General features: G+C 39.9%; 2 protein-coding genes across 3 annotated transcripts; one reads left to right on the forward strand and one right to left on the reverse strand.

Moving 5' to 3' along the window:
• Positions 1-45,457: 45,457 nt before the first annotated feature.
• On the reverse strand, positions 45,458-72,570 carry APIP (APAF1 interacting protein). 2 transcript variants are annotated; one of them, XM_036891650.2, is made up of 7 exons: positions 72,368-72,570; positions 56,304-56,404; positions 52,100-52,148; positions 50,913-51,030; positions 49,372-49,444; positions 46,382-46,549; positions 45,458-45,776 (listed from the first exon to the last, which is right to left on the reverse strand). In XM_036891650.2, the coding sequence occupies exons 1-7, from the start codon at positions 72,422-72,424 to the stop codon at positions 45,677-45,679; spliced, it is 666 nt and encodes a 221-aa protein (XP_036747545.1). In that variant the 5' UTR covers positions 72,425-72,570; the 3' UTR covers positions 45,458-45,676. The 2 variants fall into 2 exon arrangements, with proteins under 2 accessions (XP_036747545.1, XP_036747544.1); XM_036891649.2 differs by having other exon boundaries at positions 49,372-49,507.
• Positions 72,571-72,688: 118 nt separating this feature from the next.
• PDHX (pyruvate dehydrogenase complex component X) lies at positions 72,689-171,931 on the forward strand. The gene is made up of 11 exons (XM_036891647.2): positions 72,689-72,898; positions 97,434-97,514; positions 113,418-113,518; positions 128,550-128,749; positions 131,264-131,362; positions 138,327-138,498; positions 140,164-140,311; positions 158,412-158,470; positions 161,420-161,578; positions 165,737-165,801; positions 168,410-171,931. The coding sequence occupies exons 1-11, from the start codon at positions 72,706-72,708 to the stop codon at positions 168,666-168,668; spliced, it is 1,536 nt and encodes a 511-aa protein (XP_036747542.2). The 5' UTR covers positions 72,689-72,705; the 3' UTR covers positions 168,669-171,931.
• Positions 171,932-288,358: the final 116,427 nt, after the last annotated feature.

Consider the following 288,358-nt stretch of genomic DNA (forward strand, 5'->3'; position numbering starts at 1 on the left):
AGAATATAAATTTTTAGCACTGAAATACGTTTATCAGACTTGGAATATAGCATGAAATATTGGGGTTTGGAGGTGTTGGGTTGCACTGAAAATGGGGGAAGAGAGTCCTAAGAGCTGAGAAATAAGTTATGTGCTAAAGAGGAGTAGTGGCATCAACAGCAAAATGAGAATGTTTCCTGAGTGGCCAGAGTTACAGATTCTTCCTTCCTCTTCCCCCTTAAGAACAAACAAACAAAATAGGCTTTTATGCATAGAATTAATAACGACTGTAGTCGACACTGTTGTTTACCCATCCAGCAAACGGTATGCCCCTTTCTTTTGGGAACCCTCCTCCTTAACTTTAAATCCACATGGTTCAGGTGAAGCTGACTTCACCACTAGGCTGTAAACATTACAGGGGTCTAATCCAACACGTCACTGCACCCCACAGTCCCACTGGCCATAGGCACGGTTACATGGATAGGCAGCCATGTGGCCTGAGCTAAGCCAGTGAAATTCAAATGCAGGGTTTTCACTGAAACTATTGGAAAAGAGGAGCTATCTTTCAGCTGGTGGTGCTAAGCTGATAGAATGTAGGCCTAGACCAACTAGTGATCTTAGCATGGCATGCAAAGAGCCCGACTGGGAGCGGAACCAATTCAGAGGAGTACAGAATTGAAACTTTCAGAGAGCCATGTTCCTTATGAAAGCATTCAAGCACATAGATCTGACTATACCTTCAGCCAGCATAACCTCAGACTTCTTAGTTATAGAAGCCAAAAAACTACCTGCCTTGTCCTCAAGCTAGTTTGAGTCTCTGATGCAATAGAACAAGTTCTCAGTATAACACTGACTTTATCATCTAGCTCACAGTGGTCCTGTGACCACTGGCAGCCTTCTTCTCTACCTGATTCTGCCACGTTCTACTGACTGTGGCTCAAACCTGGGCCTGGGTGTATGTATCAATTAATTGAAGATAATAATGGAGCAGATAGAGGAGAAGGAAAAAGAATTATTGATATAGAAGAACTTTGATCTCCTTGGAGAAACACACTATAGAAATCCAAAGTCTTATGGTGACAAAGGTAGACTTCATATTTAGGCCTTGAGAGGATTCTAGAGCTTTGGCACTCGAAGTGAGGTCCCTGGACCAGCACTGGGCATCACCTGGGATTTGTTAGAACTGCAGAACCTCCTCCTTACCCCAGACCTACCCATCAGAATCTGCATTTTCACAAGACCCTCAAGTGATTTGTGAATGCATGGAAGGTGGGGAGTACTTGCCCAAAAGACCCCATGGCAGGGCTCCAGGAATACTTACATCTATTCCGTATGCTAGAGTACCATGCATAGTCTCAGTTCCCTTGCTTTCAAAAATTTGAAAAATACTTATTACTTCACATCATCTCCACATTTCACAGAGGGATCAACCAAGGCTGAGAAAGGATAAAAATGCCTCATCTAAGATCCAAATCAGCTCAGTCAGAATGAAACGAAAGGGTTCTGAAAATCTTTGTGACCTTGGGTTAGGTAAAACTTTCTTAGATGTGACACCAAAATCCTGAGCCATTTGGTGTCATATCTCATTGAAATTAAAAACTTTGACTCTTTGAAAGTAAGAGTTAAGAAAATTAAAAGACAAGCCATAGTCTTATAGAAAATATTTGCAAAACACATATTTGAGAAAGAGGTTCATCCTCTCAAACTCAATAATAAGAAAATAACCCAATTTAAAATGGAGGAAGTATTTGAATAGATGACAAAAGGGTTTATACAGATGGAAAATAACCACATAAAAAGATGCTCAACATCTTTAGTTATTAGGAAAATGCAAATAAAACCACAGTAAGATACCTGTAGTAACATACCTACTAGGTTGACAAAACAAAGACAAGACCATGTGCAGTGTGGAGGACATGAAACACCCACGATGTTTATACATTGCTGGTATGCAAACATGGAAAAGCCACTTTGAAAACAATTAGATATTTCTTATATATGTAAACATATACTTACTATGTGACCAAAGAATCCTAGTCCTAGATATTTACCAAAAGAAATGAAAACCTATGTTCACACACCCAAAAATGTGTGTATGTGTGCAAACGTTTATGGCGGCATTGGTCACAATAACCAAAACCTGGAAATAATTCGATATCCTTCAATTGGTAAATGGATAAACTGTGGCACATCCATAAAATGGAATATTGCTCAGCAAAAAAAAGGAATGAAAAGAAAAAAGGAACATGAATGAATCTCAAGAGCACTGTAATGAATAAAGGAAGCTAGACTAAAAAGGCCCTTTACCGTGTGATTCCACTTGTATGGCATTCTAGAGAAAGCAAAACCATGGGTACAAAAATCAACTTGGTGGTGGCCAGGGGCTCGTGGGGGGGTGATTGACTGTAGAGCAGCTGTATTAGTCGCTAGGGCTACTGTAACAAAGCGTCACACACTAGGTAGCTTGCACAACAGATACATTCTCTCACAGCTCTGGAGGCCAGAAGTCTGACATTAAGATGTCAGTATTGGTTCGTTCTGAAGGCCATGAGGGAAGGATCTACTCCAGGCCTCTCTCCTTGACTTGTAGATGGTTGTCTTCCTGTTTATGTGACATTCTGTGTGTGTGTGTGTGTGTGTGTGTGTGTGTGTGTCTGTCTGTCTCCAAATATATTTCCATAAGGACACAGTCATATTGGACTGAGGCCCACCCTAATGACCTCATTTTACCTTGATTACTTCTATAAAGACTCAATCTCCAAATAACATCACATTCTGAGGTTCTGGGTGTTAGGAGTTCACCATATGAACTTTGCAGAGATTCAATTCAACCCATAACAGGATCATAAGGGGACTTTTGGGAGCTATGGAACTGTTTTATATCTTAACTGTGGTCGTGGTCCCATGTATGTATGTATGCATTTGTCAAAACTCATAAAACTGCACACTAAAAAGGATGACTTTATTGCATGTAACATAATTTAATTTTTAATCTTTAAAAAATAAAGAAGATTTCCCCAACTTTTCTTAAAAAGATTGTTCCTCTTTCCAATGTACTGCACTGTCCTCACTATACCATGTGATCCGGCTTCTGTGAGGCTAAGGGATTGTTTTTCAGAACCCCAAGTAGGTCACAGTCTCATAAAAAAGGCTCTTTTTCTGCTTATCTATAAGCAACATTCCACCAAAGTATAAAGATTCCATCACATCAAATAGCACATTTAACAAAGTGCCTTTTGGGAGTGGGACAAAGTAATACAAAGTGAGGGACAGCTGGGAAAATCTGGTTTGGGACCTGCCAAGGTTAGCTGGGGCTGGGCTCCACGCCCAGCAGGCAGAAGCTACACATTTTGCCCACAAGTCTCTGGCATCTCAGCCCCCAACTGAGGCCACTCAGAAGACACCTGCAGGAGAGGAAGACAGGAGACCAACAGCTGCCATCTACACTCAGATACACAGGAGGGAACTTACAAGGTGACCTCATCCTCACAGGAGGGGGAGTGAGTGTGTGCACTTCTCCACTCACTTTATGGGGGTTGGGGGGTATGTGAGTTAGATACATACAGACCTTGCTTCACAAAGGGGGAATAATGTTTGAAGGGGTCAGAGAGAACAACCTTGAGAACCTCCCCCCACACACCCCAGTCCCTCACAGCTTCTCCTGCCCCTCTTCATTCTTACCTTATTCTGCCATGAACTGACCTTTAGCCATTCTGCAGGTCCCTTGGTGAGTGTCCCCACTCAGGACAAATGGAATCTCTTGACCAGTAGTGGAACTGCGAAGTCCATTCTTTCTTCTTTCTGTGTGTGTGTGCACATAGACCCTAAGTCGAAGTGCACAGAGATGCATGGATAAAGAAACCATGTTTCTGGAAGGATCCAGCATGTGCTCCAGCATATGCTGATTCCCTGGACCCCAGCTTTCATCAAAGGCATTCCCTGTAGCTCCTACTGGACACCCTGACTGTGCCAGTCTGCACAGAGTAGTGTGGCTGAGACTGGGAACTGAGGCCAAGTGGAGCCAAGAGGGATCCAGCCAGAAAGACAGGAGCCCAGAGCTAACTTTCTCAAGGAGCTTGAGAAGAACGTCCCCTAGATGTGGCTGAGCTGGGTAAGGAACAGGGAGCCACCTGGCAGTGTGCTGGGCAAGCCTGCTGTGGGCATGTTGGCAGGCTCCTGGGCCAGGCCTTGAGGTGTCTGACGACACGGCTTGTTCTTTCCGGTTATCTGTCAGAAATGAGCTCACTGTTTTGTTAACCTTCTCAGCCTTCATGTCCTCGTGGATGTTCGGTGGGGATTCCATTTGGTCTGGCCCTGCTGTTCTGTCTCACTGTGTTTTTATTTCAAGTACATGTTTTTTTAATTTCCTAAATTTTATTTCCCCTAGTTTTCTTTCCTAAACGGAAAAAAAGCCTTCCGTTTCCATGGGCATAGTTTTCTTGTGCATAAAATGGGGGTAGAGGAAGCGTGCTTCTTTCAATCAGTTCCATGTCCAAAGAACAGGAGATTTGGACAAAGAGGATCTGGGTCCCCCCCACCCCCAGCAAGGCGTTTATAAAGACTACTAGGGACTGTGTGCCTCTCTCACCCCACTCACCCCACCCTCTCTCATTTAGTTTTCACGTTAACCCTGCGGGGTTACTATTATTATCCCCACTTTACATATGAGGAAGCTGAGACACAGAACTTACCAGACTTCCCCCATATCACATAGCTAGTCCCAGGTGGCAGGCAGGCAGGATTCAAACACTAGGGCTCATATTATTTTTTTTCTGCCAGCCTTTAATGAGAAATAATTGGCATATAACTGTATAAGTTGAAGGTGTACAATGTGATGGTTTAATATATGTATATATTGTGCAGTGACTACCAAAATAAAGTTAGTTAACACATTCATCACTTCATATACTTACATTTTTGTGTGCATGGTGAAAGCTTTTAAAATCTACTCTTTTAGCAACTTTCAAATACAGCACAGCATTATATATACAGTATTGTTACCAGTGGCCACATGCTTTACGTTGAAGAGCTATCTGCAGCCCCATGTCCACTACAGCATTTTTCACCACGGCCAAGACATGGACACCAGCTATGTGCCCATCAAGGATGAATGGATAAAGAAAATGTGATATATATATATATAATGGCACATTATTCAGTCGTATAAAAGCAGGAAATTCTGCCATTTGGGACAACATGGATGACCCTGGGGTGCATTATGCTAACTGAAATAAGTCAGACAGAGAAAGACAAATATTGTCTGACTAAAATGAACTCATAGAAACAGAGAAGAGGTTGCCAGAGTTGGGAGCAGGGGATGGATAAAAATGGGTGAAGGTAGTCAAAGGGTACAAACTTGCAGGGTTCATACTCTTAACCACTCCATTCCACCATTTCAAGGCCAGTTATGCATCTTTTTTCACTGTGTGATTTTTGCTGCATCATTTGGTCTCTCTGGGCTTACTTTTCCTCATTTGGCAAATGGAGACGATTGCATGGTTCTTGTCAGAAATAACGAATTGCCCCGTGTGAAAGCCCTTTAGTGGTTAAGGTGCCCACAGGGTCAGCCTTCCACAGAAGCTCTTTTCATCTTGACATGTGCTCGCCCCTGGTCCCCACGCTGGCAGCCGTGTGGGTGCTGAGCATGCTGCCTCTCCCAAGGCATCCCCCAGGACGCGAGCTAAGCCATGGGGGCCCTTAGGACTAGCCAGGTCCTGCATTGGCCTCTTTGCCGGCTGTGCTTCCTCTGCCTCCTGTTTAATCTCACGGCGACCCTGGGAGGCAGGTGCTGCAATTATTCCCATTCTACAGGTGAAGACGAGACCCAAAGAGGTTGAGCAGCTCGCCCAAGGTCACTCAGCCAGTTAGTGGTGGAGCCAGTACTCAGAATGAGGGCTGTGTGACCCGTTCTGTTACCCAACCGTGCTGTACTGCCAAGAAAGGCGCGAGGGGGAGGGCAGGGGGAATTGTGTGGCTGAAATTGGAGGCATCTCGTAATCTCTACCCACAAGCAAGAACAAGAATCTAAGGGGAATATTCTCGCCCTCTTGTTTGTTTTAAGAATCAACTGTGTCATTTTTTTCCTAGTCATCTGTGCTACTGGTCAGTGAGTGGATCTCTCCAAATGTCCGTATCTGAGACAAGCAACTCTCACATGAAATTCTGGATGTGCACATGTAGATATGGAAAAACATGAAAAAATAAGCTGGTTGATTTCTCATAGCTTTCAATCTATTTCTGAGTGGAAAACAAGATAGAAAACACTGCTGCTGTATTTAGATGCCAGCTCGTCACTTTTAAATCCCTACTTAGTAGTTTACATTGCCCTGGGCAAAGAGAAGGTCCTTAAGAAATTGTTCTGGGTGACTGAGTTTTTTCTAGTTTTCCTTCCTGCCCCCCACCCCCTCCTCCAACACCCCCCCACACACCCGCCAAGAATCTGAGTCCTCGCATTCTGGGAGGGGAGAAGGCAGAACCCGGGGAACAGCCCAAGGTGAGCAGTGCAGTGGGTTTTGCTGGACCCATAGACCCCGTGAGGCTGAGGAACGTACGGAGAGGGAGGGTCACATAGCTGAGCAGTAAGAGTCAGGGCCCAGCTCAGGCAGGGCCCAGCCTGAACATAAGATACGTAAGTCTGGCGTGCACACCTGGCCAGCCTGCCCCTAGGGGTGCCTCTCCATCCCCATCCTCTTCCGACCTTCAGCAGGCTTTCGCTGACTGCTCCCAGGAGGCCTGCCACCCTATCGACTAATTTCTGCAAGGGTATTTATCTGTGAATTGGCTTACATGAACTGGCAACCTGACAGTATTTTCATTTTAACAGAGGACTTTTGGAGACCCAGGAGAATTAATCACCAATTACGGTCTCCCAGAGGGGAAGGGATTGAGCCATCAGCTAATCCAGGGGTTACAGATTCACATGTCTCCAGGGGCAGGCAGTGAATGCAGATGTAGAAAGCAGGTAAATGACAACAGGGAGTGGTAGGAGATTGTAGCAGAATGGAGAGCCATGCCCCATCAGAAGGCATTCAAATTCCAGCTTTCAAAAACTCTCTTCAGGCAAAATAACAAAACTGACCGAAACAGCTATACCTCTAATGCACTGTGGTACCCTGGCTTGGATCCTGGGACAGAAAAGGGACATTAATAGAAACACCAGTAAAATCTGAATAAAGTCTGTAATTTAGGTAATAGTAATGTGCCAATGTTAATTTCTTAGTGTTGGGCAATGTACCATGATTGTGTAAGATGTTAATATTAGAGGGATTTGGGTGATGGGTACATGGGAATTCTCAGTCCTGTCTTTGCAACATTTTTATAAACCTAAAATTATTCCAAAATGATAAGTTTATTAAAAGAACAAAACAGCTACAGCCATAGGTGAGATCTATAATAATGTGTATCACTTACTCAGATATGAAGCTTGCTATGTCTAAGAGCTTTGTACATACTAATCCACTTAATCCTCATGACAATTCTAATCAGGTAAATAAAATTGTTATTCCTTCTGTTTTAGATGAAGAGACTAAGGCACAGGAAGGTAAAGTATCTTGCCCAAGGTCACACAGCTACTTGATGGAGCCAGACTTCTAATCCAAAGCACAGTATTTTTTCCTATGCCACCCCACTTGCAGGGTGCCTCTCAGGATCTAAGGCTCACTCAGTTTCTGTTTATAACTATGGGACCATGGAGGGGCTACACTGAAGTCAAAGGGACACCTCCTCAGGTGAAAACTCTGAAGGGTATTACCAGATCACACCCATTAGGACGGCTACTATCCAAAAAAAGAGAAAAAAACAACAACACCAAAATAAGTGTTGGTGAGGATGAGGAGAAAACTGGAGCCCTTGTGAATTGTCCATGGGAATGTAAAATGGTGCATCTGCTGTGGAAAACAATATGACAGTTGCTCAAGAAATTAAAAAATAATTACTTAGGTGATCCAGAAATTCCACTTCTAGGCATATACCAAGAAGAACTGAAAGAAGGATCTCAAGCAAATATTTGCACAATGTACCAAATTTTGTATAGAGACAGGATCAGGGATTGTATTATATTAAACTTAATTGGAGTCTGAGACAAGAGGAAAAATCAACAGCATTGATCCTGAAGGACCCAGCCCCTTGAGAGCATATGGAAATCTTAGGAGTAGATGGGGCAGGGAGTATACATTGAAAAAGCTTCCTTCATGATTCTGATATTCAGCATTCCCTCTCCCCGCAAAAAGAAAAGAATTATTTCAGCATGTATTGGAGGAACCTGAGACCCAGGATGGTTAACTTTTACTTATTGGAGGTCACCATGGGTTAGCAAATGATTCATGGTGGGATGTCTGGGAGCTCAACAGCCAGAGGATGCGTTTGGAGGCTGGATGCCCTGGTGTCCCATTCCAAGGCTGTGGTACCTCAGGGGCCCTGTGACTCAGGCTTTGAGGTGCTCGTTAGGACACCAAGCCTGCACATTGGTGACTGGATCTTTTGGACATTTTATCCACCGGCTCCAGGCTGATTTTAAGATGTGTTTGAGACCTAACTTCCCTTTGCCAACTCCTTTAGGAAGTTATAGATGGGGAGGCAGCAGTGGGACAAGTTTCTGCAGCAACACCTGGGATTTAGCAATGAAAATGCACGGAAGTGTCAGCTGATTTATTAAATGGAGCCCTTGGCAATTCCACACGCCCCACTTAGGACCATCTGTCATCCCCTCGTCAGCCCCGGGAGCTGGGTGGCTGGGCTACATGTGCTAACCCAGCTCCATTAATACTGTCTCAGGGCTCCGGATTTATGAAGGCTTGTTTCTTAATTTTTGGATCCCAATGTTTAGAGTCATGAGATCCTGTCATTAGCGCTGTAGGCTCCCACCCTCTGCATGCTTCTGTTTTCTGTACCAGGGAGCAGACAATTCATTTCCTTCTTTCTCAGCCTGCAGGGTCTGTCCCAGTCTGCCTCTCAGAGCTCATCGCCAGCCCCTCCAGCAGGCCTCTGGAGCCTTTGAGGATGCAGCTCCTTACACCTGCATACCTTTCCCCTTCCTGCCCTTTTTCGTTCCCCAAGCACCTGGCCTCTTCTCTTTATTCAGTGGTTATCAATGGGGGGTGATTTTGCCCCAAAGGAACTTTAGGCAATGTCTGGAGACATTTTGATTGTCACAACTGGGACATGGAGGAAGTGCTACTGGCATCTAGTGGGTCAAGGCTGCTGCTAAAAATTGTACAGTGCATAGGACAGCCCCCTGTGTCAAAGTGTCATCTGGCCCCAAATGTTAGTAGTGCCAAGGTTGAGAAACACTGCCTCAGTTAACCAGATCCATTAGCTGTGACTCCAACATTACTTCCTCCCCAGGGAAAGCCATCTCTGACAGAACTTTCCTGCCCTCGTTACCCCACCACCACCACCCCAGATGCACACAGGCTATGCGATTTTTCAGGGCACACCCCTTCTTTCCTTCAGAGTACTTACATTAGTTTGTCATTATCTTTCTGTGCTCTTGCTAGATTAATGTCTGTATGTGTTCTCTAAGCTGTACAAGGTCAGGGACCTTATCTGTTCTCACTCACCTTTATATCCCCTGAGCAGAGCTTGATGAGAAGTAAGTTCTATTGGATGTACTGGTGAGCCAATGGGTACATCCTCCTTCTATACTCCTTATGGATGGTCCACCAGGTTCCAGGCAGCTCCTAGGATCTGCTGCACTGAAATAGCTGCTGGGAGATGGAGGCATCATCTCTTAAGTGGGGAGCTGGGCAGATCACCACAGTGGCCATCCCCCAAATCTATTCATACAGCCATATGTGTGATTTTCACACACACATGCTTTGGGAATTGTGTGCACCCAGATGTTATGCTGATAGGGTCATGCCATCTAGAAAGTTTGAAGACTATCAGTTTAGAGGACAGGTACTCAGTTGATAAAAGGACCACTTTTTATCTGTGCAACCCTACACTTCCACTTCTATTATGGGTCTCATATTTCAAAAAAGGTCCTTTCAAGGATTAATTTTTTCCACAATAAGCATTTATTTCCCCATTTTGAAATTAGTGAAAGACACAACCCTGGGTGGTAGAAAGCAGGACAGTGAACAACCAAAACTAATCTGAATTGGACTTCTGATATGATTAAGTTTTACTTAATACAGTGGTTAAGAGTCTGGGTTTGGACCCTGGTTATCTAGTTTCAGGTACCAGTTCTACTACTTACCATGTGAACTTGAGCAGGCTGCTAAATTTGCCTCATTCCTGTTTCCTCATCTATAAAAGAAGGATAACAGCACTTACTTCAAGGGATTACTGTGAAGATTAATGAACTAATGCATGTAAAGTACTTAGAACATAGTAAGCACTTAACAGATGTTGCTCAATATCATTAACCTGCATTTTTTTCCCCAGGGAAATGGAGGATTTTTTTGGCTTTTAAAACTAATGTGCAGTCTCTTGTATAGGTTAACATTAGGCTTGACTGTGAGTGACAAAAAACCAAAGAGGTAGAAGTTTATTTCCCTTTCATGATATGTATTGCCAGCTAGTATGACAACTCCACAGTCTGCAGAGACCAAGAATTCTTCTAGCTTGTTGCTTTTATCTTCAACATGAAGATCTTACCTCTTGCTCCAGTATGGCTGCTCCAGCCCCAGCCATTATGTCTGCATTCCAAGCCATCTGGAAAAAAGACATGACCTCTACCTTTAAGAACATGTCATGGAAGTTGCACATTCGCTTCTGCATCCATCCTATGGGCCAGAACTTGGTTATGGCCGAGCTTAGTTGCAAAGCAGGAAGGGAAATGTAGTTTTTGTTTTGGGTAACCAAGGGTTTAGCTGAAATGTGGAGGGCAAGGTCTATTGCTTAGGGAGAAAGAGAGAGGGGGCATCACAGAATGATTAATAGTCTCTGCCAAATACCTGACTTTGCTCTTAATATCAGAAGTGCAGTGTGATATTGTGACATATAATAAGAAATGCATATTTTATCTTCATCCCTTTTCTGGCACAGAGCTTCTAAAATCCATAGAATTACCTAAGTGATGGGCATGATAAAAGTGTCTTTTGTTATGTTAACGAGGTGACTTTTGACATTGGCCCCAAGGTAGGGTCTGGTTGACAGTGAAGCCAACCATGAAATACAGGGTTAGGCTGATTAGTGGGGAGCACAGAGGGAATGGAGATTGAATCAATAGCCAGTGACCAATTATTTAATCAATCAAACCTATGTAATGAAGCCTCCATAAAACCCCAAAGGACAGGGTTCCAAGAGCTTCTGGGTGGATGAATATGTGGCAATTTATGGCAAGTAACATGCTCAGAGAGAGCATGGACGCTCCCTGCCCCTTCCCCAAACCCTGCCCTATGCACCTCTTTCATCTGGCTCTTCCTAAGTCTCATCCTTTCATAATAAACTGGTAGGTAAACTAATAAGCAAATGCTCCTCTGAGTTCTGTGAGCTGCTCTAACAAATAAATCAAATCCAAGGAGGGGGTTGTAGGGACCTCTGATCTATACTGGTGGGTCAGAAGCACAGATAACAACCTGTACTTGTGACCAGTGTCTGAAGGGGCCAGGAGGAGGTCTTGTGATACTGAGCCTCCAAACTATGGAATCTGATGCCACTCTGGTAGATAGTGTCAGAATTGAGTTGAATTGTGTGACACACAGCTGGTACCCAAGAGTTGTTGGATTTGTAGGAGACCTTCCAACACACATACAATGGTGACCAGAACCCCTTTAGGCAGCAAGGCACAGCCTATTACAAAAGGTATTTCACTGGTAGCTAGTGGTAAATCCAGAAGGACATATAGATCTATTCTTTCTGTTACTCTGAAGCTGACTGCTGTGATCTCTCCAAGCCCACCCTTGGCATAGAAGCTGGCATGGATTCTGACTGAAGCACCAGTTGAAGGACTTCTCTTCTCTTGAGCTCTTAGAGATACTCTCTCCTGGGGGCCCTCTGTAATCACACAGCCCCTATGGACCCTGAACCCCGTAAATCCTTCTACTCTCCTCCCCTCTCTACCTTTTCCCTTCCCTGGCCTTTAAAGCTGATTGTTCAGCCACTCCTTTTCATCCAGTTTCCAGTGTTGTGACCCGTTTTCCTGACTGAAGATGGAGAGGCTTTAGGATGGCTGTGCTCCAGAAGAGGAGGGGAGGAGGTAAACCTGACCCCACTGCCAGCCCCAGGCAGGCTCCTGTTAACAGAGAGTGATCGCTGCAGGGGAGCTGCCTCCTGTAGCCACTCCTGTTAGGCAAGCCTGTCTCCACCTCTCCTCTACCTTGAGGCCCTTTTGACAAAAATTCCCTTTCATTAGCCTGCCCTGGTGTATGTCTGCCCCAGAAGGAGGTGGTGGCAGGTTGGCAGCTGTGCCCTAACAGGTTCCCACTGCCCCCTCCAGGGACCACTAAGGATTCCAACTGAGAGATGAGCATATGGCCCTAGCAAGACCCCAGTTACTCATGTAACCCCCAGAGGGCAGCAAATTTTATGAAGGCCCAGACAATTGCCTAGATCTGCCAACCCTTATGTGACCTTTTACAATAATTTATTACTAAGGGGAACTAACAGTTACTAGGTATCCACTATGTACCAGAAACTGTGCCAGGGACTTGAATTAGTTCATTCCTTGCAGCAGAATGTTGAGATGGAAATTTAAGCTCCTTTTACAAATGAGGGAATCAAAGCTCAGAGAGGTCGAGTAACTCACCTAAGGCTATAAATCTTAAAAGTGATGGGGCCAGAACAAGGACTCAGATCTGATTCCCACACTATGTTTTTTATCCTATGAGAGTTGCTTCTAACTGAAATGCATTTAATTAGTCAGTGGTGTGGGAAGGGGACTATGGAGAATCAACAAAATGAATGCAATGAATATTTACTGAGCTTTTACCAAGTGCCATGCACTGGGGACGCAAAGATGAATAATACATAGCCCCTCAAGGAACATCAGTTTAGCCAGGAACAGAGTCATAGATGCAAATTATTTCAAGTCAGTTCATTAAGGGCAAAGCACAGGATATTATGGACAACCAGTGGCAAACCATACCTGGCTGGGGATTTAAGGAGTTTGGGGTAGAAAGAATCATAGGAGGCTGCCTGGAGGGGGCAATCTCTGAGCTGCATCTTAAAGAATGAATTTGATGTAAATGGTAAAGAGTGGAAAAGGCATTCCAGACAGAGGGCACAGCATACGAACGTCAGGAGGCAGGGCCAATGTAACCTTCCAAGCGTCTGCTCCATAGGTATTGGCTCCAGTGTAGCATTCTGATACACACTCAGTAAACATATTTCAACAAATAAATGTGTTCTCCTCCTACAGTGCCTGAAAAAACCTTTCTGGTGACTAGGTGATTTGTTGGTCACATTCTTGACTTTTTCCCTTGCCTTGGGTCCCACTTCCAAGTTCTTGGTGGAGAATGTTCTTTCTCACCTGCAGACATTTTTTGGTGCTGCTGGGACTCTATCTTTCTTGCGTTCATTGGAAGGCAAATGGACATTGTACTGTTTGGGGCTCTGTGAAGTGTTGAGTGAGTGAAAGCTGCCATCTTGAGTGAAAGAGATCTTCAAGGGACTTTGACTGAGCCCATCTGCTTCCTCCATCCTCCCCAAACATGGTTTCAGCTCGGCCATTAAGAGAGCTTTGCCTCCTGGTGATGCTCAGATTTCAGTTGTCAGGACACCTGGGAGGGGGGTAGTTGTGTTGGTCTTCAATTTCTCTACTTCATGCTGCTGTGGCCTCTCCCTGGCGTGACCTGACTGCTCTGTTCCTCCTTTTCAACTTCCTCCTGGCACCTTCTTCCCTCTTTCTACTTCCCCCTCATCCCCATACACATTGTAACCTATACTCAGAAAGTTATGTCTCACAGCTTTCAGAGCCAGGGATTTCTAGGGGTGGGATTTTAACATCAGGGCTCCAGGGGATCTTTGCTCAGTATTCCTGGGGTGGGAGTCCCCTCTGGACTGCTTGAAATCATACCAGCCTGTTAAGAAGGTGGTAGTATATAGAGTCAAAAAAATGGATCCTGTGCTCAAATATGAATTTAAATCTGTGCTCTGCTATTTCCTAGCTGGCTGTCTTTGAGCAGGTGACTGAAACACTCTGAGCTTCTGTATTCCTATCTGGGAAGTGGAGATGATGAGTTCCACTTGAGAGAGTTGCTGAGGCTGAGATGAGGCATGCATGTGAAGCACATGAATGGAAACTACTGTTAGAACACCTTTGCCAGCTTGTAGGCTGCACATTCTCCTACCTTAGTTCATTTAACAAACAATGAATGCTCACTGTGTCAGCTGCTGTACCAGGCTCTGAGAACAAAGGAGTGAACAAAATTAAGGTGACCACTGATTGTGATCATGTGATCACGATGCATGAAGACATTGAGAACAGGCTTTGTTGCCTCTGTGGTTAAATTGCTTACAAGGGGTAACACCCCTACTTTGTGTGTAAGCACATTAGAAAAAGGCTATCCATCTGCTGCCCTCCCAGTCTATGATCTCGCTTCCTCCTGAGAGTTTCTGAAGCATTTTCTTTAATTGGTTGTCTGGAATATGAAAAGCATCAAAATAATTTCAATTATAATCAATTCATGCCTTCTAGGATGTCTCACAAAATGGTTTGAGAAACATACCTCTCAGAGCTGAGGAAAATGCGTGACTGTCATTTAGGTAGAAGACCCTCTGACCCAATTGAATGTGTGTTCATGTGGCATGACTGTAATAAATATATTTTAAAATGATCCTTACATTCTGTGATTATAAAATCACATATGCCTATTGTAGGAGGATTGAAAAATACAGACAACAATAAAAAAAATACATAAATGATTTATACTTACAGTTAGTGGTTTAGTACAACAATCTTAAAGTGTGGTCCAAAGACCCACTGGGGGCTCTGAGGCTTTTATAGGGGGTCCACAGAGTCAGAATTTTTAATAATAATACCAAACCATTATTTGTTTGGTTCACTCTTATCCTCTTATGAGTGTAGAGTTTTCCAGAAGCTGTATGACATGTAATGACATCATCTAACAGTTTATGTGCTTCTGTATACCTCTGTTTTTTAATTTTCTAATTTTAATTTTCAATAGAATAACTATCCCTAAATATAACTCACACAAAGAAGTTCTTTGTGATCCTCAATAATTTTTAGGAACATAAAGAGGTTCTGATAACAAAATGTTTGTGGTTTACTGGTTTATTTTTTTTCTAATTTTTGGCCTATGAATATGTCTAATCATAAAAAATTGGCACCATATTATCTTTATACTTTGTATCCTTCTTTTTCATTTAGTTAATATGACAGTAACATAACTTTATGCTATATCTTCTAAACAATAATAGTAGTACTTCTTTGAACCAGGCACTGTTCTAAGTACTTTACATAACAACCCTTTGAGATAAGAACTATTTCAATCTCCATGTTAAGAAAATTTGTTAATGTTAATTAATTCCCCTAAGGTTATAAAGCTACTGAAAGACAGATTTGGAATTCAAACCTAGGCAATCCTGAAGGATAGCATTTCATCATCTGAATGTTTCAGCATTGATATGTTCATTCTATAATTTTTGGACATTTGATTTCAACTGTTTTCAATTTTTCACAAATATAAAGTAATACAATATGAGTGGCTTTGAATATTGTTGGGTCCACTTATTATTTCCTTGTGATCAGTTCTTAGAGGTGGAATTACAGTCAAGGAGGGGGTTATCAATTTTTTCAGAATTTTGATACATGTTGCCAAATTATTTCCCAAAACATCTATACCCATTCACATTCCCACCCCAAACACTTGAGGAACACTTACCTCACTTCATCCTCACTGATGATTTTTGCCAGCATGGTAGGCTAAGGAAAGATAGCTCCATGCTTTACTAGGCATTTCTTTAATCCCCCAGGGAAGCTGAACACCATTTAAAATCTTTTTTAGCCATTTACACTTATTCTAGTGTAAATTATTCATTTTTATGATCTATTTTTATGTAATGGAATTGACCTGATTTTTATTCCTGAGCTTATGCCTCAAAATTAGTGTTGCCAACATCAGAGTAATCACATAGACACTTAATCTAATGATACTACTACTTGGTAAAGAATATTCAGAACTCCTTTGTGGGACTTGCATGCAAAATAGTTAAAAGCCACAGAGAAAAAGAGGGAAAAAAACCTTTGTATAAAGCATTATTTTCACTTAAAAAAATGTTTTTTGTATTAAAAAACAAACATAACACTATATTGCTTACTAAGCTTATTTGCCAGGTTGAATACAAGTAACTTTTTGGCTAATATCAAGTCTGCTCTCAGAGGACTAGGAGTTACTACAGAAGTTATCAGCAGTGGACACTGTCATCCTGCCTAGATTCCCCTCCACCTTCTCCCATCCCCTAGATGCTGTGAGTAAAGCCTGCCAATGACCTACAGCTGCCCCTTCTTCAGAGCATTTTCTGCTGAACAAGAGTGGCCAGCCCTGTTCGTCAGGCACCCCTCACACCACAGGGGTAGCCAGTAGCCAACTCCTAATAGAGAGATACAAAAGGCTGACATCCTTGCCTCAAGGGAGACCCAACTAGGTGGCGCAATTTGTGCTCCAGATCTTTCTGTGTTACCAAACCGACACTGGTCTTCAGAAGAGACCATATCCTTACTTAGCTTTTTTCCCTTGCCCTGTTCTGCTTTTCTCACTTCTCTTGTCTTAAGGTCACTTTTTTTTTTCAATAAATTACTGTCATGAGAATCCCCACCTTAGGCTGTGCTTTTAGGGAACTCTACATAAGACAGTTGGTACCAAAAGTGGTTGGAAGAAATAGACTCTAAGGATGGCATCCTACAGGTGGATCACTCACTGACTGCAGGGCAATGAAGACCCCTCACTGGCAGTAAGCAGGACTACTGACAGTCCTGGCATGCTATAGTAGGGTAATGGCTCCAAATCCCACCTGTGGTGAACCAGGGGCTACATTAGTTATGCAATGTCTCTGGCATTTGAGAGATATGGAGCAAACAGTAAACCCAAGATCACAGAATTGGAAGACTAATGCTAAGTGCCATTGATTCACTAGGAGAGAGAAAATGCAAGGCTTGAATGTATTAGTCAGCAGTTGAAAGCCAAGAGCCTCTTTGGTGTTGCTTAGAGACACCTATCTTCTGTAGCCAGAGGGCAGGCAGAGCTGAGAGCAAGCACAGAACCTAATTGCAAGGATAGCCGAACTTCAAAGTAGGCTGGATTCTCAGTTTAGGCAAGTATCCTATGCCAAAGACAAGACCCTTCTAAGAAAAGAACAGGATCTTAACAATTGGAACATCGCTATCCAAGGAGATGCACCCCCAGATTTCAGATTCCCGTGAACCCCCTTGGCATGCATAAATGGCCCACTTCCCCTGTCAGAAGTTAGATTCCCCTTCCCATTTTTTTTTTTTGAAGATAATTCTGAACCTCAAATCAGGCTGGTACCTTATAAGGTAATGCTGGCCCTTCTTAGGATCAGCTACCACCTTCTCTCTCCTGGTCACCACACCTATAATTAGGGTCAAATTTCAGCACAGGGGAAGTACCCGGCCTGCAAATTATGTGCCAGAGGAGGTACAGGAACTGGTTAGTATGTGCCAGCAGGAAAGGCGAGTATGCCTGGGAGTGGATTGTGAGAAGGCTGATGGCGGTGGGGGGCAGTAAGAGAGCATTTGTCAATATGGGGTCACATGCCTCAGGAGACATGTCCAATATACTACTGGGGTAGCTGTTGGTATCATAGAAAAAGTGAGGGGTTGCATTAAATGAGATAGAGTCCAGACTGCCTGGTGAACTGCAGGGAAGGGATTAAAAGTCTCAGAGACCTTGAGCATGCTAGAATAAGTCAACTACAGGAGACAGGAAAACTCAAAGCTGACTCTGTTCCTCATTTACCAGGGTGAAAAGCAAAGCCAGGGTGGGAGAGAGTGCCAGAACTATTGAGAAGCTTTGTAGAGGCTGATCTCTTTTGGCTGGCCTGATAGTAGGAGATGCTATTCTAGAACTAGGCTCCTAGTTTCTGTGAGAATAATAGGGTCTCAGAAGAGCAGGGGATAAGTGGTAACTTTTACCTATCAAAGCAAGGTAGATGTAATTACTGCAATGGACAACAATATCAGAATGGCAGCCAGGGAGGTCTAACCTGAAGCTGTCAGTGAAGGTGGCTAATAGGTCATGTTGTTCTTAGGACCAGGATTATAGCCAATGAGAATATTTGCTTGACATATAAAATCAAAAAGGATCAAGAATGGCTGAACAGAAGCCTGAGGTCAGCCATTCCAACAGAAAATCAGAATTTCTTGCCCAGTTTCCAGACCTCAGTCAATTTTCATATCCAGAACCCACTGACTGGAAAAGAGGTTGGGTCCTGATGTGAGAGGACATGGAAACATCACAAGTATATACTGTAGTGATTCATCCAGTCCTTGTCCAAAGCCACCTTGGCCATTTATACCAGTAACTGGGCACTGGGGACAGGGAAATAACACACCCTTCCAAGTGCTGTTAGATACAAGGATAGAGCTGATCCTTCTGTTTGAGAACCCTGTGCTATCATGACCCCTTTTAGAGTAGGAACATATGCAAATCAGGTAAGAAGCAGAGACCTGACCCAGGTCTGTCTCACAGTTGGTAAACTGAGTTTATGGATCCACAGGAGTCATTTCTCCAGCTCTCAAATGTATAAATGCCATGAACATTCATAGCAGTTTGCAGAACACTTACACTGGTTCTTTCATCTATAGAGTAACTGCAATTGAAGTAGTAAATGCCATGTGTAAGTCTGTCAAACTGCACCTTTTGGTAAATTTGGTACATCAAAATACTCTACATCTTAGGGGGGAATGGCAGATTGGTGCTACCCTCGAAGACATAAAGGATATTGGGGTGGTGGTCCCTTTCATATCCTCATGTATCAGTCTGGGCCCTGAAACACTGGGTCATTGGGAAAGATGCTGTACTGATGCAAATTTAACCAAGTAGGACCCCCAAGTGTGAGTGTTTTTCACAAGAGAGAGCCTCATCCTCATGTATATGGTTTCAGCTACTACCTGATAAACATGGTTTAAATATCCATCAGAAAGGAGCATCAGAAGCAGTTTACATGCACATGCAATAAACAACTGTACACATTCACAGTTCTGCTTTAAGGCTATATTCGTTTTCCCCTGCCTGGCCCAGTTTAGTCCAAAGAGCTGCAGATCATCTGGCGATTAGGCATAGCATCACCTTGGCCTGCTGTATTGATGACATCGTGTAAATCAAACCTGATGAGAGGTGGAAAATTCTCTGGATGCTTTGGCGAGACACATGTGCTTCAAGGAATAGGATATAAACACCATTATGATTCAGGGACTTGCCACATTGGTGATGTTTTGAGGGATCAAGTGATCTGGGCGTGCTGGGTTATCCTATCTAAAGTTGTGCACCTTGCATCTTATACAGATAAGAAAGAAGCACAGTGCTTTACAGGCCTCTGCAGATTTAGGAGGTAGCACATTCCACATTGAAATAGTCATTCGTTTATTGAGTGACACAGAAGAATCCTTGATTGAATGGGGTCTAGAACACCCCTCCAATAAAGCTCTGATGTAAAAAATCCCCCTCAGACCCTGCTTCTAGGGAAACTGACCTGAGACAAGTGCTTCAGAAGAGCAAAGTTGCTCAGAGACAGCAGACGGAACGCCTAGGTCTTACTTCTGTTGAGGTTTCTTTTGGCTGAATGATCTAGGCATGATTTTTTGTCTCTCTCAGCCTCTGTGTTCTCATGTGTAAAATGTGGGGTTTGTGTTAGTTCAGCATTTCTTAAGCTTCTTCCATCAGATAACAGACATGACAGATAAGATTTACATGCATGACACACTCCCAAGGGTGTGCCTCTCAGCACCCATAAGAGAGGCTGCGGGTTATGTGCAGTTCCCGGCAAGTTGGCTGTGACTCCACCCCTCCCTCCCACTCAAGAAAGGTTAATGGAATGCAATGGGGTAAAAGTGGGATAAAATGGTAGGGATGTTGTTCTAATTCTTTTTTTAAAAGAATTTGCAATCTATAGTACTTCAGTTTTAAATTACTCTTAACAAATTTCACAATGTCTTGACAACTTGGTTCAGAACTAGTGCTTTAAAATGCCCTTTAAGATGATTTTCCAGCTCTAAAGCTTTAGGTTCTGAAAATGAGTCTCAAAAAAAAGAAGTTCTAAAATCTTTCTATAATGTCAAGTGCCTCTGTGATACTTGAAGCAATAACAGCAGTCCTTTGTATATATAAATCAGAATGTAAGGTAAATGTGTATTTGATACAGCTTCCCCTATTGTGGCCCTTACATGGAGTCATTTACTCCATAGATACTGATCGCCTATTCTTGTGCTATCTAAGATTCTAGAAGTCTAAGCTGTGAGGAGTTGATCAAAATTTAATGTCCTTACTTTATATTAGCATTTCAAACAGTGCAAGTCAATAAGAAAAGGGTTCTGTAGGCAGAGAATTTGGAGTCAATTAAGATTAATCAGGTTTCTTTATCACAGAACTTCTCAAGCCTTTAATCATCTGTTAACATGCCTTGTGAATCTCCAGGAGAGAAATTTAGTCTGCAGTGTTACACAGAGATTTTGGACACAGAACCCCATAGAACAAATGTTTCCAGGAACACACTTTTAGAAAAGTGTGCCTTACAGCAATACCAGGTTGCAATGTTCCTGAGTAATTTGAGATGATACTTGGTGATACCATCCATGCTGGCTTCCCCACCACCAATAGAATCATGCTCCTGAGTGATAGTGATGTCTACCAAATGAGCTTCACTCCCCTCCCTGTGACTTCTTTGCCCATCTGTAGCCCAGATTCTGCAAAAGCGAACAAGCAGTGACTCCACCGGAGAATGTGTACTGCTACGCTGCTCAGGTACTGAGACATTTCTGTGGGGTCATGCACTAGCACTTGAAACTCCCAGGTCATGCTCTGGACCTTGCTCTGGCTGCCAGAAGAAAGGTGACCAGGGAGGAGAGACTAAGAATTTATGAGATATAATCATTAAATAAGAGTAGTTGTGTTTGTAGAATGAACTGAACTGATTTTTTAAGTGTTGCTGAGATGTAGTTTTTTTAATAAAATTAAGCACCTACCACATTTGTAGGCCCAGAGTCTATGATCATCTTGAAGATGAGAACCTGGAAAGTAATATTATTAAAGGACCCATTTATGGAACACTCTGTGCCTGAACTATGTTAAATACTTCACATTCAGATCTTTGCTCAAATGCTGCCTCCCCAAAGAGGTCTTTCCTGACTATCCTATCCCAAATAGCCTCCTTGTCATTCTCCATACCCTAATCAGGCTTTATGCTTTATAGAATTTATCATTGTTGAACGTTTTATTTTACTATGTTTCTGCTTATTTGTTGCCCCACTAGAATTTAAGCTCCATGAAGACAGAGGTTTTGTGTATTTTGTTCTATGCTGTAAGCTTAACATCTAGAACAGTGCTTAAAACATTATAGGCTGTCAATAAAATATTTGTACAAAGAAGACATAAATGAATGATCTCGTAGAATTTTAACCACAATCTTACAAGCTAAGTCCTGTTATTATCTCCATTTGGTAATTGAGGAGACTGGGCCACAAAGAAATTAAATCACTTGCTTAAGGACACAGTAGGTAGTAGAGCCTGTATTCAGATCTAGGTGCGGCTCATAGCTTTGGCCACCTGGCTATACAGCCTTTTAATGAACATAGTGTTGCTTCTCAGAAGGTGGTATCTGGCACCCGTGGGGACTTGTTAAAACATAGATTATAGGAGTTTACTCTGACATATTAAAACAGAATGTGTGGAGGGAGCGCTGGGGAAGAATAAGGGGTAGTAAAGGCAGAGAAAAGAATCATATCTGCCTCAGATATCAGTTCCCAAATGGAGCAGTCTGACCCTTTGGGACTTTCTGAATCCTTCCAGAGAGAGGGGATTCGGGAGTAGCAGAAGCAGCTGTTTCCACAAGGGGCTCTGCAAGAACAAGGATACCTTAATGCCCAGGTAAAGGTGTCCCAACGTGGCCCCTTCCAGGTTAGCAGCCCTGGCAGTACTCTGAGACAGCCATGGCCCAGACAACCAGCATTGTCACAGAGACCATGGAGGGAATCTCGAGAACTGGGCATCATCAACACAGAGCCTGGAATGGAAACCAAGTGCCTATGAAACATCACTTGTGGATGCTCAGAAAACTTTGGAAGGTGGGCAGAGATTGCTAGGGTCTGAGGTCCCCTGTTTATGCAAGTGGAAGCAAGTGCTGGCTACTGACATTTGAATTGTCATTGTTATAGGGATTCCAATAGTACCTACAAATACTGTTTTTCTTCTTCTAAGGTCCCTGTTGTCCTTTGTCTGGCTGGACCTGGGCAGTTTTGCTCCCTCGAGTCATTCTGGCCTCCTGGGTTTTCACCCTGATGTGAGCCAGAGGGTGAGATGAAAGTGGGACATTGATCTTTTCCTCTCCAGGACTCTCTGTAATTCTCTAGTGGTTTTAAACAGGAAAAAAAAAAAAAGAGAGAGAGAGAGAAAAAGTCCAGAATAGAAACTACATGGGAGGGTTTGGAATCAACTCTGGAGTCCCACCTCCTGGTATTCCTCCTCTGTGGACATGGGTGAGCTCCAGAGAGAGAAAGGAGCCTTTTGTCCTCCCCTTGGTCCAGACCCAACCATATGGCTGTGCCTAAATTCCACAGTGTCACCGGAGTTGAGTGAAGTTGCCTTTGATTCTAGTAGCCGAGCTTTCTTGCAAGGTCCCTCCAGGATTGAGCTGTTAACTTGCCACTCCTTTATTTACATGTTAGTTAGATGAAGTACACCCACTCAGATTGTGAAACACCATCCATTGTTTTTGGGGAGTTGCTCTTTAGGTGTAATCAAGAAGTGTTGTTCTGAGGGGTACAGAAGTGTTTCATAGCCATGTCAACTTCATAGTTATGGCCCTAAGTAAAAACCTTGACCTGAGAAATGAGAAAAACTCCCCATAGGTGAGTAATTAAGCAAGGGACTGCATTTTATTGTGTACATTACACTACCTTTACTGTGAAGCTAATCTTCGAATAACCTTCATAAAGTCCTCACATGTAATGACTTAACCATGAATAGTGAGTTCCAGGGCTGCAGAACAGGACATGTTTGTCCTTTAAATGCTATTGGGAAAGAGAAACTAGATTAAAATTGAAAAAAGCAGTTTTCCCAGTCCCCATTCATTGAAGGTTTGGCTTAGATTCAGGGGTGGAATCTTGGTTTTTCCCCCAAACCTCCTAAGTACTGGGTTATGCAAATCTCAGGTGTAGCAAGAGTTGGGCATGAAATCAATTGGCAGTTTTTGAATATTGGTAGCATGCGTGCAATATGGTAGAATATTCTCTCTTCTCCTGGACCATTTTGCTCCTCATTTTCCTGGGAATGACAGGCATGTGACCATTTTTTTCCAGGCCCATGAGGCTGCACAATTCCAAAGAGCACCATGACCCTATGTGAATGTTGACCCCAAGAGCTGCACAAAATGGCTCTTTATACTGGGGCCATTCTCATAATTACCTGCCAAAAATGGTGTTCACATCCAGCCAGCTATTCGGTGCTAGTATTCTTTTCCCACCACCTGGTTCAGGTTAAATGATGTTTTAGCCTCCATCTATGTTTACCTTTTCTTGTTCCTCATTCAACGATAAGACCTTTGATCCAGTACCACGGGCTGTGATGTGCAATGTCTGGCATAAGGGGAGACGTGTGGGGTGAAAAAGAAAAGGTCCTAAGTTGTTCCAAGGAAGCTGGGACATGTGTTCTGGAAAAGGTGTGAGAACTGGGTTTGTGACAGAAAATAGTATTTTAGATCCCAGAGCTTGTATCTGGTATTGCGTGTTTATAGACTTTGAGATGAAATGAGGGCCTGGTGCTCCTGGCAAATGAAGAGAAAAACAAAGTTTCCCCCTCACCCCCACCTCCCAACTGAAATTGTTTTGTTCTTTATGCAACAGGCCTTTACTTACAAAAACAGCTGGTTCCCTCAGGAGGTATGCATCCAAGTAATCTTCCACATAAATACTTGGCTTCAACAGAGAAAATAAGTTTGCCATATTCAGCATTAAACTTGATTGCACTTGCCTCCAGGCCTCTTAGCAGCAAGACTGATCTGCCCATTAGACACTAAAGGCATAGTGCCTAGGCTTGGGCCCAAGAACATTTCAAGAGCTGATTAAAATGCCTGAGATCTGAATTAAAAAAAAGAAACGTTTTGCTTCTAAAACATGGAAATTGTGAAATCAGAATTTAAAATATAATGCTGCAAATTATAGCCTGTGTCAACTTCATCAATTATTTAATTTATTTTCGTAAGTATATTGTCACAGTTAAAAACAACAGATGGATAGGCTTTTTTTTACTTAGAATTTCTCATAGGTACCCCATGATTGTTGAGAAATCATAACCAAGTGTGAATCAGAGGAATTAACCATAGAAAATAATTTCAAAAGTCGAATTAGAAAATGTCTTTCAAATGTTTTGGCCCCCAAATTATAGCAGATGTGGGTATATCTGAATACGTTTGATAAGATATGGGTGAAGCTGCCTAGGATTTCAGAGAATCCTCAGGGGGCCCTGTGTCAGGGTCATTACCCTTCCCTGGGATGCTTGTGAATTGTCCCTACAATCCATGTTCTTCTCAGACTTAAACCTTTAAAGGAAATTCCCCCAAGGACTTTTCTTTGTTCTCTTATCCCAGTCTCCTTGACGATTTCTTGAGCAATCACACATAGAAGGACTTTGTATGTTTTTGTGTTACATTCAATTTACAGACCTTTGTTTTTATTTCTAGGACTTTCTCAAATTTATTTGATATATTTATGTTATATTTCAACTAACTGAGAGCCTTGGAAGGGAAAGCATTTATTCATTCATTTATTCATACCAAAGCTACCATGTTGGGTGCTTGGGACCCAAAATTGAGTAAAGCACTGTGTCAGGCCCCTTCCTTCAAGATGCTCACAGTCTAGGAAAGAAGACCGACAGGAAAGTATGTAAATGATAGCACAGCTGCCTCCTGGAGGTTGACTTTCTGTTGCTTTGACTGGCATCAGGTTCAATTTGTTTTTCTTTATTTAAAAAGCCTTTTCTGTGTGTCAGGTACTGTCCTCAACAGAGGTGCTATTTAACACTTTTGCAAACATTAACCCATTTAGTTCTCTCAAAGCAGTCCTCTTGAGGCATTATTATAACCCCCACTTTTCAGGTGAGAACATTGAAGCAGAGAAGTTGAAGTGATTTGCTCAAGGTCAGTCACACAGCAAATACATAGCAGAGCCAGGATTTGAACCCTGACAGCCTGGCTCCAGAACCCACACTACTGTTGTCTAGAGTATGAACTGAACTGTATGATCAGTATCGGAGGGGTTCATAGAAAATGCTGCATAACTAATCATACACAGGTTAGGTAAAATAGGCAGAGGCGTCTTTACAGAGGAGATGATAATTGAATTGCTTGTATGAAACAGGAATTTGCCCAAAGGATAAATTTGGAGTATAGGATTGAGAAATGCTTTCCAGGTAGAAAGAATAGCTTATGCCACTGTCTATATGTATATAAATATAAAACAAACAGATATGATGGTTTGTTTTGGGAAATGTGAATAGTTTATGGGGCTTGATAGTTTATATGTCAATTACATGTCAGGTTTTAAAAATCAGGGGAAAAAAAAGACCAACAAATCAAGAGACAAAAGAACTTAATGTGCTTACAGAAAAGTTATAGAGATGGGACTTGAAGGGAAGCAGGGAAAGTGTAAACCTGTTGGTCATTTTAAGGAGTTTGGCTTTTGGTTAATTTTGACTTTGTTTAATTAAATGTTGATAGTCTCCTCTCACTTCCACCCTTTCCAAGCCAAGAAAAGCAAAGCTTGATAAATTCAACTATACACAAGAAATTTCCTGTGCCTGGAAACATGCATGGAGAAAACAACACCAAGTCCAAAGTCAGACAACAAAGTAGGAGAAAATATTTGCACTGCACAGAAGGTAATTTTTTTTAATGTACTGAGTATGTTTACAAATCAGTAAGGGAACCATGTATGGTGACAGAGGGTAACTAGACTTACTGCAGTGATCATTTCACAATATGTACAAATACCAGACAATCATTATGTTGTACACTTGAAACAAATATGATATGTCAATTACATGTCAGTTTTTAAAAATCAGGGGCAAAAAGATCAACAAATCAAGAGACAAAGGACAGGAACAGATAGATTAAAGAAAAGGCACCTAAACATTTGTAAAGGTGCTCTGCCTACCTATAACAAGGGGAATGAAAATTAAAACAAGAGTAGGGTATAATTGTCACTGTTGGTTTGGGAAAGATCAAAAACACTTTGTAACACACAGGCCTGGCCAGGGTTTGAGGAAATGGCCACTTTCATACATTGCAGGTAGGAGATAAGTTGGCACAATCTCTATGAAGGCAATTGGGCAATATTTTTCAAAATTATACCTGTGCATATTTTTTAACCTGACAATTTCAGTCCTAAGAATTTATTCTGCACATGGTTATGATGTTGTACATACAAAGATGTCTATATTACAACCTTGTAAAAGTGAAAGACTAGGGAGAAAAACCTAAGTGCCCTTCACTAAGCAACTGGTTAAATCCATGATGGCACATCCTTACCGTAGAATTCTTCATTGTCTTTAAAAAGAGAAATTCTGTCCTATATATAGTAATGTGGCAGAATCTCGAACATATAATGGAAAAAGTAAAGTACAGAACAGTGGATTAGATTTTTATCATTTGTATGTGCGTGTGTGCTTAAGGCTTGTTGCAGTGATCATTTCACAAATTGTATGTGTTTGTGTGTATAGGCTTGAATATGCTTTAAATACTTCTGGAAGAATCCAAAGAAGTTGATAACCCTGGCTGCCTCTAGGAAAGGAAACTGGGTGGCTGGGAAGAGAAGGAATATGAAGATCTACTTGTTATTATGTAAGTTTGGTGTCAAGAGTTTTGCCACTTGTTTCCTATTTTGATTTTTTTTTTTGCCACTTATTATCTGATTTTTAATTAAGTTTTAAAATGTTGGTTGATCCCACCTTTACACCACTACATTGTTTTGCATTTGGTAGGAGAGTCAAATGATATATATTCCATGGATTTAATTTTCTGTAAAGCTCCAAACATAATCATCTCCTTGGGGGAGGGAGAAGGAAGAGCTTGGCCACAAGAAGCTACAGCTGCAGGTTTAAGATGGCCTGGGGAGGAGACCGCTTCCGTCCACCTCCTGGTGCGAGGCTGGGTAACTGGCCTCTAGGCCACACAGGCGGGGGCGGGGGGGGGGGGTGGATCATGTGTCTGAGGAAGGTATGCAGCACAGCTCACTGGAAGACTTTTGTTTAAACACCTTTACAAATGCTGGCTGTCTGATTACTTAAACCCAGAGATAAAGGTTGTGAAACTCCTGTCTGGCCTGTTTTGGTTACAACTCCAGGTATATGTTCACTGACACTTTCTGGCATGTAAATAATCTCCACGGACCCTAATTGGAGCAAAGCCCAGTTTTGTTGAAAGGGATGAATTTATTTATCTATGTTTAGTGATGTATCTGGTATCAATCTGCTCTGCTTCAATATGCTTATGTAACCTCACTGGATTCATTTCCTCAGTTAATAAAAGTGAGTGCAGAAGATCCAAGTGTCCATCTAAAAGAGTGTTTATATTTCTCAAGGTATAGATCATAAAGAGAATAAAGGATCAAAGGTTATTTCAACTGACAATCCAGCCCTTTTAATTAGTGAAAAACTGTCCAGTTGCCTTGCAATATTTTCTTTGCCAGGAGACAACTCCTGTCCTAAATGTTTAAGCGACTTCTTGTTGAGCTGGTTTCAGAGGATTAAGCTCAGTGTAATTTCATCTTTCCCAGGTGTGAGACACTTGTGTGTGCAGTAATATGATTCTGTACTGTCAGGGAAAACAGTGTGTCTTTGTCAGCACTGTTTGACAGTCAAACCCTTGAATTATGACCTCACTCTTGACAGACCTAAATCCTGGGTAGTTACCACTTGCTCTTCTGCTGAGAGATGCAAGGGCTCGGCTGCCGGCACGTGGCCACACAGGTCAGCACGGTGGAGATGATGTGCGCCATGGGCCAAATGGCCTTCAGAAGACATTTCCTTTCTGAGTCCTTTGGATTCAGCTTCTCAGGGATGAGTACTACTATGTCTATTTCATCAGGGGTTAAAAACAAAATGCTTAGTCTCTAATTTGTGTTCGCTTTAGCTAGTAGGTCAATTAATTTCTGATTCCTTGGGTAATGCCCTCAATAATGGTTTCCTGCTGAATGTTTGCATTTTTGATATGTAATATGTACTCTGATATAAGAAGTATTTGCTACCATTTATTCATAATAAGAACTAATTTTTATTGAGTTCTAAGAGTCATATACTATTCTATGTGTTGACATGAATTATTGCATTTGATGCACACTACTGTAATTATCATGCCCACTTTACAGATGAAAAGTGAAGTGCTAGGGAAGTTTAGTAACCTGAACAATGGCACAGGGCTGGTAAGTGGTGGATGTGGGTTTTGAAACCAGGCATATAAGTCTGGCACTTTAGCACATAATCACAAAGTTATCTACTTCCATTTATTAAATGCCAGATACATGACAACCCCAAGAGATGATGATTTTCATTGCCATTTTACAGGTAAGTTGAAATAAGTTATCAATTCACACAGGTAGTAACTGGTTAACATTAGCTCTCTTAGATCCAAATCTGAACTCTTAATTCACAAGCCATCTGACTAAGAAAGGTGAATCTGTTCCTATCTTGGTCTATGTGGAGAATAGCATATGCAATGGACAGGCAGATATGGGCCATATTGCCATTTGTCTGCACCTGTTCATACAGGGAGGCATAAGAAGTGAGAGACAGTTGTATTCTCAGCTGAGGATTATAAAAATTTGTTACTCTTCAGTCTTGCTGTCTTATCATAGCAAGGAACAAGAGAAGACTTGAAGAGATGGAACCTTAACTACTACAGGTCCAATCCCATAATTTCACAGATGAGGAACTATTGCTTCAGAGACAGAAAGCAAGTTATAGAAAATCACAGAAGAAATGTTAGTGGCCTTTCCAACAATAGAAATCTGTAGAATGATCCTACCCTATCACTTTGAGAGGCTCTGTGACAGCCCATGACATACACCATTATCAATGTGCTCAGAACATAAGCTCAGCAAGGACTCCTCTTGAAATTTCTTTGTATGGCCATGAAGCTAATTTAGATTTTTTGAACTTCAGGGGGCTTTAAAATCCATCAGCCAGACATCACCATAAACATTTGCTCACCAGTTTTCTGACCTCTGGGGTGAATATTCTGACAATCTCCCTCACTGTCCGGCTGGCACAGATGCACACACAGTAGGTCAAAGGCTGACCCTATAGTAAATCCAGCCATGTGGACATGGGTTGGAAGAGCCACTCCATCAAGCAAGCGTAAAGGATGGAAGAGGAGCAGAAATGGAAAGTGCAATCTTTCCCAGTTCATTAGGGTCAGAGTTAGGAAAAATTGAGGCACAGTAGATGTTCTGGAATAGATTTGGAATGGGAAGGAGGAATTAAGAATTTTGAGGCAAACCATAATCTTTGTCCCCCATCACTGGCCAGTCCTTCTTGGAGAAAACGATCTGACCATAGGGGCAACCCATAGCCTGCTAGTGATTTGGAAGGCCAAATGCAAACAGATAACCCTGACACTGCCCTACCTGCATTCCAGAGGGGGACCTGACATGAAACAGAGTCACTGCAGAGAATGGAGCTTCTAATGATTGCTTAATTTGCCCAAGATGACACATAAAAGGATCTTTCCCCAGTTGGGATAAGGACAGGGTGACCTAGTACATTAACCGCTCTTAACTGCCTTGCAATCTTCTAGTCAAGATATATTATCTACAGGCTGGGTGTGCTAGGAAAATAAAGACTTTTCCACTGACATCTCAGCAGGGATTATGATCCTCTCTGTTTTTGGAGCATGAGACAGCCAGGCCCTAGGAAACAGGTGAGAAAGATAGCTTGCTTTAGAAACCATCTCATCAAAGAGGATTTAGTCTAAGTAAAGGTCTAAACTTGAGTTGAAGTTGACAGTGGCGCAGTCAGAATTCCCTGTGTCTCTGTCCAACCTTTTACTACCAACCTTCTCCAATGAGTGATCTAACTGTGCTTCTCAAGGCATTCTCCTTGACCCACCCGTGTCTGGCTTTCCTTTGCAGTCTTCCCCCAGCTCAGCCATTTCCTCCTTTGCATCTGGGTTTGTTATACTTTCTACTGGTGCCCCTGCTGCTTCTCTTAGTGGTTCTCTGCTGCTATCCCTGCATCCAAGGTCTAAACAGGGACAATAAATAGCTATTTTGTAACTTTCTAACTTAGTTGGCTGCTTGATTTATTCATATGCTATAGTGGGTGTGGGAGAGAGGGTCCAATTCAGCCCCAACTTCTAAGTTCTGAGACCCCAGATAAATACTTTGCTTAAACTTCCAGTTGTGTGACTGACCACATCCTCTAAGCTACAAGGTTGGAGCATCTGGGCACAAAATGGTGACCCTAAATTATTATCACAAATGTCTCCTTTATTGCCCTTCCTCCTCCATCTTATCAAAGGGGCGCATAGTGGAAAGCTACTGGTCTGAGATCCATAGACATTGGAAGGTTTTATGAAAAAAGAGCATGTTGGATCTTAAAGTTTAAGAATTTGGGGCAATTTTCCTAGAATGCACTAATTCTCCTTTTTGCCAAATCAAAAAGTGCCAAAAACAAAGCAAGATAAAAAGCCAAACCTGCATGTGCCAAGAAACACACTTGACACTTTGCATCCATGATTCACCTTTACAACCCTTAAAGGAAGCATTTTCATTCTTACTGAAGTCACGTTGCCAGTAAACAGTTGAGGTAGGACTCAAAGTTGTTTTTTCTGAGTCCGTGCTCTTAACACTCCATCCATACTTGTTTTTTTCCCTCAGTCTTACTCTTGATTTTTCAGTAACAGATGATATTCTACCTTCTCTCTCCCTTTTGAAACTCTCACATCTTAAACTAAATGCTATACTCTTCTGATTTTCCATCTAATTTTTCTTTCTCTATTTCCTTTGATGGTTTCTCTTCTCTCTTTTACACTCTGGAATGTGCCCCAAAGCTTAGTGTTTCTCCACACCCTTAGAAAAATAATCTAAACTCAAGGCTTCAATTAACACGTCCAAGGTCTCACCAGATTCTAAATACCAGGACAACAGAACCAGATCTGTCTTATTCACTGGAAAATCTCGAGCATCTTGCAGAGTGCTGACACAGAGTAGGTGTTCAATAAATGTTGTATAACTGAATGGATAAATAGATGGGTGAAACACTGCTCTGCTGAGATTTCTCAGATATTCTTTTTCCCAACTCTAGACCCATATTTCCAGCCACCTACTGGATATATCCACCTTAGTGTCCTGCAAATGCTATAATATGGTAGTAAGAGTTTTGTGGAACCATTGAGGGTTTCTACCAGGGCCCAGGAGCATCCTAAGGTTTTTCAAAAGGCAAATAATCTTCCATTGCTAAGGCCCAGGACCTGTGTAGTGATTCTCCTAATAAGACTTAACATAAACCACACATGACATCTTTTTCCAGAACAGATTCTTAAATGCTGCAGGGTCTTCTGGCCCAAGAAGCAGGGCTGCTTACTCCACAATCTGGAGCTGCCTCCTCAGAATCCTTTCCTGCCCTGGGTCCCACTCAAAGCTGGCAGCCTTCCCAAATACTCCATATATAGACAAGAGCAGTATCCCCATGAGTGGAACATGCTGCCTTCAGAACTCCAAGAGATTTAGAAGGTATTGTGTCTCTTTTTCAGTCAGAAGTACAAGATGTAATAATTTGTCTTTCAGTTTGGATGGAATATCCTAGCATGCCTCTGACCATTGTACCTTTAAAATTTTCCTTCATGTGTCAAGCCCTAGAATATTTTTAGGGTTTATCTTCCATTCACTGGAGCAGATACTAGCTATTTCTTGCTCATTCGGCTCATTTAGTGTAATGTCATCAATATAGTGATCAATATCATGTTCTGTGAGATATGCAGAAAGTCCAAATCTCCTTGGACTACATTTTAAGAATAAGAGCTAACATACCCTGGGGAAAAACTCTAACCATTGCCCATTTCACATGAAGGTGAACTATTTCTAATCCTCTTTTCTGATATAGAAATTGATGGCTTCCTACCATGTATCTGAGGCCATGTTTATCTTTTCCAGCAAAGATGTCATATCTAGCATGGGAGCTTCAGTTGATTTTGTAATAGCCTATTGTCATTCTCTAGGAGAGCTATCTGATTTCTGCAGGGGCCCAAAGTAGTGACTTAAGTGGAGATAAAATGGGGATCTCTACCCCTGCCTCTTTTAGATCCTTAAGGGTAGCAACAATTTCTGTTATCCCTCCAAGGGTATAGACACAGAACTTACCTATGAGACACCGATAGTGATGGTTAATTTTGTGTGTCAGCTTGGTCAGGCTATGGTGCCCAGAGTCTGGTCAAACATCAGTCTAGTAGTTTCTCTGAAGATATTTTTTAGATTTGACTAACATTCAAATCAGTAGCCTTTGAGTAAAACAGATTACCCTCCATAATATGGGTGAACCTCATCTAATTAGTTGAAGGCCTTAAGGGAACAGATTGAGATACTCTATGTATGAAAGAAAAAATTCTGCCTCCAGACTGCCTTCGGTCTCAAGCTGGCAGTGCCAGTGTTCCCTGTGCCTCTAGCCTGTTGGTCTGCTCTGCAGATTTTGAACTTGACAGGCCCACATTGTGTGAAACAGTTTCTTAAAATAAATCTCTCTCTCCCTATGTGTGTGTGTATATGTGTATGTGTATACAGATATATATTTTCAAATTTTTTCTATGATATTAAATGCATATGTTCATTGTAAACATGAATTTAAGTTGAAAAATCTACTCAATAAGTAAATAAACACAGAAGTAAATTAAGAAATGATTCAAGACCTAGGTATAAAAAGTATTTTTTATGTATGCTCATTTGACAAATGTTTATTGAGCACCTATTATGTACCAGGATCCTGATGATCCAAAAGTGAAAAAGAGACAAAAACCCTGTTCTTATGGATCTAGAAGTCAACCACTTCTCTTGTTAACCAAGTGGGTAAAAATGTTTAAATTCTACCCAGTTTATTCTTATTATTCAATTTAAATCAGCATAGCCAGTTAGGTAACATGAGGTGAATATGAATAGTAATATAACAAAGCAGTTTGTTATGGAATTGCCACCTGATTTTACAAAAGATGTGAATAGTGTACCCACCAACACAGGGCTTTACAGCGTTCATTTGGTTTAATTTTACCCTTCAACATTAATGTTTATATTTCTATTGTTTTCTTTCCCTTCCCTTACCCCCCAAATCACCTTATTATGTAAATTTTTATATGGTCTTGCATCTTTTCAGAATAGGGTGGGTATATATATAAATGAAACCTAAATGCCATAATACCATATGAAGAATCCATGCTGTGCTAAAAATAATAAGGCATATGGAATTGACAAGGCTGAGGCAGACCTTTAAATATTTCTGGGACCATGTTACTGGAACACCAATACAAAAATAATATTACTAATAAAAATGGTAGCACAGTTAGCTCTCTTCCAGTATTTACACTGAGCATCACTGTTAATCATTTCCTTCCCTATAATTCAATGGGGCTGTTTTTCCTCCTTGAAGATGCAGATCTTAAAAGACATTTGTCTCTAAAAGACTTTATTTTCATCAAACTTAAAAATACAATCCAGTCTGAAGCCTTCTTTATTAATCCCTTGTTTTATATAGGGGAAAATGTGTTCTTAGTGCCCTCATCCACACCTGCCCAGAGAGCTAACGGAGTGAAAATACTGAGGATTTGTGAAGCTACTCAATCAACCCACCTGCCCACTCACCCTTCTTTTTTTCAAAATGGATGAAGATAATTAGAATGAACTGCAGATTTTCAGCTCTTTTCCCCAAGGTTTTCATATATTCTAAAACTTTCTCATTGTGAGAGCTTGCCTTGATTGCTTTAAAACAATGTACTGAGAAAAACTGTGCCTGAACCAGCACAGCTTCCATGCTATCCCAGTGTACCAACACCACCTCTCTAGTCGCCAATTCCATATGAACTAGTGTGCAAATAAAGACTGTTGTTGGCCTCAATATTAATGTGCATTCGCCTTTTGTTTCATATAGTTGCATAGCCTCTACTATTAGTCAGAAGTATAGTTACAACTCTGTTATCAAAGAACTCATCGCAAAATAACAAGTTTTTTTTAAAAAAGCACACTTGTTCATCCCTTCTGACTCAAAAGGCTGACGGTGAATCAGAAGGCCCTGCGAAATCCAGGTACTAAAATTCATGATTTCAGTCAAAAGTTCTCTGTTAGAACTCTCTCTTTCTGTATCTGCTTTCTCTGCTTCTCTTCCTGTGTTGGTTTCCTTCTCCTCAACCAGGGGCAGATTTCCTCCAGGTAGCAGGGGAGATAGGCCCTGGCAGCACTCTTGAGTCAGAAACCTCCTACTTGGAACAATCCAGTGGGCAGAGGAATGATGTGCCTCGACTGGTGAGGCCTGGGTCATGTGCTTACACCTGCACCAGAGGGCCGGCGGGACAGTGTGACTGACAGTTATTGCAGAACTTACAGGTTGCGTGGAGGTGGGTTGAATGAATGAGGAGACCTAGGCTGACCCGAACAACAGCTTCCCACGATGTACATGCCAATACCTGTGTACTGAGGAAGCACTGTAGTATTAAAGTATAAAACAAGAGCTGTTGTCATTAGGTGTTAAGACATCTTTAGGAAAAGTCAGCCAAATAATGTAAGTTCAAGGTCAACGTAGGAAATATTAAAAGTGCTAACACACATGCTGAGAATCTAGGTTTCAGGAGAGAAAGTCTAAGTCAGGGCAGAGGATTAAAAGAATAAAATAAAAGATAAATGTTTAAAGACTAAAAAGAAAGAAAAACAAGAAAAAGGCAAAAGAAAAAGATGGTAATAAAGCAAAAAATAAAATCTCCCTAATTAAGGCTGGATGGGAGAAAGAATTGAAGGAAAGGAAAACCAGTAAGAAAATTCTCAGTCCCAGCCTGTGAAAGAATTAAAGATGATTATGAGTGATAATAGGTACTTTAATATGTTGTGGATTTGGTTTACGGTAAAGTTTTTATTGCATATTGGGACTATAGGTGGTTATTTGTTTCTTAAGTAAATAGGAAAAATGCTTAAAGAATATGTGAATGGCATTGAATGATTGAAGATTAACAGCTAGAAGTAGTTAAGACCTGGGTTAAAATCACACTTATTTGTAAGCTTGGTGAGTCAGAATCATTTCCAATGCTAAATGGTAATTCTTATGAGGTTACCTGGGGCAAAAGTAGTATCCTTCACAACGCCAGTTTTCAGAAGCAAGGTTTTTAACAGTCATTCTTGACGGAAGGGAAATCAGGACCTTGAAGTAAGAGTTCAATTTTGGATAAAAAGAGTTCAATTTCTGATAAAAAAGAAGCAAAGGAGAAAATTTAAATAGGTTCTGAAATTTAGGCAAATGGAGGAAAGAAGTCTTTTCCAGAGAATTTCTATAAAAACACATGCTGATTGCTGATGTGACATTGATGAATGTGGACTGAAATGAATTCATTTATTCCATTGTGCGATAAGATAACTGGAGATGCCATGCAATTAAATTAACTGCAATAATTAGTTTTTTTAAGAAAGAGAATTTAAAGGGCAGAATTCTATCTGTCATTCTGCAGACCAAATGGCTTTGAAAGTGCTGTTGGAAAGTGTCACTTAGGTGCAGAGCTCTTAGAGGTTTGAATTTAAAACAGAATCAACACATTTCTAATTTACTTGAGACCTGGATTATCAGGGTCCTCATATCTATGGGGGACTAGAACAAAGTGGAAAAGGAAAAAATGTACAGCCTTATACTTTTGTATAAGTACATTCTCAAGAACTGTGGAGGGAGATAGGAAAATAATTGCCTAACAATACCCTAACATTCTAACATTGTGATATTAAATACCTCTATGAATACTGTTAAAATATGTATACAGTTTTATTAATATGCCAGAAATTTACATAAGGAATGAAAACAGGTAAGTCAACCTGAAAATGTCCCTATGTACATTACTTGTTTAAAAATGTGTGTATCAAATGCATATATATGCATTTGCTGAGAGATACTTGTTCATCTAGTTTGGGAAAATCCCACAGAATTTAGAGCCAAAGGCATAGAACAAATACCCACATCTACACTCATGGGTCAAGTTACCCTTTCAGAACCTATATTTTCATTTGTAGCATGGGGATTTATTTTTTAAAACCATCATTTTTGACTGTCTACTACATGTGGACACAGGACTATGGAAATTGATAGGAAATGACCCTGGTTGCCCAGAAGCTTGTGTTCTTTGGTGAATGGTGATAACAGTGCACTCACAGGATAGTTGAGGGTGACTAGAGGAGGGGAAGTGATCCCTAAACTGTAAGATTTTATGCAATCATTATTAAATATAGTTAATGAATAAAGAGATTCATAGTTTGCTAATATGAATACTCATAAAACTGAATATATTCAATAAAGAGATATTAGATAAAGCTTTATTGCTTGAAGATTTTATAATCCTGTTCTTCCCAAACCCTTCCTTTGAAATGTAATACATTATTTGTTTATTGATAACACCCACTCCCAATCCTATCCCAAGCAGGGATTGAAGACCTTCCCAGTCCTACTCCATTAACTGTTAGGACCAATTATGACTGAGATGTAAAAGCTAACGACATTCATTCTTCCCAGGCTCAATTTCTCTCCCAGTGGAAGTGGGAGGAGAAGGTAAGCCAGATATTTCTTTTTTTTTAAAACTTTTTATTAAGGTATGATTGATATATACTCTTATGAAGGTTTCACATGAAAAACAATGTGGTTACTACATTCACCCATATTATCAATGCAGTCACTGTCCATCAGTGCAGCAAGCTGCCAGAGATCCACTATATCCCTTCTCTGTGATACACTGTTCTCCCCGTGATCCCCCACACCATGTGTACTAAACATAATACCCCTCAGTCTCCTTCTCCCTCCCTCCCTCCCCACCCGCCCTCCCACACCCCTCCCCTTTGGTGACCACTAGTTCATTCTTGGAGTCTCTGAATCTGCTGCCATTTTGTTCCTTCAGTTTTGCTTCATTGTTATACTCCACAAATGAGGGAAATCATTTGGCATTTGTCTTTCTCCACCTGGCTTATTTCACTGAGCATAATGTCCTCCAGCTCCATCCATGTGGTTGCAAATGGTAGGATTTGTTTCTTTCTTATGGCTGAATAGTATTCCATTGTGTATATGTACCACATCTTTATCCATTCATCTACAGATGGACACTTAGGTTGCTTCCATATCTTGGCTATTGTAAAAAGTGCTGTGATAAACATAGGGGTGCATATGTCTTTTTGAATCTGAGAAGTTGTATTCTTTGGGTATATTCCAAGGAGTGGGATTCCCAGGTCAAATGGTATTTCTGTTTTTATTTTTTTGAGGAAACTGCATATTGCTTTCCACAATGGTTGAACTAGCTTACATTCCCACCAGTAGTGTAGGAGGGTTCCCCTTTCTCTGCATCCTCACCAGCATTTGTTGTTCTTAGCCTTTTTGATGCTGGCCATCCTTACTGGTGTGAGGTGATATCTCATTGTGGTTTTAATTTACATTTCCCTGATGGTTAGTGATGTGGAGCATCTTTTCATGTGCCTGTTGGCCATCTGAATTTCTTCTTTGGAGAACTGTCTCTTCATATCCTCTGCCCATTTGTTAATCAGGTTATTTACTTTTTGGGTGTTGAGGTATATAAATTCTTTATATATTTTGGATGTCAACCCCTTTTTGGATATGTCATTTATAAACATATTCTCCCATACTATAGGATGCCTTTTTGTTTTGTTGATGATGTCCTTTGCCATACAAAACCTTTTTAGTTTGTTGTGGTCCCATGAGCTCATTTTTGCTTTTGTTTCCCTTTCTCGAGGAGATGGGTTCAGGAAGAAGTGGCTCCTGCTTATATACAGGAGATGTCTGCCTATGTTGTCTTTTAAGAGTTTTATGGTTTCATGACTTACATTCAAGTCTTTAATCCATTTTGAGTTTACTTTTGTGTATGGGCTTAGACAATAATCCAGTTTCATTCTCTTGCTTGTAGCTGTCCAGTTTTGCCAACACCAGCTGTTGAAGAGGCTGTCACTTCCCCATTGTATGTCCATGGCTCCTTTATCATATATTAATTGACTATATATGGTTGGGTTTATATCAGGGCTCTCTAGTCTGTTCCATTGGTCTATGGGTCTGTTCTTGTGCCAGTTCCAAATTGTTTTGATTACTGTGGCTTTGTAGTAGAGCTTGAAGTTGGGGAGCACAATTCCCCTTGCTTTATTCTTCCTTGTCAGGATTGTTTTGGCTATTCGAGGTCTTTTTGTGGTTCCATATGAATTTTAGCCAGCTATTTCATTTTGCTCCTAATTCCCATCTGCTTTAACTTTTATAGGGGGCCAAGAGTCATTCATTCAGCATCTATTGACATCAACTTCCAATGCTAGGTTTGCAGCAATATCATTTGAGGAGTAGAGATTTCCCAGTCAGTGTTGGGCAGGACCATTCAGTGCTCTGGGGATGTCTCCTTTCTCTTGTCTGTTGTATCCTTTTTGTGGGGTTTTATAGATCATTTATATCTAACTGATAAGCTTACAGATGGTCTTCTGGGAGGCATTTGACACCAGTACATCTGCTTGCTTCAAGAGAGTCCTTGTTACACTGATGTAATGATTTTCCTAGGGGTGGGGTATTTTGCTTTTCACCATTTTTATAAAATAATACAAGCCTAATGAGTGTAAGACCACACACACACACACACACACACACACACACACACACACACACACATACACACAATTGGAAAGTTTAACAATGTAAAAGGAGAGAGAATGAGTCTTAGCAAGCTAGTAGGTTCCAGTTATTGAATCAAGTTAAAGTTAACTTAAAGGGGTTGTATACCAGGGTAGTATCCCTCTTTCTTTACCTATATTAAAGGTGATAGAAGCAATGAAACCTGAAACCAACAACATTTGTGAAATCAATGGAAAAAATTTTGAGAGATTTTGAAACACATTGTTTAAATAGCAGATAAATGGTTGGTGATGGCTTGATCAACATTCTCAAGAAAGAAAAAAAATATGATTGAGGGCCACAAGTAAATACTTATTATTGAAAGAATGAAGAAAAGTAGGTTAAATTCACTAACCACATATATAGTATTATATCTACTTTGTGGGTGATTTAAAGGCTTTTTAAAGGTTACTTTGACTTTAGAGATTTTCACTTTATACTCATTAACTTTCAAACCTAAGAGGAAGCTCTACTTTATATAAAAAAAAAAACAATTCCTTGGTCTCATTTGCAAAGATGTGCTCCTTATCACAATAAAAAATAATGTCAGTAGGAAAGTAAAAGATATTTAGTAAAATTATTTATATTTAAAAAGATAAAAAGTAGTCATTCTGTTGAATAATAAATGAAAATCCATTGCATCATCAATGAATGGTCCCTAAAGAAATTTTGGGAAATATTGTGTCAATAAAGCCAAAAATTCTTCTTTATGAACATATTAAAAATTCTGTTAGATTCCTAAATCTCTAAAGCCTGTCCTTAAACCCACAAGAGCAGTTAGTATGATATTGATGAGATAAAGTTGAGTTAATATGGGGACGGGTAGAGGGCTTAGTGGGTGATCTTGGTCTATTTTTTACTAGGGTAATTTAACATCTGAGTTTCATTTTCTTCATCTGTAAAATGGGGATAATAACACCTTCAAGGATTCTTATAAGAATTGGATATAATGTATTAAAGATCCTTAGGATAGTGCTTTGGGCTCCTAATAATAGACGGCTATGATTCCTACAGTTATACCTGGCCTGAGCTGGGTGCTGTTCTACTAAATCAGAAAGTTCCAAGAACAATCACAGAGGAGATTAATATAGCATTTATGATAAGAATCACTTTTTTTTCTCCTCTGGCTTCTAAAGGTCCAATAATGAAAAACTTGTAGAATTTTAATCAAGGAGGTTGTAAATAGAAGAAAACTTTTTTTATTCTTAAGTCAGGTTTATTTTTCAGAAAAACATACTTTTAAACAATAAAATCACAATGAGAGTAAACTATGACAGAGGAAGAGACAACCACTGCTTATAACTCATATCCACAAAAGAATGTTTATTTCTGTGATCATTATCCAAAATGTGATGACTCAGGGGTAGTTTAGATTACAGATGAAATGAAAACCAAATCTTCTTTCTCTTGTAGTCCCATCTTAAAGATCCTTGGTGGGTGAATTCTTATTGTTTCTTGAAAAGTCATATCAATATTGAGTCCCATATCTGACTACCTTGGGTAGCATTGCTGATGAGACATGGCAGTTTTCTTCCTCAAGAGGCAGGTGCTGGAGCAAATTGAAATGTAAGATGAAACTTTCCCTAAGGTAGTAACTTTACCTTTCTGACTGTTTGGGGCATTCTCTGGGGAACTATATAATTTTAAGGTTCCTCTCACGGAAGAGAGCTGCATGGGACCAAATAGCTCTAAAATCATTTGAGAAACAAATGACATACTCTTGACTAAAATATGTCAATCCCTTATTCAACCTGAGAGGGAATAGAATTTCCTGCACTTAACGAAAAGAAGTGTTTGATGTAGATAGATGCCTTAGGAGCCAAATCCTTCGTTCATAACCAACCTTTTTTCTCCTTATTTAAAAAGTAGGAATACTTGAAGAACAACAGTGGCAAGGGCATGTGAAGAATGCCTGTTGCCCCCTTCTGCAAATGTTCACTGTACACCCATGTGCTAGATGTGTAGAATAAGCCCTCCCAGGGCACTGTTTGTATTCACCTTCTACCTCAGCTCCTAGCAATCACAATGTATGGGTCATATTCTTCTTTAAAATATAAAATAAATAAAATAAGCAGATACAGACTTCAACCAGCTATTGCCCCACCTCTAATCAGGTTTTGCAAATCTTTTCTGCATTTTCAGTGATAAAGAAACATACAATGGGAGGTTGTGCTGTGTTTAATATTTACTTGTATTATAATTTCCTCAGGGATAGCTAAGTGAGTACTACTGTTTAGGAAAGAAAGTTATAGTTTCAGTACATTTCTAGTATGAGGCACTATGCTAAGAAGTTCACATATTTTCTCTTAAATTCTATATTTAGTGTTCCTGTCTGAGGTTCAGTTTCATCATCTAAAAATGGAGAGTAGGGATAATATCTTTTTCAAAACACTTATGAGTAGTAAATGAGATTTATAGACAGGAGCTTAATTACTATTTATTGAATACCCACCAGGGGTCAAGCACTGTGGTTTGTTCCTTCGCATGCTTTATCTCATCATTACCTCCATTTTTTAAATCAGGAAAATTAGGTTAGGCAGAAATTATCAAAATTATTTTTTTCTGGTGGAAGAACCTCTACCAAGAACCCAGAAAACAAATATTTATTGAGTGCTTAAAATGTGTCAGGCATGTTTTCAGCAGTAGTGAACATGACAGAGCTCTGTCCCAAAGAGGTTTCCAGCGGAAGCATCCAGAAAGTGTTTGGGGGATGAGGAGACGGTAATGGTTCATAAGGAAGAAAATCAGTAACACTGTTACAGGGCTTGGTAGAAGGTTTAAGATGTTTATTAGACATTCAAGGAGTGAGGAATAGAGGTGGAGAGAGAAGTCTGGTTTGTAAAGAAGAGGTCTGAGCTACAGAGAAAACACTGTAAATCATCAGCATCCAGATAATATTTAAAGCTATGGCATGGAATGTGATTTCTTAAGAAAAAAGGATAGATGGAGAACATGGTTAAGCGCAGAGAGCCTTGAGACCCTCCAACATCTAGAAGTCTGATAGAGGAGATACATTCAAGACAAGAACCACAGAAGTGACCAATGAGGTAAGTAGAAAATCACTTGAGTCTATCATGGAAGCCTAGATAAAACTATTTAAAGGAGGGAGTGATCACTAGTAATGCTACTGTAAAGTCACGTAAAATACAGAGAACTGATCGCTAGTTTTGGCAAAAAGGTGGTCTTTCATTCAACAAATATTTATTTAGCACCAACTATGTACTAGATACTGCTCAAGGGATGAGGGACACCAGTGAACAAAACACGAAAATCCCTATCCTCATGGGACTCACATTCTAGAGAGGGGAAATATAAATAATTAAATCAGAGTATCTAGGTACTTACATGCACTTTACAGAAAACTCAAGCAGGGTAAGCATTCTGGGGCATGGGGGCAGGGTTGCCATTTAAAACAGGACCATCAGGGAAGCCCCCACAAATGTGACATTTGAACTCCTGAATGAGCAGAGGGAATTAGCTATGCAGGAGTCTGGAGGAAGAGCGCTTGATGAAGGACAAACACGTACAAAAGTGTGTGAACTAAAGAAAAGCTGACCACCATACTAGGGACCACCAAAAACTTCCTAAAGCCTGAGTATTGAAGGGTTCACTGGCTCTGGGAGTCTCAAAATAGTCACTCTGGAAACTTCAACTTTTTAACTCTGTAATATCATCAATTAATTAAAAGCAAGTTAAAAGCTAAGTGAAGTATGTATCACCACATCTTTGCTGTCCAGATTCCTGCTCAAGGACACAGGGTAAGATTAGCTACAATGTTTGCCCTTCCCCTTAATGCCCTTTGGTACCAAGATATATATAGACTCCTAAGCTTTTACAGCACAGCGTTTTTTATGTAACTGGAATGTACTCCTTCGGAAATTCTTTCTTGCTTGTCTCCCCAAGGATATAAAAACCTTTGTATGACTTGGACTTTCTGAAACATTTCTCCTATCCATGAGAGTTAGTTTCCGGGCTTGTTAAGTCCTCAGCCAGGCTCAAATAAAACTCTATTTTTATTTCAAGGTGACTTTTACAAATTTTTCTTTGACAAGTGCCTGGAAAGTTTAGACTCACGAGGATACCTGAGTGGCTGGAGCAGAGTAAGGGAGGGAGGGTAACTGAGTGAGACAATGTGTGCTGGAGACCACGGAGAGCCATCATTGTGAGACAGGAAGCCAGGGTTTTGAGGAGTGACACTGGCTGACTTCATGTTAACAGGATCCTGCAGACTGCGGTGTGAATAGACAATTGGGACCAAGAGGGGGTGAAAGCAAAGGTCAAAGCAGGGAAATTGGTTAAGAGGCAACTGCAATAATTGAGGTGAGAATTGGCAGGTTTTGGGCCAGGTGGTAGCAGTGAAGGCAGTGAGAAGTTCAGAGACCCTAGTATATTCTGCTGATAGGATTTGCTGATTAGTGGGACATGGCATGTGAAGGACACCACCGAGCATGACACCAAGATGATCAGTCTGAGACTGGAAGATGGAATTATCACTGAGTTGGGGGAGGACTTCAAGAAATTGGGAATTCTGTTTTGGATACTGTCCTTGAATGTGAGGGGGAGATCTACCTCTTACATGAAGAGGCTGTGTGAAGTGGGAATTATGGACAGTTCATCATCAGAGCACATGCAGCCAGGTGGGAAGCCCATGCAAGTTATCTTGATGGCCTGTTTTTTCAGTGAAATAACCACCAAGGTCATAAGCCAAGTGTGAGGAGGATGTGTTTGAAAGCTGAAGAGAAACAGTTGACAATAGCGGGACAATGAATGGAAGAGGTTAATAAAATTCCCCTGACGGCCTTAAAGGCCCACTTGACCTTAACGTGGTTGTTTTCCTTCAGCCACATTAAGGTGCACGGGTTCAAGTGTGGAGTGAGAAGAGCTCGAATTAACTGTAATTGAAGGTTTGCTGAGTATAAGGGGAGAGAAGGGAAAGACACTGTGTTCAAGGAATTTACTCACCACATCCCCAGTAGTGAGGAAGTGGTAACCACTGCCCCCTTGAGAGCTTCAGGGAATCTGTCTTCAGGGGAAAGGCAGCCTTCAAAGAGGCAGGGGACGCTGGGGATTCTGTTTCTCTTGGTAAAGCTGGCCAGCAGAGTGGTGCTGCACGACTGCAGCAGGCCAAGGAACAAGTGAGAGAACAGGACACAGAAGTGGAGAACTCTTAAAAAAATTTTTGTTCTAAAGGTGCTGGATTAGCTGATAGAAGGCAGTGTGTACGTGTACTTAAGACAGAAATTATTATAGCATGTTTTTATACCAATGAAAAAAAAATCCAGCTAAGAGGGTAAAAATTTGCCAAGAGAAAAATGGGATAGATGTGGGGATCACATAGAAGCGAAGTCCTTGAGGTCAGAGGACATCGGATCCAAGGCCTAAGTGGCAGAACTGGCCTGAGAACCAACTCGGTAGAAGGAAAGTGGCAAAGAAGGCTGTGGGCAGGGAGGTGGGTAGAAACGTAGAAGGTGGATTAGTTCTCTTTGGAATGAATCTATTTTATCTTTCCAAGTATGAGAGGAGGTTATCATCTGGTGGGGAGGAAAATTTGGCAATTTGATGAAAGTTAAGGGTAAGGAGAAATAAATAGTCTTGGAGTTGGGAAAATAAATTTACTAGGGAATTACAGGTTTATTTGACATTATCAAGTGCCCACCTGAGATTTGTGACCATAAATCTGATGGTCATTCAACACAATTATGTAACTTTCCCCCATCAGGCCTTGCTGCTTGGGTACAGGTGCTAAGTGGCTTAACAAAGACCGAGGGCTATGCCAAGGGAGTATGATGGAGGGAGCAAGGTTCAAGTGGGTCAGGGCATTGGTACAAATACAGGCCATAATCTGTGCTTCTTAAGGATGGAGGCGAGGACATTAAAGGAGTAAGGATAATGACAAATGGTGATCAAGGGACTGAAAGTTTGGGTGAGGTTAGAGAATTGTGGGAGTGAAAGAACAGGAGTAAATGAACTCAAAGGGGAGATGATAAACTGAGAGGGCTATATATAAGATTAAGATTTTGGAGATGGTGCATTATTAATTTTCTCCCTCAACTGAAAAACAGCGTTAACTAAATAAAGCCTCTATGTTCAATATGTCACTGGTTTGGCCAGGGTATACTTGGCTAGGAGAGTTTTGCGTTAATATCACCTGATTCGAATCTCACAGTTGATCCCAATTAACATGAGTGCCTTATGTTTATTATAGGGCAGCACTACAACAAATAGGGGAAATGTATAAAATGGTTTTGACATCAACACTGACAGATACATCTGGCCTCACCTTTTCACATAAATTTTATGATGCCAATATTAAAACGAGAAAATGCTCATTCCATAATTAAGGGGAAATTTTCCAGTGAATTCTATTATCACTAGCAATTTTTAAGAATAATAATAATTCTCTGGGAGCATATGTTAAAAAAAAGGAATTAAAGGAAAACATTTTGCTGGTAAGGATATACAAATAAACATAAGAAGGATTCATTATAAAATTTTTATTTAAGTGCATTATCACTTAAAATTACAAGAATACAAGCAAGTATCATCCAATGTCAGAAGAGATTCAGGGTGATCATCTGCAGTATTTAGCGACAAATTAATAGCATTGTGGAAATTTTCAACTCATTAAAAAAAATTCAAAGTTTCACTTAGGTAATAATTGAGGTGTGTCTCTGTACATAATTAAACTTCCTTTTGGCTTATACAATCCCATTTTCTTCCACTGGAAACTGTGTAGGATCCAGTCCTACTCTCTTCATTGATGCAGCAATATCGAACAAATAGTCATAACACTCACACCTATAAAAGAAAAAACAAAAGGTAAACTGAAGGTCTTTAGTGAAAGTTCTCCAATCCTGGTGATCACATTTCTTCTCTTCATCAAGTTATTCCTGTTCCTACTACATTTTTTTCTCAATTTCAGGTCAAATTTTTTATTTTGCCAACATTATTAAAACATGGAAAGGAATCATATTGACCTATGAAACCATATTATATACGTCTCAGGAAATAAAAGAGAGTTTAAAATATACCACTTCCATAAATTTCAAGTTTTTACTTTGTGTCACTTTTTGAAATACATGTAGCAAATCATTATATAACTTGGATTAGCTTTATTCTCCCTTCTGGCCTTAAACTTTCAGAATAAGATCTGTATCTCTTTCTTTGTATCAAAGTGCATACAGCCATGCCAAATAATAGCTCTTCAAGTAAATATTTCTTGATAAACGAGTAACTAATACAAATTTCTAAAAATAACAGTAAACTACTTAAATTTAAACCAATTTGACCAATAACACACACAAGAAATCATACTTTAAATCATAGAACATATTTCATTCTCTTTCACAGTTAGAGTGTGGTGACTCATCAACTCATCTCAAATGTTCTTTGATTTTACTTACATGGTTTTAGCGTTCTCCCACGTTTTCCCCCAGACATATACTCCATGACGTCTGACTAGTACTGCACAGGAGTCTGGATATTCATTCATGGCACTGGCCATTCGTTCTTTGAGGTCTTTCTCCTCAGGTGTATTCTCAATAATGGGTACCACTAACATATCGTCATACCTACAAAACAAGCCATTTATTCCCATTAAAAAAAATTAAGATATTCAAATGTAAATTTATAATTTTTTCAGGTAACCAGTTAGACATTCTCTTTGTATCTGGAAAGCCACTCCAAATTACGAACATGACATTGCATGTTGTTCTGTGTATCTTGCATAAATATCTCTATCAAAAGACACCTTGGGAATTTGGCAGGCATTGTTGTAATCCTAAATATAAGTGGCAGAAATTAGTATAGAATACCAAACCTAACAAAGAAATATCAAGATCATACAAGTATTTCCTTGAAGCAATCATAATATTTTCAACAGGGGATGAGAAATGATAGTTCTCAGAATCAGAAGCACAGGAAGGATTAACAGTTAAAATACTTGTTAAGTAGGAATTTTCCAATGATACAACATCTTCTTACTTTATCTCTGCAGGACCCCAAAGTGTCCCAGACAGGCAAATAAATGAATAAAGGTGTGGTTTATGGTGCTGGGATAGCAAGAACCTTCTGGAGATAACTATTCAAGGTGTGATAATATTTTCAGAACACTCTCAAAATTGTCACATTAGAACTACTTTTACTTCCACCTTGTTTTCAGTGAATGATGAAACCCAGAATACATATTTTCCATTTTGTACATGTAATAACATAAAAGCAAATACTTAGTGACTGGTAAAATTAAGTCTATCCCTGAGGTCATTTATAACCAGGCAAAACTCAGACATGTTATCCTTTTTACACTAATTTTTCTTGCCTTGTTAATGAAACATCTGCTTTTACACTACACCTCTGTAATGGTTAAACTTTACAAAAAAAAAAAAAATTTCTTGTTAAAGTATTATCAGAAATTGCTACTTTAGGGCAGGTATAGGCTAAGCAGCTGTCATGTAATAACTAACTTGGCCAACCATTATCATTAACATTATTTCACTTAAGCAAAATAAAAGTAATTATAAAATATTCTTAAATATAGATGGAATAAATTGCTAGTCTTAAATCTTCCCTAATATTGGCCAGGAGAACCACATATTTTCCTCTAGCATATACTGAATAGTCAGACATATTTTCGGGGGAAAAATAATTTCACAGCAAAATGAGACTTGGAAGCTAATTCAATCCAAGCCTCCCACTGTATAGCCAGAACACTAATCCTTGTAAGTAAATGAGGAACAGAGCCAGACAGCCCTTTGACCATCAGACAGTGCTCTTTTTACTCTACCATAGGCATGTTGCTTCCAAAAGGGAGGATGATTACATTTTAATATGCTAACCTCCCCTGATAAGAATTAGATATGTATTTGAAAGGTTTTTTATTTTTTTCAAGATGGACTGAAAAGAGTAGAGAACATCAAAGTGTTCCTTTCTTACATCACCCTGCCTTCACTGCTCCTTGTTTTGAAAACTGGACTCGGCAATCTCTCCGAATTCTGATAAAGTATCACTGCCTCCTGAGCTGTGGTAATGACAGTTACTGATAACCTGTTTAGGTTCAAACAGCATTGCAAAGGATCTCAAAAAGTTTGTTTTTTGAATTCTGAAACATTCAAAATAATATACAAACTGTGTATGTAACCATGCAAAAGAAATGCCATCTTCTCATTCATGTCATTCTTTTTTCTACAAAATTCCAAAGGCTCTCTATGTGCTCTGTTCCTCTACCCATGCTTTTACATGTTCCCCTGACCTATTTTTATTTCTTCCCCAAATGCTTATGCAATTGATAGCACACATAATGCCTCTCCTTCAAGACCCAGATACGGAAAAGGTAATATGGGACTATACTTTCTTGTATGTACACTTTCATAATTTAAATATTTAACTTTTGCAAATAGGTATTTCACAGTCCCGAGGAATGCTTTAGGCACACAATAAATATTAGCTAAAATCAAATAAAATTAATTTCTCAGCACACTAGTTTAAACATGTATATTCTATTACACGCAGTAACAATAGGCTATTGCTGTAAGAACACTTCAGAAAACTGGCACCCTTTTCCCCTAAACAAGGCAAAGTAGAATCAGGTCCTTTAGGAAATTAAGAAGGGTGAAGGCTCCAGGATAAGAAAGCCAGTACATTCAAATGAAATGTTTAGCTTGTACTAGAGCACCAAAAACAAGTTTCTTCATGTCACTCTATTCCACATTGATGAATAATTATGACATTATTGTGGGCTGGTGGATTTATTTGATTTTGTCCAGAAGCCCTCTGTTGTATACTATCTAAGCCTCTTTCCACACTGAAAAACTATAAATATAGAGACAGCTACTTACTTTGAATAATACATCTTTTATAAATATGGTAATATTCTAGAAATACTAAATTAAATCAAAGCCAAGTATAAACTTTAGTCAGGGATGGAACTTTCTGAAGACAAAGTGAAGGTGAGGAGCTCTCCTTGGATGCTATGAAGGGTATGATACTATTTCCAGAACATTCTCAAATCTGTGGCATTGGAAGTTCTTTTGCTTCCACCAGACACAGGATGAAATCAGAATATTTGTTTTCCTTTTTGTTCATGTTCATGATATGGGGACATAATCTTTCCATCTCTATAGAAATCTCAGACAAAGTCTTTTCATTTAATTCTGACAAACATTTCATTATTTGTGTTGCCAATAATTTACCAAGCCTGGGCTGGGGGTGAGGGAGAAAGAAGAGAGGCATATGATTAGCGTCACTGAGGACAAATCTGCTTGTATAATGTTAAGTGGAGGTATTATTTAGCATGGATCCCACAATATCTCATTAAATGTATAAAAGAACAGTAGCCTGTTTATCAAAGGAAGGAAAATACTTTTCAAATTGTTTAAGCAACAACAGAAAAAAATACCTGTAGTACCCTCCCGAGGTACATTTCCTTATTCCTTTTATCATCTCTTGATGTGTAATTTTGAACTCCCGTCCTGGAAAGAGAAGGGTGGCCATGACAGCAGCTTTAGAGTGGGTATGAATCACTGCGCCTGCTCCTAGAGGGGAAGAAAAATATCACATGCTCCAGTGACAATGGAATTATATATCGTTGAAAGGAAAAAAATATATACATATATATATACACAGACACATATATTACTTATTTATGATTATTGACTTGTTTTTCTTGGCATGGAATAATGACTTGATGGTAGGTAGGCGGGTAGAGAGAAAGGAAGGAAGAGAGAAATCGTAATAGAGGAGCTGGAAAGCAAAATAATGTAAACTTTATCCAGCATGAGGACAATGTACAACACTGCTCACATGCTCAGGCAGTATCTTTCAAATGGTCTCAAGTACAGCTATAATCATCACAGAGATCATAATCATGATACTACCACCACTTAATTAGAGATTCCTAGGTGCCAGGCACTGCGCAAATCCCCTCCGTGTATGTTATCTCTGAACCGTCACAACCACATTAGAGGTAAATTCCATCTCCCCATTTAATGGTCAAGGAAATGGGGGCTCAGAGATGTTAAATTGCTTGTCTATGGTTCAGATACCAGTGGTAGAACTTGGATTTGAACCTAACTCAGCCTGACCCTTAATTACCAAGTTAGGCTTCATAGGACAGGCTATTTCTTGGTAGCACACAGGACGGTAGGGATTTTAAGGTTTAGATGTAATGGATTTGTATGCTATAAAATCCAGTCAAGGCTATTTTTTGCAATTGGAAGTTTATTTAGCTTTGTGCCAGGAAAGGTTTTTCATGCTTTTACAATCTGTTTCTGAAGTTTTATCCTTTCAATAGCAGCTGATAATGTCCAGGAACCGAACATAGCATGATTACGTACTCAATATTGATTTTATTCAGTGGCTATATGAAAGTTTAATGACTTTATTGCTATGGTTGAGCCAGGACTTCAGTTATAATTTTCTAGGTTCAACCTTTCCAGGCTGGTTTTCTACCACAATTTCTGGGAATTAAAATAAGCCTCCTATTTTTATCTTACAGTAAATTTCTCAAAAAAGAGAGGACCATTCCCACTGCAGTAAAGAAAAGGCCAGAATTCTCCCTATTTGTAATATAATTTATTTCTAAATAAAGTTCCAGAGGTATAATGCTAAACTAAGAATGAGTATCTGATTGTAAATATTTATAAGTAGTCAGTCAATTTGAAAATCTAGGGGAGTCATACTAGGTTGGAATTTGGGCCCCAATACTTACTAGCTATTTATTTAGGGAAAATCTTGCCAGAGACTCTCTCTATATATACTTCATATAACATGGAGTAACAGTGTATCTTCCACATAGGCTGATGTGAGGACTGAATGAGTTAACATATTTAAAGTTCTTGAACATAGTAGGCATTCAAAAATGTTAACTACAACAATTACCATTATTTAGGGGAGGCTCTTCTGCAAATGTTCATTATGTCAAATACATTTTCTGCCTACCTCTCATTGTATAGGCATTCATAAAAAGAGGAGTACACTGGCTTTTTTTTAGATTCTTAAATGGCGGAGGTCCACTTATGTCCTGTTCATGGATGTCACAAACAAACATGTCTTCAGGCTATTTATAAAGGGGAAAAAAGAAAAAAAGGCTTATGTTGTATCAGTTAGAAATGTTCCACTTCTTATGTGTGAGTGCTAACATATGTATACATTTTAACTCATATTTTAAATATCCATATGTGATTCCTTAAAAATTTTTAGCTATTTTGAGAAATAAAAAATTTTTTCTACTAATAAAAGTATTGTCAAGAGTTAAAAAAATCTTCCTTTAGAATTTGAAGAAAAAAGTGATATGGAAAACTAATAGGTACATATTGATTTGCTGTCATTTCATCAATTTAGCCTCTCAGCTTTGCCCTGTACTTTCATAACTAGATTTCAGAAAGACTACATAAAGAAATCATTATTCTAAGATGGTTATTACAGTTTTTTTCACATTTCACAATATAAGAGGAATAATACACAGTAAGTAAAATTTTCTTATCCCCTGAGAAACTTAACTGGTGCTCAGAAATGTTAATCTTAATTCTTATTTTCATTCTTAAAATGCTAAGGAATTATATAGATTCACAGATTTGTTTTCCTAGTAATGCATGCATATTTCTGACTTGCAACTTTCATTTGCTAGGGTTTACTACAAACTACAATATGAATGTTTTATTAAAGAAGCATTATGCCTTAGGTAGAAGTATTTGGTGTCTATTTTAACCAGATTTTGCATAATTGGAATTACTTTTCTATTATTAAATATAAATCAGTTTGGTCCATTCAAGACCATTAATCTGATTACTAGCCTGATAAAGATGGTGTTATAATGCTGCAAAGTTGTAAACACTTTGTAACGATTTAAGATTGTCCTGTTACTCACTTTTGCCCTCTAGAGGTTGGATGAAAAGGCAAAACAAACTGGTTGCTTGGAGGGCACTTAAGCGGTGGACTTAAAAACAATTTAATAGTTTCTTAACAACTGTTTAACAACAGTTCCATAACAACTGTTGTTTACTTAAATTATCACAATATAACCACCCTTTAAAACTAATATTTCTTTTAAAATTAATTCCATTTCACAAAACAATAGTCAAATAGAGAAAAGGTGTTTCGGTTTAAGAAGGATCCCTTTATCATACCTGAATCCGCTCCTTTTGCACTCCTGAAGGAGCAATGTAGATTTCATTGCTGGTGACACAAAATATAGAAATTGGTATTTATTTAACTTTAATGTTCCACCATTGCACAAAGAAAATTGTATCCTTGCAATCTAATCAATGATGTTTTTACAAATCAAGTTATACAAATAGCTGCTTGATTTAATTAATGGTACAGACTGTATAGAAGAAAACCAAACTATTTTAATGCCTTTGTAATGCTGGTGACACAGTAAAATGTTGATAGTTTCTTCTGTTTTCTATGTATTCACATGTACTTTTAAATTTCTTTGTACAGTGCAAAGTCAATGGTAACCAAGCTTTCATCTGGTTAGGGGAAATGAAAATCTGAAAATACAAGTCTTTAGCATCTTTAAACATGAGTAGAGTTTATCCTATTATATCTATAATACAATATTCTAAAATCTAATCTAGGGAGAAAAGGCCATCTAGGACTAGATCTCTGTTTTGCAAGGAACTGGGTTTAATTTTATTGTATGAAATGCTCTTATTACAAAACATGAATTTCAGAGACCTCTGCTGGACAGTTTATTAAATTACAGCATTAACTTTGGTCTACTTTTTGGGTGGAATAGTATGCTTCCCATTTGAAAAGCACATTTATCTTGTGGAAGTATTTGGTAATAAAGCTAAAACACTTGCAAAAAGTTAAAAATATAAAAGGCTACATCTGGAGAGCTCTTTGTTACAGAATGTTGTGCTGAGGGAAATGGTACACTGTACCATTTACCACTAAGTAGTCTCAAATTTGATTTGTAAATTAATTTCAAAATCTTCTCTAAATTCTCTCCACCCTCAACAAAGGTCCTTTGGCTCATTTATCAGTTTCAGGTGTTGCCAGAGGGTACTAAAGAGCTACCACAGCTCGTATACACTCCAGCTTCTGTCACTGAGGCATGGACATATGGACATAAGAAATACTAATTGTTTCATAATGAAAGTGAGGATGATGGCTTTTATTAAATTAAGCTGTCAAAGTTGGGGTTACTAATAAACCTATAGACTTTGGAACTGACAAAGTGTGAGGTGGAATGAGAATTCCTTTAAGGGTCCACTTGTAAATTAAGGTGTAGAAAATAAATGCCTGATAATGGGAGTGAAATCCAAAGCATAGTAAACTACAGTCAAGCATTTGTTTTCACCAAGTGGCTATTGCTTTAGAGCTTGGTTGCATTAGAAAACCATAGAAAGGCACTCCTCTGGAATCAGAGGGCCTTTTATAAGTACCAGGGATCCAAATCTTTTGCCCATGTGTAACATGGAAGAAACTCTAGCATCACGGGTGGTACGCAGTCCAATCACCTCCGTTGGTATGTGGACTCATAGGTCTTATTATGTGGGGAGAAACTTATGCAGTCCTGGGAATAATAAAAGTTCAAATAAAAGTTCAAAACAGTCTGCTGGTAAATAAAATTAATCTATAAAGTAAGAAAATCCAGGGTATTTATTCTGTTTATTCAAGTGATTTGGTATGCTAAATCTGTTTTTATTACTGTCTTCATAAAATGGAAATCAGTTTAGAGTTTGATCAAGTTTGGGTAATTAAAGGATTAGTTAAATAGGTTTTAGTATAAATACATTTTACAACTGTAAGGAAGGAGATATCTGGATAAAAATATAAAGATGACAGAGCCTTTATTTTAGGAGGGAAACATGCCAAAGACTAAAAGTGAACATTTACTTGATAACTACAAGCCACAAACAAAAAGCATTTTGAATTTCAAGGTACTGTTTTGGAATATGTTTCTCTATATTCCCTGCTCTTTTACTATGTGGTAAGCAAGGGGATAAAACCCAAGAGTTTATAATACATCTATGTTCAGTTGCTTTTATTTTTATTCACTGACTAGTCATTTAAAAACATCATTTAAATCTTACTATTCCTCAATTATCTTGTCTATGAAATGGGTTTACTAATTTTAATAGCATGCAAAAGGGTTAGTGTCTCTGACACAACTTTATACTGTGAAAACAGGAAATGCCAAGTGTGACTAGTAGGGACCCAACCTAAACACAACAGCTGCTGAGTATACTGGAACTGCCTTGATTACTGGTATATTCTTTGTCCGCCATTTCCTCCTTCTTATTTATCTCTTATGTGTGTCTTAAGCTGTCTTTTATGTACTTCCTTTGGCATCATATAGCAGTACCATAAGTTGGATGGTACCAGCCAAACCTTGGAATCAGTAAATAATTTTATATGCCCAAAGAGCTTATTGACAGTGTTATTTTGGAAACATCATCTATTGGGTTTTCACTTAATTCCAAATTCTAAATATCAGACAAAGAAAACCAAACTTTCATTAACAGCATGAAAGTAATATTGCTGATAAAGTTATTAATGTGGGTTTATTAAGTCATTTAAATATAGGGGAAAACATTTTACTACAAACTAGTCATTCAACTCTGTAAACACACATTTAATAGATTACAAATAGTGCCGTAAAATTGTGGCTGTTTCCACCTGTGACCGCCAGGAGGTGCTCCCTCACCCATTAAGAATTAAAAAAAAAAAAAAACAGTTTTCACATATGATGTAACTTTCCTATAAATTGATTGTAATGCTGTAAAACCCATTTAATTTTAAAAGGTGCTGGTGAGTGTTTTAGGAAGACCACACACAATTTCAGTGCCATGGATCAGTAAGTCTTCTAGAAAGAACACAGCTTTTATGTTATGATAAAAAAAATTCCCTCATAAGCTTTGCAATGGCCCCTATCTGCATTCTGTTTTTAACTGCTGTTTCTTCAAGAGCCAGTTAGAAATGGTTATTTTAACTCAATTGGTAGAAAGCTCTATTTTGTACATATATAATTTCTGCATATGCAAAATAAAAAACCAGTTACCTAAAGGCAATGTTTAGAATATGATTTATTATAAATAATACAGATGAAAAACCAAATTACTGGGACTCAACTACTAAAAGGATAAATTAAAAACACAACAATAGATGTTATCATAGGACTTTGCTGTTAACAGGCTAACTTGAAATTTCATTTTGGCAAAATAATCTGAGAGCCTGCAAAATGCTGAATTGACACATTATAACTGGGCTGATAGTTAAAGAAGAGGCAGGGATGCTTGTACAATGTGCTTTGTAGAAGACAAGATTTCCAGACTGAGTGCATCCCCTACCTGTAACTCTTTGACAGTTGTTGACTAAGGCTTCCCCTGTCATTTCCCATAGTTCTATTAAAATTTCATGAGTGATTTAGTAATTTGAAGCAGATGAAATTTCAATGGCATCATCTTGTGGCATGATATAAAATCCATTTTGTTTAAAATGCTCTGACTATATTTTATATTCCATTCCTGTCTATACAATGCAAACTCCTTGGGGGCATTACTATATATATATATATATTCAATATTATATAAATATTGTAGTAATCCAATTTTGTTAAAGAAAGTGTGTTAGGGTAAAGAAATAAATCACATTACTCAGTTTAACATTCAGCCATCAGACAATAATATTCCTAAGACATTTCAGGAGAAAAACATTAATTCTCTTCCAGAAACACTAGAGGGAATGAAATTTTACCACCTCTATTTTCATTGTTAGATTACTTATTCCTTCATTCAATTGGAGGAAAGACATTGAATAAATCTAATGAATAATTAAATACTATTCATTTTTCTGTTTCAAGTCCAGTCCCTCTTGTTTTATACTCTGAGCAACATGGACTAGCAGGCACTGTGTCCACTAATAAAGATACAGGCATTTAGAAAGGCTTATTGCCTTTCTTTTGACTCAATAAAAAAGTTTCAGGATTTTTGATGATTAGTAATGTGTATTTAAGTGATTTAAAATATGTATCTGAACCTTTGGAATAAATCCTATCTATATAGAGGGGACTCTTTATATAATTTCAGACATAATGAACATACTTGGCAGCATGTTATGTAATTCTGGTACTCCAAAGACTGAGGACCAAATTATTCTAATCAGAATTGTGGTTCTTAAAACCTTAGGTATTGTATTTGCAACTTCTATACACTTGTTCCATTCACTTATGCAAATATCTGTTTCTCTATTTAGAAACTAAATACCTTCAGTGTCACATAAAATTGAGCATCAGTTGTCATCTGAACATAAGACATGTTAGGCTCTTGGTGGTCTACTTACATGGAGAACTCCCAGAAGTGAAATCAGCTAGCAACTTACCCATGCTTCAGGCTAATTCCTCCTCCAGTCCCAGTGACCCAGCCCAAATGGTAAAACTGTTTGCAAAGCTCTGGGATCAGGTATCTTGGATGTTCTTTGTCCTTAAAAAGAAGACAATTATTTTTCAAATAGATGTATTTTATCAAGTGACTATTCTAACTGGCATCTTTATTAAGAAGCCAATTTAAGGAAGTTTAAGAAATCTATCATAAAGTACTATAAGGGAAAAATTATTACAAAACACATTTTGTTTTTCATGTTTAGAAAATCTACTGCATTATTTGACAACTTAGAATTATTCACTACAGGGAAATACAGTCTAACACTATGGAACAAGCTGTAAGAACACCTAGGGAAATGCCCAGTATATATTACAAAGTGCCTGTTGAAATGCTAAATAGAATCTAGTGCCTAAAAGAACATACTTCAGTCTGACCGTGAGATTTTCTTTACACAAAATATCTTATTCAATTAAGGCACAATATACATATTATGATAGCTATATGTATATTCGGTATGTTGGTTCAGTTTTATTTTTATTTTAAAAATGTCTTTTTTCTGTAGTGATTATATTGTTTTATCACAAGAGCAATATATACTCATTATGTAATATAAAGTCAAGAAAATAAAATACAAAGCACTCAGAAACATCACAATACTTTCTTGTTGGCCCATGTCTATGAAGATATGTGTATAGGAACATATATATATGTGTTGGGATAAATATCAAGTCTTATTTATTTTTATTAACTATTATTGACTTATATTAGTTTCAGGTATGCAAAATGATTAGATATTTGTATATATTGTGAAATGGCTAGCACAATAAGTTTAGTTAAAATAAGAGTATTATTTTTATATGTCTAATGATTATTTTTTTAGGGGAAAAAAGTCTGTCAATGTTTCCTTCTTTCCTTAATTTAAAATTAATTTTCAAAAAAGTAATAAAGAAAGGCAATGAATTTAATTTCGGCAGTATGATAAACAACTGAAAATGCTGAAAACAACTAAAAATGCTGAATAAATTATTTCAAGAACTATTTCAATATAAATTGCTGAGCTAGCAAGAAAGTTAGGTTTCAAGAGAGCCATAAAAGAAATGAGATTGAGTCTACTTGGGAGGGAAGAGAGCATCAAAGCCATAATTTCCCTGAAGGTATATGCAAAGTTGTGGGTGACCCTGAGCTACAATTTTGATAGCTATGCAAAGCACTAGAAAATGAGATAAAACCTAGGGCATGAACAAAATGGGGCATCTAATAAAAGGTCCCTACATGCCCTTGAGACAAGAGGCCATACCCTCCAGCAAGGGCAAATGAGAAATAGACCCACTGCACAGAACAGCACAGCAAGGCAGTTAACCTGTATGAATTTTAGCATTGGACAAAGTGGAAAGAAAATTTTGATTCTAAGAGAGATTATTATTGAACAGACTGAATTTTCAGCTACTTAACTGGATTTCTGAAATTACAGTGTTTTTCCAAATTCGCTAATATTTTACATATATGTTGGGTTTTAGGTAAGTATTATGAATGACAATGTGATGGAGTAGACTTCAAAATATAAAATTAAAAACATGGAACATTGAGATGTTTCAAGTTCTGCTTCAATACAGGCTTAGGAATTAATGGACACAAAGTCAAACCCATATTACACCATTTACTGCTTATATCTATCACTTGGGTCTCAGTTTATTCATCCATAAAATGAGGACATTATGAGGAATATAAAGATCTATAATGGATATCAAGCATCCAGCACAATGTGTGACACAATATGTGACGGTGCCAATGTTGGTTTCCTTCCCATTTTAATGAGTTAAAAAATTCTTGAATTAAAATGAAGAAGAAACATTTCTTATGTTTGTTCTTATGAAATCTAGTTAAAATTATCAATGCCTTGTATAATTTACTATTTCCTTTTCTGGGGAAATAAATGATATTTTAATTATATATTAAAGTACAGCTAATGAGAAGAAGAACTGCAGTTTTTCAATGCTTAAAACCATTAATTTGCTTGGGGGGTGGAGCCAAGATGGCAGCGTGAGTAGAGCAGCGGAAATCTCCTTCCAAAACCACATATATCTATGAAAATATAACAAAGACAACCCTTCCTAGAATAAAGACCAGAGGTCACAGGACAATATCCAGACCACATCCGCACCTGAGAGAACCCAGCGCCTCGCGAAGGGGGTAAGATACAAGCCCCGGCCCCGCGGGAGCCGAGCACCCCTCCCCCCAGCTCCCGGCGGGAGAAGAATAGGCAGAGCGGGAGGGAGACGGAGCCCAGGACTGCCGAACACCCAGCCCCAGCCATCCGGGCCAGAGTGCACACACAGTACGTGCCCAGGACACCAGAAAAGAGTGCGACCATTTTTTTTTTTTTTTTTTTTTTGCTGTTTTGTTCTGGCAAGCGCTTTTTGGAAGTCTTAAAGGGATAGGGCCCCCCAATACTAGGGAAACAGGGCAGCAAGACCGGTGAGCAGATGCCTGAGGCTGGCGCCGGAGAATAAAGAAAAATGAGCGGCCACTTTTTTTTTTAATTAAAAAAAAGTTTTGTTTTGTTTTTTTAATTTAAATTTATTTATTTATTTTTTTTGGTGGTCCTTGTTTTGTTTTGGCGGGTGCTTTTTGGAAGTCTTAAAGGGGCAGGGTGGGACACTTAATCCAGAGGTAGGGAATCCGGGGATCTCTGGGCACCCTAATCCCCTGGGCCGCAGGGAGGGCCCTTAGGGAGATAAATAGCCTCCAGGCCGCTCCCCCTCCAACGCGACTCCACCACTTTGGAGCAGAGGCCCGAACCAGGCCACGCCCACAGCAACAGCGGAGATAAACTCCATAGCAGCCGGGCAGGAAGCAGAAGCCCTGTCTGCGCGCAGCTGCCCAGCACAAGCCACTACAGGTCGCTGTTCTCCCAGGAGAGGAGGGCCACAAACCAACAAGAAGGGAAGTTCTTCCAGCCGTCACTCGTCCCAGCTCTGCAAACTATTCCTATCACCATGAAAAGGCAAAGCTACAGGCAGAAAAAGATCACAGAGACAACACCAGAGAAGGAGACAGACCTAACCAGTCTTCCTGACAAAGAATTCAAAATAAGAATCATAAACATGCTGACAGAGATGCAGAGAAATACGCAAGAGAAATGGGATGAAGTCTGGAGGGAGATCACAGATGTCAGAAAGGAGATCGCAGAAATGAAACAAACTCTGGAAGGGTTTATAAGCAGAATGGATAGGATGCAAGAGGCCATTGATGGAATTGAAACCAGAGAACAGGAACGCATAGAAGCTGACATAGAGAGAGATAAAAGGATCTCCAGGAATGAAACAATGTTAAGAGAACTGTGTGACCAATCTAAAAGGAACAATATCTGTATTATAGGGGTTCCAGAAGAAGAAGAGAGAGGAAAAGAGATGGAAAGTATCTTAGAAGAAATAATTGCTGAAAACTTCCCCAAACTGGGGGAGGAAATAATCGAACAGACCACGGAAATACACAGAACCCTCAACAGAAAGGATCCAAGGAGGACAACACCAAGACACATAATAATCAAAATGGCAAAGATCAAGGACAAAGAAAGAGTTTTAAAGGCAGCTAGAGAGAAAAAGGTCACCTATAAAGGAAAACCCATCAGGCTAACATCAGACTTCTCGACAGAAACCCTACAGGCCAGAAGAGAATGGCATGATATATTTAATACAATGAAACAGAAGGGCCTTGAACCAAGGATACTGTATCCAGCACGACTATCATTCAAATATGACGGTGGGATTAAACAATTCCCAGACAAACAAAAGCTGAGGGAATTTGCTTCCCACAAACCACCTCTACAGAACATCTTACACGGACTGCTCTAGATGGGAGCACTCCTAGAAAGAGCACAGCACAAAACACCCAACATATGAAGAATCGAGGAGGAGGAACAAGAAGGGAGAGAAGAAAACAATCTCCAGACAGTGTATATAACAGCTCAATAAGCGAGCTAAGTTAGGCAGTAAGATACTAAAGAGGCTAACCTTGAACCTTTGGTAACCACAAATTTAAAGCCTGCAATGGCAATAAGTACATATCTTTCAATAGTCACACTAAATGTTAATGGGCTGAATGCACCAATCAAAAGACATAGAGCAATAGAATGGATAAAAAAGCAAGATCTATCTATATGCTGCTTACAAGAAACTCACCTCAAACCCAAAGACATGTACAGACTAAAAGTCAAGGGATGGAAAAACATATTTCAAGCAAACAACAGCGAGAAGAAAGCAGGGGTTGCAGTACTAATATCAGACAAAATAGACTTCAAAACAAAGAAAGTAACAAGAGATAAAGAAGGACACTACATAATGATAAAGGGCTCAGTCCAACAAGAGGATATAACCATTCTAAATATATATGCACCCAACACAGGAGCACCAGCATATGTGAAACAAATACTAACAGAACTAAAGGGGGAAATAGACTGCAATGCATTCATTCTAGGAGACTTCAACACACCACTCACCCCAAAGGATAGATCCACCGGGCAGAAAATAAGTAAGGACACGGAAGCACTGAACAACACAGTAGAGCAGATGGACCTAATAGACATCTATAGAACTCTACATCCAAAAGCAACAGGATATACATTCTTCTCAAGTGCACATGGAACATTCTCCAGAATAGACCACATACTAGGACACAAAAAGAGCCTCAGAAAATTCCAAAAGATTGAAATCCTACCAACCAACTTTTCAGACCACAAAGGCATAAAACTAGAAATAAACTGTACAAAGAAAGCAAAGAGGCTCACAAACACATGGACGCTTAACAACACGCTCCTAAATAATCAATGGATCAATGACCAAATCAAAATGGAGATCCAGCAATATATGGAAACAAATGACAACAACAACACTAAGCCCCAACTTCTGTGGGATGCAGCAAAAGTAGTCTTAAGAGGAAAGTATATAGCAATCCAAGCATATTTAAAAAAGGAAGAACAAGCCCAAATGAATGATCTAATGTCACAATTATCGAAATTGGAAAAAGAAGAACAAATGAGGCCTAAGGTCAGCAGAAGGAGGGACATAATAAAGATCAGAGAAGAAATAAATAAAATTGAGAAGAATAAAACAATAGCAAAAATCAATGAAACCAAGAGCTGGTTCTTCGAGAAAATAAACAAAATAGATAAGCCTCTAGCCAGACTTACTAAGAAGAAGAGTCAACACAAATCAACAGTATCAGAAACGAGAAAGGAAAAATCACGACGGACCCCATAGAAATACAAAGAATTATTAGAGAATACTATGAAAACCTATATGCTAACAAGCTGGAAAACCTAGGAGAAATGGACAACTTCCTAGAAAAATACAACCTTCCACGATTGACCCAGAAAGAAACATAAAATTTAAAAAGACCACTTACCAGCAACGAAATTGAAGCGGTATCAAAAAACTACCAAAGAACAAAACCCCCGGGCCAGATGGATTTACCTCGGAATTTTATCAGACATACAGGGAAGACATAATACCCATTCTCCTTAGAGTTTTCCAAAAAATAGAGGAGGAGGGGATACGCCCAAACTCATTCTATGAAGCTAACATCACCCTAATACCAAAACCAGGCAAAGACCCCACCAAAAAAGAAAACTACAGACCAATATCCCTGATGAACGCAGATGCAAAAATACTCAACAAAATATTAGCAAACCAAATTCAAAAATACATCAAAAGGATCATACACCATGACCAAGTGGGATTCATCCCAGGGATGCAAGGATGGTACAACATTCGAAAGTCCATCAACATCATCCACCACATCAACAAAAAGAAAGACAAAAACCACATGATCATCTCCATACATGCTGAAAAAGCATTTGACAAAGTTCAACATCCATTCATGATAAAAACTCTCGGCAAAATGGGAATAGAGGGCAAGTACCTCAACATAATAAAGGCCATCTATGATAAACCCACAGCCAACATTATATTGAACAGCGAGAAGCTGAAAGCATTTCCTCTGAGATCGGGAACTAGACAGGGATGCCCACTCTCTCCACTGTTATTTAACATAGTACTGGAGGTCCTAGCCACGGCAATTAGACAAAACAAAGAAATACAAGGAATCCAGATTGGCAAAGAAGAAGTTAAACTGTCACTATTTGCAGATGACATGATACTGTACATAAAAAACCCTGAAGACTCCACCCCAAAACTACTAGAACTGATATCGGAATACAGCAAAGTTGCAGGATACAAAATCAACACACAGAAATCTGTGGTTTTCCTATATACTAAGAATGAACCAACAGAAAGAGAAATCAGGAAAACAACTCCATTCACAATTGCATCAAAAAAAATAAAATACCTAGGAATAAACCTAACCAAGGAAGTGAAAGACTTATACTCTGAAAACTACAAGTCACTCTTAAGAGAAATTAAAGGGGACACTAACAGATGGAAACTCATCCCATGCTCGTGGCTAGGAAGAATTAATATCGTCAAAATGGCCATCCTGCCCAAAGCAATATACAGATTTGATGCAATCCCTATGAAACTACCAGCAACATTCTTCAATGAACTGGAACAAATAATTCAAAAATTCATATGGAAGCACCAAAGACCCCGAATAGCCAAAGCAATCCTGAGAAAGAAGAATAAAGTAGGGGGGATCTCACTCCCCAACTTCAAGCTCTACTATAAAGCCATAGTAATCAAGACAATTTGGTACTGGCACAAGAGCAGAGCCACAGACCAATGGAACAGACTAGAGAATCCAGACATTAACCCAGACATATATGGTCAATTAATATTTGATAAAGGAGCCATGGACATACAATGGCGAAATGACAGTCTCTTCAACAGATGGTGCTGGCAAAACTGGACAGCTACATGTAGGAGAATGAAACTGGACCATTGGCTAACCCCATATACAAAAGTAAACTCAAAATGGATCAAAGACCTGAATGTAAGTCATGAAACCATTAAACTCTTGGAGGAAAACATAGGCAAAAACCTCTTAGACATAAACATGAGTGATCTCTTCTTGAACATATCTCCCTGGGCAAGGAAAAAAACTGCAAAAATGAGTAAGTGGGACTATATTAAGCTGAAAAGCTTCTGTACAGCAAAAGACACCATCAATAGAACAAAAAGGAACCCTACAATATGGGAGAATATATTTGAAAATGACACATCCGATAAAGGCTTGACGTCCAGAATATATAAAGAGCTCACACACCTCAACAAACAAAAAACAAATAACCCAATTAAAAAATGGGCAGAGGAACTGAACAGACGGTTCTCCAAAAAAGAAATACAGATGGCCAACAGATATATGAAAAGGTGTTCCACGTCGCTAATTATCAGAGAAATGCAAATTAAAACTACAATGAGGTATCACCTCACACCAGTAAGGATAGCTGCCATCCAAAAGACAGAGAACAACAAATGTTGGCAAGGCTGTGGAGAAAGGGGAACCCTCCTACACTGCTGGTGGGAATGTAAGTTAGTTCAACCATTGTGGAAAGCAGTATGGAGGTACATCAAAATGCTCAAAACAGACCTACCATTTGACCCAGGAATTGCACTCCTAGGAATTTACCCTAAGAACGCAGCAATCAAGTATGAGAAAGATCAGTGCACCCCTATGTTTATCGCAGCACTATTTACAATAGCCAAGAATTGGAAGCAACCTAAATGTTCATCAATAGATGAATGGATAAAGAAGATGTGGTACATATACACAATGGAATACTACTCAGCCATAAGAAAAGGGCAAATCCTACCATTTGCAGCAACATGGATGGAGCTGGAGGGTATTATGCTCAGTGAAACAAGCCAAGCAGAGAAAGAGAAATACCAAATGATTTCACTCATCTGTGGAGTATAAGAACAAAGGAAAAACTGAAGGAACAAAACAGCAGCAGAATCACAGAACTCAAGAATGGACTAACAGGTACCAAAGGGAAAGGGACTGGGGAGGATGGGTGGGTAGGGAGGGATAAGGGGGGGGAGAAGTAGGGGGGTATTAAGATTAGCATGCATGGGGGGGGTAGGAGAAAAGGGAGGGCTGTACAACACAGAGAAGGCAAGTAGTGATTCTACAACATTTTGCTATGCTGATGGACAGTGACTGTAAAGGGGTTTATAGGGGGGTCCTGGTATAGGGGAGAGCCTAGTAAACATAATATTCGTCATGTAAGTATAGATTAGTGATACCAAAAAAAAAAAGAGGGCAGTTCCTGTGTGGTAACCTCCAATGAGTTCTACACAAGAGTATAAAAGGCATATAAAAGTGTAGGCAAAGGGTCTGTTTGTGTTTATACAGAGGATCAAAGCCTAATTGGGCTACCCCGAAAATGGACTAAGATACGATATGAAAAAGAACTTCCAACATCAGCACTCTTTGGAAGACTCATGCCAGAAGATGATCATCAAAAAACCCCAACAAAGATCCACGCACTGCTACAGCTGTAGATGCATTCATCCCACCAGTTCCTGGACTTGCCATGGGAATGAGGAAGGAGAATCTAAGCTGGCATGTGCATACAGTAAAACAACAAATTTGACTGGATCTATACTGTTGGAACTCAATCAAGAATTAGGAGAAGTGCAAATTGTAGTGCTCCAAAATCTTACAACTACAGACTATTTACTGTTAAAAGAGCATAAGGGATATGAACATTCCCCAGGAATGGGTTGTTTTAATTTGTCTGATTTCTCTCAGACTGTTCAAGTTCAGTTGGACAATATACACCATATCATAGATAAGTTTTCACAAATGCCTAAGGTGCCTAACTGGTTTTCTTGGTTTCACTGGAGATGGCTGGTAATTACAGGTATGCTTTGGTTATGTAACTATACTCTTATTATGTTAATGTGTGTGCGCAATTTAAGTAGTAGCTTAAAACCTATACGTGCTGAAGTTACTCTACAAGAAGATATGTCAAAGAAATAATCAATCTTCCCATGTTTTCTGCCACCTGCTACTTCTATAGCTTTTCTTCTTCCTTCCTAATTACAACCCTTAAATAGAATTCGTGCCTCATATCAAATTTACCGAGTATCATAATTCTTCCAAGTGGTAAAGATACCTCAAGACAAATGCTGGGCATAGAAGCTACAGGGCATAAATCTGCAAAGAAATAAAAAGCTAACCATTTCAAACAATAAGGCTTCTCTCTCATTTACCATCTTTACATTTCCCTGTATGGCCCCGGAAGATGACTGGTTAGCCAGAGACGGTAAGATTCCTCAAGGGAGGAACAACCTAAGACAGGCACAGTCGCAGGGGGGTCATCAGGTGAGAAATTGGGGTTCAACAGAGGTGAGGCTTAGAACCTCACCCCCCCGTTCTGAGAGAAATCTTCTGCATACGTGGATGTTTTATTGCACTTGTCTAGCTTGGATTAACACATAGTGTCTACAGGCACACACTTGATCATCTACATTTGCTCTCTTACAACACTAAACTATGTTTTCTACCTTTATCTTGTATCTACCTACCACTTCAGCATTTTATTAAAAATAATAATAATAAAGAGAGAAATGTGGTATCCACATATAAATCAAGTATAAAAAATCAAATGAGTATTCATATTTGAATTGACTATTTATAGTTCATAATGCATGAGCAAAACCGAAAGCTTCTGTGATGACTGCCCTTGTACTGTTCACCATGTAAGAACTTATTCACTATGTAAGAATTTGTTCTCCATGTAAGAACTTGTTTGTTATGCCTCAGAAGATTGGAGACTGACGAAAATTAGGCTTGGGGTGGATTAATGATTGTGCATTGAGCATTGACTCCCCTATACAGAATTTTATTGTTGTTAACAACCATTTGATCAATAAATATGAGAGATGCCCTCACAAAAAAAAAAAAAAAAAAAGTATACACTTCCAATGGTAAAATAATAAGTAACCAGGATGTAATGAATATAGTCAAGATATTGTAACAGCTTGGTATGGTGATAGCTGGTACCTAGAATTGTCATGTATATAAATGTTGAATCACTATGTTGTACACCTGAAACTAATGTAATACTGTGTGTCAACTACCCTTCGATAAAAAAATAATTATCTACAAAAAAAAAAACCCATTAATTTGCACAGCAAGCTGCAAACATTACAGAAAATGGTGTGTTATTATGGGTCTCCCCTTTCCCGTTTGTCTTTTCCAGTACTGCAGTATTATAGCAATTAGCCTGTTTCATGCTACAGAAATAATAGGGCAGCTGTTGTTCATAAAGTTTCACTCAATTCATTCACACTCACAAAGTTACAATAATCACTTAGCAGCAGGAACCAACACAGATATATTTGGTACAAATTCAGTCATTTAAATTGTCTGGAATGGTAAAGTAAAAATCAGAATACATATATTTCAATAAGACTTGACATGAAGGAAAATGTTTAGCTGATGTTTAGTTCTCCCCTGAATGTCAATAATATTACCTGTCTGTTATTGTTGTCTGGTTTTCAATCAGATTAAAAATTCTGAAAGACATTTCTAAAGATGGATTATAATCAGCTTCTTACAGTAGAGGTTCTATTCAGTGAGGGAAAAACATTTAATGGTATTTTGTATATATTAAAAACATTAAAGCCTGAAAAGTTTTTGAATCAATACTTAATTTTTCCAATTATTCTACTGAATTATTTTAAAGAAATCAACCTCAATGGTCACTGAGATACCTGGCTCCCAGCCAACATGGGCTCTAATCCCCTTCCCCACCTTTTCTTTCCATTTAAGCTTAATAGAGGCATGTATTGCCCAGGTAGAGGTTTTCCTGGGAGACTCTCCTATGAGTATAAAATAAACATGTATCAAAGATATTACTTAACTCATTAATTAGGGAAAAAAGAAAGATGATACAATTATGTCTGAAGAGAATTCAAAACACACATACACATATAAGTAATCAGGAATCCTGGATTTACAAATGAAGACAAACTGGACAATACCCACTGGGCAGCAATAAATTGAATCTCCGTAACTTGCACTTCTATGTACAATAATGATCTGCATTACTGTCAGTAGTCTGCAATTTACAGAGTTGTAAAATAGCTCAAAGCAAACCACAAGACACCTAGTAATTAATCTTTGCTTCTTTCAGTCTTTCAAAGCTTTTCATGACACTGGCCTAAGGAAGGCACTGAATGCAGGCCCAAACAAGTTGTCAGCATTTTCTGCCTTTGGTCTTTCTTTCTTTCTGCACATCTGCTTCATTTTCCTCTTTGTGCCTACTGGTTGTCTCTGCAACTTCACCTCCACTCAAAACCGTTTCTCCCTTCCACCTTCACCACACATAAAAACTCCTATTGGCATCAGTTAAGCACTGACTAGAAGAGATCAGAAGATGTGTAGCCTGGCTTCAGCATTGACCCCTACTGGCTGAACTGTCCTACGGCAAGTCAGTGGCTCTTTCTGGTTATCATATTTTTTACACTAACAATCTGGATCAGTGATTCCCAGGCTTCTGAATTTCAAGACCAGTAATTTTTCTTGTTTTCTAAATTTTAGAGACTGACATAAGGTTGTCAAGTTATAACATTAATTATATTTAACCATTTGCTATCACCTTCTTAAAAAAATAAAGTGTATTTTTAACATAAAAAGAATAGGAAGGATAATCTCAGAATAAAAGGTAGTCCTTCAAATTGAATGCAATTAATTTTGTGAAATTCACTTTTTCATTTTCCTTACTTTCTTTATTTTGCAACAGTGGAGTAGAAACTGTAGAGGGATATTTGGGGAGGATGAGGTTATCTTTTCCTATTTGGTCTCCTTGCCTACAATTTTTCCTTTTTAAGCTTACTCTTCACTCTATTATCAGTACTAAAATAATATAGTACTTTGATTATTGAACTCTAATCCTCAAACCATTTAATGCTCAAATACTACCTCCTTGGTCTGTTATGTCTTTCTGCTTTCTTGCTCCAATTTAACTTCTCAAATATTTTCTTCCACTTTTTCATATAAATCTCTGTTCTATTCAACCTCTTGTGGTAGTCAGTCTTCAGGGTGATTCTTAATGATCTCTGCCTCCTAGCAAGCACATCTTGGGGCACAGTCCCTCCCCAGATTGTACCAGGGCTGGTCTGTGAGACCAAGACTATGGTAGATCTGTCACTTATAAGATAAGGCCCTCAAAGACCGTAGTTTATGCCTTCGTTGCTCTCTTTTTGATCACTAGGTCTGGGGGAAGCCTACTGCCATATCTACTGAGACAGTCTACGTAGAAGGCCATGGGGTGAAAAACTGTGGTGTACGGTCAGTCATCAGGGAGGATTGGAGGACTGCCAACATACAATTTTAGGATGACTGTAATCCCAGCTGACAGCTTGACCGCCACCTTATGAGAGACCCTGAGCCAGAGCCTTGAGCTAAATTCTCATGGATTCCTTATTCTCAGAAACTGTGGTACAGTGTTTGTGTTTTAAGCCTAAGTTTTGGGGGTATTTGTTATACAGCAATAGCTAAAGACATATTTTCTTGCCAGCCAATACACCTTGTTTTCTTTGCACTGTTACTGCTCATACTGAGTCTCTAGTTATCCCAACTTTACCTCCTTCTTGGCAGCCTTTACGCCAGGCTCCCACTGCATCTGTGATTCCTCCTTGTAGCATCCCAGCAGGAAATGATCGCTCCTTCCTCTAACTCTGTGTCATTACATTTGCTCTGTGCCTTTCCATTGGTGTTTACTATAAAACCCTCTCATTCACCATTTAGCAAACTTTTACTGAATGCCCTGAGGAAATGAATACAAGTAAGATAAAATCTTTACGTTTACCCTCACACTCTAGTAAAGAAGTTAACAGTTATGAAATGACAAGGCAATATAAATACATGCCGGTTCAGGGCATTCTGGGAGCAGCAGCAGCTACTGGTGGGAGGGAGAGGAGTTGGGAAAATCTTCATAGAGGGCATAGCTGAGCTAATGAAGGACAGTGGGAGTGTACTGAGTAGGTGATGAGAAGGGCATTTCAGTCACAGAGAACTCTCAGTAGCTGGAAGTGATTACAAATTAGGTGCGAGGGAAAGGAGCGGGAAGGAAGGGAGTGAATAAAGGATCTTCCATACCATGTGTGGGAATTTGCACTTTATATTATAGATGGCTGAAAACCACTGAGCAGTTTTAAACAGATGACGACATGAACAGCTTTTGGTTTTGAAACATTGCTACAGTGGCAGTAGAGAGATGAGGCTGGAGGGTGTTGACCATGAAAGCAAAAGATTGGACCAAAAAGGAGGCTGCTGAAATAGTTTCAAAAGGAAATTGTAAGGGAGTGATGGTAAAGATGGCTTTGGAAGATATTTAAGAGGTTGAAAGGATGGATGGCCAACAGGCACATGAAAAGATGCTCCACATTGCTAAGCATCAGGGAAATGCAAATTAAAACCACAATGAGATATCATCTCACACCAGTTAGGATGGCTAACATCCAAAAGACAAACAACAACAAATGCTGTCGAGGATGTGGAGAAAGGGGAACCCTCCTACACTGCTGGTGGGAACGCAAATCAGTTCAACCTTTGTGGAAAGCAGTATGGAGGTTCCTCAAAAAACTAAAAATAGAAATACCATTTGACCCAGGAATCCCACTTCTAGGAATTTACCTTAAGAATGCAGCAGCCCAGTTTGAAAAAGACATGTGCATCCCTATGTTTATCACAGCACTATTTACAATAGCCAAGAAATGGAAGCAACGTAAGTGTCCATCAGCAGATGAATGGATAAAGAAGATGTGGTACATATGCACAATGGAATATTATTCTGCCGTAAGAAGAAAACAAATCCTACCATTTGCAAAAACATGGATGGAACTAGAGGGCATTATGCTCAGTGAAATAAGCCAGGCAGAGAAAGAAAGACAAGTACCAGATGATTTCCCTCATCTGTGGAGTACTACAACAAAGCAAACACTGAAAGAACAAAACAGCAGCAGACTCACAGAACCCAAGAATGGACTAACAGTTACTAAAGGGAAAGGGACTGGGGAGAGTGGGTGGGAAGGGAGGGAGAAGGGGATTAAGGGGCATTATGATTAGCACACATAATGTAGGTGGGGGGTATGGGGAAGGAAGTATAGCATAGAGAAGACAAGTAGTGACTCTAGCATCTTACTATGCTGATGGACAGTGACTGTAATGGGGTATGTGGTGGGGACTTGATAATGGGGGGAACCTAGTAATCACAAGGTTGCTCATGTAATTGTATATCAATGACACCTTATTAAAAAAATAAACTTCAAAAAAAAAAGCAAGAAAGGACAGACTTTGGGGGAGAAAAATGAAGAAAAGGAAGGCTTTAAAGACTTCCAAGTTTTTGGTTGAATAAGTAGCTAAATGGTTAGTGAGGCCATTTACTGGAATGTCCATCATTAATATTTATTGTTCACTATGCATCAAACATTTTCTGGGAATTCATCTAGGAACAAGAGGAATGTCCCTGCCATAATGGAGTTTACACTCTAGGGGGTAGTTTTAACAATGTAAACAGAAAAATAAATAAACTGTAGTAAGTGGGAAGAAGGAAACAACAGACCAACAGAAAAATAGAGACCACTTTGATTAAGGTCGTTAAGGATGGCCTCTTTGGACAGGTGACAATCTAAAGCCTAAAGTGTGAAAAACAGTGTGTGATGAACGAGTGACGTTCTGCAGGCAGACGAAACTGCAGGTGTGAAGGCCCTGAAGGAAAAAGCACTTGACAAGTTTAAGGAATAGAAAGACCAGCTGGCTAGAGCATAGTGATGAGAAAGAAGTGCTGCGAGTGAGCGGCAGGTAGTTTGTGGGGCCCAAATCATGTTAGGGGCTTGAAAGCCATGCTGGTGAGAACTTCCTACCCCAAAGGAATTGATTCACGGTAAGAAAGATAGGGAGAGGGAGAGAATTGTGCAACACTGGTTGAATTAAGATCACATCTCTTACATTAAGAAAATTAATCTTACATCAGAAATTAGAAGCTGTTGTTTTATGGACTGAATCGGGCTCACAAGAAGTGGTTTATTTGGCCTTTACAGTACTTAAATAGAATCTGAGCCAACATTTAAAAATTGTATTTCACACAAAATCTGAATTTCTATCTTCCCTTAAAAAAAAAAAGCAGAACTTAGCAATGGACCTATACTCTCATCCAGCAAAAAGGCTGGAGTTGTGTAGTACTACCGGTATTCAGGATCTTCTCCGGTCTCATCTAATCTTCCCTGACCAGCCTTCTATCCCCACAGATTTGACTATGCTAACACTGGGAAAGTCACTTATTCACACAAGATAGAGGTTAACAAGTATTTTGCAACAAAACCTCCATGTTACTACTTTTTAATTGGGAGCTTCAGCCCTAAGAAAAAGCCGGAGGAATAAAGGGACGGTTTTAGGGGGCTTTTCCTGCGTGTTAGGCAGGGCTTCACACATTGCATTGTAATCATACATTCGTCTACCCCCAGGCCATTTTCTTCATCACCATTTTATCTATGAGCACGTAGCTGTTCACAAAAATCGTTGGTGCGCAGAAATGAACGGCAAGTATGTGCCGCCCGGGGGCGGATTTTCCTTCGACTTCTGCTTAAGGAAGAATCGTTCCTATGACCATCCCATAGTCCAGTTAAACCGAAGCCGACAGAGAACGCCTAGCGGAAAAGTCACTGCTCCGCCTGGTGAACGCTCCCGGTGCCCGCTGAGTGCCAGTCGCCGGGCCGCTGGAACGAAGCTCGAGAGCAGGGAGCTCCAGTTCCACTCCGGTACTCACGGCTCCGTTGGGCCTATCTTCACATAGTCTAGATTACCAAATAATCTATCATTTTTATAATATTTTCTATATTAAAAGGTTGTTTTAAAACGCACATTCGAGACGCCAGATGCTCTCCTCCGTTATTTTTCCTTTCTCGGTCAGGTGCCCAGGTCCCGCCGTCGGAGAGCCCAGCTTCGGGAGCGGAGACCGTCGCGGGTCGGACAGGCTCACGGCGGCTCGCAGAGCGGAGACATAGGGGTACTGGGGTCGCGCCCACATCCGCCCGAGCCGGGTACCGCTCCCGCGCCTCCTCCGCGGCAAGAAGGGCCCCGCGGCCCCGCTCCTACCTGCGCGCGGCGTCGCGGGGAGCAACAGTCTCCGTCCGGAGCGTGATAGCCAGACATGGCGCGGAACAAGGAAACCCGCAACTTCCAACCTTCGCACGGCTTTGCTCCCAGCACTCCGTCCCGGTTAACGCGGCGAGGACGGCGAGGACACAGCTGCAATCAGGCGCTGCTGAAGGCAACTCGGAGGCGGGGCGGACAAGGAGGAGTCTGGAAGGACCTCGCTGCCTGGAGATTCAGAGACTGCCCCTGACCGGAAGGCTGGGCCAACGAGTTGGGGGCGTGGCCTCTCGCGTAGGAGGAGGGGCCTGGGAAGGCCTCGGTGTCTGAGCGATCAGGCTATGCTGTGGACAGCCTGTGAGAAGGCCGGGAAGATGGCAGCCTCCTGGAGGCTAGGCTGTGACCCGCGGGTGCTGCGCTACCTTCCAGGCTTCGGTGGCTGCCGCAGCCGGGGGCTGACTAAGGGGGCTGCTGGGTGGTCTGTCGGCCTCGGCGCTAGTCGAAGATGGTTTCATAGCACACAGTGGCTGCAGGGTGAGTGGCCGGGGCTCGTTCGGCTTCTCTGTAGCTGAGCAACGGGCCTGGCTCAGGGGCCTTTTGATTGAGGGCCCGTCTGGGTGTGGAGGTGCCCAGGGCACCCTGCTCCCTTGTCCTTTTCTCGGTGAGGGTCCGCCGATTTGGCCTAGTGCAGGCCGCGAAAGTCTTGGGAGCTGGGAGAACCTGACTCCATTCCTGGCAGTCTGGTTGATGCGGCTTCTCTGTGACCTTGCTTGGAACTGGGTTATTGGTGAGGCGCGGAAAGAGATTCTAAACGCTCTTCCGATCACATCTCGGGTTCCTTTAGAATTGTCGAGCTGCCGAGTTTCAGAAGCCACTGTTAGCCGTTCTTATTCACTCTCAGGGCCTATTCCTATTGGGACATCTTTTCTACGAGGGCACTGGGGTTGCCCCACGCGACGACTAGTAAAGGGATTAATTTGTACATGCCCATGGCATCACAGACATGGGTCTGGAAGAATATTTTAAGCAAAGCATGGTCTTGAAAGAGTGAAAGTTTAGGAGGGGAATCACACCAAGAAGTTAATTATAGAAAATTGGCATTAAGTAATGATGTTGACACAACACAATTCTCAGTATTTAATTGTATATAACGTAGTATGCCAGGTATTATATCTCTTTGCATGGGGGTGGGTCGAGGGCAATACGACTAACATTTTTCGAATGTGATGCATCGCCTGCAAATCATTGTAGCACTCCACAGAATGAATTTTAATGTAAAAAAATAGGTGCAGTACGCATTGCCTGTATACTGTAAGCTACCTGAGGCTCAGAAAAGAATACCTTAGAGTCACACGATAAGATGAGTGCGCTGAGATTTTAAGATTTGCTGATGGGAACTATTTATTCCCATTTCCTCAGCGTAGTGTTTCATAAAATACCCCTTGGAGCAGTGGTTCTTGAACTGTGTATTAAATTCCCTGACCAACCTTCCCCCAGTATGTTAAGTATTGAACTTTCCTACAGCTCCCAGAGATTATGTCTGGGGTGGAGCTCAGCAGTCTGCATTTTACAAACAACCTTTGGTGAGTTTTGATATTTTAATGTTGGTGTTTGATGGGCTCCCCTTTAAGGCTCAGCTGCCTTAGAAAATCATGGAATAATGAATAACAGTTCAGTGTAGGAAATAATTGAGGAAGAGTGTTCTTAATTTGTTTGTAAAACAGATCATTTTGAGAATTTTCAAATGCTTCAGACTGCAGAGAAGGCAGCTTATGTCATTACACATAGAAATACGCATGCAGTTTTACGTGGTTTCCTTAGATTTAAATTAAGCCGTTGGAAACTCACTTAGGCCATCCTAATGTGATGCATCATAACATTTTATTTACCTCCTCCCCCCAACAAACAACTTTCTAACTAATAGTGAACATCATGTATCATCTGTAAGATTTAAGACACTGCATTGCAAGGAAGCAGAGTTAGTTTCCTAGTGCCTCCCTCTTCAGGACCCTGGTGATTACATTGGACCCATCTACATAAATCAGGATTCTTTCCCCTTCTAAAGATCAGCTGTTCAGCAATCTTAATCGCCCCTTGCAGTGTAACATATTTACAGCTTCTGGGTGTTAGGATGTGAAACATCTTGGGAGACATCATTATTCTGCCTACTTCAAAAGCTGTTGGGGAGCTCTAAGTTAATTAGAAATCTTGGATTTTTCCCTAATACTGAGCCAAAATTTGTCTTAACTCTTTATGTACAGATTTTTGTTTTGGCATGTTAAATACAGGGGCAATCCTTTAACTGTTTGTTTTCCAAATGTGAATTTTGCATTGTTTGTTTTTCTCTTAGCTTGGTAGGAATTGTAGTTTCCTAAAATTAAGCAACTATCTGGCAGTCTGTAGACACTGAATCAAGTACAACTGTTGAATTACTTCCTTTTTCACACACATCTATCCAGGATTTAAAAATCTTTAAGTTGCAAGTACAGTTGGGAATTTGGGTTTCTTTAAAAGGTGTTGATGAGCTGTTACATATGCCATGTGTCTAGCACTGCATAGAACTTATTTACTTCTCACAATAACCTAGCAAAGTTGGCATCTCCATCTTACTGGACAAAAATAGTAAGACTCAGAGAAATTAAAGGGTCTCCCAAAGCCACACAGCTATAAATATGTTAATGAACTGAAAGGGATGTATGTAAAAAAGAAAAAAAATATATATATATACACATACACACTATATATGTAATATGTTTTATAATACATATATATATTTAAGAGGGGAATCATGCATGTAACATTTTTATGTATATTTATACTATATATATATATATATATATATATATATATATATATATATATATATAATTTTTATCTGTGTTTAACAAATCTCTAACTTGTTTCATTCTTTCAACTGAAACATTGAGAAGGCAGAGACTATTCACTATTCTACTAGTACTTAGTGAAGAAGTGAGTGTTAGATGTCAGGTCCATAGGTATTGGGTACATGGTAGCTTGCTTAGAAAGTAGCTGACCTACTGAAGGAACAGATTCTCTGTATTCTGGCACATGGCCCAGTCAGTCATATTTAGCTTCAGGAGATGCCATGCTAAATTCTATATAGACCTTCTCCTTGAGGTTTTTATAGTCTGCTTGGGGAGAAAAGCAGTAAGGTCTTGGTTTCCACTGTGTGTGCAGTAGGCTCTGAGGGGTAAGTTCAGGATGATGAGGCAGTATGTAGGAAGGCTTCCTAGAGGTAACAGCCCTTCCAGGCTGAAAGAATAGCTGATGTAAAGGCCCAGAGGTCGTTATGATATTTATACAAGTGACATAGCATTTGTAAACAGTTTTTCAGCCTACTCTAGGCAGTTAGCTTTGAAGAGTTTCCATTGCTGCCCTTAAAGAGAAAATGCCATGTTTTGGAATTTGATTGATTATTTACTAATTAATAAAATCTTAAAATATGGGGTTTAAATGGTCTCTGAGGAATAGCATGTTGAATTTAAAATAAGATGTGAGTAGAAAATAAATGATTTTCAACCTTTGAAATGATTTGCCTACAGGCCTTGTCCATATAGATGTTAAATTCACATATCCAGAGGAGCTAAAAATCTAGGAAGTTATGGAAGGGCAGAGAGGTCTTTGGTAGGATGGCAAGTTGGCAGCTAGAGAACTGACATACATCATTTAAAAATTATTAACAAAATTTGAAAACTAGGAACTTCACATAAATCTAGATTTTTGTTTTCTCTTGAAAATTTAACATTAGGGTCTATATGGTGACAGTTGATTGGAACCAAGTAGATTGTTCTGTTTAGGTAATTGCTTTCTAGTATATCACTCTCCTCTCTTCTCTTGGAATTTGTTCACACCTCTTGTTGTTCTCCTTTTATGCCCTTATTTCTATGGGAAGCAGAAAATGAGATAGACTCGGAAAAATGGGGGAGACCAGATTGTGTGTGTGTGTATGTAAAGGAAGAAACTTCTTATAGATTTAATATGGAAATAAAGCATGTCTGGATCTAAAGAGAAGACTTTTAAGATGCTGCTAGCTCACTGCCTAGTCCCTGTAAGCACCTGAGGTTTTGATAGCAGTTCTCTAACAAGGAGGCAACTTCTTTAATAGGAACTTTTTTTAATTTTGGTATCATTAATATACAATCACATGAGCAACATTGTGATTACTAGATTCCCCCCATTATCAAGTCCCCACCACAAACCCCATTACAGTCACTGTCCATCAGCATAGTAAGATGCTATAGAGTCACTACTTGTCTTTGCTGTGCTATACTGCCTTTCCCATTTTTAATAGGAATTAATAGTATGATATTTTGCCAAAACATGGATACTGTTTTAGGCCTGGTCCTTATTAAATCCTTCTATACTGATACTGATGAGACTGTTGGCATTCTTTGAATTCTTTAACTGTGGAAACAGGAACACATTAGCTTAAGTAAAAACAGTATTGATCAGAAGGATACAACACCAGTATATGAAGTGCTTCTGTGCCCTGGGGAATGGTGAGGTTCCATCCATTTCCTGTAGGTTTCCCATTGTCTTCCCTCTTTCTCTGTTCTACTTTTTCTTCACAGACTTGCCAGTTTGCTTACTCATGGATTTTCTTTCTCTATAGTGTCAGTTTTGCCTTGCTTTAATGCTGATTCAGGCCCTTATGCTCCATGCTTTTTCAGTTTAGTTCAGGTGTGCACCATCCTTTCTCTTGGTCCCATTCCAGAATCCCTGGATAAGGAAGCTGATGGCCTGAGGTAGGTCAGCTGAGGTGTAGGGTACACAGGGCTAATTGTTTCAAAGGCTGCAGTTTGGACATTTTCTTTGAAAATGAAGTATGAGTTGGGAATCAACGATTGGCATGTCCGTTACTGTGACAATATGATTAAAGTAGGACAATAGTGAAGGGCTTCTCCGTTTCTAGGGTACATAATGATTAAGCAGAATGGTATGATCAGCAAAGCAGATCTAGGCTACTCAGTAGCTGAGCTATGTAGCCATCCAAGGAAAATAGGAAGAGGATAAATGAGGTCTTTGTAGAAGCAGCAGCATGAGAAGCTAATATTTGGATTGTCAGGAGCATTTAATACATAATTGCATTTCATTCTGTGTGTGAAAGTGGGATATTCCAAGTAACCATCACATATTGACCATTCACTGTTTACCACGCTTCATTTTAGATCATTTGCATTACTCCTGATCATCATAAGAGCCCTGCAAGGCTTAGTTGTGTTTTACAGGTGAAAAAATAGAGACTTAGTGAGGTTTAGCTCTTTGCCTAAGGTTGGTGAGTAAGTGGATGACAACATTGGAGCTATGCTCATAATACCTAGAGGAGGAGAAGGGGTCCTTTCTTGTTGGAATCTTGGAATGGATTTACTTTAACCGATCAGGGGTCTGGGTATAATAGACTTGACTAGTCATCTGTGTCCTCATCTCCCCCACAAAATTCATGCTTTGAAACCTAATACCCAGTGTGGTAGTAGGAGTTGGTGGGGTCCTTTGGGAGGGGACCCCTCATGAATGGGATTAGAACTCTTATGCAAGAGAACCCACATAGTTTCCTGGCCTTTCTGCCATGTGAGGATGCAGTGAGAAGGCAATGTCTGAACCAGGATGTGGATCCTTGTTAGGGACCACCCCAGATCTGCTGTTATCATGATGTTGGACTTCCCAGCCTCCAGCACCATGAGAATAATTGTTTATAAGCCATCAGTCTTGGGTATTTTGTTATGGCAGTCTGAGCAGACTAAGACACTGGGAAATGGGGTCACTAACTCAGAGCACATGTTCATAAGAAAGGTATACAGGGTGGAGCCAACATGGCAGCGTGAGTAGGACAGTGGGAATCTCCTCCCAAAAACATATATACTTTTGAAAATACAACAAACACAACTAGCCCTAAAAGAGAGACCAGAAGACGCAGGACAGTGGCCAGACTGCAGCTACACCAGCGAGAACCCAGCGACTCGCGAAGGGGGTAAGATACAAGCACCAGCCCGGCGGGACCCGAGCGCCCCTCCCCCCAGCTCCCGGCAGGAGAAGAATAGGCAGAGCGGGAGGGAGACGGAGCACAGGACTGCTGAACACCCAGCCCCAGCCACCCCCACCAGAGCACAGACACAGTGCGTGCGCGGAGGGCCCTGGATACTGGGGGAACAGGGCAGTAAGACCTCTGAGAGGGTGCTGAAGCTGATGCCCCTGTGACAAAGAAAAGCGGGGGCTTTTTGAAAGTCTTAAAGGGACAGGGACTTAACAGCTTGATGGAAACAACACAGGTCATAGTCCAGCAGCCGGAAATTACAGGGAAAACCGGGCGCACTAACCCCCTGGGCAACAGCTCTGAGACCCCTCACGGAGGTAAACAGCCAAACAGCCCCCCCATCCATTACGCCTCCGGGCGCTGCGAAAACAGAGAAGCAGCCTGAGACAAACTCCGCCCACAGAAAGGGAAATTCCTCCCTTCCGGCCAGGCAAGACACAAAGACCCACTCTACACGCAATTACCCAACACAAGCCACTAGGGGTCGCAGTTGTCCCAGTAAAGAAAGGCCAGTAGCAAGTGAAAATTTTGGCCCTCCCAGCTGACAGTCAATAGCACCTGTCAACATGAAAAGGCAAAAAAATATGATCCAGACAAGACTAACCCAGACAGCTTTGGCATCTGCTACATCTTCCCCTGAGAAGGAATCTGGGGAGATAGATTTAGCCAGTCTTCCTGAAAAAGAATTCAAAACAAAAGTCAAAAGCATGCTGATGGACTTGCAGAGAAATATGCAAGAACTAAGGAAGGAGAATACAGAAATAAAACAAGCTCTGGAAGGACTTCAAAACAGAATGGACGAGATGCAAGAGACCATTAATGGACTAGAAAACAGAGAACAGGAACGCAGAAAAGCTGATGCAGAGAGAGATAAAAGGATCTTCAGGAATGAAAGAATTTTAAGAGAGCTGAGTGACCAATCGAAAAGGAACAATATACGAATTATAGGTATACCAGAAGAAGTAGAGAGAGAAAAGGGGATAGAAAATGTCTTTGAAGAAATAATTGCTGAAAACTTCCCCAAACTAGGGGAAGAAATGGCCTCTCAGACCACAGAGGTACACAGAACTCCCATGACAAGGGATCCAAGGAGGGCAACACCAAGACACATAATAATGAAAATGGCAAAGATCAAAGACAAGGACAAAGTATTAAAGGCAGCCAGAGAGAAAAAAAAGGTTACCTACAAAGGAAAACCCATCAGGCTATCGTCAGACTTCTCAACAGAAACCCTACAGGCCAGAAGAGAATGGCATGATATACTTAATGCAATGAAACAGAAGGGCCTTTAACCAAGACTACTTTATCCAGCACGAATATCATTTGGATATGAAGGAGGGATTAAACAATTCCCAGACAAGCAAAAGTTGAGGGATTTGCCTCCCACAAACCACCTCTACAGGGCATACTACAGGGACTGCTCTAGATGGGAGCACTCCTAAAAAGAGCACAGAACAAAACACCCAACATATGAAGAATCGAGGAGGAGGAATAAGAAGGGAGAGAAGAAAACAATCTCCAGACAGTGTATATAACAGCTCAATAAGCGAGCTAAGTTAGGCAGTAAGATACTAAAGAAGCTAACCCTAAACCTTTGGTAACCACAAACTTAAAGCCTGCAATGGCAATAAATCCATACCTTTCAATAATCACCCTAATTGTAAATGGACTGAATGCACCAATCAAAAGACACAGAGTAATAGAATGGATAAAAAAGCAAGATCCGTCCATATGCTGCTTACAAGAGACTCACCTCAAACCCAAAGACAACGCACAGACTTAAAGTCAAGGGATGGAAAAAGATATTTCAAGCAAACAACAGAGAGAAGAAAGCAGGTTTTGCAATTCTGGTATCAGACAAAACAGACTTCAAAATAAAGAAAGTAACAAAAGACAAAGAAGGACATTACATAATGATAAAGGGCTCAGTCCATCAAGAGGATATAACCATTATAAATATATATGAACCCAATACAGGAGCACCAACATACCTGAAACAAATATTAACAGAACTGAAGGAGGAAATAGAATGCAATGCATTCATTCTAGGAGACTTCAACACACCACTCACTCCAAAGGACAGATCCACCAGACAGAAAGTAAGTAAGGACACAGAGGCACTGAACAACACGCTAGAACAGATGGACCTAATAGACATCTACAGAACTCTACATCCAAAAGCAACAGGATACACATTCTTCTCAAGTGCACATGGAACATTCTCCAGAATAGACCACATACTAGGACACAAAAAGAGCCTCAGAAAATTCCAAAAGATTGAAATCCTACCAACCAACTTTTCAGACTACAAAGGCATTAAACTAGAAATAAACTTCAAAGAAAGCAAAAAGGCTCACAAACACATGGACGCTAAACAACACACTCCTAAACAATCAATGGATCAATGACCAAATCAAAATGGAGATCCAACAATATATGGAAACAAATGACAACAACAACACTAAGCCCCAACTTCTGTGGGACACAGCAAAAGCAGTCTTAAGAGGAAAGTATATAGCAATCCAAGCATATTTAAAAAAGGAAGAACAAGCCCAAATGAATGGTCTAATGTCACAATTATCGAAATTGGAAAAAGAAGAACAAATGAGGCCTAAGGTCAGCAGAAGGAGGGACATAATAAAGATCAGAGAAGAAATAAATAAAATTGAGAAGAATAAAACAATAGCAAAAATCAATGAAACCAAGAGCTGGTTCTTCGAGAAAATAAACAAAATAGATAAGCCTCTAGCCAGACTTATTAAGAGGAAAAGAGAGTCAACACAAATCAACAGTATCAGAAATGAGAAAGGAAAAATCACAACAGATCTCGCAGAAATACAAAGAATTATTAGAGACTACTATGAAAACCTATATGCTAACAAGCTGGGAAACCTAGGAGAAATGGACAACTTCCTAGAAAAATACAACCTTCCAAGACTGACCCAAAAAGAAACAGAAAATCTAAACAGACCACTTACCAGCAACGAAATTGAAGTGGTAATCAAAAAACTACCAAAGAACAAAACCCCCGGGCCAGATGGATTTACCTCGGAATTTTATCAGACATACAGGGAAGACATAATACCCATTCTCCTTAAAGTTTTCCAAGAAATAGAAGAGGAGGGGATACTCCGAAACTCATTCTATGAAGCTAACATCACCCTAATACCAAAACCAGGCAAAGACACCACCAAAAAAGAAAACTATAGACCAATATCCCTGATGAACGTAGACACAAAAATACTCAACAAAATTTTAGCAAACTGAATTCAAAAATACATCAAAAGGATCGTACACCATGACCAAGTGGGATTCATCCCAGGGATGCAAGGATGGCACAACATTCGAAAGTCCATCAACATCATCCACCACATCAACAAAAAGAAAGACAAAAACCACATGATCATCTCCATAGATGCTGAAAAAGCATTTGACAAAGTTCAACATCCATTCATGATAAAAACTCTCAGCAAAATGGGAATAGAGGGCAAGTACCTCAACATAATAAAGGCCATCTGTGATAAACCCACAGCCAACATTATATTGAACAGCGAGAGGCTGAAAGCATTTCCTCTGAGATCGGGAACTAGACAGGGATGCCCACTCTCTCCACTGTTATTTAACATAGTACTGGAGGTCCTAGCCACGGCAATCAGACAAAACAAAAAAATACAAGGAATCCAGATTGGCAAAGAAGAAGTTAAACTGTCACTATTTGCAGATGACATGATACTGTACATAAAAAACCCTAAAGACTCCACCCCAGAACTACTAGAACTGATATCAGAATACAGCAAAGTTGCAGGATACAAAATCAACACACAGAAATCTGTGGCTTTCCTATATACCAACAATGAACCAACAGAAAGAGAAATCAGGAAAACAACTCCATTCACAATTGCATCAAAAAAAAATAAAATACCTAGGAATAAACCTAACCAAAGAAGTGAAAGACTTATACTCTGAAAACTACAAGTCACTCTTAAGAGAAATTAAAGGGGACACTAACAGATGGAAATGCATCCCATGCTCATGGCTAGGAAGAATTAATATCGTCAAAATGGCCATCCTGCCCAAAGCAATATACAGATTTGATGCAATCCCTATGAAACTACCAGCAACATTCTTCAATGAACTGGAACAAATAATTCAAAAATTCATATGGAAACACCAAAGACCCCGAATAGCCAAAGCAATCCTGAGAAAGAAGAATAAGGTAGGGGGGATCTCACTCCCCAACTTCAAGCTCTATTATAAAGCCATAGTAATCAAGACAATTTGGTACTGGCACAAGAACAGAGCCACAGACCAATGGAACAGACTAGACAATCCAGACATTAACCCAAACATATATGGTCAATAAATATTTGTTAAAGGAGCCATGGACATACAATGGTGAAATGACAGTCTCTTCGACAGATGGTGCTGGCAAAACTGGACAGCTACATGTAGGAGAATGAAACTGGACCATTGTCTAACCCCATATACAAAAGTAAACTCAAAATGGATCAAAGACCTGAATGTAAGTCACGAAACCATTAAACTCTTGGAAGAAAACATAGGCAAAAACCTCTTAGACATAAACATGAGTGATCTCTTCTTGAACATATCTCCCCGGGCAAGGAAAATAACAGCAAAAATGAACAAGTGGGACTATATTAAACTGAAAAGCTTCTGTACAACAAAAGACACCATCAATAGAACAAAAAGGAACCCTACAGTATGGGAGAATATATTTGAAAATGACACATCTGATAAAGGCTTGACGTCCAGAATATATAAAGAGCTCACACGCCTCAACAAACAAAAAACAAATAACCCAATTAAAAAATGGGCAAAGGAACTGAACAGACGGTTCTCCAAAAAAGAAATACAGATGGCCAACAGATACATGAAAAGATTTTCCACGTCGCTAATTATCAGAGAAATGCAAATTAAAACTACAATGAGGTATCACCTCACACCAGTAAGGATAGCTGCCATCCAAAAGACAGAGAACAACAAATGTTGGCAAGGCTGTGGAGAAAGGGGAACCCTCCTACACTGCTGGTGGGAATGTAAATTAGTTCAACCATTGTGGAAAGCAGTATGGAGGTACATCAAAATGCTCAAAACAGACATACCATTTGACCCAGGAATTGCACTCCTAGGAATTTACCCTAAGAATGCAGCAGTCAAGTATGAGAAAGACCAATGTACCCCTATGTTTATTGCAGCACTATTTACAATAGCCAAGAATTGGAAGCAACCTAAATGTCCATCTATAGATGAATGGATAAAGAAGATGTGGTACATATACACAATGGAATACTACTCAGCCATAAGAAAAGGGCAAATCCTACCATTTGCAGCAACATGGATGGAGCTGGAGGGTATTATGCTCAGTGAAACAAGCCAAGCAGAGAAAGATAAATACCAAATAATTTCACTCATCTGTGGAGTATAAGAACAAAGGAAAAACTGAAGGAACAAAACAGCAGCGGAATCACAGAACTCAAGAATGGACTAACAGGTACCAAAGGGAAAGGGACTGGGGAGGATGGGTGGGTAGGGAGGGATAAGGGGGGGAGAAAAAGAGGGGTATTAAGATTAGCATCCATAGGGGCGGTGGGAGAAAGGGGAGGGCTGTACAACACAGAGAAGACAAGTAGTGATTCTACAACATTTTGCTACGCTGATGGACAGTGACTGTAAAGGAGTATATAAGGGGGACCTGGTATAGGGGAGAGCCTAGTAAACAAAGTATTCGTCATATAAGTGTAGATTAATGATAAAAAAAAAAAAAGCAGTTCCTGTATGGTGACCTCCAATGAGTTCTACACAATGATATAAAGGGCATATAAAAGTGTAGGCAAAGGGTCTGTTTGTGTTTATACAGAGGATCAAAGCCTAATTGGGCTACCCCGAAAATGAACTAAGATACGATATGAAAAAGAACTTCCAACATCAGCACTCTCGGGAAGACTCATGACAGAAGATGATCAGCAAAAAAAAAAAAACCCCAACAAAGATCCACGCAGTGCCACAGGTGTAGATACACTCATCCCACCAGTTCCTGGACTTGCCATGGGAATGATGAAGGAGATATCTAAGCTGGCCTGTGCATACAGTAAAACAACAAATTTGACTGGATCTATACTGTTGGAACTCATCCAAGAATTAGGAGAAGTGCAAATTGTAGCATTCCAAAATCTTACAACCACAGACTATTTACTGTTAAAAGAACATATGGGATGTGAACAGTTCCCAGGAATGGGTTGTTTCAATTTATCTGAATTCTCTCAGACTGTTCAGGTTCAGTTGGACAATATCCACCATATCATAGATAAGTTTTCACAAAAGCCTAAGGTGCCTAACTGGTTTTCTTGGTTTCACTGGAGATGGCTGGTAATTGCAGGTATGCTTTGGTTATGTAACTATACTCCTATTATGTTAATGTGTGTGCACAATTTAATTAGTAGTTTAAAACCTATCCATGCTGAAGTTACTCTACAAGAAGATATGTCAAAGAAATAATCAATCTTCCCAGGTTTTCTTCTGCCTGCTACTTCTATAGCTTTTCTTCTTCCTACCTAATTACAACCTTTAAATAGAACTCGTGCCACATGTCGAATTTACCGAGTATCATAATTCCTCCAAGTGGTAAAGATACCTCAAGACAAATGCTGGGCATAGAAGCCACAGGGCATAAATATGCAAAGAAGTAAAAAGCTAACCTTTTCAAACAATAAGGCTTCCCTCTCACTTACCAACTTTACATTTCCCTGTATGGCCCCGGAAGATGACTGGTTAGCCAGAGACGGGTAAGATTCCTCAAGGGAGGAACAACCTAAGACAGGCACAGTTGCAGGGGGCCATCAGGTGAGAAAATGGGGATCAGCAGAGGTGAGGCTTAGAACCTCCCCCCTCATGTTCTGAGAGAAATCTTCTGCATACATGGATGTTTATTGCCCTTGTCTAGCTCGGATTAACACATAGTCTACAGGCACACACCTGATCATCTACATTTGCTCTCTTACAACACTAAACTGTTTTCTACCTTTATCTCGTATCTACCTACCACTTCAGCATTTTATTAAAAATAATAATAATAAAGAGAGAAATGTGGTATCCACATATAAATCAAGTTTAAAAATCAAATGAATATTCATATTTGAACTGACTGTTTATAGTTCATAATGCATGAACAAAACCGAAAGCTTCTGTTATGACTGCCCTTGCACTGTTCACCATGTAACTTACTCACTATGTAAGAATTTGTTCTCCATGTAAGAACTTGTTTGTTATGCTTCAGAAGATTGGAGACTGACGAAAATTAGGCTTGGGGTGGATTAATGATTGTGCATTGTGTATTGACCCCCCTATACAGAATTTTATTGTTGTTAACAACTATTTGATCAATAAATATGAGAGATGCCCTCACCAAAAAAATATATATATATATATATAAACACACTTCCAATTGTAAAATAAATAAGTAACCAGGATGTAATGTATAGCATAAGGAATATAGTCAAAATATGGTAACAACTTGGTATGGTGATAGCTGGTACCTAGAATTATCATGTGTATAAATGTTGAATCACTGTGTTGTACACCTGAAACTAATGTAATACTGTGTGTCAACTACCCTTCAATAAAAAAAAAAAAAAAGAAAGGTATACAGCTGAACAAAATTGGGTGTCTGCTGGGAATAAATTGAGGGAGGGGGTTTGGGTATAGTAGCATTGAGAGCTTACTATATATCATGTACCCTTCTAAGCACTTTATATGACCTACCTCATTTAGCACTCTAAACAGCTAATGTTGTGCTCTGGTAATAAAATTCCCTTTTCTCCACAGATCTGACTGACGCCAGAGTGTGTTTCCTTAATCACATTCTACCTTGATGTCAAATACAGCTTGGCTGTAGATACCAGAACAGTGTCAGCATGCTGAAGTTTTGTTCACTATGTGTATATTATGTGTGAACACCTCTCCTTTTTGCTTTCATAATGAAGTGAGAATATTTTTGCAATATCTACATTGTGAAGTGATATTTTGGTGACAGTCATGATACCATTTTTGAACAATTTAAGATACTAAAACTCTAGGCTGTATAAAGGACAGAAGGACTCTTAAGAGAGAGTATGTTAGTATTCCATCTGTAAGTTTCTAAGATGATACACCCTTAAATTTGCCTGGAGCTTCATTTGCCTTTTACAAGAAAATATGTAAGTTTCCAAACTATTTTGCATGTGTTTATTTTTTTGCTAGACTCATTGGTGGTGTGATGATTTTTCTTTGCCCTTGTTCCAGGATGTCAAAATAAACTGGAATTCCTGTAGAATTTTAATTTTACAAGTTTTGTACCAAAAACACCAGTATTGCAAGCTAAAACCTTTTCTAAAGTGTTTGGTTTATTATTTCACTCAGAGGAAATAATTCTATAGCTACAGACTACCTAATAATTCTAGCCAGCCTCCTCACAAATGTGTTACTGGATACTAACTGTGAAATTTTTCTTACTACTTATGTGTCACCCTTCTGTTTCCTATCTAGAATTCCCACCTCCTTTGCATATGTTCCCCTCATCTAGAATATATCTGCTCATCTCTTCCCCTTGTTTTTATTTGCCTAGCATAGATTTTTTTAATTAAAAAATTATTGTCATAAAATATACATAAAATTTACCTTTGTAACTATTTTTTTTATTTGGTATCATTAATATACAATTACATGAGCAACATTGTGGTTCCTAAATTCTCCGCATTATCAAGTCCCCACCACATACCCCATTACAGTCACTGTCCATTAGCTTAGTAAGATGCTATAGAATCACTACTTGTCTTCTCTGCGCTATACTGCCTCCCCCGTGCACCCCCACACTAACTTATGTGTGCTAATGGTAATTTCCCTTATTCCCCTTCTCCCTTCCTTCCCATCCCCCGCCCTCACAGTCCCTTTCCCTTTGGCAACTGTTAGTCCATTCTTGGGTCTGTCAGTATGCTTGGGTTTTGTTCCTTCAATTTTGCTTTGTTCTTATGCTCCACAGATGACTGAAATCATTTGGTACTTATCTTTCTCCACCTGGCTTATTTCACTGAGCATAATACCCTCTAGCTCCATCCATGTTGTTGCAAATGGTAGGATTTGTCTTCTTCTTATGGCTGAATAGTATTCCATTGTGTATATGTACCACATATTCTTTATCCATTCATCTACTGATGGACACTTAGGTTGCTTCCATTTCTTGGCTATTGTAAATAGTGCTGTGATAAACATAGGGGTGTATATGTCTTTTTGAGACTGGGAAATTGAATTCTTAGGGTAAATTTCTAGGAGTGAAATTCCTGGGTCAAATGGTATTTCTATTTTTAGTTTTTTGAGGAACCTCCATACTGCTTTTCACAATGGTTGAACTAGTTTACATTCCCATCAGCAGTGTAGGAGGTTTCCCCTTTCTCTGCATCCTCACCAGCATTTGTTGTTCCTATTCTTTTCTATGTTGGCCATCCTAACTGGTGCAAGGTGACATCTCATTGTGGTTTTAATTTCCATTTCCCTGATAATTTGTAATGTGGAGCATCTTTTCATGTGCCTGTTGGCCATCTGAATTTCTGCTTTGGAGAATTGTCTGTGCATATCCTCTGCTATTTTTTAATAGGGTTATTTGCGTTTTGGGTGTTGAGGCATGTGAGTTCTTTATATATTTTGGATGTTAACCCCTTGTCAAATATGTCATTTACAAATATATTCTCCCATACTGTAAGATGCCTTTTTGTTCTGCTGATGGTGTCCTTTGCTGCACAGAAGCTTTTTAGGTTAATGTAGTCCCATTTGTTCATTTTTTATTTTGTTTTCCTTGCCTGAGGAGATGCATTCAGGAAAAAGCTGCTCATGTTTATATTGAAGAGATTTTTGCCTATGTTTTCTTCTAAGAGTTTTATGGTTTTATGATTTACATTCAGATCTTTGATCCATTTTGAGTTTACTTTTGTGTATGGGGTTAGACAATAATCCAGTTTCATTCTCTTACTTATAGCTGTCCAGTTTTGCCAGCACCAGTTGTTGAAGAGGCAGTCATTTCCCCATTCTATATCTGTGGCTCCTTTATCGTGTATTAATTGACCATATATGCTTCGGTTTATATCTGGGCTCTCTAATCTATTCCACTGGTCTATGAGTCTGTTTTTGTGCCAAAACCAAATTGTCTTGATTACTGTGGCTTTGTAGTAGAGCTTGAAGTCAAGGAGCGTAATTCCCCCACTTTATTCTTCCTTCTCAGGATTGCTTTTGCTATTCGGGGTCTTTTGTGGTTCCATATGTATTTTAGAACTATTTGCTCTAGTTCGTTGAAGAATGCTGTTGGTATTTTGATAGGGATTGCATTAAATCTGTAGATTGCTTTAGACAGGATGGCCATTTTGACAATATTAATTCTTCCTATCCATGAGCACGGGATGTTTCCATTTATTGGTATCTTCTTTAATTCTCTCATGAGGGTCTTGTAGTTTTCAGAGTATAGGTCTTTCAATTCCTTGGTTAGGTTTATTCCTAGGTATTTTATTCTTTTTGATGCAATTGTGAATGGAATTGTTTTCCTGATTTCTCTTTCTGCTAGATCATCGTTAGTGTATAGGAAAGGAACAGATTTCTGTGTATTAATTTTGCATCCCACAACTTTGCTGAATTCAGATTTTAGATCTAGTAGTTTTGGAGAGGATTCTTTAGGGTTTTTTTTATGTACAATATCATGTCATCTGCAAACAGGGACAGTTTGACTTCTTCCTTGCCAATCTGGATGTCTTTTATTTCTTTGTGTTGTCTGATTGCTGTGGCTAGGACTTCCAGAACTATGTTGAATAAAAGTGGGGAGAGTGGGCATTCTTGTCTTGTTCCCAATCTTAAAGGAAAAGCTTTTAGCTTCTCGCTGTTAAGTATAATGTTGGCTGTGGGTTTGTCATATGTCGCCTTTATTATGTTGAGGTACTTGCCCTCTATACCCATTTTGTTGAGAGTTTTTATCATGAATGGATGTTGAATTTTGTTGAATGCTTATTCAGCATCTATGGAGATGGTCATGTGGTTTTTGTCCTTGTTTTGTTGATGTGGTGGATGATGTTGATGGATTTTTGAATATTGTACCATCCTTGCATCCCTGGGATGAATCCCATTTGATCATGATGGATGATCTTTTTGATGTATTTTTGAATTCAGTTTGCTAATATTTTGTTGAGTATTTTTGCATCTATGTTCATCAGGGATATTGGTCTGTAATTTTCTTTTTTTGTGGTGTCTTTGCCTGGTTTTGGTATTACAGTGGTGTTGGCCTTGTAGAATGAGTTTGGGAGTATTCCCTCCTCCTACTGTTTTGGAAAACTTTAAGGAGGATGGTTATAAGGTCTTCACTAAATGTTTGATAAAATTCAGCAGTGAATCCATCTGGCCCTGGAGTTTTGTTAGGTAGTTTTTTGATTACCAATTCAGTTTCCTTGCTGTAATTGGTCCATTCAGATTTTCTGTTTCTTCTTGGGTCTGCCTTGGAAGGTTGGATTTTTTGAGAAAGTTGTCCATTTCTTCTAGGTTATCCAGTTTGTTACCGTATAATTTTTCATAGTGTTCTCTCATAATTCTTTGTATTTCTGTGGTGTCCATAGTGATTCTTCCTTTCTCATTTCTGATTCTGTTTGTGTGTGTAGACCCTCTGTTTTTCTTGATAAGTCTGGCTAGGGTTTATCTATTTTGTTTATTTTCTCAAAAAACCAGCTCCTGCTTTCATTGATTCTTTTATTGTTTTATTTTTCTTGATTTTATTTATTTCTGCTCTAATCTTTATTAGGTCCCTCCTTCTACTGACTTTGGGCCTTATTTGTTCTTCCTTTTCTAGTTTCATTAATTGTGAGTTTTGACTGTTCATTTGGGATTGTTAATCTTTCCTGAGGTAGGCCTGTATTGCAATATACTTCCCTCTTAGCACAGCCTCCACTGCATCCCACAGATTTTGCGGGGTTGGATTATTGTTGTCATTTGTCTCCATATATTGCTTGATCTCTGTTTTTATTTGGTCATTGATCCATTGATTATTTAGGAGCATGTTATTAAGCCTCCATGTGTCTGTGGGCTTTTTCGTTTTCTTTGCGTAATTTATTTCTAGTTTCATACCTTTGTGGTCTGAGAAGCTAGTTGAGAATACAATTTCAGTCTTTTTGTATTTACTGAGGGTCTTTTTGTGGCCTAGTATATGATCTATTCTTGAAAATGTTCCATATGCACTTGAAAAGAATGTGTATCCTGTTGCTTTTGGGTGGAGTGTTCTGTAGATGTCCGTTAGGCCCATCTGTTCTACTACGCTGTTCATTGCCTCTGGCTTCTTACTTATTTTCTGACTGGTTCATCTGTCCTTTGGAGTAAGTTGTGTGTTGAAGTCTCCTAAAATAAATGCTTTGCATTCTATTTTCTCCTTTAATTCTGTTTGTATTTGTTTCACATATGTAGGTGATCCTATGTTAGGTGCATAGATATTTATAATAGTTTTATCCTCTTGTTGGACTGACTCCTTTATCATTATGTAATGGCCTTCTTTGTCTCTTGTGACTTTCTTTGTTTTGAAGTCTATTTTGTCTGATACAAGTACTGCAACTCCTGCTTTTTTCTCCCTATTAATTGCATGAAATATATTTTTCCATCCCTTCACTGTTAGTCTGTGTATGTCTTTGGTTTTGAAGTGAGTCTCTTGTAGGCAGCATATAGACGGGTCTTGTTTTTTTATCCATTCAGTGACTCTGTGTCTTTTGATTGGTGCATTCAGACCATTTACATTTAGGGTGATTATCAATAGGTATGTACTTACTGCCATTGCAGACTTTAGATTTGTGGTTACCAAAGGTTCAGGGGTAATCCCTTACTATCAAATGGTCAATTTAACTCACTTAGTATGCTATTACAAACACAACCTAAAGGTTCTTTTTTTTGTTCCCCTCCTTTTTCTTCCTCCTCCATTCTTTATATTTTAGGTATCTTATTCTGTACTCTTTGTCTATCCCTTGATTGACTTTGGGGGTAGTTGATTTGATTTTGCATCTGCTTAGTAATTAATTGTTCTACTTTGCTGTGGTTTTATTTCCCCTGGTGACAGCTATTTAGCCTTAGGAATACTTCCATCTATAGGAGTCCCTCCAAAATGCACTGTAGAGGTGGTATGTGGGAGGTAAATTCTCTCAACTTTTGCTTATCTGAAAATTGTTTAATCCCTCCTTCAAATTTAAATGATAACCTTGCTGGGTAGAATATTCTTGGTTCGAGGCTCTTCTGTTTCATTGCATTGAATATATCATGTCACTCCCTCTGGCCTGTAAGGTGTCTGTTGAGAAATCTGACAACAGCCTGATGAGTTTTCCTTTGTATGTGATCTTTTTCCTCTCTCTAGCTGCTTTTAAAAGTCTGTGTTTATCCTTGATCTTTGTCATTTTAATTATTATATGTCTTGATGTTGTCTTCCTTGGGTCCCTTGTGTAGGGAGATCTGTGCACCTCCATGGCCCAAGAGACTATCTCCTTCCCCAGATTGGGTAAGTTTTCAGTAATTACCTCCTCAATGACACTTTCTATCCCTTTTTCTCTCTTCTTCTTCTTCTTCTTCTGGTACCCCTATAATGCGAATATTGTTCTGTTTGGATTGGTCATACAATTCTCTCAATATTCTTTCATTCTTAGAGATCCTTTTTTCTCTGTGCCTCAGCTTCTTTGTATTCCTCTTCTCTAATTTCTATTCCATTTACCATCTCTTCTACAACATCTAATCTGCTTTTAAATCCCTCCATTGTATGTTTCATTTCAGATATGGAATTTCTTAATGATTGTATCTCCATCTTAAATTTGTTCCTGAGTTCTTGAATATTTTTCTGTACATCCATGAACATGGTTATAATTTTTATTTTGAACTCTCTTTCAGGAAGATTGGTTAGTTCAGTTTCATTTGGCCCTTTTCCTGGGGTTTGTGAGGTTTTGGTATAAACTAGGTTCCTTTGACATTTCATATTTTCTATGTGGCGCCCTCTAGTGCCCAGAAGCTCTTGTCTGTGGAGCTGCTCAGCCCCTAGAGTGAGGTTGGGGGTCTCAGAAGAGTGGTACTGGTGCCTGGTGGGAGAAAAGAGCTGTTTCCTTCTTCCTGGCTGCAGTGCCTGTCTCCAGTGTCAGAGCCAGTGGGCCAAGCACACAGGTGTAAGCCTCTGAGCTTTGAATCTCTATCTGTTATATGCGGGTCCTCCCTCTGGCTGGCCTGATGCCAGCGCAGTGACTGCCAGTTTGTGAACTGGTGCCGGCAGGCCAGGAGGAAGGCGCAGCAGGCTGTGTGTCACAGTGGGGGGCCTCGGAGCTGAGTAGCCAGCCAGGGGGATGGAGCACCTGAAGCTCCTCAAAGTTCCCAACTTGCTGGGCAGAGCACTCCCAAACCTTGTCCACCTATCCCTTCTCCCACATAGCAAGCTCCTTGCAAACACCGCCCCTTCAGTAGCCCTCTTGCTGCTAGGAAGCCTCTTGGACTACCCGCCTTTCCTTTGTCCCAGAGCAGCTGGATGTGGAGCCCCATCCTCCTCAAATGGCCAGAATCTCAGTCTCTCAAGTGCTCCACCTGTTCCAGTTCCCCAACCTCACCAACCTCCAGAGCACCATGCACTGTAGGTTTGTGCTCCAAAGCATATCTCCAGGGCTGTGTGTTCAGCAGTCTTAGGCTTCCACCCCCTCCCCACTCCATCTCTCTTCCTCCCACCAGTGAGCTGGGGTGGGGGAAGGGCTTGGGTCCTGCTGGATCAAGGCTTTGGTACATTACCCTGATTTGTGAGCTCGGTTCTGTTCTCCAGGTGTATGCAGTCTGGTGCAACCTTCTTTCCTGTTGGCTGTTTTAGGATTAGTTGTATTAACTATATTTTTGTGCTGTGTGTGGTTTTGGGAGGAGTTCTCTGTTTCACCTCTCACACTGCCATCTTGAATCAATCTTCTCCCTTTGTAACTATTTTTAAGTGTACAGTTCCATGGCTTTAAGTACATTCACATTGTTGTGCAACCATCACCACCATCCATCTCCAAAACTTTTTCCTTTTACCCATACTGAAACTCCATTCTCATTAAAGAGTAACTCTTCACTCCCTTCTCTCCTCAGCCCCTGGAACCACTGTTCTATTTTCTGTCTTTATGAAATTTGCCTGTTCTAAGTACTTTGTACAGGAGGAATCATACAACATTCACCTTTTGGTCCCTGGCTTATTTCTCTTAGCATAATGTCTTCAGGTGTCATCCATTTCATTGCAGGAATCCGAATTTCCTTCCTTGAGGCTGAATCATATTTCATTGTATATACATACATACCATTTGCTTATCCATCCATCTGTAGACAGACATTTGGATTGTTTCCATCTCTTGGCTGTTGTGAATAATGCTGCTATGAATGTGAGTGTATAAATATCTATTCAAGTCCCTGCTTTCAATTCTTTGGGGTGTATACCCAGAGGTGGGATTGCTGCAGATAGTGGTAATTTTGTGTTTAATTTTTTAGGTAACTGTCAAATGTTTTCTGTAGTGGCTGCACCACTTTACTTTCCCACCAGCAGTGCATAAGGATTCCAGTTTCTCCACATCTTGTCAATACTCATGTAGTTTTGTTTTTTTGATAATAGTCACATTCTAATGATAATGAAGTGGTACTAGAATAGATTTTTTTTTTTTCCTTTCTTGATCAGCCAGAATCTCAGCTCTCATAGCTTTTTGGTATTCTCATGGTGGTACTTTTATCTACTACCCTCTAGTACTTCTGTATTTATCTTGACTGGCTATTTAAACTGTAATCCTTTTAGGAGGTCAAGATTTTGATTGTATATAGGTCTGTGTCTTAACTACTATTGCCATTTTGGAGTATATCCTTTCAGTCTCTGAGTATGTACAAGCTCAGCGGGTAGAAATTGGATCATGCCCTATATACTGTTTGTTGGGCATGTTTTATGTCTTTTATCATGCCATTACCTGTAAATGCTATCTTCAAATAAACTATTCTGCATACATTTTCTGTTGTGCATTGACAATTCCAGTCTACTCTTACACCACTACCGCACCAGAATAACTATTTGAACATAGAAGACTTATATGACAAGCCCTCATTTTTTAAAAAATTTGCTTTAGCTGCCTTTTTTCAAAGCTGCAGCGTTAGTATTATTGTATGCCCTGGTGTTCATTTTTAAATTGCCTGTGCTTGATTCTGCTTTGTTTAATCCAGCCTGCAGATGGCAGAATTGTTATATTTGAACAGAAATTTTAAAGGTCCAGTTTTATTTAATGAGTGTTTGCCTTGAAAGGAGAGGTGATGAAATGAGCAGCATCTCTACTAAAGAAACAGCACGTTAATGTTGTAACAGGGAGCTACACTAAGAAAGCACTGGGTAATTTGGTCTATCTTGATTTTACGATTTTTGTCTGTTCTGTTTGGATTATAGTCGTATAAATGGACTAGAGCATGATGCTCAAGCACTACAATATGTAAATTGCTGAATTTCCTTAATTATTTTAGTCACAGTAATGGAGCTTAGATCTGCTTCATATTAGCCACAAAGCAATTTGTTCTGCTTTTGTATTTTAAGAGTGTGCTTATCCTAATCTCTTTTTTTAATCTGGAGACCCTTTAAAATTGACAATGATAGGTCATCAATTTAAAGCCTTGATATAATTGATTTTACTGAAGTATGACTGTTCTTAGGATAAAAAAAATACTTCAGGGAACAAGAAATTAGATGAGTGTGCTATATTTGAAGTTGAATACATAAGTATTCCACAGAAAGATTAGAAGAGCAGATTTGGAGAAATATAAGAATTTCTTATAGAAACTGATAAAAAAAAATTCAGTGATAGATTTCTATGTGCCTGATATAGCAGGTAAAGCAGCAGTATTGTAAGCAAAACTTTTATTTGTGTTATTGTGTTGAGGCAAAAAAAAAAAATGATTGAGCTCTAGTGATTTGTGAGACCATAAAAATCAGTATATTTAAATATAGACTGGAAATGTGCATTACCATAGTCATTAAAAAATTTGAGTATGTTTTTTAACTGTAAAAGAAGGACAGACTTCATAAACCATAATTTGCTTGCTTGATAGTAAGGAATAGAACACTAAAATTACTACAAAAGGGTTAAACACTCAATTTTGGGTATTTTTTAGTACTAGTTGAAATAACCTGTAACACCAGATGAGGAGAAACCACATTTTTTTATTCTTACTTATGGTTGTGCCCAGTTATTAATAGGAAATACTGTTTGTGTATATTTCAAGGCTTTCTCAGTTTGACAGAAGAAGGGTAGAATGTACTGCTTACTGAAATGAAAAAGGAAGCTATATTTAATTTCTAGTGAAATTAAACAGTATTAGGTATAGGTCAAAATTCCAGAAAATCTAGAAAAGCCCTCACTATCTCAATAGAATTGATAACAGTTATAAGGAATTGATATTAATTATGTGCTGCCTTCTCACTCAAAGCTGATGCTATGATTGTGTAATCAACTTTCCCACTGGAAAAATACATTTTGAAAAGATGTGTATAGTGGTTCAGTCTAAAGAGGATATACTAGAATGAAATATATACTAGTGTTAATAAATTAATGCTTATGTCTTGAAATGATTTTCTAGCATGAAAGTCTGAGGATGGGTTGGTTAATCAGGAAATACATCACACATTTTACTCAGTAGTAAGCCAGTATAATCAGTCAAGAGCTAGTACTGAATAATGGAGATGTCTAAAATGTCTTTGGTTTTGTCACCTTCATTTCAGAGTAAGGATATTGATCTGTTAAAGAATTTTTATATTTTATTATCATTATTCAGATAAGCAATTTCAAGTCATCCATGAAGGGTGACTATACGAGGAATGATTATGTTCTTTTTATTTTTAAAATATGAAAATTTTTGAGGTTCTTGAATACTTAAAAAGTGCAAAAGCTTCATAATGTTGTCCTTGATGTCAGGCATAATGGAAAAGTGAAGGTCTCATAGGTGAGAAATTATAAAAGGAGAGAGAATAATAAAATAAATATGAATTATATCATGGTAACTAGAACCAGTCATAAAAATACTGAAGAGAGATTTTTGTTTTAAGAGATTCAGTATAGGTGTTTGTCATAAGTTGGAATCTGGATGTACAATCATTGGAGTCTGTTTATTTTCTTTGAAGTGGAGCTCTATTAATATATATTTAATATGTATATGATTATGAAATATTCAGTCTCTTAATGGCAGCCTTGAACTTTTTATTTGAAGCAGCATTTTGGGCCTTTTTTTTAAAGCTATGTTTTTCAAGAAGAGACTGGCTTCTTGTCATGGTGCTATTAGAAGGTAATTTTTTGTTTGTTTTCTTTTATTAACCCCATTTGTCACTGAGCTTAAAATGCTGAGACTTGGGCTAGCTATACATTTTTAAGGCAAATGTTTTTGTTTTCTTCATCAACCCGTGTAAAAAATGGAAAACATGCAGACAACATACAATGTAGGGGATTAGAAAGCCCATTTAATTGTTTCCAATGTGTTTTGTTTATCAAGCTTTGAGGACCTTTTAAGAATTCTTGCAATTAAGGGTAGGACTGTTACGGTTTGCATTTGGAGATGCATTACTGATGTTAAGTTGTTAAGTTTGCCTGTGTGTTTTGTGTTTTCGCTAAAGACACTTCCCCAAATTCCAATTCACTCAAGAATTTAGTGCTCCGGTGTTTTATAGATAGTAATGCACTGAGGTTGTGCATAGCCGTTTGCTTCATTTTTGACCTATTGGGCATCTTCATGTGCCTATTTTAGTCTACAAGGACTAGTTTTGTTTTTTTTTATTGAGAATTTTATGTTTCCATACTATTTACTTGACACTTAGCTTGACCACTGGGGAGTATTTTACATTTTAAGATATTTTCTTTCTCAAATTGAGTTTGATATTAATTTACTTGAATTTTTTATTGATGCCTCATGAGGTATATTATTTTTTTGTGGCTCATCTTTCCTTTTTTTCAATTTCAGCTGATCCTGTTAAAATACTTATGCCATCACTATCTCCTACAATGGAAGAAGGGAACATTGTGAAATGGCTGAAAAAAGAAGGTGAGCAGGTATATTACCAATGCCTTGTGTTATTTGATCATTTTTTTTCTAGTAAGTTATATTACACAAAACATGATATAAATGAAATAAATTATATTCCTCTGCTAGTTAATCTAAGTTTGTTTAAATAAAATATTCCCATGATAATATAGCAAAGGCTTTCTGGGTTCAGCCTGTAACTTTTCTCCACAAGCAGAGAATGGTAAAATATTTTAAGGCTTTTTTCTAAGTTTTAGTTGTTATACTTTCAGTTTCAAAGAGCTCCTTAAGTTAATTTAAAACTTTATGATGATTTTTGTGTGTATTTTTTTCCTAGAGCTAAGCAACTTGATTATAAATTTTTTTGGAAACAACAAATATTTAAATAAGAATAAGGAAAACTGTCAAAAGAAGAGCAGTAGAGAAGGGTTGTAGCCCTACTAGAAATTAAAACATATTTTAAGCCTCTGTAATTAAAACTGTGTTATTGATGCTTAAAAAGACAGACTTAATAGAAGGGAATAGAAAATGAGGAAATAGGTGCAGTTCCACATGGGTATTTAATGTATAATGAAGGAGGACAGTATTAGATTCATTTCTTGTAATATGCCAAGAATAAATCACAAATGATTGGGACATATAATGTACAAAAATGAAACCATACAAGTACTAAGGAAAAAATTAGTGAATTTCTCTGAACCTGGAAGTGAAATAAACACTCTGAATAGTACAACTCAAAATCTAGAGGTAATAAGGGAAATACTGATAAATTTAGTGATAAAAAGAACTTGTGTAGCTGAAAATATAAGTGAAAAAAAGAGACAAATTGAAGAAGAATCTTTGCAGTATTTATCACAAAGGGTTAATATTCCAAAAAAATCAACGAATAGGAAAATAGGCAAGATATATGAAGTTAAGAATGGCAAATTGATTTTAAACATGTGGGAAGTTACTAAATCTTTTAACTAGTAAAAAAAGCAAATAATACTACACCGAGATGTCATTTCTTAGCCAATCTTTTTGTTAGAAATTAAAAAATTTGACAAGCTCTTTTCTTGACAAGACTTGGGGAGAATAGGAGGGAAGGAGGCATTCTTATACATTCCTGGAGGAAATGCGAAGATGGTATAAGTTAAAGAAAAATTGTTTTACATTTACCCTTTGACAAGGCAGTTCTGCTTCTCTGTATTCTATCTCAATTTTACACCTGCAAAAATAACATAAATGCGTAAGGCTATTTATTGCAGCAGTGTTTGTAACAGTAAAAGGTGGAAACAATCCAAATGTTGGTCAGTACAGGATTTCTTGATAATTATACTATGCCCAGAACTATTAAAAAAAAGGAAAAGATATATACCACTGTAGAGTGGTCTTCAGGGGGAAAAAGCAGGGTGGAGACATTTGGCTATGGTATGTATCATTCATTGAAGAAAGGAATGGCAGTACTAGTATTTGAAAAATTTAAGAACAAAAAGTGGTTGCCTATAGAGTGATGGAGGGAAAATATAGTAGAGAAAGGGTTAGAGGCTAGAGTTCTCAGAATATATCTTGTTTTGCTTCTTTAATCTTAGACCATTTACATATTTTACATAATTTTAAAACAAAATTTAAAAGATCCCTAAAAATTGAAACAAAATGAAACAGGGAAGTCTAGTTAATATTAAGTTCCTGACATGACCATGTAGAGAGGCCTATATTCAAATGTCAATAAATCTAATAGATTATAACTGAAGGATAATATCTCCAAAGGGGAAAAAAATCCTAAACAATTTAATCCTATTGCAGTAGTTATGTTGGTATTGTTATCCTAAGACTTGTATAGGCATTTTTGTTGGGAAAAAGCGAATGAGTGAGGTGATATCATTGGGAACCCAGACTTGTGGTATGGTTTAAAGGAGAAACAGATAAAAGATTAAAAAGGTTAAAGAAGGATCCTGTGATGGTGAATTTTCTAGCTCTTGCCCTTGGCAGGGCCTGGAAAAAGGACTAACCCAGTAACAAAGAGCACCCCTGGCAACCGCATTGTAAAGTCAGCAGCCTTTGGGATATGACTTAGAATGAAAAGCTACTATTTCCTCCGCCTTTTATAAGCTCCAGGTAAATTTGAATCTTGCTGTTACTAAGAGAATATTTGCTACAATATTACCTCTAAAGCTGTATTAATCTATTGTTTATAGCAACAATTTTGCCCGATCTTAGTTACTTAGTATGGTGTTTAGAACGTAAGACTAAGATGATGAGTGCCAGAGGGGTAAATGTGCTACAATGCTCTTGGCACAGAAGGACAAAGGAATAATTAATGTCAGGAATTTGGAGGAGACTTCTAATTTTTCTAGCTGCTTTCTTTTCCTTTTTTTCTCCCTGTGATAGTGTAACCTGGCCCAGCATAATCTTAAAACAAAATTTAAAAGATCCCTAAAAATTGAAACAAAATGAAACAGATAAATCTAGATAATCAAGTTGCTCACATACCTATATAGAGAGGCCTATATTCAAATGTCTAATAAGTTTTGATATGACAGCTTCTTTTGGCACTTAATGTAGCCATCTTCCTCTGTGTTTTTCTTATTCTGCAGCATGTTAAACTTTGTGTAGAAAAGAAACTGAATCTCCAGTGCCTATTGGGATTGTTAGATACACAAAGAAATTAATCAGATAAATACCTTATAGCCATTATTATGCCTCCTCTTGAGAAATGGTGAATTGAGTGTTAAAAACAGAAAGAGAGGAGGGAAGAGTGAATCGAGAATGAGGGACATGGCCTGGAAGGACTTGTCTGATTCCACAGACTAGCCCTGGCAGGGATTTCTAGAGTGCCTGTATGTGATTCAGCAGGCTAGATGTCATCCAGGCAAATGCTGGTATTGAGAGGTCCAGTCTATGCTTATAAAATAGCATCAAGAGAGTTCAGGCAGTGGGCAAGAACTTAATAGTCTGACAGAATTATTCTGTGGTTCCAGGAGTACTTTTGCCATTGTAGGGATCAGGAGGAACACTGCAAGTATTTACTTCGGTACCCCAGCCAAATGAGCTTGGGGATTTGGAAGAAGGCCCCAGTTTTTTTTTAGGGAGTTTAGTGTGTTAGGAAGGCAGCAAGATAAATCACAAGACAGGCCTCCTGTCAGGAGTTTAGGACAATGGATTGGGCCAGTATGGAGTCCATAATGAAACTGTCCAGATGACCATCCTAGTCCTTGATGTGCTAGGCACCATGTCTGATTGGGAGCATTACTTAACTCTCCTTAGTGGGGAACACTAGTAAGTTTTGGTGTGACTGCTTTCCCTGTTACGACTAACATAGTAATAAAAAAAAAATCCAGACCTGCAGCATTGTAAGTAGGTGATCAGTAAATGTACTGACAGGGGGCAAAAGCCAGGATATGGGTATGGGAAAGGGATTTGAGAAGGCTTCAAAGATGAGGTATTATTTGGGCTAGTCCTTGTAGAATACATGGGCTTAAAAAAATTTTGAGAAAAAGGACATTCCAGGTAATATGTTGGTAGTGAGATGTCATGACATGTATTTTGGCAACAGCAGGTAGTTTGAGCTGCATTAAAAGCATAGTGGGAAGGAGGTAAGATAGGTTTATAGGAAGGATCTTGGATAACTCAAGTCTTTCAGTGTATAAGTGTCCTTATCCTAAAGCCAAGGTGCATCCACACTCGTGACTATTTTTAGCAAGTGTTCCTATGTGCTTTCTTGAGTCCTGTTACCAGCATTGCACTGAATGGAACAGGCTCTAAGAGTGCTTGTATCAAGAGCTAACTATAGGCAATTTAAGTAACCTCCTTTACCTGCTCACATTTGAAAAACCAACCTGAGGACTTCTAGTCAGCATGACCATCTAAGCAGATGGTGTAAGGCTTCTACTCTTTCCTGGATAGAAAATTTTAAAACAAATCTTTTAAGTATAAGTTGAGCTTAAACACAAGAAAGGGGAATCACCAAATAGGAGCAACAACCAGAGTGGTGAGTGGGAATTGAAGCCACATGTACCATAGGGCTTAAGCTGGAAGAGTAAAATAACAGATTGGAAACAGGTGTTTTTTGGGGGGTAAGGAGGGTGGAAGGGAAATCAAGAATTGGTTCATGTTTGTATGTGGTCAAGTTTGAGGTGCTTATTAGACATTCAAGGGGAGGTGGTTAATAGAATTGGTTATAGGAATTGAAGTTCCTCAGTGAAGTCTGATTTGAAGGTAGAAATTTGAGTCACCAATCAGCATATGGATGGAATTAAAATGCCATATGATAACAGGCAAATTTAATTGTTTGACTTGGGATTTTTTGGAATAAGAATGCCTTGTCTCTTGGAAATTTGCTCTCATGGTCCTGTCTTTGTGAGGCTTTGCGGTTAAAGTTTTAGTACTTGCATTTTCTAGGAGCCCACAGAAAGAGATAAAGTAGTCCTGGGCTGATGATCTTCCTGGGTCACCTAGCAGAAGCCATTATCTTGGAAGGACACAGCTTCTCATCCAAGCTACACAAGATTCCCAGATAAAGTCCCACTTAGCAAGAGTTAACAGTCCCAAATTTAATAATGCACATGGAAGTAATCTTTTAGGAGCAGAAGTCATTAGGCATAACCAGCAGCAGGACTAGATGGCCAAGAACTTCAGTGAACTAAAATTACTAGATACATAAAAATGTGTACTTGAAATGACTAAACATGTAAGAGGAGAAATTGGAAATATGAAAAAAGACAACTGTATCCAGAAAGTCCAGGCAGATTTGGAAAGGACAAATAGAACTAGGAACAAAAAGTATTGTCTTAAAATTAGAAAATGAAAAACTCAAGGTTAAGTTGAAGTGTAATTAGACATGACTGAAAGAAGAGTTCATGATGAAGTCCAACCTGAAAAAGTTAGCTTACATGCACAGAGGGATAAAGCAGTAGAAAAAATATGGAAGAGAAGTTCAGGCATGAAGAATAAAATAAGAACCATTCATTAATCCAATAGGAGTTTCAGTATAAAAAAGAGAGAATGAGCAAGAGGTAATGTTAAAAAAAATGGAGAATTTTCTAGAATTTCAGAAAGATAAATGTCGTGTATGGAAGAGCTAGTATTTCATTAGGAGGGCTCTGCATGGCTGCTGCCATCTTTTAAAATAATTATCAGTGTGTAAGAAAATTTCACCTTTATAAATAATATAATCAATTGGAATCTATTTTTAGGTTTCTTTTTCCTGATGGATTATAAAGCTTTGGCTATTTCCATATTCAATATGACAGAGTATTTGTGTCATTAAATAATGAATCAGACAGAGAATCAGCCTTTTAGGGTTATTATAAAAAGATGAAATTTCTTCACACTTTGAGAAATGATAGGCAAGTTGATAAGAGGATTCTTTGGACTACATTTATCTCTTTATCTCTCAGACTTCTGGCAATCTCATAAGTTATTCACACCCATTAGAATATGGAGACTGTGATGAAGAGCCAGGAGACATAGGGTCGCATCATTGTGTTCTTTTTCTCTTTTGATTACAATGTGCTGTTTTCACATAGGACAAGCCAGGATATACTTTAAGCTCCTGGAGTGTGTTTCCCTGAAGGAAATTCTGGGTTCTGCCAACTGAGAAATGTTTGTCTACCAATACACTATAAATAATTTGAAAGCAATCCTAATCACTTATTCTCAGTAATTCACTGCCTTCTTTTTTAAATTCATCACCTTTATGATTTAATTGTGATCTTTTCAGCATAATATACTTCCTTAACATGTATGTACATACATATGGGTATGACTGTACATGTCTAAATATGTCTGGTGCTCGACACTATTTAATCAATTGGTCTTATTCTGTATTATAAAAACATTTATATTCCAGCAGAGAACTTCTCTATATATACCTTTTTCTCTTATTAGCTATGTTTTTTAAAAATATTATCTTCAGGTCTTTATTAGTGTATGATCACCAATACTTAAAACAATGAATTGAGACCTTCAAATATTAAGATAATTTTTTTTCACATAAATTAATAGTGATATATCTAATTATAAATCTAGAGTATTTTTAGCAAAGGCTAATAGTGGGTAGCAGTTTGGTCTTACAAACCTTTAAGGTTTTTTGAAAATCTGAGATACTGTAATTCACAACTACTATTACTGTTCGTGTGGGTGGGGGGTAACCCAAGGTCATAAGGGTGCAATGAAAAAAACTCTGGACTAGGAATCATTGTTGATTCGGGTTCCCTCTCTGTCGTGAAGTACCTGGGAGTGAGTTGAAGTAGTTGAGATCTAAGGTACATCCCTGGCTTTAGAATTCTGATAACTCAATTTCATTTTCTTATTTGAAGTCATGGAAATGTGAAATGCCATGGCATATAAATTATTCCTATTTTGGTTGATTTAATGAACGTTGGAAAAGTAGTTTTATAATGAGTATCAGAATACCTAATTTTAGTCTGAGGATCAAGTAAAGAATATCATAAAATCAGCAGAGAAAATACTTCAAAAGTGCTTGGTAACATGCAATTTCAGAAATCTCTTGAAAGGTGAATTGAGCTATAATTAGACATTTTTATTACAAGTTTGTTATTTGTGGGGTGGGGAATTATGCTTCAGATATTTTCAGTTTAACTTCAGATATTTTATAGTTTACCTTTCCAATTGAATGTCAAGTCTGTTAAAGTAACAAAAAGGAAGAAAGAAAATATTCTTGTCCTCCCCTTTTGTGTGAGAATATTTGAGGGTATGAAAAATACTTTTTTTTCCTTGAGATATTAAGAGCATATTCTGAAGCAAAGCTGGACTGGGATAAGTTCAGGGAAGCAGCTGGGCACCCAGTGTTTGGAACACGCACAGCACATGCTCAGTGGTGTTTGCTGCTGCAGCTCGGAGTGCTTTTTATGTGGGCATTTTATGTGAACTGTCATTTTATGTGGGCATTTGGGCTTTCATGTGACTGGGAATTTTGAATATTTCAAATAGTTTTTGTGTAAATCTTAGACTGTAACTAATGTAGAATATTCAGAAGTAAACACTTTTAAAGGAATTCATTACTGCAGTATTATCACTAGGTGCCACTGGCGAGGTACATGGGTCTCCAGCTTCTCCTGTACAAGTTGTTGTAGTTTCTGTTACTTCTGGGCATTTGTATATGTGTTCATGGTGCTAAAATGGAAAATTTTTTAAACATGCATTTCACAAATAGCTTCATTTTTTCAGTATACTACTATTTTAACAGCTGTTACTGAGGTATTTACATACCATAACTTGCAACTGCTTTTAAGTGTACAATTCAGTGATTATTAGTAAATACATAGAGTTGTGCAGCCATCACCAAAAGCCAGTTTCAGAACATTTCCATCAACCAAAAGATCCCTGCAGTCACTTCCTCTTCCATCCCTAACCTGATCTATTTCTGTATCTAAAATTTTGCCTTTTCTGGGCATTTCATGTAAATAGAATCATACAGTATGTAGTTGTTGGTGACTGGCTCCTTCTATTTAACAGGTTCATCCATTTTGTAGCATGTGTCAGAAATTCTTTTTTTTTTAAAGGCTGAGTAGCATACCATTATTATGCATTTTCACATTTATTGTTAATATTTCTGTTATGCCAGAATTTTAGAATTGGTGAATGGAGTTATAGATTACAGTATATTATTCAATAAAACTTTCTATGGTAATGGAAGTGTTCTGTGCGTTGTCTAACACAATAACCACTAGCTACGTGTGTGTTGAGCTCTTGACATGAACCACACAAAAAATGTGAGAGGCCAGAAGGATGTAATGGGGGTTAACTTTGCCTAGCAGTTTCTTTCTCAAACTACTTCTCATGCCTTCATCCATCTGGGTGGGACTTCAGACCCTCTAGGAGTTGGGTTGCCTAGGGTCTTGTGATGTGCAAATGATACCTTTGTGTGTGTGAGCAAGTGAAAAGGGTGGGCAAACTCTGACCAGAGGGCCCCTTGTCTATGTCCCCATAGGCACTGATTGGATGGGGCTGGCATTGCCTGCCTGTTTGTACTCTTCTTCAGTCAGACTAGCAACTTCTTGAAGCAGGTCTATCTGGTTATTTTTGGTTATAGTGTCTTGCGCAATGTCATTCACTAGGGGCAGCTAGTGAATATTTGTTGAATAAATAGCTGAATTAATTTCATCTCTAATCATCGTTGTCATCATTCAACTTAGCACTAAGAAGAGGTTTTTTCTTTAATGTTCACATAGGTGTGGTTTACTTGGTTTTACAGATAAAAACTAGCGCTCCCCCCCCACACACACCTTTTAAATGAAGACTTTTATTTTTAATTTTTGACAGAACAAAATTAAGTGAAAGTCACAGGATGTGTTCAGTTAATAAACATCACCATTAACTGTGTTTAATCAAGACTATACGTCACACCCACAATTTAAAAAGAGAAAGGAAAGTCTCTCTATGCTGCAGTCCTCAGCTCTGGCAGCTGCACATCTGGATAAGGAACAGGATGACAATGCTGGCTTCGGTGCTGGGGAGGGGCCCCCGGGCGGGCCTCTGCTCTGGCCCCTCCTGGGGCCTGCACTCTCGCTCCGGGTCCACTCCACCTCAGCTGCTGACAGGCACCACAAGGAGATAGTGCAGGGACACTGCGAGGCTGGCATCTCCTCCTACAATCAGTCAGCCGTCAGCGTGGCAGCTGAGGCTCAACATGACACCATCCATGGTGTTCTCTCCTAGCTTCTCAGTCTTCTCCTCTGACTATGAATTCATTATGGACAGAAGCATTATCTTACTGTTGTATTTATTCCCGGTGTTCAGTATAATGCTTTATATATTAACATATGTTGTATGATCTTTTTGAAATGGTAGTATGGATTAGGGAGCTAGAATGAGTCTTAGTTCTAAATAGTTTATGATATGCCTAATGTTTGTATCTAAATATGTTGTGAAGTACTGTTTGAAGATGTATGTGAAGAGTTAACCTAAGGTTTCCTGTTCCATGATTATTTTTTTAAAGCTACATTTTCAAAACTTTCCTAAGAGTCAGAGACATTAAGTAACTTGGTGAATATTACTAGTACATGTCAGAACTTGGAATCAAATCGGTGTCTGAATTGAAGAGTTCCTTCTAACTCTGCGTTGTACCTTTTCTAAATTATTGATCCTAATTTTAGTACCTTCACTAAATTGTTGATCAAGGCTGACACTGATGTTTGGAATCTTCATAGCGCATTATTTAGTCTCAAGTTTTTCTCTTGGCATTTAAATTATGTTTGATTATTGATAGAACCTTCGTTTTGTGATATTAGGGGTATTTTGCCCTTCTATAATAATGCAATGTTTTAAACTTTGCTGTGGTTCCTGGGGAAGTTCACTACACAATAGATAGTTCCTTCTCTGTGTTTCTTTCCATTTATTTCACTCTCTCAGCATTCTTATAGAGCTAATATTGTGTCTGTATTATGTAAATAGATATGTATATAATTTAAATAAAAAGGAAACAGGCTCCCTAAGTTTTTAGATGTTAAAGTCATGCCGGAAATCAACTGATAGAATCAAAAGAAATATCAAGGACATTTTGATGTACATCTTATGAGAAAATAAGGATTGGTGAAATTATTGCAGTTTTTTTTCTGAAGTGTTATTTTAATCTCAAACTCATTGTGCATGAGGCACTACCCGGTGTCCTGGGAATGAGGTAGGGCCTATCCTGTTCTTACTGTGAAGAAGCTCATAGACGGGTAAATAGAGGAACACACAATTAAAAGTAATTACTAGTACAGCAACATAACATAATGCAATTTGTGATTCATTTCAAATTAATTACAACAACTGTAGGAATTCAGGAATAGGAACAAAACCATCTTGGTTGATCTATGGCTGAAGTAGTCGTGGATGGTTCTTAAAGGTGTTCGGAATTTGAAATAGGCAAACTCAAGAGATAAAACATTTTGCCCTTTTCCTGCAGGCAGAATTTCTTTTCTAGATGTCTAGAAGTATTTAATTGCCAGGTTGCTTAGTTCAATTGCTTTTTCCATGGTTACAGCAGAACATACAAGGGTGTGATTTTTTTTTCTTTTTGAAATACAATCTGTTTTAATTGCCTCCTGGGTTTTGGATATGTTGTGCCTTCTGCTTGGATCACTGCCCCTTAACTTGATTGTCTCATCTTTTCAGATTCAGATCAGGTATAGTTTTTTTTTTTAGGAAGCCTTCTTTCACATTCCAAAAGCTGAATTAGATAACCTCTGTTGAATGTTTCCATAGCTTCCTGATTTACCCTCATCCCACACTGTAATATCCAATATCCAAGCTTCTTGAGGTCAGAAGTCTTAAGGCCCTACTTCCACCCCCCACCATATCCTCAGTGCCCTAATGCATTTTCAGTACATATTTATAGAGCTTTGGGATTAGACCAAGCATCTTCTAGTTATTCAACAAGTATCTAACAGTAAGCTTATTTCTTGAAAAGAATTTATATTGGTGGTTCTGAACTACTTCAACCGAAAATATAACTAACCATCTATGGGAACATATTTGTATACAATGAAGTAGTTTCTATACAGAGGACTTTCAGAGCATATTACCTTAGTGTTTCAGATTTCCCTTCATGTTCTTTTATGAGTGTGTCTATTAATATTGCTATACCAGCTATTTTTAGTGTGCGTGTGAAGGAGTTTATTTGTATGTTGCATATTTTTCTATCCTTGTATTTTTTATTAGTTTTTGTTTTAGGTCTGGTCTTATAAACCACATTTATTGAGATTTTATTTCATTTTTTGTATTCATTTTAACAATTTCTGCTTTTAGTAGGTGGTTTTAAACATTTATATTTATTGTAATTACTGATATATTTGGATTACAATTTTTGTGTTGTTTTTTTTTCTTGTGTCTGCCTTCAGTTTGATACTTTTTGTTATTTAATTTTCCTCTGCTTTTTGAATGCTGTAAGTTATTTTATATTAAAAAATTTTTTTGGTGTATACCATTAAGTTTTTTAGGTACTTAATTAAATTTTGCCAGTGAAGTCTAGAGTTCATTCAGCATATTTCCTACCTATCTATATCAAAGGTCTTAGCATGTTTTAACTATGAACTAAACATTCTCTTACTCTGCTTATTATTCTTTAGAGTTAGAGTTTTACACTTTTTTTAAACCCTCAGCAATTACCTTTTAAATGATTAATAGTTACCTTTTTGTCATTTTCTGTGATAACTTGTTTCATGTAACCCAAGGGTCCTCTCTGTGTCCAGTTTTCTTCTTGATGAACTGCATTTTATAATAGCTGATCAACAGGTGGTAAATTTTCTTAGCCTTTCTAGGTCTAAAGAATACTTTTCCTTCATTTTTGAATGATGACTTGGCTGCATATAAAATTCTAGACAGTTATTTTTCCTTGGCATTTTGAAGATATTACTCCATTGTCTTCTGGCCTCTGTTGCAGCTGCTGAGAAGTGTGCTCTCAGTCTGTCATTCCATTGAGGTAATCTGTTTTTTTTCTTCTGACAGTTTTTTTTTTTTAGTTTAATATAATTATTTATTAATATTAACCGAACTTAAAAAAGGAATTTGGGAAATGGTATTTAGGGCAGAGGAATGTATTTTGTTTCCTTTTTTTTTTTTTAATTAATTAATTAATTAATTTTGTTGTCATTAATCTACAATTACATGAAGAATATTATGTTTACTAGGGTACCCCCTTCACCAAGTCCCCCCCACATACCCCTTCACAGTCACTGTCCATCAGCGTAGTATGATGCTGTAGAATCACTACTTGTCTTCTCTATGTTGCACAGCCCTCCCCATGTCTCCCCCACATTATACATGCTAATCGTAATGTCCCCTTTCTTTTTCCCCACCCTTATCCCTCCCTTTCTCCCCAGTCCCTTTCCCTTTGGTAACTGTTAGTCCATTCTTACGTTCTATGATTCTGCTGCTGTTTTGTTCCTTCAGTCTTTCTTTGTTCCTATAGTCTTTGGGTTTGAGGTGAGTCTCTTGTAAGCAGCATAGAGATGGGTCTTGCTTTTTTTATCCATTCTATTATTTTGTGTCTTTTGATTGGTGCATTCAGTCCATTTACATTTAGGGTGATTATTGAAAGATATGTACTTATTGCCATTGCAGGCTTTAGATTCATGGTTACCAGAGGTTCAAGGGGAGCTTCTTTACTATCTAACTGTCTAACTTAACTTGCTTATTAAGCCATTATAAACACAGTCTGATGATTCTTTATTTCTCTCTCTCCTTATTCTTCCTCCTCCATTCTTTATATGTTAGGTGTTTTATTCTGTGCTCTTCTGTGTTTCCTTTGACTGCTTTTGTGAGTAGTTGATTTTATTTTTTGCCTTTAGTATTTGGTTGGTCTGCTTTCTTTGTTGTGATTTTATTTTCTCGGGTGACATCTATTTTGCCTTAGGAGTGCTTCCATCTAGAGCAGTCCCTTTAAAATATCCTGTAGAGGTGGTTTGTGCAAGGCAAATTCCCTCAACTTTTGCTTGTCTGGGAATTGTTTAATCCCTCCTTCATATTTAAATGATAATCGTGCTGGATACAGTATTCTTGGCTCAAGGCCCTTCTGTTTCATTGCATTAAATATATCATGCCTTTCTCTTCTGGCCTAGAAGGTTTCTGTTGAGAAGTCTGATGATAGACTGATGGGTTTTCCTTTGCAGGTGACCTTTTTTCTCTCCCTGGCTGCCTTTAATACTCTGTCCTTGTCCTTGATCTTTGCCATTTTAATTATTATGTGTCTTGGTGTTGTCCTCCTTGGGTCCCTTCTGCTGGGAGTTCTGTGTGCTTCCATAGTCTGAGAGACTATATCCTCCCCCAGTTTGGGGAAGTTTTCAGCAATTATTTCTTCAAATACTCTTTCTATCCCATTTTATCTCTCTTCTTCTTCTGGTACCCCTATAATGTGGATATTGTTCCATTTGGATTGGTCACACAGTCCTCTTAATATTGTTTCATTCCTGGAGATCCTTTTATCTCTCCCTGCGTCAGCTTCTATATGTTCCTGTTCTCTGGTTTCTATTCCATCAATGGCCTCTTGCATCTTATCCATTCTGCTTATAAATCCTCCAGAGATTGTTTCATTTCTGTAATCTCCCTCCAACATCTGTAATCTCCCTCCAGACTTCATCCCTTAGCTCTTGCATATTTCTCTGCAGCTCCATCAGCATGGTTATGAGCTTTATTTTTAATTCTTTTTCAGGAAGACTGGTTAGGTCTATCTCCTTCTCAGGGTTTGTCTCTGTGATCTTGGTCTGTATCAATTTCTTCTGTCTTTTCATGGTGATAGATATATTTGTGGGGAGCTGGCGCGTGTGTTGGGTAAGAGAAAGTCCCTTCTTGCCAGTTTATGGCCTTCCTCTCCTGGGAGAACAGCGGCCTCTAGTGGCTTGTGCTGGGCAGCTGCACACAGACGGAGCTTCTGATCTTGCCTGGCCACTATGGAGTTTATTTAGCTCTGCAGTTGCTGTGGGCATGGCCTGCCTCAGGCTGCTACTCCAATATGGCGGAGTCACGTCGGAGGGGGAACAGGCGGGAGGCTGTTTTTCGCAGTGAGGGGCCTCTGAGTTGCGCTGCGGGGGTTGGGCGCCCAGAGTTCCCCGGGATTCGCAGCTGCTGGGCTAAGTGTCCCAGGGCGCTTCTGTCCAGCTGTGGGGTCCCTGTCCCTTTAAGACTTTCAAAAAGCACTCGCTTTTGTTTGTCCCAGGTGCGCTGGCTATGGGGACCCGCTCACAGGTCTTACTGTCCTGTTTCCCTAGTATCCAGGACCGCATGCATGCACTGTGTGTGCACTCTGGTGCGGATGGCTAGGGCTGGGTGTTCAGCAGTCCGGGGCTTCCTCTCCCTCCCCGCTCTGACTCCTCTCCTCCCGCTGGGAGCTGGGGTGAGGGATGCTTGGGTCCCGCCAGGCTGCGGCTTGTATCTTACCCCTTTGCAAGGCGCTGGGTTCTCGCAGGTGTGGATGTAGTCTGGCTGTTGTCCTGTATCTTCTGGTCTCTCTTTTAGGATTAGTTGTATTTGTTGTATTTTCAAAAATATATATGGTTTTGGGAGGAGATTTCCGCTGCTCTACTCATGCCGCCATCTTGGTTCTCTGTATCTCTTCTGATAGTTTTTAAGATTGTTTTTATTGTTGATAGTATGCAGTTTCTCTACGGTGTGTCTAATGTGGATTCATGTTTATACAGTCTTAATAGTCTTTTTTCTGTTCAGTTTTTTTATTGAGGCACACATTTCATAAAGTGTAAGCTCAATTTTTATGTACATCTATGTCTAGGTTACTACTGCCTAGTGAAGATACAGAATATTACACGCAAACTACAAGACTCTCAGTGCTCCCTCTAGTCAAAACATAGGTAACCACTATTCTAAAGTCATTCAGATCTCTCAAGTTTGAGGGTACCTATCTGTTTTTAGTTATGGGAAATTCTCAGCAATTAGCTCTTCCTAAGTTGTTCTCCACCATTCCCCCTAGTGTCTTCCCTTGGAACTCCCATTAGACAAATATTACAGTTTCAGTCTCTCTCTCTTAACTGCTCTTTTTTATTTTTTGTCTTTCTACCTGCCTGCATTAAGTTCCAGGTAGCTCCTTAATGTTAGCTTTAATTTACTAATTCACTCACTATGTCTGGAACTTTGGTTGTTTCTTTTTATTTTAATGACTGTATTTTTCATTTCCAAGATTTCTAATTAGCTCTTTCCTTTCTACATGATCTTGTTTTATTTGTGGACATTATAGTTTGTTTTTAATCTCTCTTGTTCATGTGATAGATTTTTTTTACATCCATTTATATTTTTGAACATCCTCAAGATACTTTTTAAAAAATCTTTGGCAAGATCTACTAAATGAATTGCATCTGAAATAAGTTTCTGTTCCAGTGTTTGATTTTCTGGTTTTCTTTCTTATCATTAGAGTTCTTCAAAAATTTTGAAACTTTGTTTTATAATTTACTTTTGAGTGGAAGGTTTTTGTTTGTATTTTAATGTCTTCCCACCCATCCCCCACTCTCGCTTTCCCCACTCGCCATTCCAGGGATTTTGCTTTTGATAGTGGAGATATCAACAGATGAAGTAATGAAGCCAGAGAGTGGCTTGGCTCAGATTCTGGTATTGGGGCAGTGGTTTTGTTCCCCATTTTCCTAGACCCACAGTTCGGGCTACAACCATAGTCCTAGTCAACATTTTTTGATTGCCTATTTTGTCAGCCTCCTGTTATGAAGAGGAATCCTAACTCAACCCTAGCTTTAAGTAGAGATTCTGATTGGAGTCCCTATGTTCAGAAGACCACTTTTAGTTCCCTTTATTGCAAAGGAAACCTCTGCATTTCTTTCCCTTCCTCCCCCTCCAACCTGCTCTAAATCCAGAAACCAGCAAATCAGGTCCTGCTCAACATTTTTGAGTTTCCGTATGGTTTCTGTTGCAGAGAAATGTTTCTTATTTGACCTCTGTCTTTGATTTTCTCTCTTTTTGCCTAATATGCTTTATTTATTTATGCTCTTTGGTGCCAGTAGGTTTTCTGGACTCACCCTACAATGTTAACCCAGAAGTGTAATTCATTGTAAGAGTTTTCTCTTGGAATAATAGTCAGACTGTCTTAAAAAGGAAGGAGTGTGGGATCTGGAGTTGATTTGTGTGGAGGAGGATGTGCATTTATTGCACTATGCAGTTACTTAAGGATATGCAATTATTATTGTTTCTAAAAGGTTATTCCATTTTTAATATTTGCTTAGTAATCTTTGTAATTACTTTTTATCATAATATATTTTATGCCCATTGTAGAGCTTTTGGAAAATATTACAAAGCATATGTATTTACATACATGCAAACACACACACAACACAAGGAGAATTGCTTATAATTCCACAACCCAGAAACAGTTACTAAATATTGTGTTATTTGTTATTCATATTTGATACACATATGCACATGCTGACCCATATACTAATATTCATATTTCAGAAAACACAAAGCAAACTTAGTCTTGTTTTGTAGGTGAAGCTGTGAGTGCTGGAGATGCCTTATGTGAAATAGAGACTGACAAAGCTGTGGTTACCTTAGATGCAAGTGATGATGGCATCTTGGCCAAAATAGTGGTAAGTTCTTATTTTGATTGCCTTCTACAGGTTGAAGATTTCTTAATAATAAAGTTTCTTGAAAGAGTAAAATTTCTTGAAATAAAGTTACTTCTTACTTTTACTACTTTATTTATAGTGTTGTATTATCTGTATCTATGTAATACATTTCTAATTCACATATTTAAAATAGTTTAGTGTTAAGGTCTAATAATACCCAGTGATGATCAGACAACTTGGAACTATTTCAGCCGTGACAGTGGCAGTCAATGTTGCATTCTGTAGTGAATGAGAAGGATTTTGGTCTCAGGAATGAAAGAAAGCTATTGGAGGTGGAATTTGAAGACAAAGAAAGCAGTGGGTTAAAGTTCAGAGCTAGCAGTTTTGAAGTTTATAATTGGTAAAATCAAAAAGAAAAAAAAATGTTTTACTCGGATCAAACGAAAATAAGAAATCCTATCTTCATCTGTCTCCAGGATTTCCAGGGCTGGAAGTGGGTAAAATGATTTTGTCCTCAGCTACTGTCCCATCAGATTCTTGTCTGTTGGTTTCACTGCCACATTCAGTAGCCTGGTCCAGTTCTTAGTCATCCTTAGTTGTTTGGACATTTTTATAATCACTTAAAAATACATAAAAATATGTGTGCATAGACTGTTTCTTATACTTGAATATAATGAGTTGACAGTCTTGTCTGTTGATAGTATATTTTCTGTTTCTGAGCATTTTTATGGAAAATATGCTGTGGGTCTGGCAAGACCAAACTCATTTCCTTTTAGATTTAAATTTAAATATATGCATAATTTTGAATACTCTTCTCTGGGCAGTCTTTTTATAACTAATTGAAAATACGGAGCTACCACTTGGATGCTCTAGTGGTATTACGAGAAGCTGAAGTTAGCACAACCCTTTGACCAAAATGCCTAGCAATATAAGAGAGGTTAAACAACAGAAGAAAATATGGAATATCACGTAGCTATTAAAAATTGTTTCCAGAAAAGCTTTATATATGTTATATGTTAATAAAAATTCAAAAATTTTTTGAAAAATGCTTTTAAAATTGTGTGTGGACAGTGATTAGTCTTCTAGGACTTTAATGGAAAACCTAAGTATAGAATAGAATAAGATGGGAGGCGGAGCCAACATGGCGGCGTGAGTAGGACAGTGGGAATCTCCTCCCAAAAACATATATACTTTTGAAAATACAACAAACACAACTAGCCCTAAAAGAGAGACCAGAAGACGCAGGACAGTGGCCAGACTGCAGCTACACCAGCGAGAACCCAGCGACTGGTGAAAGGGGTAAGATACAAGCCCCGGCCCGGCGGGACCCGAGCGCCCCTCCCCCCAGCTCCCGGCGGGAGAACAATAGGCAGAGCGGGAGGGAGACGGAGCCCAGGACTGCCGAACACCCAGCCCCAGCCATCCGGGCCAGAGCGCAGACACAGTATATGCCCAGGGGGCCCTGGATACTGGGAGAACAGGGGGTAAGACCTCAGAGCGGGTGCTGAAGCTGATGCCCCTGTGACAAAGAAAAGCGGGGGCTTTTTGAAAGTCTTAAAGGGACAGGGACTTAACAGCTTGACGGAAACAACCCAGGTCACAGTACAGCAGCTGGAAATTACAGGGAAAACCGGGTGCACTAACCCCCTGGGCAACAGCTCTGAGACCCCTCACGGAGGCAAACAGTCAAGCAGCCCCCCCATCCATCACCCCACCGGGCGCTGCGAAAGCAGAGAAGCAGCCTGAGACAAATTCCGCCCACAGAAAGGGAAATTTCTCCCTCCCGGCCAGGCAAGACACAAAGACCCACTCTACACGCAATTACCCAACACAAGCCACTAGGGGTCGCAGTTGCCCCAGTAAAGAAAGGCCAGTAGTAAGTGAAAATTTTGGCCCTCCCAGCTGACAGTCAATAGCACCTGTCAACATGAAAAGGCAAAAAAATATGATTCAGACAAGACTAACCCAGACAGCTTCGGCATCTGCTACATCTTCCCCTGAGAAGGAATCTGGGGAGATAGATTTAGCCAGTCTACCTGAAAAAGAATTCAAAACAAAAGTCATAACCATGCTGATGGACTTGCAGAGAAATATGCAAGAACTAAGGAAGGAGAATTCAGAAATAAAACAAGCTCTGGAAGGACTTCAAAACAGAATGGACGAGATGCAAGAGACCATTAATGGACTAGAAAACAGAGAACAGGAACGCAGAGAAGCTGATGCAGAGAGAGATAAAAGGATCTCCAGGAATGAAAGAATTTTAAGAGAGCTGAGTGATTAATATAAAAGAAATAATATAAGAATCATAGGCATTCCAGAAGAAGTAGAGAGAGAAAAGGGGATAGAAAATGTCTTTGAAGAAATAATTGCTGAAAATTTCCCCAAACTAGGGGAAGAAATGGCCTCTCAGACCACAGAGGTACACAGAACTCCCATGACAAGGGATCCAAGGAGGGCAACACCAAGACACATAATAATTAAAATGGCAAAGATCAAAGACAAGGACAAAGTATTACAAGCAGCCAGAGAGAAAAAAAAGGTTACCTACAAAGGAAAACCCATCAGGCTATCATCAGACTTCTCAACAGAAACCCTACAGGCCAGAAGAGAATGGCATGATATACTTAATGCAATGAAACAGAAGGGCCTCGAACCAAGACTACTGTATCCAGCACGAATATCATTTAAATATGAAGGAGGGATTAAACAATTCCCAGACAAGCAAAAGTTGAGGGAATTTGCCTCCCACAAACCACCTCTACAGGGCATCCTACAGGGACTGCTCTAGATGGGAGCACTCCTAAAAAGACCACACAACAAAACACCCAACATATGAAGAAGGGAGGAGGAGGAATAAGAAGGGAGAGAAATAAAGAATCATCAGATTGTGTTTATAATAGCTCAACAAGCGAGTTAAGTTAGACAGTAAGACAGTAAAGAAGCTAACCCTAAACCTTTGGTAACCACAAACTTAAAGCCTGCAATGGCAATAAATTCATACCTTTCAATAATCACCCTAAATGTAAATGGACTGAATGCACCAATCAAAAGACACAGAGTAATAGAATGGATAAAAAAGCAAGATCCATCCATATGCTGCTTACAAGAGACTCACCTCAAACCCAAAGACGCGCACAGACTTAAAGTCAAGGGATGGAAAAAGATATTTCAAGCAAACAACAGAGAGAAGAAAGCAGGTGTTGCAATTCTGGTATCAGACAAAACAGACTTCAAAATAAAGAAAGTAACAAAAGACAAAGAAGGACATTACATAATGATAAAGGGCTCAGTCCATCAAGAGGATATAACCATTATAAATATATATGCACCCAATACAGGAGCACCAACATACCTGAAACAAATATTAACAGAACTAAAGGAGGAAATAGAATGCAATGCATTCATTCTAGGAGACTTCAACACACCACTCACTCCAAAGGACAGATCCACCAGACAGAAAATAAGTAAGGACACAGAGGCACTGAACAACACACTAGAACAGATGGACCTAATAGACATCTACAGAACTCTACATCCAAAAGCAACAGGATACACATTCTTCTCAAGTGCACATGGAACATTCTCCAGAATAGACCACATACTAGGACACAAAAAGAGCCTCAGTAAATTCCAAAAGATTGAAATCCTACCAACCAACTTTTCAGACCACAAAGGCATTAAACTAGAAATAAACTGTTCAAAGAAAGCAAAAAGGCTCACAAACACATGGAGGCTAAACAACACGCTCCTAAATAATCAATGGATCAATGACCAAATCAAAATGGAGATCCAGCAATATATGGAAACAAATGACAACAACAACACTAAGCCCCAACTTCTGTGGGACGCAGCAAAAGCAGTCTTAAGAGGAAAGTATATAGCACTCCAAGCATATTTAAAAAAGGAAGAGCAATCCCAAATGAACGGTCTAATGTCACAACTATCAAAATTGGAAAAAGAAGAACAAATGAGGCCTAAGGTCAGCAGAAGGAGGGACATAATAAAGATCAGAGAAGAAATAAATAAAATTGAGAAGAATAAAACAATAGCAAAAATCAATGAAACCAAGAGCTGGTTCTTCGAGAAAATAAACAAAATAGATAAGCCTCTAGCCAGACTTATTAAGAGGAAAAGAGAGTCAACACAAATCAACAGTATCAGAAATGAGCAAGGAAAAATCACAACAGATCCCGCAGAAATACAAAGAATTATTAGAGACTACTATGAAAACCTATATGCTAACAAGCTGGGAAACCTAGGAGAAATGGACAACTTCCTAGAAAAATACAACCTTCCAAGACTGACCCAAAAAGAAACAGAAAATCTAAACAGACCAATTACCAGCAACGAAATTGAAGCGGTAATCAAAAAACTACCAAAGAACAAAACCCCCGGGCCAGATGGATTTACCTCGGAATTTTATCAGACATACAGGGAAGACATAATACCCATTCTCCTTAAAGTTTTCCAAGAAATAGAAGAGGAGGGGATACTCCCAAACTCATTCTATGAAGCTAACATCACCCTAATACCAAAACCAGGCAAAGACACCACCAAAAAAGAAAACTATAGACCAATATCCCTGATGAACGTAGACGCAAAAATACTCAACAAAATTTTAGCAAACCGAATTCAAAAATACATCAAAAGGATCGTACACCATGACCAAGTGGGATTCATCCCAGGGATGCAAGGATGGCACAACATTCGAAAGTCCATCAATATCATCCACCACATCAACAAAAAGAAAGACAAAAACCACATGATCATCTCCATAGATGCTGAAAAAGCATTTGACAAAGTTCAACATCCATTCATGATAAAAACTCTCAGCAAAATGGGAATAGAGGGCAAGTACCTCAACATAATAAAGGCCATCTATGAAAAACCCACAGCCAACATTATATTGAATAGCGAGAAGCTGAAAGCATTTCCGCTGAGATCGGGAACTAGACAGGGATGCCCACTCTCCCCACTGTTATTTAACATAGTACTGGAGGTCCTAGCCACGGCAATCAGACAAAACAAAAAAATACAAGGAATCCAGATTGGCAAAGAAGAAGTCAAACTGTCACTATTTGCAGATGACATGATACTGTACATAAAAAACCCTAAAGACTCCACCCCAGAACTACTAGAACTGATATCAGAATACAGCAAAGTTGCAGGATACAAAATCAACACACAGAAATCTGTGGCTTTCCTATATACCAACAATGAACCAACAGAAAGAGAAATCAGGAAAACAACACCATTCACAATTGCATCAAAAAAAATAAAATACCTAGGAATAAACCTAACCAAAGAAGTGAAAGACTTATATTCTGAAAACTACAAGTCACTCTTAAAAGAAATTAAAGGGGACACTAACAGATGGAAACGCATCCCATGCTCATGGCTAGGAAGAATTAATATCGTCAAAATGGCCATCCTGCCCAAAGCAATATACAGATTTGATGCAATCCCTATGAAACTACCAGCAACATTCTTCAATGAACTGGATCAAATAATTCAAAAATTCATATGGAACCACCAAAGACCCCGAATAGCCAAAGCAATCCTGAGAAAGAAGAATAAAGTAGGGGGGATCTCACTCCCCAACTTCAAGCTCTATTATAAAGCCATAGTAATCAAGACAATTTGGTACTGGCACAAGAACAGAGCCACAGACCAATGGAACAGACTAGAGAATCCAGACATTAACTCAGACATATATGGTCAATTAATATTTGATAAAGGAGCCATGGACATACAATGGCGAAATGACAGTCTCTTCAACAGATGGTGCTGGCAAAACTGGACAGCTACATGTAGGAGAATGAAACTGGACCATCGTCTAACCCCATATACAAAAGTAAACTCAAAATGGATCAAAGACCTGAATGTAAGTCATGAAACCATTAAACTCTTGGAAGAAAACATAGGCACAAACCTCTTAGACATAAACATGAGTGACCTCTTCTTGAACATATCTCCCCGGGCAAGGAAAACAACAGCAAAAATGAACAAGTGGGACTATATTAAGCTGAAAAGCTTCTGTACAGCAAAAGACACCATCAATAGAACAAAAAGAAACCCTACAGTATGGGAGAATATCTTTGAAAATGACACATCCGATAAAGGCTTGACGTCCAGAATATATAAAGAGCTCACACGCCTCAACAAACAAAAAACAAATAACCCAATTAAAAAATGGGCAAAGGAACTGAACAGACGGTTCTCCAAAAAAGAAATACAGATGGCCAACAGACACATGAAAAGATGCTCCACATCGCTAATTATCAGAGAAATGCAAATTAAAACTACAATGAGGTATCACCTCACACCAGTAAGGATGGCTGCCATCCAAAAGACAAACAACAACAAATGTTGGCGAGGCTGTGGAGAAAGGGGAACCCTCCTACACTGCTGGTGGGAATGTAAACTTGTTCAACCATTGTGGAAAGCAGTATGGAGGTACATCAAAATGCTCAAAACAGACTTACCATTTGACCCAGGAATTGCACTCCTAGGAATTTACCCTAAGAACGCAGCAATCAAGTTTGAGAAAGACAGATGCACCCCTATGTTTATTTCAGCACTATTTACAATAGCCAAGAATTGGAAGCAACCTAAATGTCCATCAATAGACGAATGGATAAAGAAGATGTGGTACATATACACAATGGAATACTACTCAGCCATAAGAAAAGGGCAAATCCAACCATTTGCAGCAACATGGATGGAGCTGGAGGGTATTTTGCTCAGTGAAACAAGCCAAGCAGAGAAAGAGAAATACCAAATGATTTCACTCATCTGTGGAATATAAGAACAAAGGAAAAACTGAAGGAACAAAACAGCAGCAGAATCACAGAACTCAAGAATGGACTAACAGGTACCAAAGGGAAAGGGACTGGGGAGGATGGGTGGGTAGGGAGGGATAAGGGGGGGAGAAGTAGGGGTTTATTAAGATTAGCATCCATAGCGGGGTGGGAGAAAGGGGAGGGCTGTACAACACAGAGAAGACAAGTAGTGATTCTACAACAGGTTGCTACGCTGATGGACAGTGACTGTAAAGGAGTATATAGGGGGGACCTGGTATAGGGGAGAGCCTAGTAAACAAAGTATTCGTCATGTAAGTGTAGATTAATGATTAAAAAAAAAAAATGCAGTTCCTATGTGGTGACCTCTAATGAGTTCTACACAATGATATAAAGGACATATAAAAGTGTAGGCAAAGGGTCTGTTTGTGTTTATACAGAGGATCAAAGCCTAATTTGGCTACCCCGAAAATGAACTAAGAAACGATATGAAAGAGAACTTCCAACATCAGCACTCTCGGGAAGACTCATGCCAGAAGATGATCATCAAAAAACCCCAACAAAGATCCACGCACTGCTACAGCTGTAGATGCACTCATCCCACCAGCTCCTGGACTTGCCATGGGAATGAAGGAGATATCTAAGCTGGCCTGTGCATACAGTAAAACAACAAATTTGACTGGATCTATACTGTTGGAACTCAACCAAGAATTAGGAGAAGTGCAAATTGTAGCGCTCCAAAATCTTACAACTACAGACTATTTACTGTTAAAAGAACATATGGGATGTGAACAGTGCCCAGGAATGGGTTGTTTTAATTTGTCTGATTTTTCTCAAACTATTCAAATTCAGTTAGATAATAACCATCATATCATTGATAAGTTTTCACAAATGCCTAGGGTGCCTAACTGGTTTTCTTGGTTTCACTGGAGATGGCTGGTAATTACAGATATGCTTTGGTTATGTAACTATACTCCTATTATGTTAATGTGTGTGCGCAATTTAAGTAGTAGCTTAAAATCTATACATGCTGAAGTTACTCTACAAGAAGATATGTCAAAGAAATAATCAATCTTCCCATGTTTTCTCCCGCCTGCTACTTCTATAGCTTTTCTTCTTCCTTCCTAATTACAACGAATTCTTAAATAGAATTCGTGCCTCATATCAAATTTACCGAGTATCATAACTCCTCCAAGTGGTAAAGATACCTCAAGACAAATGCTGGGCATAGAAGCCACAGGGCATAAATATGCAAAGAAATAAAAAGCTAACCATTTCAAACAATAAGGCTTCTCTCTCACTTACCAACTTAACATTTCCCTGTATGGCCCCGGACGATGACTGGTTAGCCAGAGACGGGTAAGATTCCTCAAGGGAGGAACAACCTAAGACAGGCACAGTCGCAGGGTGGTCATCAGGTGAGAAATTGGGGATCAACAGAGGTGAGGCTTAGAACCTCACCCTCCCTGTTCTGAGAGAAATCTTCTGCATATGTGGATGTTTTATTGCCCTTGTCTAGCTTGGATTAACACATAGTCTACAGGCACACACCTGATCATCTACATTTGCTCTCTTACAACACTAAACTATGTTTTCTACCTTTATGTTGTATCTACCTACCACTTCAGCATTTTATTAAAAATAATAAAGAGAGAAATGTGGTATCCACATATAAATCAAGTATAAAAATCAAATGTGTATTCATATTTGAACTGACTGTTTATAGTTCATAAATCATGAGCAAAACTAAAAGTTTCTGTGATGACTGCCCTTGTACTGTTCACCATGTAACTTAGTCACTATGTAAGAATTTGTTCTCCATGTAAGAACTTGTTCGTTATGCTTCAGAAGATTGGAGACTGATGAAAATTAGGCTTGGGGTGGATTAATGATTCTGCATTGAGCATTGACTCCCCTATACAGAATTTTATTGTTGTTAACAACCATTTGATCAATAAATATGAGAGATGCCCTAACAACAACAACCAAGAAAAAGTACACACTTCCAATTGTAAAATAAATAAGCAACCGGGATGTAATGTATAGCATAAGGAATATAGTCAAAATATTGTAACAACTTGGTATGGTGATAGCTGGTACTTAGAATTATCATGTATATAAATGTTGAATCACTGTGTTGTACACCTGAAACTAATGTAATGTAATACTGTGTGTCAACTACCCTTCAATAAAAAATAATTATCTAAAAAAAAAAAAAAAAAAAAAAAAAAAACCTGTACACAAATAGCAGCAGTATTTGAAATAGCCTGAAGTGGGAACACCCAAATGTCTACCATCTGATGGACGGATAAATAAAATGTGATCGAGCCTTATAATGGAATATTATTCAGCCATAAAAAGAAATGATGTATGGATACTTGCTATAACATGGAGGAAACTTGAAAATAGTATGCTAATGAAAGAAGCCAGGCACAAAAGGTCACATGCTGTGTGATTCTATTTATGTCAAATGAATTTATAAGAGTAAGCAAATCCTTAGGGTCAGAAAGTAGATTAGAGGCAGCTAGGGGCTGGAAGGTGGGGAGTAAGGAATGACTGTTAATGGGCATGAGGTTTGTTTTTGGGCTGATGAAAGTGTCCTGAGTCAGATAGTGGTGATGGTTACACCGCTTTGTGAAATACACTAAAACCACCGAATTGTATGCTTTTAAAAGGTGAATTTTTATGGTGTATGAATTAGCCTTCAAATAAAGAAATATTTTTTAAGAAAAAAAAAAAAAAAAGAATAGAATAAGATGTTATAAAAACGTTGTCTTCAGGACAAGACAAACTATGTGATCCTCTTGTTCCATTTTTTTTGTATTTTCTAAATTTTCTCTAATAGGTATGTTATTTTTATAATGGAATATTGGAATTTATGTGAAAACTAAGTAAAATAAAATGCTTAAAGCCTGTATATTTAGGGTTACATAGTATATATTCACTGATGAAGTATGTTTGTTTCTTAACTTCTAGAACATATTTATATGTAGTATGGTGTAGCAGCTAATATAGGCTCCAGAGTCACACTGCTACCTGATTCACAAAGCTAATAAATTCTGCCAGTTGTTAGTTAAGTAACCATCTCTGTGCCTTTTTCTTCATAATAAAGTGGAGATAATAATACTTATGTCATGGGGTAGTAGTGGAGATTGAGATAATGCATACACACTCATCACAAGACCTGTCACCGACCAAGGGTCAATAAACATTGCTGTTCCCGTTATTATTACAGTTCTTCACTCAGTTTGGTAGCCATTTTCTTGGCGACCCTTGGCTACCACGCTAGTCTGTATGTTTGCCTAATAATTTGTATTGGTTGGTTGTGACTGGATGGTATCATTCATGCCTCTGTAGTTTAATTTGTACAGATAAGCTGCTGTTAGTAGTACTTTGTTAATGTATTTTTAATTCTGAGACACCAGCTCACCTCTGTTTTGAGCATGGTTATGACAGCTGCTTTCATATATTCTATCCAAAGACCACACTTTGAAATGTTATGCTTTAATTAGGTGTAAGTCTATACACACTTTTCCATTCCTGTTTCTTTCTAAAAAATCCCTTTTCCCTTTTTTCTAGTCACATATGTTTTATTTTTTACATTCTGATTTGCCAGACTTACTCTACTTGTCATCTATGATACATTGCTCAAAGTACTTCCTTGGAGGAAATAGCAATGGAAGGCTAAAATTTCTGTACCTTTATAACTAGGAAAATATAAATAGTTGTACTAAAAATAGTTTACTTAACTAACTTATGCAGCATTTTGAAAAAGAAAAAGATGTAGCATTTTGAAAAAGAAAAAGGTTATTTGAATGACCATATGTAATAAATAAAACCAGCTACATTTTATTGTGTGTGCTTTGGCAAGCTGTGTTCTTGGCCCTGACTCTGGATTGTTTGATGATGAAAGTCTTCCAGAATTGATAACTTTTTCCACTTAGCTGCTTAGTTATGCATTTCAGATGGCTAACAATGTCATAGGTCAACAGTGCCTATTCATCTGGCTCCTAATGCTCTGAAAAGGTCGGGGATGGAGCAGGAGATATGATTGATAAGGGCTGTAGCAGCACTAATAGCTACTCCCTTGACAGAGAAAAGATTGTATTTATATTTTATGGCTTTATGGCTTTATTATTATTCCACATGCTTTTTGGATAATAGAAATGGGAATATATTCATGTCACAGTGTCTGCATTTTCAAAGAGAAAAAAATTAAGGTAGTAATACTGTTTTTTTTCTGTTTTTTTTAAGTCTTTCACTCCACGTCATTCCCAATCTCCCGCTAGCAGGTTACACCTTTTCTCATTGTGGAATAATTCTTATATTAGCACACATAATAAAGTGATTTTTATAGGAATGTATATAAGAGCTCTTTCAGGGTGAAGAATTTGAAAATTGAGCTTATTAAAAGGCACGTGATTATATGAAACTCTAGTTTTTAGTTTGCTCACATCTTTGAAAGGATTAGAAATTACAACCTATTTTGCTCTTTATAAAGATTTATTTGCATGATCTTTGAGAGATTTTAGTATTTTATTTCTCCCCTACAATTTCATTCTTTTCTTTATACTCACTCTTATAATTTTGTATCAGAATTCCTTTTTTAAATATAAAATAGTATTTTACTTAGAACCAGAAAAAAGCCTAGCTGCTCTTAATAATGCTAATAAAGAATAATTGCTGTCAGTGTAGATAATTTTATAATTTACTCTTAATTTAGTGCACTTAATAGGAGAGTTGTTAAGTTCTCATTTACTCACTAATAAATTGTCATGCAGGAAACGTTAAATTATTACACACATCAGTTCACAAGCTTAGTTTTAAATTTATTAGCAAATTAGACAATAGGTGTTTTAAATGATAAGTTAATAGAATAGTAGGCTGATATTTGGAGAGTTTATTAGAGATTGTCTAGTTTGGCTTCTAATTAGGGTTCTATAGTGTGTCATACAAAGCAGGATACATTTGAGGGTGAAAAGGCTATAGGATGTTGAGGTTAAACATACAGGTCTTTGAAATTTTAATTTATTAACTGGTAATAACATTTATTGGTAGCTTTTTATGATATTGGTAGACTATTATTATTGAAAATAATTTTGAAAATGTAACTCTTTCAAAAAACTAACATCCAAGCAGAATTTTAAAAAATACTTCCTTTGCTGATCAAAGGAATATTAAAAAACAATAATTTTTTGGTATTTGACATTCTTCACTTTGCTGTATCTCACTCTAATACTGGTGTTTTTCTGAAGCATGCCTTTTTTAAATATGGTTTTAATTTATTTTGAGACACAACTCCCCTCTCTCCCTTTTCATTAAATTGCTTCAAATCTTCAAAGTTGCATATTTTTATTTGAAAGTTATGGTTGAAATTTGAAGTTGTGAGACTTTCAGTTGATTCTTCTCTGTAGACTATAATATTTTTAATTGAGAAAATACCCTTCCAAAGCTCAGAGCAGATTCGCAGATTCTAGTAAATAGAAGATATTCTCAGTTCTAGTTTTCTCATATTAAAATGGGTGACATGTCAGTGTGTTAAACGAGTCTATGTTCCCTATGAATTAAAAGCTAAATCAGTTATAATCCACTCTGTATCTTCTCTTTTAATCTTTTTTTTTTAAATCATAGCATGATCTTGAGCTGCAATATGATCATGTTGATCATGTAAACGCAGTTTACAGATTTGGTACATGTCATGTTGAATGCTCTCTCAAATTTCAGGCTGCCTTTGAATCCTGGCTTGATACTTTTTTTTTACTAGCCGTCAGCAAGTTATTTAACCTTTCTGTGTCTCAGTTTTCTCATCTATAAATGAGAATAGGAATGGCACTTGCCTTGTAAGGTTGTTAGGAGAATTAAATGAAAGAGTTAATACTGTGCTAGACTAGTGCCTGGTGCTTGAATACCAGACAGTTAGTTATTTAAGGACTTAATAAATGCTGCTTCTCACCCTTTGCATTTTAGCTTGTCACACTGATTTGTGCTCAGCTTCAGTTTTCTTTTAAATCTTCCTTTAAAACCAAAGTTCATTGTGCTTATAAGTTAAACAGTATACATTAAAAATAAAAAGTTTAAAACTGCATAATGGTTTAAACTAAGTCTTCACTAAGTGATAGCACAGAGGGAGCAGAAGCAAGACCTGTTGTTTCGTTTCTAAACACAGTTTTGAAAAGAGCGTTATTTACTCTTCTCTTACTAAATCTACACCATTTTGAGTATTTGCTGACCACAACATAAGCAAATGTCTGCAGGAAACTGACACATCTGAAAGATTTCTTACTGCAGTGAGGAACAGAAAAAAGTCAGAGAAGTTACTTTAAACTAATGTAGTGATTTTAATGACTTTAAAGGGAACTATAATAGACGTTATTGTAACTTTTTTTATTCATTCAGGTTGTGTAGTAGTATATCACCTGTCTTTTTCCATTATATTTGGGAATCATGCTTCATGGTACCATTTTTTAATGGTAAAAATGTGAGTTAAAATTTTTATTTGATATTTAAACATGATAAAAAACAGAAATAATCCTGATTGTTCATTATTGCCTATTTGTGGAGGTGTCAGTGGTTATATATGGAATCATTCATCGGATTTATTGTAGTAAGTGAAACAGAAGGTGAGGTACCAGCTCATATTCAGTATAGTGTCTGATGCTGATTTCAGAAATCTATTGATTTTAAAGTTCTTTTTTTTTTTAAAAAAAGAATGCTTTATATTTGGGTGCTGTTTTTTGTCATTAGATATTGATCGTTAGATATTTCTGATTCAGTTTTGATCGGAATTAACATCAGGTGGACTTCATCTTACTTAAAGCTTTTTTCTGTCATTTTTTTAGAATATTAGTCATTTTACTTTGTGATTTTGAGTAGCAGTTAATAAATGGGTAGACATTTTTAAAAAGAGAACAAATGTTAACCTAATAATAATCTTAATTTATATTTTTGACGTAATAGTAAAAAAAAAATGAGTGGTCCACAGAAGTAGAACTTGTTCATATATGACAAAAATTGTTCCTGGGTTATTTAATGAATTTCAAGTTGTGGAAAAATACTAAACGGCCTTATTTTATATACCCATTTCTTACATATATTTTGCTTTATCACAGCATTATTCCTGTTCTTCTCCATCAAAACTGGTAAACTTAGAAAGCTTCCTAACTCCTGAACTTATGTCTTATTATTTTTAGAGTAGTGCACAAACTCATAAGCATAAAAATTAATGTTACTCAGAAATGTCAAACCCATTCTAGGAGTTAGGTTTTTATTTATAACTACTGTATTAGTGAACATCCTATAGCTCATTGTATTGCTCATTAAATTACATCTGTAATGAACCTTAAAGTAATTGAAAGAGAATAATAGAAAATTTCAAAAGAATGACATTTTCTTCCAGTATTGAATTATAAAATATTGTCATCTGAAAATTCCCTAGGGACTTTTTAAAATAAGTAAATAGGGATCAACTCTTTCTAAATTAATGCTGCCAAAACATTTAAATATCTTTATCTTAAGTTTAAAAAACAATCTTCAATCATATCTTTTTAATAGGCATTACCTATGAAAAGTGTCTGGTTAGCTGACATTGCCATGTTTCTGGTATACTTATAAAAATTCATGAGGTTTTAATTTATTTCTCAAGTTTTATAAATTTATACATAGGGAGAGAATAAATATAAAGATGGAAACTATACTTAATGTTGACCATAGAAGATAGTCAGTTCTATCCATATAATGGAATGTTCTTTTTTCCCAGAGACTAAGTTTACTGAGAAGATTTTATTTTAAGTAAGTTTAGTAAATAGGACTAATTTAGGGGAGTTAATCCCTTATGCACTCTTGGAATTTCTAATCCATTGTGTAGAAACTGTTTTGGAAGACAAATAATTGATTTATGTAACAATAGTCTTCTGTTTTGGATTTGTACTGATTGACATCAAAAGGAAGATGGTAATGGTAGCTTTTAATATATTTGAAGGCTGTCAGAAAGAGGAGAGATTCTAGATTTTTCCTTTATTTCAGGAGGCAGGATTTGTAACTAGGAGGGGGAAGAGTGGTGAAGGAAGGTATGCATGGGGGAAGGTAGGAAAGGAAGGTGGTGGATGGAAGAAGGAGGCAGGTTGGCTTGGAAGCATATTTTAGCTGAAATTAAGAGATGTTTCTAACCAGAACAGAATTACCCAACAAAGGAATAAACTCCTGGAGGTCATGAGCCTTCCCATCTCAGCAATTACTTTCTTTTTAAAATGTAGGTTGAAGAAGGATCTAAAAATATACGGCTGGGCTCCCTAATTGGTTTGCTAGTTGAAGAAGGAGAAGATTGGAAACATGTTGAAATTCCCAAAGACATAGGTCCCTCATTACCAGCTTCAAAACCACCAGTGCCTTCACCCTCACCAGAACCACAGATTTCTGCCTCTGTCAAAAAGAAATACATACCCGGGAAACCACAGTGAGTATGTGTATTTGAAGGGTGATATTAAAAAAAAATGTTACGACAATTTTTAGGGTATTTTAATCATCATATTTAAAACAACTTTGTACATTAAGTAGGAAGTTGCTCATCTTCCCATTTTTCTTATAGGAAACTGAAGCCTAGGAATGATTATTTTACTATCATTGTTCATTCAGCAAACAAATAAGTTACTGAATACCTGCTGTGTTCCAGGTACTGTGAAAGCCCTGCTCACCAGTGGACAACAAGCAAACATCCTTGTCCATGTTGAGCTTGGATTTGATTTTGGGACACCAGAATGGAATTCAGTATGCCAGATTTCATGTTGTGCTTCTGTTTATGGAATTCTAATGAATGTGAATTTCAGTTTCAAATATGCAACTGGTATAAAATAGAATTAACATTTTAACATGCATTCGTTGTCCATCTGTTTTGCATTTGAGTTTTTGACACAGTACAATTTTGTCCAGTTTTTCTATAACAACACACATACTTAGTAAACATGTTCTAGTTTAGCTTCACATAACTTTAATTGATGGATTCTGAAAATTTTAGCAAGTTTCATTTGTTTATTTTAATCTCTACAATTATACAAAATTATTTTTTCTCTATCAGGAGAGGTTTATTCATAGAGAAAAAGTCCTATTAAGAACCACTTTTGAACTTAAAAATTCATTAAAAATTTTCTTCCTTTAGTTTACCAGTGTTAATTCTTGTCAGAAAAAATCAGTGTTTTTGAAGTATTGAGTTTTAAATTCCTGTTACCACACACGATATTTCTGGCTACATTGTCCTAACTCCCCTTCATTTTCTCTTTCATTTATCGCAAAGATTGGATGGTTGGCTCCTGGATGCTTTGTACTTAATGCTCTTTTCCTCTTGCAAAGATAATAGTATGTACCCTACCATTCTGTTAAGATCCATCATTAGAGACTTAATGGGTCTGGGGCCCCATGGTGGAGGCTAAAAACCAGCTGACCTGTGAGGCACCGGCCCACACACTGAACCAGTGTCACCTAGAGCTGTGTCCCTAAAGTGCAGCAAGTGCCACATTTCCTCCCCATTTCTGAGTTATAAACTTCTGAACCCAGCCTGTTTTACTTTTTCATCTGACTGTAGTTATTTGTGTTTGCTACTTTGCTTAAAAGTCTTAATCGAAGAGTAGATACTCCTAATCGTTTGACCTTTTGATGTGCCCCAGTGTCTTTGTCTAAAAATCAACGTAATTGTTTTTGCCTCTCTTACTCTTCTGGAGTATATGTATATGTAAAGTAAAAATGCTTTATGTAAATACTAAGGACTTTTAAAATTATATGAAGGATACAATTGAACAGCAAAACAAATGAGGTAAAATAAAATAGGCAAAGGATTCAAATATACATTTCTTCCAAAGAAGATTTGCAGGTGACTAATAAGTGCTTGACAAGATGCTCAACATCACAAATAATTAGGGAATGCAAATGAAAACCACAATGAGATACCACTTTTAACTCATTAGAATAGCTATTATATTTTAAAAAAACAAACAAAATAGCAATGGTTGAGGAGGATATAGAGAAATCAGAACTCTCTCGTGCACTGTTGGGGGGGGGTGTAAAATAGTATAGTCTCTGGAGAAAACAGGATGGCAGTTCCTCAAGGAATTAAAAATAGAACTACCATGTGATCCAGCAATTTGTCTTCTGGGTATATATACTCAAAAGTTGAAAGCAGGGACTCAAAAGAGATACTGTATACCCATGTTTGTAGCTGCATTATGCACAATAGCCGAAAGGTAGAAACAACCCATGTGTCCAAAAGTACTGTATACATACAATGGAATATTACTCAGCCTTAAAAAGGAAAGAAATGCTGACACACACCATGACATGGATGAGCCCTGAAGACAAGCTAAGTCAGTCAAAATAAGCCAGTTACAAAAGAAGAAATGGTGTATGGTTCCACTTCTGTGAGTTCCTAGAGTAGTCAAATTGGTAAAGACAGAGTAGAATTATGGTTGCTAGAAGGGGAGGGAGAAATGGGGAGTAACTGTTTAATGGGTACAGATTTTCAGTTTGGGAGAATGACAGAGTTCTGGAGATGGCCCGTAGTGATGGTTGCATAACAGTGTGATTATGCTTAATGCCATTCAGTTGTACATGTAAAAATGCTTAAAATGGTAAGTTTTATGTATATTTTCCATAGAAAGAATACAAATGAACAATACAGTTAATACCTTATTGAAATATATAATGAGGAGTCATATGAAGTTATTAGTCAAAATAGAAGCTCTCTCCTTTTGAATATTCTTAACGAAGAATTATTTTGAAATAATAACTAGTTACATTTGTATGAAAATGATTTGATAGTAATATGAGCCAGGTTAGTATAGATTAATTTATTTGCAAGAGAGTCATTTTAGTTTTATTGCATGCTTTTATTTTTCTAATTATCAGCAAAACTTTTGACAGATATATTTGATTCAAATGTAAGTGTTAATTGGTTCCATTAATCTTCATGTTTACTTCTTAGGTTCCGTTTAAGTCCAGCTGCCCGTAATATTCTGGAAAAACACACACTGGATGCTAGCCAGGGCACAGCCACTGGCCCTCGGGGGATATTCACTAAGGAGTATGTTTGTGCTTTTTGTAATAACCAATTCCATTATTTATCATGATCATCTTTTGCTGAAAGTGTTGAGAAAAGCTTATTCAGTGTTAAGAAAGGAAGTACACTGTTCTTTTGTACCTTTAATTGCTTTTGTCAGTATTAAATTTTATTCTATGCAAGGGTTTTTTTCTGAATAATTATAGCATTACGAAGAGGAGTTCCAATTTGATAACTAATATAGATCCTTAGAAATGGTGATAAATGCATAAAATTATAGTGTGAAACTTTGTATTGTTTAAGTTTGCATGAAGTAATTATGCAAGCTCTCCTTGTTCTTTTTCAGTAAATCGGTTTTCTTGGTTTATCCTTATTTTGTTATTCTTCCAAATGAGTTTGTCTAGCTCCACTGGCAGTTAGGCAAGGAACTATGTATGGTATTTTTATTGGGATTGTGTCACATTTTAAATTAACTTAGGGAGAACTGACATCTTTAGGATATCGAAGAACACTGATACATCTTTTCATTTGTTTAACTTCTGCATCTTTTGAGACTGTATTAAAACAGATGAACCCTACTCTATTCAAACTTAGTCTAGTGTAAAAGACAAAAATTAATCAATATGAACCAACGTAAAATTGCTATAGTGCTACATGCAAAAATTCTTTTTGCAGTTATATTAAAATTTTTAAATTGAGTTAATGTTTTAAAGCAGTATGCTTATTCCTTCTTTATCTAATATTGATGAGAAGTGATCAAATATATTGGATAAATTTTTATAGGTTGAGATAGTGCAAAGGTTATGAAATTATTAAGTGGCAGTGCGAGAGACTAACCAACACTTCTTTCCATTGGGTTGTTTTACTCTCATTAAAGCATTTTTTTATTGGGTATTTTTTTTTTTATTGAAAGCAGTAACAGCTTTAATTCTTAGATATCCTCATTTAGCCATATTTCAGCCTTACTTGTTAATCAAACATGTGTGGTTCTTGTAAATACATACTATGAAGTTCCTGTCATTCTTCATGAGTTAAAAATCAGTTGTTCTGACTTCTGACTGATGGGCAACATCCTAGACTGTGGATTTTTAGTTAAAAGACTTAAAAGTTTCACTTAGCCACTAAAAAATTGAAATTAGGAATCCAGACAGCCAGTTAAGCCTTTTTATCCCCCACATCAATCCTTACCTAGTACCTACTAGTTCTATTTTAATTTAGTAAATCTGCCAGTCTCTGTCTTAGTAAATTGTAAAATTGGGTTAAAGCAACTTACTTTCTAATGAGGTAGACTTACTTAAGAGGGATCAGATAAAGAGTATTAATTCACTGATCATTGAAGATTTTGTGAAATGTAAAATAATCATAGCTGTATCTTAGAAGGATTAATTTTGCAAATTTGTGTAAGATAAAGTGGAGCAGAAAAAGATTTGAGGTAAGGAGATGCATTAATAGGCTTATAAAGTAATCCAGGTATGAGATGATGAATACGTGAATGTGAGCGGGTTAAGTAAAAGGGAGGTTACTGATAGAGACAACATTATAAGGATAGAAAATCTAGAAGCCTTTGTAAAGGATTGAATGTGATGCATAGACCAGGTAGCATCAAGGAATGAATTTGGGATTCTGGTCTTGGTGATGAAATATTGGCTCCATAAATACAAATAAGGGATTTGGGGAAACATTTGTCTTGGTGGAGTGAGTGATGTGTCAGGAGTCCCTGAGACTAAAGGGATCCTGGTAGAGAAGGTTCTACACTGAGTGAACTACCAGAGCATCCTCTGCCTTTCTGCAGAAGTGTATCTTGTATTTGTTTTTCTCTTAATTTTTGTAGCTTTTATGCCCACATAATTCTTCAAATTATTGTCAGCTGACAAGCTGTTCAGGTGTTAGGATCAGTGATGTGAAAATTATTCTCAGGAGATAGTTTGGGACTAGAGAGCTATGTTTGGTGGATAATAAAGCAATAGTTATTATTGAGGTAATGACAGGTAAACTTAGAAGGCTAAAATTCCAGTGCTGAAAAATAGCTAGGAGATGGATAAGAAGTCGAGATGAGATCTGAGAAAAGGCTTTTGAAGTTGCTTATTGGGTGATGTTTTAAAAGGCAATTCATTAGTGTGACAGCAGTGAAATAAAGAAGTAGGATTTCTTCTTTTTTCCCTTCTCTTTGCATATGTGCTTAATTCATTTATGATGAACAATTTAATTTTAAACCTGAGTTGAAAACTATAATGGTAATGTAACATTTCCTATGGAGAACACAATGGTATTATCTTGATGGATACCCTAAGGAAGTACTATCAAAGAACTTAACTTTTAATCTTTTTGCCATCTTTCTCCTCCTGTTACCCAGCTCTCTTCCCTGTCCTTATTTTTTAACTCCCCACTGTAAGAGAGTCAACTTTTCTCTTCATAATTGGATACATTATGAAAGATGTCATGACAAAAAGGGATCCTAAAAGCATGTGTCATTGAGGATTCTTGCTTTGTACACTACTAAAGATGCCTGTGTTTTACATTTAACATTAAGGTGAGCTTTGGAAAAAAACTTTGGCCTGGTGTCATCTACAGAAATGTCATCTTCTGCTAAGGTTGAAAAAGTTACAGACTTTGACACAAGCTGCCCCAAAATACCTTAACTTACATTCTTGAAATACTAAGAGATGTTCTTCCTCTTCACATTGTCAACTAAAAATGCAAGTTGAATAGAAAAATCAGCTCCAGCTGCTGAGGAAGTGCCTCTGATCTGTTGTATTTATGAAGAAAATTGTAAGTGTTGTCATTGCTATTTTAGTATTTTATTAAAGCAAACATATTGATCAGAATGTTTACTGTACAAAAGCATGTAGACTTTATATGGTCTATACATGTAACTATTTCAGAAAAACAAGTGTCAAGGTCACAGAGGTAGAACAGTTGTAGGTTCTTTGCCTTCAGCCTAACATCATTGGTATACCTACATCTTAAATCATAGTTGTATTTCATGTTTGTATGCATATCATAGGATCAAAAATCTGTTTCCAGTGATACTTCTTTTTAAAACTAATTCACAGCAGCCCACCCAAATAAATAACTCTCTGAGGGATCCCAAATTGAACCTGAGTTGAGGAGACTAAAGAATCTGAGACTAAAGGGATCCTGGTAGAGAAGGTTCTACACTGAGTGAACTACCAGAGCATCCTCTGCCTTTCTGCAGAAGTGTATCTTGTATTTGTTTTTCTCTTAATTTGTGTAGCTTTTATGCCCACATAATTCTTCAAATTGAGTCTATTAATGGACATAAATTATTAAAATCATTCTCTGCATTATAGAAATTGAATTGTTGGTTTTTATTAAATAATAACTAACATTTGTACATTATGAGGTACATTTAAGTATAAAATCAGCAATCAAAGTTTACTGTGAACCAGTGATGAGCATTGATTTTTGATTTAGATGTTTATGATTAATGACTTCTCCTTACTTTTATTCTTTACCAAATACAGTTTGGCCCAAGAATCTTAATTACTGTAGGGGTGAACCTAAACTGTCTTTAGCTTGACAAAATAGAAGTAATAATTATGCTGTGAGTGAAAAAAATATGTTGTTTAGTGTGAAATTTTATTTTAAATAGATGTATTCAGATGTTAATATTTTAGATTCTTTAGTCTCCTCATTTTGTTTTATGTTTATTGGGTGTTCTTTTTGTTTATTTTCAACTGATGACTGAGAGTAAACCAGTGATCCTGATGTAAGGACATTAACGTGTTTTGGATATGCCACTCTAATACTAAACTTTAATTTGATTTAAAACCCAGATGAATAATAGTTTTTTTTTTAGAGGGGTGTATTTAATCACTTTATATAATGAAAAGGGACTAGTAATATCAGGTGGTGACTTGTAAGAGCTCTTAAGAGCTAAGTGTCTTTCACTGAAAGCATTTTTCTGAATCAACAGAAGGCCTTCTTTTGTATCACTGCTAACATTTTTGTGTATCTGGCTGTGATTCTGGCTCAGGACAAATCTGGAGGAATTGTATTGACAGTCATTTATTTCACATGTAAATGTTATCACAATTAACTGGAAAATGGTGCTTTTGGTTATAAATATCATACGTAAATTAAAAGTTAATTTCCAAACAGTAGTAAGCTTGTTGTCACAGCTTCCACAGTAGGTAAGGTCATTCCCTAGGACACCTGCCGCCTCTGCTTCTCAGTCCTGTGTCAGCACCACCATGTTGTGACTCTTGCCTCGAGAACCAGCATTGCCTCCAGTTATGCCCATGCTACTTGTGTGATGGGCTAACAGCCTTTGTCAGCAGGTCCTACCTGTAGCTTTAAATTAGGTAGATTATAGTTCCTTCAATTCCAGAGTTATGTTAATCTGAGATACTCATTTAATTCTGTTCTACTCTTTTTTTAAGAGAAAAAGTTATTTTGACTGTCTTTGTTTATAGTTAATTTGCATACCACGTGCATATATTTGAAAAGGAGTAGAAAATGCACAGGCTTTGGAGTTGGCCATACCCAGGGTTCGACCCTAGCTCTGTCAGCACTGAGCTGTCTACCTCCCAACTTCATTTTTTAACCCTCTCCACCTCGTTCACTGCACTCCTGTGACAGCGGCCTTCCATCTGCTCTAGAGGAAGCCCTATTTTCCCTGCCTTTACACTTGCTGTTCTCTTTCCCTAGAAATGTGCTTTTCCTAGTTCTTCCGGAGGTTTGCTCTTTCATATCATTGCACATAAATACTACCTCCTCAGGCCTGCCTTGAGCCTCCTGTCTTAAATAACGCTTCTCTATTCCAACTCTCCCATTACTCTGTTGTATTTTCTTCATGGTGCCTCAGTGTCTTTTCATTTGTTTACTTGATTAATGTATGGCTGCCCTATAGAATAAAACTCCTTGATGGGAAGTGGCTTGTTTAAAATTGTATCAAAAACGTCTGGGATAGAATAGGTGCTTGAGAAATGTTAACTTAGACAAGGAATTTAACCTCTTTGAACCTACTTACTCATCTATTAATGGGGACTAATAATACCTCCATCACTTGGCTGGTGTAAGATTACATAATTAAGCACAATACATACATAAAAGGCTCTGTTTTCCACTTCTATTCCCTTTTTCAGTACTTCGGTATCCAAGATAATAAAACATTTAAGTTTTTTTTTGTCAGTCTGACCTCTTATTAAACCTCAGCTCCTTAATTTTTAAATGAGTAGGTTAGTTGCAGTTTATTGAACTTCATGCATCCCTTTCTGGACATGATACAAAAGTGTTGACCCTCCTTCCTAAAAAATGTACCATTGTACCTTGGGGGATCCCTCTAACCATGTGCCCCAGGTTAGAACATTCCTGCCTGTGTCAGTTGGCTATTGCTGCATAACAAATTACAGCAAAGTTAGTAGCTTAAAACATCACTTACTTATTATCTAACAGTTCTGTGAGTCAGGGTCCAGGCCCAGCATGGCTGGGCTCTCAGCTTATGGTCCACAAGGCTGAAATCCAGATGTTGGCCAGGGTAGAATCTTACCTGAAGGTTGGAATCTCACATGGCTGTTGGCAGAGTTCAGTTCCTTGTGGTTATAGGACTCTGGCCACTGTTTCTTTGCTAGCTGTCAACCAAGAACTGGTCTCAGCTCCTAGAGGCCACCTCTCAAGTCCTTGCCACTTGGTCATCTCCATAAGATGTTGACAAATGCCTGTTTGCCGACAGGAGGATCTCTCTCCATTCAAATCTCTTATAGGAATTTCCAGTTCCTTTTGAAGGGCATGTCTCTTATGTCTGACCTCTCTAGGATAATTTGCCTTTTGATTAACTTGGTGTGAATGGATTTAGGACCTTAATTATGTCTACAAAATCCATCACCTTTGACATGTAATGTAAACTAATCATGCACCATATTCACAGGCCCACCCACACTCAAAAGGGCTTTTGTGGATGGAGTGTATACACCAGTAACAAGAATATTGGGGCCAGAAGAATTCTGCCTACAATGTTGCCATAGATATTAAGTAAAAGGTTTTCTTTGAGAGGAGGATGATTGTCATCTCAAATATGCCCAACAGATGCCTAGGTTTTTCTCTTCAGAAATTCTTTTGATAAACAATACCAAATTTTTAACTGAGAAATTTGAAAAAATAATTTGCCTTTAGATTTGTGTCACACTGAAGTTGTTTTTAGATTATGTAAAAACTTAAATTTTTTTCTATTTAAAACATTTTCAAAATGTAAAATTTTATTTTTGAAAAAATCTATATTATCAGTTATTAAAATTTTTGAAAAAACTATTTAGAAAATTCTTCATTAAATACACTGTAACTTAGCATAGATTGAAAGCTAGACATCTTTAGTACTCTAATTATATCCTGTTAAAAAGCAAAGATAACTTCATGTACAGCATAATGCAAAGGCAAGTCTGCTACTTATTTATTTCTCATTCTAAATGATGATGTGGGTCAGGTTTATTACATGAGATTGTGCTGATAACATAGCACAGTTTTAAATGGTATGATTTCCTGGCCATAAACGAGCTAATTCACACCGAAATAAACAATGATTTAGTAAATAACCCTAATAAAAGTCCTAAGTACAATAAACTTGACACTTTCTGAATGCCATATAAAAATTATTTCCAAGATACAGAATGAGAGAATTGTTTTGCAGCAATAATAACTAACAGATGAATTGTTCATCTACCAAATGATTCCTTCCCTATTCCTGGGAAAAAAGACTAATTTCCTTTTTAAAAATAACTAAACCTAATTCTTCAGTACAATTTTAATTGTTCAGTTTTTTGAAACATACAAATATTGTAGCCATTGGACAAATAATATGCTAATAATATGGTAAGATTTATTTGTCTAGCTCAAAAAAATTATTTTGCATTTATAAGCTCAACATCTATATATTTTTGTATCTTCCCCCACATTTTGTTTCCATTTTCTAAAAGTCCTCTTACATTCCTTGTTGCTAACCAGGGTTATCTTAATTCCTTCTTATCTCCAGGGATGCTCTCAAACTGGTCCATTTGAAACAGATGGGCAAGATCCCTGAATCCATACCTGCCCCAGCGCCTCCAGCGATTCCCATAGAGCCTTTGCCTCCTCGGGCCATAACCAAGCCATCTTACCCAAGGCCAATGTTCCCGCCACTGTCAACTCCTGGACAACCTAATGTGGTAATGTCATCTGAGTAGATTTTTATTTTTCATATTTAAGTGTGAGAAAATAATCATTACTGTATGTTTTACAAGTACTTTTACCAGTCCATTTTAGTAGCAGCTAAAATGATGATAAAATACTCAGAATGCATTGTTTTGCAGACTAGTAGCACAAACCCAATTTGTTTGTATATAGTGCTATCTTCCAAAGAGAACATTAGAAATGTGATTCAGTTGAAATGTACCACAAGTTCTACAACTTCAGTTTCAATTATATAGTCTATAATCATGATATTTTTCATGTCTTTTTTCTCCAGTGTGGTGCTAGTAATTGGTAGTTAACACTACCCCCCTTTTGTAGATGTGTTTTATTTTTGACTAAGGCAATTGATAGTCACACTATGAAAAACCATAAACTGTGTAACTGATTGTTCTTTCCTTCTGAGGTACATTCAGTGTAGTAACCCTTACTTCATTTTGTCTCTTGTCTTCCTTTATTTGTACTTTTCATGTCATTTGCTTCCCATCAAGAGATGTGCAAGATAATCAAGGTTGTATAAAATTGAATGGGGACTGAGAAAACATGTAAATAAATAAATAAGCCTATCCTGCTCTTTCTAATGGAGAAATATATTCCAATATACCATTTAAAAATAGTAGAAAACTATACAGATTTCATGGGAAACAACATTTTTTAATGCACAGTCATGACTAGATAGACAAAAAGTTTTATGTGTAATCAAATCATATATTTAAAAAGTAAGTTATTCAAATTAGGTATATAAACCTTACTTTCAAATTCTTGTGGTATATAGAAAGCATTTAATTCTGTTTGCTCAACTACTTTGCTAACTTAATCAAATATTTGTAATATATTTAGTGCCCTAAGAAATCAGCTGTGCTTTCAGCTGCTTTGCATTAACTCTGGAGTGGTTGTAATCTGGACCCAGAATGGAGTGAAGGACAAAGAAGGAATTAGACATAGTTTAAGGTCTGTCATACTTTTATTAAAGGTTCAAAGAACAGAATGGAAAAGCTACAGTAAAGTTATAGGAAGATTTTATTAATCTCATTCATACTTTATATTATGAATTTCTAGGAAGTTAGGTACTGATGTGATTTTCATTTTTTAAATTACAAACCAAATAGAAATAAGTTGGCAGATGATCCATTATATGGAATTATCTTTTTCTACTGCCATTTTTATAAGTTAGAATTGCTTGTGGTTTGTTTCTTAATTAATTTGATGCTTTGAGTTTTATTAAGAAGTGATATTTGTAACAAAAGTTGCTTACAGGTGGGGTTTGTGTACTGGAGGAAGGGTTTGTGTCTGTGTGTGTGTCTGTTTCTGTCTCATACACAGGCATACCTATGGGGGAATTAATCATGATTTGGAAGATTTCTTTTTAATCATTTTTAACATAGTAACTTAAGATGTCACATTCACAACTGAAACATGAATTTTGCTACTTTTTTGTACAATCATACTTTATTATAAAGTTAAAATCCTCAGATCCCTTATGTTCTCTGTCTTATACTAAGAAATGTTAATAGTACTTTTCCTATATTAATCTTTAATTATAGCAAAGGTTAATACACTGAGACTAGGTTTCAGTTATAAAGCTTGTTTGTTTTTTCCACTTCCATTTAGGGTTTAATGGACAGATTGCAATTTCTTTGCAGGGCACATTCACAGAAATTCCTCCTAGCAATATTCGAAGAGTTATTGCCAAGAGGTTGACTGAGTCTAAAAGTACTGTACCTCATGCATATGCTACTGCTGACTGTGACCTTGGAGCTGTTTTAAAAGTTAGACAAAATCTGGTCAGAGGTTAGTAAAGTTAAATTTATTTCATTCAATGCACATGCTAACTATCATAAAATCCTTTATAAAATGCACATCATGTAGCTTTTTATTGTAATTTCATCATCTGGGTATATTTTAGTTCTAGAGAAAAGAATTGGTTCTCTTTTCCTCTAAGAAACAAACTGGTTCCATAGTATTGAATAAATCATTTTTTTTTTAGAGTATGATATCTCAACAAAGCAGTTAACATTTTAGAAATTATAAAATCCAAAACTGATTTAAGAATATTTTAGATTATAAATGTATCTTAGATACCACTCTTCTTTATACACAAGCTTTAATTTTTTATTCTTCAAAATGAATTTTTAGGTTATTAAATTTATGGTTTTCTAGTAAACAAGACTAAGATTGCTGAGAGGCATATGAATTATGGCACAAATTGATGTTTTATTTCTCTTTCCAGTATATATGGCTTTTATTTCATTTTCTTGCTTTGTTCCATTTGGTAAGACCTCTGGTCCAGTGATGAAGGTATATAGTGAAACCAGGCATTCTTGCCTTGTTCTTGGGAGAAAGCATTCAGTCTTTAATATTAGCTGTAGGTTTTTTAGATTCCTTTTTTCAGGTTGAGGAAATTGACATTCCTAATTTGTTGAGAGTTTAAGCCTAAATGGATGTTGAATTTTGTCAGATGCTTTTATGTGTCTTTTGTGGTAATGTTTTCCAGTCTGTTATGGTAAATTATATTGGCTGATTTCCAGATGTTGAATTAACTTTGTATTTCTTTATAAAACTCATTTAATTGTTAATTTTCTCATCTATTACTTGATTTCATTTCCTAAAATTTTGCTCAGAGTCCTTATATTTATGTACATGAGAAGTACTGTCTTATAGTTTCCTTGAGGTATTTTTTTCTGGGTTTGTTTTCAGAGTTTGTAGAATGAATTGGGCTTTATTTCCTTCTTCTTTGTTTTCTGGAAGAGTTAGAGTAGAACTGGTTTTACTTCCTTTCTAAATGTTTGGTAGAATTCACCAGTGAAGCTTTCTAGGCCTGTGATTTTCTTTGTGGGGAGATTTTAAACTAGGTTATCAGTATTTCAAAATAGATATGCTATCTATTTCTACTTGAATGAACTTTGGTAGTTTATGTCTTTCAAGGAATTTGTATTTGTTATTTAAGTTATCAAATATACAGTAGTCTCCCCTTATACATGAGGGTTATGTTCCAAAACCTCCAGTGAAAGCCTGAAACTGTAGGTAGTACCAAACTCTATTTATACTATGCTTTTTCATATCCATACACACCTATAATAAAGTTTAATTTATATATTAGGCACAGTAAGAGATTAACAATAATGACTGATAGTAAAATCAGTTGTAACCACATGCTATAAAAAGAAGTTATGCACCCAAATGTCTCTCAAAATATCTCATACTATACTCTCCCTTCTTGTAATGATGTAACGTATAAAATGCCTATCTGATGAAATGAAGTGAGATGAATGATGTAGGCATTGTGATGTAGGGTTAGGCTAGTACTGACCTTCTGACAATACATCAGAAGGAGGATTATTTGCTTCTGGACTGTAGTTGACCACAGGTAACCATGGAAAGCAAAACTGAGGATAAGGGCCACTGTATTGGCATAAAGTTGTTTGTAATATTATTTCATTAAATTTCCAACATCTGAATGATTTGAACTGATGTGTGCAGTTTTGATATTAGTAATTTCTGTCTTCTAACTTGATCAGTTTGGCTAGAGGTTTATCAATTTTATTCTTGTCAAAAGAATAAGTATGTGATTTCATTAACTATTGTTTCTATAATCTTGTTTTCATTGATTTCCACTCTCACCTTTATTGTTTCCTTTTTTCTATTTGCTTTGGGTTTAATTTACTCCTTTTTTTCTAGTTTCTTAAACTGAGATAGATATAATAAACATCACATAAGCATATAATGCTTTTATGTTTTTTGTACAGTGCTTTAGATGTATCCCACAAATTTTGATGTTTTATTTTCCCTTTCATTCAATTTAAGATGTTTTCTAATTTCCTTTGTGATTTTCAATCTGTGAGTTCTTTAGAAGTATGAGTTTCATTTCCAAATATTTGGGGACTTTTCAGCTTTTCTTTTATAATTTCTAGCTTAACTCCATTGTGTTTAGAGACATTTTCTATGACTTAAATTTTTTGAGATGTTATAGTCATTATATGGTCTCTCTTTGTTCTTTTTTCACCTGTACTTAAAAAAAAAGAATATATGTTCTGCTTTTGTTTTGATGAGTGTTATGTCAATACCAGTTGGGTAAAGTTGGTTGGTAGTATTATTGTTCACATGTCTTTTTATGCCCTGATTTCCTATCTATTTGTTTTATCCATTTTGAAAGAGAAGTGTTGAACTCCTCAACTATAGTTGTGAATTTGTCTGTTTCCAATGTTAGTTCTATCAGTTTTTGCATCATGTATTTCGAAGATCTGTTACTGGGCACATAACAGTTTTAGGATTTTTAGGTGGTCTTGATGAATAGATCTGTCATGTAATGTTCCTGTCAATTCCTGTTGTAATATTTCTTATTCTCAAGAATTCCTAATCTCATATTGATATAATACTCCAGCTTTCATTGATCAGTGTTTTTATATCTTTCCACATCTTTTCACTTCTAATAAGTGGGTCTTTATACTTAAACTGGTTTCTTGGAGGCAGCATAGTTCTTTCTTACTTTTTTATCTAATCCTGCAGTCTCTTTTCTCTTAATAAAGGTGTTTATTCACATATAAAGATTTTGTCCTTTCCTTTTCCTTTGTACTGTTTTATCCTTTGTTTTTTTTCCTTGTTTTTTTTTTTCTTTTGGTATCATTAATCTACAATTACATGAGGGTCATTATGTTTACTAGACTCCCCCCATCCACAAGTCCCCCCCTATAAATCGCATTACTCTCACTGTCCATCAGCGTAGTAAGATGCTGTAGAATCACTACTTGTCTTCTCTGTGTTGCACAGCCCTCCCCGTGCTCCCCCATTATACATGCTAATCATAATGCCCCCTTTCTTTTCCCCCCTGCTTATCCCACCCTTCTCACTCATCCTTCCCAGTCCCTTTCCCTTTTGTAACTGTTAGACCATTCTTGGGTACTGTGATTCTGCTGCTGTTTTGTTCCCTCAGTTTTATCTTTGTTGATATACTCCACATATGAGTGAAATCATTCGGTACTTGTCTTTCTCCGCCTGGCTTATTTCACTGAGCATAATACCCTCTAGCTCCATCCATGTTGTTGTAAATGGTAGGATTTGTTTTCTTCTTATGGATGAATAATATTCCATTGTGTATATGTACCACATCTTCTTTATCCATTCATCTACTGATGGACACTTAGGTTGCTTCCATTTCTTGGCTATTGTAAATAGCGCTGCGGTAAACATAGGGATGCATCTGTCTTTTTCAAATTGGGCTGCTGCATTCCTAGGGTAAATTCCTAGAAGTGGAATTCCTGGGTCAAATGGTATTTCTATTTTGAGCTTTCTGAGGAACCTCCATACTGCTTTCCACAATGGGTGAACTAATTTACATTCCTACCAGCAGTGTAGGAGGGTTCCCCTTTCTTCACAACCTTGCCAACATTTGTTGTTGTTTGTCTTTTGGATGGTGGTGATCCTTACTGGTGTGAGGTGATACCTCATCGTGGTTTTAATTTGCATTTCTCTGATGACTACCGATGTGGAGCGTCTTTTCATGTGTCTGTTGGGCATCTGAATTTCTTCTTTGGAGAAGTGTCTGTTCAGCTCCTCTGCCCATTTTTTAATTGGATTATTTGCTTTTTGTTTGTTGAGGTGCATAAGATCTTTATATATTTTGGATGTCAACCCTTTATCAGATCTGTCATTTATGAATATATTCTCCCATACTGTAGGATGCCTTTTTGTTCTATTGGTGGTGTCCTTTGCTGTACAGAAGCTTTTCAGCTTCATATAGTCCCGCTTGTTCATTTTTGCTTTTGTTTCCCTTGCCTGGAGAGATATGTTCATGAAGAAGTCGCTCATATTTATGTCCAAGAGATTTTTGCCTATGTTTTTTTCTAGGAGTTTTATGGTTTCATGACTTACATTCAGGTCTTTGATCCATTTTGAATTTACTTTTGTGTATGGGGTTAGACAGTGATCAAGTTTCATTCTCTTACATGTAGCTGTCCAGTTTTGCCAGCACCATCTGTTGAAGAGACTGTCATTGCCCCATTGTATATCCATGGCTCCTTCATCATATATTAATTGACCATATATGTTTGGGCTAATGTCTGGAGTCTCTATTCTGTTCCACTGGTCTATGGCTCTGTTCTTGTGCCAGTACCAAATTGTCTTGATTACTGTGGCTTTGTAGTAGAGCTTGAAGTTGGGGAGTGATATCCTCCCCACTTTATTCTTCTTTCTCAGGATTGCTTTGGCTATTTGGGGTCTTTGGTGTTTCCATATGAATTTTTGAACTATTTGTTCCAGTTCATTGAAGAATGCTGTTGGTAATTTGATAGGGATTGCACTGAATCTGTAGATTGCTTTAGGCAGGATGGCCATTTTGACAATATTAATTCTTCCTAGCCAAGAGCATGGGATGAGTTTCCATTTGTTAGTGTCCTCTTTAATTTCTGTTAATAGTGTCTTGTAGTTTTCAGCATATAGGTCTTTCACTTCCTTGGTTAGGTTTATTCCTAGGTAGTTTATTCTTTTTGATGCTATTGTGAATGGAATTCTTTTCCTGATTTCTCTTTCTGCTAGTTCATTGTTAGTGTATAGGAAAGCAACAGATTTCTATGTATTAATTTTGTATCCTGCAACTTTGCTGAATTCCGATATTAGTTCTAGTAGTTTTGGAGTGGAGTCTTTAGGGTTTTTTATGTACAATATCATGTCATCTGTAAATAGTGACAGTTTGAGTTCTTCTTTACCAATCTGGATTCCTTGTATTCCTTTCTTTTGCCTGATTCCATGGCTAGGACCTCCAGTACTATGAATAACAGTGGAGAGAGTGGGCATCCCTGTCTTGTTCCCGATCTTAGAGGAAAAGCTTTCAGCTTCTCGCTGTTAAGTATGATGTTGGCTGTGGGTTTATCATATATGGCCTTTATTATGTTGAGGTACTTGCCCTCTATACCCATTTTGCTGAGAGTTTTTATCATGAATGGACGTTGAATTTCGTCAAATGCTTTTTCAGCATCTATGGAGATGATCATGTGGTTTTTGTCTTTCTTTTTGTTGATGTGGTGGATGATGTTGATGGATTTTCGAATGTTGTACCATCCTTGCATCCCTGAGATGAATCCCACTTGGTCATGTTGTATGATCCTCCTAATGTATTTTTGAATTCGGTTTGATAATATTTTGTTGAGTATTTTTGCATCTATCTTCATCAGGGATATTGGTCTGTAATTTTCTTTTTTGGTGGAGTCTTTGCCTGTTTTTTTTTTTTTTTGAGAGGGCATATCTCATATTTATTGATCATATGGTTGTTAACAATAAAATTCTGTATAGGGGACTCAATGCACAATCATTAATCAACCCCAAGCCTAATTCTCAACAGTCTCCAATCTTCTGAAGCATAACGAACAAGTTTTTACATGGTGAACAAGTTCTTACATAGTGAATAAGTTCTTACATGGTGAACAGAGCAAGGGCAGTCATCACAGAAACTTTCGGTTTTGATCACGCATCATGAACTATAAACAATCAGGTCAATTATGATTATTCATTTGATTTTTATACTTGATTTATATGTGAATCCCACATTTCTCCCTTATTATTATTATTATTATTTTTAAATAAAATGCCGAAGTGGTAGGTAGATGCAAGATAAAGGTAGAAAACATAGTTTAGTGTTGTAAGAGTGCAAATGTAGATGATCAGGTGTGTGACTATGGACTAAGTATTAATCCAAGCTAGACAAGGGCAACAAAACATCCACAGATGCAGAAGATTTCTCTCAAAACAGGGGGGAGTGAGGTTCTAAGCCTCACCTCTGTTGATCCCCATTTTCTCACCTGATGGCCCCCCCTGCGACTGTGCCTGTCTTAGGTTGTTCCCCCCTTGAGGAATCTTACCCATCTCTGGCTAACCAGTCATCTTCCGGGGCCATACAGCGAAATGTAAAGTTGATAAGTGAGAGAGAAGCAATATTGTTTGAAAAGGTTAGCTTTTTACTTTTTTGCAGATTTATGCCCTGTGGCTTCTATACCCAGCATTTGTCTTGAGATATCTTTACCACTTGGAAGAATTATGATACTCAGTAATTTCGAAATGAGGCACGAATTCTACTTAGGGGTTGTAATTATGAAGGAAGAAGAGAAGCTATAGAAGTAGCAGGCGGAAGAAAACCTGGGAAGATTGATCATTTCTTTGACATATCTTCTTGTAGTGTAACATAAGCGTGTATAGGTTTTAAATTACTAATTAAATTGCGCACACACATTAACATAATAGGAATACAGCTACATAACCAAAGCAGACCTACAATTACCAGCCATATCCGGTGAAACCAAGAAAACCAGTTAGGCCCCCTAGGCATTTGTGAAAACTTATCAATGATATGATGGATATTGTCTAACTGAATTTGAATATTTTGAGAAAAATCAGACAAATTAAAACAACACATTCCTGGGAACTGTTCACATCCCATATGTTCTTTTAACAGTAGGTAGTCTATAGTCGCAAGATGTTGGAGCGCTGCAACTTGCACTTCTCCTAATTCTTGGTTGAGTTCTGACAGTATAGATCCAGTCAAATTTGTTGTTTTACTGTATACACAGGCCAGCTTAGATATCTCCTTCTTCATTCCAATGGCAAGTCCAGGAACCGGTGGGATGAATGCAGCTACAACTGCAACAGTAACGAGATCTTTGTTGAAGTTTTTTGATGATCATCTTCTGAAATGACTCTTCTAGAGATTGTTGATGTTGGAAGTTCTTCTTCATATCGTATCTTAATTCGTTTTCTGAGTAGCCAAATTAGGCTTTGATCCTCTGTATAAACACAAACAAACCCTTTGCCCACACTTTGATATGCCCTTTATACCATTGTGAAGAACTTATTGGAGATCACCACACAGGAAGTGCTTTCAGAAAAGTGTACTTCCATAGCTGATCATCTGACACCATTTAAATGATCAAAATTAAGGATATTTAAAGCATGCATTAATCAGTGATTTGCAGTTAGTTTTATCCTATCAGGGAGTAATCCCCCCCCTTTTTTTTTTTTGTTATCATTAATCTACAATTACATGAAGAACATTATGTTTACTAGGCTCTCCCCTATACCAGGTCCCTCCCACAAACCCCCTTAAAGTCACTGTCCATCAGCATAGCAAAATGTTGTATAATCATTAGTAGTCTTCTCTGTGTTGTACAACCCTCCCCTTTCTCCCACCCCCCCATTATGCATGCTAATCATAATACCCCCTTTCTTCTTTCCCCCCTTATCCCTCCCTATGCACCCATCCTCCCCCGTCCCTTTCCCTTTGGTACCTGTTAGTCCATTCTTGGGTTCTGTGATTCTGCTGCTGTTTTGTTCCTTCAGTTTTTCCTTTGTTCTTATACTCCACAGATGAGTGAAATCATTTGGTATTTCTTTCTCCGCTTGGCTTATTTCACTGAGCATAATACCCTCTAACTCCATCCATGTTGTTGCAAATGGTAGGATTTGTTTTCTTCTTATGGCTGAGTAGTATTCCATTGTGTATATGTACCACATCTTCTTTATCCATTCATCTATCGATGGACACTTAGGTTGCTTCCAATTCTTGGCTATTGTAAATAGTGCTGCGGTAAACATAGGGGTGCATCTGTCTTTTTCAAACTTGAGTGCTGCATTCTTAGGGTAAATTCCTAGGAGTGGAATTCGTGGGTCAAATGGTAAGTCTATTTTGAGCATTTTGGGGAACCTCCATACTGCTTTCCACAATGGTTGAACTAATTTACATTCCCACCAGGAGTGTAGGAGGGTTCCCCTTTCTCCACAACCTCGCCAACATTTGTTGTTGTTTGTCTTTTGGATGGTAGCCATCCTTACTGGTGTGAGATGATACCTCATTGTGGTTTTAATTTGCATTTCTCTGATAATTAGCGATGTGGAGCATCTTTTCATGTGTCTGTTGGCCATCTGTATTTCTTTTTTGGAGAACTGTCTGTTCAGTTCCTCTGCCCATTTTTTAATTGGATTATTTGTTTTTTGTTTGTTGAGGTGGGTGAGCTCTTTATATATTTTGGACGTCAAGCCTTTATCGGATCTGTCATTTACAAATATATTCTCCCATACTGTAGGGTACCTTTTTGTTCTATAGATGGTGTCTTTTGCTGTACAGAAGCTTTTCAGCTTAATATAGTCCCACTTACTCATTTTTGCTGTTGTTTTCCTTGCCCGGGGAGATATGTTCAAGAAGAAGTCACTCATGTTTATGCCTAAGAGGTTTTTGCCTATATTTTTTTCTAAGAGTTTTATGGTTTCGTGACTTACATTCAGGTCTTTGATCCATTTTGAATTTACTTTTGTGTATGGGGTTAGACAATGGTCCAGTTTCATTCTCCTACATGTAGCTGTCCAGTTTTGCCAGCACCGTCTGTTGAAGAGACTGTCATTTCCCCATTGTATGTCCATGGCTCCTTTATCAAATATTAATTGACCATATATGTTTGGATTAATGTCTGGAGTCTCTAATCTGTTCCACTGGTCTGTGGCTCTGTTCTTGTGCCAGTACCAAATTGTCTTGATTACTATGGCTTTGTAGTAGAGCTTGAAGTTAGGGAGTGAGATCCCCCCTACTTTATTCTTCTTTCTCAGGATTGCTTTGGCTATTCGGGGTCTTTGGTGTTTCCATATGAATTTCTGAACTATTTGTTCCAGTTCATTGAAGAATGTTGCTGGTAGTTTGATAGGGATTGCATCAAATCTGTATATTGCTTTGGGCAGGATGGCCATTTTGACTATATTAATTCTTCCTAGCCACAAGCATGGGATGAGTTTCCATCTGTTAGTGTCCCCTTTAATTTCTCTTAAGAGTGACTTGTAGTGTTCAGGGTATAGGTCTTTCACTTCTTTGGTTAGGTTTATTCCTAGGTATTTTATTCTTTTTGATGCAATTGTGAATGGAGTTGTTTTCCTGATTTCTGTTTCTATTGGTTCATTGTTAGTGTATAGGAAAGCCACAGATTTCTGTGTGTTAATTTTGTATCCTGCAACTTTGCTGAATTCCGATATCAGTTCTAGTAGTTTTGGAGTGGAGTCTTTAGGGTTTTTTATGTACAATATCATGTTATCTGCAAATGGTGACAGTTTGAGTTCTTCTTTAGCAATCTGGATTCCTTGTATTTCTTTGTTTTGTCTGATTGCCATGGCTAGGACCTCCAGTACTATGTTAAATAACAGTGGGGAGAGTGGGCATCCCTGTCTTGTTCCCGATCTCAGAGGAAAAGGTTTCAGCTTCTCGCTGTTCAGTATAATGTTGGCTGTGGGTTTATCATATATGGCCTTTATTATGTTGAGGTACTTGCCCTCTATACCCATTTTGCTGAGAGTTTTTATCATGAATGGATGTTGAATTTTGTCAAATGCTTTTTCAGCATCTATGGAGATGATCACATGGTTTTTGTCTTTCTTTTTGTTGATGTGGTTGATGATGTTGATGGATTTTCGAATGTTGTACCATCCTTGCATCCCTGGGATGAATCCCACGTGGTCATGGTGTACGATCTTTTTGATGTATTTTTGAATTCGGTTTGCTAATATTTTGTTGAGTATTTTTGCATCTATGTTCATCAGGGATATTGGTCTGTAATTTTCTTTTTTGGTGGGGTCTTTGCCTGGTTTTGGTATTAGTGTGATGTTGGCTTCATAGAATGAATTTGGGAGTATTCCCTCCTCTTCTATTTTTTGGAAAACTTTAAGGAGAATGGGTATTATGACTTCTCTGTGTGTCTGATTAGATTCCGAGGTAAATCCATCCGGCCCAGGGGTTTTGTTCTTCGATAGTTTTTTGCTTACCGCTTCAGTTTCGTTGCTGGTAATTGGTCTGTTTAGATTTTCTGTTTCTTCCTTGGTCAGTCTTGGAAGGTTGTATTTTTCTAGGAAGTTGTCCATTTCTTGTAGGTTTTCCAGCTTGTTAGAATATAGATTCTCATAGTATTCTCTAGTAATTCTTTGTATTTCTGTAGGGTCCTTCATGATTTTTCCTTTCTCGTTTCTGATTCTGTTGATGTGGGTAGATTCTTTTTTTCTCTTAGTAAGTCTGGCTGGGGGCTTATCTGTTTTGTTTATTTTCTCAAAGAACCAGCTCTTAGTCTCATTGATTTTTTTTCTATTGTTTTATTCTTCTCAATTTTATTTATTCTTCTCTGATCTGTATTATGTCCCTCCTTCTGCTGTCTTTGGGTCTCATTTGTTCTTCTTTTTCCAATTTCAATAATTGTGACTTTAGACTATTCATTTGGGATAGTTATTCCTTCTTTCAAGAGGCCTGGGTTGCTATATCTTTCACCTTAGAACTGCCTTCACCGCGTCCCACAGAAGTTGGGGCTTTATGCTGTTGTCATTTTTTTTCATATATTGCTTGATCTCTTTTGTAATTTAGTCATTGATCGATTGATTATTTAGAAACATGTCGTTAAGCCTCCATGTGTTTGTGGGCCTTTTTGCTTTCTTTGTACGATTTATTTCTAGTTTTATACCTTTGTGGTCTGAGAAGTTGGTTGGTAGAATTTCAATCTCTTTGAATTTACTGAGGCTCTTTTTGTGGCCGATTATGTAGTCTATTCTGGAAAATGTTCCATGTGCACTTGAGAAGAATGTGTATCCTGCTCCTTTTGGATGTAGAGTTCTATAGATGTTTATTAGGCCCATCTGTTCTAGTGTGTTGTTCAGTACCTCTGTGTCTTTATGTATTTTCTGTCTGGTATATCTGTCCTTTGGAGGGAGTGGTGTGTTGAAGTCTCCTAAAATGAATGCATTGCATTCTATTTCCTCCTTTAATTCTGTTATTATTTGTTTGACATATGTTGGTGCTCCTGTATTGGGTGCATATATATTTATAATGGTTATATCCTCTGTTGGACTCACCCCTTTATCATGATGTGATGTCCTTCTTTATCTCTTGTTACTTTCTTTGTTTTGAAGTCTATTTTGTCTGATCCTAGTACTGCTACACATGCTTTTTTCTCCCTATTGTTTGTATGGAACATCTTTTTCCATCCCTTGACTTTTAATCTGTATATGTCTTTGGGTTTGAGGTGAGTTTCTTTTAAGCAGCATATAGATGGGTCTTGCTTTTTTTATCTATTCTATTATTTTGTGTCTTTTGATTAGTGCATTCAGTCCATTTACATTTACGGTGATTATTGAAAGATATGTACTTATTGCCATTGCAGGCTTTAGATTCATGGTTACCAAAGGTTCAAGAGGAGCTTCTTTACTATCTAACTGTCTAACTTAACTTGCTTATTAAGCTATTATAAACACAGTCTGATGATTCTTTATTTCTCTCTCTCCTTATTCTTCCTCCTCCATTCTTTATATGTTAGGTGTTTTATTCTGTGCTCTTCTGTGTTTCCTTTGACTGCTTTTATGAGTAGTTTATTTTATTTTTTGCCTTTAGTATTTGGTTGGCCTGCTTTCTTTGTTGTGATTTTATTTTCTCGGGTGACATCTATTTTGCCTTAGGAGTGCTTCCATGTAGAGCAATCCCTTTAAAATATCCTGTAGAGTTGGTTTGTGGGAGGCAAATTCCCTCAACTTTTGCTTGTCTGGGAATTGTTTAATCCCTCCTTCATATTTAAATGATAATCGTGCTAGATACAGTATTCTTGGTTCAAGGCCCTTCTGTTTCATTGCATTAAATATATTATGCCTTTCTCTTCTGGCCTGTAAGGTTTCTGTTGAGAAGTCTGATGATAGCCTGATGGGTTTTCCTTTGTAGGTGACCTTTTTTCTCTCTCTGGCTGCCTTTAATACTCTGTCCTTGTCCTTGATCTTTGCCATTTTAATCATTATGTGTCTTGGTGTTGTTCTCCTTGGGTCCCTTCTGTTGGGAGTTCTTTGGGCTTCCGTGGTCTGAGCAACTATTTCCTCCCCCAGTTTGGGGATGTTTTCAGCAATTATTTCTTCAAATACACTTTCTGTCCCTTTTTCTCTCTTCTTCTTCTTCTGGTACCCCTATAATGCAGATATTGTTCTGTTTGGATTGGTCACATAGTTCTCTTAATATTCTTTCATTCCTGGAGATCCTTTAATCTCTCTCTGCGTCAGCCTCTCTGTGTTTCTGTTCTCTGATATCTATTCCATTAACAGCATCGTTCACCTCATCCATTCTGCTTTTAAGTCCTTCCAGAGATTGTGTTATTTCTGTATTCCCCCTCCCAACTTTATCCGTTAGCTTTTTCATTTTTCTCTGCAGCTCCGTCAGCATGGTTATGACCTTTATTTTGAATTCTTTTTCATACAGATTGGTTAAATCTATCTCCCCAGGTTCCTTCTCAGGAGTTTTCTGGGTAATTCTGGACTGGATCAAATTCTTCTTGCTTTTCATTGCAATAGATGTAGTCATAGGCAGTTGGCATGTGTGTCAGCTGGGAGAACAACGTCCCACACACGGAAAGCAGCTTCTGGTTTTATTTCCTGAGCTTCCACCGGCGGAGCAGCCCTCAGGGCAGCCCAGAGCCCCACGGGGAGAGGCAGGCATGCCTGGTGTGCTCTCCTTCAAGAATGGCGACCTTTTGCACCCTCTTCTGGCTTCTTCTGCCTGTGTTTGGCTGCCGCACTCCAACTGCTCCTCTGATTCTGGCCTGGGCAGCTGCGGTGGAGGCTCTGGGCCTTTGCTGTGGGTGCGGCCGCTCCTGCAACCGCTCCCTGCTATGGCGGGGCCGCGCCAGAGGGGGAATGGATGGGAGGCTATTTATTGCCGTGAGGGTCTTCATTGCTGTGCTGCCGCCCAGGGGGTTAGGGTGCCTCGAGTTCCCTGGAATTCTCAGCTGCTGGACTGAGTGTGCCAGGATGCTTCCATCCAGCTGTAAGGCCCCTGTCTCTTTAAGACTTTCAGAAAGCACTTGCTTTTCTTTTGTCCCAGGGTGCCAGCTGTGGGGACCCACTCACAGGTTTTACTGTTACGTTTCCCTAATATCCAGCACACTACGCAATGTGTGTCTGCGCTCCTGGTGCGGATGACTAGGGCTGAGTATTTAGCAGTCCTGGGCTCCCACTCCCTTCCTGCTCTGACTCCTCTTCTCCCGCCGGGGAGCTGGGGTGGGGGATACGCTTGGGTCCCACCGGACCACGGCTTGTGTCTTACCCCCTTCATGAGGTGCTGAGTTCTCGCAGATGTAGGTGTAGCCTGGTTGTTGTAGTGTATCTTCTGGTCTCTCTTTTAGGATTAGTTGTATTTGTTGTATGTTCAAAAATGTATATGGTTTTGGGAGGAGATTTCCGCTGCCCTACTCACACCGCCATCTTGGCTTTCTGTCTATCCTTTGTTTTTATTTGTCCCATCTCGTTTTTTTCCTGTTTTCTTGCCTCCTGTTGAATTAGTTATGTTTTAACTTCTGATTCCATTTTATTTCTATTTTATCTCACCTGTCTTTTGTGGTGGTTCTCTTAAGGTTTACACTTTAAATCTTTAATTTATCACAGTCTCCCTTCAAATTTTTACTATATCACTTTATAATAAGAGAATCTTAAAGCAATAATACCTTCATTTCCTCTCTCTCATCTTTTGTTGTTATATTTCTACATATGATAACACCAGAATGTATGTTTTATGCTTTTCAATTTAGTAAATCAACTATAAAGAGCTTTTAAAATGAGATTTTAAGTCTTCTTATATTTGCCCATATTTTTAATATTTTTAGCATTCTTCATTTCTTTCTATAGATCCATAGTGCTATCTGGTATGATACTTTTTCTATCTGAAGAATTTCCCTTAATATTTCTTGTAGAACAGGTTGGCTGGCAATAAATTCTCTCAGCTTTTGTCTGACAAATTCTATTTCTCTTTCAATTTTTCCCTTCCTTTAATTATTAATTGTGGCAAAATATCCACAACATAAAATTTACCATATTAATCATTTTTAAGTGTACAGTTCAGTGATATTAAGTACATTCACATCTCTATTTAGCGATTACCATCATCCATCCATAAAACTCTTCATTGTACAAAACTGAAATTCTGTACCCATTAAACCATAACACCGTATTCCACCTCTCCCCAACCCCTGGCAACCACCATTCCACTGCCCCTGTGAATTTGACTCCTCTAAGTAGCTCATGTAAGTGGAACCGTATATTACTTGTCCTTTTGGGCTGTCTAATTTCACTTAGCATATCCTCCTCAAAGTTCATCCATGTCATAACATGTGTCAAGATTTCTTTACTTTTTAAGACCGAATAATCCATTGTGTGTATTTCACCACATTTTGATTATCCACTTATCTGTCAGTAGACACTTGGATTGCTTCCACCTTTTGACTGCTGTGAGTAATGCTGCTGTAGAAAACAATGTACAGATACCTCTTTCTGTCTCTGCTTTCAAATCTTTGGGTATATCCCCAGAAATATTGTTGGATCATACAGTAATTAAATTTTTAATATTTTGAGACACTGCCACACTGTTTTCCATTGTGACTACACTATTTTGCATTCCCATCAGCAGTGAACAAGATTCCATTTTCTCAACACACTCACCAACAATTGTTTCTGACAGTTGCCATCCTAATGGGTGTTATCTCCTTCATTTTTGAGATTTCTGCTGGGTATAAGATTTTGAGTAAACAGGCTTCTCGTTTTAGTACTTTAATGATACCATTCCATTACCTTCTGACGTACAGAATATCTGCTGACATTCTTAATATTTGCTCCTTTGTATCTTTTTCCTCTTCTGGTTGTACTCAGGATTTTCTCCATTAGCAATCTGCTACTATATGCCTTAGGTTTTTTTCTATTTATCCTCTTTCAGTTTCTCTGAGCTTCTTGGATTTGTGATTTGCTATCCTTCATTAGTTTTGGAAAAAACCTGCTATTATTTTTAAGTATGTTTTCTGCTTGATGATTTTCTCCTTGGAACTCTGTAAATGTTTGACTGTTTGAATGATCCCAAATCTTCAGATCTTCTGTTCTTTTTTGTTCACCAGTACAAGTTTCTCTCTTTGTGTTTCTGTTTGGATAATTTATGTTGACCCAGCTCCAGTCTCACTGATTCTTTTCTCTGCTATGTTTAGTCTGTGAAGCTTGACCAAAAAAATTCATCTTTGAAAGCATGTTTGTTTCCCCTTGATTTCCATTGAATGTTTTTGTAGTTTCCATATCCCTGCTGGTAGTTCTGTATGTTCATACACATTGTCCCATACTCTGTTCTATACTTTTCCATACTCTGACAGTGGTTAATCACTTCATGAGTTTCCCTTTCCTTGGAGCAGATAGATTATCACCCTTTGACATTCAGTTCACCTTTTTGCCTTGTAACCTCAGCTACCTAATAGGCTAAAAAAAAAGTTATGATTCTATACATTATCTTGCTTTTTCTCTTGCTCTCATAGGGTGGTAAAACTTCCTTTTGTTGCTTTCTACATCCTGACAGCAGGACTGATAAATCAATTTAGATATGGACTTTGCATATTTTATATAAAGACAACCTGACAGCTTTAAAATTTAGGGAACCATATGGAAACCTATTTTAGAGACAGTATCAATATTCAAAATGTTGACTGGAAGCTCCCCTCTAGTTCTCAAATCGCACTTGCTTAGTCATGATACAGAGATTATTATGGGAATGGTTTTCCTGGTTCCCTCCTCTCATGAAGCAAGAAACAGTACTAGTGGAGAGACGGATTAGTATCTTTTCATGGTCCTGGTTTGGTATGTCTTTATAATTAGGAATTTTCTGGTGAGTCTTCAAAGAGCCTACATTATCTGTGTATTCCCACTCTTCTTTTTTATGTAAGACTATGTAGTATATGATATTCTGTGAACATGTCCTACCCTGTTTTTTAACAGTATGCATGTGAGAATATTTGACATTCCCTCACAAACTACAGTTGACCACTGAATAACATGGGCTTTGACTGCACGGGTCCACTTACACATGCATTTTTTTCAATAATTATATTGGAGGATAATTTGGAGATTTTACAACACTTCGGAAAAACATTTTCTTTTCTCTAGTTTATTTATTGTAAGAGTACTGTATATAATACATATAACACACAAAATCTGTGTTAATCGACTGTTTATGTTATCTGTAAGGGTTCCAGTCAACTGTAGGCTATTAGTGGTTAAGTTTTTGGGTAGGCAGAAGTTACAGACAAATTTTCACTGTGTATTAGGTTGATAACTTGTTATCACCAGCATTGTTCAACAGTTTTATTTCATACTCTCTTCACATTAAATGTCACCAACAATCTTTTTTGAAAATTTCCATAATAAAGAGTTAAAAATAAAAGAATTTGGAAAAAGTCTCTGCACATATTAGAGATGCCTATTAGAAATGTCAAGTGGGAAATCAGATATCTAAGTCAGAAATTCCTGATATATCCAGATTGGAGGTAGAATTTGGAGGAATCCTCATAAAAATTACATCAAAACTATGGAACAAAAAGTTCTTGACCTGGGGAGCTGTCCACAATAGAAGATGAATGGGCAAAGAATGAAACATCAGGACAGTGTAGCAACATAGAAGCAAGTAAGAGAAGGTCTTTCAAGATGAAGACTATCAACTCAAGAATACTAAATGTTGGAGTACGATGAGGGCAGAGAGTTTTAGGGGAGGACTGCGAACTTGAGTGGTAGATTTAGGTGGTAGGTGGTTTAAGAAGTCTTCCAGGTGGATACTGTGGATATTAGATAAAGTGAGAAGGAGACTGAGGGAGCCATGAGAGGTAAGAAAATGAGTTCATAAAATGTGTCCACATAAATGTATGCAGAACAAGTCTTTTGTATGTGGTTATCATTAAAAGTCTCTTTAAGCACTGGGAATCCATTTATATTCCTATTCCTTTAAGGGATTTTTTAACAAACAAAAATGTTTATGTGTTTCTGGAAATTTGAATTAGAAGAGCTATGAATTAGACAAGCAGCTGACAGTTACCATGACAGTTTGGTAGTATTTAGGTTTGTAATTATTCATCTAATCTCTTTCTGAAATCTCCAGCATGCCTTTGGAATGAGCTATTTATTATTTGTTAAAATTCCATGATACTATAATAACAGGATTTGTGTATCCTGCCACATACCATTGACTAGATCTTGATCTTAAGTCTTTTTCTAGAAGCTTTTGAATAAAGAATCAAGTGTAGTTTTCATTTTCCAACACTTTCATACCCACTGGGAGAGCAAAAGTATAAATTAAATGCTTTATGGATGATCAGCTCTGTGGCAAGGGAGGAGATCTCAGCTTTATCTTAAAATCATTTTGTATACTGGAAAAAAATTGATTTAGTGGGATCACCATAAAACCAGACAGAGAACCTCATTTTATTCATTGCACTAGGATCTATGCCAGCATTGCTTCATCTCTGGCATTTGCTATATCCTGTTTTGTTAAGTTAGAAAGCAGTTCTTATTTAATGCAGTGATCTTAATTTTTTGTTATACACCCCATTAATAAAATGAAATCTTTGAATACTCTGCATCTCTATGTATGTTTCTTAACTGACTATATGTACTACTGTTTTAATATATTCAATATATTATAAAGCCTACACAGAATTAGGTCAGGAGAAGGATGGAAAAAAAATGACTCATCTAGTAAACTTCCTGGCTGTAGACACCACAGAGAACCCATTTGTCTTTGTAGAGACATGGAGTTAGTTCTTTTCTTCTTGATTGTGGTTATAATATATCCTTAAATTCTCCTTTAAAAGGAGTTCAAAAGAATTACAATCAAGGCCCAGAAGTAAACTTTTATGTTTATGTTTAATATTATATATACAGGATCTCATATAATGTGAATTTTCCTCATCAGGGGAACTGTACTGACTAAGCAAACAAACGTAAACCTGTAGTATTCTTTAATCATTGTTTGTTAATGCAGTCCACAGTTTTACCTGTTTGAAATCATAATGGTCAATGTTAAAGTTTTTTTATGAACATTAATTTTAATGTACTTGTTTTTCAGATAAAATTAAAGTGTCTGTAAATGATTTTATCATCAAGGCAGCAGCTGTTACTCTTAAAGTAAGTAGCAAACCCTAAATAATTTTGGTTTCTAAAATAGTCTCACATCTTAGGATTTTTATATGATAAATAGAAGTTTTATTTTTAAGTCACAAAAATTTTATGATTTTATTTCTAAAAATATTCTGTCATTTAATCTCACTTCCTCTGTTTTACAAAGGAATTGAGAATCAAAAAGGTCTTAGAACTGAGACCTAATATTTATTCAACAAATACTAATTTATCCTCTGTTTTGGGCTAAATACATTCTAGGTGTTAGAAATTCACTAGTGAACAAAGTCTATGTATTTTCCATTGTTGTGGGGCTTATATTCTAGTTGGGAGAGACAAGCGAATGTATGTCAGGTAGTGGAATTGCTGAGGAGAGAAAGAAAGCCAGGTAAGGGGACAGAATAACTAGGGGTCATACTTTCTAAAGTTAGACAAGGACGGGCTCTCTGGCAAGGTGATAATTGAGTGAAGGCCTGAAAGAAGAGGGTGTGAGCCAAGTAGACACCTGGGAGAAGGGTGCTCCACGTAGAGGAAGCAGCAGTCACGACGACTGCGGAGGGGATGGTGTTCTAAAACCTGGCACGGAGGACAAGTTTGTCTAGAGTGGAGAGGGTGGGAGGTGAGATTAAAAAGAAAAGAAGAGGAAGGAGTTGAAGGGACTAAGAAGTACATGAGGCTTTGGTGGCCATGGTAAGGACTAGGGATTTTATTATGAATGAGAAAGTAACTTTTGGAGGTTTTGAACAAAGGACTAACATGATGTGACTTAAACTGTAAGAAGAAAAGGGAGAGACCGCTCTGGTGGTTGTGTGGAATGCAGCCAGGAGAGGGGCAAGGGTGAAACATGAACTCCCCTGGAGGCTGTAGAAGATGACAGTGGTGTGGGCTGAGGTAGCAGCAGTGAAGCAGGGGTGATGTGGAGATTTTTGGTTACATTTCCAAAGTAGAGCCAATAAGATTTGCTAATGAATCAGATATGTATGGTATGTGAGAGAAAGAAGGGTGAGGATTTTAGCCCAAGCAATGGTAGGAATAGAGTTTTCCTTGTACAAAGATTGAGAAAATGGAAAAGGAGCAGATTTGAGGTGGAGAATCTAGAGTTTGGCTTTTGGAAATACTAAGTTTGAGAAGCTTAATGGTGTCCCGGTGGATATGGCAGGAAGGCAGGTGAACAGTAAGAGATGTCTGGCTAGGGATGTAAATCTAAAACTCAGGCTTCCTGACTTCTGCTCATCACCATTTTCTGTCATGCTGTCTTTCTATAACTAGTAGAAATGTACTTTTTCTATAAAAGTACATTAATAAGTAATTTATTTTTATCTCTTGAATAATACAACAATAGAGAGTTTTAAAGGCATGCCTTTTTAGCTATTTGTATCTGAATGTTTGTGTAACTTTTATTTTTTGACCAAATAATTTGTGTCTTGGCATTTTATAGAATTCACCAGTAAAAGTACCTGAACCTAGTTCGGTTTTGAAGAGGGAGCACTGGCAACTTTCTTATTTTCCCTCATAATTACTGAGCTGTTCAATTTTTAGCTTGTTCTTGAATTAATTTTAGAAACATGTATTCCCAGAGACTCATTTATTCCCTCTGGATCCCCAAATTTACTAGCCTAGAGTCACTTAAATTTGCTTTTTATAATTTTTTAAATGTTCTCAATACCTGGAGTTACTCTAAGCAATCGCACTTTTATTTTTGCATATTTGCATTCTCATTCCTTTTACACTGTTTCATTATGTATCACTTCCTTCATTTCCTTCGGTTTGTTTTGGTTAGGAATACTCTGTTAGGAAACTTGAATGTGTAATTCATTATAATTATATTTTATTAATAAGAAGGTTTAAGATGATGACTTTTCCTTTGAATACAGCGTAGGCTATATCCCATAGGCTTTTGGTTGCATCGCTTTCTAATTACATTCATTTGCCAGATATTCTTTATAGGTGAGGGTTTTTTCCCCCTCTTTTATTTTTAGTGTTGTCTGTGAAGAATTTAAAATCTTCTGGGGGTTGGGACTTTGAATTGTTGATTGAATGTTTTTGTTGTATGAGTGAGCTGAGCCTTGAAAGACAGGAGAAGTAAAGAGCAATTGGAAAGTGATGAAGTGGAAATAAGCGTAGCTGACGGTGAGAGGCCTGAGTAAAGTGGAAAATTCACCTTAGTGGAGTGGTCAGAGGCAGATCAGATAGGACGGTGGAATCAGAGTGTGGACTGCCGTACTGGAATAACATGCTGGGAGGCTTGGATCTGACTCCACAAAAAACAAAGGAATTTTGAGAAGACAAGTTGTTTATTTCTACTTTCAGTAGCATTTTTTACCCTTTGACATATTTGGCAATATCATCAATACACATTGTTTCCAGGATTTAGTCATTTCATCTGGTTTTTTCATCCATGGTGTAGTTGTTTGTATGTTAAACATGTACATGCTCAGATGTAGTATATATCATGTTTATGAAGCCTAGGAAGTCACTCTTAAATAGGGAAATCATTTATTGAGGGCCTGACAACATCTCCCAGGGCTGCATCAAAAAGTCAGGCTTTGTTCATGCCTCAGGAATAATGTGGTTAAATGTCATTACCCCTTCCCCCCTCTCAAAGTCATGTTGGTCATCATATGAGGCAGGAGGTATGACAAACATTAAATACTTTCTAGCAATAATATTTAACAAAGGGAGCCTTTTTTAAACAATAATATAAAGAGATCAAAGCATGTGCATCATCAGGATTTCCTCAGGCTTGCTTCAGAAAGGGTGTTAGGTTTATTTTTCCCAAGCATATAAGATATTTAACATAGAGATCCAAACTGTTATTTCAAATCGAATTTTTATTTATTTATTTCTGTCTAGCTATATTCACTTTCAAAAACACATAATAATGTTAGTTATTTTTCTGTAACCACTTTGGTCTGAAACTGCTTCTTTAGTAACATGTTGTTTCTATTTCTTTCCTAGCAAATGCCAAATGTTAATGTAAGCTGGGATGGAGACGGCCCCAAACAACTGCCATTTATTGATATTTCAGTGGCTGTGGCAACAGATAAAGGTTTAATTACACCAATCATAAAAGATGCTGCTGCTAAGGGTATACAGGAAATTGCTAACTCTGTAAAGGTATGTCTTAAGAAATACTGAGCTTTCAAAATAAGAATTTACTTCCTGGAAAAGTCTTGACATGATCTGGTCACACTGTGGTATATAATATACACACATGTACAAACGCTTTGTTTTTGTTTTTGTTTCTGTTTTGTATTTCTAAGTGATTGTCGATTGTATATGTAGGATTTTAGGTTTTTATTCAGGTATAATCTATTTTAAAAACATTTAACTTTCCAAAATTCAAAAGTAACATACAGATAAATTAGGGCCGACTGTGTTCAAATTATATATTATTTCTGTATTATTTTCCAAAGTCTAGAATTCAGCTTGAAAGATGATGTTCTAGAGATTTGAAAGCTGAAAGTGTATTTCTATGAAAGTGGTGATGGATATTGACCTCACTGTTCACAGCGTTTTATTCTTAAAAGTTTATTCATTTACTTTCTAGAATTGAGACTATTAAAACTACTGAATATTTCAGAAGTAAAAGTACTTAATTTTTCCTGGGCTTCTTTAAGTGTTTGTAACTCGAATATAAAGGAATCTGATTTCCCCCCAAATAACACATTGAATGGGTAGAAACATGGGTGATGGGTCAGCTTTGACAGGCTCAGTAAGTTCCAAGGGTATTTTTTGGCAGAAGTGTCATAGGTCTTGAAGTGTTAGCATTGAAAATTTCAGCTTCATTTATATAAGTGATTTCTTATTAATTTACCAAGGAACAGTTGTATGTGTAGTGGTAGAACAAGTTATAAAGGGGATAAAAAAGTAGAAGGTAAGAATTCTTTGGGGAGTTGACAATATATAAATGTGTAGACCTACTTGCCCAAAATAAGTAAATGAAGCAAGTTAATAGTTTAAAAAGCATACCTTTGGAGTCTTAAACTTAGATATAATTCAAGATGACCTTAGTGGAATTGACATTTTTAGATCATTCTTCACTTCTCACTGAAATGATCTACAGAGGTGTTCTTATAAAACTGCAGCTGTTTCATGGGAAAGGCGGTATATACAGAGAAGACAAGTAATGATTCTATAGCATCTTACTATGCTGATGGACAGTGACTGTAATGGGGTATGTGGCGGGGACTTGATAATGGGGGGAGTCTAGTAACCATAATGTTCAAGTAATTGTGCTTAATGATATCAAAATAAAAAAACTTTAAGAAAATGCAGCTGTTTGTCTTAATTGACTGGTGGTATTAATCTGGCCAATTCAAAAGTCAAAGTAATATATGTTGGCTTAATCAGTGGTTTTCAGCAGCAATGAGAATACATGTATTTTAGTGTTTCTGTGAAACTTAGATGAGATTGAACTGAACTGTAGAGTTAGAATTTCCTTCTCTTTATACATAGTAAATTTTTTAAATTAACTATAATAGGAAGGTTTCTTTGATTCCCACCAATTTACCATTAATACTACTATATAATACATGGTTCTTCAAGTGGCTAGATTAGCGTTCTCTATTCCTTGCATCCTGAAAAAAGCTCAGTTGAGGTGGTAAGGAAGCAGTGTCAGCAGCCTCTCAGCAATGGGGAGGGCAGGCCTAGCCCTTGGCATATTCTGAGGCCTCTGGTCATCCTTGAGCATTGTCCGTAAGCTTGAAGCTGTGCTCTGACTACTCCTGTGTGCTTCTCATTCTGTTTACTTCTCTCACCCACCCTGCTGTCTGTGATCAACACCCCATTCTCTCTCATTCTTAGGATATTCCAGGTCCTAGCCTAAGCACTTCATTTAATCCTATTAGCCTAGTATTATAGTTGGAACCTTAGCTTCCCCATTTTGAAATTGAAGGAACCAGTGTGTTACTACTTGAAGAAGTTTCATCTAGAGAGCAATGGAAGTGATCATTTTATTTAAACTCAGGCACTTCTCAGTTCAAATGCCACTTTCTTAGCTTGGCTTCCATAGCTAAAGTAACTTCCTGACATTACCCTGTTTCATTGTTTTCATGTTGTTTATCAGGCTTTGAAATTAATTTTTTGTCTTTTTATGTTCCCTGCTGTCTGATGTTGACTGTCACGTTCATTGTTACCCATCCTGTTCTACAAGGGTGCTTGGAAGATAGTAGATGCTCAGGGAATTTATTTATTTTTTTGTAGTTTTCAATAAAAACTCTTTAATGGAAATTAATTTTTCAGAGAGTTTGTGGGTTCCTGGAAGTCTGTCTGTGGACCCCAGGTTAAGAACACCTGCACTTAAGTGTTTACTTTTTGAACTTCCAGCGATCTCAGGAATGTTAATGTGTGATGCTAAAGGCATGCCTCAGCTGTGTTCATGTTTGCATTCCCTAATTGAAGTAATAAGTAATGAGCCTTTTTCCATCCTAATTGTAACACTTAAAAGGCAGAGGCAGTTTACTTTGATTTACCCAGTAAATTTTTTGAATGAATTAGTAAGAATGTTTTATATTTTAGAAATATTTGCTAGGTATCTTGTCTTATATATCCTTACAGCTGGGTGCTTTGATTTTAAGTTCCCATTGTCAGGAAATCCCGGTGAGAATTAGGATTTTCAGAACCAGTGATCCTTAAAATTGTTCTTATGCCACACTTTCAGAGTTCATTGATAGAAATATACTGCTGATATGTTTAGGGTCTACAGAGTTTTTTTTTCAAGTGTATTATGTGTACTTGCAATTTACTTTTTAAATGAAAATAGTTTTTATTCACTTTAGCCTGGTAACTCATCAGGCTATGTTGATATCATGTGCCTTTAAAAAAACATGCCATTCAAAGTTCGTATGGTATGTGCCTGTTCAAATCATGTGAACGGTTACATTGCTTAAGGCAGGAAAAATACTTTTGTAGATTGTTCCCTCTACTTCTGATTAGTCCAAGGGCTATGCAGGTCTTAAGTTCATCTTTTTCATTTTACATTTTGGAGCCAAAGAGTTTTATAAGAAACTGAATCTAACTAGTGTAAATATGTAATTGCTTCAGTTGGCAGTCAGTCACTGTGATATACTGAGATCTTCAGATTTTTAAAGAATGTTTTATTTTTCAGAAGTTAAATTATTTATGGTTTAAGATTAAATAGTTATCAATGATGATTATAATTGTACCTATGTTAGCTATATTAAATACAGAAAAATAGTAAGCCCTAGATTTATTTCATCTACCCAAATGAAAACAGCTTCATTTTGCTCTTCTCCTTACCTCGTAAGTTAATTATTAATTTTTCATATGTAGTGACTCAACCTGTTTATTTTTTAAGCATTTTGAAAAATAAAAATCAGTGTAAATGTGGTTAATTGTAAGTGCAAGTAAAGGAAAATTCAATTACAGTTATTAATGTCACTTTCAGAGTGTCATCTCTTTCCTTCTATAAGTTCTTAGAAATCATTTTTATCAATAGTGATAGGAAATTACTATATTCTTAGATTCCTTGTTACAACATGAATTAGACTAGCTCATTCAGGAAATGCTTCAACTGTAGACCAAGAGCCAAAAATACATGCATGTTATAGGGCTATGCAATTCCACTTCTGATAATTTATATTAAATAAATTCAAAAGAAACCAATGAACCAAGTTAGAACACTGGGGAAATGTCTGAATTGTGGCAGATACAGTCTTTAGAATGTCAAGCAGACATTTAAAACTCATTTATAGAGACTACAACATAGTGCTTGTAATACTGAAAAGTGAGATATAAATTCTTTTTTAATAACTTAAGTTTTATATATGTGTGTGTGTGTATGTGATGGGTAAAAAAAGCAATCAGTGAAAAGTGGTAATGTTGCTTGTGGGATTGTTACCATTAGATGATTTATTTAAAAGCTACTAAATTGATGAGAATGGCTTCTTCTATTATTTTGTCTTACAAGAAGAAATTTTATAGGCAAAATAGAAAATTGCATTGTATATATAGAAAACACTGAAACATTCTGCATAGCAATGGTGTACTGGGTAACTCCAATATTTGAAGAATTTTTAAAGGGAAGTGATTTTTCTACAGGTTTGATTCACATCTTTAGTTTTTTGGATTGTCTGTGCTATAACTTGTTCATTTTAAAAATTGTATTAGAAAATTATATGTGTGTGTGTGTGTGTGTGTGTGTGTGTGAGGTAAGAGTGTACCCTATACAAATATTTTAAGTGACAAAATCAACTTTGTAACTGTATTAACTGTATAGCACTGGTTGTCATATTCTACTTGTATTCTTCTCAGACTCTATCAAAGAAAGCAAGAGATGGAAAATTGTTACCTGAAGAATACCAAGGAGGATCTTTTAGGTAAATTTTAACTCTTTTTAATAATCAGTAGTGTCAAACAGATGTAAGACTTAGAAGTGCATGTGAACCTGTTTCATTTATTTCCAGGAACATATTTTTTAATTTAAGCTAAGTATCACATACTTTATTTCAACAACAGGAAATAATTGTTCAGACTAGTCAGTCTTTCATATCAAAACTAGAAGTAATTCATTAAGGTTAGCTGTTAACCCATTCAGATATTCAGAGTGACATTCAGATTCTGAAACTTTGTTGAGAAATATATAAATACAATAGATTATAAACCTCTTTTTTTTCTACTTGGGATCCCTTTTATGTTAAGGTACTTTGAGGAAAGCTATTAACACTTAGACCCTTCAGTTACTATCAGCTCTATTTTTAAGCTTAGCTTTCATACAGTAAAATAAGAGTGTAGCTTGAATGTTTTATGAAGTGAAGAAACCTGTGTAATCAACCACAGCAAGATACAGAACATTACTAGCATCCCAGAAGCCTTCCTTTACCCTTCCTAATCATCTCCTCCCTTAAAAGTAACCTCTGTTATGAAAATTATCCCCATAGATTTACTTTGCTAGCTTAGTTCTTTATATAAATACATATTCTTTAGTGTCTGACTTTTTTCACTCAACATTAATGTCTTTGAGATTAACCATGTTACTATGTGAAGGAGTCATTTATTTGTGGTTATTACGGTATATGAAGTTCTATAGTATAATATATAAATATGCCAGTATCCATTTTCTGTTCCTGGGCATTTGTGCTATTTACAGTTTGGTGCTATTATAAGTAATGGTACTATGAACATTCTTACTAGTATCTTATGGTTAATATATGTACGTACATTTTTGTTGTATAGACCTGAAAGTAGAGTTGCTAGATTAAGACCTTCAATAGATACTGCCAAACAATTTTCCAAAACAGTTTCATAAATTTATACTTCTAGTAACAGTGTATGAGAATTCCAATTGCTCCGTATTCTAATGCTTAGTAATATTGAGTCTTAAATTTTAATGTTCTCGGGGTGTGTAGTGATAATGTAAATGAAAATGTAAATCAGTGATGTTGAATACTGTTTTCATTTGTCTATCAGCCATTTGGTTATCTGGTAACTCACTGATAAAGTAACTGTTGAAGTCGTGTATCCATTATTAAAAGTGATTTGTAGGAGTTCTTATTTCCCGATACACAGAACTTTATAGGATATATATTATTTCAGATTTACTTCCCTGTCTGTGCCTTGCCTTTAGAAGTTTCTTGACGGCATTTTTTAATGAATATAAGTTCTGAATTTTAATGAAGTCCAGTATTTTTTCTTTAGTGTTGGCATTATTTATCAGTATTTTTCTTTAGAATTGGCACTGTTTATTTTATGTTAGGAATGATTGTATATCCCAAAGTCATGAAGTTACTTTTCTGTGTTATTTTCTTTAAGATTTATTACTTTTTACTTACAGATGACAGTATTTCTGAAATTGGATTTTATGTATGTTGTGAACATGAAGGTCAAGATTCTCTGTTTTTCCCTTTTGGGTTTTAAATTGACGTAGCACCACTTGGTGAAAAGCTTACTCCTCCTCCAGAGCATTGAGAAAGTGACCGTGTGTGTGTATTTGCACTGTCTGTGCTCCCTCTTTTCAGTTGACCTGTTTGACCATCCTTTGCTCAGTACCACCAACCTGTAACTTTTTATATCTTATCAGAAGTCTTCTAATTTTGCCAAATGGTAAAGTACCTGTTGAAGTCTTGTGTCCATTACTAAAAGTGATTTGTAGGAGTTCTTATTTCTTGATACACAGACCTTTATAGGATATGCGATATTTCAGATACATTTTTCCCCATCTGTGCCTTGCCTCAAGTTGACCCTCAAGATTGTCTTTCTTGGCTCTTAGTATTTCCAAATAAATTTTAGAATCAACTTGGTCATATTTCACGTGCACACACATACATACAAACCTTGCTGGGATTTTGATCAGTTTGAGGAGAATTGACATCTTTATAGCATTGAGCCTTCCAGTCATTGAACATGGTATAAACCATTGTTTATTTAATTCTTTGATTGCTTTCAGTTATGTTTATAATTTTCTGTGGAAGTCATATATTTTTCATTAGATTTGTTCCTTGATTTTTTGAGGGTATTATTATAAGTGGTATTGTTTTAAAACTTTATTTTCTAATTGTAGCAACTTATATATAGATATAAGTGAATTTTTATATTGACCTTTTTTTATCTAGTGACTTAGCTAAATTCACTTAATCTTGCCAGTTTATCTGTAGAGTCTTAGATTTTCTGTGTATGCAATCAGTTCACCTGGGAATAATGACAGTTTTATTTCTTTTTTCCAGTCCTTGTACCTTGTATTTCTTTTTCTTTCTTTATCACACTGCCTAGGACTTCCAGGTCAACCCTGAATAGTTGTTTATATTAGATATAATATTTGTATGTGTGTCGGTATTTTTTGGTACTATTGTAAATGTCTTTGGTCTTTGAATAACTTGGTGTAAGATTCTGTAGCACAGTTTTTTTTTAGTAAAGTAAGAGTGTGTGCTCCAGGGAAAGAGTTCTTTGACTGAGGACATGCCACCTTTAGAGCTTTTTGTTTTCTCCTAGTATTTCCAATTTGGGGATGTTTGGCATCGATGAATTTACTGCAGTGATCAACCCTCCTCAGGCCTGCATTTTGGCTGTTGGGAGATCCCGGCCTGTGCTGAAGCTCACCCAGGATGAAGAGGGGAATGCCAGACTGCAGCAGTGCCAGCTCTTAACAGTCACCATGTCAAGTGACAGCCGAGTGGTAGATGATGCACTAGCTACCAGGTTTCTTGAAAGTTTTAAAGCAAACCTGGAGAATCCCATCCGACTTGCCTAATCCTCAGAATTAAGAAGTTGGTCTTTGGCATAGTTAACTGTAGAGTTGTTACCAGAAATGTATATTATAGGAAAACAATTAGGTATGTAAGTGTTTATTTATTTAAGGTAAATGAGTTTGACCCTAGTTGTCATCATTTTCAATTTGGGTTTAATGTTACGGAGATAAATAATAACAAACTGTAACTAATGAAAGAGAATATTTGGTTACACTCATTTTTAACCTCTGGTGCTGTCAAAGGAGTGTTAAATTAGCTGTAAATTAAATTATGTTTGTCTTATTTGAGCATTTTAGAATATTTCAGAATGTATGATAAATTGTAAGATCAAAAATTGTTAGAGCTCTTCTTTGTATTGAAATTAGAAATGATCTTCAAAGGTAAGCCCATTAATTTAGCAGTGGGACCTCACTTTTACAAGCACTGCTCTACATAAACTTGAATATTTAATATGTACAGATGTTTATTCTGGATAATGGTAAATAAATAAGGATCTCATTGTATTAGGGGTTGTGGCAACATTATTGAATTTTTTATGTATATAAAGCCATGTGTTTTAGAGTGGTTTCTATTAGTCTTATCTTTCACCTCTATGACACTGTGAACTTCTGAAGAATAAAATAATCAGAAATGAGAGAGAGAGACCAAAATATTTGTTTATTTCAATAATAAACTATAGTTAAAATATCTCAGCCTTCAGAGATAAACTCACCTTCATACTGAGTTGGAATATATTAAAATAAATTATGCTATTTCCTACTAAACATTTGAAGTTAGTGTTAATTTAAACACACAATGTTTCTTAGTGCACTTTAAAATCAAGTTTGTATCGCGCAATAAAATGTGAGAAAATAGAAACATATTTGTTGTATTTTAGTTAGCACATAGAAGTTTAGTAAAACCTTGAAGTAAATTAATAATTTCCCTTGAACAGTTTAAGAGGGACTTTGCAGGAGGAAAGATGGAATTTAAAATTAATATGACATTAGAAAAATAACATGTGGAATATAAAACTTTGGGAAGAGATTAGAAGACAAGGCTTATGAATGAAGCAAGTGAGAACTGTCCTTTATTCTATTGATAGTATAAAATTTTCACTATTGTAATGATTGTAAGAGCTTATTTCCCTCTTCTAACAACTTTCATACAACTGGCAAGGCAACAGTACTGAAACTGGGTGGTAATTTAATTAACCTGACAGCAAGACTCATGTTCACATCTGCTGACATAAATTACCCGAAGAAAGACCCTGTGATACCAGTTGTACAGTATGACATGACAAACTGCTTATATTCCAACAAAAGAGCTTTCTAAAATAATTAAAGCCCCAGCATATCAGTTGTTAAGAAAATGCTTAATCCAATTACTTAGTGTTAACAAGTCGTTATTTAAAGATAGTCTTCAAAACTTTTATGGTGAATATTGTGATGTTATTTCCAAAATGACTTTTATGCTACATTATTTCCAGTAGGTTTTAACTGAAATTTTTTTTTTCCTAATTTTATGTGTGAGGAATAGAGAGCATAAGACAGCTGTAAATAAGCCTCAGCTTGGAGTTCCGTTTTCCATGGACTGATGTACATAAACCATAGTGCCTCTGTTTCCCTGTAGGTGAGATGGGCATTGATAACCCACCTAGCTTGCCCTACGGAGTTACGAACTACACAGGAGAAACACTATATAAATGTAAGACATTTTAATTCTTCATGGACATCACAACCAGGCTTTTCATTTAATCAGTTGCTTCTCATGGTTTGACTTCTCATAAAATTGACTTCTCTCTCAGCTGTTGTTAAAAATGCTTGTTCATTCTGACTAAAAGTATCTTCTCTGCTATTTCTATACTGATCAGGTTTATGTAAGAAAATGGTCATTTGTAAAAATTCCATTGCCATGTGAGGTCAAAGAGTAACACTAATTTGAGAAGGGAGTATGGTAAACTTGGTTTGGGTCCTTACAGAGTACTAACTGTGTTGCATGAGCAGGCTTTCTTCCACATTATATTTAGTTATTTGTAGAATTGATAGGTATCACACAGAGATGATGTAAAAATGGAATTATATACTGGGTCATCTTTTTTCTCACTTAAACAGGGAAAATAACTAAAATATTGGGAATACTTATAAGGAAAAGGTAACATGCATTTCAATTAACACTTGAGTATGAAAAGTATCAGTGAATATTAAAATTTATAAGTCAACTGATCCTGTTTCTCCCTGGTTGCAATTTCCAGTTGACATTTACAGACACAGTTTGTTAACTTTTTTATGGCATCAGCATGCCTTTGGCTGGACTCCTTTGTTTGAAAAATTATTAATATATATAGGAAGGAAAAAGGAAAAGTTTTTGCCTTAGTGAAAACATGAGTTGATTGTATCTGCACTAAGTCAGGTGGCTTTAACGAAGGGAGGAAATGAAGACTGTTGTACCTGTTAGTTTGCTGTGGCATATTATGAATCTATTTACTGGGTGTGAAATGGAACTTTTTAGATGTTTTTTTTCCTTTTTGCATTTTGTATTTAACTTCACACTAAATTGTATAGGCCAACTATTTGGGCATTATGCTAAAAGTAAACCTGGTATCCTAACCTGTTATTGAAAGATAGGTGGTGCTATAAGTTAATATATTGTAGTTATAGTGTGTGAGAAAAATTAAATGACATTTAAATCTTAGTTTTCACAGAAAATTTGTCCTCATTACACATTGCATCGTGATGAACTGTGTCTCAAAGTGAAAGAACCAAGTGTGTTGCAAGTAAGAATTAACCATTAATTTTAAATATGACCTTGCTTGTTAATGGGAAACTTTGTTAATATTTGAAGAAGGAAGTAACGATGCAGAATTAGTTTGGCCAGAGGATGCAAGGTGGGTCAAAACAAGGAGAAGACAGCAGTTAGCAGGAACCATCTGGAAGCTTTTGCAGTAGTGAAAACATGAGTTAATTGTATCTGCACTAAGTCAGGTGGCTTTAACGAAGGGAGGAAATGAAGTCTATTGTACCTGTTAGTTTGCTGTGGCATATTATGAATCTATTCACTGGGTGTGTGCTTGTAGGTAATGCAACAATAATGATGTAACGCCAGTCAAAAACGCAATCCCCCATGGCCCACAGCAGTGTCCAAAAGGCAAAGTGTCTGATAAATTATGTACAGCAAATGGTATATTTCAGAAGACAAGTGAGAACTGTCCCTTATTCTATACTGGTTGTATAACCTTTTTATAAATGTAAAAAAAAATAGTCTTCCAATAAAAATTTTAAATAGTTTTGTGGATTTCTAAAATGTAATTTCTAGTGTCTCCATCGGTTTCAACAGACAGGACAGGTGCAGGGTTGGAGGAAAAGTATGATTTGTCTAGGCTTGTGGTATTTAAGACATCATTAATTGAAAATAATAAGGTAAAAAGATGTGTTTTGAAAAATGATTATTAACGTCTGTTAGTAGCAGTTTCTTATTCCTTTGATCAAATAAAGTACACTTTCACATTGTATCACTTACCTGTATATTTTGCAGCAAGTCCAAGCAGCCTTTTTCTTCCTGGGAAATTGGGATGTTTTGAACCTCTAATTTAACCTTCACTATATGTGATGTACACATGAAGGGAAACTTGGGCTTTTATTAAAAATAGAGAAATTATTAGCAAAATGATTTAAAGAGTCATGATTTGCCTTTATTCACACCTAATATAATTTATTTTTTTTCTGAAATCTCTTAGTTTGTGAAATTCTCTATTATACTAAAAAGTAGAATGTCTTTTAAAGATAAAGCTTGTGATCAAATGAAATTCTAGTTATGGCACTTTATAAAGCATAAGGTATTAATTGTAAGATGTTAAATTTTTAATTACATAAATTGTACTTATTCTGCACTTCTTATCAGTGGCTCATCAGCAGCCTGTTTGAGGAGAAATGGTGTTCATTCGGAAGCTATGGGATAGTACTGGATAAATGACTGTCCTTCACAGAACTACTGGTCTCTGGTGCCGACTTTGGTTCCCACTTTTGCATACTTAAGTCAAAAGTATTTTAAGCCTAGCTTTAGCTTTACCTATAAATTGCTCTGCTGTTGGTAAAAACCTTATTTTTGTGCCTCAATATTCTTATCTATAAAATGAGAAAGTGAGAGATAATTAACCATATTGCTTATCTGTTTAATCTCAGTTCTCATGTGGGTAGATCCTACTTTACAATCCTTATTACAAGGCAAGATAATGAAATAAACTCAGATTATATAATTTGGCCAGAGGCACACAGCTCATGTGCCACAACTGGGATTTAAGCCTAGGTCTGTACTGCACCAATGTTCAAGCCCACCAGCCACACTGCAGTACACAGCCTGCTGGCTGGGTTACTGCTGCCGATGTAATTCTCTATTAACAGTATTTTCCATTTGCAACAACCGAAGGCCCTATTCTTCAACAGTAACAGTAATGTTTTACTATATGATCACTCTTAAATCATATTTACTCTTGTAGTTCTCTTTGTGTCTTTCTGGTAATTGTATACAGAAAAGGATTTTAGTTTTCATTATGGACAACTAATATTAACCCAAAATGTTGAATTTAAGTATTATAACTTCTACCTCTTGAATGGAAGACTTAGAAAAATATGAGCTTAAAAAATTAGGGGTTTAGTTCCTCTTAACAATAAAAATGTTTCACTTTTAATAAATATCTTTGAATCGGGCCGAAGTTCAGAGGCAAAAGTAGTTACCACAGGTTTGCTTTTGGAAGCTCCTGGTTTCTGTATTGACAGCTCTATCAGTCAGGGTCCAATCTTGTTATTGACCTTATCAGTCAGGGCCCAGTGGTTGCACCCCACTGGAGAACAGAGACAGTCTTTGAGTTGCCCAGGCCAGATCTGTCCACATTCGCTAGGAAACTAGGAAGCAACTGCACAGAGCACAGGTGGGCCTCAGCTGCTGGTCTGGTACACTGAAGGGGTCAAGGTGCCATTGTGGGTCGGAGGTGTAGCATCTGTGTTGGGAGGATGATCACCAGGCCAAGCCGGAGCTGCCGTTCTGGGCATGTAGCTGGGCAAAGCATGACTGGATGTCCTATACTGCTCGGTCCCTCAGGCACCTTCTACTGAGAAAACTTAGTATCACATTTGCTGTAAAAAAGAAATGCTTAAAATATTTGCATTCATTATTGTAGAGTAGACATTGAAGGGTAAGTCTGAAGCTGAGAGACTGTAACTGGCACAACAGCCCAACCAGTGAGGCCGGGAAATAAAATGTGATCTTATAATTTGTAATAACGCAGAGCAATAGGACAGGCAAAGTAGTCTATGTTAGGTGTGTTTCGTTAGACATGCTTCCCTAAATATGCCCCTAGATATTTTGGGTAGAAGTCTAAACTGCAGGGTAGTACTGAAAATATCACTTTATTTCAAATAAGTTCCCGTTTGCAAGGTGAGACATTTATTAAAATATGAAATAAAACTAAAATGCTTAAAGACATCATTTATTCAACAATGGTGAGTGCCTTCTGTGCATCCTCTCTGAGGATTCATCACTAAGGGTCCTTATCCTCAATTCTGTAAATTCTCTAATCAGTATGTGCATAGGGCCTGGGCTGAGTGGAAGGCTTTGTAGAGGAGGTAATATTTGCACCAGATTTTTACATTACTGGTTATATAACCAGCTCCCTTTTGTTTCTGGCATCTTTAATTTCAGTAGCTAAATATTTGCCACCTATTAATACACCTAATACACAAATATCAACAATATGTTTTCCATGACTAACTTAGTGCCTGTATATATCACTCTAATAACTTTTAATTTCACCAAAGCATAGAAACTCGATTGGAAGGAAAGCTACTCAGTGAGGAATTGCATGGGCAGAGAAGGCTTTACAGCCTAGTACTTGGCCAAGAAAATGTTCTTGCCAGGTCATCATGCCTAAAGAAAGGTTAGTTTAGGAATAAGCACTTACACATTGTTTAACATGTATTTTAATACCCCCACTCTGACCTCTTCTCCACCCTCTACTTTTTTGAAGGTGCCTTGTATGTGCAAATGCATTGTTACTGGAGTAAGGCCAGGACAGCCACCTCTTCAGGTATCACCCATTGTTTTACTTCTCGATGGGCCGTCTGTTAAATTTATTTCAAAGAATCATGATCTTCGAGCTCTCCAACTAACTGAACAAAAACTATTGGAGCAAGTGAAAGTCAGATTTTATATTTACCATTCATTATCTTTAATGTTAAATACTAAGTTAATTTGTTCTTTAAATCTGTTGGTTCAGAGAAAACATTGGAGGTGTGGGAAGCCAACTTTATTTGCCCACTGGCGTAGAGCTCTTCACATGTTATCCAGCCCCCACAGTTAACTTGATCTCATTACTTACTAAGTAAATTATTCTATTTGTGTGCATTTCATTTTGACACCAAGTCATCTATTAAATATAGATAAGTTAAATAAGAGTGGTGTTTCCACCTTGTTAATACTAATCAGAGTATCATAACTTTGCAGGTATTGTATTTATATTTTTAATACTTTGATACTTCAGAAGAATAAATGTGAATGCTGAGTTTTATAGCTATATCTTTAAGCAGACTCTAACCTTCCTTCAAAAATTTTTCAGTTTTAGCCATTTTTCAGATAATGCTTATAGTCATTATTCCTTTAAGCTAAGCATATATGAGCCTATGAATTGGGCAGAATGGGAACTCAGTGTTCAGTGGGGTGGTAGGGTTTTTGTATGTTTGGTTCCTCATTTTCTGAAGAAGTCATCACAACTTTGGCCAATATTAGAAGGAATAGCTTCCAAAAAATGTTTTAAAATGGTAAAATAAATAAACATAAATTAATAAAAACAGAAGTATGATTTGCTTGGAAAGTCCTCTACAGGACTTTTATTTTCCAGGTAGATATTTCAGTGTTATTAGGAAATTTTGGAGTTTAGCACATTAAAAAGGCTTATGAGTTAGGGAAATGCCTGTCTGTTGTACAGTAAAAGAAGCTTATTAAACTTCTTGGTAGCATCTCCTATAGACTTAGCATAGAAATAAGTCTGCTTAAAGCCATGTTAATCTGTTATTTAGTGACCTCTAGATTTTAATATTAGCAAGTGTTGTATTTTAACTTTCTGTTCATGAAGGGGTTAGCTATGTGGATTAATAATTAATGATCAAACAGGAAAACACCTTGATGTTCTTATTTAGAGGACAAGTTACTGGGTGGTAACCAAAGAGATCTTTCGTTTTGGTCTGAGATAAGTTACAGGGACAGAAATGTCTAATAAAATCTTTTTAAAACTTAATAAATGTCTTTGAGGTCGAAAGTACATGTTCTCTCCCTGCAGATACTAGAACTTGGTAAGTAGAAATACCTCCTTGGTTTTTCCCAGATGGTTTTGCAAGTTTCTTGGATGTATTTTTGTTTCATCCTTACTATCACAATACAACTATTAATTCATCAAATATAACACAAGGCTCATACCTTGTAGAATGCCGGACTGATTGCATGTCTCCCATCTTGCCCCCTGCCAGTCCCCTAATGTGTCAGTCTGACCTTCACCAAACCCTTTGGATTTTTAAGAGTCTGAGGAGTCTTGTTAGAGAGGTTCTGTGTCTGTTTCAAGAACATACTGATTAAATAACAGGGTTACCATTTGTCAAGACTAGCCCCTAACATTGTATTTCTGTAAGACATTCAGAGACCAGTTTCCCTTCTATGCTGAGTGTGTGAACATACTATGTTGGTAGCAAAGTTATCTCTTGAAAAGGTTTTTTTTTAATATGTTTGCATTACCATAAATAAGATTTTAAAAAGCAGCTTACCTGAAGACTCCTATTCTTACCTACATCGACTGTTTTTCCATAAATGAAAAATGACTCTCCCTCTAATTGGAGGATGATTCTTGAGTAGTTTTCTACCTCATGGTGCTCAGATAATATCAACAGATACTCAGTGGGCTTTTGGTTCTTTCCTTTTTAAGGAGAAGTTAAGGGGGGGAATAAGACTGACAAATGGAATAATATCCATGGTATTAAATAGACATTTGGACAGGGACTCGAGAGTAACATGGACAGCTAATAATCTGATTTGATTAGCAACAAGACTAGCCTTTTTCTTTTTTTAAAAGAAAACTGATTCAAACTTTCATTGCAGTCTTTTTTCCAAGCGCGGAAGCAACTCCTTAGCAGTAGTGCTGGCTATTGGTACCTACCTACAATTACCAGACATCAAGACTACCAAGTGACAGAATTTTAAAAATTTCTGTACATCTTCATTTGGCAGCTGTATTCTAGTTCACCTGTAGAAAGACATTTGTAAGTCACAAGCAATGACAATTCAAAAATAAGTGTGTAAGGAGCCATGAGGTGCATGTGCCTGAAGGGTGGGAACGCTCACTGCTCCTTTTCTTACGTATCCCAAATGAACCACAGTTGACAAGATTCAAATTCCTTTTGTTCCCTACTTTGACGCCTCTACCCCCATGATGAGGACTCGAGGGAGGATATTTATTAGGCTATGGTGCCAAGACTGCTGTCTGTTAGGATTCGCTCTTATTTTTTCCATATGGCAGGTGTGGTCCGATCATTCTAAAACTGCCTACTTGAAAGGCCGCCTTTTTATAGGAAGGGCTAGATGAGGCAGATTAGATTTTCTGCTTTGGGTCTTCAGGAAAAGAAATTTCTTTTCCTTTTGATTTGTGTTCATGCACAATTCTCAGTCATTTTTTTTTGACGGGAGAATAGGAAACTAAAGGGTTGAGATAAAGGTGTGGACCTGTAGGATAGAAGCCAGGGAGGTTGTTCAACCTGTTTTTGGGTTTGGCTTAGGCAGTGGTGTACTGGTAAATGTTTAACTGGCTCTCTGGGGGAAAAATGTGTGTGTACATATAATCAAATGTAAGTTTATAATAAGTTTTACTGATATTAAAACTATATGATTAACAAATTTAGAATATTCAGTGTTATTTAATACAATAATATGTAAATACATTAATGCAATAAAATTATAATTCACAAATAACAATAGAACATTAATAATACTCTATTATAAATTTTATATAAGTTATTGATTCTCACAGAATGCTTGTTTGCATTGATTTTACAGAACTCTTTACCTGTAGCCAAACTGGTTGCAGTTAATGAATAAATATGATTCCCAAAATGAATGTTGAGTGATACTTTACATGAAAGAGTAAGATGAAAATTAAAACAATAAAAACGTGTTGGAAATTTCATTGTTTGTCAAGAAAGAGAGTACCATCTTTATTGAAAGACAGTTTTTGAATACTAGGGTATTTTCTCAAGTTTTGTGCTATTTGCGTGTACCAGCTATAAGCAAGGTATGTTTTTAAGTTTAATCTGCATTATTTACATTTTTCCATCACTTTCTTAAATATAGAGATAGCAACAATATCAAGCCCTGATTTTAACATTTGCTGATTTCCACGGTCTGGATGCTGTTATCTCAAGCTACCAGTGTGACTGGATGCAGAGTTGGGAGGAGATGCACAGCTGTGCACATTATATAGCCTTTCCCACCATCACAGATACAGTGGATATTTAAAACCTCAAGAACATCTCTAAGGTCCAGAACATAGATAATGGTAAAATGTAGTAAATCTTTAGGAAATAGTGAGTTTGGGATATTTGTTTTTGATAAAATTTATTTAATAGTAAACTTACATAGTTTAACTTTTAATAAGGGCTTGCAGAATTTCTGAAAATATAAGAGTCAGGTCCCACAAGCTTGTACAAGCCAGTTTCAACACACTACTGGCCCTGTACCTTCCAACTCACACCAATGATTTCCTAATGCCGGTGGGGGGGTGGGGAGGTGCGGGCAGGAGGAGACATATGGCAATAGGCCATCCTTTTTTAAAAATACAGAGTCCAGGGCCTTATCCCTAGAGATAAGGTAGAGGTGAGACCTCAAACTACAGTTCAAAACAAAACCAAACTTTCCCAGGTAGTTGTGTACAACCAGATTCAGGAACTATTCCTCTGGCATATAGTCAGGTTGTCAGGACCCAGTGTATCAAGGTTTGAGGCAAGAATCCCATTGACAACCACTTTTTGCCTTGTTCTCTGCTCATATATTGTATCCCTTTGGAACCTCATGGGGTAGAGGTTAGAATGGGGTTTTAGGCGGGAAAGAGTTCATGTGTTTGAGATCCTGGGACTTGGCCACGTTTTCATGGGGTATCTTTGGTTAGCACCACTACTATCCTACGGAAGTGGAAACCAACCCAATTTCTCAGTTCCTAATCAGAAGTTAGACTGAGAAAGCAGAACTGGATACGAAAGGCTGTGGGCTAGTTAGTTGGAACCATAAGCTCTTCTGCTGGGGTTGGCTGCTGACTCATGGGGAAGTTTTCTGTCTCAGTAGCCCACATTTTCAAATGTCATTATTCAGTAAAATTTAACAGCAAAACATTGGCTCTTGTGTTGGTGTGGAGCTTGCTCAACAAATGGAATGGTGGCTTCCATCATTTTTTGGAATCATGAAAACCTGAAACTACAACACAGGAAGTAGGGAATGGTGTAATTTTTTCAAAGAGGCTTTTTGTCTTATGAAAAGGTTCACAGAGGTTACCTTTCTGAAACGACCTTTTGAAAATGCCCTTCAGATGGTTTTAAGTGGTGCTTGCAAAATCCTCATTTTTGTATGTTTGTAGAGATACATGCCTATTGCATTAAACATACTGAGCCTTTATTCATTGTTCAGTATCCAGAATCTGTTTCATTATAGCTGTGAAAAAGGAAATATGACCCAAATGGAAAGAACCAGGGGCCTCTGTACTAGCATAAGGGTATGTCTGAAGGCAGGAACAACAAAACAGTATTTTCTTTGCTGAGTGAAGAGTCACTTGGAACATGACTGAGCCAGCAATTTTGAAACTGCTTTTGTCCCTCTATCACATGAAATCACTAATGAAGTCCTGGCCTATGAAATCACTAATGAAAATTGAGGAACCATAAGTGGAAGCCTTAAACTTTTATTTTAAGTTCCTGAAAGAATCCAACATAAAACATACTTGAGGCGAAAAATAGGCTGTGAATCAGGGAGCGTGCATGAAATCAGAAAGGCATAATGTTCCATGCACTCGTAAAATTCTGTTATTTATTAATTAGCTGTACACAAAATTTCTCATGGAAAATTTTAAAAGCCAGTGTCCAGAGGAAAAAAAAAATTTTATTTGAGTGATAATTATGTGTCAAATTGTTTTTCTGAGCATTTTCCAAGTCCTCCAGTGAGCCTCAAGGACATCAGTGCACATGGGCAATGCTGCAGACACCAGTGACAATAGGAGACGATTATTTGGGCCCTTTTTAAAAAAAATTTAAAGTAAAGACATTTCCATTTGAAAGCTTCTGAGTGCATGATTTCAGAGGGAGAATAACTGCATATGACAGGCAGGCTTCTGGGCATGGAGAATAGAAACAGAAGCAGGCAAACCCATGTGATTTGTTTTATTAATTTGCTAGTGCCTCACATCTGTGCTGAGACAGTTTACCTCTGCACCTTAGCTTCTCCAACTTGGAAATGTATAACATTCTGTGCAGCACTGTTCTCAAGAAGAAGAGAGAACCAGTGGATCTTATGATCTCTTTCACCTCTTTGCCACCTCTTTCCCTACCTCCCCGTATCTGACATGGCATAGGTAGGGCTTGCCGAATTTCCTTTGCCTGTGCACACTCTCTTCCAATCTACAAGGGCCATTACCTACCCTCTGCCATCTGGATCCCTCATTTCATGACTCTGCAAAGTACCCTGTTCCAGAAAGGTTTCCAGGATGGTCACTTCCTTTAACTCTGCAGACCAGAGGGCAGAACAAGCCCAGCCCTCTGTGTGAGCTTGAGGAAGGTCACTGCTGAACATCTGGAGAGGTAGGCTGGCACCGTGAACTCGCTCCAAGCTCTGACTAGTCTCCACATGCTCTGTGCTGCCCCTGGGGCCAAAAGGCAATGTCAGATGAAGCAAATGGAGGTACGGAATCGTACTTCTATGAACTTAGCAGAGATTTGGGCCTTTCCTACATGGTACCATTCAATATCACAATCCTGTTGTCTCCCTCCTTTGGTGGCTTCTCTCTTAAGAATTTCTTAACCCAAGGGACAAAGCCCTTCATGATCTGGCCTTGAAATTATGTCCCCCTGCTGCATCCACATCAACCCACTCATTGTTTGGATTTCCCCAGAATGGCTGCTACTTGTCCTTTAAAGTCCAAGTAAAGCTTCACTCCTTGGCTCTTGGATGGATTTTTCTGGGACTGTCAGGTTGGGTCAAGCACTCTGCACACCTGTAAATGCCTTGTCTTCCCTGGAGCACTTACTGTTTTGTCTAATCATGACCTTACTTCATTCGCCGTATGTGAGCTTCCTGAGGACAGACCATGTTTCTTCATCTCTGTGTCTCCAGCAAAGTGTCTGACAAGTGGTAATTCTTCACCTAGTGTTTAATGAATCAATGATCTGTTGCAATACCTGAAAATTAAAATTAATGAATTAGAAGAGAAGAGAAAGTAAAAAAAAGATTGTCTCCGGGCTCAACTCCTAAAGAAATCAGAATTTTAATACTTATCAATGACCCATGGAAGAGAGATAGGAAAATACACTCCCCTGCTGGTAGATGAATGCTGGTAATCTTGACATGTGACTCAGGTATTCCTGGGAATAGAAAGCTTTGAGAAAGGGCAAGCATACTACTCAGGAAGACCTTGAAATAAAAATTATCATTAAGCAAACACTATGGGAGGGTTGTGTTCAGTAAGAAATATGCCCTAAGAATGCATCAGGATTCAGAACAAATAAATCTGTGTAAAGAGACTATATCAACAGGAAACTGTTTTGTTAGCTGAAAAATTGGGAAGGATGATTTCATAACTCCTGGGTTACAAAGCACAGTAGGTAAATCAATGATATGGTAGCAAAGACTCTAAGTTTCTTATTATAGTGTGCTTTCGGCTCAAAGAAAAGAAAGATATTTCATTCAGTATAATAGCATGTATGCCACATAGCCATTGGTTAATAAGGTCAAAGAAAATATCAGTATATAGAACTCTTTCCAGGTTGGCCTACCACCAGCAGCATAAAGGTGAATCAAATTGTGTTGGTTTCTCCCCAGAGGTGGTGCTAACCTGTGGACATAAGGACAGCTGCAACCAGAGTTAGACTGTGCAGCTCCCAGCTCGGCCCCACCCTGCTCTGAGAGGATTAAGGATGGAAAAAGCCTGAAGGGCACAGAACTCAACAACACTCGATAATAAAACTTTCCTAGAGTGAATAACATTGAAAAGAGGCCCAATCATGGGCCCTAGGCATTTAGCTTGGAGTTAAGACAGCATTGTAAGTTCTCATCACACTACCTTTCTGTTATAAACTGACCAGAATTTTCCTGGTAAAGAGTCTTGTTGGGTTACCACACAAGACTCTTTACTAGGAAAATTATGGCTTCTTAATGGACCTGAAAAGTGAGTGAGCATGTTGTGTTCTCCTCTGCAAAGATCTCACTGGGCTAGGGTTGTAAGGAGGCTAGAGCTGGGAGACCAGAATAGGGCAGTCAGGACCTCTGAGTGGCTGGGACCTTATTCCTCTTGCCTGGAGAGTGGCTCTCTTTGCCTCGTCTCTTGTGGTACCTCAACCAATATCTCTTGAGTATTTCCCATCCCAAACCACATCAATACACTGACGGGTCCATAGGTGACAAAGAGATCCCAAGCATTTATCTTTGAGTGCTTCTAGGCTTTTGCTACCAGAATCAACCTAATTTACACCACTGCCACTAAGTGTTTGGGCTTGTCCATGGTAATGTGTGCACCAAACAATACAGGAGAACCCAGCAGGTGGTAGAGAGGGCACTGCCAGCTCCAGCCTTGGTTCTTTGTAGATGATGTGGACTGGCAAGTAAACTGTGACTGTCACACTCCTCTCACCTTCTAAGGATACAAACATCAAGCAAGGTCAGTCCTCAGATCTGCCTATTATCCTATATCTCTGCTGGTTATGAGTACATGCCTTCTTGAAAGCCAGATTGCCTGAGTTCACGCCCTGCTCTGCCACTACCATATGACATAAGTCAAGCTGCTCAACCTCTGTGTCTTTCCTCACCTAAAAAATAGGGTCATGATAATACTTAGCTCATAGAGTTCTAGAGAGAATTAACATGTGTAGTGTGTGTTAGGTACTATTTTTAAGCCCCTTGGCATGCACAGATTCTCAGATCGTCAACCTTGCAGTTACAAAGCACAGAATATTTGGCTGTCTAGTGCACTTCTCATTTTTAAAAAAAAACTAAAATCCAGAGACAAGACAGGCCTTCCCCCAAAGTCAAATGGTGATTAGGAATAGAGCAAGTACCAGCATTTGAGCTCCCTGCCCTCTGAGTCAACTTTTAAGCGGGCCGTTGTTATTGGACAATGAGAAGATCAGTTTTCTATAGAGTAAATTGGCCATTTTCTAGATTAGCTAGTCTTGCTTGCTTAGGCTTTCTAAATGGGCATAAGGTCGAGGATTTTGTAGTTTAAAACCGTAATGCCGGAGTCTGAGTTGTGTGAACTCAGAAGTAGAAGGGTTTCAGAGGGCAAAATTACAAATAGCCAGCGGCAGGAGTGCCCATCCTTCCAGGGCCTCTGAACCTTGGTGCTAAGTGCTGGGTGAACACTGACTGAAGGAGGTTGCACAGGAGGGGGTGGAAGTGGTTTTGCCATCTGGAGCTGAGAAAAAAAAGACCTATGGTTCATGTAGATATTCGGTATGGCAGCATGGTAATGAAATTGGCTTCGTCGGCCAGGCAGGAAAGTGGGTGCCTTTATATTATAGTTGTGCCTCACATATTATCTACACAAATCCCCACCATCCATCCCCCAAGATCATGACTATCTGTGCCAACCACAGCAGGTTTTATGGCCCTTTTTACTACCTCTTCCTCCTTCCCCCATTTGTGGACCCTCAAAATTCATTTCAATATGATTAATCCTCAGTACAAAGATTGGGGTGGGGCACAGTGTGAACTGCCATGATGGAAAGGAAAGAATTAAAAACAACACTTAGAATAAAACCAGTCCATGGGCCCAAGTTGTAAGTGGAGGAAGAGTTACCCTTGCTTGGAGGCCACCGGCAGCCTTCCTGGTGTGGTGTCCTGGAGCCAGTGACACACAGCCCCCAGGACAGGGGAAACTTCCTTTCCCAGTCCGCAGGGCCCATCATTCCTTTATTTCTGTTGCACCAAGACCGTTTCTTCATGCCCTTGAAGGCTGGGGCTACCTCTTACTCTTTATCTCTTGGGTTCTCAGGAACTGGCGGTTACCATATTTTGTGAGTTAATTAATTGTTTATGCCTCACTGAGTCCTGGCATGTTGGGAAATAGGTGGCATTTTCTTCTAGACTTGAACCTGTTGGCGTTTTGAGCCTAGGGCAGCCCTGGTATTAATACCGGGAAGAGACACCTGGGAGTTCCCTCCCTTGGAGGTCCCGACATCCTCGGGTTGACCTCTTGCCTCTTTTCCTTCAAACCAGGCTGTGGCTGCTGAAATTGAGCCTTGGTATGAGAATGAATAGCCCGAGAAAGCCTGGCAGGATGTGAGTAAATTAAAGAATTGGGTTTTTTACCTTGGGTTTTTAGGCAGAAGGGAACCTACCTACTGTAAAAAAAAAAAAAAAAAAGTCCCCGTGTGAATGAACGGCGGGCCAAGGCCAGTGCGGAGATGCCATTTTTGCACTAAGTAAATCAACCGTGGGAATTTCCTACCTTGAAAAGAAAAGAAGGGGTGAGGGGAGGGGAGGCCGAAGGAGCGGGAAAGAAGAAATGAAAGAAAACGGATGATTAGGAACAAATGCATTCACTGTTCTTTCTACGCCTAATTTCCACTATTCTGGGACCCCCGGGGCGGGGGTGCGGGGTGGGTGCTCTAGGAGGCTAATAAGGAGGATACTGTCCTTGGGCTGAGTGGTCGAGCAAACTGATGCTTTGATACTTGGAGCCTTTGTTGAAAGAGAAAGCAGGTGGCTGCAGTTGAATACAGGGCAAAGGTGACTAAGGATGAGGTTGTGCTGTGGCGAGCGGAGTATCTCCGGTACCAACAAGTGTGTGATCTTACTATACGCCTTGATTTCTCAGACCAGACAGAGCTAGCTTGGGAGTTGCCTGCCTCAAGTGCTAGAAAACTCAGCCACCTTGGACATTTTACTGTCCATGCTGACTCTTCTATCCTGATGGATAGAACTGGTCAAATGCCTCAGGAGTCCAAATTCTAGGTCCCTGTTTGCTGAAAGCGGTCAGCCAGCATTCTGACCCTGCTCCGGTTCCTGATGACTGGAATCAGGTGGCCCAGAAAGCCCCAGAGATTTTGTTGTCCGATTTCTGTGAGCCAACTGAAAGAGAAACTTAGCAACAGGATCCCCAAAGATAATATAAAGTTAGCACCTTCCAGGAGTAGCTTCTTGGTCTCTGGACTTTGTGTCGACTGGTAGCCAGCCCCATTCAGAATCATGCCTCTTGGTTTGGGGAAGACATGGTAGCATCACCTCATAGTGGCCAGTATGACTTTCAGTTTACTGCTCAGGTTTGCCTGCTTGAGTGATGTTGCTTCTTTTATTGCTGTTGCTTTGAAACTCTTATCTTCTATTTTGCTCTTGCCATGAAAATGAATAAATAAAGAGAAGCATGATTTCTTAACGGTCTCTATCTTCAGATGCACTTCTCTGCCCAGTGACCTGAACACACGTGTTGGGAATAAAGTAGAAGGGGGACAGGAAAGCACTAGCCAATACAGGTATGGGTTTCATCTCTGGAAAATCATGTACCCTTATGCCGGTTTCCGACACATGGTGTGGCTTCATTTGCAAAAGGCTATAGTGCATGCATTATACTTATACTTATTTTTTTTCTTTAGAAAACTGAATTAAATCCAGTGTCTTTTGTGTTTTGGCTGTCCTTCATGTAACTTCTTTAGGAAAGCTGTTTACAATTACTTTGACATGGTGTCACACAGACTCATTCCAGTGGGATCCACTTAGATGGTCTTACGGCTTTTGCTCCAGCTGTGGATATGAGTTTTGATGTACACTGTGCATGGACCAAGTGTATGCTTCATTCCTATGGTGGGAGACTTGGAATAGCAGCATCCTGCTTGCAAAAATTATTAAGAAAAAGAAAAAAGACTTCCTGATTAATTCTATTATCTTCAACTGTCCTTCAGACTAGGTCCCATTTCAAATAGTTAACCTAGTGTGATTCTCAACCTTGGGCCAAAACAGCCTCACCTGGATAGAACATAACCCCTCCCATCCTCATCCTGTTCACCCCCATCACTCCCAGTCTCAGAGATTCCTAATATGTCTTGGCTGGGGGCATTGGGATGGGTGGACAAATGGATGGTTAGGTAGATAGATATTTTATTTTGGTGGTGGTGTTGGACACAAGTGAGTTTGAGGCTCAGCCTTGGTTGAGAACCACCAAGTTAAACAATGTAGTCTTTTAAAGGCAATTCACTTTCATGACAAATAATAGTAAGCCTAAGGATATGAAGAGAAGGAGATGCTCAGAGAAATAGCTAAAAACTGCCTGTGGTCATAAGGGGCCTTTCTTCATGGTTATAACAAACTCCTCTCTTATCTCATGGGCTAACTTGCATTTACATAAAGATAAATATTAGAAAACTCTCTAAAATTTCAAAATTTCATTATGTTTTTGAAATCAGAAGCACAGGGAAAAGTCACTTTTGCCCATAAAAAAAAAAAGACTGCCATTTCACTGGGCTAAATCTGGCCTCATATCCAAGATGACATGTGTTTATCTACAAATAAGGAGGGGTTAATTGGTTCCTGGTAATTCAGCTTCAGTTGTCTTTATGAGGGTTGTTCAGCACCTAAGCAGATACACAAGCTGATAACAACCACTTACTGTGTGCTGGGTACTGTCCTCACCTTTACTTTCATCTCCTCACACCTCTGTAAGGCAGGTTTTATTATTCCCACTTCATAGATGAGAAACTAGATACACTTGCCCACATTCACTCAGCTCACAGAGACTGGAACTCAGGTCTGTATGACCCCAAAGCCATGTTGCAACCCTACCCCACCTGGTCTCCTCCCCTGGCCTGGGGCAGGCCTACTGGAGCACAACAGGCAATGGGCACCAGCAGCTGCGCAGCCTCTTTGGACAAATATGTAAGAGACTTACAGACAAGGATACCTGCTTTAGACATTACAGAAGGCCAAATAAACATTCCTGTAAATGTGGCAGTAATGACTGAAGATCTTTATTAAAAATAAATTAAGCACGTACACTGCAGTGTTAACCTCTGTTAAATCTGGGGTTTTATTTACCTCAATTTTTCTGAGTATTTGAAATATTTCATTGCTAGTCATTCTTTGGCAAAGGAAACAAACTGATAAGCTCTTCTGCTTTATTATGAATTATTCAGTTAGTTTTGCATAAACTGGAGGGCAGATAATTACTGATACAACCTCAACAAAGAGGTAAGGTAGGGACAGGAATGTTTGCTAATTAACTGCTATGGAAAGAAAGGTGAGAAATAATTAAAGCACCTAGTTCTCTGTCTTCTGCTGCTATGCATTCCTCCAGAACATTCTCCCAGTGTGTTTCTTCTGGCATGATGCCTGAGAGCAGTGAACCAACAATACACTTTCACAGAAAGAGATCTTGCTAGGTTTTGAGTATGATGCCGGTTTGTGGGTGTATTGTTTCACAGATTATATTAGTGCTCATGAACTGGAATTGCTGCACTTTAAATACTCAAAATCATATGACCAGCTGTCCTAGGGGTCTCTCTGTGTTTGGAGTGATGAGCCTCTAAGACAATCCTCAGCTAGGAGAAGATTCTTCCAGATTCCAGGGACTTTGGTTCAAAGCAAGGCAGAATTTGTCTTTCCTTCCAACTTCAATGTCACATAGAAGGTTGTGTTTTGATTTTAACTCTTGGCTCATGGAAATTATAAATAAAGTTTAATTTTCTCATTTTGTGCTTCAGAGCAGCTGGCACATCTCAGCCAGTGTTTTTTGTGCATGTAATATATAAGGAAGAAGATGCCATTTATCTTTAAATGTGCTTATCTCAACACTTTTTTTTAAATATACACTTACGATTAAGTAGATGCTGATGCTTCTTCAGCAGCAGATTTGTAACTTCTGTTTTTCAAGTGCCTGGTAACAACACGACAGCACTCTTAGTGGATAGTAAATGCCGAACACCTTTGTACACATGACACTTTTCTCATCCATCATCTTGAAACACAAAGCTTAGTATTTAATTGTTCACGAAGTGTACACTTTAGGTTAGTTAAAAAAAAACTTGGCTTATTGTTGCCTGAAGGATTTATTGCCAAGTGAAAGCACTATCAAACAGTAAAATAAATATGTAGATTTATGCTATATGATTAATGACAAATCACTGCACAAGACTATTCCAACCACCCCTATACTATGAGCGTGTATATGTGTCTCCTACTGAAGAGTGTGCACACACTTATATACAGATATGTCAGACTCTCCAGTAGGATTGCATAGCCCCTGTTTCCTGCAGATATTTCAAAAATGCCTAACCTCTGCTTTCTTTCCATTTTCCTCTGCCCCCAGTGAATGGTGGCCTGGCATTTTCTTTTTTTTTTTTTTTTTTTTTTTTAAATAATTATTTTTTATTGAAGGGTAGTTGACGCACAGTATTACATTACATTAGTTTCAAGTGTACAACACAGTGGTAGAACATTTATATACATAATTCTAGGTTCCAGCTATCACCCTACCAAGCTGTTACAATATCTTGACTATATTCCTTATGCTATACATTACATCCCGGTTACTTATTTATTTTACCATTGGAAGTCTGTCCTTTTTTTTTTTTGTGAGGGCATCTCTCATATTTATTGATCAAATGGTTGTTAACGACAATAAAATTCTGTATAGGGGAGTCAATGCTCAATGCACAATCATTAATCCACCCCAAGCCTAATTTTCGTCAGTCTCCAATCTTCTGAGGCATAACAAACAAGTTCTTACATGGAGAACAAATTCTTACATAATGAATAAGTTACATAGTGAACAGTACAAGGGCAGTCATCACAGAAACTTTCGGTTTTGCTCATGCATTATGAACTATAAACAGTCAGTTCAAATATGAATACTCATTTGGTTTTTATACTTGATTTATATGTGGATACCACATTTCTCTCTTTATTATTATTATTTTTAATAAAATGCTGAAGTGGTAGGTAGATACAAGATAAAGGTAGAAAACATAGTTTAGTGTTGTAAGAGAGCAAATGTAGATGATCAGGTGTGTGCCTGTCGACTATGTGTTAATCCAAGCTAGACCAGGGCAATAAAGCATCCACGTATGCAGAAGATTTCTCTCAGAACAGGGGGGGTGAGGTTCTAAGCCTCACCTCTGTTGATCCCCAATTTCTCACCTGATGGCCCCCCTGTGACTGTGCCTGTCTTAGGTTGTTCCTCCCTTGAGGAATCTTACCCGTCTCTGGCTAACCAGTCATCTTCCGGGGCCATACAGGGAAATGTGAAGTTGGTAAGTGAGAGGGAAGCCTTATTGTTTGAAAAGGTTAGCTTTTTACTTCTTTGCATATTTATGCCCTGTGGCTTCTATGCCCAGCATTTGTCTTGAGGTATCTTTACCACTTGGAGGAGTTATGATACTCGGTAAATTTGATATGAGGCACGAATTCTATTTAAGGGTTGTAATTAGGAAGGAAGAAGAAAAGCTATAGAAGTAGCAGACGGAAGAAAACATGGGAAGATTGATTATTTCTTTGACATATCTTCTTGTAGAGTTACTTCAGCATATATAGGTTTTAAGCTACTACTTAAATTGCGCACACACATTAACATAATAGGAGTATAGTTACATAACCAAAGCATATCTGTAATTACCAGCCATCTCCAGTGAAACCAAGAAAACCATTAAGGCACCTTAGGCATTTGTGAAAACTTATCTATGATATGGTGGATATTGTCCAACTGAACTTGAACAGTCTGAGAGAAATCAGACAAATTAAAACAACCCATTCCTGGGGACTGTTCACATGCCATATGTTCTTTTAACAGTAAATAGTCTGTAGTTGTAAGAGTTTGGAGCGCTACAATTTGCACTTCTCCTAATTCTTGGTTGAGTTCCAACAGTATAGATCCAGTCAAATTTGTTGTTTTACTGTATGCACAGGCCAGCTTAGATATCTCCTTCCTCATTCCCATGGCAAGTCCAGGAGCTGGTGGGATGGGTGCATCTACAGCTGTAGCAGTGCGTGGATCTTTGTTGGGGTTTTTTGATGATCATCTTCTGGCATGAGTCTTCCAGAGAGTGCAGATGTTGGAAGTTCTTTTTCATATCGTATCTTAGTTCATTTTCGGGGTAGCCCAATTAGGCTTTGATCCTCTGTATAAACACAAACAGACCCTTTGCCTACACTTTTATATGCCCTTTATACCCTTGTGTAGAACTCGTTGGAGGTTACCACACAGGAACTGCCCTTTTTTTTTTTTTGCTTTGTTTTTGGTATCACTTATCTACACTTACATGACGAATATTATGTTTACTAGGCTCTCCCCTATACCAGGTCTCCCCTATAAACCCCTTTACAGTCACTGTCCATCAGCATAGCAAAATGTTGTAGAATCACTACTTGCCTTCTCTGTGTTGTACAGCCCTCCCTTTTCTCCTACCCCCCCATGTATGTTAATCTTAATACCCCCCTACTTCTCCCCCCCTTATCCCTCCCTACCCACCCATCCTCCCCAGTCCCTTTCCCTTTGGTACCTGTTAGTCCATTCTTGAGTTCTGTGATTCTGCTGCTGTTTTGTTCCTTCAGTTTTTCCTTTGTTCTTATATTCCACAGATAAGTGAAATCATTTGGTATTTCTCTTTCTCCGCTTGGCTTGTTTCACTGAGCATAATACCCTCCAGCTCCATCCATGTTGCTGCAAATGATTGGATTTGCCCTTTTCTTATGGCTGAGTAGTATTCCATTGTGTATATGTACCACATCTTCTTTATCCATTCATCTATTGATGGACATTTAGGTTGCTTCCAATTCTTGGCTATTGTAAATAGTGCAGCAATAAACATAGGGGTGCATCTGTCTTTCTCAAACTTGATTGCTGCGTTCTTAGGGTAAATTCCTAGGAGTGCAATTCCTGGGTCAAATGGTAAGTCTGTTTTGAGCATTTTGATATACCTCCATACTGCTTTCCACAATGGTTGAACTAGTTTACATTCCCACCAGCAGTGTAGGAGGGTTCCCCTTTCTCCACAGCCTCGCCAACATTTGTTGTTGTTTGTCTTTTGGATGGCAGCCATCCTCACTGGTGTGAGGTGATACCTCATTGTAGTTTTAATTTGCATTTCTCTGATAATTAGCGATGTGGAGCATCTTTTCATGTGTCTGTTGGCCATCTGTATTTCTTTTTTGGAGAACTGTCTGTTCAGTTCCTCTGCCCATTTTTTAATTGGGTTATTTGTTTTTTGTTTGTTGAGGCGTGTGAGCTCCTTATATATTCTGGACGTCAAGCCTTTATCGGATGTGTCATTTTCAAATATATTCTCCCATACTGTAGGGATCCTTCTTGTTCTATTGATGGTGTCTTTTGCTGTACAGAAGCTTTTCAGCTTAATATAGTCCCACTTAATCATTTTTGCTGTTGTTTTCCTTGCCCGGGGAGATATGTTCAAGAAGAGGTCACTCATGTTTATGTCTAAGAGGTTTTCGCCTATGTTTTCTTCCAAGAGTTTAATGGTTTCATGGCTTACATTCAGGTCTTTGATCCATTTTGAGTTTACTTTTGTATATGGGGTTAGACAATGGTCCAGTTTCATTCTCCTACATGTAGCTGTCCAGTTTTGCCAGCACCACCTGTTGAAGAGACTGTCATTTCGCCATTGTATGTCCATGGCTCCTTTATCAAATATTAATTGACCGTATATGTCTGGGTTAATGTCTGGATTCTCTAGTCTGTTCCATTGGTCTGTGGCTCTGCTCTTGTGCCAGTACCAAATTGTCTTGATTACTATGGCTTTATAGTAGAGCTTGAAGTTGGGGAGTGAGATCCCCCCTACTTTATTCTTCTTTCTCAGGATTGCTTTGGCTATTCGGGGTCTTTGGTGTTTCCATATGAATTTTTGAATTATTTGTTCCAGTTCATTGAAGAATGTTGCTGGTAGTTTCATAGGGATTGCATCAAATCTGTATATTGCTTTGGGCAGGATGGCCATTTTGACGATATTAATTCTTCCTAGCCACGAGCATGGGATGAGTTTCCATCTGTTAGTGTCCCCTTTAATTTCTCTTAAGAGTGACTTGTAGTTTTCAGAGTATAAGTCTTTCACTTCTTTGGTTAGATTTATTCCTAGGTATTTTATTTTTTTTGATGCAATTGTGAATGGAGTTGTTTTCCTGATTTCTCTTTCTGTTGGTTCATTGTTAGTATATAGGAAAGCCACAGATTTCTGTGTGTTGATTTTGTATCCTGCAACTTTGCTGTATTCCGATATCAGTTCTAGTAGTTTTGGGGTGGAGTCTTTAGGGTTTTTTTTGTACAGTATCATGTCATCTGCAAATAGTGACAGTTTAACTTCTTCTTTACCAATCTGGATTCCTTGTATTTCTTTATTTTGTCTGATTGCCGTGGCTAGGACCTCCAGTACTATGTTAAATAACAGTGGAGAGAGTGGGCATCCCTGTCTAGTTCCCGATCTCAGAGGAAATGCTTTCAGCTTCTCGCTGTTCAATATAATGTTGGCTGTGGGTTTATCATAGATGGCCTTTATTATGTTGAGGTACTTGCCCTCTATTCCCATTTTGCTGAGAGTTTTTAACATGAATGGATGTTGAACTTTGTCAAATGCTTTTTCAGCATCTATGGAGATGATCATGTGGTTTTTGTCTTTCTTTTTGTTGATGTGGTGGATGATGTTGATGGACTTTCGAATGTTGTACCATCCTTGCATCCCTGGAATGAATCCCACTTGGTCATGGTGTATGATCCTTTTGATGTATTTTTGAATTCGGTTTGCTAATATTTTGTTGAGTATTTTTGCATCTACGTTCATCAGGGATATTGGTCTGTAGTTTTCTTTTTTGGTGGGGTCTTTGCCTGGTTTTGGTATTAGGGTGATGTTGGCTTCATAGAATGAGTTTGGGAGTATCCCCTCCTCCTCTATTTTTTGGAAAACTTTAAGGAGAATGGGTATTATGTCTTCCCTGTATGTCTGATAAAATTCCGAGGTAAATCCATCTGGCCCGGGGGTTTTGTTCTTTGGTAGTTTTTTGATTACCGCTTCAATTTCGTTGCTGGTAATTGGTCTGTTTAGATTTTCTGTTTCTTCCTGGGTCAATCTTGGAAGGTTATATTTTTCTAGGAAGTTGTCCATTTCTCCTAGGTTTCCCAGCTTGTTAGCATATAGGTTTTCATAGTATTCTCCAGTAATTCTTCGCATTTCCATGTGGTCCGTCGTGATTTCTCCTTTCTCGTTTCTGATACTGTTGATTTGTGTTGACTCTCTTTTCTTCTTAATAAGTCTGGCTAGAGGCTTATCTATTTTGTTTATTTTCTCGAAGAACCAGCTCTTGGTTTCATTGATTTTTGCTATTGTTTTATTCTTCTCAATTTTATTTATTTCTTCTCTGATCTTTATTATGTCCCTCCTTCTGCTGACCTTAGGCCTCATCTGTTCTTCTTTTTCCAATTTCGATAATTGTGACATTAGACCATTCATTTGGGATTGCTCTTCCTTTCTTAAATATGCTTGGATTGCTATATACATTCCTCTTAAGACTGCTTTTGCTGTGTCCCACAGAAGTTGGGGCTTAGTGTTGTTGTTGTCATTTGTTTCCATATATTGCTGGATCTCCATTTTGATTTGGTCATTGATCCATTGATTATTTAGGAGCGTGTTGTTAAGCCTCCATGTGTTTGTGAGCCTCTTTGCTTTCTTTGTACAGTTTATTTCTAGTTTTATGCCTTTGTGGTCTGAAAAGTTGGTTGGTAGGATTTCAATCTTTTGGAATTTTCTGAGGCTCTTTTTGTGGCCTAGTATGTGGTCTATTCTGGAGAATGTTCCATGTGCACTTGAGAAGAATGTATATCCCGCTGCTTTTGGATGTAGAGTTCTATAGATGTCTATTAGGTCCATCTGCTCTACTGTGTTGTTCAGTGCTTCCGTGTCCTTACTTATTTTCTGCCCGGTGGATCTATCCTTTGGGGTGAGTGGTGTGTTGAAGTCTCCTAGAATGAATGCATTGCAGTCTATTTCCCCCTTTAGTTCTGTTAGTATTTGTTTCACATATGCTGGTGCTCCTGTGTTGGGTGCATATATATTTAGAATGGTTATATCCTCTTGTTTGACTGAGCCCTTTATCATTATGTAGTGTCCTTCTTTATCTCTTGTTACTTTCTTTGTTTTGAAGTCTATTTTGTCTGATATTAGTACTGCAACCCCTGCTTTCTTCTCACTGTTGTTTGCTTGAAATATGTTTTTCCATCCCTTGACTTTTAGTCTGTACATGTCTTTGGGTTTGAGGTGAGTTTCTTGTAAGCAGCATATAGATGGGTCTTGCTTTTTTATCCATTCTGTTACTCTGTGTCTTTTGATTGGTGCATTCAACCCATTAACATTTAGGGTGACTATTGAAAGATATGTACTTATTGCCATTGCAGGCTTTAAATTCGTGGTTACCAAAGGTTCAAGGTTAGCCTCTTTAGTATCTTACTGCCTAACTTAGCTCGCTTATTGAGCTGTTATATACACTACCTGGAGATTCTTTTCTTCTCTCCCTTCTTGTTCCTCCTCCTCGATTCTTCATATGTTGGGTGTTTTGTGCTGTGCTCTTTCTAGGAGTGCTCCCATCTAGAGCAGTCCCTGTAAGATGTTCTGTAGAGGTGGTTTGTGGAAAGCAAATTCCCTCAGCTTTTGTTTGTCTGGGAATTGTTTAATCCCACCGTCATATTTGAATGATAGTCGTGCTGGATACAGTATCCTTGGTTCAAGGCCCTTCTGTTTCATTGTATTAAATATATCATGCCATTCTCTTCTGGCCTATAGGGTTTCTGTTGAGAAATCTGACGTTAGCCTGATGGGTTTCCCTTTATAGGTGACCTTTTTCTCTCTAGCTGCCTTTAACACTCTTTCCTTGTCCTTGATCTTTGCCATTTTAATTATTATGTGTCTTGGTGTTGCCCTTCTTGGATCCTTTCTGTTGGGGGTTCTGTGTATTTCCGTGGTCTGTTCGATTACTTCCTCCCCCAGTGTGGGGAAGTTTTCAGCAATTATTTCTTCTAAGATACTTTCCATCTCTTTTCCTCTCTCTTCTTCTTCTGGGACCCCTATAATATGGATATTGTTCCTTTTGGATTGGTCACAGTTCTCTTAATATTGTTTCATTCCTGGAGATCCTTTTGTCTCTCTCTCTGTCAGCTTCTATGCGTTCCTGTTCTCTGATTTCAATTCCATCAATGGCCTCTTGCATCCTATCCATTCTGCTTATAAACCCTTCCAGAGTTTGTTTCATTTCTGTGATCTCCTTTCTGGCATCTGTGATCTCCTTCCGGACTTCATCCCATTTCTCTTGCGTATTTCTCTGCATCTCAGCATGTTTATGATTCTTATTTTGAATTCTTTGTCAGGGAGACTGGTTAGGTCTGTCTCCTTCTCTGGTGTTGTCTCTGATCTTTGTCTGCCTGTAGCTTTGCCTTTTCATGGTGATAGGAATAGTCTGCAGAACTGGGACGAGTGACGGCTGGAAGGACTTCCTTTCTTGTTGGTTTGTAGCCCTCCTCTCCTGGGAGAACAGCGGCCTCTAGTGGCTTGTGCTGCGCAGCTGCGCGCAGACAGGGTTTCTGCTTCCTGCCCGGCTGCTATGGAGTTAATCTCCGCTGTTGCTGTGGGCGTGGCCTGGCTCGGGCAGCTACTCCAAAATGGTGGAGTCGCGTTGGAGCAGGAGCTGCTGGGAGGCTATTTATCTCCGTAAGGGGCCTCCCTGCTCCCTGCAGCCCAGGGGTTAGGGTGCCCAGAGATCCCGGATTCCCTACCTCTGGATTAAGTGACCCGCCCTGCCCCTTTAAGACTTCCAAAAAGCACCCGGCAAAACAAAACAACGCCCACCAAAAAAAAAAGAAAAAAAAATTTTTTTAATTAAAAAAAAAAAAAAGTTTTTAATTTAAAAAAAAAAAAAAAAAAAGGTGGTCGTTCGTTTTTCTTTATTCTACGGTGCCAGCCTCAGGCCTCTGCTCACCGGTCTTTCTGCCCTGTTTCCCTAGTATTGCGTTCCCTATCCCTTTAAGACTTCCAAAAAGCGCTCGCCAAAACAAAACAGCAAAAAAGCAAAAAAAAAATGGTCGCGTGCTTTTCTTATGCCCTCTGTCGCCCAGCCTCCAGTGCCTGCTCACTGTTCTTGCTGCCCTGTTTTCCTAGTATCGAGCGCCCTGCACTCTGGCCCGGATGGCTGGGGCTGGGTGTTCGGCAGCCCTGGGCTCTGTCTCCCTCCCGCTCTGCCTATTCTTCTCCCGCCGGGAGCTGGGGGGGAGGGGCGCTCAGCTCCCGCGGGGCCGGGGCTTGTATCTCACCCCCTTCGCGAGGCGCTGGGTTCTCTCAGGTGCGGATGTGGTCTGGATATTGTCCTGTGTCCTCTGGTCTTTATTCTAGGAAGGGTTGTCTTTGTTATATTTTCATAGATATATGTTGTTTTGGGAGGAGATTTCCGCTGCTCTACTCATGCCGCCATCTTCTGGCACCACTCCGCCTGGCATTTTCATCAGTTGCACAGACTAAAGCCAGTTCCACACAACTAGCTGCTACATCATGTGGCCAGCAGGGGTGACAGCTGTGTCAAATGGGTGTCCCACCATTACTGGAGACCAGAGGAAATGACATTGTCCTTGAACTCTTCTGTGTGAGCTCGTAAGAAGTGTTAGATACGCTGAGTGGAAGCATGATTCCACTTGCATGAAATTCCACAAAAGGGAAAAATAACCTATGGTAGAAAAATACCAGAGCAGTTGTTGCCTCTGAGAGTGAGGGCAAGGGTGATTGGAAGGGGTATGAGGGACCTTGCTGGAGGTGATAGCAATGTGCTATAGCTCAATAGGTTAGGGTTAAATAGCTGTATGCATTTGTCAGATCTCAGTGAATGTACACTCAAGATTTATGCATTTCGTTGTCTATAAATTTTATCATAAAACAAGTTAATAGTATGCATGATTAAGAATTTAAGACAATATAAACATCCGCAATTTATAAAATAAGGTGGATTGATGGATGGAGAGAAGATTAGATACATATGTGATAAAACAAGCATAATAAAATGTTAATGGTAGAATCTAGGTGGTATGCTCACTTGGCAAAATTGTCTTTGAATATGTGTAGACCTCAGTGTCAATGTAGGTAAATATCCCAATACTGTGACTACAAATAGAGTGCCAGGACTAGTGCAGGCAGATAAGAATGGATGGCATCTTTTCATTTTGCTAATGAATTTCTTTTATGGCAAATCAACTTTTTGTTATCTATATACACATATATGTATGTGTAACACAGATAAATATATATATATACATATGTAGATGATATGTGTATGTGTATAAACAAATATGTATATACACACATACATAAAAAACATTTAAAGGATACATACCGAAAAGTTAGTAATCTTGGCACACAGGTGACTTTTTACATATTATTTTTGTTTGCCTATATTCTTTGAATTTTCTACAATGAACATACGTTTCTTATATCAGATGGTAAGATCTCAAAAGTATTCTTTGTTAAATGTTTTCTTAATTAAAGTAAACTCTTTTCCATTTGGTTGGAAATGACCTTTTGACTTAATATCCACCTTTTGAATTACTTTTCTGTGGAGCATACGGGTGATTTCGTGAATTGTGTTAAAATACACATAACATCAAATTTACCATTTTAACCATTTTTAAGTGTTCACTTCAGTGGTATTAAATTCATTCTCTTGTTCAGCCGTTACCACCATCCATCTCCAGAACTCTTTGCATTGTACAAAATTGGATTTCTGTACCCACTAAATAGCATCTCCCCATTTTCCCTCCTCCCAGTCCTCTGCAACCACCATTCTACCTTCTATCTCCACAAATTTGATTACTCTAAGTGCTTCATGTAAGTGGAATCATCCGGTATTTGTGCTTTTATGACTAGTTTATTTCACTAAGCATAATGTCCTCAAGGCCCATCCATCTGGTAGCACGAATCAGAATTCCCTTCTTCTTAAGGCTCAATACGCTGTGTATATATGTATATGCCACATTTGTTTACCAATTTACCATGGATACCTTGCTTTATCTTTTAGTATTATGAATAATGTTGCTGTGAACATGGGTGTACAAATATTTCCTTGAGTCTCTGCTTTTAATTCTTTCAGCTATATATGCAGGGGTGAAATTGCTGGTCATATCATAATTCTATTTTGAACTTTTTGAACCGTTTTCCGTAGCAGCTGCACCATTTTACAGTCCCTCCGACAGAACACAAGATTGCAATGTCTCCACATCCTGGTCAATACTTGTCATTTTCTGTTTTGTTTTGTTTTTTATAATAGCATAATAGCAGCCTAATGGATGTGAAATGGTATTTCATTGTGGTTTTGATTTGCATTTTCCTAATTATTTATATTGATCATCTTTTCATGTGCCTACTGGCCATTTGTATATCTTTAAAGAAATGTCTGCTTATTTTTAATTGGGTTGTTTCTTCTTTTTTATTTTTTGGTTTATCTACAATTACATGAGGAACATTATGTTTACTAGACTCCCCACATCACCAAGTCCCCCAACAAACCCCATTATAGTCACTGTCCAACAGCCTAGTAAGATGCTATAGAATCACTACTTGTCTTCTCTGTGTTGTACAGCCCTCCCCGTGCCCCTCTCAACATTATACATGCTAATCATAAGGCCCCCTTTCTCCCCCCGCACCTTATCCCTCCCTTCCCACCCATTCTCCCAAGTCCCTTTCCCTTTTGTAACTGTTAGTCCATTCTTGGGTTCTATGACTCTGCTGCTGTTTTGTTCCTTCAGTTTTTTCTTTGTTCTATGCTCCACGTATGAGTGAAATCCTTCAATACTTGTCTTTCTCCACCTGGCTTATTTCACTGAGCATAATACCCTCTAGCTCCATCCATGTTGTTGCAAATGGTAAGATTTGTTTTCTTCTTATGGCTGAATAATATTCCATTGTGTATATGTACCACATATTCTTTATCCATTCATCTACTGATGGACACTTAGGTTGCTTCCATTTCTTGGCTATTGTAAGTAGCGCTGCAATAAACATAGGGGTGCATCTGTCTTTTTCATACTGGGCTGCTGCATTCTTAGGGTAAATTCTAGAAGTGGAATTCCTGGGTCAAATGGTATGTCTATTTTGAGCTTTTTGAGGAACCTCCATATTACTTTCCACAATGGTTGAACTAATTTACATTACCACCAGTAGTGTAGGAGGGTTCCCCTTTCTCCACATCCTTGCCAACATTTGTTGTTGTTTGTCTTTTGGATGGTGGTGATCCTTACTGGTATGAGGTGATATCTCATTGTGGTTTTAATTTGCATTTCTCTGATGATTAGCTATGTGGAGCATCTTTTCATGTGCCTCTTGGCCATCTGAATTTCTTCTTTGGAGAACTATCTGTTCAGCTCCTCTGCCCATTTTTTAATTGGATTATTTGTTGAGGTGCATGAGCTCTTTACATATTTTGGATGTCAACTCTTTATTGGATCTGTCATTTACGAATATATTCTCCCACACTGTAGGATGCCTTTCTGTTTTATTGGTGGTGTCCTTTGCTGTACAGAAGCTTTTCAGCTTGATATAGTCCCACTTGTTCATTTTTGCTTTTGTTTCCCTTGCCTGGGGAGATATGTTCGTGAAAGTCGCTCATGTTTATGTCCAAGAGATTTTTGCCTATGTTTCTTTCTAAGAGTTTAATGGTTTCATGACTTACATTCAGGTCTTTGATTGATTTCGAATTTGCTTTTGTGTATGGGGTTAGACAATGATCCAATTTCATTCTCTTACTTGTAGCTGTCCAGTTATGCCAACACCAGCTGTTGAAGAAGCTGTTATTTCCCCATTGTATGTCCATGGCTCATATATTAAATGACCATATATGTTTGGGTTAATGTCTGGAGTCTCTATTCTGTTCCACTGGTCTGTGGCTCTGTTCTTGTGCCAGTATCAAATTGTCTTGAATACTGTGGCTTTGTAGTAGAGCTTGAAGTTGGGGAGCAAGATCCCCCCCACTTTATTCTTCCTTCTCAGGATTGCTTTGGCTATTCAGGGTCTTTGGTGGTTCGATATGAATTTTAGGACTATTTGTTCCAGTTTGTTGAAAAATGCTGTTGGTATTTTGATAGGGATTGCATTGAATCTGTTGATTGCTTTAGGCAGGATGGCCATTTTGACAATATTAATTCTTCCTAGCCAAGAGCACGGGATGAGTTTCCATTTGTTAGTGTCCTCTTTAATTTCTTTTAAGAGTGTCTTGTAGTTTTCAGGGTATAGGTGTTTTACTTCTTTGGTTAGGTTTCTTCCTAGGTATTTTATTCTTTCTGATGCAATTGTGAATGGAATTGTTTTCCTTATTTCTCTTTCTGCTAGTTCATTCTTAGTGTATAGGAAAGCAACAGATTTCTGTGTATTAATTTTGTATCCTGAAACTTGGCTGAATTCCAATATTAGTTCTAGTAGTTTTGGAGTGGAGTCTTTAGGGTTTTTTATGTACAATATCATGTCATCTGCAAATAGTGACAGTTTGAGTTCTTCTTTACCAATCTGGATTCCTTGTATTTCTTTGTTTTTTCTGATTGCCGTGGCTAGGACCTCCAGTACTATGTTGAATAACAGTGGGGAGAGTGGGCATCTCTGCCTTGTTCCTGATCTTAGAGGAAAAGCTTTCAGCTTCTCGCTGTTCAGTATAATGTTGGCTGTGGGTTTATCATATATGGCCTTTATTATGTTGAGGTACTTGCCCTCTATACCCATTTTGTTGAGAGTTTTCATCATGAATGTATGTTGAATTTTGTCGAATGCTTTTTCAGCATCTATAGAGATGATCATTTGGTTTTTGTCCTTCTTTTTGTTGATGTAGTGGATGATATTGATGGATTTTCTAATGTTGCACCATCCGTGCATCCCTGAGATGATTCCCACTTGGTCACGGTGTATGATCCTCTTGATGTATTTTTGAATTCTGTTTGCTAATATTTTGTTGAGTATTTTTGCATGTATGTTCATCAGGGATATTTGTCTGTAATTTTCCTTTTTGGTGGGGTCTTTGCCTGCTTTTGGTGTTAGGGTGATGCTAGCTTCATAGAATGAGTCTGGAAGTATTCCCTCCTCTTCTATTTTTTGGAAAACTTTAAGGAGAATGGGTATTATGTCTTCTTTGTATGTCTGATAAAATTCCAAGGTAAATCCATCTGACCCGGGGGTTTTGCTCTTGGGTAGTTTTTTGATTACCACTTCAATTTCGTTGCTGGTAATTGCTCTGTTTACATTTTCTGTTTCTTCCTTGGTCAGACTTGGAAGGTTGTATTTTTCTAAGAAGTTGTCCATTTCTTCTAGGTTTTCCAGCTTGTTAGCATATAGATTCTCATAGTGTTCTCTAATGATTCTTTGTATTTCTGTGGTGTCCGTCGTGATTTTTCCTTTCTCGTTTCTGATTCTGTTGATGTGTGTTGATTCTCTTTTTCTCTTAATAAGTCTAGCTAGAGGCTTATCTATTTTGTTTATTTTCTTGAAGAACCAGCTCTTGGTTTCATTGATTTTTTCTATTGTTTTATTCTTCTCAATTTTATTTATTTCTTCTCTGATCTTATTATTTCCCTCTTTCTGCTGCCTTTGGGCCTCATTTTTTCTTTTTCCAATTTCAATAATTGTGATTTTAGACTATTCGTTTGGGATTGTTCTTCCTTCTTTAAATATGCCTGGATTGCTGTATACTTTCCTCTTAGAACTGCCTTCGCTGCATCCCACAGAAGTTGGGGCTTTGTACTGTTGTTGTCATTTGTCTCCATATATTGCTTGATCTCTATTTTAATTTGGTCATTGATCCACTGATTATTTAGGAGCATGTTGTTAAGCCTCCATGTGTTTGTGGGCCTTTTTGCTTTCTTTGTACAATTTATTTCTAGTTTTATTCCTTTGTGGTCTGAGAAGTTGGTTGGTAGAATTTCAATCTTTTTGAATTTACTGAGGCTCTTTTTGTGTGGCCAAGTATGTAGTCTAGTCTGGAAAATGATCCATGTGCACTTGAGAAGAATGTGTATCCTGTTCCTTTTGGATGTAGAGTTCTATAGATGTCTATTAGGCTCATCTGTTCTACTGTGTTGTTCAGTACCTCTGTGTCTTTACCTATTTTCTGTCTGGTGGATCTGTCCTTTGGAGTGAGTGGTATGTTGAAGTCTCCTAATTCATACGAACTCCTATGTTGAATTCCTTTTTTAATTCTGTTAGTATTTGTTTGATATATGTTGGTGTTCCTGTATTGGGTGCATATATATTTATAATGGTTATATCCTCTGTTGGACTCACCCCTTTATCATGATTTGATGTCCTTCTTTATCTCTTGTTACTTTCTTTGTTTTGAAGTCTATTTTGTCTGATGCTAGTACTGCTACACATGCTTTTTTCTCCCTATTGTTTGCATGTAACATCTTTGTCCATCCCTTGACTTTAAGTCTGTGCATGTCTTTCGGTTTGAGGTGAGTCTCTTGTAAGCAGCATATGGATGGATCTTGCTTTTTTATCCATGCTATTACTCTGTGTTTTTTGATTGGTGCATTCAGTCCATTTACATTTATAGTGATTATTGAAAGATATGTACTTATTGCCATTGCAGGCTTTAGATTCATGGTTACCAAAGGTTCAAGGGGAGCTTCTTTACTATCTAACTGTCTAACTTAACTTGCTTATTAAGCTATTATAAACACAGTCTGATGATTTTTTATTTCTCTCCCTTCTTATTCTTCCTCCTCCATTCTTTATATGTTAGGTGTTTTATTCTGTGCTCTTTTGTGTTTCCTTTGACTGCTTTCATGAGTAGTTGATTTTATTTTTTGCCTTTAGTATTTGGTTGGTTTGCTTTCTTTGTTGTGATTTTATTTTCTCGGGTGACATCTATTTTGCCTTAGGAGTGCTTCCATGTAGAGCAATCCCTTTAAAATATCCTGTAGAGTTGGTTTGTGGTAGGCAAATTCCCTTAACTTTTGCTTGTCTGGGAATTGTTTAATCCCTCCTTCATATTTAAATGATAATCATGCTGGATACCGTATTCTTGGTTCAAGGCCCTTCTGTTTCATTGCATTAAATATATCATGCCTTTCTCTTCTGGCCTGTAAGGTTTCTGTTGAGAAGTCTGATGATAGACTGATGGGTTTTCCTTTGCAGGTGACCTTTTTTCTCTCTCTCTGGCTGCCTTTAATACTCTGTCCTTGTCCTTGATCTTTGCTATTTTAATTATTATGTGTCTTGGTGTTGTCCTCCTTGGGTCCCTTGTGTTTGGAGATCTGTGTGCTTCCATGGTCTGAGAGACTATATCCTCCCCCAGTTTGGGGAAGTTTTCAGCAATTATTTCTTCAAAGACACTTCCTATCCCTTTTTCTCTCTCTTCTTCTTCTGGTACCCCTGTAATGCAAATATTGTTCCATTGGATTGGTCACACCGTTCTCTTAATATTCTTTCATTCCTGGAGATCCTTTTATCTCTCTCTGCCTCAGCTTCTCTGCATTCCTGTTCTCTGATTTCTATTCCATTAATGGCCTCTTGCACCTCATCCAGTCTGCTCTTAAGTCCTTCCAGAGATTGTGTTATTTCTGTATTCTCCCTCCTGACTTGATCCTTTAGCTCTTGCATATTTCTCTGCAGGTCCTTCAGCATGGTTATAACCTTTATCTTGAATTCTTTTTCAGGAAGATTGGTTAAATCTATCTCCCCAGACTCCCTCTCAGTGGTTGTCTGGGTGATTCTCAACTGGATCAGATTCTTTTGCCTTTTCATGGCTATAAAGGTAGTCATGGGAAGTTGGCACATGTGTTAGCTGGGAGAACAAAGTCCCTTCCTCCTTGCTGATTACTTTGCCCTCCTCGGAGCAGCTTCCTTTTTTTTTTTCCTGAGACGCCGCAGGAAGGGCAGCCATCTGGGCAGCCCAGAGCCCTGTGGGGAGGGGCAGGTGCACTGGGTGTGCTCTCCTGTGAGAACAGCGACCCTTGGTGCCCTGTCCTGGCTTTCTCTGTCTGTGTGCACTGGCAGGGCCTCTGAGTCTGGCCCAAGTGGCTGCAGAGGAGGCTCTGGGTGGCTGCTGTGGGTGCAGCCGCTCTCAGGATCCTCCCCTGCTATGGTGGGTCTGTGCTGGAGGGGGAATGGATGGGAGGCTGTTTATCACCATGAGGGTCTTCAGAGCTTCACTACCTCCCAGGGTGCTGGAGCGCCTGAATTTCCCTGGGATTCCCAGCTGCTGGGCTGAGTGTGCTGGGATGCTTCCATCCAGCGGTGAGGCCCCTTGTCCCTTTAAGACTTTCAAAAAGCGCTCGCTTTTCTTTTGTCCCAGGGGTGCTGGCTGAGGGGACCCACTCGCAGATTTTACTTTTCCATTTCCCTAATATCCAGCACACCATGCAGTGTATGTCTGCACTCTCAGTGTGGATATCTAGGGCTGGATATTTAGCAGTCCTGGGCTCCCTCTCCCTCCCCACTCCAACTCCTCTCCTCCTATAGGTGGGCTGGGGTCAGGGGAGCACTCAGGTCCCACCAGGCCATGGCTTGTATCTTACCCCCTTCGCAAGGTGCTGAGTTCTTGCAGATGTAGATGTAGCCTGGCTGTTGTACTGTATCCTCTGGTCTCTCTTTTAGGTATAGTTGTATTTGTTTTCTTTTAAAAAATATATATGGTTTTGGGAGGAGGTTTCCACTGCCCTACTCACACCTCCATCTTGACTCACCCCTGAGTTGTTTCTTTATTGTTAGGTTGTAGGTGTTTTTTTTAAATATATTCTGTATCTTAGCCCCTTATCAGACATCTAACTTGCAGATATTTTCTCCCTTTCTGTAGGCTACCTTCTCACTCCATTGATTTTGCACTTTGATATACAGAAGTTTTAAATTTTGATGCTGTTCAGTTTATTTATCTTTTTCTTTTGTTGTCTGAACTGTTAATGTCATATTCCAGAAATCCTTGCCACATCCAATGTCATGAAGCTTTTCTCCTGTTTTGTTCTAAGAGTTTTATAGTTTTTGTCCTTCTATTTAGGTCTTTGATCCATTTTGGGTTACTTTTTCATAGTTGGCATAAGATAAGGGTCCCACTTAGTTCTTCTGTATGTGGATGTGGATAAAATGAGAGTTCCTGTGGCAAGGATTCTCACCTGACCATGGTTGACCAGCTCACTGCACACCTGTGGGCAATACATGGCTGTTGACTCTATAAAAAGAGCTCCACCCAGTGCTCTATGCACAACACGGTGGCAGGGCTGCAAGGCTGCAGGAGAGCAGACCAGAGGCTGGAGTGTTGGCAGCACTGAGGACAGAGGCCCAGAGGACGGCTGTGAGGGACACTGTATAGGACGACTGTGTGGGACGGCTGTACAGGCGGAGGGGCCCAGAGGATGGCTGTGTGGGACAGCTGTGCAGAGAAGCCCAGAGGACGACTGTGTGGACAGAGGGACCCAGAGGATGGCTGTGCGGACAGAGGTGCTCAGAGGTAGAGACTGGCTTGCTTCATACAGACTTGCTCTGAAAGGACATCCAGTTTTCCCACTACCATTCATTGAAAAAATTATCCTTTCCCCTTTAGATGGCTTGGGCCCCCTTGTCAAAAATCATTTGGCCATATATGTAAGTGTTCTGGGCTCTCTATTCTGTTCCAACGATCTCTGTGCCTGTCTTTGTGCTTGTACCACATTGTTTTGGTTACTACAGTTTATAATAAGTTTGAAGATAAGGAAGTGTGAGAACTTATTATTTGAAACATACTTATTTTGTTGTCCTTTTTAGATTGTTTTAGTAGGTCCAGCTCCTAGGATGCTCTTTTGTTTATAGTGCCTGATAAACCTCTTCCATGGCAGTTTATTCATTCACATAGTTTATCATTTTACTTCTTTAGACGTTATGGACTTATTTTCAGGAGAGGACTCATACTTTGGATTTTGGAAGAATCTGTAAAGAAATGTATTGTTGAGTTTCTGCTTCTAGGCTTTCAGTGGTTCTACACCTGTTTTGTGTTAATTCCTTGAATGGGATTTCCACACAACACAGGTAGTATCAATTCAATCACCACACCTGTGTTTTCTCCTGGGTTGGAGTGTTTATATCTCAACTGCAACTCTTGTCACCTCAGACCTTGGAAAATGGCAGGCTTTCTTTATCTTTTTTGTATTTTTAAGCAAATAATTGTATTTTTATACAATGGATAAATTCTTAAAAATTTTCATGAAAATCAAAGTTGTATAAATTTTAAATGCTAGTAGATGTCTTCAAGAAGTAAATAATCATCTTCTAAGTGACCCAACAAGTAGGGTGTTATTGTAAGTTTAACTAGGCATTGCCCATTTACCTAAGAGGGAAAGTGAGTGGGCCATCATGCTCTATGCCCCCTGAACTCACATGCCCCCTCACCTCCCCCCCTCACAAAGTAGCAAATTTGGCAAAAGTTTGGATGTTGTCTCATGACTCAGCTGTCATTAAATACCATGGATAGACATTTACTAAAAAAATGAGCTGAGGTCTTGGGTTTGCATATGAATTCAGCAGTAGCTTGGGAGTTTGGGATTTTCTGACTGTGGGTCCCCCAGGCCCTCTTTTTGGTGATACTGACAGTTTCTTGTGAAAGTCAAGATGCGTCTGTTTTGGGTGTGGCTCCTAAATTTGCTTCTGTAAGTAGTGTGACTCATTTGTTGGGCTCACTTAATATAAAGTGGTGGGAAGTTGTGGGAAGTGAGCTACTTACCAAGAGAAAAATATAGTACTATGGGGGTTTCTAATGGCTTTCCTGAGACTAGGTGTCTGCTGAGCTGAACTGCCATTAGCACTTTGAAGGGTGTGCTCTGCGTCAGACGGAAGCCTTGGAGCTGGTATCATCTGATGGCCTCTACTCTGCAGGAAGGAAACGGACCCTGAACCCCCAAGTGTGGATCCTGAGCCAGGTGCTTTGCATACATTACTGTTCCTTTTATTAAATCCTCATAAAAGTACCCATTTTATAAATAAGGGGAGTATGTTTTAGAAAGTTGGCTTGTTCATGGTCACACAGCCAGTAAGTAAGTAATGGAGCTGAACTTTTAAAGCTCATATTCTTTCTGAATTAACTGGGCCTAGAAGGATGTACAGTACACTCATAAATTCAATTCACTGCTGGGAAACTATATGAAGGGCTTAAATTAGCAGCTGCACCACCTTAAAAAAATTAAAGAGAAATTGTGTGTGGTGAAGGGAGTTTTTTTCTAGTAAAAATTTTTAGCACTCTGTCAGCACTTCCTGTGTCTGATGCTCCGTCTCCTGGTGAGGCTGGGCCCAGCATGAATATCCTTGTGCTCCACGAAGCTCACTGGTCTCTAATATGTTCCCTCAGTCCTTATACAAGGCTAAATTCTGATGCTCAGGGTGAGCCTTAGCAGATGTCAAACCTGCATGTCATTTTATGAGTGAGAGCTTCTGAGCTAAGTCCCATGAGCTGTGACTCACTGGGCTTCTCAATATAACTTGTCCTGGCTTCTCATATAAAGGGTTTATCTCGGGGGTTTCTAGATCAGTCCTTTATTTTGTGGGTCTCGGGTGTTCAGCCATCTCGTGTTTTTTGTGGAAATAGAGACCGACATGCAATTAAGAATTGGAGGGGTGCCTCTCAAGTTTTTGCAGTGACTTGACAACACCTCTTAGCAAGTGTTTCCGGGATTCAGATGTCAGTGGGAAAGTTTGCAGTCCTGCTTCAGATTGCAACACCTAAGTGTGCCAACCCTAGAAGAGCTTTGGCACCACAGGGATGCTAATACCTCATGGCCGTGATGGCAGTCACAAGTGATAGACTTTAAGCCCCACAGATCCAGAAACCCAGGGGGCGCTGTGGGCAATAGCACTGAGTGAAATAAAGGCACAGCCAGAACAGGAAAGAGATAAGATGCCATGTGACTGGAGGAAACTGACAGAACTCCTGCAAGTACATGCAGGGCACGTGCTGGTGACTCTCGGGAGTGATTGTGGGGACATGGCTGGGGGTTAGTGTCTGCAAAGCAGGTCCCAAGAGCCTCCAAAACACAGGTTACATCGACATAGACAACTGGGACCAAAAGGGGCCTGAGAGGTCCTACATTTAATTGACACCCCCAGACCCAGACCAACCACAGCTCAGAGAGGTTAAGCGACTGTCCGGCATCGCACAGCTAGTTAGAAGCCCCTACTTTTCAATTCCCTAATTACCATCTTTGATGCACAACAAATATCTCAGTTTGTCCTCCAAAACTAAAAGATGGCCTCATGTTTATGATTCAGTTGACTAAAATTGAGGAGGATTTTTTTGTCACTTAAAAAGGCATGGACAGCATAATTCAGTGGTATATTTCCAACTGTAGGATCTGCAGAACATGACACCACATCTAAGGCTCTATATTTATACTGTCCACACAGAAATTTTTATAGAGGGCTCAGAGCTCAAGAATTCTTGAATGAATCTGCACTGAGAACTTTCCTTTTCCATCCTCCCTGTCGCCCTGACTTTACCCCTGCATCTGAGATGGCTCATCAACAGCGGCTGAATCACCGAGACAGCTCATGATGGGGGAGGAACCAGCAAAAGGGCAGAGGGACCTGGGGGCAAGTCTCAGCCTGAGTCAGACTTCTAACCAAGTGTAGAAGGTTAAAGTAGAACCAAACTTGGGAGCAGGGCAAAGACAAGGTTTGAGGGAGGATAAGAACCAGCAAGGTCTAGGGCAGCAATAAGAGAGATTTCCTTTCTAGCCAGCATCCACCAACTGTCAGATATCCCGGGGCAACTGATCAGGAATCAAGCTTGGTAAGATTATTCTGTGACCAGTGGTGTCTTTTCTGGTTGATGAAAGAAGAGTAAATGCACTGTTTGTTGGAAATATATGGTAGCACAACAAATGGTTAAGAATGCAGACCCTGCAGACCTCCTCATGCTCTACCCCTTGCTCTTGCTGACCTTGGACAAGACCACTTCAATGTGTCATTTTCCTAATTTGCAAAATGGGTAAAAGCCCATAAAGATTTTGTGAGCATTAAATGCAATAATGGAGGAACATTGCCTAGAACAATGCCTGGGACACAACACCAAGTAAGTGCTAGCTGTTATTACAATGCTGTCCCTGCTCTTGCACTATTGCCGTGAATAGCTCTGGAGTACCTGCCATATGTAAGGACGAGGACTGGATTTAAAAGGCCACAGCAAGCATGCGGTTAATTGGAGGGTCTCCCTTTTTATGACCATACCTGTAAGGTGCTTGAGTCTAGAGCATTTAAAATAAAGCCTAAAAGCATGTTTTGAACCTGAATGATGGGGTGGGGGTACTTTCCAAACAATGTGGGTCTCATAACAATAGCCTTCACCTAATCCACATTTGCACTAGGTGTGGACTTTTGTTTAAACCACTCATGCCACTTGATTAGCCTGCACTGTGGTTATTTTTTGTTTGCAAACCTTTGAAAATTCTTCTCCTGCACTGAATGTGGGGAATGGGGGACAGGAGCAGAGAGGCATGAACCAGGCAGGCTTGGGCCTCATACTGAGTAACAGACTTTGCTGTGTGTGGTGGGCATTGAAAGGGGTGTGACTTCTTCTCTGAGCTCTACCTCACTGCCCCAATAGAAACTGGCATCCCATGAGACCACCACTCACCCCCTAATCTCTCATCCAGCATTTCTGCATTTGCTCATACCTCATGTACTAACAATGCACCAGGGGAGAAAGTGTCCTGTGTCCTGTCCTTCCCTCCTGCCCCTTTAAAAGGTATGCTCTCCTGCTAACCATTCTCTCCCCCCACCCCACCCCGTTTGTCTCCTCAGTGCCCAACCTAGAGGTCACACCTCATTCTCTGAGGACTTAAACCCCTTGCCTCCTTCTTTTAGTCAAATCCTGTTGTCATTCTCAATTGACTCAGCTTCCAAGTGAACAATCATCCATCTCCTTACTCCCATAGTTCCTTGACTCCCTCATGTCCAGTGATCACCCCCAACTCTATCTAGCCCCCCCATCATCTGTTCATACCCCGGACACTCACCCCAGACAGCACACCACCTTTGAAATCTGGACCTTCCATCTCACCTGGTCTGCCATTCTACTGCGACTCCCCACCACTCTCTCCCTGAACATCAGCTCTTCCCTTTGTTCATATCCCAGCTTAGATTGATTGCATGGCCTCCCTCTTGCAAATACCCTCTACTCCCTCACCTCATCTTGTGTCTTGTTCATCTGGCAAAACTCCAGCTCCTCCATGAATCCAGTGTTCTCCCTTCTGCCTTCTGTATCTGAACAATTGGATGCTGCAGGAGAAAAATCAAAGAATGAAATTCACTGGTTTCACTTAAAATTCATGGTCACAAATCTCAAAATATGTCTAGCCATCCTACCAGTTTTCTCTAGAAGCTTTCCCAGTTTCCAAGGTGACTATTTTGTTACTCAAAACACACTCTCTTCCTCCACTTATCCTCCCCCTATACTTCGCTAAGAAAATAAGTGACCAGACCTGTACTACTTTCATTTCCTTTACATTAAAAACTGCAAACCTGTCCACGTGCGTCCATCTTCACTAGCTTCCTGTTTCAGAGCATGAAGGATCTCCCAACTAACCAAAGACCACCACTGTCTCCTGCCACCTCTCATCCTCCCAGGGACCTTGATGTGTAACCTTCCCTCGATGCCATCTCCTTTCCCTCCTAGGTCTCAAACGCTATGGCATTCTCTGCTCTTCCATGTGCACACATACACCACACACCGCATACACATACATACACTACACACACACACAAACACACCACACAACATTCATACACACAGCACATATACCACATACCACATATACACACACGTCACACACTCCCCACACACCTCTACACACTACTCCTACCCCGTCCTGTATTTCATAAAATTGCCTCATTGTGATCGTTCAGGTCTCTGCTTTAATGTCATCCTCACAGAAAGACCTCTACTTAGGCTCTGCAAATATGCACCCATTTGCCCCTCCCATTATTCTCCATCACTGCACTGTACTCTGCTGCTTTTCTTAATGTCACTCATTGTAGTTATCGATTTGTGTGTTATCTGCCTCCCACATGAGATCCCCCCCTTTATGGGGTAAGTTCCGTAAGGCACAGGTCATGTCAGTCTTCAGTACTGTGGTGTTCCTGACACCTGGCACAGGGCCTGATGCATAAAGACACTTAATAAATCACTCAGCAGAGGGAATGATAAATGCATGTCACTTAACATGGTTGAAAAATTTCAAAGACTTCTCCCAAAACCCCTGATGATAGAGCACAGTGCGATCTGGGGAATAATGATATGAGTAAATGAGGGGAATTCAGCCATAACCAGGAGTTGAATTAGAGCCGATAGGAAAAAGGATGGGCTACCGCTGTGCATTCTTGAGCTATGAACTGGTCTGTTCCAGGTCAGGTTTGTTATTTCTGGCCCTAGTTATCCACTCCTGGCTAAGTCCTTGGGTACCATGGTGTTCCCCGTTTCAGTTTGTGGTTACTAACTTGGGGGAAGTACCCCATTATCAGTTCTGCTGTGCCTCACATTCAGGATGTTAGGAAACAGGAATTAAGTATAACTCCCTTGGAGCCGTTTCAACAGCTGTGGTTTTTGAGGAAGTTTACCTCTCCCAAAGCCAGCTTCAAGGGAGAGGAGATGCAGAGAAAGGAGAGCATTCTGCAACTTACTTCCTGGAGCACACTTGCAGCGCCACCTGTGTGTGTGCACGCATGCACATGCATGCCCATGCATTTGGGCACTTGAAGGGGTCTGGCCCTATCTTAAGCTGGAAGAGTCTTTAGGCAATACTTTTGCCATTCTACTTGTCTGATAGAAGGAAACTGAGGCCCTGAGAAATCTGACTGACTTAATGTCACACAGCTAGTCAATGAAAGACCTGGATTCAAACAAAAGTCAGACCTCCTTCTACCATATCTCACTGTCTGGAAGATGAATTTCAAAACATGACATTTTATTTTTTTAATGATTAAAGAATAATATGTAGATGAAGATTCAGAACTGCCATTCTGGGTGTGCTGGGTTTAGCTAACTGTTGGAAGGACCACGTCCAGCTTCTCTTCCAAGAGGCAGCACTTGTCAGAGGTCATGGTCAGCAGGAGCCCATCTCTAGGTGAAATCCCAGTCTTGTCCTCTGAGCTCTGGCCTTGTATTCCTGCCCTGTTAGTTTCTTTTGTTTCAGCTGTGACTTCTCAACTACCAGCAGGCCTGCTGAGGTTCCTCCTCTAGTCACTTATCTGTGGTCCTGCCTCAGCCACCTAGCCAGGTATCTCCCTTAACTGACCTAGTTCTTGCTTGTTCTGAACACATGTTAGCTATATTCAATACCTGTAGGCCCAACCAAGCCATTAGTCCTTTTCCTTAAAACTTGCCTATCAGCCCAGAGCACCCCCTTGGCCCAAGAGAATACAAGAGGCCAGATTGACCCCACCTTCATGCTAACCTGTCCCTGCCCCCTGCCCTGGAAGTACTAAGAGTGGCCTCCACACACAGTATAGGTGCATTTCATATATGTGCACATTGGTTTGTTTTCATTTTTCATTGGACAGTTTTACAATGTGTTAATTTTTGTGAGCCACCTCAAATACTTCTTGGAAGTACCCAAGGGAATATAATAGATGTCTTCACAAACAATGTGTTTACTGTGCCAGAATTTGCCAAAGGAGACCAAATAATGTGAGAGATAAAGGCTGTGTTCTACAGCTCAAAACCAGGTCCACTGAGCTAAGGGTTTTTCTTGTGTGCAATGTCAGATCTTTAAAAGATCTAATTGGAGAGAGAGTTGTATAAGGCGTGAACTTTTTTGGAGTTAGCTTTTTTGGAGAAGATTGAAATGTGTGGTGGACACTGGCCCTTTTTTTGCTTCTCATTTTGGTTGTCCACCTTCCGACTCCCCTTGTTTGGGGTGACGTCCCCACCCTAAGTATTTCTGTTTGTTAGCCCAGTGTCTTACGTCCTCCTATAGAAGGTAAAAGAGGGAACTTCTGAGTTCTGACCTCATGGGCTTGTAGCCTACGTGTACCCAATTAGATGCTCCTCTGTAGGACATACAGTCTTCTGAATGTAACACAGGGCTGGAAGGACACACTGAAATCAGTTCATTATGGCAGAAATGGTGACGACAGCATGTCTTGCCAATGGATTTCAGCCCCGGGCAAGTTGGCTATGGATTCAGTGTGACCAAAGAAAATAACAGCAAAACGTTCTTGGGGTGAAAGGGTTATACCCAACTTTATTTCCAGGTGGCAGGTCAGTCACTAGAATCCCGTTCACTCAGAGCGAGTCTGTGTGCAGCAAGCTGGTCTCTGCCTCTGGGTCCCTCTGTCTGCACAGCCATCCTCTGGGCTCCTCTGTCCACACAGCTGTCCTCCGGGCCTCTCTGTACAGTCGTCCCGCACAGCCATCCTCTGGGCCTCTGTCCTCGGTGCTGCCACCACTCCAGCCTCTGCTCTGCTGTCCTGCAGCCTTGCAGCTGTGCCACCGTGTCGTGCCCAGAGCACTGGGCAGAGCTCTTTTTATAGAGTCAACAGCCATGTATTGCCGACAGGTGTGCAGTGAGCTAGTCAACCAGGGCCAGGTGAGAATCCTGGCCACAGGAACTCTCATTTTATCCACACAGCAGCAGGAGGCGATCACTACCATCAGCAGTATCTACAGCTTGTGTTAAATGAGGTCTTCCTAAGATGCGGGCTTGGTAATGCTCCCCTGTTCGCTGTGCCCTGAATCCTTGGAGCTGCTGTGCTCTTCACATTTTTCCAAGCCTCACTCTTCTGCCTTCCTGCCTAGTCTGGAACACTCCTAAACTCTTCCAATAAACTTATTCTCTGCTTCAGTCCAGAGAGTTCATTTCTGTTGCTTGTGCTTAGGTGAGGTGAATTAACCCTTCCCAGAACTCTTCTATGTGGAATACTAGAAATTCTCCATGGCACAGTTAAGTCACTGGTTTTAGGTGGGAAAAAGGCTATTGACGTGTTTGTATAATCTATGCTCTTCAAGGAGATAAAAGGAATTGTGGGAATCCATGACTCTTCCTCCTCAGATCTGCAGGGCTACAAAAATAACATTCATTGAATGAATGAATGAGTGAATGAATGAAATATTTCTTCTGAGAAAATTTGGCTCATCTTTGAGTTTCCTATCCAGGTGAAAAACTTAGGTTGGAAATGACTATACCTGCTACTCTGTACCTTTATGGTACCATTTAACCAAAAGCTTATGAGTCTTACTTAATAGCAAAAATAACTTTTTATCTGGTAACTGTCTTGAAATGCAGAGGGGAATTAAATCCTGGAAGTCCTGATTCCTTATGCTCTGCTTCCTTCATACATGCTGGGAGGAAGACATCAGAAGAGGGATCAACTTGCTTATGGTTACTTGAATCGTTGTAATTGTCTAGCACTGAGCTTATGTCGTACTCTTGGGCCAACCCTGAAACTGGCTTCTGTACTATTGGGAAACTCTCCTGACTTGAAAGCTAATTCCCAAATATGATTGAACCTGCTGCAAAAAGGACATTAGATGACCTGCAGTGCACCATGTGGAAGCCCATGTAATGCACATTCTTCTTTGAGACCTGGTGACTACCTCCAGGGGCCCTGTCTTCCAATCATCCCGCCAGTGTCATTTCAGGTGAAACGTCTCCATTTTATTCTCAGGGGATTGCTGCATACACACCCTTTTTTGTTTGGTTGGTTTTATGTCAGTGGTATTGCAATGCACATGCATGGGAATCCCTCCCTAAATGTTCTAAATAGCATTTTATCTAAAATCTAAGCCAAGGCATGAAGAAGTTCCATAAAACAAGAAGGCATTTTTCTCTTCTGTAGAATGAAGGTGTGGTAGAATAAAGAATTTCTCAATAAATTCTTCCACAAAGGCTGGGGCCACCCTACTCATTGGCTTTGAGGAGTTTTGAAATCACAGGCTGCTAGGAATGCTTCCCTCTGCTTCCCAAATCAAAAAGCCACACACATTTTGGTACAGAGGAAATCTCAGGGTGGCTGTGATCAATAGGGAAATCAATATGGAACAGGCTTGGTCTTGATCAGAGAAGTAGGGTTGTGGGGAGTATCCTAAATGAAGTCTAAGTCACCAGGAGACTGCTTTTCCAAGTGAAGAAGGATCTTAGGAATTGATCAAGAGAAGAGAGAGTGTCAGGAGGTAGGAACACCCAGTTCAAGCTGGTTCAAGACATAAGAACTTGGGAATAGTTAAGAGGGCAATCTGTTTGATTTGCTGAATAGTATCTTTCTCATTTGTAACATGCCACCCTCAAATTAGTACCTTAAAGGAGCTCCCTTGCATGTATCTGATAAAGGAATAAACATGCTTACATTTAACAAAAACTTTTGAGATCTTTCACCTTCAGTGACCCAAATTTAAATCTCTTATTTTTCTCACTGGGGCTGGGAGAACAGGGTAAAACACAGTTACAGAATTCAGAGAAAATCTTTGTTCATCTTTAGGTGTTATTGTTCTAGCCCGGAGGGTGAAGCTAAGATGGAATTGGCCTAGTACTGTCTGTTTTTAGAGTCCTATTCTCTAAGCATGTTCCAGGCTTATTTTAGGAGCAGAAGTGTGTTTTCCTTGGTTGACCACAAGTCTGAGATACAGAAAATAATGGATCCTAAAGAGTCCTAGTTCCTTGAGCTCTGCTTTCTTCAGAAGTTTTGGAGGATGGGCATTAGAAGAGGGATAGAGAATGAGCAGGTGTTAGGTAGGTGAGGCAAAAATCCCCCATTAAGAGTCTGTCTATGCACATGGTGGCTCAGACCTATGGAGATCTGGGTAAAGACAAGGGCGAAATAAGAGTGTGTTTTGAAAACTGTGCTAAGAAGGAGGCAATGAGTCAGTGCTTACTATCCCCAGAGAATGATACCTGTCATGTGGGGCAACGCCTGTACATGTATCTGGTGGCGGAGCTGGAAAGGCAGATTGGCACATGGGAATTTGGAGGGAAGGGCGTGGGGGTGTGTGTGGGCGGGAGAGACTGTGAATGAACAAAAGGTGGGAAAGCACACTGGGGAAACAGTACTGAAAACGGGTCTCCCAGGTGGAAAGAGCTGTCAAAACAGAAGCAGAACTCCTGAGTTGTGCTGATAGTGAAGGGAGATTTGCAAATTGTGTGGGAAACCCACAGACATTTATTTCACTTTTTTCATGCTTCTAATTTTAATTTATTTTCAATCCAACGTGTGTGGAATAATTGTGGTTTAGAGCAATGTAGTCTTGGTAACCTTAAGGCTATACTTAATGTCCAAGTTTAGGGTTTAACCAAACATAGCATACCTGGAAATGATCCTTTATTTATCAGTAGCTGAAATAGAAGCTGAGTCACAAAAGTGACACAAACACATCTGGTGCCTGTCTCATACCTCCTCCTTCCCCGGGTGCTGGTGAGCTTTGCCATTGCTTGTTCGGGCCTTGCAATCTCCTCTCTGTTGATATCCACTCACCTTGCTCAGGGATGATGCCCCTCAAAATAGTCCTCCTCTATTTTCCCAGATAACAGTGACTATGTATTTATGTATCTTTACTGTTGACTTTCAGAGCTATAGGACATTTCATCAACTACTGTGTCAACAGTTCCACTCATTTTTCTAAGCACTAGTGATTGAATAGAGCTCAGTTTTGAAATCTCAACTTTGCTTAAATTGTTCATCTGTGCTTGAAGGGAATGGGGTGAAGGAATTCATCTGGTTTGGAAAAAGCCATGTAACCTTTTCTTGCCTTGTAGTAATCAACAGCAGCCACTGTCCACTCTACCTGCAGGCCCCAGCCCTGGTACAGAGGAAGGAAGACGGTACCACTGTCTCAGTGGCTCCAAAGACATTTAAAAAAGAGCGGGATGGATTAACAGTTGCAAGCAATAATAAGTCACCCCTATTTCCCACTCATTCTTTCTGTGACAGACAAGACTATGAGAATGCTCCCGTGTAAGGTGTGATCACATTAGGGAAATCAAGATGATTCCCTTGGGTACAGGAAGAAAACTTTAGAGCTTCTATTACATTTAGTTTAAATTTCCTATTTTGTATGTATTATAATATGTGTTGTACATTAGGATATTATCTAGCATCTATATCTACGTATTATTTGTCTGTTTACTTTTCTATCTATATCTATTTATCATCTGTCTATCTATCTGTCATCTATCTTTCCATCCTATCAGGAGGTACATTGAGTAGCATTCTTGGAAATACAAATTCCTATGATATTCTATTTCAGTAGATTTCAGGTGAGACCTAGGAAACAGCAGTTATCTCACCCATTTATTTTCATTAAGGAACCTTTTCTAAAATGTAACCTAACATGTAAAACACATAAAGATGGGGCTGCCCTTTTGAAGGAGGGCTGGAGGCGAGTATAGGGAATGGTCCGGCCCCCGGGGGCTCCCTGTCATTTGTCTCCCCTCTGCCTTCCTTGGTCTCTTCAAACTCCCCCTTGGAAATGCGCATGGTAGCTTCTCAAAGATACACCTTTGAAGATTAACTGGTTCAGTGTTTGAAACTGGACTATCGGGATATGGCCTCCATTCCCAGGTTCAATCTTATAGATATTTCTCACTAGCCAGATCCATCCCAGTCTATTCTTCATGCCTCATGCTAGACACCCCCTTACAGCCCAAGCTAAGAGAAGGAATGACACTACTTGCAATAGATTCCTTCCCTCTCTTAAGGGAAGGTGGCTTCCCTGGGCCATTTCCTGCCTTCCCATCACCACTTCATTTTTCTCAGCACAGTGACCTTCCTGCAGTCAACAGTCAATTCACAAGGACTCATCAGTGTCTGTGTTCACTGCAGAGGGTGACAAGACCTCTGCAGCAAGCATTTCTCTGACCGGATTTCAGATTTGCAAGCAGTTCCCTACACAGGAAGAGATTCTGCTTAAACTAAATGCAATTCCATATCCAAGGAGCACCTTATTTTCTAGCTAATGCAATTATGTCTACATATGTTTATGATTTTTATTTCTGAGTTTGCTGGTTTAGAGATGGCCTCTTTCCCGAGGGCAATTCACACTGGCAGTTATTTATAGAGTTATGTTGCTTTATGAATAAACTTGAGGGACAAAATTGCCTCATAGAGTTAGGGAGAAATATGAAATATGGAAGATAGAGATAAGCTACTCATATTCCCCTTCAAGAAAGGACCCACTGCCCTGCTTCTAGAATGGTAGCTAGCTGATGGCCTCCTCTGTTAGCAACTTTTGAGCCAAAGTGACACTCTGCTCAGAATGGCCTCAGCCAAGAACTGAGCTGGGCCATGGAATAAAAACCAGGACATTTCATGTGACGGGACTTGGCTCCAATGGGCAGCCTTGCTCTGGAGCAACCTTTTGTGCTAACAGAGTCTGTATCATGAGCCAGGTGGCCTCCTCATGACTTTCTGCTTCTTCATGTTTCCTTTCACAGGTGTTAGACACCCCACCAAAAAAAAAAAAGACTTTATGCACTCCTAATTTTGATTTGGCATCTGCTTCCCAGAGAATTAGAAGTTGGGTTTGAGGGGGAAATAAGAACCAAGTACAGGTTGTAATATTCTCCTAGGTTCCTGAAGTTTACTGTTCCTAGTCTGTAGGTGTGAATAACCCTTGGGGAATCTCAGAGTTATTGCAAGGGGCTTGCAAAAATACACATGCCCAACATTGCCTATAGCCTGAATATGTAGTATGTCTAAATATTTTGAATAAGTGCTATTTTTCAAATATATAAATAAAAATTCACTGAAATAGTCTTTTAAATAGTGCATTTTTAGGTCAGTGGGCACAAATAGCTACATACTCATACAGACACACATACACATGCACATCTAGGGGAATTTTTTGCATTGAAGAGGGATCCTTATGTTAAAAGGGCTGAGCACCACTGTTTCAGATAATGTGGCCCTCTTCTCTTCAGACATTAACTTGGAATTTCCTATTTAATTTCTAGGCAAGCTTTGAGAAAAGCTGTCCAATTCTCAACTGAACAACTAATCTGACAAATGTTGATGGCTGAGGTGTGCTAGAATGGCCAATGTTAAAGGATGATGAGATATTATATGACCTCTTGGTAGTCTCAAACCTCCCAAAACATGTGCTGGCAACCTGGGATCTTGACCCTCCTTGTTCAGAGATGACGAGGTAAAAAGTGTTTGGCTTGGGTTAAAGACATCTGTATTTATTTGGGGACAAATTGCCTCATCTTAGCATACAATAATTATCTTTAAGTAACAGGTGCCATACAATTCGGGATTGACATCTAGGTAGAATCTTACATCTGAAAGAGACCCACCATCCTATTCTACAGAGAAGAACACAGACTCATTCGGGGGAAGTACAAAAACTAGTCCAAAGCTACACAGCTAATAAGCAGCACACATATCTCTGAATGTAGACAGGAACCAAACTATGGACTATGATTTCAGGTGATCAAAAGTTACTAGCTGTAACAGTCAGAATATGTTAGATTGTGCTGCTATAACATATAACACAAAAGTGTTAGGGAGTTAACATAAAGGAAGTTTATTACTGTTTCACCCAAAGTCCACTGTAGGTCTGAATGATTCTCTAGGACACCTTTCCTCCACATGGTGCCTCAGGGATCCAGGATTCTTTAATTTTATGACACCTCCATTTCAACAAATTACTCCACAGTTGCCACAACAGAGGAACAGCATGATGGAAGACCTCTCACTGTCAGTTAAACACCCCAGTCCATATGTGACACACATGCCATAGTCACATGACCCTGTCTAAAAGGAGATAACTGGATTAAAGCAAGCACTAAACATTCTGACCATACCAGCCTCACAGAGTGCCAGAAAATTCCATTGATTATTGTTAGGGTAAGTTTCAAAAGTTTTCTGAGAGTATTACTTAGGTTGTTATGACCCAAGAGCATGTAAGTCATGAACTAACTTTTCAGTTTGGGTTTAGTCACTAATACTTTGAAGGAATGAACAGCTCTGCAGGCAGCACACTTGAAGATCCCTTCTTAATATAAAGTAGCCAGGAGCTTGGCCAGTCAGGACAGAATTGTGCAGGCAACATTTTGGGAAGACTCATCTCTGGTGATGGATGGTAGCTGAGGGCAATGAGTCTGAAGAAGACTTTCTAAGGGAGGAAGAAACACTGAAAGAGTAGAGGTTGCCCATGACCAGCTTCTTTGAATTCACCAGTGTGTCCAGCTGCCCATGTGAGTGAAGCACCTTCCAAATGTCTGTGAGTGCTGTTTGAATAATATCAAGTCTTACTGAACTTTTGATCTTATGTTACCCATAAGATCTTATCCAATTCCCTCTCCAGACCCTACCCACTGCTCTGGAAGTAATATGTTGCTAACCTAGACTATTAGGCTTCCTGCCACAGTTTGGTGTCTGCAGTGCTGTGGAGACTGATGTGGCAGACACGCACTGCGGAAGGACGTCAGGCTTGGTTTCAGCGTGAGTTGTCTTATTAGATCCTTGACATTTTCCAGGCTATTACTTCTGCTGGCCTGGCACTTGTGGGCTGAGGTGACCAGCGAGGCTGGGAACTTTGTTAGCATTTTTGAGCTGAGTGTTTACCAAAGTCCTTGAAGCCATCTGGGGTTATGGAATGGATTTGGACACCTTCTTTTGAGTGCTTCCACTTTTTTCACTCTGAGTTGGAAATATTAGTGAAGAGCCACTTCTGCTCATAGTGGACATGTAATGTTTACTCTCAGACTAAGAAGTGTTACAAATGGGGTCAGATTAGAACAGAACAAAGTCGAAGGGCCTGGCCAATTTACTCTAATGGAATTTTTCTTTAAAAATGGCAGACGGACCTGTGGCTTTCTAGTCAGCGCATGACTTAGGATTCAAACTGCTCAGGCTGATATGCTGACTCAACCACTTACTAATTACATGGCTGCTGGCAGATTGCTTACTCTTCCTGAGCCCCAGTTTCTTTACTTTAAAATAGGCACAACTGCATCTAATTCAATAAATTTGAAACCCATAGGGAGCCACTCAATAAAAATGAACTATTATTGTTTTTGTTGTACTCTAAGGAGACTTAGGGAGAGAAATCTGGTAATTTGACATCTATGACTACCATTCTATTTTCATTGGGAATAATTCTACAAGATCTAACAAAACATACTAGCATGTACTTCAGTTTTCCCTCTCTGTAAAATGCACTCTTAATTGTTGCTGGCCCTTCCTACCTTACTGGGTTATGGATGCATCAAATGAAGTAAGAGGGAAATAAATATATACTGTGGAGACTGGAGATGTTGTCTATGCTGTGCCAAGTAATAGCAGCAATAGCAGGGGTGGCAGTAGAGTGTCACTGACCATCCCGGTGTCCCTCTGCCGATGCTGCCTCTGCACGTGACTGTAACTGAAGAGTCAGACTTTGCTGGGCTGAGCAAGGCCGCTTCTCACTGCACGGCCTTTGACAGAACCTCGTGCTGTGGAGAGCCTTGCTTTTTGACATCCAGCACCTCTATCATGGAGCCCGAGCGGCTTCTGTTAGGGGTTCTCAGTCTCTGAGGGGCCAACGCCTGGCCTGCTCTCCAGCTCAGCAATCACAGGATGAGCAAAGCTGGGCCCTACAGCATCAGTACACCAGACACGGGGTGGAGGGCGGACCCTCACTCCCTCTCCTGTCTGAAGGGTTCTGGGTTTTGAGATGTCAGTTGCTTGACTGCCCCTTGTTAGGAAATAGGAAGGAGCTTGCATTTGTGGAAAAAGGAAAGAAAAAAAAATCAACAGTGCTTTCATAAAACCCAGCATGTCACAGTTCCTGTCTAAAGGGGAAGACACATTTCTCATTAAGTTGGAAATATTTGGGCCACGGTGGAGAGGTGGTGGGTGTGGGAGGAGAAATTACCCTTCTGTGCAGAGCCAGGCAGAGATTTGTACAGATAGTCAAATCTGGGGTTATCACTGAGGGGTTCCAAGTGAAAGAAACCAATTTTAGCTAATTTAAGCAAAAGGATAAATTAATACACACACACACACACACACACACACACACACACACATCATACCACGCATGCATACATGTCAGGAGGCCACAGTAGCTCACAGAATGAAATGAAAAGCTAAGGAGCCTGGTTTTGCACAGGATAGGAAGCTGGGAGTCCTAGCAGGAGAAATAATGGTCTCTCCATTAGCTAGAGAGCCCTTGTGTCACTTCACTCAGGATTTCTCTTCTCTGGAGAAAGTTAATTTGCCTTACCTGGTGACATGCCAACTACCTGACCAGCAGAAGGTAAGACCTTGCTTCAGGCTGTGTTAAAAGGAGGAAGAGGATGCTAGGCAGATGTCTACCACCGTCTCTGCTTTTTATCATCGGCCTCATTGCTATAACTAGTTCCCTGAGGCTGCCTGGATTTAGTCATCCAAATGGAGTCAATCTTTTTTATAGCATCGTTGATAAAATTAAACCATGTGCAAGTGGATTACAGTCTGCCTTGGCTCTCTGGCCAGCCTAGGGTGGCCAGAAAATGTGCTTGGGCCTTCCTGGGGGGGCCTGCTTGCTTCACCTTGCTTTCTCTTTAGTAGCTCCGTGCTCTAGATTCTAGACGTTTGGGCCCCAAGGCCCCTGGTTACTCAGCCTAGCTCTTGCTTAGACAGCAAACTAAAAATAAGTGTCCCCAGGACTGTTCCTGTTGGCAGTGACGGTTGGGCTGCCACCTTACCACAGAGACACTTGTCATTTGAGGATTTGGAAAAGGGAAACACTTAAGTGGTGTTTATCAGCCAAAAGAAGCGATACCAAAAAGCACAACTACTCCCACCCACAGACTTCTCGTCAGTTATTGACTTCCAGGGAAAGTTTAGCATGTTAGAAATTGAAGACAGAGGTCTTTATTTACACATTTGAGGGGGGTGAAGTGAGACCAAGGCGGCAGCCCTTTTGGAGGTTTCCAGGGCAACGTTAAAAGAGAACAGAAGTGTTTTTATAAAGTGCTAGGACATTTGCAAACCACAGAGGAACAAAGAAGAAAAGTCAGAGATGATATACGGTGTTAATATTTTGGTGTGTCTCTAACCCTGGCTTTCACATGAGGAGGGAGAGCTCAGGGGCTGACGGCGCTGTGCCTCCCTGGCTCCCTTCCAATCCTGCGCTGTTGGCTCACTTGGGAATAATACCTGAAATAAAGTCAAAGCTTAATAAATATAGCAATGACAGGTTTTAATACATGCCATTCACAGGCCCTGTTTATGTACTTAGCATTATAAGACTTCCCCATGTTTGAGAATTTCTTTGCTAGTATTATTTTAACGGCTTTGCAATATTCTGTCAAATGCCTGCTCCCTAGCTTAGTGAACAGGACCCTGGTCCTGGACATGAGCTGTCACTGTTATGCTGGGATGAATGTCCTTGTGCACAAGCCAGGGCACCATTTGTCAGAGTCCAGCTTACAACTTAGTGGGTGTGAGGTACTGTACCATCACCTTTATATCTGCTACAAGGCAGCTTTTAATTGGACAAAGTCTAATTATCCAGTTTGTAGCTTATTCTGACCCAATTTTCTTCACTCTTTTTTCTCTTTTCATGACTCTGGAAGTCATTTTCTAGATGTTTAGCAAGGATACTAGGCAATGAAAAAGAGGATGAATTTTGTTTTAGGTGCTTTTTGCTAAGTAATATGAAAAACATGATGGGGGACCGTAAGAGGCAGGGTGACATGTATTATGTTAAATCAATCAGACAGGTGTAGCTACTACCTTTAAAACTACATCACATACTCTAAGATTTTTTTCAAAATATATTTTGCATTGCTATTGTGAAGTTGTATTGTTAGGCACAAAATAATTGTGTATATGACTAACAAAAATTAACTTTTTTTTAAGACAGAGAAGCAGATTTACAAGCCCATGTTCTCTTTCCTCTAAAAATATCTAATATTCCTCTCTTAGAAGCTCCTAGAGGCCCAAATATTGATACTATTCCTCTTTTCTATTCCATTTACCTAATCACCTAGGCAAACATTTTTAGAGGATCTACAAGAACAACAAATATCAAAACAGTAACAAACACTAATATTGACTGAGTGCTTGCTGTATGCCAGGTGCTGACCTAAGGCCTGGAGTGGGTGGATTGAGACGTTTAATCTGAACAGAGGAAGGATGTCTACTGCAGATTCGGTGACCTTTTTGAGGAGGTGACAGACACAGGAGGAGTGGGGGAAGATGATTCCGCATTGGGTGAAGGGTCACAATTGTGGAAGAGCATGACCTATTTTGCAATGGCTGAGGATTAATGAAAGAGCAGGGAAGTGGCATCAAATCCAGCTAGAAGAATATTCAATAAGAAAAGGACAAGACAAAATTCATGTCTTAAAAAGATCATACATTTCTTCTGTTTGGAGATGATTGCAGGTAAAGGTGGGTGTGCTCAGGAAAGCACTGACGATGTAGTCGGAGCAATGAGGGGGTGGCAGCCTGGACTCGGGGCTGCTGCTGGGGATGGACAGATGGAGATGGATGCAGGATGCATTTAGTGTATAGCACTGATAGAACTTGCTAGTAAACGGTAAAAAGGAGGTAGGATAGGGAGAAATAAAGGCCAAGTACTGGGTGTTTTATTTGAGTACCTAGGTGGTGGTGCCATATTCTACCATGTGAAAATCTGGGGGAGTAACTGACTCATGGGCAGGGAAATGGAAGATTCTATTCTTAACTTGTCATTTGCCAAAACTGACACTCTGGACAAAAATAAACAGCACAGAATTAGAAGCTTTTACTCTTAAATTATTTTTTGTGTAGTAAAAAGAGACCAGACAGATGTTGGACTGCCATTTTCAAACTGTGTGACTTATATCAAATTACTTACCCTCTTGATATTTCAATTTCCTAATCTCTAAAAGGAAGCCTGCCCCACACTGCTGTTGAAAAAATGTATGTACAGCTCCTAGCCCAGTCAGTCTCTGGCACATGGTAACTCAATTTCCTAAATTCCCTCAATGTTTGTTGCAGTTTTTGAAATAACTTGCACAAGATAAAGCTGTTATATGCAAGAAAGTCTTCTTTGTGGGGGTGCTGTCCATCTCCTAGCCTGGGCGGTAGGATCTGATAGGGGTAAAGAGCAGCTGGAAGGCAGTGGAGGCCCACATATTCCTGTTACTTGCTATCTGAAGTCCCACATTTAAATGCTTCCTTCATTCCTTCAACTAAAAGCTTTTTCCCTTACTGGAATACCCATGGCCTTGAGAAAGAGACTCATTTAAAGCACGTTTGTCAAGAATAGGAAGTCACCATATTGTAAATGATGAAGAGCATGGATTCTGGAGCCAGGTTGCCTGGATTCAATTTTCTTTTTTCAGGCCAGTCTCCTGACTGCTCTGTATCTAAGTTCCCTCCTCTGTATGGCTGGGACATTAATGATGCCTACCTCACAGGGTTGTTAGGAGTTTTAATGGAGCTAATATATATAAAACCCTAAAACAACCTGGAAAATAGTAAGTACTGTGTGAGTATATGTTAAATAAAATACAATTAATTAAGGTATTAGAAGACAGACAATTTTTGGAAGACGAGAGAAAGGCCAGCCTGAGAGACAAAGGTGGGCTAAGAGGGGCTGGGCCTCTGGAGGAAGTGGGAACAAGGGCAGGACTCTGCAGGCAATCAGGAGAGGACCTGGCCACAGACTCTTCTGCTTCTCAGTTTTGTTACCAAGCCCTCAAAGGGAAAATCCCAGGACAGCCCCAGTCCCAAACATTAGAGCTCGGTTTCCCCCTCTTAGAAGCAACCTTTAATCCAGGTTGAGTCAGGCAAGGTAACATGAATTAAAATGTGCATTTCTGCTGTTGCTGCGTCCATCTGCAGAATCTCTCTACCTGGAGTTTATAGGGCATGTCAAGATAACCTCTACCCACCTGATTTGGTTTGAGTGTTGATTTCCTGTGGTTTATCAAGGTCTCAATTAAAATCCAGCCACAGATGACCCCTCCAAAGCCTCAAGCCATGGTTATTGTTTCTTACATTATTTAAAATGGACTGGGGAGGTGAGGAATGTGTAAGTGTGTTTTCTTGTCATCTTTCCTAAAAGAAAATGCGTGATAGGCTGTTCTACCTAGATGGCAATTGGCTTTTATCATTAATCCTCATCTGAGCCAAACTGGGGCAGAATATCAGCCTTTTCTAAAAAATGGGTCAGGAGAAAGTCTTTAGTGACTCTCCAGGTTCACTTGGAACTCTACCAGAATCTAAAGAATGTTCCTTGATTTTCCAAGTGTGGTAAGGATGCAGAGAAACTAGATCACTCATACGCTACTGGTGGGAATGTAAAATGATGTAGCCACTCTGGAAAACAGTTTGGTGGTTTCTTTAAAAAATAAATATACCATTACCATATCACCCAGCAATTGCACCCTTGGCCATTTATCCTCACAAAATGAAAACTTAATGTTCACACAAAAACCTGGACTCAAATCTTTAGAGCTGTTGTGTTGGTAATAGCCACAAACTGGGAAACCCAGATGTCCTTCAATGGGTGAATGGTTAAACAAACTATGGTATACACATACCATGGAATACTGCTCAGCAATAAAATAGGAATGGACTATTGATATGAACAACAACCTGGGTATATCTCCAGAAAATTATGCTGAGTAAAAAAAAGCCAGTCCCAAAAGATTGTATGCCATATTATTGCATTTATATAATATCCTTAAAATAACAAAACAGTGGAAATGGAGAATAGGTTAGGAGTTGCTAGTGGTCAAGGAAAGGGTGGGGGCAGGAAAGAAGTAGTTGAGGCCATGAAAAGATAACATGAGCAATCCTTATGGAGGTGGAAATCTTCTGTTTCTTGACTGCCTTAGTGTCAGTATCCTGGTTGTGATATTATGCCATAGTTTTTGGGTAAGAGTGTAGGAGAACTCTCTGAATCATTTCTTAAAACTGAATGTGAATCTACAATTACCTCAAAATTGAAGTTTAATTTTTGAAAGATGGAGACAAGAAAAAGAGTATTAACTGATTCCCAAATTCAATCTGAACTCTAACAGAACCTAAATAATACTCTTCACTTTTCTCATATTCACTGCTCTAAGAGAATTTGTAGTTATAGAAAGATCTAACCACATGAAAAGTCAGGCAAGCAGTTATGTTTCTTGCCACACAGGTCTTCAGTTCACCAACTGTTCATTCATTCATTCATTCATTCAATCAACAAATATTTATGGTGTTCCCCCAGACCCCACCACCATGCACCTAGGACTGTTCTAGTTGCTGGTGGAGACATATACTAGGGAGACATATAACAGGCTGTCTGTACCTGAATGGAGCTTACATTATAATTTGGAGACAGACAGTATATAACACATACACAAGGAGATACTTTCATAGAATGGTAAATACTAAGGAAACTATGCAACAGAGCACTGCAGACACTGTCAGGGAAGGAGAGCCTCTTCGGACAGAGAAGTCAGGGAAAGCCTTGCCTCATGGGTGATCTGACCTGGGAGCCGAGTGATGGGACAGACTCCCAGAGCTGGGGAGAGGAGCACTGCTGCCTTGCCTGTAAGAAGGTCACCCTTGTGGAGTAAAGAATATATTGAAAGGAAGCAAGACTGGGAGTGGGGGAGCCAGTTTGTGTGCCATTTCAGTGGCCTATACCTGAGTTGGTTTCCCTAAGGTTTCGCACTGGAGACAGTTGTGACAGTTTCTGAGATGAGAGGGACTGTGGGGGAGGAGAGAATCAGTCTGGTTGGGAGAAATAATCAAGAGTTCTGTTTAGTTATGTTCATTTTGGTGTCAAATAGACCTCTGCACTGGGCCACAAACATTGTACAGCCTCATTCTCTAACTCCCTCCTGATGCCCAGCCCTCTCCAGAGTTCCACCAGGTCTGTGTCCCTCTACCATGTTCAGAGGTAAATGAACTATTACACTGCAAGGTGATAGCTCCCTGCACCACCAACAAGGGAGGAGATCATGCCTACCAGAAGGAGAGCTGTAGCAGTCTGAGGGGGAACTGTGAACAAGGCCAAGTGGGACTAAAAGGGAGCCAGACAGACAAAGTCTTTGTTTTTCCCTCACTATGCACTGCTCTAAGGTACGCTCTCTTCCAGCAACTCCCCCAGTTCAGAAGTTCCATGTGCTGAGTGAGCACAGCTCTGCATGACCTGCTGGCAGCTCTCTGAGGTGAAAGCTAGTGTGGTGATGCATCTCATCACATTATATTACACCTTCCCTTGCCTCCTTTCACTTTTTCTCCTACATCCAATACCTTAGACTTACACCTCCCAAATAAATTAGTCATAATCTTAATCCTTGCCTCAGGCTCTGTTGTACAGAGAATCCAATTAAGACAATATCCAAATGATGTCAAGTAAGAAGTTAAAAGTCTAAAATTCAGAGGAGAAGTCAGGAGTAGAATTACTAACTTGGGAAAATCAGAAGGTGTATAGTATTTAGGGCCATAGAACTCATGCAGTCACTTAGTGTGTGGATAGAAATATGGGTCAAGAAGCAAACCAGAGTCTCTCTAAAATCTAATATTTAGGTATAGGAGGATATATCCAGCTGCGGAGAATTGAGAAAGAAGGGTCAAAGAGGTAGAATAAAATGTGAGAAGTGTAATGATATAGGCAAAAGAGGGGGAGAGGGTCGCAAGGAAGATGGGAATCATCAGGCAAGTCGACATTAGCTGAGAGGTGTGGTAATGTAAGGGAGAGAGACCACAGGCTTGGACAACATGGAAGCTGTAGGTGACCTTGATGGGAGCAACTTCAGGAAGGAAGTTGAACTGCAGTGGGTCAAGGAGAGAAAGGAGATGAGGAAGTGGAAATAACTAACATCCTAGACAAGTCTTTGAAGAAATTTAAATGACAATGGGGAGGAAATAAATTGGGTAACAGCAGGCAGTCGGCCCGGTTATGTGTGTGGGAGAATGGTACTGTCTGGAAATTAAGGGACCCAAGATCTAATCCTCTTATTGCCATTAACCAGCCGAGGAGGCCCTAAGTAAATAAGTTCCCTTTATAGGCATTAATTTCCTCATTCACCAAATCAAATATCTCTCAGATCCCTTCTAGCCCAGAAAAGCTACATTCTCTGGAGAAGCTGAAGCTGACAACGAAGGAACCGTGAGGACAAAGGAAATTAGGTTTCTTGAGAGGATGGTGTAAGTCCTTAAGGGGCAGTCAAAGGGTGCCTACCTCCTAGGGATGTACGAAGGGTTAAATAAGGTGATGAATGCAAAGCACTTAGCACAGTGCCTGACATAACAGTAAGAACACGACATGCTTTATTACTGGAAATAATAGAGGTAGTATTAGTAGCAGAAACTTGCAGGCTATTGTGATGAACTGCTTTACAGCACATGCAAGAAAGTGCCATTTGGAGATAAAAAGGGGAGAAAGAGGAGGAATGGATCAGGTGGTGCCTGGGGTGGCAGCAAGGACCACACTACAGTCAACTTGTGGAATCAAGGGTGGTTGTGGACTTGATGATGGCAGCTCAGACCTGGTGCCTTGAATGATATACGGCTCCACCTAAATGGGAAGACATTTTTACTTTTAAAGATTCCTTTATTCCATGTAAAAGTAAGGTAGCAATACAAGGAGCCAAATCCACCTCAAAGAAGAGGAAAGTTGGAGGACTGACTTAACCAGATATCAAGATTTTTTTTATAAAAACAATAATTAAGGCATTGCCACAATTGATAAGCAAGTGGAACAGAGAGTTTAGAAACAGATCCATGAATATATAGGCACTTGATTTATGAAAAAGGTGGCCCTTCAAAGCAGTAGGGAGAGGACAAGCTAATTAATAAGTGGTGCTGGGCCAAATGGATATACAAATGAAAAAAATAAAAATAAAACTCACCCCCGGCTTCAGACCCTAGGAAAAAAAATAACAATCGTATGTGGTCTATAAATTGAAGATGAAAACTTCTAGAAGGTAACATGGAGAATAGCTCTTTGATCTTGGTAGGTTAATAGTCTTAAATTGGACACAGAAACTCTTAGGAATAAAGAATATCCTTATATGAATTTTGTTAAACATATTAGTTCATCAAAAGATACCATTAAGACGGTAAGAAAAATTTCAACTTACAGAGTGAGAAAGATCTTCACAGCCCATATAACTGACAAAGGGCTCAAATTCAGAACATTTATGGGCAAAAGACCTGCAGAGGCACCTCACAGAAATAGAATGGCCAATGAACACCAGAAATGGTGCTCAATTAGTCATCAGGGAAATACAAATGAAAATCACATTAGATATCACTAAACACCCACAGGAATGAAAATAATTAAAGTGATGAACAAAATGTGAAGCAAAACAAAACCAAATGTGGAGCAGCAAGAACACATCCATCACTGATGGGAATTTAAGATGGTACAGCCACTTGGGGATAAGTTTGATACATCTACTAAACCTAAATATAATGTGTACAAAACCCATCACATCTATTCCTGGGTATATATCTGACAGAAATAAGTGTCTGCGTTCATCAAAGACATGCACAAATATGTCCTTTGTAGCATTATTCATAACAGGCTCAAGATAGAAACAACCCACATATCCGTGAAGAGTAGAACAGATAAATTGTTTACAAATGGTGGTATGTTCATAGAATATGGTACACAATGAAAATAAATTAACTACTGCTACACACGACATTGAGGAATCTCACAAATTCAATGTGGAATGAGGGAAGCTGGTTACAAAAGAATATATATATATATATTATTCCATTTATATAAAGTTCAAAACCAAGGAAAATCCATCTCTGGATAGTGGTCCATTTAAGGAGGAAGAAAAAGATAGTGGGAAGGGGCATGAGATAGGTTCTGGGTGCTGGTAATATTCTATTTCCTGACCTGGGAGGTGGGTACAAGAGTGTTTTCTTCATCAAAATTTACTTAATCATTCATCAAAATTTTACTTAATTTCATCAAAAATTTACTTAAAGTTTGTGTACTTTTCTGTATATATGCTCTACTTTAAAACAAAGGTTTATCTAAAAAATGAAATGGGAATGCCAATGACCCTCATTTTAGTAAACGATAGTGTTTCTGCCCTCCTTGTTTCCAACACAACTACCCATCCGCGTTCCCCACTGCACATGAACTTGCTGTTCTTACCAAATGAGTCAGCCACAATGGAAAAAATTAAATAGATTTTCAAAGATTTTTTTTTAAGTGTGATGTTTCCTTATAAGGTCATTAAAAACTATTTTCAAATAAAACCATCAACCCTCACTCTCTCTCCCTTTATGGTTAAGAAAACGGAAATGCTGGGTCCAGTAACATTAGTCATCCTCAGATCAGAGGGTGAAAGTGGATTAGAAATTCACATATTCATTCACCTGACAAATATATATTAAGTGCCTACTTGATATATAATAGTCCAGGTGCTGCAGCTATCTCAGTGGACAAAAGTGGAAAAATTTTGCCCACTATTTTCTGTCTTTTCATTCCTGTTCTCATGGAACTTATTTTCTAGTTGAGATAGAAAATACACACACAAAAAGAACCCTGAGAAAATGCCCTGGAGATTTAAAAAGATGGGTGTGTGGACTAGCAGGTGCCAAGAGGAGGTCGCGCTGTTGTGTGGAGTGTGGTCTCACCTAAAGGGGAGAGACTGGAAGGAGAAGAGGAGGCCACAGGGGCGTCTGGGAGAAGAGTGCTCTAGGCCAAGGGAGGCTGGGATGGGAACAGTCTCTGTGTTGGAGGCACAGCCGGAGGCCAGTGTGGCAGGCTGGGAATGAGCAAAGCCCGGAGCAGAGATCAGTCAGAGATCAGTAGGAACTCCCAGGCCATTGAAAGGGTGTCGGCTTCTCCTCTGAGTAAGATCGAAGCCACTAGCCGGGTTTGAGTGGAAACAGTGACGTGATCAGGCTTCAATTTTAAGAGCCATTCAGGGTGCTGGGTGAATATGGGACAGAAGAGGGGGAAGGACCGAAACAAGAAATCGGGTAGGAAGCCATTACAGTGATGCAGGTGGGAGGCGATGGTGCCTTGAAGCAGTGGTGAGACCTGGGTGTATTTTGTGATAGACAAACAGGGTTTACCATTTGGAAGTGGACTGTGAGACAGGGAGGAGTCAAGGGTTTTTATCTTAAGTAACTGGAAGAACCGTTGTTCTTGTCAGCTGAAGTGGGTGGAATGGGTGTGGGTGGAAGGTTCCAAAACGACGTTCACACGTTTGCCTTGAGATCAGACATTCAAGTGGAGATTAGAGAGAGACAGTTGGAGATAAGGAGACAAGCTCACGGAGAAGCTGGAATGGAAGATGTAAATTTGGGTGTTGGTGTTTAAAGCCATAAGGCTGGATGAGATCACCTAGGGAGAGGACAGCAGAAAAGAGAAGTCATCCAAACAATGGCCCTGTGAGGTCAGTCCTGCCCTGATCCTGCTTCCGCTGCAGGAAGGGGATACCTCATGAGGGAGAAATTGGCCCCGTTTCCCCGTGTACCAGGTGGCTGATTCGTTTCATGTGTGAGGATAGATGGGCCAACACCATGTCCTAGAAATGGGACCTCAGTGGAGACCAGCCATTCTGTGAGGGAAACAGCGAAACATCCTCAGTTACCATTCCATCTTCACAGCGCCCAGCTCTGTGGGGTTGGAACTTGTGACCTGGAGGTCACTAGCTTCTCACACCTAGCATTGGTTTGCCATGCGCCCCGGGCCTTCTCCCGTGGTGATCTCCTTGCCTGTCTGCTAGTCCAGCCCCAGGCGTTCTGTTCTCCAAGAAGAGTATAGTCCCTGGGCAGGCCACGCATCCTCCCGCAACGAGCCAGAGACTAAGGTCTGGGGAAGGTGGCCTCCAAGGCAACAGGGGCTTGGGTAGGAGCTGTCCACGCATTTCGTCCATGAGGTGGAAATCCTCTCCTAATGTTTCCCATTCCCCTTATAATGAATCACCAGATGAGCAGGGCCCCTGCTAGAAATTTATAAAAACTTGACAGGATTTTATGGTTTGAGCAAAGAGAAGAAACAGCTGACTGGGGTCTTGGAAGGTTGCAATCAGTCCCTTTCCATGATTGCTCTTTATTTCTAAAGCTCGGTTACAAGGGAAATGAAGAGCAGTGCTGAGGAAGAAGCTCCTGCAATGCCTCCCAGTTTCCTCCCTTCCTCAGCTTCACTGTCACTGCTCAGTCTCCCCAGGACTTGTCTGAGGAGTCCAGCTAAGAAGAACACCCACAGAGAGGACGGAAGTTGGAGAAACGGCAGCAGCAGAGATGGTGTTTATTGATATAAAGTTTCCAGCACTTCATCTCACTTTTCAGAGACCCCCATCATTTTCCCAACTTAATTGTCATTTTTTTGAGTGATTCTAACACAAACACAGTTTCCCCTTCCACTCCCTCACACTCTCCTCTTTATTCCTTTTTTCCTTCTCTTCCTTTTTGTGGTAGAGGAACAGTGGACAGACATATCTACTCCATGGTCTTCCAAGTCTGAAAACCTCCCATTCTCCCTTCCTCTCACATTTACTAGAGACTGTGCTGTTTGCTTTCCCTTCCGAGAGGGGAAGTGGTCCCAGGAACCCACCCCCTGAAAGGGGCTGTGTTTATGCAACTAGTGCCCACGTGTTTCAGGCTGTGGCTCCCACTGAGTCAGCTCTGGGGACTCAGCACGCAGCAATAAAAACTGGGGAGTTTGAGATCCCTGGAGAGTTGGAAAGAGGGGACTCTTTTCTTGCTTTCAACCAGCATCCCAGGGCACAAAAATGAATTATGTTACCTGCTTCTCATACCTGGCAAGAAAGCAAATATTTTTGCTGTATCTGAACTCCGTGTGCAAATACTGATGGAAGTCGATGGGAAAGGTGCAATTCTTGCTCCCCTCCCCATAGGATTCCCCGTTGGGTGTCAGGGGACTCCTCAACAGGACCCACAAAGGCAAGTATTAAAAAGAATCCTTCGTGCTCAACAAAAATTTGAAGGCATTGATAGTACTAGATGCCTTCTCTGCTCCAAAGATCTGCCTCATAGTTTACCCATCCAAGATTTTCATTCACTCATGTATTCACCCAACATACTTCTATTGACTGATTACTATGTCCCAGGTTTAGTGCTGTGTGCCTGAGAAAGATCAGAGGACAAGCAGATGAGTTTTACAGTAAAAGTGATAGGAGAGACAAAGAAATAAACAAATATATCCAAGTCATTACACATGTTTTAAGTGCTATGAGATATCTGTGGGCTGCTAGCCCAGAGGGTGAGGTTTGATGAACTGCAGGCTAAACATAGAAATAAAGGCAAGTTGCATTTTCTAATGAATTCCTTTTACATGTAACTTAGGAAATATTCTTCAGAGAGTCACAGCAGGACTTTAAAATGGAATTGCTTCCCCCTGAACTTGAACATCAGTAATATCCATGATCTCATAAAGGCTGGTCACGTCCCCTAAAATGCCTTTCAAATGATGTGGCTTTGCCTCTATGAGGGAAATAAACCAAAGGAACAGCCCAATTGCCCCAGCAATAGACACTACCTGGTTGTCTACCTAACAGCTATTCTTGTCTTGCCCATGCCCTTTTCCATGATTTTGTGTAATGTCTGGGGAGGTCTTTGTGATACTGTCCCTGAGAGAATAGCCTAAAACTCACTATTGGACACGTGTTTAGGGAAAAAGTGGATCATGCTGTCTCTTAAGAGAGATGATGCTATGGAGACCGAAGGAAACAATGCAGGTTGACACTTTCTCTTCTTACATTGCTCTGCAGGACTTAGCGAATCTGCCCTCTGGTTTCTTCCTCTTACTAGGACCCGGAGCCACAAATCCTCTTCTGTGGCAACCTGGACACGTGGCCATTCTCCTGCTCTTTAGTAACTTACAACTAAGGTTCCACCTGGTGGATGGGGGGTGAGTAATCATATTTTACAGAGACCCACAAACCCCATTTGCCTTTCTCAAGTCTCCCCACAGCTAACCTCATGTAGTCAGAGTCCTAAATGTGACAAAGGGCTCTTCAAAGACCTCATCTCGACCTGACTTGATTTTAGGTCCCCAGTAAGTGTATATATCTCTCCCATGGAACCATGGAGCTCATTCCAAGGTATATCAGGGTAAAAAAGCCAAACCAAAGCTTTCTTCTGTTATAATAGGGAGGTGGCTTCTAAGTGTACTTTTTTCCTGTCTTCTTCCTCATCTTTAAAACCATCGCACTGGTGAAACCAAACCATCTCCTACTTGTCCATACATCCAAACAAGCTCCACACCTTGCTGTCTGAACAGTTTGGCCCTGACCCTACCTTACTGTTCTCAGCCAGCTCCCATTTGAATCCCCTCCTCACCTGGTTCTACAGCCTCAGTCTCTCACTCTTCTCTAGTCTCCCCTCCACCCCACCAGATCTTTTATTCTTCCATGACTCTGCTTGCCCTTATTTTAGCTCCCTGATTTATTCCCAGGGAAACCTCTATACTTGATCCAGCTCGACACAAATCCCAAGAGCGCGGGACTTGCTGACCCACTCCAGCTCTTTCCGTTTCTTCTACATCAGCACTGACAAATGTGGACTCAAACGGGTAATGTTTCCCTTAACAATGCACACCAAGCTGAGGGTAAGAGGGTTGCCAGAGTGGCTGGATCATGTTGTGAAGTCCATTCCTGAACTGGTTTCCGGTCTTCCGCTTCTCCCCTCCCCTTACCGTCTTTGCTTCCTACTAGTCCTGTCCTGGGAAACTCCCTGTCAGCCAACTTGGTCCTCAGCCTGCCTGCTCTGCATCTCAGACGCAGACTAACACTGCCCCTGGTGAACTAGTGCAATAGGCTTAGCCACTCAGCCTCCTTTGTTAGAGAGAAACCACTCCTCTCTTCTCTTTTTTCTCCCTTTCTCTCTCTTCCTGCCGGTGCTAAGTCACAGGGTTGCGTCTACATCCGGGCATTAGAGTGGGAGTGAGGACAGTCACACAATTCAAATTTGAATCTGACTCTAAAGTTGAACCACTGCACAATCCTGCCTCTATTGGTGAAAACTGGGTAGAGGTAACTAGAACAGGACAGGGCTGATAAGCTGTGTAGTTGAGAGAAATGAGGGAAGAGCCAAGTGGGCACGTTAGGTAACAGAGCAGCCGGGGGGCCAGTCCACTCGGGAGGCCGGCTGGTTCTCCAGTGGGGTGACTCTGTGTCTTGATGGAGGCATCTCTTTGTATTTCCTGGTCAACTATAATCTCATCTAGAGCTGCTGCTGAGCCACCACACTTCCAGGGGTGAGCCCACGTCTGAACAACAGCTGTCATGTGAGGAATCTTCCTGGGGAGGGAACATGCAGCCTTTCAGTGACCTCCTAGAATATATTGCCATCAAGGGAACTTTTTTCTGGGCACAGACATGTAACACTTAAAACCCCAAATGAAAAATTTTAACAGGAAGAAGGAAAGATTAGTAAGCTAGAAAGTGAACTTCTGCTTTTAAAACAGGAGTACCCATGGGATTCTTTTAAACCAGGAACAAAAATATTACTTGCTGAAACGTGCTGCTTTTCACAGTAAAATTTGAGAACAACTACAAAAAAACCATATGGTTCTATGTACAGGAAGGTAGAGTCTGTGTGCCTTTCCCTATTCCTCCCTGGGGTACAACTAAATAAGTAAACTGAACACCCTGGACATTATGCAGAAAACAAGTATAAGAAGGCTCTAAAATAGGGGAGAAGATGGCAGATCAGCCAGGACATTGGGACCCATGGAACAAAACATTGGTGAGCTTTCTGCATTTTTTTTTGCCTCATATATCCCAGACGTGGAGCTCAAGAGGCTGGAAACCTGGAAACACCAACAGGCACAGATAAAAAAAGCCACAACAAAAGCTCTCTCTAGCCAATGTCATAGGAAATGAGCAGCCTAGCAAGAGAGATAACTTCTAGATAGTAACTCCTCTCTTCTAGAAAATACCACAGAAAACCTGTGGCCCCATTCCCACTCCTGCCAGCAAAGACTTAATGGGAAGCTCAGACTTCCACCCTCACCAGGCTGTACAAGACCCCTTAGCCCTATACCTTTACAACCAACCTTCCCTAGGGTGGTGTTAGAAAAAGATAAGCAGGGAACCAGGACTTTCATGGTCCTCCCACAGAAACCTGTGGGCAGTCTTGGTTTCCACCTCCACTCAGTAGTCATCAGGTACCACCCTCCCCACCCCAAACAGGCATGGTGTGTCTGTGTCTGAGACCCAGTGAAGAGTCAGGACTTTATCACAACAGCCTTGGAGAAGCAGTAATGAGGCACTTCTACTCTTCCCAACCAAGGAGATATCACTGAGGCCTACTGGGGAGCTGGAAGACCCACCCCTGGCCAGCAGTTATGGGAGCTCCCCTTAGGTATCAACAGAAGTCAAGAGGGAAACAGCAGTAATGAAGAAGTGCATTCTCCTGTCTCTCCTGCCAGTGTGATGTCAGAGGAAGCCAGCTAAAACAGAAGGCTTCAATAAGATCTAGAGTCTTATAACATTAGTCATTAGGGAAATGCGAATTAAATCATATTGATTTATCACTACATACATATTAGAATGTCTAAAATTAAAAATGATTGACCGTACCAAATGTTGGAGAGGATGTAGGAGAGCTAGAACTCTCATACATGACTGGTGAGACTGTGAAATAGTACAAACACTTTGGAAAACAATTGAGCCATTTCGTAAAAAGTTAAACACACACCTACCAGGTGATCCAGCCATTCTGTTTCCATGTATTTACCCAAGATTAATGAAGGCATATGACCATATAAAGACCTACTTATAAATGCCCATAGCAGCTTTATTTTTAAGAGCCCCAAACTAGAAATAATCCGTATGCACATCCAACAGGTGAATGGGTAAAAAAACTGTTACCAAACAAACATAAATTACTTAGCAACAAAAAAGACTGAATTATTGATGGAGGGGTATCAAAATTATTTTGCTAAATGAAAGAGGCCAGGTAAGCAAGAATACATAGTGCATGGTTCCATTTATATAAAATTCTAGAAAATGCAGAAAGCAGATTAGTGGTTGCTTGGTGACAGGGGTTGAGAAACAGATGGGGAGAAATGGGAAGGTGAGATGATAAAAGAGCATGAGGGAATTTTGGTGGGTGATGAATATGTTCATTTTCTTAATGGTAGTGATGGTTTCTGGGTTTATGCGTATGTCAAAATCTATCAAATTGTGTGCTTTAAATAGGTGCAGTTTATTGTATAACAGCTGTACAAACATACACCTGTTAAAAAGTTTATGTTAATAACGTTTCAACCATTGATCACAATTGTTACAGAACCACTTACCTCAAGCAGTACTTGTTGAGCATCTGCCTAATGCAATCAGACATAATCAAATGTCAAAGTAGCAACAATGTAAAGATCTGGTAGTTTCAGATTTCTTACCAAGTCATCATATTAACGATAATAGTTTAGTGGTTTAAAGGAGTTCAGATAATTTAAAAATTATCCTTTTTAAGCAAGTGTAGAGTTTCAATTTGGTAATATAATGCTTACTGGAAATTTGTTAAATGAAAGAAAATAACGGAAAAGAAATTTTTTCAAATGTGGGAAGGAAGTCTCCAAACTTTAAGAGTGAACACTCTCTATTTAAAATAGGATTTGGCTTACAAACCTTCAATTGCCCTCAACTTTTGAGAAAAATACTTATCCCAGAAAGTGAAAGGATATGTCGAGCAAGGTGGTCAATCTGGCCCAAAGCAACATCCAGAGACATCAACATTATTGAAAACACTGGTACAGAGCTCTCTCAAAAGTGCTCTTCTCCTAATTTAAAACTTTATTTTTGAAATTCGTTCATTATGTCCTGAAGTCCTACCCTTTTGTTAATAAGTGGATATGTTGATACATGTATGAAATTGCTTGTGAAATCTCCTTTGCATTTTCATACCATAGTAAGATCTTTCTAAAATCATATGGTACTTTTAATATCAGCATCAATACAATTTATCATGTTGATTTTCCTTCATGCTGAAGCATTGCATTTGGAGCCCTGAAGCCAGGCAGTGGCTACCTTTAAGCAATTCCTCCAGGGTTGTTTAACCATTGAAAAGAGGATTTGCTCTAGATGGGTAACTTGTTATAAGAGGAAGCATGCCTAGCATTGGTGGGTGGTCACATTAGAGACGGAGCCAGTCTGAAGCATTGGCAACTAAGTCTTAAACTAAGGTAGTGTTTATGGAAGGAAATGGGGTGGATCCTGGTTGTAGTGTGAAAACAAAAAGAGAAATTGGGTCACTTGAGACTGCCCATCTTCTAGACATACTGGAACCTTAGAGACTGGTAGAAGGAAAGGAAAAGCTTGGAACTGCCAGGTCCAAGATGAGGGCACCAAGACTGTGAAATAGGACTGGTTCCTAGTGGGGACGCAGAAGTCATTAACATCACAGCAAGTAGAAAAGATGTGGTGCCCAATTGCTAATAGGCCAGCATCTATATTTAAGTGGAACTTTGGGGCAGGAAAAGCAAGATTATGGGATTTTCTAGAATAGGTGGCAGCCAAATATGGCCCATGGGCCAAATTCAACATACACATTTTTGTAAATAAAGTTTTATTGAAACACATGTCTGAAATGTAACAATAGCAGCACTGAGTACTTTTGACAGAGATTGTAGGGTTTACAAAGCCAAGAATATTTTCTATCTTGTCCTTTTACAGAAAATATTTGGCTTCCTCTGTTATACAAGATGTTGAGGCATGGAGTCAGCATTGTGGTCCCAGGTAATGTGCTTGGTTTGAAGGTACACTCTAGGCATGGGCTATGGGGAACCTCTGGAAAGAGAGAAATTGTTAGGTCTAGGTAGGATGTCAAGCCGCAGTTGAATGGTACTAGAGTTCAGGACCTCAGGTACATGCAGAAAACAGCAAATGCTCAGTTCTATTGACAGGACAAACATGGTAGGGATTAAGGTAAGAATGAGGCTCAGTAGGCTTGTGGGATACAAGATTCCCTTAGTCATGGAAGATACCAAGTCTAGGGCAGTGAGTCCAATCTCAGTGACCTGCTGATAGGCTTGAACCAACGATCAGTGTGAAGAGCTCAGCAGAGGCTGCACCAGAGCTGAGAAGGAACTGGCAAGTCAAAAACAACCTGGATCTTCTGCTATAAAGTAGGATGGTGCTATCCTCTCCATTCCCTCAATATGGCACCTTATCACCCTCATTAACCCAAGGTGATGAGATTGAAATATTCCCTGGATAAGGTTGCCAGATTTAGCAAATGAAAGTACAGGGCACTGAGTTTAGTCTGGATTTCAGATAAACAAAGGAAAATATTTAAGATAAGTATGTCTGGAATATTGCATTGGGTATATTTATACTAAAAAATGACTTGTTATTTGAAATTCATATTTAACTGTGAGTCCTGCATTTTGCCTGGCAACATAATTTTCAGGAAACTGGTTACCTTTGTGGTAAATCATAATTAAACTAAGCAATGTTTTGACTCCTGGGGCTGCAGAAGTTTCTAGTCTTTTGGTTTCTTCTCTAGTTTTTTTTTTTTTTGCTTCTCCCTCCCTCTACATACAGATTAGTTTCTCATTTCCTTCCTTCTCCTCTCTATCACTTCCTTTCCAGGGATCTGTCCAGGAGAGAGGACAAATTGCATCTCTTAACTCTTCCAAGAATTATAATATCGCTTCAACTGCCATTGATTAAACCAGAAAAGAGTTGAAAACTGAGAAAGAAGAAGTCAAGCTTCTTAAAGTGACTCACAGGAAGGAAGCCTGGTGAGCAGACAGTTGGATGACTGGCTTCTGACTCATGGGAGGTTTCTTTGCTAGAAATTTGTAGACATCTAGCACTGTTAGTTTGCTATTAACAAACCACTGAAGTTTTCCTGGAAGCATAGTGTTGTCTTGGTAAAAGACTTGGGTTTAGATTAACTGCTGGGCACTTGATGGTTACAAACTTTGAATTAAAGTGGACATTTTTGGAATTTACAGAAACCTCAGATAAAAAGCAGAAGGCTCTGTGAGGGCCATGCTCGTGGTTTGAAAGCATTATGCCAGCACTGTGCTCTGTGAGGATGGATGTTCTTAAGAAAGATTCAAGAGAAGTCAAATCTGTGTGACTTGCTCTGGGCTGTGGTCATAGTGGATAAACCTCACCTGCAGTGGAGAGGATGTGGGTTAAGCTTATGCTCAGTGATGACTTTAAGAGCTTGGGTAATATGCAAAATACATAGAAAATAATAAACTGATAGGATTACATTGTTCCCCCCATCAATCATTCTCCAGCAACTTTTGCCCCGTTGTGGTGGTGTTTGGGTCTCCCTCCAGAAAGAACTTGCTGCTCAGCTGGAAGGAGTGCAATTAGCTTACAGCCTCGGGCGTTAGTGCCTTAGAATTCTGCCTCATCTTCTGAGCTGGGGCCATGCTCTTCCTGGGGCAACCCCCAGCCAGTGGCTGGGCAAGAGCAGGTGGGAGGCCTGGCCATTGTTTTCAACAGGGGACTGCTGTAATAAGCAATGTCTGTTCTGGAATTCCCCGTTGGGTTGGCCAAAACTTAGATCTGCACTGTGATCTGAGGCTCTCCCTGTTCAATCCTGCTCGCTCGCTCTCTTTTATCTTCACAAGTGTTCCTCCCCAATAAACCTCTTGCATTCCAACTTCTGCCTCAGTGTCTGCTCCTCTGAGGGCACGCTTGACACAACCACCATGGCCTCAAGGAAGTGGGTGGGCCAGGTGCCATTCTGGCAAGGGAAAAAAAACCTTTTGAGGGGAACCTTCTTACCAGAAAGGAAGGTGGGGAGGGGCATACTCCTTCTTACCCAGGAGAGTACAGGAGTGAGGAGAGGTGGGGGTAGGGTATGGCCTCACATGTCAGGATTTTGCCTCACCTATTCTTTGGGGCCAAGCCTTGTTGGGTGAGGGAACTGAAAGCATTCAGAAAGGTGCAGGGAGGCTAAGAACACAGGGGCAAGTGACCTACTTTGCCCCACATAGTCTGGAGGAGACTGTAAGCAACTAGGGGAAGTCCCACATTTGCCTATGGGGCCATGTCTAACATGGCTTGGCTGGGGCAGTGCAGCATTAGCAGATGGAGGGGCCTTGGTAGATAGAGATGTGATACATCCTTGTGTTCTCATGGGCCCTGGGGAAGGTCAGCGAGGGTCAGGGGGCATTATGGAATTGCAGAAGCCTGAGGTTGGGAGTTGGAGGCCAGTGAGATCAAGTAGTCTGATTTCTGGAGGCAATGATGGTGTCACTGTCCCATGGCTCCAGATGCCATTGCAGGCCACTGGACAGACTAGACAAGGAGCCCTTTGGGGACACTAGCACAGGCTAAACATGCCAGATGCAGCCAGAGAGCCACCAAGACCAAGGTCAGCACGCTGATTCCCACACCCAGAGCCACATGGTAATGACCCTTCTGCAAAGCAGAGACCCAGGTGCTAAGGTCAGGAGACCGGGGGATCCTGGAAGAGGCCAAGATATGCCAGCTGACTGTGTCATGCAGCCTCCTTTTCTTCCGTACTCCTTAGGGTTGGGGGCATAAGGAAGATTTGATGTTACAGAAAACCAAGGAGCTACATTTGCATGTCTAATTGGGTGTGGTCATCAGTTGATGACCCCTTTGCACTTGAATAAAATATTTTACATTTTGAAATTTTGCCCAAGATATGGCATTAAGGAGGGTCAGACTTAGTGACTCCTAAGTTATATCTGAACAGAGAATGCAAAAGAACCTCTACAAGCTGGATAAATTATAGATTCATGTATGTGAATGTTTGCCTTCTCTCTAGACCACATTTTCCAAGGGATGGGAGATAAACTGCTGTTGAGAGCCAAGATGATTTTAAGTTGTGTGGGAACACCATTAAGTAACACTGAATCACACCCAAAATATCCCATTTCTGGTTTCTCTCAGCCCTTCTGGTCACATAGAAGCAAGTTTTAGTGGTCTTCTCGAGTCTTACCCCTTGACCACCTTCCAATTCCCCTTTTAAACAAAGTGAGCGCAAACTTCACACTCGAAGTGTCGGCAGCCCTCCATCCCAATCTCTTCTCTATGAAGCAGCCACAGTGTCCTTAAACAGAAGTCAAATCACACTGCTTCTCTACTTAAGACCTTCCAATATCTCCTCACTTGACTCAGGCAAAACCTAAATCCTTTCAGTGGCCCTCAAGACCTTACTTGATGTGACACTTCCCACCCCATTCCCCTCCTGTCCCCTCTCCCCTCACTTGCTCTGCTTCAGCCACAGTGGCCTCTTGACGGGTCTCTGAATGTTCTCTCTCCAAATACCAGCTCAGCTCATCTGTCAGGACTTGACTCAGATGCCCCTTTTGCAGTGAGGACTACCCTGGTTATTCTACCCCAGAGTGTAGATCCCTTCTACACTTCCAGTCCTCCATTCTGCTTTTTATATGTGTGTGCACAGCGTATTTTACTCATAATTTTTGTTGTAACTTTGTCATTTTTTATTAATTTGTTATTTTTATTTGCTGACTTTCTCACTTGAATGTGAATTCCATGAGGTCGGGATTTCTGCCCATTTACTGCTGTATCCTCACCACCTAAAATAGGGCCTGCCTGGTGTGTAGTGGATGCTCACACAGTATTTACTAATTGAATAAATGAATTCTCAGCTATTTGTTATTGGCAATATCATGTCTCCCCTCTCTCAAGATGCTCGTTTAATTCTCCATCCTTTCCTGGCAAAGCAAACACAAACATTAACAACAACAACAAAAACCTCCACAAAATGCTATTATCCCCTCTTCTCAGGATCATAGGAACTATATATATGTAATTACAGATCTGCCTAGACTTCTGAAGGGGTTACATCCTGATAAACCCATCAAAAGTTGAAAATATCATAAGTCGAAAATACACTTGATATACCTAATCTACTGAATATCATAGCTTAGCAGAGGCAACCTTAAAGGGCTCAGAACACTTACATTAGCTTACTGTTGGGCAAAACCATCTAACACAAAGTCTATTTGATAATAAAGTGTTGAACACCTCATGTAATTTATTGAATTCTGTACTGAAAGTGGAAAGCAGAATGCTTGTACGTCTTCTGGTTGTTCGCCCTTGCGATGGTGTGGCAGACCGGGAGCTGCAGCTCCCTGCCCCTGCCCAGCAGCATGAGAGAAGCTCACACCCATATCGCTAGCCCAGGAAAAGCTCACGATTCAAAGTTCAAAAAATGGTTTCTATTGAACGGGAATCACTTTTGCACCATTGGAAGGCTGGAAAGTCATAAACTGAACCATTGTAAGTCTGGGGAACAGGAGATTTGGGGTGTGGTCTATCAAGGGAGGAGAATTTAGGGAATTCTTGACCTGGTTGCTCTGCCTTCCTCCCAGCTCCCCATTCATCCCTCCCGTCCCTTGCTGCTCACACTGTTCTCACATTCCTGGGTGGTGAGCACTGCTCTTCCGTGGATTGTTGCATTTGGGCTGGGATGACTGAGCCGCAGGCTTAGCATTTCCAGCATCCCCTCCTTCACTGGGTGTGTAGTGCAAGAAACATGTGTGCTAGGCTGCTGCTTGGGAGGGCCAGAAACTGGAGTTGCTCCTAAGTGGGACTGAGTGATAAATCACAAATAAATCTAGAACCTCAGAAGGGAGAGCAGATATGTGGTGGGAGGCACATGTAGGCCCAGCTCCCCAGGGCTGACTGATTACTTTTGCACTATTTCCTCTTGTCACTACAGCACTATGTCGGGTTACCAAGGAGACACAAAGGAACATTCTGTGAGACACTCTCCAGAGCGTGGGTGGCAGTATACAGTCGGTCATTGAGAACAACACCCTCATGGCTCAGCCCCTCCTCCCATTCCCCAAAAGAAGCCCCACAAGGAGCTGTAATTCGAGGGGCTGACTTTGGGATTCAAACCAGAGCTTGTGCACACATACTCTCTGGTCCTCGGTGCCTCTTTGAGGAGGAGGTTCTTGCTGCTGTACCCGCAGGCTTCTCTAAGCCTTGGGGGTATATTTGTGTCCTAAGAAAATACCTGGGTTTTTTCAAGGTCAGAGGAGATGGGCAGCTGTGATTCTGTTCTCATATGCATGTTAGGTTGTAAGATGGGGCCTTTGATAACCATGGAGGCCCTGCTAAATTGGAAGGAGAGGTGCCAAATGCAAGGCCTCGGGCCTGGGGTTGCTCCTCTGAGCTCACTTGCCTTTAGCAGAACCAAGTGCAGAGCATGGAGACGTCCACACAAAGCTTCCAGAAGGAACCATGTCGCCTACCTGCTCACTCCGAGGATAAGCCAGCGCTGTTTCTTCAGGCCAATGCCTAAATGAGACCACAGTTCGATGTGACATGCCTGTGGGAGCACGCGGTGATGACACACCGCGCTGCTGACTCCCTGGTGCTTTCATCTTCGCACAGCTCACTGGGGCCCTCCTCATGAGCCTCCCCACCTGAAGGGGGGCTTTCTTTTCCCCATTTTGTAGATGAGAAGAGAGACGGAGGTGGAGTAACTTTCCACTACCAAAAAGTAACAGGAAAGCATTTCAAACCCAGGTCTCATGATCCTAAATGTGGGGTGTTTTCCAATCCCTTTGGGTAGATGAGTTCCTTAAAAATGAGCTGCAGGAGTCTGATGCCTGAAATCACAGGGCTTACTGATGTGGCTGCAAACTCCTGCTCTTGGCCAGAAAGAAAAGTCAAGTAGGAGAGGAACTGCACTGCACACAAGCCGAATATTTACATGTGTTCACCACACAGTCTCTATAGCAACTGGCAGAGGTGCAAAAATGCTTCCTTGGTATTTGTAATAGGATGAGAAGAGAAATCTCGAGATCCTCTTTCTCCCAGAGGGCAGGGCTATTTCCATCTGCTGGCTTCGTGACTGCTCCCAGCAGCCATTTGGCCTGGAGGTTTCAAACAAAAGGGAGCCAATGAAACAACCCAATGAGTGTTTGAAACTTAGAGGATGGAAGGGTCTCATCTCCTACACCCTCTTCCAGGCAATTATGCACCGAGTCAGGAAGAGATTTTGTTATTAAGAGGTCTCAATAGTAAGGCGCTGGGAGGTTGTGGTTTCTAGCTTTTAACCACAACATTTAAGACATGTCTCCATTTTTCTTATAGTTTCCAAGTGCACATCATTACCTAATTCTCCCTGAAGAGTGGAAATTGCTTTATGATGCATATGTATCCATGATGTGCACTGAGGCTCTGGGCCAGTAAACAGCATCTTTATCAGAAACCTCCCTCCTCACAATGTACCTTGAAATTGCCCCTTCTACTCTTTCTATCTCAAACACTGCATGGGACTCCTTGGTTGGGAATGAGCCTATGTTGCTACAAGTAAAACTGTAATTCAACTCCACATAGGTGCAAAGGAATATTTTATCTCTCAGCATCTCCTTTTGTGGCAAAATATGTGATTTATATGGTGTTCATGCATTATGTTTCAAAACCATCATTCCAAGTGCTTTGGGAAAAATAAGAATAAAAGAATTCCTAACCCCCAAAGTTCTCACAATCCAATTTAGCTAAGCTCTTATAGAGCATTGAACAAAGCATTACACACTCAACATGTGACCAACACATCTATTAAAGCCCATATGAAAAACTAAACCATATGCAAATGTCCCAGACGGGGTTGGATTCATGGGTATGCAACTGGTGTGGTTGCCCAAGTCTTGTGCTCAGAAGGTCTTGCTTGGGGTTTGACTTACTGCCATCGCTGGCTTGCATTTCTTAATTTATCTTTGATTTTCTAATTTGTAGGTGAAGTCTGATGGGACAATAGAGGTCAGTTCACTGGTGGTCCTGCCTCCCACCAACCCCAGCCTCTAGTGTCCCAGACCTCATGAGGCCTCCTCTTCCCTATCCCCATTCCCTGACTGCTGCCACCGTTTGCCCAGGTCTTGTCAGCAGGCAAGGAGACCCCACTCTACCTTCTGCTCCCGGTAGGAGACGTGGGAGCAGGTGCAGGGAGGGTCATGGTTGGGCATGCTCCCAGTGAGGTCCTGGGGAGGAGGCTGGCAGTGCCCTGGTACATTTGACCGGTGGGGGCCTCTCACCGTATATCCAGTGGGTGCTGGAGGTTGTAATTCACTGAGGTGCCTCATGGGTTGTGGTGGCAGGCAATCAGAAGAGGAGAAATTCTCAACTTTCCTGTGGCATTTTCATTTTGTGCTTGTGTCCCACAGACATGAAGCCAGACTAGATGTATTCTGTGATTCCCTCTTTTCCATCTAAGGAGGTCTTGAACAACTGTCATGAATAAAGCCTGTGTAAGTCCACCCTGGTTTCCTACCCGTTCAATTAAAAACAGATAGTTTTTTGTTCCTCAAAACCCATTTCAACCATAAAAATGCCAAAACTGATTATGAAAGTGAGACGTGAGTATTATGATGCCATGTCATAATTGTGTGTAATATACTTGATATACTTAATATACTTACTATAATCATGATATTTAGAACTTACCATCTGTATAAAATGTGTTCCACATTTTTTATAAGCATTTCCCATTTAAAAAATGCTTTTATAAGTGTTTGTTTGTATGGAAATCAAGGACAATGTACATTTTATATCATAAATGTGCCTTGTTGGAGATTTTCCTGCAGATGTTGGACTGACCAAAGCTCTGTTCTCTAAACTTGGGCATACATTTTAAGTTGTTGAAAAGTGTCATTTTGATGATTCTTTCAATACTCTTCCAGCTTTGGGAAGGAAGAGTTACAAATAAGAAGACATGAGATACCTTCAGAGGTCAATTTTTTGCAAGATATCACCTTGTAAATTTTCCTCTTTGTACTCAACAGCCAGGCAACTGCATAGGAGGTTGGTCCAAGCCAACACACATTCATTGGGCATCTGCCATGATATGAGTTGAACTCTGGGCCCTGGGCAGCATGGAGGATGTAGAGATCAATAAGAACATCTCTACCTCTTAGCAGCATAAAGGCCTTCAGCTGGGGAACAGAGAGAACTTTGTCACTGCTGAAGGGGGCTGGCTGAGATCTCTTGGGCAGTGGCAGGCCTTTCTTAGAGGATTACTCCACCCTGAGCACCATATTGTCAGCAGAAGGTTGCTTGACCCAGGCTGACTGACAGTGGGCAGGGCTTGATCATTTACAGGCCATTGGGAGTTGCTGTCCACAGCCTGACACATAGAAAGGCTTGCTTCCTGTTTTCTCTCTAGCATAGGAATTGCTTTTGGAAAAGCATCACTTCTTGGGTCTACATGAAGGTGACCTCTTAGAACACCCTGGGAATATTAACAACTATTAGCAAATATTGAGGGTTTGCTATATGTGAGGCACCATACCCGATTCCAGGCATATAGTCCCTGCTTTCAAGTTGTCATGATAAATTTGAGGAGATATATACATAAGCAAATGACAAACTGCACATGGAAATTGGGTGTGGGGAAGTTGACAGCCAAAAGTTTAAAAGAGCTTAAATTTCAGCTCTGACCAGCTGGCTCAGTGACTTTGGTCAAGCCCATAACTTTTCTGAGCTTTGGCTTCTTACTTGTAAAATGGGCTTGTGGCTGAGGGGAGAGAAGTTGCCTATCTGGTTTCCAAGCAGCTTTCTATTTTAAAATTGCCTGTCTCTGTGAACCTCCTAGAAATAATCTGTGCTCCGTAAGTAAGATTCTCTTTGACGTACATGCTAATTTTCTAAGACTGGCATGACGAAGTACCACAAACTGTTCTAAACAACAGAAATTTATTGTCTCACAGCTCTGCAGGCTAGAAGCCTGAGATCGAGGTGATGGCAGGTTGATTCCTTCTGAGGCCTGTGATAGTCTGTTTTGTGCCTCTTCCCTAGTTTTTGGTGGTTTGCTGGCAATCTTTGATGTCCCTTGGCTTACACAATTCTATCTACATGTTTGTGTGATGTATTCCTGGGTGCATCTATGTCCAAATTACTCTTTTTCATAAAGACTCTTGTCTTATTGGATTAGGTCATATATTTCAATATAACCTTAACTTTATAATCTCACTTTCATTAATTGTATTTGCAATAATCCTATTTCCAAATAAGGCCACATTCTGAGGGGTAGGACTTCAATGTATAAATTTTGGGGGCACACAATTCAACCCATAATTTGCCTGCTTTACTCATTTCTACCTTGGAATCCTTGGTTCATCCTTATCCACAGTAGTAAATCTTTTTCATTTCAGTTGCCAGCTCTGATCAATTAGAGTGATTACGTGGACTGTTGTGTAGAGGAGGGTTGCGAATTGATATCCAGATTTAACCAGAAAAGTGACTAGAATTGATTCAGACTTTTTTCTTGGGTACAACATATAAAAAATGGGGGTCTGTCATGTGTCTGCTCACCCAAGGAACTGAAGAATTTAAAACCCTGCTCCTTATACCCAAGGCAGAGACCTCAACAAAAAGTGAAAAAATTGCAAAAAAAAAACCCTGCTTTTTTCAGATTGGTACAATTGAGATTATTCCCTATAGGTGATTGTCAATTTGTAATCTGCTACATTCAATAATCCTTGTGAGGCCTTTCAGTCCAGCCCATGAGAATGATCAAATTTCTGACAGGACTCAACTAGTCCATGGTGGGAGTGAAGGGACTTAAACTTTTAGAAAGTCATAATCAGTGTGGGCTTTTGAATGTTTTCCCTGTTGAAGTTAAGAACTTGCTTTGGCTTAAGAGTTGCAGCTAGAACCAGATAGGAAATAAGCTTCTGGAATCATAAAAAATGAATTCTCAGGCCCACTCTTGACACAGCATCAAAACCACCAGATGACAGCTGATGTGGATATCGAAGCAAGTAATGGGATGCCATGCTAGGTACAAGAGCCAAAACACAGGGAGTGACAGGAAGTCAGTTGTCTACCACTGTAGATAAAAAGAAATTACCTCCCAGCACAGAGAGGAAGGAACTGGGTACCTTAAAGGCAATTTGGGTGATCTACGGAAGTCCTTCCTTCTTGTTTCATCTGTTGGGATCCTTGAGGAAAATCTGGCAGACTGTCCAATACCCACACAACACCAGAGAATATTTTAATTGAGGACTTTGATCTCAAGACTCTGAAGTATGATTGTCATTGATATGAAACTTTTCCCATCATACAGGGGGATCAGAGTCATACCCAGGCACTGTTTCAAATGTTTCCCACTGGTGAAGGTTACATTCTCTTCGTTGGCTCCAGTTTTCACGTCCTTGTATCTAGCCCATTAGTGGTGGTCTTCCACACTGATTCTTCATTGGTTCATATAATCAGCTTTGACCCCAACAGAGGCTTGAAAAGCACTTGTCCATTTCTGCTTGCCCTCTTTGACCCTGGCCCTCATGGTGAGAACATGTCCAAATTAGTCTGCTGGAAGTAAGCCAGAGACACATGAAAGAGAGCCAAGTCACTCATGCAAGCCATCCTAGACCAGTCACCCCCAGTCACCTAACAAGCTGACCACAGGCACATGAGTGAGTACAGCTAACATCAGCTAACCCCAACCCACACCAGCAGAACCACCCGGCTGACCTGTAGACTTGTAAGAATTAAAGCATGGTTGTTACCTAAAGCCACTAAATTTTCGGGTGGTTTGTTATATAGTAATAATTAACCACTACATATGGGCTCCCACACGTGGGGGTAGGGAGATTAGGCATAATTTGTATCTGCTGCTGGAATTCAGTCAAGACAAGGAAACTCTGAGAAAGTGAAGACACAGGTCTGTTAGAAGGCTGTTTGCATAAGGTGCCTCCGAGGAGAGAACTCATCCCAAGGGAAGAATAAGTCAAGCAGAGAAGCTTGGCCTGGGAACAAAGACTTAGTGATCAGAGGCTGAGAAAATCCACCACAGTGTCTGTCATTCTAATAGGGCTTCTGACTTAGGTTCAGTGGATTCTTGTCTGACTTTTACATATAAAAGTACAAGGAATGTATAGGTAGAAAGGATTATTTCACTAACAACTCTGTAGGACACCTGGGTACAAGTTCTCCAGCTTTCAGATCAGTGTAGAAACTTGTAAAGCTAAAGCAGCGTGAGAGGATCTATGTGAACAAAGCACAAGCTGGGTATCCAGAATAAGAGGGCAAAGTCACATCTGCCTAAACAGTTACATTCATTCATTCATTTATTCAACAAACATTAAGGGCTATCCAGATTATACTGTATTAGGTTACGATGAAGGGAGACAAATGCATCGGGTAGGGTCATTGCCCATAAGGAACCCACAGACTGGTTCACATTTAAAAATAGGTTTTATCTTGCATGCTCTGATTGGTAATGGCTGCCGAGAGCACTCTCTGGAGGAGCATTTGAGAGGCTGCATCCTGACTCAGAGGAGTGCTGTGATTAAATCTGTTTTGGCCACATATTTGCAATCCTGGTGGTCAAGTTTGATGCCCTGGCTCCATAGTAGCATTTAGTCACAGACCCATAAACTAGGTCTCTTGCATGTGTTATATGAAGAATCCACCTCCAACTGCCTCTTTCTGTCTTGCCTGAGTGACAAAGGGCTGAACTGATGCTAAGGAAGGTGATTCTGAGTGGGCATTCTTCTTTTCTGACAAACAAAGAAGCATATTTTCTCTGTATCTATTTCTACTCTTCCCCTACAAGTCGGAAACATAATCCTCATAACAAGGATGGGGTCAAGAGGGGTGTGGAAGGAAGGAAACTCAAGCACACTGCCAAAAGAGACTTCACCTTCCTCTAGCAGAGTGATACAGGGTTTGGGGGTGTGGGAGACTCTAACCCTGGCTTGAAAAATAAGCTGAAATGGTATCAGTGCATACGGCCTTGGCATTGTATGGCCAACAAAATAAAGAAAATCCAGCCAGTCAGGTTTCTTGTATTTATCCAGTATGGATGCGGTGAATCCGTTGACAGCATTGGTAAGCCTGCAGGAACTGGAGACTGCTGGGCAGAGCTCCCAGTGGGCATTCAATGAACACTATGGGTGACTCTTTGGTAGACCCACTGGGGAGCTCAGCCTGGATTTAGATGCACAATCCTCAGACAACTGCAGGGAGAGAAAGATTTTAAATTCGCTGTACTACCTGTTTATGAAGGTCTGCTTGGTTTGTGAGCCATCTAGAACTCGAAAGCCTGAGAAGTTAATAATTGTTTAATCAAATATGGCTTTTGTAATCTGCAAGACCTGTTCTCACATCCTTCCTCTACCATTCTCCACTGGAGTGACTTTGGGCAAATACCTTAACCTTCAGGGTCTTCACCTGAAAAATAGGAATAATAATCGTACCTGTTGCAGTTTTGTGAAGATAGAATAAGTATGTAAAATGCTCAACAGAATGCCTGGCCTATGGTAATAAATGACAGCCATAATTATTAGCAAGTCAGTCCTGGAGTCTTTTGGAGGGTTCCACTCCCCCCATTTCCTTTCTGCCTTCTCCTTTATACTCACCAGCAGTGCTGGGCTCTAAGTCCCCGTGGCCAGAAGCTCTGGGTGCAGACCTGCAGTGGGCCTGGTGTCCCTCTTCTTTCCCTCAGCCCTGCCTCAAGCGAACACTGGCCGTGTGATGGTGCATGCTGCCAAATGGAGATGTTCTCTCAGAGCCCAGTTCCCATTTCCAGGCCCCTTTTAGTATGTGTCACTCCAGACAAAGCCCCACGTGTATGTGAGGCCCAGAGCAATGTGACAGCAGGAGAGAGACGGGCAGGGGAGGAGGAAGTAGAGCGGCTGCTGGAGCCAAAGCAAAGACAGCACCCTGGAAGCCAAAGCGCTTCTGGCCAAGGACTGTTTACACTCACCGGCTGCACAGAGGGGTTCAGCGTCTGAGGCCTCAGGGCCCAGGCAGAGTCACCTGCCAGGCTGTCCCGCTGGGCTGCAATGACCCGGTCCCTGGCGTGGGTCGGGTGGTGGGGACAAGTCGTAGTGAGCAAAGCCATTGGATAAGGAGGCAGAAAGATGCCCTCTGGTTCTTGTTCTCAGTTTCTTTGGCTTCAGTTTCCTTTACTCTCCAGGAAAACAAGATAAGGAAATAGAGCAACGCCCCATTGTGAGACAGTGTGAAAAGCATTGGATTTGATGGAGACAGCTTGGCCTCAACTTTTGTCTCTGCTGTCTTCCTCCTTTATCTTCTTGGACAAGTCCCACAGTCTCTCTCTGCAGCCTCAACTTCCGTTTCTGTAAAATGGGCACAGCCACCATGCTGACACAAGGATCCCATGGGACGATGTGTGTCTCAGCCTTTTTAAGGCAGGCAGTTATGTGCTCACATATTTCTTTGGCATATTTGTCTCTCTGTGCCTTCATTATCCTTTGTCCTGCCTCCTCCTCTATCTCATTCATTTCTTTTTTTCTAGACTTATACCTTACACCAGGGATTTCCACCAAAATGCCCCTAACAACCAAAAAAATAAAAAAATTCAACTGAAAGTGCCCAACACAAATGTGAATGTGAAATTTCACTGGCATCTCTTGTTTATTTCTGCTACTCCTATGAATGTTGCATTTGGCTCCATAAAGTATCATCATGTAGTAGTTACAACTCTTGGTTGGCGACAACAGAGCACATCCTCAGGAGCTCAGGCAGAATAAGAATTGAAGGGCAACTGCAGATTTTGTAGATGAACCAGAGCGTCATGCTCTCCACATACAGGAAACATGCCTAAACCACCCCTCAGGGGCTGCCCCAGTGAATCCCCAGTGGTACTGGCCCTGAGCACAAACATGGCAGATGGCCCCAAGCAGAGCTGCCCTGTCCCCACTCTGATACCACGGGGACTGGACATGGAGGCCCAGCCACTGCTGCATGTGGGAGACGGTGCTTCTGTCACAGTGCTGCCCAGACCAGGATTTCTCCAGGTCTCCACCTCACATGTCTTTCTGCCAACGTGCAGCCTTGTGTGAGTGGGCCTGCATGGCATGGCCCAGGACACAGCCCACAGCCTAACTATGAGGGAAGATTGAGCAAATTCTTGCAGCACTCACAATGTAGGACATTTTTCCAAGAAAGGAAAGTCACTGAGAAGATCTGAGTGGTCACAAATAGGCATCCTCTGTGCATTCAATACCTTAACACTATTTTTTATTCGTGAATCTGCTAGTGAAATGAATGTTCCAGAAACATACACTCTGTCTTCCTAAATCCTGTGTACCTGTCACAGTCCATTCGATCCCAGTTTGAAAAACCAGGCCCTCGGCACTCCAGAGGCATGGGCCAGAGGATGAGGAGGTGAGTCATTATTTCCAGAAAGAGAGCAGTTTCTGTCTCTGAGCAGCAAAAGCACATTCGAAACATTTTGAACAATGGCAGCTACATAACTGTCATGTTGGGCCAACAGAGCTGACCCCCACCCTTAACTGCATTAGTCACCAGCCACACTGTGGAAGATCATCTCCTAATGTTTCAACTGATGTTGGTTTCCATGGCTTCCCTCCAGCCCTTTCCCATGCAGGCTTAGATCCTAGGTAGTGAAAGGAATTCAGGCCACTCAGCACGGCTCACATTCGTTTCTGTTTACAGTAAAGTCGAGCCCCTCCTCTATCACTGCCCACAGTTCTGTTGGGAATGGAACCCAATGAGAGAAAGTCATGAAAAGGCTAGCACTCTTTTCTTGGAACTCTGAATTTTCTTACTTATACATCCTGAAGTTTCATCATCTTTATTAGCAGAAAGCCCTAAGGCCACAGTTACTCTTTGAGAGAAACAAGCATTATTCCAATTTCCCTGTGGCAGAAGGTAGTAGAGTTGGCACTGTGGAAGTGCACATCTCCTCTGCAAAATGCATGCTGACATTCTCCTGAAAGCATGACCCTGTCATTGTTTGGAACCAGTTCTCTTTTGCAAACCCTCTCCAGGGAGTGGTCTATGCAACCGCTGGCCAGATTTCAAATATGTACATGCGGAATGAGAGATAGTTATCCAGTCAGTCACTAGAAATAGAGCTCAGGCAAGAGCCCTAAAATGAGAAAGTACATTTCAGAGCAGTTTCCCCCCTTAAAATAGAAAGGTAGCTTTGCTATGCAAGAGCCAGGCCTTGGTGCCCTGGCTCAGGAATGAGGGGAAGACTGCTCTGGCTGCAGGCCAGCAGGTCTAAATCCGGCGAGACCTTGCTTCTCTCCTTGTGGAGGAGCCCCATCTCCTGAGACTTGACCTCAAGACCCGGAGCATGACCCTTCTGCTGCCGAGCCTTGCTCTGCTCCAAAAAAAGGTGTGACCCTTCTGGCTCTCACATCCTGCCCAGACCAACGGGCTCGTTTGCCAGTGCTTGCTTTGGGCACAGTCTGGAGTCATTAATACAATGTATGCCAGCTCCAAGGAAAGTCCATGTTTTGGAAGAGGCAGTAGATAGGTACTTAAGGTGGTTACAGCGTGTTTGCTGAATGGGCAGTGATATGGGTCTGCATATTCTCACATGAATCTGAAACATGATTTATGTTTCCTGAGAGTACACCAGGCAGGGCAGCAAAAATGGGATGCAGTTGACAGCAATACATCGTGTTTCAGGGGTTTCACTTGCTGTTACATACTTCGGCTCTTCTCAAAGTGTCACTCAAGTATTTCTGGACTTTCTTGAGGTCTTATCAAATGCTCTCATAAACAATTTTTTGTTGCTTTCTTTTGGTGCTTGCCATTGTCTTCTGCCGACCTCTGGCCTCTCCCAGTGGAGTCCCGTGTCCCTCCCTGGTTCGTTAACCGACAGCCACTGAGAGCACGCTCCTGCCCAACACCCACTGCAGCTCTCAGGCCACTGCTCAGCTCCTGAGCACCTAGAAATCTTTGCTGCTCCAGGTTGTCTCACAGCTTGTGTCTCTCCAGAACTCTGGCCTCGCTGACACAGCCAACAGACATCACCATGCTGGATCCAGAATCATTCTGCCCTTCCCACGATGAATGCCTTGTGATCAGGCCAAGTTTCTCTGCTGACATTCTCTCCTTTGGGTTCCAGTACCAGCTCTGCTGCTGACTTGCTGAGTGATCTTGGGCAAAGCATTTACCCTCTCTGGGTTTCAATTTACTTGTCTGTAAAATATGGGTGATGTGCTAGCTGGTTTCTACGGTCCCTTCTATCCCTCAATTTGACGACCCTTTGGAGGCACAGTGCCTATGAACCAATACACACAGAGATACTAGTTACCTCCTTGTGCTAAGCACTGGCCAGGTGCTCTGTTAACAAGAAATTGCTATTTTCTTTCCTTTCTCTGACAAGAAACAGGCCTCTCTGACCATCATTCTCCTTGAAATCCTCCAGTGGTTTCCTGTCATACTTAGAAATACTCCAGACTCAGAGGCATCCTACCTTGGTGACATCACCTCATGCCTCTTTCACTCTGTTTAATACACTCCAGATGCACCAGCCTTCACCCCATCCCTGGAACGTGCTGTGTCCCTTCATCCCAGGGCTTTCACGAGTGCTCCTTGTCCTTTCTGGGGTGCTCTTCTTCCAGACCTCACATGGTCCACCCTTTCAGGCCCCCAGGTTACCTTGCTTGACAACCTCCACACTCCCTCCAGCTTGTCTTATCCCAGGACTTGGCAAATCATGGATCCAGGATCAAGTTCCGGTTCGGCCATTTATTTGCATACTGCCTATGACTGCCTTTGTGCTACAACAGCAGAGTTGGGCACTGTGTCTGAGTAGTAGCAACAGAGACCATACAGGCCACAAAAGGAAACTATTCACCATCTGGCCCTTGCCAGGATCAGTTTGCTAGACCTAGCCTGTCTCCTAGTATTTTATTCACAGCACCTACCAGTATCTGGATTGAGGAATCAATCTGCTTCCTGGTTTTCTGTTTCTCCCCCAACTCGAATATAAGTGCCAACAAAGGCAAAGGACTCATCCATCTTCATCTGGGTGCTTTCCTTAGTTCTTAGTACAGAGCCCGAAACAGAGCTAATACATTATGGTAGGCTGAATGGATTCACGACTATTTCCTTTTGCTCTATTGCAGCAAAAACAAAATCCTACAGATTCTATGAAAAGTCTCACCACCTCTGCAGTCACACACCCCAACACCAATTGCCAAGCTCTCCTTGCTCCCACATCTTCCCCCGTTTCCCCCTTCCTTATTCGGCTCCGACACCCACAGCTGCCAGTGTCTTCTTGCCTTTCACCTTTCCTACACTTTTTAGCCAGTTCTCACACCCAGCGACGCCAGCAGCCCTCCAGGGAGAAGCTCACCCCTCGGAGGCTCCCCAAAGGGCAACATTGCACTCCTCTCAGATATTTCTGGGTGGGGCTTTGAGGTGTGATGGACTCACTAGCTCAACCACATTTTTGGAAGAATTTCGTAACTTCCCAAGTTGAGCTTTGCTGTTTGAAAAATAACCCAGGCTCTCAGGGGATGGCACTCAGGGGCCAGAAATTTGAATCTAAGAAGCTCTGAATGTCAGAGACGCTCTTCATAATCATTTAGTGCTTCTCAAACTTCTGCGTTGAAGCCCACCTAGGGGCAAGGGAAAGCAATATATTTCCCCAGCAGGGAACGGGGATGATACTTAAACCTCACCTCCTTAAATCCATTTTATTTCAAAAATTCATTAGAATATTTGTGTTCGAATTCTACTTCATAGTAGATTTTTAAAGAAAATAATGACAATTTTTTCAAATCTCCAAGCAAAAATCAAGATTGACATCACACCACAGTTTTATCCATTCCTTGCACTCTCCTGCCTGTGCCCACCTCCACCCTGGTACTAAGACAGCTTGGCAAGCATGGAAACATATCCGAGGTCTCCTTTAGCAGATGAGGAAACTGAAGACTCAACAGAGATGGCAATCGAAATGGAGCTCCTGGCCTTCAGGCCAACTCCATTCCTACCTTCTTGGAAGGATGAGGCACCCTGCGGTGGGATTAGGTGCATGCTAAATGGTCTCTGTCTGCCCCTCCAGATCCACCTGCCACCTTTTCCCAAATGCCCTATGACTCTGCAGGCTGATATCTATGTACCACATCACCAGTCTCTCCTGTGCTCTGATTATGGTCAAAGGCCAATGGCAGGCAAGGGCAGGGAATGGGGAGTGGGATGAGAGAGTATTTATTTCCCCAGCTGTTCACTGCCAGGCCTCAGGTTGACAATGGTTGTGCTCCTCTACAAAAGCCGCCTCTCCCTTAGAGCCAGGGGCCCCACTAGGTTCTGAGAGCTACCCAGTTCTTCTCCTTAGATCACGAGTGGTGGTGGTGGCTTCCTCCTTTGTCAACTCCAGAGTGCTTCACTAACCCAACCACACATTTGTAAATAGTGGCCTCTTTAGCTTCTCTTCAAACCCCTTCATCAGAGTGCATTTTGTTTCCTTCCAGGAGACTGATAGTAAATGCTACCAGAAGCAGCCCACAGAAACAGACCTTCAAAATGAGATTTTTTGGTAGGGTTGCAGGCACATTTTTTTAAGCACACATTTAACTATCTTGTGGGAGGTGGACCATTGGTTACTGTGGTTTGTAGTGGCCTCATGATTACTTATGTCATCACCAGCTGTGGCAGGAGATGGGCTAGCATGCATATGGAGGGTACTGTTTTGAGATCAATGCCTGTGGTTCTTAGTCAGTCTGGTGACAACAGTGATTATAAAGATTGTGTGCATTAAAAGCTTTGAATACCCAACTGAGAATGCATATAGAAAGGCAGCAAGCCTCTGTGGTCAGAAATGCATAAAATAAGTACCCTGGATAAACAAATGGCCCAGACCCCCAAGGCACTTACTCCTTCTCTTTGCAACCATACCTATGGCTTCATGGAAGTTTCTCATGGCTGGTTAAAGAAGACAATGACAGATCAGGTGTACGGGTAGATCTACGTGGTATCCAGGCACCAACCAGAAGTAGATGGCCACTATTACAGGCTTACTCCAGGGTGGCCCTAAAAGAGTGGTGATGGAAAATTCTCCAAGTGGGTAGAAATTTTGGCAGGTCAAGGACTTGGAAAGAGCAAGACTGGAAGATTAGGGCCAAGGAGGTTGAGGAGAGGTATGTGGGTAGATCTCTGGGAATGGGCACAAAGTGTGACCAAATCTGTGTCCTATCACTGAGGTCATTTACTGCAGATGAGGCTCCAAATAAACAAATGGACAAGACCTATCCGAGGGACATCAGTCTTTTTTCCAGATGGCCCTGTGTCTGCTCCATGTGCTTATGGAGAGTGGTTATGGCAGCAGGGCGGATGGCAGGCATGGGCCCAACAACAAAGATGTCCCCTTGCCACGTCTGCTCTAATCTGACCCTCACCATTGACAAGACTGCACTGCCCAAAAGAGAAGCCAATATAAGCCTCTAATATGACACCCTGCCTCCAGGGACCAGCCAGGCCCTGGATGGAAGGATGATTGTATTGGATCCCTATTATTATGGAGAAGGTAGGGTGTCCTCGTAGGGAAAAATACTCATTTCATTTACAGAATTTGCTTTCTTTATCCTCAGTGTTTTTGCCAACACTATCTTTTGGGAACATATACAGAGCTTTATTCATTACAGTGGTGTTCCATGCAACATTGGCTCCAAACAAGGGAACAAAACAAAAGAATATATGCAACAACAAAAGTAGAGCACGCGGTTCACGATTACAGAATTCACTAGTGTTTCCACTTACCCTATTATCCAGAAGGAGCTGGACAGACATATTTTCTATCTACTACTGCATAACAAATTACACCAAATATAGCACCTTAAAACAAATATTATCTCCCAGTTTGCATAGGCCAAGAATATGGGCATGGCTTAGCTGAGCTCTTAGGGTCTCTCACAAAGCTATTGGCCAAGGCTGTAATCATGTCAAGACTTGACCAGGGGGGGATTCACTCACCCACAGGGCTGCTGGACGGCTGCAGGTCCTGGCTGGCTATTGGCTGGAGATAACAGTTTCTTACCATGTGGACCTCCCCAGAGAGCAGCCCACAATAGAGCAAGCAAACAGAAGAGGAGAGAGCATGCAAGACAGAAGCCAGTCTTTTTGTAACTAATCTTTAAAGTGACAGCCCATCACTTTTGCTGTATTCTATTCATTAAAAGCAAGGCAGTAGGTCCAGCTCATATTCAAGGAAAGGGGAATACACAAAGGCATGAATACCTGGAAGCAGGGGTCATTGACAGCCATTTTAGAGGTTGCTTATCATACTGGAAATAACAGTAAGAGGCTCTGCTGATGCCTCACTTATGGTTCTACCTGGCAGACAACACCCTGTGAGGTTAGGGTGCTATCCTATGGTCTGCAGTATGTGACTAACAGCCATACAGTACCATCTCCTCCACCTGGAGAATGCACAGGTCTGGAAAACCAGGGGTGGATGTAGAAGTGTCTTCCCCATTACAAGAAATAACCTACTTAGAAAAAATTTGCCTTCCTTCCCTCTGTTCTTGATCTTAATGGGTTTGGAGGTCCTAGTGCCTGAGGGTAGAATGCTTCCCCCGTGGAATCACAGCCACGGTTCCAATAAATTATAAGCTGAGCTTGCTGTTGGCCATCATGGGAGCCTTCTATACCTGAACCAATAGAGAGGAGTCACTGTGTTACTAAGGGGAAATTGGAGTCCTGCTTGACTTGGGGACTAGAAGGACTGTTTGGAACTTGGGGGATTCCAAATATAGAAGCCCAGGGACATCTAACATATTCTGTCTTTTAGTCTTGATCATTGGAAAACTATAGCATCCAAATGGAGAAAGTGCCACCCAGGACTCCAATATCTTGTGGGTGATAATGAAGGTTTGGGTCACAACAGGTAAAGGACCTCATCCAACCATGATGCTGGCAGAGGATATGGAAAGCCTCAGAGAGGGGTAGACAGATCTAGAGTTACCACCTTAGGATAACAAGGTGAAGTATAGAATGGGGTCTTTAGAAGTTTTATTTTATATCAATTCTTTCTTTGCCTCTGCTTCCCTTCAATACCTTATAAGAATTCTGGTGGTGACTAAAGTTTTACATTTCGCACATTCTGTATGACAGAATTATCACTCTGAAACAATGTAATAGTTGAAGGACTTTGAAGATGCAGGTGGATAAAGGGTTGGACTGAGATGAATACTTTTTATTTGCATCTCCCAATCCACACTCAGCCCTTCTCTGTCTTTCTTTTTCTGTGCCCTGTAAGACTGATCTTTACAGACCACATCAACTGGGTTTTCTCACTGCTGGCTTCCCAGAGGCCTGGCAAGACATCATACAGTGGAAATAGGTAAATAGGTTATTTATTCTCCTACTTCCCTTTATGTCAAGTTGCAGGTTGGCAGTGATTGTGTCTCTGTCAAACATTGGTTTTCTGTGTCTTCGTTTGAGTTCCTCTGAAAGCAGCACCTGAGAAAAGAGTGTTGAGTGTTGGTGGTTTGCCTGGGAGTTGATAACAAGAAGCAGAAGGAAGGGAGAAAACCAATAGAGTGTTTATTAATAATCTGGTTATTGCCATGGACAACTGGGGCTCAGACATTTGGGCTACTCTCAGGAGCATGTACCTCACAACAATTTCCACGGAGGCTGAGGAGTTTGGCCATTTATCCATTGACTCCTGTTCACTCCTGATTGAAGTTGCTCCTGGAAACACCAATTCCATGCATTTCTGTGTTAGCTGAGTGGTCTTCTGCAGCCTTGGAGGAAGTGCCAAGCAGCACAGCACAGAAATTCGTATGGTCTCCCTGTGCCCTTGAACTGGGACCCTGATAAAGTGCATAGAACTGTCCACCACATGGTGCTAAAGTCAGGTGGACTGAAGGTCTATGGTGCAGTGTGTCACCAGCATCTTCTCACTCTCTCACAGCTCTAGGGTCCCATGTCTGCTGCTTCCATTTGCCCCTTCAGACCTAATCATCACAACAGTGTCCTGCCCTTAGGAGCCCAGGGTGCTTCGCTGTCTTCCTTTCCCTAAGAAGATTATTAATAGTCCTTCCTTAAGCTCTCTCTCTTCAATCATTCTTTTGAGTGGACATCTCTTTGTGCCAAAACCCTAACAAATGGAGAGAGTGAGTCTACAGAAGTACACATAAAATGAGCTAAAATTCAGTTACTTTAGGAAAGGTCTAGTGTTTCTATAGCCACCCACCATGCACATGTTAGCTCCTTATTGCACTGCTCAGAGCCATGGAATCAATTTTCTGGCTGCTCAAGAGCCAGAGACTTTGAGAAAGCACTTTTCATGCCAAGGAAACATGTGCTTTCTTTCAAAGCTAGCAAACAAATTCATTATTTAAAAATTTATCTGTATGACCGAATTCAACCTGAAAAGTAGAATTTTTAAACAATGAAAATTGTATAATGTTTAATTTCCTGAAACAAGCAAAATGGACACTTATCATCCTGTTTGACTTCCCAGCATTCTTTGCTATATTTGGAGAATATCCCACCTTATGACTCTTGGTGGCAGGGAGAAACAATTTTCCAGGCTCCCTTGCAGCAAGAGCATTTGCATGTGACTTAATGCAGCACTGAGCAGACACGCTTATGCCAGGCACCTACCAAAGAGGGGACTAAAGGGGCAATGAAACAGGCATCCTTGTAGCAATGATGGCAGCCACAAAGGGCAGCTTCATCCATGTCCTCAGATGGCAGAGTCCCTGTTGTAGCACAACCATCCATGCCTAGCAGAAGTAGAAGCATGTGCCCAGCACTGGCAGTACAGAGGTCTGCTTGGGACCAGTCTGGGCATGATTTTGGTTGGGCTTGACTATGTAGATTCTAACCCTGGTTTGTTGGCCCTCACAGAGTTCTGTGAGCCAGTCAATGCTTTTTAAATCCCCTGTCCCCTCCTTATAGATTGATTCCTTGATTGCTATAATAGTCGGGTTCGGTTTCTGTAGTTTGTAAATAAGTATCCTCAAGTGAGAGGGAGGTTTTCATGAATAGCCCTTTGCAGTTAAATAAGTACTTTATAAAAATTATTAGTAGAATTAATAGTGGAGTTAATAAGAGTAAAGTAAACAGTGGCAGCAATGCTCAGTGCAAAGTACCTTGTGAATCATTAATATATTTGTGTGCCTGCAGGTATATGTGTGTGTGTATATATTTCTACATATCACAAATATAAAATTATGGGTTAATGAGGCCTGCCTCTGTGGAAGAAGATGGTAGGCTATGGAAGGCACCCCACTTAGAGCCCCAAATGCAGGCCTGTCCTCCTTCTGTGGGAACAGAGGAGCTCCAGAAGGTCCAGGAGTGACAAAGGTGATAGCAGTAGGGCCCTCAGATCTCCTTACTTGCCCGCCATTTATATTGTGCAGCCTTAAGATACCAAATCCAATTCTCCCACTTTCCCTATAGTTCCAATGTGTGTGTGTGTGTGTGTTGATATTTTAGATCATTCCTCCTACCATTACCCACCTGCCTCTATCTCACTGAGTTCCATTGCTCAGTCACAGATCTCTGGAAGTCCCTCCATCTCCTAGAAATATCACCTCAATAAAGGATAAAAACAGGGAGAAATGGAGAAATCTACGATTCCATGTCCGTGCAAGGCACTCAATAAATGTTTGTGACCACATGCCAGCTCGAACCCAACTATTAAATTCCACCTTGCCCAAACATTCTCTCCTCTTCCTGTTCTATAGAGAGTGTGCTGATTGGATTGCACACTGAAACAAATTCAGTTGGATCTAAACAAAGTAAAGAGTCACCTTATCAAGTATAAAGGCCTGTGTGTCTCCATTTTCAATTCACACATACACTCAAATATTGAATGACTCTTGTCTTCTAAGTATGGCACCAGTGACTGTTGCTATCACTACGGGGGTTTTAAAAGTCTGAACCAGCGGTTCTCAGAGTATGACCCCACCCCAACCAGCAGCAACAGCCTCATTGGGGAATATACTAGAAATGAAAATTCTCAGGCTGCACCCAGATCTACTGAATCAGAAACTCTTGGGGTGGAACCCAGAAACCCCTGTTTGAACAAGTGTCTCATGTGTTCTGGTGCACTCAAGTTTGAGAACACTTGCTCTAGGACAGTGGCTCTTCATTTTGGCTGCTCTTTAGAATCACCTGGGACACTCTTTCAGAATAGCAACGGCTGAGTCCCACCACTGACCAATTGAATCACAACCTCTGGGGGTGAGGCCCAGGTGCTGGGAGATTTTAAAAGCTCTCCAGTTACTTCTGTTGAGAGGCCAAGGTTGACAGTGATTGATCTAAACATGCACAGTCAGTATAGCCGTGGACTGTAAATAGCTCTAATACAAAGCAAACCGTGACAGCATTTTAGAATGGAGACACTAAAAAAGTTCTATGCATAGTAAAAGGTAACCTGTAAATAATGCTAGCTGCTAGAACAGATAAGCTTCCTTGTTCCACTTTTTTTTACCGTAAAATGTATTTCTTGCTCCTGTAACAGCCTGGTGCAGATCTGCAGATCTCTGCTTCATGCAGCCACTCAGGTGGCCCAAGCTCCTTCCAAACTGTGGCTTCATCCTCCTGGACGTACTCTGGGTTCTCCCTCTCCAGCTGGTGGGATGCAGCAGGAGAATAAGGATCTTAGCTTGTGTGGCCCCCACCAAGCTTCATGAGAGGGTGTGAACCCAGAAAGAAGAAACAGGGGGCTTTAGTAGGCAGCCCTGCCATTTCTCCTGTGATTTTCTTCAATTGACTGTCAACAAACATCTTGAGCAAGTGAACTCCAAGCTTGTTAGAAATATATGGACTTTGCGTTCTCATTAGTAATACATGGACTTACCATGTGTTTCAGAAAGAAGGTGAATGAAGTTGTATGGGTAGTTATATAGTTAGTTATCCAAGTTGGGTAACTTGGGTACAGAAAAAGTGAATGTTTGGGGCCATAGTGAAAATAGCAGGTCTTGAGGAGAAAGTTACACTAAATGGAAAATGAGGCGGAGACTGTTAGAACCCCCCAGAGGCATGGAGAAAGTGAATTTGCAAGCCTAGAAATAACTGAGATATTCAAGATGAGAAAACAACCTGACAAATGTCTGTGAATGTTTTCATAAACACGTTTAGGTCTGTTCAACCAAACTCTCCATAGTGCTGTGGGATGTGCCATTTCTTGGCTGTGCTGATCAATTGGCATCAGAAATCTGCCCCAGGATTTGTGGGAGCTGCCTTCTGGGTTCTGTAGTGGCAAGTTGAGGGCAGCGATGATGGGCTGTGGGTGGTTAGGAAAGGCAGAGGTGCTGTGGGAGGTCAGGATAGTTATTTACAAGGCTTTGGGTATTTTAGGCAAACCATCTTAAAAGCTGACTTTTTCAAAGATGTATCAACAGAGGTTTCAAAACTGGCCAGAGATGATGGCTCCTAGATGTAAGGCCAGTTAGCTACAGCTCCTGGAATCAGAATTTAAAATGTTCTTTCATTCCTTGATTCCAGAAAAAAACATACAGAGAAGCTGATGTTTTCTAGAAACTCATACTCTGGGGTTGCCCTAGTGACCAGCACAGAATGCATTGGCCCATCCCCCCTGAGCTTGCAGCCCGGTAGAGGTTGTATATGAATAACTGGCTTGTAGAGTGCAGTGTGATCCATCCTCTGGGGGGTCCTAGAGGATGCCCAGGGTGGCACTGATCTAGTCTATGGAGGAAAAGGTGTACTGGTTATAACTGTGCTTGTCTATGAATAGTGGACTCCATCTTCCACCTTAACCTCTCCCTGGACAAAGAACAGTGGCTTTAACAACTAAGAATTTATTTCCAGAAGTAGGTGGTTCTATGGGAGCTCAAAGATGCCATCAGGGTCTTTGCTCAGTCATTCTTAGCACATAGATCTTGTCCTCATGATTGCAAAATGGCTCTTAGAGTCCAGGCATCAATTCTACATTTCACACAGTAAGACAAGGAAGAGCAGATGGCAAAATGTCAAGTGAACCTGTTGGAGGTTTTCCAGAATCTCAATCCATTGCTTTCTTATCTTTTTGGCCACAACTGTGTCCCATGGCTACTCTAGAGCAAGGGTGGTGAGAAATATACCTTTTGCCTCTAAACTTTGCCAACTCAGACTGAAATGAAGTTCTGTTAACAGGATGAAGGCAAAGTGGCTCCATTACAACAACTTGTCCAGGGGGCAAGGCAGACAGAGGAAGTGAGGGCCACGTTCCTCGGCATTGTGCCCTTTCATAGCTCTGGCCGCTCCAGCCACTGCAGCTGATCCTAATGCTGGAGCCGGTCGAGGGGAAGTCTGAAATCACTTCGCCCCATTCCTGCCATCTCAGGCAGGACCATCTCCTGTTCCGCTAGGTGTGCTCAATGTCTGCATGCAGCAGTGAACAAATTCCCCACCTCCAGAGATTTCCTACTTAGCAAAGAAATTTTAAAAAAAAACAACCATTCCCTGTTAAAGCATTTCATGTTTTGTCACATCATATTAATTCCTACCAGTAAACTCTAGGGGAAAGGAAGTTTGTGGTCTCACTATGTGAATAAGAAAGCAGTAGGCCAGAGAGGGGAATAGTTTGCCCAAGGCCACAGTGCTGGCTCAGGGCAAAGATGACTAGGAACCAGGGCCTCTGCTGCGCAGGCCAGAGCTCCCTCCTCGCCAGAGCCACGTCCTGCTGTTGGTGTGGATCCGTGAGCACTGCCTGTGCTGAGCAGGAGGAGGCTGAGAGCCTGGCTCTGCTGAGAGAGAAGATTGGAGAAGGAGGGCATGCTGGGGCCACAGGCGTTAGTCAGTGCTGGTGTCCAGTGGGAGTCTGATTAGTCCCCCTGCCACACTCTCTAGTTCTTGCAGGGGAAGCAAGGGAGGTTTTCCCACAATCAGAGGCTTCAGGAAGGAGTTCCCGGGCCAAGACCTGTGAGGATAGTACCTCCCCAGACGAATTCTCTTTCTTCTTCCTGTCAGGCCTGGCTGGTTCCTTCCCTTCCACATGGGGCTTGGGTAGTTTGGCCTTAATATTGTCCCTTCTTGCTCTCCTATGGGGCCGCCTTGGCCGTCAGCAGCAAGTTCGCTTGGTTCAGGGTGGAGTTGCTCTGAAACACCCTTGGGAAGGAGAGGTCCTGGCCCTGACCCAGCACTTTCACTTTCCCTTCACTCCCTCCCAGCTGGGGCATTTGCAGTGTCTCCTGTCCTGCGCAGTCCTGGCAGCCGCCGCAGCGTTACATTCTAAAAGGAACTTACCCGCTTCCCACTTGGACCAGCACCAGGGCACCAAGCTTGGCCCTGTGCTGGGTGTTCATGGAAGCTCGGGGAGGCGGCCGTGAAGATGGGGTCCATGGGGCTGAGCCTTCATCACTGCTCCCGCTGCCTGGGGTGCTCTTCCTACTCCTGCTGAGTCCTGTGTGTGACTTGGGACCCAGTTCAAGGTTACCTCCCTCAGCAGGTCTTCCCTGCCCCCTGCCTACCTCCTACACACACTCTGACCAGGACTGGGGACGATCCCTCCCCACCACTCACAGGTCTCAAAGCACTCAGGCTCTGGCTGCAGTGTATAATCTATTCATATGTTTCTCTCCTGCCTCTCCTTGATGATATCCTTGCATTCTCCAGGTCCAAAACAGTGCCCAGCACTTAGTAGGCGATCAGTACATACTAGGTGAATCAAGGACTCATTGTGGTACAGAACATTACAGAAGCATGTGGAAAAAGCTTCTGTCACATTCTGGAGGCACTTTAAGCCATGTTGCTGAAAGGGATAGAAATAACTGTCCATTAATAGTGTGTGCTGAGCACTATTTATATGCCCAGTACTATCATAGGCCCTTTGCACACACTGTCTCCTTGAATCCTCACATTAAACCTATGCGATCTGTGCTCTTTCCAGTTTTGCTTGTTAGATAACAGAGGTACAGAAAGGTTGAATAACTTGCTCAGGGTCCCACAGCCAGGAAGTGTAGAGGAATTTCAACCGTGGAACTCAAGCTATTAGCCCTTTACCAGGCCTGCTGCACCTTCTCTGCTAGCTCCCCACCCTCCCAGCCACACAGAAGCCCAAACAGTGTGAGTAAGACATCCTCTTGGGGATCAATTAGACAGAAAGGCAAGACAGAGCCTGCCCTAGCCCTTAACACGCAATCCTTGTCCAGAGGTTGATGTGGGAGTGAGAGGCAGGACAGAAGCTCTGAGCACTGGCTAGAGGGGGGCTTGGAGAGCCTGCAGTAGAAAAGACACATCCTAACCCAGCCTGGGAGGGCACCAAGGAGCAGGCCCAGCACTCCGGGCTGAGGAATGTGGGCTGCTTCTCGGTGATCCTGCCAGAAAGGAGCAAGGAGTGGCTGGGCAGAGACCCAGAGCCATGTCTGGGGAGTTGCTACCAGCTTCCCAACTACCTGAGGAGAAAAGCGCCTCCTGCTTATCAACCAAGGGTTGAAGGAGAAAGGACTTAATAAGATACTGCTTCGGTGTTTGGAAGAGGGGATGGTGTTTGGAAGCTCTCCTATTCCAAGCGAGCTGGGACATAGAAAGCATCCAGGCAGGGCTTGCTGTCACCTACACACGTCTCCTCTCTATGCAGGCGCTGCCACACCCTCTGAAATGCCACCATTAGTGAGAGATTTGGAAACATTATCCCTTCCTATTCTCTCAAGATAAAAGAGTTGGTGTGGCCACAGAACTTGACAAGTCACTGAGAGCCTTCAGATGCCTCATCTCAGTTGAAACTCCCAGGTCTATGAATGGGGCTGTTTAATTTAAGCACCCAAGTGACAAGGCTGTTTGAACCCCACACAGACTGTTCCAATGGCACTTTTGATTAGTTATGGAACCCCGAGCAATTCACTTACCCTACCTTGGCCTCAGCTTTCTTTGCCTATAAGCAGGTTGATGAAAGCACCTACCTCATAGAGTGTTCTGGCTAAAGCAGTGACTGATGGGGTTGGGACAATGTCTGGCACATAGAAAGTGGTATGTAAACAGTCACTGTCACCCATTATCCCATTTTGTAGGTGAAGTAACACAAAGCTGAGAGAGGTGGAATGGCCTTTCCCAAGCCACACAACAGTTGGTGGCAGAATGGAGATCTCTGTAGCCTAGTCTTCCAACTTCGAGGGGCCTGATGACCCCCAGTGAGGAGGGATCCCCCTCCTTCTCCATCCTCCCAAAGTAGCGATACTCCCTGTCTTCAGGATAGGACAGAAAGGTGCCTGGTGGAGAGGATTAAAAAGAGGATGATGGGAAGGGAGAGCAAAGCTTGTTCACATTCTGCCTCATACCAGACCATTCAGATCAGAGCTCGGCAAACTTTTTCTGTGAAGAGCCAGATAGTAAATATTTTAGTCTTTGTGAGCCATCTGGCCTCTGTTGCAGCTACTCAACTCTGCTGCTATAGCCCAAAGGCAGCCATAGGGAATATATAAATAAGAAGGTATGGCTGTGTTCCAATAAAACTTTATTTAGGGACTGAAATTTGACTTTCATCTATTTTTCATGTATTGTGGAATACTGCCCTTTTAATTTTTTACAGCCATTTAAAAGTATTTTTAAAAAACCCAAAACCCTTCTTAGTTCAAGGGCCATACAAAAACAAGCTGCATGCCAGGTACCCAAGGGCAATAGTTTGCTGACCCCAGATGTAGAGGCTTAGAGTCAATTCATCCTGCTAGCATCACTGAGATTCATTTTACACGCAGCGAAGCTGAAGCTTGGGGTGGTGGCTCCATAACCAGCCCAGGACGCAGGGTAGTGAAGAACAGAGCTGGGATTCAATATTTTGCTCTGCCCATCTGCTCCATGATGCCCTCCAATCTAGTTTCTCAGGTTCCCTCTACATTTGTCACCACCACGTGAAGACATTTGAAGACCAGCTCCTGTCCGGAGAAGCCGTCCTAACGGAAGTATGGTTTCAATGTCAAATGATGGCACATCCTGTACGCAGGCCCTTTGGGGAAGCAGCGTCAATCAGCGGAACTTCGAGAGGTTGCCCCAGAAGGTGGCAAGGTTCAGCGAGGGCACTGAGCAGGTGCCCTAGTCCTGGTTAAGCATGTGGCACAGGACAACAGTTCCATTGAAATACACTCTCTCTGAGCTCCGTGGCACCGGTGGTGAGACCCACCATTCCCTGAAGTGTGCTTAGCAAGGCTGGCAGGTCTGCACAGCAGGCGGCCCCCACGGGATTACAGAAAGGTGGCTTGCTCTCAAGGACCTTGGTGTCCTGGCGGGCAAGTGGTGGCAAAATGTGAGTGAGGTGTGCGTGTCTGAAAGACAAAACCAGGCCAGGAGGTTTCCTGGAGGGTGTGGCCCGGGACTGGGAGAGTTCCCAAGAGGGCCAACTGGCCTTTATCTTGCTCCTCCTGCCTCGCCACACACCAGACCTGAGGCTGGGGTCTGCCTCAGACCTCCAGACACACGCGCTGAGCCGGCTGTGAGGCTGGGGTCTGGCGTCTGGCCCTTCCTCCCTGGTGCGCACCGGAGACCCTGGAGGGCAGGGAGCCCAACTTGCTGTTTCGAGAGTGCAGAAAACCTTAGCTGCCGCTGCCCGCCCTCAGGTCTGAGCTTGCTTGGGCTTCACCGGAAAGGAGAACGCCCCGCCTTGTGCAATGGGTGCAGTCTGTTCTGGGAGCTTCAGCAACCAAGCCAGAGAGAGCGGGACTGGGGACTCCAACACCTGTCCATTTAGTTTGTACCCTTGAAAAATTGTTGTTTCAGAAATAAACTCTTGAAGTAGAAAAATGTTTTAATATGAGTAAAACAAAAGAAGAAACAAATGAAAACCCCCCATAATCCTGCCTCCCAGAAGTAAGTTTGTTGTACTTTGCCTTCCAGTCTTTCTTCTGTGTGTGTGTCTGTGTGCGCACGTGTGCACTCACTCCTTACCCAAATGGGATCATAGGATAAATTCTGCTTGGGGAATCTGTTTCTTCTTCATTTCACACTATAGGATGAACATGTTTCCTTGTCAACATGTATTTTCCTTGCCAGGATTGTTGCCCATCACTTGTTCTTGGCAAGTCTTCTTTCAAAGGTGTGCAGCCCTGGGTAGGGGTTGCTATGCCGACGGGATCACAGGATCCAGTCCTTTTTAGGTGAGAGCGCCGGGGCGGGCTCTGTGGTTTTGAGTAATGAAAAAGCCCCAGGCTTGCTGTTTGCAGCAAGAGTTCCTGCTCCAGCCAGCCCCACTCTGACTCATGGGGCATCTTAGACTAGTCTCTTCATCCCTCTGGGCCTCAGTTTCTTTACCTATAAAACGGGATGGCTGGATTAAGGGCTGTGCCAAATCTAATGTTCCATGACTAAACATTTGTAGACTCGTGGGATTCCAGAAGCCTCTGGTAAATGTTTGCTGCTCAGAGGAAGTTGCTTCTCCACTGGCTCCAGGCTAGCTAAGCTGGGGGGTCTCTGGAAACCCCCCTGGGGAGTGTCAGTGCCCTATGCTATGGTTCCCAGGACCTCCCGGGGCTTCCCAGCTGCTGGGTTCTCTCCATCCTCCTGTTCCTCACCCTGTGGAGAGGGAAGCGGCTGCTTCAGCGCCAGCGTGACCTCACAGCCACACTGCTTCTTGGTCATGGTATTAATAGCAGGAACCAGAGGCCAACAGCTGCCGATTACATGCTACGACACAACCCACGTGACTGGGCAGAAAGCTTGGTCTGGGACAGCACTGGGGCCACACTGTGCAGCTGGCAGAATCTGGGAAGGGCCTGTGGGAAGCCCACTTGGGCGGGCAGGCTTTCTCCTATCACCCCCACCCTCACCCCTTGTCCCTTCCCCCTTTGCTTCTGGAGGAGCAGCTCTGGCTTTTGTCATCTGGTTTGGAGAGATACTGCCATGAAATTTAGTAGCCAAGGCATTTACTGTGTGCAGGCTTCAAAGGGTCAGGAACGTTTTGAAATATAAGCACAGAATCCCTCTCCTGGAGGCTTGAACTGTTTGCCTTCCACATTCTCTTGCAGAAATAATAATAACCACTGCCACTATAGCAACAATGCTACCATGTAGTAAGTGTTTGCTATGTGCTAGGCAATGTGCCAGATGTTTCACTTGCTTCATCTTATTTAATCCTCATTAGACAACTCCTCAGAGTCAGGTGCAGCTATTATTACTCCCATTTTACAGATGAGGGCATTGGAGCTCAGAGGTTAAGTGATTTGCTCAAAGCTCCCAGTTAATGAGTTTCAGGACTACAGTTGGATTCAGGATGGTCTGACCTGGAGAGCTTGTTCTCTTTAGCGCCCCACTCTTCTACCTCCTCAAATTTCATGCCTCCATAGGTCAGGACCCTCCCTCCATAGTTTCAGCTTTTTCTTATATGCTGAGAGTCCCAGAGTGTTCACAGTTCTAGTGATCCCAGCCATCTATGTGCCAAGTCCTCTTACTCACCAAGTACGTACCTCAAGTACGTAAGGTTTAGTCCCAAGCTAGAAGTTTAAAATTTCATCAATGAGACAGGGATACAAATCCTGTGGCCCTGGGATGCATTTATCTTTTCATGGTATTAATGTAAAAACTGCATGTTTTAGAGCTATGCCTACTGTAATTTGAATACCACCTCTGCCATTTACTAGCTATAACAAGTTTCTTATTTTTCTGCATCCGAGGTTCCTCATCTAGAAAACAGGGATAATATTATCCATTCTATGCTTTGACTCTTAGGATTAAAGAGAATATATATAAAGTCCTGTCACATAGTAGGTGTAAGTAAATGTTAGCTATTGTTACAGTGATTACTAGGTTTGATTCCTCCTTATCCACTTACCAGTTATTTGACTTTGCATTGTTTACTTTTGCCATTCTGTGCCTGTTTCCTCCTTTGCAAAATGGGGATAATTATAGGAGGAAATGATTACACACTTATATCAGAGCAACAAATATTTACTAAGTATCTACTATGTACCTGACATATATTAACTGCTCAATCTATGCTAATTTTTTATTAACTATTATTATTTCTTTATTGGCATCAGTTTATTATCAGTATCATTATTATTAGTCATGCATCTGACTTATGGATTCAAAGTCACCTCACTGACTCTCCTAAATGACCACATTTCTATTTATGTTTAAGTTTAAGCATTACATGTTTAAGTCATACAAATTTACAACTTCAGAAGTATTTTTAATTTTTCTTTCCCCTTCACAGTCATTCTGTCAGTCCTTTCGGGAATGTTTCTTCTACTGACACTCTCCTTTCCCATCTCACTGGCATCATCCCTTATCAATCATTTATACCTGATAGGAGCTCTAGCAGCTCTTTTCCTGGGAGCCACTGTTGATGTGCGGAGAAGACTGTATGTACTGTACCACACTGCATATTATCAATCTTTAATTTTTAAAAAGTTTTCATTGTGGTAAAAAACACATAACACAAATTTCACAATTTTGAACAGTTCTAAGTGTACAGGTCAATGGCATAACGTATATGCACATTGTGCAACCAATCTCCAGAACTTTTCCATCTTGCAAAACTTGAATTCTTTACCCACTAAGCAACAATTCTCCATTTTCCCCTCCCTCCAGCCCCTGACAATTGCTATTTATTTTGTTTCTATAAATTTGACTAGTCTCAGTACCTCACGTAAGTGGATTCATCCAGTACTTGTCATTTTGTGACTGGCTAATTCACTGAGCATAATGTCCTCAAGGTTCATCCGTGTTGTAGCAGGTGTCAGCTTTCCTTTCTTTTCAAGGCAGAATAATGTACCATTGTACATATTTACATTTTGCTTATCCATTCATCCATCAATAGACATGTGGGTTGCTTCCACATTTTGGCTGTTATGAATAGTGCTGCTTTGAATATTGAACATAATTGTGCAAATATCTCTTCAAGGTCCTGTTTTAAATTCTTTTATTTATATACTCAGAAATGGAATTACTAGGTCATATGGTAATTTTATTTTTAATTTTTTGAGGAACCACCATATTGTTTCTAGAATAGCTGCATCATTTTACCTTCCCGCCAACAGTGAACTAGGGTTGCAATGTGTCCAAATCCTTGCCAGCCCTTGTTATAGTAGCCATTCTGATGGGTGTGAGGTGATACCTCACTGTGATTTTGATTTGCATTTCCTTCATGACATTAGTGACATTGAGCGTCATTTCATGTGTTTTGCTGTAATCCACTTTTATTTTTTATTTTTTTTCATTGTATTTGGAGGTCAAAGAGGAACTCTTATCTCAATGATGAGATGTTTCCACTTTCCAGTCTTACAAGGATGACCCTGACTTCGCAAACAGTTGCTCAAGTCTGGAATGAGTTAACCTCCACAGTTGCAGGGAAAGCTCAGGTTCTGATTACCATGCTCATCAGATGCAAGGCTTACATAGTATTTTGTAGTTTCCCCACATTATCTCACTTATCATCAGAGAAGCCTTGCAAAGTACAGAAGGCAGATGAGGAAATTGAGATTCAGAGATGAGAACACAGAAATGAAGGAGACAGTGCTTTAAAACAGTAACTACTAAAGCAAATGCCTAGTAATGCACAACAGACATAACTGGCTGCCTACCCAACATCCGCTCTTCCCTTTTCCTTTTATCAGAGCCCTGGTTTTGTTAGAGTATCCACCCTCTCTAGTCATAGCTCTATGAACAGCTTTAAAACAATAAAGGTGGTTCCACACTCTTGCTTAGAGATTGGTTTATTGGTGCCCAATACAGTGTGAGGAAAGGTAACTTAGGAAAGATTTCCTCATTTAAAAAAAGGTAAAACAGAAATAACATCATCTCTTTGCTTTTCTGGATGAGTTGGTTCCTGGATGAGATGCCTGGAATTGCAAACTATTTTAGTACCACAGCAGGAAGAGTCTTAGGATGAAGCCAAGGAGCAGTTGACAGAGTAGAAAGATAGAAAGAACCTGGGCTCAGTGCCTCTGAGTCATTGTACCACATTAGGATTTTCCATTGTTGTGAAGTGAAATAATATATTTTCTTATTGCTTGGGCCAGTCTGCATTGAGATTTTTGTCCAGGGTTTTTTTGTTTTTATTTTTGTTTGCTTGCTTGTTTGTTTTTGCTGCTGACATAGTCTGGTATATGATGGATGGAATTATAAACTGACAGGAATGCAGCATGATAACATGACTCCATAGCTGTAAAAGTCAGAGCCTGCATCCCCATCCTGGGGGTTCCAGCTGTAGGCCAGCACTGTTCCAGGGGTCTTGGGGATGAGAGAGAACAGGAGAGAAGGAAGGAGAGAGTGGGTCTCACCACGGCTATGAGGCAGCAGTAAAGGTCCAAGTGGTGAGACTGAACTGTTGTCATGTCCAGAGGGTCAGCATGGACTCAAATAATAGATCCAAAAAGAAACCTGTAGTTCCTGATATTTTCATGTTAAGGAAAGGCAGCTAATAATTCTGGCTTCTCTGATCATCCTTTGTTTCCTTTTTACTGACCGTTGAGTTTGGAGAAAAACTGAACATTCTCTACTTGGCTCTTCCCCTTTCTTTCTCTTCCAAATATGCCTGCATGCAGCAAGGGTCCATTTGGGGCTACCATCCATTCTGTGGTAAGCGGGGGAAGCCTGAGGGCTTTTTTTCACTGCTGTAAGTTCATTTCAAGGGGAACCATTAGAAAGTTCCCTGTGGTTGCATATTTAAGCCATATTCTTTTCTTAGGCTTTTCCTAGTAATACAGCCAATATCTTGATCTCTAGCTATCTAACTTCTGAATATATTTCCTATTAGATGCTGAACTCAGGAAGGAAGGTAAAAGGCATTATTCATTTGACTCCTTCACCTTAACCCAAAACCCAAAATCAAAATCACTAAATATTTAAGACAAACCCTCATGTTACATCTACTAATCTAATGCTCCTGTATAGGCTGCTGCTCCTATTTACTTATAGTACCTGCAGGATGGGGGAGAGGGTGTTGTCCTATGCTGATGTGGTCTGGAGTATGGTTTCCAAAACTAATAGGGCCAGGGTCCCACAGAGGCTCTAAAAGAAATCAAGTCAGGACTGAGATTTGACTGACAGTTCAGACTCAGGACCAGGTAGTTGGTTTAGGAAGGGGGCACGTGACACAGCTGAGGGGTATGAGTGAAGTGAGATCTGAAATCATTTGACTGGTTGGATTATTGCAAACTGGGTTGAGTGTGCCTTGAGAAAACACTTGGGGTTTCAGCCTCATGGTGTTGAGTCAGCTTAGTAGTGTAAAGGAACAGAAAAATAGTATCAGTAGTCATCCTAGCAGCATAGTATTAATAGATGTACTAGATCTAGTAATGGTTAAGATATATGGAATCCATGTTATATGTTATTTTATCCATCCTCACCACAACCCTATGGGTTGAGTATTATGGTAGCCTTGTAAATATTTGAGGAAATTGAGGCATCAAAAGATTAGGTATGTGTAGTGTGTCCAAGGTCATGCCAAACCTGGGTTTTTAACCTGGTCACAGGGATGCTACTCTTCACATTAACTCCATATTACAATGCAACTGTTCATGACCCTTCTCATTCCTGATAAATTTTCTGTGGAAATCATTCAATAGAAGCAAAAAACCACATGCATAAAAATTTCTGTTAGAATGTTTTATAGAATTGTGACCAGGGGGAAACAACTTAAATGTATATCAGCAGGAAAATACGTTAATACATTATGCTGCATCCAACTAATGGAACACTAGGCATAGTTTTAAAATAATAATTCTGGAATTTATGTTGAAAAATGAACACTATAGAATAAATGCTAGGGGAACAAAGCAGAGGAGAAAATGGTGTTTACACCATGATGACAACAGTTAAAAAAACCCTCCTCACATGTGATCAAAAACTGAAAGGAACTATGCAAAACCACAAATAACTTTGTCAACACGTGGGACCTAGGCGAATTTTTTTTCATGGTTATTCAAAGTGTTTCCAACATTTCAGAGGCACTGCCTTGTCAATAGAAACAGGGCAGATCTGCATGGGATGCTGTAGGTAGAATCATGGGAGTAAGCACCAGTTAGTTCATTGGTGGGGAGAGGGGTCACTGGGCATTTCTGGGGAAGCTTGATGCAGCTCCACCTCTGTCCTGTCTGCACATATAAGCCTGACCTTGAGAAGGCTGAAGCCAGTTCTCCTCCTCTCCCTATCCCAGGTCTCCTTTTAACTTGAAGTAGACTGATGTCATGAGTGCAGGTTCCTATAAGCATCCCCGAGAGGAGAGAAGCTTTGGCCCTGACTCTGACAGCTTGACTCCTGAAGCTCCATGTAACGGGGTCGTTTTCTGGAACTTGCTCATGGTGCTGGTGACATCACGAGATGTGGGCAAAGAAGCACATGGGGCCAGGCAGGGGAGGAGAGGAAGATGGATATATGTTGTAAACTTTTCTAGAGGAAACTAGATGCAAAAGAGTAAAGGGCAGGAAAGAGAGAAACAAACAGAGTTGTCAGATGTTAAGAGACTTTCTCGGATGGTTAAGACAGAGAAACGCATTCCGGTTAGCCTGTTTCTTCTGTCCATAGTGGCCCTCATTGCAGTGGAATGAACAAGGGATTTGATTTGAGACCAGTTTCCATTGCTGATTCCATTGCTATGTAACCTCTGATTCTCAGATCCTTTATTTTTAAGTGTCAATAGGCATTTTCCTCCACTTAATCCAGTGAGGTGACCTGAAGAAGCCCTTCTCTCAGTGCCTGCCCAATAATATCAATGATCCTTCTGCTGTCCCTCATTTCTGTCTGCATGGACATGGATCTCTGTAACTACTAAGACAGCAAAGCATTTCCTGTGCCCTCCCTGCCCATCCAGTGGGATAACTCCCCATCATTCTGCCTTCCCTTCCGGCAAAGGACCAGGGTAGCCTGTCACTGCTTCCTGAGGGGAGGGAAAGGTGTGGAGTGGGGATGTCCTGAGGGCTGTACCCCAGGCCCGTCCTTCTGCTCGGAGGCTGAGTTCCAGATTGCATGTGATGAAAATGAAACCTGTGAAGAGCTGAATCAGGCTGCTAGGGGCTGACACTGTGGGTGGGGAAAGGGAAAGGGGCAAACCCTGCCTGAGAAGGTGGCAGATGGGCAGACCAAGGTCCGGGTGTGAGAGTGAGGTTCTAAGAAAGAGCATCTATGTGGCTGATGGGAGGGGAAGCCAGCCAAAAGATGGGAATGAAGGGAAACTGGGGAGAGACTGGGCAACAAAGATGTGAGGAGGGCAGGAGAAAAGTGAAAGGGAGACAAGTCAGGAGGAAACAGAAGTTAAAAGAAGATAGAAAGAATGGGGGTGAGAAGCTGATAGAATTTCCATCATTGCTCTGCAGTCAGCAGACATCCACCCAGCAGCATCGGGGCATCACAGTACAGTGCTGAGGTACTGCTTGTGGGGCTCGGGGCTGTTTCTGCAAGGTGAAGCAAGCGGAGGGCCATTGTTGGCTGGTTTGTCTGTGGAGGTACATGATGCCCCTGTCCTGGGGTTCCCTCTGCCCCACAAGGCTGGGACAGAATAAAGAAGGTTTTCCATCCGTGGACTAGGGCCAGCCATGCCTGGAACAGTGCCCCCCCCCATCAGTTGTTGGCACAGCCCCACCTGGACTGGGAAAGGGAACAGTGCTCGCTTCCGAGGCCCAGTTAGCTACCACCAGGGCAAAGCCAATACGTTAGGTGCACCCTCTCCCGGGCTTTCCCTCTGCCCCTTCCCGAGTGATCGGATCCCCAGGCCCTCTTCCCTACCCACCATTCCCCAGGCAAACTTGCTGCTGGTAACGAAGGATCTTCTAACCTCACTGACCCAGAGGCTAAAGTGGCTGGTGAGGCTTTAAAAGTTCAGAGGGTACATCTTGGGGCACCCGCTGGCTGGCAGAAGAGGGGCTGATAGGACCATCTCTAAAGGATGTCACATGGTGGCCCTGCCTCCTGCTGCCCAGGTTCTGTCACCAAGTCTCTCATCACTTTTCAATGGCCACCCAACCAGGCCACTCACAGAACCTGTAAGACTGTGCCAGATCCCCCTCGGCCCCACTTCCCACAGGAATGGGGTGAAAGAGGGTGGGTGGGACTTCCTTTCCAGTTCTACCACAGGCTGAATGGGTCCACCCAGCTGGTGATGGAGAGTGCCCTCAGGACCAGGCCGTTACCCTAGAGATGATGTCAGAGCCACTCAGGGAGGGTGTGTCTGTGTGAGCGCCCACACACCTGGATACACCAGGTATTCTTACTGCATCTTAATATGTTTTTAAAATAAGATTATTGTTTGATTTAAAAGTAATAGATATATTTTTACAATATATATACAAACCTCTAGTGGAGAAAATTTGAAATCGCCAGTAATGTAATAGTATTGTGGTTATGCTATTTTAAAGAGCCCTTATCTTTTAGAGATACATATTGTAATATTTATAGGTAAAAAGATAGAGTGTCTGGGATTTGTTTAAAAATAATCTAATAGAGAGGAAGGAAGAGGTACAATTAGATAAAATGGGTCATGAGTTTGTAATTGTTGAAGCTGGGTGATAGGTATATGGGAATTTATTACCTTTCCTATCTCTCTACATATTTATGACTGAAATCTTCCATAATTAAAAGTTTCTTTCAAAAAGGTTTCCATCTTCTTTTTATGCCATATGTAACCTTCCATTAAATATTCATTCACTTATTTGGAAAAAAATCACCAGTAATCCCACACCATATTTTTCAGTCTTTTTTCTATACACAGAAACTGTAGTCTATTGAGATTTGTAACAATGTGTTGAAAGTAAGACCCTGTTTATTTGCTCAGTATTAATATTTTTCATACTCTATTACAGGAAATTAAAAATTTTGTTTAGTACTAACTTTTTGAGAAATTTCTAAATAAGTGAGGGGGGGATGTCTTTGGTTGAATAATTTTGGGAAAAGCTACATACTATGTTTCCCTTGGAAACCTTCAGCATAGAGTATCACTGAAGTATATGCCACTGAAGAGTAGGGACTACATGAGTGTGCTTGCCCCTGACCCACCGTGCTGAGCAGTGCCTGGCACTAGCAGACAACAAACAGTTGGTGTGTGAAAAAATAAGGCAAAGCTCTGCCATAAAGAAACCCATTAACCTATATTTAATCTAATATTTCCCAAACATATTTGTCTATGCAAGAATTTCATGGAGGAGCACCCTTCTATTAATATCCCTGGAAATTAGTATTTCAGGAAATGGTCTCAAGCATTTATAAATAGGATTCAAACTAGTCCCACAAGGTCCCAGTGAGTTGGCCAAGAAAGGCACAGGTTTATAGTCTGGGACTACACGGACGACTTCCTTGCCTATAAACTGTGTCCAAGGTCCCAGATGGCTGATCTTGGAATCAAACCCATGCTGGCACTCCGTTCTCTTTCTTTTTGCCTAAAACCTTCTCTGGATGTCTGCAATTGGACTTAACCAGTATTCAAGTGGAGGACAAAGAAGGAAAGTGAACAGGGACTCTTGGAAGGTGAAAGCATGCTCAGTGAGTGAGGGTCAGCTGAGTGTCTCCCTTTCGATCACCTTGGCATCGTAGGTAGAATAACCCTGGAGGAAAAGTGAAGAAACAGTTCTAGACTAGGACATCTACTTGAGGAACTCTACATCAGGAGAAGGAATGTGGGAAAAGGACACAGAGCAGGAAGCAGGTGTGGAGAAAAGTGTGGTACAGACAACAGCTTATTAAACTCCACTTTCTCCTCTTTCCCCTGGACTCAGAGCCTGACTACATTTCTTGGTAGTTAGGTGTGGCTAGGGCTGGGTTTCTAGCCAGTGGGATGGAAATGGAAATGATGATCCCATACCAGGCCTGGCTCACAAAAACCTCACAAACAGTGCTCCTCCGTGCTCTTTCTCCTTCCAACTGAATGGGAGTGACCCAGCAAATTTGGAAGTCACATGTTGAGAATTGCAGGGCGTCTGTCAGTTTGAATCATCCTTTGCCATCATCTTATCTACACAGAAGCACTTATGAGTGTTAGATGACCCAAAATGTGTTTGAGCCATTATATATTGTTCAATTAATTTGTTAGTAGCTCATATTAAGCCACAAAATACAGGAAGAGACATTCATCTGAAAGGCAAGATGAAAGATGGGCTGGGTGGCTATAAGGCCAACAGAGGAGGAAATTAAAGGAAGGGTAAATGCCAATAACAGCACTACGTCTGGATGAATACTTGGAACTTGAGCCATGAGGAGGTTGGCTGGCAGATGATGAGCTTCTGAGAATAACTTTCTGGGTAAAGGGGACAACCATATGATTAATAACCTTTTCTCCCCGCCTACCTCCTTGCTTCAGCTTTGGACATTTTCATGTGAGGACTTAATGCCTAGATCTGCAGCCACAATTTGGTGACATGAGGCAAACAGCATGAGAATGGAACCTGGCATGCTAAGAATAGTACATAAGAATGAACAGATTTCGTATGTATGACAGTGTCATTGACTTAGTGAGCCAATGCTGGAACTACTTTTCTTGGTACTTTTTGTTAATAAAACAATAAAGGCTTTCTTTAAAAAAAAAGTAACAACAATTTTTTAGACTCTGCTCTATTGCCAACCCTAAGCTAAATAGGTACATTATTACATTGGGTACTTTAATTTTCACAGTAATTACATAAAGCATTAAACAAAGAACTTAAGCTCTGAGAAGCTGAGTAAATTGCCCAAGGTTACACAGCAAATAAATAATGCTCTTCAGCATCATGTGATATTACATCAAAATTTGTAAGTTTAAAGAGCCAAATAAGAAGACTAGTGGATGGGCTTGGACCAGGGAAAGGGAAGGGTTTAATGGGCATGGGGTAGGGAGGACTGAGCTAGAGGGTGGCCTTATAACAGAACTATCCCTAAGATCTTGCTCAGGCATCCCTTCTCTGTAGAGCTTTTCTGAACTACACCAGTAGCTCTCACTACTTTTGGAACTCCTTTATTATGCCCTACTCCTCATTCGGCTCACTGAAAGCTACCTTGGGAGAGTTACTTGGACTTCCTTTAAACTTGACATATGTGCTAGATTTTTACTGCTTACTTATATTAGATTCTCCTCTACCTTTAGGCACATGGGAGAATTACTCTCTCTTAGCCCCCTTGCAATTAGATGGAGTCATGCAACTGATTTTAGCCAATGGGTTGTGAGCAGAAATGACATGTATTATTTCTGAGCCAAAGCACTTAATCACTGGTATGAGGTCCTGTACTGTTCTCTTTCTCTGATACAGAAACTGTGTTAAAATGGTTTTTGAGTTTTTGCTGTAAACTCAAAAGCCCACAATCACTCAGCTATTGCATAGAAGGCAGCTGCCTTGAAGAATTGCCTGGACCCAGCAGGCTTTGCATGGCAAGAGGTCACTCGGATGATTGTGTTAAGCCATTGAGATTTTAGTGATGTTATTACTACAGCATAATCTGGACTATCCTGATCAATACAAATTAATATTCCATCCTGATCAGTGATGGCCAATATTGATCATTAGTGTTACCATTGTCCTATCCTGCATCTGTGATATATACTATTAACCCATCACTGAACTCTTACTCATTGAGCTGTAAGGCCTCAGAATCTTTGTTATCAAAGAGATCTAAGCAGCCACTACCAGTTGATCAGAACTGGAAAATAAAGGAAACCCACCAAAATCATTCCACTGTAATCATCATAAAATCCAGAACTGTTTACTGTAGTCTGAAACGCCATACAAGAGCCAGAACTGACCCTCCTCTACAATCCCAATTCCTACCACTTACTTTCTCATTCACTCTGCTCCAGCCACACCTGCCTTTTATGTTCTTCAAACACATTAAGAATATTCTCATCTCAAGCCTTTACATTTGCTGTGACTTCTTTTTTGAAAGCATTTCTCTCATATTTTTGCAAGTTTGGCTCAAATGTTAACTCTTCACACAGACTCACCTTCTCAAAGTTATTGTGCACCCTCTACCCACCTCCTCAATGACAGTTAAACTTTAGTCTATTTTTTTCCTTTGTTTTTTTTGAAGTACCTTAGAATAGTACCTTGTGCATTGAGATGTTCACTAAATATTTCCAGAACTAATGAAGGAAACTGATCTGCCAGCCCTGATCTAGATAATGATCTTTTGAGGCAGGTCCAGTTCATCTTTGCCTTTTCCTCAGTGCTTAGTCCATGTAATATATACAGTAGGTGTCCATTAAATTCTGATTGATGGTTAAAAGAGTTTTATTTCCCTTCCCATCATGGTAGATTCACATACTTGCCCTTGGTCCTTCCTCCACCTCTCAGACACTCTACGATGTCTCTCCATCACTACATCCTCTCCCAATTAAGTTCAAGTCTCTTTCTCATCCTGCAATGCCTCCTAAAGCAGCAGTCAGCTGTGGCTGAGAAACAATATCCAGCAACAAAATGGGCTTTGGCCTGGCCTCACATCCAAGTTCAGTAGCTATACCTTTTTCTGCAGGAGTTAACACTAAACCCTATCCAGACTTGGCTGGAGCCTTGTTCTTGTACACTGAAGCCCAGAAGTTTTTTATCCTTTGGGTGTTTTGAAGAGAAGCAGCTGTTACTACTTGCCAGCTGAAAGATTTTGCCTTTGAAATAGTCTGTGAGGCATGTTTAGGCAGAAAGGGCTTTCTGGAGAAGGTCTGAGAAGACAAGGCTCAGAAGACCTGCTGCTCATTTGGATTGTCATGTAACTGTAGGCAAGTCATCAGAGATGCCTAGTTTCTATAATAATTAAGGAGAAACAATTGCATTCTTGGCATATAATTGGATGATAAGAGGGAGAGATCATAGATGAGGTCAGATAGTAAGAAGAAAATGGAACTTAGAAATCAGAAGACCTGGGATTTATAGTCAGAAGTCCTGAGTTCAAGACCCAGTAGTAGGCACATCCCTGTCATTTGAGTCTCTTTATATGCCCTCTTATATTCATCTAGTCTCTTTTTGGTTTTAACGGAAACTAGTTTAAGCTAACACAGGAAAATGAAAGGGTTTATAATAAGGACACCAGGGTACCTCACAGAAGTCATAAGCAAGGATGTAATCAGGTGTCAAGAATGAACTAGAACAAGGAAACTGCAAAGTGTCAGAACTTGAGGTTTTTCTGCTTCTCTCTGAGCATTCTCCTTTCTTCTACTTCTCTATTGACATGGAAGTATATCGCTCCCCCACAGCTTCCAATTTTGTGCTAATGAGTTCAGCCTCACTATAATCCCAAAATTCTGGAATAAAGACTCTGATTGGCACAACTTGCATCAGGTATCTAGCACTGGGTCCAATCAGCCATGGACATGGGAGGTAGTAAAATTATGGCTGCTGGGGGATGCCTTTGAGCATCCAGATGCAATATTCAGAGAAGGCACTATAACTTATGGGTTGGGCCAGCAAACCAGAAAGTGTCTTATGAAGAGTACTGACACTAAATAAACTCTTAAGTGCTATAAACAAAGAATGGTGTTCATTTCTATGTAGAACATGCAACTATCTTACAATTTTACTATAAGGAAGGAAAGTCATGCAAATCTAAAATTTTCTCATAAGTAACTAAGATCTGAGTCCATGCATTTAAAGTTGTTTTATCCTTATTCTCTTATTCTATGAGTCTAACTTTTCAGGGACCTGTAAGAATCAACATTCTCCATTCTGTACCTTATCAACCTCTTCTCCACCTTCCCAACTCTGGGAAAAGCTTCCAAAGGAGATCTTCCTTCTTAAAAGAAACTGGCTGGAATAAAACTTAATGAAAGCTAATTAATTCAGACTCCATTGACTTAGCACCTTCGCTAGATCAGGAATCAGGAAGGCATCAAAATGTTTTATCCCTACATATCTTAATGGCGAGAAAGATTTCCTTTAAATAAAATGAATATGGATTTTGGACAAATCACCTAACCTTCCTAAGCCTTGGTGTCTTTATCTGTAAAATAGGATAAGGATTGCTCACAGAGTTGTTGGGATAATTAGGTGTGGCATGTACTAAGTTCTGGTGGTTAGCTGCAAAGTTGACAGTAATGGTGGTTGTGATGATGGAAGTGGTGGTGGTGATGGTGGTGGTAGTGGTGGTGGTGATGGTGGTGCTGGTGGTGGTGCTGGTGGTGGTGGTGCTGGTAGTGGTGGTGGTGGTGGTTGTGATGGTGGTGGTAGTGATGATGATGGTAGTGGTGATGGTGGTAATGGTGGTGGTGGTGGTACTGATGGTGCTGGTGGTTGTGATGGTGGTGGTGGTGGTGATGGTAGTAGTGGTGGTGGTGGTTGTGATGGTGGTGGTGATAATAATGGTAGCAGTGATGGTAGTGGTGGTGGTGGTGGTGGTGGTGGTGGTGGTGATGATGGTAGTGGTGATGGTGGTGATGGTGGTACTGGTGGTGATAGCAGCAGTGATGGAGTGTTGATGATTAGTTATGACAGAACCAAGAATGTTTAAATTTTGCTCAGCACATAGTAGTTGTATAATGAATGAATGAAGATAACAATTTTCAGACAAGTCGAAGGAATTAGTTACCATTTATACTTCAACCATGGATGTGACCAACGCAAATCATGCTTAAAAGTTCACTCATGCAGATCCCTTAAGCCTTCCAATAGACGTTTGTCTAACAATTTGCATGAAGTGGAGAGAAGAGGAGTAAATATTTTTGTTACTACATGTACTTTAAAGGAATACAATTACATTTCTTTTAAATAAGAGTGCACACAATATCAACTTTTGTCTTCCTCACAATTAGTATGCTAGATAAAGTCACACACCATTCTAATTTCATCTTCAGAAATTCACATTTCTAAATGAATTACCATCCAGTGGTGGGATTTGATGCTAATGGCATATTATTTTAACTTCTAAAGGTCTGTGTAAAAGCATTTTGCAGCTGACATGGACATATCTAGACTCTAGAGATACCCTGTACCATTGACTTTTCCAGGGTACAGTAGCCACACTGACTACTGTATTTGTCATAATTTGAAAGCTTCAGTAATCCTAAAGGCTCAACTCAGTAACCACACTTGGTTAGCTCGAGACAAATTAGTCATGCAACATCATTCATTTACCATGAAGATTGCTTCCCAAATTACCAGTTAACTTAGACTTTACTAATAATCATTTCATGAGAGCGTTTTTACCCCTCCTCATTTGCATGTGTAGAATTCTCACTGTGAGGATAAACTAAGAATGAATTTTTTTTTTTTATTTAAAGTTGAACTGGATGGCACTTGTTCTTTATCTTGCCAGATTTCTCCTTCTCTGGAAAGCAGCCCCATGAAGGAATTGAATGTTGTCCCTTTAAAAGAGCCTGGTGGCCTGCTTGTTTATAATCCTCAAACCCCATGATTCAGTCCCAAGTTGCCTGCCCTGCTCCACACACTCCTGCTCACATTTGGTTTAGATTCCACTTCCCTTTGCTTAAGAAAAACAAGATTTACCCCTCGTTAGAAGCCAGAAGGCCCCAATATTTTAGAAATAAATAAATAAACCCTCATTTGCCAGAGTGAACCATGTTCTGACTCCACTGGGTCTTCTGTGGCCACCCAGATATGACACTGCTGCTTGCATTTGTTTAAAAAGTGTCTGATAGTCTAAATGCTTCCATCCATTGGCTCATATGACTTATCTGAAACCACCCTATAAAGTGTGTCGGGAAGAAAAAGAACAGTGGTCATTCATGCATTTATGTAATGCTTATTTACTGAACATAGAACATACATGTCCCTGTCCTTAAGTAGTTTAGAGGTGGTGGGTCAGAGGGTTCCACCATGAGGCAGGCACTCCAGTGAAGAGTCCTGATGCCTTCTTTCCCTTAATATTCATAGTAAACTATTAACTTCATTTTGGGGACAGGATAACCGAAACTCCCAGAGGTTAAGTGGCCTGAGTAAAGTCACCCAGCTGATAAGGGGGAGAGCCATTGCTCAGACATGGGCTTTCTCTGTTCAAGGCTGCTGAGTGCATCCTGGATTCTTTCCAAACAGTCTGATCTCATGTTACCCCAGATCAATTCAAATGTTCTTTTTTCCAGTTTCCCATATCCTGGTTTTGCTTAGAAAGGTATCTGGTGCAAGACACGATATTCAAAATTAATAACGTTAAGAATTTAATCTTTATAAAGGCTCAAAGAAGAGCATAGGAAGGTCTTCATGATACCAGTCTGTGAGTGGGGGTATCTGGAGTGGAAAGAAGATGAGAGGGTTAGCTCAGAAAGGTGATCCAGGAATTCCCAAAGGTTGGCCCTGACTCAGTAAGTCACCAGGTCAGCTTGAAATGAGTCACTCGTGGTGTAGGGGCAAACAATCTCAGTCCCTCACCAAACTATCGGGAAGCAGGCAGGTAAAATATTTCCTCCTGGGAGAATAATCCTAATTACAACCCTGAGAATTTGCATGCCTCTCTACAGTTTGCAAAGCACTTTCCCACCCATTTCTTCACTTGCTGATTGTTTACTGCACAAAGGCAAAAGGGAACAGGGTTCAAGATGACATAGTCTAGTGGTTTTTGTATGTTTTTTAAAAGTAAAGTCCTTTGTCAAAATGAAATCTCACACAATAGTCTAGTGTTTAAATTTGATGGGCATGGAACTGCTGTGGTTGGGATGGGGAGCGGGTGGGGGAGGCACAGCCCAAGCTTTGGCTTTTGCTTTGACCTCTGTGTCTATTTCTGAAGGGTCTCCAAGGAATCTCCAAGTTCCATGAAACACACTAAGACAAACCCATCTCACTTCATTCCCCTTCTCCAGAGAAAGGAAATTGAAAGCCCTGGAGGTAACATGAGACACCAGGACTGCTTCTTGTCCCATGCTCTTTCCATGGAAATCACCAGGGCTGGTTTCCCAGCTGGCTAAAACCTGAAGATCTCCCCAGGAGCCAGTTTGCCCCCACCCCTGTTGTTCCAGGGAAGTGCCCTCTTGGTCACAGACTGCAGCAGGGATAACTCTGTTCCTACTGGAAGCATTTTTCAAGGTGCCTGCTCTTCAGGTGCAGCTCAGAGACACTGTCTTCATTTCAGGAGGCCAGACCTTGAGTCATGTAATGCCAGCTGCTGAATGTTTGGGGAACAGGTCCAGTGATTTTTTCAGACCCCAGTAATCTCCCTGAAGGTACAGGAGGAGCAGCCTCTAGTCAAACGGGCTCCTCCCAACTCAAAAACTTACTTGAACTAGACAGTGGTTGCTATTGGCTGAACATTTGTTTTCCCCCACCCTACCTCTCCAAAAATATTTGTTACGTGGATATCCTAACCCTCAGTGTGAGAATATTAGGAGGTGAGGCTTTGGGAAGTAATTAGGTCATGAGGGTGGAGCCCTTATGAATGGGATTAGTGCCTTTTCAAGAAGAGACACACAAGAGAGCTTGTCCCCCACACCCCATCACACTCTTAACTCTCTCTGTCTCTCCTTCATGTGAGGATAGGAAAAGACAGCCATCTGCAAACCAGGAAGAGTGGGCTTACCAGACCCGGACCATGTTGGCACCCTGATCTCAGACTTCCCAGCCTTCTGATCTGTGAGAAATACATTTCTGTTGTTTAAGCCACCCAGTCTATGGGATTCTGTTATAGCAGTCCCAATTGATTAAGACAGTGGTGATGGCTGTATAATTTTGCAAATATACTAAACAATACCAAATGGTTAAAATGGTAAATTTCATGTCATGTGTATTTTAGCACAATAATAATAGTAACAATGTCAACAACAATATTAAAACTTACATTGCCTCCCTGTTTCTTAGGGATCAAGTTCAAACTTCCTGGTGTAGTTTAGACATGGCTTCTGAGTACCTCTTTAGCCTCATGGCTTGCTGTCTCCCTCCTGACTTTTTCATCTGATCAAATGTTCAAGCCATCCCAAACTGCTCTCCATTGCCTGAACCAGCCATGCGCTTTTACATTTCCATGCTCATTCACAGTTTTGCTTTTAGTAACAATAGCGAACACTTAGATAGTGCTTACTGTATGCAGGACTTTTAAGTCATTTAATCCTCACCAGTTCTATGAGATAGATATTGTTTTGACCCCATTTTAGGCTTGAGGAAATTCAGG

Source organism: Manis pentadactyla, chromosome 9, assembly GCF_030020395.1.
Source record: "Manis pentadactyla isolate mManPen7 chromosome 9, mManPen7.hap1, whole genome shotgun sequence".
NCBI lineage: Eukaryota > Metazoa > Chordata > Mammalia > Pholidota > Manidae > Manis > Manis pentadactyla.

Coding starts and splice junctions, on each gene's coding strand:
- APIP (XM_036891649.2), bottom strand. CDS start 72,424: ATGTCTGGCTATCACGCTCCGGACGGAGACTGTTGCTCCCCGCGACGC. Junction 52,149..56,303: donor GGAATTAGCCTGAAGCATGG/GTAAGTTGCTAG, acceptor TTGTGTCACCAG/CAATGAAATCTACATTGCTC. Junction 49,508..50,912: donor GAATGCCTATACAATGAGAG/GTAGGCAGAAAA, acceptor CTTCCCCTCTAG/GAGCAGGCGCAGTGATTCAT.
- PDHX (XM_036891647.2), top strand. CDS start 72,706: ATGCTGTGGACAGCCTGTGAGAAGGCCGGGAAGATGGCAGCCTCCTGG. Junction 140,312..158,411: donor TAGACAAAATCTGGTCAGAG/GTTAGTAAAGTT, acceptor CTTGTTTTTCAG/ATAAAATTAAAGTGTCTGTA. Junction 158,471..161,419: donor CAGCAGCTGTTACTCTTAAA/GTAAGTAGCAAA, acceptor TTTCTTTCCTAG/CAAATGCCAAATGTTAATGT.